This window comes from Cheilinus undulatus, linkage group 21 (assembly GCF_018320785.1).
Source record: "Cheilinus undulatus linkage group 21, ASM1832078v1, whole genome shotgun sequence".
NCBI lineage: Eukaryota > Metazoa > Chordata > Actinopteri > Labriformes > Labridae > Cheilinus > Cheilinus undulatus.
In genome coordinates, this window is record NC_054885.1 from 13,234,013 (window position 1) to 13,477,805 (window position 243,793).

The 243,793-nt window shown below is 39.5% G+C and overlaps 1 protein-coding gene across 1 annotated transcript; it reads left to right on the forward strand.

The window, feature by feature from the left end:
- The first annotated feature begins 29,167 nt into the window (after positions 1-29,167).
- cacna1ha (calcium channel, voltage-dependent, T type, alpha 1H subunit a) lies at positions 29,168-241,134 on the forward strand. Its single transcript, XM_041817429.1, has 38 exons — positions 29,168-29,441; positions 30,370-30,851; positions 137,364-137,475; positions 138,316-138,449; positions 140,072-140,169; positions 149,957-150,116; positions 156,065-156,389; positions 165,072-165,164; positions 166,256-166,494; positions 168,172-168,704; positions 172,530-172,696; positions 174,736-174,930; positions 186,444-186,595; positions 188,294-188,479; positions 188,610-188,727; positions 192,084-192,239; positions 195,072-195,159; positions 195,378-195,655; positions 198,265-198,627; positions 204,126-204,229; positions 204,459-204,582; positions 205,730-205,798; positions 206,637-206,821; positions 206,916-207,042; positions 207,502-207,627; positions 207,808-207,897; positions 209,867-210,059; positions 216,042-216,193; positions 217,237-217,346; positions 217,481-217,614; positions 219,269-219,339; positions 222,295-222,373; positions 225,172-225,293; positions 226,581-226,739; positions 226,931-227,071; positions 227,184-227,352; positions 231,839-231,996; positions 232,129-241,134. Exons 2-38 carry the CDS (start codon positions 30,394-30,396, stop codon positions 233,488-233,490), a joined length of 7,530 nt encoding a protein of 2,509 aa, XP_041673363.1. The 5' UTR covers positions 29,168-29,441; positions 30,370-30,393; the 3' UTR covers positions 233,491-241,134.
- Positions 241,135-243,793: the final 2,659 nt, after the last annotated feature.

A 243,793-nucleotide genomic window follows, 5' to 3' on the forward strand; every position in this document is an offset into this window, starting at 1 on the left:
TGTGATTAATTCTCTCCTGCATATGAGCATTGAAACTAGCTTCAGTAATGCCTTTAACCCGCTTTGCCTTCATATCAGAGGCTTTTTGAGAGTGTGGACATGTAGTTGGACACCATTTTCCTTTTACCTAGCTCTGGTAATCTTTCCAATGACAGTCCATTACAAACCCATAATTTACCCATACCACTGTTTTGCAGAAGCATGCAGGTCATGTATTCCATTGAAGGTTCAGACTGTAAGATTTTTCATTATATCACTTTCAAAATTTTCAGAAATTTGGGTCGCAGTTTCAAATTGCGGAAGCAGTGGTGAGTTCTTTTAACCTTGCAAAGCAGGTGGATACCCCTGTTTCAATGTTTCTCACTGGTGATTCCATCTTGCCAAAGCTCCTGTCTGAACCCTTTGGGCCCGGTTAGAAGGTGACAGGACCAATCAGCGACGAGGGGCAGTACTTTCATATGTGGCAGAGTCGTGACGAAAGCAAGCAGCGAGAAGAGATTGGTACATGGCAGAAGACATTAGCGTGGATGCTGCTAAAGCACCAGTTTTATCAGAACTTGATGACATTTCTTTGTTAAAAGTAGACCAAAGAACAGCAGTGAGTTTTTTTTTTTTTTTTTTTTTCAAAAATGACAAAAGTCATGTAATGACATGTCTACAGTCGCCATGGTTCATGTTATGCAGTTCTCTATAAAGTTTACTCCTTGTAGGGGCTCACCTCGGTAGCGGCTACGTCACGTGTTTTCTTGCTCTGATTGGCCCGTAAAGACATGACAGACAATCGCCCTCTGAGTTATTTTCAAAGGCTCTGCCCTTTCCCAAACGCTGTGTATGGAAGGTTTTCCAGGTGTCAGGTTAGAGTCCTTTGGTTAGACCAGTTGAGAACTACTGCTGTAGATGGCAGGACATTTAAAGTCTTAATTTAGGTACACCTTGTGTGGCGTTGACCTTATTCTTACTCAAATTTGCCATATAGCTTAAATGTATATGACCATTAGCATGTACCTGGTACATTAGGGTGTATTCTTGTGTATTGAAAATAGGAGTGGTACCAGACAGGTGGCCACTTATCCTGTCAGTGTTGGTTTAATTCCAAGTTGCCATCGATCTCTGACTTGTGGCTTGAAGAGTGAGTTGTGGTCACAAACTGATTGCCAAAACACTGTGAGGTCAAACCGATCTCACCTCATCATTCTCTCTAAACAGAAGCGTCCTCTGAGGTCCGACCAGCTGACATCAATGCAGCAGGCTTCATTAAGTCGTCTTCACCACGTCAAACACCCCCCTGCTTCTCCATCCAATGTGCCCACCCAACACATGCCCCTCCCAACCCTTCCTATCCCCCTCCTCCTCTTCCAGCCTGTCTAGGAATCCCCTCTGATCTCCCAAATGACAGCAGCTGCACCGTGCAGCTTCCCAGAAGCCCGTAAATCAACTGACAAGAGCTCTTTCTCTCACACCATACTCACACAACAAAGACACATTGGCTGCAGATGATAAAGTAACTTTATGAGGGTGCTTGTGGGAAGTCAGTTTACAGGAAAGAAATGAGGACATAAACAAGAATGGATACATGGCTCAAAACTCAGTGGAAAATTCAGACTGGCATACATTTGCATAACAGTGAAAAACAGCACATTCAATCAGATTTATTATCCATTAACTATCGCCCTTGTCTTTGGGGGACTTTTCTACGTATGGGTCATTGTTGTTCAGGTGGTAGCTTGGCCATCAGTCAATAAATAGTTGTTTGAAATGTCCTTGAACAAAGTCAGCTCTCAAGATAAAAGTGACTTATGAGAACGGTCCATACTGGTACATCTACTGTAGAGTGAAAAAGAAAAGTAAAATGAAAGTATGACTAGGAAGAGGTGGACTGGTGCAAGATCCATGTGTACTACAGGATGGACCCCATTGTCTGCATGGAGCATGAGGAAATGTCAAAGCAAGTGGTTGCAATGGTTGTCCCTTCTTCTTTCTTCTTATTGGCAGATTAGCAAACTAGTTAGGCAGATACCACCATTAAATTGGACAGAGTACATATATAAGTGTGCTCGGGCACAGAACAATGGAGCAATTGTGCTCAAACACTGCCTAAAACAGTAATGCTTAATGTTGAATTCAAGGCCTTTGGGACGAGTAAAAACAATGTAACATCAGCTCCTATGCTCTTCAGAACCTGCATGGACTTGGTGGGTAACATGGGCAGCGAACTGACGTCCATATCACAGATCTGGACTTTGTTGATGATGCTGTGATCTTCGCTGAGACTGTAGATGTCCTCGTGGGGGCTCTTAATCTGCTGAATGCACGTCTAATGGGCCCAAACAAAGATCCAGGCATTTGGAAGTGCCTTGGATGGTGCCATCGAATCTGTGTCTGCCCATCTGCGCATGAGGTGATGGGATTGCTGGGCAAGATGGTGTGGTGCTCCTGGTATCTGTCTTTTGGTCCTTGGTCCTCCTGGTCTTACTATACTCTTGTAAGGGCCTGGACATTGACTGATGGCCAGAGGCGCCAGCTGGACTCTTTTGTGATGACTTTTCTTTAACACATTTTTGGGTATCATTGGAAAGCCATGTGTCTAATGCTGATGTGCTCAGGAGAACGGGGATGGAACAGGTCAACTGCTGTGCTTCTACGGGCACCTGGCGTGCTTTCCAATTGGTCAACTGACTACGAGGCTGAAATCAACCAATGACTTGGCCTTGCACATGATGCAATGGGTTTGCTGTGCAAGACAGTATGGCGCTCCTGGTATCTGATCCAGATCACCACATTCAGGGTGCCCAGAACCCTGCGGGTTGGTCCAGCCACGTGCATCAAGGAGGGGTCAGCTGGGAAGATACTTGGAGAGATGTGGCATGGGCTTTTCACAGGCCCTGACGATGGCCATCAGGAGGCCAGAGCAGGACCCTGAACTGGTCTGATCTCAGACCTTGTCTTTTAGATTGAGTTTTTGTCCCTCGCATTCACATTTATGACCATCGTTAAGGGTTTTTGAGTTGTCAGCCAGTGAATCAACCTCATGACACATGGCAATTAAGCTAGCTAAATAGCTTTGCTTTTTCAGTCTTTTAGCATGATAACATGATAAAGTCTCCATAAAGGTTAGTGTCAATTATGTATTCCCTGGCCAGCTAACATGTAGTACCATCAATGTAAGCACCATGATTATATCCTTGATTTTCACTTGTTTGATAGGGCTTATCAGATTTGTCTTCAACTTTAAACTTGTTCGATTTCTCTCTGGAGTTTCGTTATCCATTGTCCTGATAGTCTTATCAGTTGTGAAGCTGTGAAGTGAAATCATTTTGTGAGATTCTTGACAACAACATGATTTACAACCTGAAACAAAGCAGAACAACAGGATAATACTTGAGCAGCTTGCCAGGAGTGTAGCATCACAGGAGCATGGCCGTCTTATGAAGCAACATAAACGTCACTGTGATGAAATGCCTAATAAGCTAAGCTTGGTTAACGATAGAGGGGTTAAAATTATCCAAAGTTTATTCACATTCAGCTAACTTTTGCTGCTTCTTCATAAATGTTTTATAGCTGTAAATTCCTTAAGACAGCATCCCCAGTCCTGATCTGTTGATGGATCAGCTACATTTTCTGCAAACACAACAACAATGAAAGACAACACAAATGATTGACGTAAGAAAGGCAAGAAAGGCCAGATTAGTTGTTGCCATCTGTTCAAAGAAGCAGTGCTGTGATTGGTCAGCTGGATGGGAAGATGATTATTACTGGATGATGTATAGGTCCAGTGACCTGACACAGCCACCCTTACAACCTGCGTGTGCGTGTGAGAGAGAGATCCGTATCAGCAGGTCGTTTTCCTGGGAAGGCTGTATTCAGATTAGATCACACCACTGGGCTGTAATCCTTCTTTGATGAACATATGTTTTAATCCGACACCCACTCTCACTCCAAACCACAGATAGAAACACACAGTTGAGCGACAGCACACATCATATCTGGCTAAAAAATATCCCCCAAAATAAATAAAAGCAAAGAAAAGTGATGACAGAGATGGTTTATTTTTAAATGATCTGGAAAGAGGGATGCAATGACAGAGAAGGGGATGAAGAGTGTGAGGTGCGACAGGGACGGCAGATAAGAGAGGATTAACCATGAGAAGCTGCCAGGACAATGACCTCTTGGCCTCACTCTCTCCCTCTCTCACACACTCTCTGTCCAGGAAATGGATAAATGAGTGGGATGTTGGGAGGCAGATCGGTTGAAACTGTGATTCACTGTCTTTTAGAGGTCTGCTGCTGCTGTTTGTGTCTCATTAGTGAGAGCAGTCAAGCCAGCACTTTTTGCCGCCACAGGCCTGGTAAGAAATCCTCTGCCCTAACCTCATGATCCTTGGAGTACACTCATGCAAATACACAACAACGTATCCTTAAAGGCGATACCGAACAATGCATTATTTGACTCTGAAATGTGATGAGCTATATTTGCCGTGTTCCCTGTCCTTGTGTGTGTGTTTTTGTGAAAATGAGATGATGAAACTGAGCTGAAAGTCTGGAGAAATTGGCGCCAACTAAGCCAGGAAAAAATGAAGCAAATGGGATGAAACATTTCCTGTTAACACAATGAAGATCGCTACTTTTATCTCAGTATTGACCTTTTAATTGCCTACCATTATGTAGCAGATAATATAGAGATTGAGTTGCATTTGAATTCCTTTTGTCAATGAATATGCAAAGAGTTCTAGTTAGGGAAATGCAGAGGTTAGTGTCTACCTCACAGCAAGTAGGTTGCAAATGTGTCTCCCAGTCAAACAGGGCCTTTATGTGCAGAAATTGAATGTTCTTGCAGTGCATGTATGAACTCTTTCCCCCTTTTGCTGCCTCCCGCTGATCAAAGACATGCTTGCAAGGTTAACTGGTGACTCTAAATTGCCCTTAGGTGTGAGTCAGAGTCTGACTTATCTTTCTCTAACCGCTTCCTCCACCCTCCAGTAGTTTGTTATCATAGCGTTCATATTTTAATTATCTTTAAAATCATTAGCAATAGCCACAGTATACTATCATAGGAAACTATGCCAGAGAGCATGCTACGTAGATTCGTTTACTGAGTGAATGGGGAAGTCAAGCCCTGTCAGGTTGCACAGGGATGGGGTATGAATAGCCATTTTCAAGTTCAGACACAAATACTCTTAGATTGAGGTCTGGGCATTGACTTGGCCACCCCACTCTGCTTCGCTGTATGCTTTGGGTCATTTTATTTATAGAAAATAAATCTTCTCCCAAGCAGTAGTTCTTTTGCAGATGGAATAAGATTGTCCACGTATATTTTGCCGCATTCATTTCACCCTCTGCCTTTACAAGTCTTGGGCTGCTTCTGCTGAGAAGCATTCCCACAGCATGATGCTGCCTCCACCTTGCTTCACAGTGGGGGATGGTGTGTTTGTGGTGATACAGCCACCATTTTGGTCTCATCCAACCAACGAACTTTCTTCCGCTTGACCATGGAGTTTCCACTATGCCTTTTAGCGAACTCTAGTCAAGATTTAATGAGTTTTCTTTGACTGTGGCTTTCTCTTTGTCACTCCCTTAAAGCTTTGGCTGGTAAACAACCTGGGCAACAGTCTCAACTGCTGAAGCTAGTAACTTTGTCAGAGTAGTAATATTTTTGTATACATCCCCTGACTTCTGCTTTTCAATAAGCTTTTCTCTGAGTTGCTTGGAGTATTCTTTTGTCTTCATGGTGTAATGGTAGCCAGGAATACTGATTAACTGGTGACTGGGCCTTTCAGACACAGGCGTCTTTATACTACAATCACTTGAGACACATTCACTGCACTCAGGTCCCCATTTCAGTAACTGTGAGACTTTTAGAACCAATTGACTCGACCTCTGTTGAATTAGGTCAGTCACTTTAAAGGGAGTGAAAATTTTAATGCAATTATTTATTTTACATTACACATTTTTATTTGATTGGCATTACTTTGTAGAAATCTGTTGTAGAGTTATTTCTGAGAATATTTTATTGTGAATTGACACAGCCTCTGTGTTAAAGTGTGAAGAGAGGCCACAACAGATGGACACAGCAGTCACCATGTTGGCTGAATGACAACTGCAGCCATCAGGCGCCAACCGAGACGAATTAATGTTGCTAAATAGTTAAAAAATGTCTGTTTCAGCCGGTGTAGTTCTGGTTTATGTTAGCATAGCATGGGTAGCATAAACCAGCTAATTTTCTTTCCGTAAATGTGTGACATGAGGCTGTAGCAGACAGACACACACATACTGTATGTGCTGGCTGGTAGCAGAGCTTGGTCCAGATGGTGCTGGAGCAGAGGGTATTAGTAGATAATGTGAGGGAGCTGGCTCAGAGGGGGTGGGGCCCACAGCGGGGGCGAGAGGGTTAAATCTCACTGATTGGAATGCACAGCTGCACCGGCACACACACATACATACAAACGCATACACACACAAACAAATGCATATCGTTACACAGCTGAGTATGCGAGGACTGCACAGAAGTTTCTGGAAGCGTAGTGAGACTTCACATAGCTGTGTGACTCAGCAGTGAACGTCTGCTACCGCCTGCCCGTCTGCTCCTCTTTTTATTTCTCTCTGTGTCATATCAGCCCCTCTACTTTTTACTCTTCATCTCACCTTGGTTAGAGCTTCCAGCTCGGCGTTCACCCACTCTTAATCCGCAGCTTTATTTACAGTTTGTCTCCTAAACTTAGAGCAGCGCAGTCTTGGAGCCTTGTTAGTTTCCAACCAATGCATTTGTACTTTTATACTTAACATTCTTAGGTTGGCCATAACGTTAGCTGTGATTAGCTAAGTTACAGTCACAGTTGTTTTAAGTTGTACTCTATTCTACATGATGTTACCAACATAATGTGTGAGGTTATATATCCTAGTCACTTTGCAGCAATCTTTGCCAACACTGTTGCCTTACCATAGAAAATACACTTCATCATGTAACTTCTCAAAATACCTCATATCAGTGTTGCCTTCATCCAGTGCACACTCTTTGACCATTTTTCTAAATTTAAGCTCCATAGATTTCAATAAAACTGCAGAAATACCAAAATTTCTAAGGCCTTTCAAGGAAGTTCACGAGCTGGATGCCCGTCAAGTGATTTAATACAATAAAAGCAGCAATAATGTGTATTGAAGTTGTTTATTTGTGCTTTTTCACTTCTTTCAATTTGATAACTTATGCTGATTTGTACCGGCAGGGTTGTATTAGCAGTTTTGCATTAATCATACCATTTCAGTCATGTAAGAGGAGTAAATGAAAGTCTTCATTGTGATACTATTTTGACACTGTTGATGTATTGCTGTCTTCATCTTACCATCCTATTTTTTTTTATCTTATTGCTTTGTCATTGCTGAGTTCTTGTGGTGCCATTGCCATCCTGACATTGTTATTGTGTTGTCTTGTCACTTATTTGTTGCTGAATGGCCGTCACTTTGTCATGGTTGTACCATTGTTGTCCTCCCATTGTTGTCTTCATGTGTTTTATATTTTTTATTGTCATTGCTGTCTCAATTTTGTCCCCCTGTTGATGTTTTGTTTCCTTTTCATAACCATCTTCTTTTGTCTTTCTCAAGTCGTCAGGGTCCCACTCTTGTCCTTCCATCGTTGTCTTTTCCTTTGTCATTGGTCATGAGTTGCTATTGTCGTCTTGTCCTGGTTATCCCATTTTTGTCTTCATGTGTTGTGAATTTGTCACCGTCATTTCTGATTTTACATTGTTGTGTTGTCAGTGTCAGAACAATGATGTTGTCCTATTGTTGTTAGGTTTTTTGCCATTGCATTTTGTTTTTTCAGTCTCACATTGTCAAGGCCCCAAGTGTTATCCTTTCATTTGTGTTGTCTTGTTACTTTGTCATTGTTCAGTTCTTGTGGTGCCACTGCCATCCCACTGAGTTGCTGTTATATCCATTGCTTTGCCAAAGTTTGATCAACACATATAGAACCAAAAATGAAATCCTGTCATTGTCCCATTGTTTTCATTATGTCTCGTCATTGTCCTCTTGTCTTGTCATTTTTAAGTTGTTGTGTTGTTGTTTCATCATTGTTGTTATTGAGATGCTGTCATCTCATTGTCTTTGTCATTGTTATCCCACTGTTGCCTCCCCATTGTTGTCCTTTTTTGTCACTGACAGCATGAAGTTTTCATGGACCCATTGCCATCATTCATTATAGCTGTTTCAAGTCATTGTTTTGATTTCACATTATCATTGTAGAAAATCTTGTCTTGTTGTCACATTGCCATTGCCATGTTGCATTAGTTTTGCTACCATCATTGCATTGTTGTTGTGTTCACATTGTTTTGTTGCTGTAGTGTAATAATCACTTGATGGTCATCCTGTCAAGGTCAGCACCTTGTCCTCATTGTTTTTGTTGTCATCATGTTGTTGCCAGTTTTCCACTGTTGCATTGTTGTTTTGGTTGTCACAGTGAAAACTTACATGAAGATTAATTCAATTTTAGAATGTCGATGTTGCTGTAAAAAGCACTATTATGCTCTTAGTCAATTTTTTTCAATCTGTATTATGTGCGTTGTACCATACTTTGTGATTTTCTGGATTGTGTGCTTTTAAACCGTCAAGACAGTGTTTTGAGTCACTCTGTGTGCCTTTCCAAATTACACTTCAGACCATGCGCGATAGAGCGTTCACAAGTTCCTTTAATGTCTATCTCTCAGCAGGAGCTCAAAATGTGACAGACAGAGCAGACTCAACTTTCAGCTGTTCTCAGCTGAGTGAGAAATCGAGTGAAACACAGTAGAGAGTGTCAAAGACATTTGGTTCCAAATTTTACAAGTTCTTCAAGTTGTCCTTAGCTCTCAAACTGTAAAAGATATACCTGCTTAAGATTTGATACCTGCATATCTTTTTCTGTTGTGTGATGGGGTTTTCTCACCAACTTTCACCAACAATAATGCTATTTTTGCCATAAAGCAGTAGAGGAAATCTCCTTTTAAGAAGTTATGACTTACTCTTTTGTACTGTAAACCGAATCACCAATCAGTTGACACAAAAGTTGATTCAGAATATTTTCAATGGCAGCTATTTGAATGACATACAAACACAAATGGCACCCACCTTGATTAGATGTAGAATTTTGAAATATACAACATAAATCAGACTTAAATGGAAAAAAAAAACTTTTTAATTTTTTTTTTACATTAGCTAACCAGTGCTAAAATCCAAAATACATGGCTTACATGGCTACACATTCATTTTTATTATTATGGGTGTAATAACTGACTGACAGGGATGTTGTAGCTGTTTGCTAGGAGCCTTGAAGTATGCCTGAGTTCTTTATTTATTTATTAAATTTTTTTTTGGCTTTTTGGAAATTTATTGAAAGTTTGGTAAAGTCAGCATTTTCAGTAGACTCTTTGCAGATCATGCCATGCAGCAGCAGAGAACAGCCCTTGTGGGGCCAGTAGTGATTTCTACCAAAGGGCCATGTTTTGAGGTGTTTACAACTATGCCAAGCATTTGAAGTGTGAAATTAAAAACATTCCTAATTCTTGAGCTACTTTGGTGTCCTGAAAGTAGCAAAATATTCAGGCAAAAACTATAAAAGATTTTTAAAAATCAAAGAGAAACAGCAACAGGCATCAGTGTAAAGCCCAGACGAGTGGTGTCACACAACGCTCATGTGTGGTCTGTTTTCACGAAGTGGTCCAGTTTTGCCTGGTTTAGCACGTTACACTCTGATCTTACCTATGTTCTCTTAGCTGATGTCCCTACAGTCTTACTTGTTGTGACAGGAAATCCATCCCTTTTTTAGAGCTCCAGATCATCTAGCACAGGGGTTTTCAAAGTGTGGGAGAGTGAGCCTCCCCTAAGAAGAACTTATTCATTCGGTGGACCCCCACCCACAAAAAGGATAGAAATTGAAATAAATAAATAAATAAATAAATAACATTTCAAACATTTATGTCTAATCTTTAAACGTTTTTTAACATTAAAATATTTTGGCTATTTTGGTTTGCAAATGTCCCAAATATCTGCCTTTCCCTCTTATTCGGTTATAATGCCATTAAATACCCCTTTTTCATATTTTTTGGCCATTTTACAACTTCTTTTTTCCACTTTTCCCCATTTTTTTTCCTACTTTTATCCCATTTTTGCTCTTTTTTACATCTTTTTACCCATTTAAGCTACCTTTCATCATTAAATATCCCTTTTTGTCCCCAATTTTTTTAAATTATTTTTTGCAACTTTTTTGTGCATTTAAGCTACCTTTTTCCATTAAATACCACTTGTTTCCTTTTTCCCCAATTTTTGCCTTTTCTTTTTGCCATTTGTTTCCATTTTGCCCTTTTTCACACTTTTTTTCCACTTATTGCCCATTTAAACTACCTTTTGCCATTACATACCACTTATTTCCTCTTTTTTTTGCCCAATTTTGCCACTCTTGACTGCTTTTTGACCATTTTAGTCTCTTTCCACTCATTTTTTTTGGTCACTTCTCACCCATTTCTGCTACTTTCTGACCATTTTTTCACTTTTTCTCCCCATTTTCACCCCTTTTCACACATTTTTTGCTGCTTTTTGACCATTTTGCCACCTTTAACCTATTTCTATTGCTACTTCAAGCTGTTTTTGCCACTTTTCACCTCTTAGATTGTGGCTTTTGCAAAGGTATTTTTCAACAATTTTGCTCTTTGGTTGAGGGCTGAGAAACACTGCTCTATAGCATAGTCCCTATAGTAACTACAAGTCTATCCATTTTGCTCAATGCACAGCAGAGGTTAGCAAAGCAAATCAGCTTTTTTCAGGTTTATGGTTCCGCGCCTCCCCTGAACTCTGTGGCACCCCCAGGGGAGGCCTGCCTCACACTTTGAAAACCACCGATCTAGCACAACTCGGTCGAGCCGGTTGTTTGACTCCTAAACAGCTCTGCATTTGGTACCAGTTTTGGTTTTTTGAATGTGGATTAAGTATCGACAAAGGATAAAGATAGTCGCTGGCTTCACAAGATTTATCGGTTGGCAGTATATCACTGGTTCAATTAATTTGTGACAAAATGAGTAGCCTCTTGGCTCAGTACAAGACTCCTCAAGACTCTTATTTTCCTTGATCTGACTAGATAACATCAGACGCTATCTGCAGAACTGAGAAAATTGGGATATTGATCACCTCCATGTCACTTTCTTTACTTTCCTCCATTCCCATTCATTCCAAATGGCTGTCCCCCACTTAGTCCTGCAGGTACTTAGTCCTGCAGACCTAACACCAGTGTCGTACTAAAGACCACACTATCCGAGACCAAGGCTTACCCGAGACCAGAATGCACTGAGACCAAGACAAGACCAAAACTTTTGGGGGTCAAGACCAAGACTGAGACAAGACCAAGACCATAAAAATTAATTAAAAAAAACATGACAAGGTTGACCAGTAAAAGAGCATTCTGTCTTTAATTTTTGTTTTCTTTTTAACAAAAGGTGTGTGCAACTCTTTCAAAACACAACATGTAAAAAAATCACAAATCTCAAATTTGTTCAACTAACCTCTTGTAAAAAATAAATCTGTGTATGTATTTAAAAGCCACTAAAATGTGCAGAATTATTTTAAATATCTGAAAATAAAATTTGTATCTAGATTTGTCAGATGAATGAGGCCTAAAGTAAGTGTTTTGAGGTATTTCTAACTAGAAATAAGATGGACTGACATCTGAGTTTTTGCAGGTGTAACTATTTGTAGTATTAGCAAGTGCTTCTCCTTATTGTCATATTCATGAAATTGAAGAATAGCAGATCAGTGCTGGATTCCTCCGGTCTTGATGGAAAATCCTGAGTCAGGCCAGTCGAGACTGAGAACAGACCAAGTAAAAATGCTCCAAGACAAGACCAAGACATTCAAAATGTGGTCTTGAGACCGGTCTCAAGCCTTTATGGGTCACTATTTGTGAGACTCGATAGACGTTTTTGTCTCTATTCTAAGAAGTTTCTTCCTGCCTGCCAACTGGAGTTCTCATCTGCAAACAACCTAGATAGCAATAGGTGACGTCACTGAGAGTATATCCACATTTATAAAGTCTATGGTTCCACCTTAGTGCCTGAAAAGGGCTTAAAACCCCCCTTTTCTCAAATAAATGATCATGATTGGCCTGATGGGCGCCGTATTAGATGAAATTTATCAGGACAGGAGGAGAACCAGACACATCTGTCACAAAAAAATGAAGCACATGCATTTAAAACTTAATGAACCCATAAAAAGTAACTGACCTACAGGTGTTAGGGAATTTATACCGCTGTAATCTCAGCTATGTCATGATAAAATGTACCGTCTGCCTCTTTTTTCCCTCTCACTTCCTCCATCTCATGTTCTCTTTGTTTACTTCTCCCTTTGTTTTGGTCTCAGCCTCTCTGTGTCTCTCTGAGCCGGTTTGAAGTCTACCAGTAGGGGTGTATGTGTGGGTGAGGACGCCCTGCAACCTGCAGGTCTTTGTATTGAAAATGAGTTTTATATTTTTGAAGAGGCCAGCAGGAAGTCAGCGCCTGTCTGTGTCTGTGTGTGGATGTACAGTATATGCCTTTTTATTCTCAACAGATGAAAGCAGACAGGATGCAGACACAACAGAATCACAATTCAGAAGATACAACACACAGGAATCAGATCTATATGTACAAAGTAGCCTTTGTATACCAGATTCATCAGTTTGTTTCTATTTAAAGCCTGGATTTAGATAATATGTGTTGCTTTTTGCGCAGTTCAAATAAACAGGCTTAATTATTTATTAATGGAAAAGTTGCACACAGCCTGGCAGGATTGCATAAGTGAGATTAATTCCACTTTTATGTATTCATTTAACTGGAACAACTGATCAGCATAGTAATGGAATGTGTAATAGTGCAGCTGTCCCTGCTTAGGCTTTGGATTCAAAGAAAGAAATAAGAAAGATACCACTGATTGAGAATGAGAGGAGAACAGCGTTTTGTAGTCATATGCATGGTGTTTTTGTGTTTGCATGCCAATGCATTTATTTATCTTAGACTGTCTAAAACAACACACTACATACTGATATTATGTGCTTTATCATATGCACTGCATGCTTCATACTAAAGCCTGGTAGACACTATGATGTACTGCTGCCGATTTGAGTCAGATTCCCCTCTTCTGACCAAAGTTAGCAGAGGCCAGAATGTCAAATGATTCTACTGATCATCTTATCAGGTTTTCCTGTGGTGTTAAGTGTGCTAAGAGGAATCTTTAGAGAGTTAACCACTCAACAGTCACAGGGTCACTCTGATGACCACTCAACAGTCACAGGGTCACTCTGATGACCACTCAACAGTCCCAGAGTAGCTCTGATGAACACTCAACAGTCACAGAGTCACTCTGATGACCACTTAACAGTCACAGAGTCACTCTGATGAACACTCAACAGTCACAGAGTCACTCTGATGACCACTCAACAGTCACAGAGTCGCTCTGATGAACACTCAACAGTCACAGAGTCACTCTGATGACCACTTAACAGTCACAGAGTCACTCTGATGACCATTCAGCAGTCACCGGGTCACTCTGATGACCACTCAATTGTCACAGAATGTCAGAAAATAATTCTTTCATTTTACACACACCCTAGCCTTGCTTGATGCTTCAATCTAATCTAAAATATCCTGGGTTGTCTCTTTCATACTTTACCTGAATATTGTGGGGAAAAAGTCTGACCAGTGTCCCTCTGTACTGGTTCCAATACTATAAAGTCTGGGATCAAAATTAGACAAAGTATGTCATTAGTATTAGCATTAGAAACAAAGATACCACCAGTTTGAAGGATAACAAGGATAGCTTATGTGACAGGGGAACTAACTGCATTTCTGTTTTATTTGCAGTGCTGTGATGCAAATCACCTGCGCATTAATTTACTTAGTTTGAGTCCTTACATAGGCGTTACACACCTTACAGGTAAATGTTCTTTCATGCTAAAATCAGGACATTCCAAATCAATAACTTCTAAGCTTTTATTTCAAACCATTAGTGGATGTTACACTATATCTTTGTTAACCATTAGCTGTGCCTTTGTTTAATTCTGTTTTCTGAGAACCAAAATCTTCAAAATAACAAGTGGCAGGCATACTGTGTACCACCATTGACTGGAGTTTGCACAGTGTCTCTCTTTGCACAGTGTCTGCTGTAGATCAGCTCTGACAAACACAGCACAGCAGTAAAAAGCCCTTATTTGTAGGAGGCCATTAAAACAGCCTCTGATTGATCAACTTTGGGGGGAGCTGCCATGAATGCATGCAGATTGGTTTAATTTGAGAGTACTTGCAATCGAAGCATTGCTACCTCCTGGTGGGACTGTAGAGTAGCCAATCAGGTGGCTGAATAATCATCAGTCTCCTCCTGTAGGAAGCCTCTACAGTTATCAAGATAAATGAGATCTGTGCTTTACTCAGTGTTGATACAAAAACAATGTTTGATCCTGTAACTATCGCTTTTATTTAATCTGCTGCCATTCAGTCTCTGGCCTTGTTTTCACCCAAATGGCAGTGTTCACTTTGGCGAGCAGGAGGTGATGTCAGTGTGCAAGCACCCTCACTTCCTGTCTAATCTCTGCCCAGCTGTTCTGTTTTAGTTATCAGTCCCTGTGTCCAGGTGAGCTAACATGACTTACAGTGCTTTGAAAAGTATTTGCCACCATCCTGATTTCTTTCTTTCTTTTCCTTTTTTTTCTTTTCTTTTCTTTTTTTTTTTTTTTTTTGCATAATTGTCCCAATTACATTTTTCAGATCATCGAACAAATTTTAGTATTTGACAAAGATAAGCTGAGGAAATACAAAATGCAGTTTGCAAAGGATGATTTCTTTTATTTAGGGAAAAAAGCTATCTAAATCTGGGAAGGGTTAGGAAGCCATTTCTGAGGCTTGGGACTCCAGCAAACCAGCAAACCATAGTGAGAACCCTTACCCACAAATGGAGAAAACTTAAGACAAGAGTGAACCTCAGGAGTGGCTGATCTGCAAAAATATACTCCAAGAGTGCATTAATGACTCATTAAGGAGACCCCCCTCCCCCAACGCCAAAGCTTTTAAAGTAAAATCGAATTAAACTTCCATTTACCATTAAGGTAAGGGATAGGACACAAATGTTAAAAGTGAAAACCTGACCTGCAAACTTGATTACAAAATTTAAAATAAAGCCAAATAAACTGCTTCCATGAAAACATTCTAACACAGCCAATGTAGCTAACATAGCCCCATTAGCTGTATAAGCTTTTTAGGTAGCTAATGTAACTAAATATAAGCTCACTAAACAGCTTGTAAACAACATAGCTACATCAGCTATGCAGCTACATTAGCTTTAGCTATGTTTTCTAAAGCTCAAATTGCTAAAGCTAACTTAGCTACATTGCCTTATGTAGTAACATTTATCACTCATCTAGCATAGCTAAGTTAGCTTTAGCTACAGCTAACAAGGCTAAAGCAAGCCACTGTTGGTGTAACTTCTTCTACAACAGATCTTTACATAATTTAATCTTGGATTAGATCTTTGACCTTTTACTCTGTTTAATGTCAGAAATGCAGCTTGGTCTGTAATGTTTGCAGTGTTATTTCAGGAATGTAACTGTCAGACTCTGTTCAAGAATACAGTTGAATTAAAAATCTAAAACTGGAAATACGTAGTACAGGCAAATTATGGCACTTCCATTCTGACAGAGATGGAGTCTCAAATGAACGGTCAGAGATGAACCACTTGCAGCCAGACTGTGTTGAAAACCACCAAAGACCACTAAAGTGAACACAAAGGCTTGTCTCACATTTGCCAAAAAACATCCTGATTATCCCCAACACTTTTGGGGAAAACACTAAGGGGACTGATGTGACAAAAGTTGAACTTTTTGGAATGTGGTGCCATGTCACATCTGACATAAAACTAACACAGTATCTCATAAAAAGATCATCATACCAGCAGCAGACATGGTGGTAGTGTGATGGTCTGGGGCTGCTTTGCTGCTTCATGGCCTTGATGGAACCATGAATTTCTGCTCTATACAGGAAAAAAGGAGAATGTCCGGCCATCAGTTTGTGACCTCAAGCTCAAGCATACTTGGGTTATGCAGCAGAACAATGTCTGAAACACACCAGCAAGCCCACCTCTGAATGGCTTGAAAACAAAAAACAAAGGTTTTGGAGTGGCCTTGTCAGACTCTGGACTTAAATCTGATTGTGATGCTGTAGCATGAACAGGCTGTTTATGCTTGAAAACCCTCCAATATGGCTGCAGATCTGCAAAGAAGAGTGGAACAAAATTCCTCACAGCTATGTAAAAGACTAGTTGGCAGTCATTGCACATGCTTGCTTGCAGGTGTTGCTGCCAAGGGTGACATAACTTGTTCTGGTGGCAATTACTTTTTCACATAGGGCCAGGTTGGGTTGGATGTTTTTTCCCTTATTGAAGGAAATCTTAATTTATAAAACAAATTATATATTTATGGGGTGAAGATGGCCTAGTAGTTTTGGGTTCGCCCCATTTGCGTGGGTGGCTAGGGTTCGAATCTGGCCTGTGGCCTCTTTTATCAATAAGGACACAAAAAACCCAAAAACAAATCTTAAAAAAATATATATATATTATGTACTCACGTGTTATCTTTGTCAAATATTGTATAAATCTTATTCTCTCTCTAAAATGTTCCACCATTTTCCAAAGTCTTCTTCTTCTTGTCTTTTGCTGGCTTAAACACTTGTCTTCACTTCTCATAACTGCCTCAGTAATTACTGTTTGCAACAGATCCATAAGCCTCTTAGAAAACATGCAGACATATGGATGAAATGAACCCAGGGTACAGACAGACGGCTCTGTCTGTGTCTATGCATCAAATGCAGAACATAAATGAGCTGTAATGCTGACAGATTATTCATATTTACATGCCAGCCAATGCAGCTGCATAAAATGCAAGCACACGACAGATGATGGCAGATTTATTGCTTTTATGCCTCTCTCACACAGGTGTCTTTCACATGACAACAGATATGACTAAGCTGTATGGTTGAGTGCTCTGTGTAGCATGCCAGCTCTCCTTTAAAGCTGACTACCATGCTGCTTTATTCTGATTGGTGTTTGTGCAAAAAGCCTGCATTTGTGTCATTATATAACAGATTCCTCTTTCTCTGTAATGTTTATTAATGCACCAATATTTCCCCTCCCCCATAATCTAATTAGACTGATCATTGTGGCCTGCATCTGTAAACAAGGCTGAAAAAAACGACTCTTTTCTTTATTTCCTGACCATACCAGTCTCCCTTTCACTTTGCCCTGTATCTGGCTGTACTTTTCTTTGCTTGATTTCAATAATATATCAAGAACATGCATATTTCAGAAGCTTTGAGCAATACTCTTGTGATGCACTCCAGTCTGCACATGTACAGTATAGAAGTGAACGTGCTGCTGCAGGAAAGGGAAGCCCCCGTGAAAGATGACATGCAGGGTCTCCCCCCGCCGTCTTCTACGTCACCAGGCCTATTGAGAAAGCTCCGGCACCCCAGAGACAGGGGAGATCTATCGAGCTCAGATAGATCAGAGGACAAAGTGAGACGAAGCGGAGAGAAAACAAGATAATGCTGAAATCTTAAAGAGCTATTCGCGGACTTTGTTGTTTTTCTTCATTACTTCGGAGACATCTTTTGATGTCTTTGTTGTGTTTCTGCCCGGCATGTCTCAGGAGATCACCTGTCAATCAAACCATGTGGACATAACAGAGTCATGCCTTGCAGTTTTCTGCTTGAGAGTGTTTTTCTAAGTGATGTGTTTTTCTTTTGTGTGTGCATGTTCAGCCATTTTGCTCTTACTGCTTCCAGAGCTCTTTTTCATTATATAAGACACAAAAACCAAACATCTAGCATTATTTTTTTTACACAAGATTCACTTTCTAAGCTACATAAAGTTTAAGAAAAAGTTGATTTAACTCAGATCCTGCAAAATTTCTCCGCTAAGTTTCTGCCTGATTGAACGTCTCGTTCTCCAGATTTATATGATTTGAAATGAATCTCCATCCCTTTGTGTTTGTCCGACGGCTTTTCTCTTTCTTCCACTGTACCGAGCGGGATCAAGCGATGGTCGCTGATGAGAAGGAGATGAGAAAAGCAGGAAGAAAAGGCTGGATGATGAAAGCGTGGGAGTCAGCGAGGAGGCAAGGATGGGGGATGATGGGACAGGGGGAGGATGGAGGGGTGGGGGGATGGGGAAGTGGTTGGTGAAGGCTGAGGAATGGAAGACAGAGTATACAGGCTGAAGGAAGACTAATGATTATACGTGGGAAGCGTGCAGGCCTATTGATCCAGAATCGTGCCAATACGTATTGTAAACTAAATTAAAGTGTAGGAAGAGACATGTTTTGTACCTGAAAGATGGGAAACTCCTATGTTTTTGTTCCCATAGTGGAATATGTGGCACAATTTAAGTATATAGTGAAATTAAAGGACCAGGTGTGACTTTGTTGTAGCAATAAAAAAGATATTTTGCCATTTTTGCCCTGAACAAAAGGGCACTAAATCAGCTCAGCTGGTCAAGTAGGCCAGTGGTTCTTGCGTGCCTTGAGCCAAGCCTTGGTGTACCGTAGTGATTTGTACAACCATACATGATTACTGCAACCTTACAATAACTCAAGTTCAGTCAGGACTACTTTGTCAAGAACCAACCATGATTTGTGGTCATAAATAGTTTTTCTTTTTTAGCAGTTGTTAATTTGCACTTAATGATGTCATTCACATGTGGCTGTTCTGGAAAGGAGGAACTGGGGTGGAGGTTTGTATAAAGTGGCTTGGAGATAGAGCAGCAAAGTACAGCCAGGTTAGAGTAGTTTAAATATGGCAGCATCAGTGCAACTAGCCAATAGCATGCTTAAAAGCAAATCAGCTGGCTGTCTGCTGATCTCAATTATATAGCAGTGCTTGACTCCATGGTCTGCCTGAGCTAATGCTGTACGCTCAATTTACTATAACATGTTTTAAACAGCCAATTTTGTATAGATATGGATTTGGCGTGCCTTGAAATTTTGGCTTGATTAGGTGTGCCTTGGGCAAAAAAAGGTTGAAAACCACTTAAGTAGGCATCCATAAACAGAGGCTGCAGTCCATCATGCACTGGTCACAGGTTTGAATCCTGATCCTGATTTCCAATTTTCCTTTATATTTAGTGATCCGGTTTGCTCTGAAGAGTGCTGGGCCACATGATTTTTGAATCATAAATAATTGAGCATATAGTGTTAGCTCAGGCAGGCCATGGAGTCGTGCTACCGTTTGATTGAGATCTCACACAAGACCTGATCAGTTGACTGCCAGCTGATTCACTTCTTATCAGCAAATTGAACTCATGCTGCCTTTTTTTACACTGCTTTAGCCTGCATCTCCCTCTTCTAGCTGCTGTTTGCAACCCTCCTCCACCCCAGCTCCTCCTCTATCCTGCATCTGACTAAATTAATGTTGTTCTGTTGACAGTGATGCCTACTCTACTCTAGATTTTTTTTTGTTGTTGCTTCTTTCCATGCCTCAGGCCTTCCTTGTATGTAAAATAAGAGCAGGAGTGTGTGCTGTTCCTGCTTGGTGCTTTCCACAAAGGCTTGTTGAAGCGCCGGGCATCCCAGAATAGCCACACCACTAAACATAAAAAAAATTTAAAAAAAGTGTCAACTATAACGGCGAAGGTAGAAAATATTTGCAACCACAAATCATGTATGTTTCTTGACTGAGTGGTCTTGACTGAATTAAATATTTGCAATCCATTATCGTGTTTTATGATGGATCCTCAGGCCAGCCGAGTATGCACTCCATTGACAGTGACCTGTAATGGCCATTTGGATGAGGTGGCTGTGTGGCCTCTTTTCACCCAGGCTTTGCCCAGAAATATCCCTGCCAGCAACCTGGTATTTCCATTTCTCCTATTCCTCCACTGACTTAAAGGCAAACTACAAGACAACTTTGACATACAAATTGAACAAGGAAGTTCTGGAAAATTTCTGGTTTAGTTTTCCTGAACTTTGCTTGGAATTTAAGAGTTGCATGTGTGAAAAGATATCCAGACAGCAACAAAACCTTGCCCAAAAATCCTAAAAATGATCAGTGTTTACCTTGGTGAACTGCATGTGTGAATGTACACAGCAGAGTTTTTCATGCAGACTTTAACCTGAATTTTCCTTGCTCACACACGTCGTTCACACCGGATTAAATCACACGTAGGTCTGTGACAGCAGAGAGATGCAGCTAGGATTCAGCACATACATGACTTGAATGAAAGTTGTGATGGTGTGAGAAAAGCTGACACGCACCACAGCTGTGACGCAGCAAACACGCAACCAGTCTGAAATGGCTGTAACAAAGTGATCGCAAATGGCACAAAAAACTAGATGTTTTCTTACATTAATTTTTTCCTCACTCATTTCCAGTGAAAAGTGGTCCAAGTACTACCATCACCAGTTCCTCTTACCCACTGTCCGCCATGTAAGTTTACCCTAAAGGCACATTTGACATGAGGGCTTGTTTGTGAATGGTGTCTAGTGTTGTTCTAGTGTTGTAGTCACATTGTTACCTCCAAACACTGTAGGAATGTCTCACATTTTCAACATCTGTTCTGGTTTTAAAGCTTTAGTGCCAGACTTTGGTTTATGCGGTGCTGACTGCCAGGTGTCTGCTTTAATGGACATCTCAATTTCCATATTCAAGCAATAAAAAGTCCAAATAAATCAGTTTATTCAAGTTTGAAACATGTGGAGAAATCTAACACTTTTGTAATGGACTGTTGCTGCTGAGGGCTGAGACAGCCATCGAGCATTAGATGCCTTTAGCAAATCTAAAGCGTGCTTTCAGGCTTTGTACACACACAGCTGATAGTGGTGTGAAACAGGAGCCAACATTAGCAAAAGTCTCCTGGGAGCCAGTTTGCGAACAGGCCTGTAGTAATGAGGATTTGTGCTCCAATACTGTATACGATGGCAAAGGCATGGGGGAGAGACAGAATGACAGGGAGGAGGGGGGGAGGGAGAGACAGGTGTCCAAGGGAGCCACCGCTCAGCATGCTGCTCCCTTTACTCACAGCTGAGGATGAATGGACCAACATTTAACTCCTGTTGTTCTGCTGCAAACCTTTCAGATGGATCTAACTGTAGATAATGTAATGTCGCTCCATATTCACATGGTGGCCTTTTCCACTCTGGTCATGCTAAGAGGTAGTAATTAAATCAAATCAAATCTATGCAGGGTGGTCTAACAACGTAGAAAATCTGACAGATCACCATAATCATTATCATTAGCCTTTAGGTTGGTCATAGGATAAATATAATTGGAGATGTGGAGGAATGTTGGGTCATACTTTGTTAAATCAACAATTGGCTAATCTTAAGCACCATTAGGTGTCAGTTAATGTTAGCACCTTCTAACTAGCTGACATCACAATCAGCTAGAAGTTACAAGTTCTGTATTGAATGATGCTAACAGACAGTGTTAACATGAAGCCACTCTTTGCTAACAGCTGAGGTAGCTAGGAAGTGAAAATGTGCTAACATTTTCATTTGACTTATGGTAAGCCTTAAAAATAATCATTTAGCTAGGCAACCATTAGGAATTCGGAATTTCCGACCCGGATTTTTCCAAGTTCCGAATACAATCGAATGCAGCATTTAAAACAGAAGGGTTAGCATTCAGTCAGTTTCTAGCTAATGCTCATAATAGCTAAGAAGTATTTAGACACACATTTCTGAAGTCATGAGGACTGTCTGGAATTGATATATGTCGTTTTGGCTCTAATATGGCCTAATACATCTGAAATAATCTTTTCTGTCGCAGATTCATCTGGAAGTCTTGAAGTGATGTCTATTTGGTAAAAAAAAAAATTCCAAAACAGTTGAAGTGGGCTACCTCTATTCTAAAACTACAGTAACCCTCACTTTGATAGGTACTTTTGGCTTTAGCAGTGCATCCTTTAACACTGTAAAACATTCACTGTCTTTCTAGCTAACACTGAATTGTTTGACAGCTAACATTTGGGGTTAAGTTATGCTAACTTGTAGATATTGTTTTCACTGCAATATTGACCACTGTGCCTCCATATTTTTACAATTTATAGGCTAATCTTTTCTGCGGCTGATAAATTTGGCCTTTAAGTACTAGCCATTTCCTAACCAGCTAGCCAAACAAAAGTCGAGCCACAAATCGTCTAATGAATTGAGGTCTGGGCTTTGACTCGGCCGCATTCAGAACATTCACTTTGATGTCTTTAAACCATTTCTGTGTAGCTAAGATTGTTCCCCAGGATTTTTGCCACATTCATTTTACTCTCTGCCTTTACAAGCCTTCCAGGGCAGGCTGCTGAAAAGCATCCCAACAGCATGATGCTGCCACCAACATGCTTCACAGTGGGGACGGTATGTTTGTGGTGATGTATTTATTTATTTATTTTTAATCTATCCCATTTTATACTTTTCAACAACATTTTCTCTGAGTTGCTTGGAGTGTTCTTTCTCTTCATGGTGTAACGGTAGCTAGTCATTGTCACATTATGGGCACCAACAGCTTTTCAAATATATCATTTTACTTTTAATTATGGTGCAATATTGCTCCCTGATTTTCAATCGAAGTCATGTTTTCTGTTGTTTAAGGAAAACCATTCTCTCTGTGTTCACCGACACTCAACACAACCTAAACACCACAAGAGAGAAATGACCACCTTTAAAATGTGATAACATGGAGTAATGATTGCATTATTAAAGTTATAGCCTACCCAAGACATAAAAATGTAAATGGTGCTCTCTTATAATTAATACAGATTGAACCCACCCATTTCTATCAGAATGAGAGTGTACACATAGTCTCCTCAGCTTCACTGCTTGAACACCTCCTTAATTGGATTTCCAGGACACGGATCCTCTGCCAAGGGTCTTGAAGGAGAGCATGAACCTTTTGGCAAATTATTTTTTTGATCCATTTAGCCGTGTGTGACGAAAATGGTTGGCAGCAGCCTTGGCGACCGTGTGCTCAGCATTTATTCAGTTTGTTCCTGCGTGGATGTTGCTTTAGAGTGATCTGTGAACTGCTGCTGGGCAACACTGTTCAATAAAAGACTGAATTACTGGCAGCGTGGCTAAAGCAAATTATTGGAACATATTGTGTTAATCAATGGACTACACTTGGAATATTTTCTGACTCAGCTGGGAGTCTGTCTTTGTAAAGCATCTTTGTTAGAAAATACTTCAGAGTTTTAAGAGAATGTGTTGAGGCATTTCGTGCCATGACAAGACTTTAAAATATTTTTTTATCTTTTAAAGGACGTAAGAGACACATCTGTGACATGTCAGATTAAGAAAGTGGACAGTATTTTCTTATTCGTGGATATGCCATTATGCGTGCGTAGTCTTTTTTCATTTATCCTTACCTGGAAAAAGTCCTATGCTTTATTTATCAGGCATTTTCGTTGCTTTGAATGAAATTGAAAACTGCTTGCATTAAGCCATCAGTGTTCTCTGAAGTTGATCAAATTGGTTTCTGATAAAAATTTAGCAATACATGTGTCCTTTTAAATCAATTGGTATTGTCTACATTCAAATTGTATTACTTTTACAATAAATTACATAATCACACTATTTAAACTCCTCAACTACAGACTCAAATTCCACAAAAGTTGGGACATTTTGTGAAAGAGAGTACAAAAATACAGTGATTTGCAAATCCTTCTTAACCTAGATAATATATTTAATATCAATACTCATCTTTTTTTTAACACTCAGGCATCACTAGGGACATTTTTGCCCATTTGGGCAAATTTTTCCTCTTTCTCTGCTCACCATTTTGGCTGTGTTAGGACTTATGGTCTAATTTTTTCTAACAAAGTTTCTTTGTTGGCAAGTTTTTGAATTCAAATTTCAATTGCTCTAATAAGTCAGGGGAACACTGTGAAACAGATTTACTACCATTTAACGCCATTAAGGACAAAAGTGTCCACTTCCAAAAACTGCAATAAAAATGTAACAGATCAATATTTTTCTGTTTTTTTTTTGCTTAAATCTCTTAAACAACTTCAGCTGTGCTCAAAACTACCAAACACTCAATCATATTGAGGATTTTTAACCTTTTAAATGCCAGTTTGATTACTGAAAGTCAACATTGTTTTTTATTTAAAAAAAGTGAAAAAATGTGATATCTTCCTCAAACCAAATGTTAGAAGGCTGGGGCATTATTTCTAAATCCAGCTTGGATATGTCAATGATTTGCAAAAATATTAACTTTAATGCATTTTTAGTTTTTGTGTAGCAACTGATTTAAAATTTACTACCCTTTTGAGTCATTAAGGACAAAAATGTCCACTTCCAAAAATGGCAATAGAAATAGTATACATTCACTGTTTTCCCTGCTTTTTTGGTCAAATCTTTGATCAACTTCAGTTCTGATCAAAACAAACAAATGTTGTATAACTTTAAAGATTTTAACCCTTTAAATGCCAGTTTGATTACAGGATGGTCATATTTTTTCTAACAAACACACAAACATGTTGGGGGGTGAGGGGTTGTTTTTTAAATCAGTCCTGGGTATGTCAAACATTCACCAAAATACTGACTTTGATGCATTATTAGTTTCTGTGTAGCATCCGATTTAAAATTAACTATCTTTTCACGTCACTTGTGGACAAAAACGTCACATTGACCCCCACTCAAAACACATTTTTTTTTACCTTTAAGTAATCAAACTGGAATTTAGAGGTTTAAAATCCTCAAAATTATTTAATGTTTGGTAGTTTTGAGCACAGCTGAGGTTGTTTAAGAGATTTATGCAAAAAAGCAGAAAAAATATCAATCTATTAATTTTTTATAGCAGTTTTTTGGAAGTGGACATTTTTGTCCTTAATGGCTTCAAAGGGTAGTAAATTAAAGTGATGCCTGAGGGTTAACTCACATTTTGTTTTGGTCTCACTGACTGGTGTGAAATTGCGCTGAATACTGGATCAAAAGTACCATATTGTACCTTTAAACAGACAAATTAGGATTATACACAAGGTTGTAGAGTAGAGACAACTGGACTAGGATGAGAATGTCAATAATAGGTCATGTATCCCAAGATTACAGAATTAAGTCGGGTTTAAGGAGATTTGTCTGCTGGTGTATTGGTCTCTTATGAGCATGAACACCAACCGATGCAAATGTTTAGACCAGAAAAAATGTACCAAACTCCTGTAGGGTTATCCCAATGACCTTAGATATTAGGTTTGTTAATAAGCTGCCAATATCACATGTAACCCTAACTGTAGCTTCACATTTAAAAAGTTCAGTCCGGCTGAGGTGCATCACTTGATAATGAGTACCTTTGTTGGCCTCTTTGCTCTCTTAGCTGGGCAGATATTGCAGTGGGAACACAAGCAGAGTCCGTAGGTTAAAATACTTCTTTTTTTGTACAGAGTGCCAGAGAGAGAGATCCAACAGGAACATATGGCTGACTTCCACAGCCAAAATCTCACATATACTCGGGAGTTTCTGAACAACATGAAACTTTTCCACTGCCTATGTTTGACTGATCAGATTGACACTTTGCTGTGAGACCTGACTGAAGTGTAAGAGATTTGGTTCCAGAGGGGAAGCTTTTGAATCCCTTTCTTTCTTCCTGTCCTGGTGTCAATTAATGTCAAGTTTCCAGCAGGTTCCTTTGATGCTGTTGAGGTTGGCGGTGTCAGTCTTCTACAGTACAGCAGCTCACGATCCAAACGTTCGGCTTTAAACTCCATCCAGCACTCCGTCTCTTTCACTAACTTACTTATTTCTTTGTCTCACTTTATCGAAACAAGCCTGTGTATTAATTATGTATTTGTGATTGATCACCAATGCAGCATTAGTTTTCAAATTGTTTGTTAAATCAAAAGCCTCTGAAGACACTGATGCAGAGCAGAAGCAGCAGATGTTAGATCAAATGGATTTCTGAAGCCTGACGAAGACAATACGAATGATAATGCTTATTAGGAGCAACAACAGAGAATGCTGATAACTTTTAAGTTCCCCACCATGCAAGCTGTCTGTGCCTTGAGGTATACATGTAAAGGTTGTAGAAACTGCAATACAAATAAAGTCAATAAGCAGGCTGCTATAGAATTCAATAGAAGACAAAGACGAAAGAGGTAGTAGGAACTCAACGCTCTAGTTAGTAACCTGAGCTCGACAGACAGGCACTGCCGTGGTTTATGAACAGAGGAGGTTGTTGGTGAAAAAAAATCATGCCGAAGCCAGTTGGAAGAAGTGCAAAAACATCTCCAAGAGGAGCTTTCAGTATGTTCCAGCTTAAGGCCCATTTATGCTCAACGTTAAATACGAATCCGGATATGGAAGGAGCCTTCTGTCCGTGCTCTGCGTTCATTTCATCCGTATTTCTGCACATTTCCATAAAGCTTACGGATACGGGCCAAACGGATCGGTACCACCGGAAACTGTGGGGGCAGTGTTGCTGTCACTACCCGATACATAGCTCTAGTGAGACACGAAGAAGAAACAACAATGGCGGAACTTTCTGAGGAAAAGTTGTGCGAGTTGGCTTCCTACAACGCTGCCTCCGTTTTTGTCTTTTATGCAAGAGGTACATTATCAATACCTCCTCCACAGTCGCCATGTTTGTTTTTGAGTTTGTTGTTGTCATAAACTTTTGACTGGGCTTAGCCTTATCAAATACAAACATTACCAAGTATAGATGAACATGTTTCAATCATAAAGTTTGAAAAAGTTTTTTATGTTAAACAGTTTTGTGTCGTGGAAAATTTTGCTGGGAATGGCGGCCATCTTTAATGTGCATTGATAATGTTAATGTGCTTTTGTGACTACATGATGGCAGAAAAAGTGTCCACGAATGAGGCTAACAAGTCTAAGTTAAGATGACGTATACTGGTGTAGGGAACCCAAAATGTAATGGCCTCATATGAGGACCCTAGGTTTTAGGAGGTTAAACCAGTGGTTCTCAACCTTTTCAGCCCATGACCCCCCACATAAAGGTGCCAGAGACCAGGGACCCCAGCTGTACCTGAAGGTGGCTGAACACAGCCATGCACATTCGAGAATGGTCATGTGCAGACAAGGTCGCCCATTAGGGGGGAAAAATGGAGAGCTTTCTGGGGCCCAGCCAAACTGGGGGCCGACAAAATCATGGTCCATTGTAAAGTTCAGCTGTGGTATGCTTATCAAAGAAACAAATATCTTTTTAATTCATTTGTGTAGTAAGTAGCCCTCTTAAAAATGTAAATCCTTTTGATAAAAACAGAATTAGATCACATTAAAATAGCTAAAATGGATTCACAATGGCAAAAAAATAGTGGAAAAGTTGGTGAAAGTGGAGTTTAAAAGTAGCAGAAATGGGTTAGAAGTGCCAAAAATGAGATAAAAGTGGCAAAAAATATGCAAAAAGAGAAAAAAATGGCAAAAATGGATTAAAGTGGAAAAACAGGCATATTAAGTGCTAAATAGGAATTCAAAACTGGCTTAAATGGTGTTAAAGTGCCAAAAAATAGGTGGAAATTTGGTAAAATGGGATGAAAAATTGATATAAACTGGCAAAAAAGGGTTAGCTGAGGCAGAAATAGGAAGAAATGGGTGAAACTGGCAAAAATGTGCATATCAGATTGTGAAATGTGGCTTAAAAAGTGGTAAAGAGGGGTTAATAGTGGCAATAATTGGACAACAGAGCCAACGATAGGCAGAGTGGCAAGATTTGGTTAGAAGTGGCAAAAAGATATAAAGTGGTGGAAAGGGTTTAAAAATTGAGAAAAAAAAGGGTTTTAAGTACCAGAAATGTGTCAAAATTTGGCAAAACTGGGAGCGCAGATGGTGGAGTTGTTTAAGGTGCTACCCATGTATGTTGGCGGCCTGGGTTCGAATCCAGCCTGTGGCCCTTTACCACGTCTCTCCCCACTCTCTTCCCTGTTTCTGAGTCTAGCCACGGTCCTTCCTCTATCAAATAAAGGCATGAAAAGGCCCAAAAATAAATCTTAAAAAAAGGCAAAATTGGTGTAAAATGGCAACAGTGTAATTTAAAAAATATTCTTGGTTTTTTAAGGCATCTGGAGACCCCATCTCAGTGTCTCGCGACCCCCAATGGGGTCCCATCCCAAATGTAGAGAACCCCACGGTGTGGGTACGGTTCATTTGCATTCACACTGCCCAAAAATAACCAGACTTAGGGCTCAGGAACACTTGGATCCGGGACCAGGCCCCTAGTGTGAAAGCCACCTTAAAGTCCAGAGTTGAGTGGAAGCACAATCTTTATTCAAGACAGAAGTCACAAAAATTGCATTTAATGATTCACATGCGTTTCGGATGCCAAATAATTCAAATTACATTCATTTTCCTCACATTAATTTTTATCATCACTTCTTGTTACTTCTACCCTTGAGGCCTTTATCTTTAAATGATAATGAAAACGTTCACCCTGTTTAAAATGAATGAAAACAATCAAAATAATAGAATTTGCAACTATTTTCATTAAATTGCAACAATTTTCAAAGTTATCAAATCTGTTCATAAATTATGTTTTTTAATTCAAATTCATTTTTATCACTCTATTATTTAATTCACGTGAGTTTTTATCAACTCCACTTTTATAATTGAATTTTTGTTGCTTTCGCCCTTCAGCTAAACATGCAGAAATCCCAGGGAAAAAGATCATTTTTGTTTTTTTTTTCTTCCTCAAATAAAAAGAATATTTAAATGGCTTCAGCACGATTAATCTTCTGTACATCAGCTCTCTTTCTGGTGTAAAAACTTGGCATTAAAGGCGATCTGAAGAGGAATATCATCTGATTATTATCAATTATGATATTATTGTTGTTATCATCATGGTTCCTTGTATTTCTGTGCTCGTGCCCACGAAAAACACGGGCTAATATATGATTCATACCATTTCCATTATCTGCTGACTGCATGGTGATGCATGAAACATCGCAGAGCGTGCGCGAGTTTAAGTGAGTGTTTTTCTTCTTCTTCTTCTTCTTCAGTGTGCGTCTCCCACTGTGCGCTACGTCCCTGGAGACCGGCATCACGTCACGTGTCAGGGCTCCCGGTTGCTCGGCCAAGTTTTTCCGTGTCAGATCATCCACGGAGCTTCAAACACACACACACACACACACACATACACACACACACAGCCCGGCCCTCCCGACCCTCCCCGCGCGCGCATCTCCGCTCCACGCTGCGTAATAACCAACACCTCAGCGAGGATGGACGGATGGATGCATGCATGGATGTGGATAGATGTTCCCGTTTAACCGAAAGCGCGCGTCGAGACCGCTCTTTGACTACTTCCTGTGATTTTTGACACGGATTACCTTTGATTTGTGGGGGAAAAGAGAAGAAGTACGGAGGAGATTTTTTAAGGAGAGAGAAGAAAGGGAAGAAAGGATTGCTGCGAAAGGCTGGGCGCGCTAGAAACACGGAAAGTCACGGATCATGCTCAAGAAAACTTCCGATTCCGTCTCGATAAGGTATCCTTAAAAGAATATTTGACTTCTATTTTCTTTTAATGCTTAAATATCAGTAAAGTCCAGAAGTGAGCCCACTTTTTTACAGCCAAAAATGCCAAAAAAACGCAGGTGATGCGCGCTCTGTTGCCCCCCTTGCTTCTTCAGTATTGCATTTGGCACTATTTAGAATGCGTAACTACTTTTCAATGAGCATGTTTAACATTTCTTCCCCTTTGTCAGGCTTGCAACACCGATATGTCTCCCATAACAGCAGGCGATGTTCAACAAAGCCCATTTAAAGAGTAGGCTAAAGTGCTTGCTGGATTGCAGTGCTTTTGTTCTCGATTTACGCGACTTTTTCAGGGTTATGTGGCGTAAATTGTTTGTTTTTTCTTTCTTTTTGCGCATTCCCTGCCCACCATTGCGTGGTGTGTGCTCAAAAACCTCCAGTAGACCAGAGACAGAGCAGTCCATCTGTTCCATCACATAGCAACAGGAAGAGCGAGGAGACTGAAAAAAAAATCCCCACAGCTCCCATAATATCACAGTAAATTCTGTTGCACTCAAAAAGCGCCTTAGAATGGATATATTCCTCCCTGCTGGTGTTTAGAAGTGAGTTTTCTGTGCCTGTCAAGCTCCTGAAGCATGTTTTATTAATATTTTTCCAGTCTCCAGTAAAGATTTTTTAGGTTGTGCCATCATAAGGATGGCTGGTGTTTAAATATAGTGCTCTATTTCTGAAGAGGAAGTGGTCAAATGTTTAAAATCTTTGCCTAGATTGATCAGAAGGGAGTACATTATAGATGTGGAGTTTATTGTGTTGCTCCTCGCCAACTTAATTTCTCTCTTCTACCTCTTCTTTCTTCGTCCTGCCCCTCCTATCGCACCGTCCACTCCTCCCACCTCACAACCTCGCCCTAACCTCTCTCCCTCTGACCTCCCCATCCAGAGTGGCTCTGCCTGACGCTCTATCATGACTGATGGCGAGGGGAGAGCGCGCTTTGAGTACGCAGAGAGCCCCGAGGTGAGGGGGCGGGCACGGGAGCAGGAGGAGGGCGACGAGGTGTACGAGGAGGTGAGGCTCACCGTACAGGCACCCTACAGGTCCGACACCCCGGGCCACGATGCCGGCCCTGGAGGAGGTGGTGAAGATGAAGAAGAGGAGGAGGAGGAGGTGGAGATGGAGAGGAAGACCAGGAGCAGCAGCGGAGGAGAGTGGAGTCCTGAAGTCGAGGAGCATGATGATCAAGAACCGGAGCTGGAAGTTGGACCGCCTTTGGGAGTTCGGATCCACGCTCCCATACGCGATCCAGATTGCGTTTCCGAGGAGGAGGAGCAGCAGCCATACCCGGCCCTGGCCCCGGTGGCCTTCTTCTGCTTAAAGCAAACGACAAGACCTCGCAACTGGTGTCTACGCGTCGTCTGTAACCCATATCCTTTTCATACACTGGAAACATAAATGCCCGACCCCTGGTAAGACCAAGTTTGTCATCATTTCCTGTCTTTGTGAGCGTTGCTACACTTACACATACACCTGGATTTACAGGTACGTGAATCATGTGCTTTGATGGTTAGTAAAGCATGGTGTCATCAGCTGATTCAGAGCTCTGAAAAGGCTTTATGTTAGCCGTGCAAACACTCAGATTCCTGCTTCCTTGAGACTAAACAAGCACCGGTTACAGGCCCCACGCTTGTGAAATTCGATGGATCATTTGTCAAAACACTGCTAGGGATGACATTGTTTATGGTTCTGGGATTACTGAGGAACTGGGAGGCATAGGAATAACACACAGGTCCTGCTGCAGTTGTCTTGAGCTTGTCATTATTGTGAAGAATTGAACAAAGCTCTTGTTTAGGGAGTTGTGATGCTTGCTTGATTGGGCTCTTTTTGATGGTCTGTGGTGCTTTGTAGTAGTCAATAATCCCTGTTTGTTTGCCAATTACTTAGTCAATCCAACTGTTGGTTGGTTTTTGGGTTACAATGGTGCCATTTTCCTCTGATGTCACACTCAGGGTGGGTAGCTAAATGCTGCTATAAAGTCATACTCTGCTGTTGTTTTAAATGTACGGGTTCTGTCAAATAATGAAAAGCCTTCAGATTGATGAGCATCGAGAAGACATTGGATCAATGTTGGATGGTCCAGTATTCTCCAGGGTAATTTCTCACAGATGGACCGAGACGTCTTAGTTCGTTAACCGGATGCTAATGATGCCTCCAAATGGGGTTGCATTTACACAAAAAAGACCACATGGCCCTCTCTCATGGCATTCATAGCATTAAATGTCAATGATGTAATTGGCAACAAGGTGGCGTCCTGGGAGACAGTAGCAGAGGCATTAAATTGACAGACAGGGACAACATATATCACACCACCATCACTACGAATGTCTCAAGGTGTGATGCTGATGCCTCATAACAGCGCTGTTGAAGAAATATGCCATGAAAACACCTTTTGATGACATTTTCAGAAAAAGTATAACCACTGGACTTCAGTTCTTAGCCACATATGGGACCAAAAGGAGCCATAGCAAATGTTAGTCTTAATTGCCACCTAGAAGGCGAGGAGATTAAATGATATTTTAGTGTCTTGCCATTGTCCAGCAATGGTGTTTCCAAAGGGTAATAATAATGACTTTTATTTTGTAGCGCACCTTTTAAAAACAGAGGTTTACAAAGTGCTTTAACGTTAAACAGAATTACAATTAAGACAAAGCATTAAAACACAAGGAAAGAACACAAAAGGAAGGACAAAACCCCAACAACAGAAGAACCCATGAAAACATAACCCCAACATCATAATCATCCTGGCTGACACATTACAAAGCCCAAAACATGTCAAGTTAAAAAGACATCATGATACCTAGGTATGAAAATTCCAGAATAAAAGTAATGACCAGGAATAAACAAATGAAAAATAAAAACCCAGAATAACCAAGACCAATTCAGGCAATACAGGAAGCCAACGACATAAAAAGAGACCTAAGGACCAGAGATGTAGAAGCATCTAAAATATAGAAAGAGATAGAAAGTAATAAAACTCAGAGCAGTGACAATATAATAAAACAATTAAAATGTGTAGAGATTAATTAGTCATAAAACACAAATTAGAAAGCTAGGAACTGTAAAATATCATTCATAAATGAATAAAAATCATAATAATGATGATAATGAGGTAAAATGGACACAACAGCAAAAAGAGGTAAAAACAAGTAGAGGGAGGGTTAAATGCACAAAAATCAAATAGGAGAAGTGAAAGTAAACAGTAGCAATCAGGATCAACACAGGTAAACTTTGTGGAAGAAGAAGATAATTTAAGGGAGACCACTGACAGGAGGAGGGTAGACAGTAAAAGACAGACAGAAGACGACATCACATAAAAGCAAGCATATAAAAATGAGTTCTAAGAAGTGATTTAAAAGATGTAATGTGTTCCAGTTGATCTCAAATGCTGAAATTTCACACAAGTCATCCTGAATGCCTCCTGAACTCAGAATTCCAACTCAGGAACTGGAGTAACCAACTTGTATCTGGAACACAGCATAATAAATGAAGGCCAAACTTTTCCTGTGCACGACTTCAAAGTTTTCACGAGTTCCATTAAAAAAGGGCTGTCAAAGGGTTAGTTTTTCAATTTTCATTTAATCCCTGAATTTCTGTAGTTATTCCCAATTTTTCTCTTTCCACATGTAAGGATTTAATTTATTTAGTTTATTTTGCAATACAAAACTGTTTTTGTTTTACTTTGTATTTTGCACTGTCTTTCGACAAGGTTACTTTATTCCGTGTTTGGAAATAGGGGTGTGAATCTCTTCTCTGAACAATTTGATTCAAATCTCGATCCACAGGCAACGATGAGATTCACTGAGGATTTATTAGAATATAGAACGATTCAGTGCAGGCTGCATGGTGGTGCAGGGGTCAGTGCAGCAAGAAGGTTCCTGGGTCGCTTACTGGTCAAGGCCTTTCTGTGCAGAGTTTGCATGTTCTCTTCGTGCATGCGTAGGTTCTCTCTTGGTATTCCAGCTTCCTCCCACAACCAAAAACATGCTCATCAGGTTAATTGGTGACTCTGAATTGCCTGTAGGTGTGAATGTGAGTGTGCCAGCCCAGCAGTCTCAATGAACCAATCTCTAATGTTAAAGCCGGTGCATCGACTCATTTCACATTTTACCAATCCAGGGCTCTAATGACCGATGCATTTCTGATCTTTAGAGTAAAGATCGGTTATCTGATTCAGCCCAATTTATCTGTATACCACTATTACCTAAGGAAATGAAGGTAGACTGAATGTTACACAATGACTCTTACCACGGATGAAAATGGAAGAAAGTAAAAAGTGAAATAGTTGATATCACAAGGTGCAGAAGACTTTTGACTTGTCCACCGGGCTTTCTGAGTTTTTTAAGGTGAAAGAAGTCAATCAAAGGAGCAGTGATGAACTTGTCTTACACCACCATGGTGGTGGAGAATGCTGCATCGGCTTAACCAAGGTTTGCCAAAAGGGACAAAGTTAAGTCGTCCACAATTAATGTAAAAAAAATGTTTGTGCATTAATTTTGGACCTTAATTGCATCAAGATTAATGTATTAATGCTGACAGCCCTAACTGGATAACACACAATAGGAATTGCCATTAAGAGGCAGAATTAGCATCAAAATTGTGGTAATTTTAATTTGTGTAATGTTGTCGTCCAGTGTGTGGAAACCTGTGACTAAACACCAAGTTAAAGTGGTTGTAAGGTTTCTCTCCTAACTGTAAACTTGGTCCACATTAACATGATGGTGAAAACTGCAAATTGTTGCACAGTAATTACACCCAACATTCACATGAAACACAACTACAAATTATATAAACATCTTCCTAAAATATCTTATTATATACTGTATATTGCCAATCTCCTTAATAATAACATAAAATACTCACAGCATTGCCTGTCTGATGTTTCTCTGCAGATGGCAATGGATTGTCCTCAGCATGCCCTGTCCATCTAAACTCAACTGTAAACTGAACCCCAAAAAACAGCCATAAGGCAACACAACTCATCATACGATCTATTTAACTCTTTAAGGTAACCCATTTATACTACGCACACTTGCATGGGATAGTAAAATCCAGAGGGATATCAGACCATTTTAAAAATCCAAACAGTATTTAATAAAACATTAGCTACCCTCAGACAACAGCTGAAGTTCACATTTTGCCCCTGCTTAGCTAGGAAGTCTCTGCTCAAAAACATAGCCACGTGATAGAGTGACAAATTAGGAACGGATGTTTGTAAATTCCTTGCCAACATTTAACGTTAGCTTGAAAGTGATTAAATGCCAGCTGTAGCATTTAGCCACTGCCTAGCTAGGAAGTCTCTGCTCACTAGGGTAACAAAATATGAATGGACATTTGTAGCTAACTAGCTAACATTTAACGTTGGCTTGAAAATGATTAAATGCCAGCAGCAGCTGTTGTCTTATAGGTTGTCAATTAGGGGTGTGACGAGATCTCGTGATCTCACGAGATCAAAACGCCACGAGATTTCTTGTCGCGGAAAAATCAATCTCGCGAGATCAGTATTGCGCAGACACTTGGAGCAGCAGCTCTCCAACACCAAACTGGAAGTTATAAAAGATCACAAACATGCCCTGAACACTATAAAACTGTTGGTGAGAGAGCAAATGAGGAAACGGAGCTGATCTGATATCCATTAAGATGACCGCTCCAACCACCCCCCCCGCATGCGCTACTTGGCCCGTACATGATCCACCTATGCATCATCATAACGGTGCGAATTGATGAAACGCTGTGGGTGAAAGTCTGTGCAGTCTCCGTGAGGAGAATACAGCGTTTATTTAGTTTGTGTATGCGCGCAGACTCGCTCGTAGTGCCGCTATTTGTGACTTTGTAACTTTGAGTCGCTGCTTTGTCATGTCTCCTTCTCGTCTCACCGTCTGTCAGTCACACATCCATCAGCTGTTGGCTGTGCGTATTACCAATCAGAAGCTTAACATGAGTAGCGCAATGGGTCTGCATACTGCAGCGGTAACTAAGCAAAACAAACTCTGAGCGCCATAGGGTCCACTGTTAGCTCCAAAAATCTTCAGTTAAAGCTTCAGTTAAACGCGCCCTGTTTGTTGTATGACAGCAGACAGACACAGACTCACTCACCAACGCACACACATTAAAACACACGCTCATCTGTGCGTCGTGTCCAACACTGTTAAAGCTCATATGAGAAAAAAAGACCGCAAAACACTAAAATAATCTATTTCTTTAAATTACAAGGTGTTATTGACTTGAGGATTTATTTTGAGTGTTTTAAATATGGATGTCCTTAAAGAGGATGCTGATACTGAGGATACTGATGCAGCTCTTTATATTTCAGTCTGTTGTAAATGGTGCTTAAAATACTTAAATAATCTAAATGCTTTTACTATATATAATTAAGTATAATATTAAAAATAGTTATTGTAATTGTAGTGATGAGAGCATAGTGTAGTAAATTAAAGATTTTGTAGACTGTTAAAATGAAAGGCTTGATTTAAAGAGCACTAAAATGTACAGTTTGAGTCAAAGTTAGGCAAGACATACTCTTTGGAAGCATTAATAGCCTATTCAGTACTTGGTTCAAACATTTTTGAGTACACCTGAATGCGTTGCAACTTTGACTATTAGTTGTATAAAGGACATATTATCCACCCATGTATTTTTTTGCCATAATTTAAAAAAAAAGTGTAAAATCTCATCTCGTCTCGTGTCTTGTGGGCCCAAATCTTGTCTCGCCTTGTCTCATGAGATAAGTGTCTTGTCACACCCCTATTGTTATATATATTCTTGGCTTGAAATGGGGTCAAATACCCCTCTTAGATTATTTTTTTTAAGTCAGGAAACAATCACAATGCAGCTAAAGATTAAGTTTTGTTAGACTGGTAGCTTGTGTCCCCTGTACGGAGGCTGTCTAACTGAGTTTGTCTCCTTTCCCACTCTCTCTTCCTGATTTCCTACTCTATTCACCAGCCTGTCTCTAAAATAAAGGCATAGAAATCCCAAATTGAATATTAAAAATATGCCATTTTCACATTGGCTAAACTCTGCCCTGCTTGACATTTCTGATCTGCTGGAAATTATGGTCCTTTTTTTTGGGACTCAAGTTTGGTATCATCTTTTGCTGACTGTGCATCATCTCAGCTGCTAAATCTGCACTTTTCTTTCTCTTCTTTTACTACTTTACCTGAGACTATTTTAAGTTCAGACTTGTAAGCTGTTTTGAGATCATTTCAGAGTTGCCTGCCCTCCATGTTTGAAGATCCCACTCATTAATCATTCGTACGAATACAAGGTTCAGTACTATCTTTGGGTGAACAGCATTTTTCTCCTCGCAGCCATTTTGTGCTGAAAAATCATTCATTTAAAAAAATACCAAATAGTGCATGTGAAATGCGCGTTCGGCTTCTCATGTCTGTCTTAGTGTCTATTATTACCCCTGAGCTGAACATCCTGCCTGGATAATTTTCATCTGTGGGATGTTTTAACACACTGGAGCAAAGATGAAAAAAGAACATTATGTGCATCCAAATCTGAGCTATGAAAAGAACTTGAAGATGAACCGCTGCAATATTTTTTCCTTCCCTGATGTGGGGAGGTGGGCGGTGTAAAAACAAAATCGAGACCTGAGTCATATTTGTTTGATAAGTACATTTCCTTGTATGTTGAATCTAATAAGCAGTGTGTTTCACAGATTAAAAAAAGAACATTTTTTTCCCTCCTTGTCTTGTCGTTGTGGGGAGGTTTTAACTGCTGTAGATGATATCTGCAGCTGTATATTTAAACAGGCTAAAAATGTTTTGGCATCTTGTGAATGTGTGTGGCCTAATGTAGTGGAAGCGTATCTTCTCAAGTGAGTCTTTTTGAAGTCTGAGAGGAAATGGAGAGTGCAGACAGGTAGATAAGCAGCTGGATTCATGCACACAGGTGTTTGATATGTGCGTAGCTGCAAAGCAGCAAGTGGAAATGTGGTTACTCCTCCTAACAAAAGATTATCTGATTTGGGAAGGAGAGAGGATGATTTTGATCACATTCAGATCACTACAGTAAGGCACGTGCAAGCTGGCTGATTTTCAGATTAAAATTCAGTCTGAAAACCCTCCTTTTAAACATGGGCAGATAGTGAATCTGATGCTTTCTGGATTTGGAAAACTGCTGCCACAAAAAACAAGTCAGTTGAACAGGTGAAATGTCTTTTCCATTGGAACGATAGCTGTTCTATTTGGAGCCCCCTTCAGGCCTGGATGACCTGATGATTTGTAGTGTGGTGTCCATCCACCAGTTTTCATGCTCACGTTTCACAGCCCATATAGTCTTGTGATAACCAAGATGTCTGCCAAGAACATTAGTTTTTCAATTGACGAATTTAGCCACTACAGCTTTGAATTTCTAACATGATATGCAATAGACTTTCATGTGTCCATTGCATGGATGCATTTCACATTTATCTGGGATTTAAAAAGAAATTCTCAGAAAGTGATTAGACGTTCTGTCGCATTCATGATAGGCCAAACAGTGTGACATGACAAAATTAGGTTACAGACTTATGTAGCTCCAGTGCTAACTTCAGCTACACAGGCTAGCTCTACTATAGAATTGGATGGTGGAGCTTATTAGTGGCTAAAATGCCTGTTGAAGCCTTTCGGGAAATGTGCTAACATTTTCTTTGGTAATAGAAGCTTTTGTCGTGACTCTTTGGTCTTGGTTTATTAGAGAAATGTGGTCGAGGTCTGATTAAACTGCTGCTTTTCTACAGCTACATCCAAGCTAATGGCTTGCGGTTTACAGTATAACCCAAGCCCCCCCCCCCCCCCCTCCCAAATCCAAACTCACCGCTACACTGGTGATAGCCATTGCTACCCTCTCCAAGAACCTGTAGCTATCACCTTATTCTACTCAAATAGCACTTATTGGTCTGAACTGTGTCTGGTTCGGCACAAACAATGTGGATTGGAGCTTTTCAAGATCATTTTTCTGATGATAGACATTTCGTCTGGCCAATCCATCTGCTTTTGCAGGATTATGAAATGTCTCATGTGTTAGCTAGTAAAGTGCTGTGCATCCTGCTCTCATGCACAGCTAATGGAGGATACAGGAGTGTTTATGGGGATTAAGTACTCATGTGAAAAGTTTAATTTGAAAAAAATATATCTCTTACAAAATTTTCAGAATCATTTTGTCAAAGTATTCTCATTTGCATTGGGAGTCTTTGGTCTGAACTGGGTGTAACACAATACCTTACTGTGTACACTGTTAAATGCACCAGCTACAAGAAAACAATCAGTGTGACACCCGCTCTGTTATTGGCCTGTATATGTGGCCACAGTGTTAATGAACATTGCAAAAAGGTGCTGCTGATAGCAAGAAATATTCTCGCTTCATATCTGTGAATTGTCGTCTGCCTCAGGAGTCATTCCGGTGTATCTGTGAAGGCGGCAGTGTTGCATGTAGACTAAACGTTTTCACAGGCAGGGGTCAGATTCTGCGTGCAGAATGCATTAGTTCTGGTGGTAACATCAGACACTTTTATTTGATATGTGTCAAGGAAACTGGGAAGTTTTGGTTCCTGCCAAACAAAACAACTGGTGGCATGGTGTGCTTTGGGTGGCGTGACTGACATCCTGTGTCCTGTGATGTGTTGTTGTCCTAATAGTTAAAATCCAAACATAGACTAGAAAGGAAATGGACTTGAAATTGGAGGGAACACTGCCAAAGTTCCCTTGTGCAAGGCACTAAACTAATAACTACCCAGGTGCTTTTTCATGTGCAGTCCTGCAATCTCTCCATTATGCCCATAGGCTCCTGTTTATGCTTGTACAGTATTCCAGCCCTGTGTGTAGCATGTGCAGCAACAGAGTATAAATCTGAATCCCCCCCTAAGGGACTAATAGAGGATCTCCTTCTTGCATTCTTCAGGTTGAAATCTAGTTGTAATCTGCCCTTAAGAAAAGGCTGAGTACTCACAGACACAATCGTAAAACTCCTGCTGACAGACTCAAACTGCCATGTCAGACATTATCGTCTTCATCTAATGTCCCTGAGCTGAACAAAGCATCTCTAACAGCCTTAAGGGTTCTGATTTCAAAGGGGGAATTTCCCTTTGGGGATTGATATCAAAGTCTTATCTCCATACTGCTCAGTCTTTGCACTACCAGCCTCATGTGATGCTCCCTTCCAGAACCGGGGTACTCACGCGGTGAAATAAGGATGTTACACAATTCAGGGAGGCTGCCCATGATGTAGACGTTGGTTTGAATTTATCAGGATTGAACTGGCAGACCTGTGCCGGCTCTTTGGAAGAGATACAAATGCACATCTTGTTGGCTGATTTCAAAATGAGTGCAGCATGAAGTGGCAGGGATTCTCGCCAAGCTTTCCTCTCACATACTGGTTCTTAAATACAGGCACTGGAGGTGGATTTACAGGTTTCAAAGTCTGGATACAGAAATCATCCAAGTTTTATGAACTGTTTCCCCTTTTTAAATCTTATTTGAGGTTTTTTATCTGCTAGAATGAGGTTCAAATATCCTTTACAAGATCTCGGAGCATTTTAAAGCTCCTGTGAGGAAGCTTTAGCAACTTTGGTGCCCCCTGTGGACAAAAAGGTACCCCTAATTTATTTGCTGATCTAATTTTTATAATGTGAAAATAGACTTTTTCTAAAATAAGAAACAAAAACAAAAATCAAGTTTTGCTTTGTTTAAGAGTCAAATAATTGCATATTGAAATTATTTCCTGCACAGGCTGTTTTCCTCATCTGACCCACATGGCAGCTGTTACAAACAATAAAAACAGCTTTTTAGAAATCACATTTTTTATATAGATAGTTGAAACAGGGACATCAGTGTTAGTTTCAGCCCATTTCACTGAGTGCAAAAACACGTACAGGAGCTTTAATGTTAAAGGTGATAATTGGCTTGAAATTGCTTATTTAGTAGGAACTGCAAATCCTTGAAGAAATCTGATTAGTAATGATCTCCTCTAGAATAAACTTTAAAATAAGTCTTTGTAAAAGTACTATTAATTCATGTCTGTGAGAATCTCTAAAATTGATATTTAACATTTTAGTGGAAAAAATTGATTTGGTATTGAGCAATTTAGGCTCTACAAGTTGGTTTGCTTTACTAGCTAAACTCACAAATTTTGAGGTTAAAAAAGGAATTAAAAGTGGTTCTTTTACACCAAATTCTATTGTAAATATTTTATAGTAAACTCTATCTTAAAGGTTCGAGGAGGAACTTTAAGTTGAAGTTGATTTTTGAAGGACATTCTCAAAAAATACAAATGCAAAAATGCAAATGCAAATTTTCCAAAAATGTAAAAAATACAGACTGTGAAAAATTCCCCCAAATATCCAAACATATATACTGAAATTTACATGAAAATTCTTAAAGACACCCCCCCCCCAAAAAAAACCCACAAATAACTTTCCCAAATTTCAATAAAAATGCATGAAAATTTTCAAGGCAGTCCCACCCCCCCAAAAATAAATAAATAAAATTCCTACAAATTGCATCTACATTTTCCAAATTTCCATGAAAACTGGGAAATTTCCCCCAAACATCTACATATATTTGTGCAAAATTTTCATAAGAATTTTTGAAGATTTCAAGGACCCCCCAGCTTCCCCCCAGAAAACCACACAAACAAAAAACAAAACAAATAAAATAAACAAACAAATACAAATACAAACCCGACCCCACCACCACCACAAAAATAAATCAATAAATTAAAAAAATCAAATCAAACCACAAAACCCAACTTACAGGTACATTTTCAAATTTATGCGTACTATAAAAATTCTTGAAAATTTCAGCAGACCTCCCCCATAAAAACATACAAATTACCCCTGAAAAGAATTCAAATAAAGTGCCCCAAAATTTTAATTTATTTTCCAAATTTCCATTAAAATGCCTGAAAACAAACAAACAAAACAAATATCCAAAGAAACTACCCCAAACCTACAAAAAATCTTTACCAAGTTCACATGAAAATGCATTTTCAAAGCAAATTATCTGTTAAACTTCCAGTGAAATTACAAACATAACCCCAAAATTTCCATGAAAATATGTGAAATTCCTAAAATTTCACTGCAAATTCTCCCAACCTTTCAAGCAAATTACTTTAGCTTCAATGGGCAATCTGGACAATTATATAAAAAGTAAAAAATCCAGAAATCATTACTTCTTTGTTGGAAAGCTTAAATGGTCTTAGGAAGTTACAGCTACAGAAGTTTGAGTAAATGTAACAAGCTGCCCCACCATCCTGTGTAAGTAGTGTTTGATAAAAAAAAAATATCATCCATCTTAAAGCAGTGAAAAGTATCATTTCATGAGAATCTTTCCCCTGAAAAAGGAAAAAAAACAGGTGGTTTCACTTTGTCTGACACCTACCCCCTACCCAAATGGACTGCAGGCATCAATAATTTCAACATAGAAGTCATTAATTTTGTCCCTGACAGTCTTGAGTTCTTTAGTCTGTCTTTTTTGAGGTATCAGCATTATTTCCAGTATGTTTCATAACCAGTTCAAAAACTCCTCACAGGAGCTTTAAATAAGAGGAAATTACAGCAGGCACATGAGGACAGGAGAGGGTAAACTCTAAAAAAAGATCCAGTCAGACATGAAGCCTTGAACACATATGGCTGATAGTGCTTTGACAGATGTTACTGTTGCATTACATTACGTCTGTTTTGTTCGCAGCACTGTAGCGAGGATAATACTGCTGAGGTTTACTACTCAAGTAGGAAGCAGATGCACCTCTGGCCAGTGCTGTTTTTATTCCCCGCTGAGTTCTCTTGATAAAACGTGTTTTTGTCTGGTGTCAGGAGGACAGTCTGTACCGAGATAGCTTAGCTAATGAATAAGACACACACACTGTCACATGCCGAGCATCGCACTGTGGCTGCTTGTTCAAAAGTAGAGCCAGGTTATGTCATAAGAGCAGATCTCTTTGGACAGCGCTTTGTTTCAACTGTCTTAGAGTGTGTTACTTTGTGTGTGCAGGGACCCACTGTGTAAGCAGTGCAGACTTGGTGGTCCACAATGTAAATATTATTTGCAGTGTAAATGCTCTGCCACTCAAGCACACAATGGCATGTACACTTAGTCGTAGTGTGAGCCTGGAAAGAGGAGAGACAGATAGACATAAATAGTTTCAGACGTCTCTTTTATACACCTCTACCTCTGCTTGACTTAAGTGCTGCGCCTTGATGTTCAAAAGGTTTTAGGAGGGGTTCCTTTCTTTTTTTTTTTTTTGAGAGTCCTGGGTTTGTTTTTCTGGATTTGTTTTATTGGTTGAGAGCAGATGGAAGTCAGTCTTTTTTGTCATTTTGACTTTATTGGTTAAGGCAGCTGAAAGAGACAGGGAATATTTTGAGGAGAGAGTTAGGATGGCATGAGGTAGAGGTAAAGAGGTAAAAGTTTGGGGTCAAATCTGGGACTTAGACTCCACCATGTGAGCTCAGGTGCCTACCCCCAAAATAGATACGTTATCTTCAACAACATATCGATAAAGTAATAGATAAAAGTACCTATTTATGAACTCTTTGTGCAGTCACAATGTGGAACTGAGTTTGTGTAATTATGTAATTCTTTGCAGAACTGCTCAAGCTCTGTCAGGTTGCAGGGATCAGGCGTGAACAGCCCTTTTCAAGACCAGCCACTAATTCTCTATTGGACTGAGGTCTGGGCTTTGACTTGGCCGCTCAAAAACATTCACCTTGTTTTCTTGAAACCATTTCTAGCATTCGCTGTTTGCCTTGGGTCATTGGCTTGTTGGAAAATAAATCTTCTCCCGAGCCGTAGTCCTCTTGCAGACTGAATAAGACTGCCCTCCTGAATTTTCCTATAGTTGCCGCATTCATTTTACCCTCTACCTTTACAAACAAGCCTTCCAGGGCCAGCTGTCGAGAAGCATCCCAACAGCATGATGCTGCCACCACCATGCTTCACTGTGGGGATGTTGTGTTTGTGGTGACGTGCAGGGTTTGATGTCCGCCAAACATAGTGTCTCGTCTGGTGGCCAAAAAGCATCATGCCATGTGCCATCTGTCCGGACTAAGGGAGACTAGAGTCTTGAGAAATCTTGTACTAAGTATAAAGGCTAGCTGAGCATGCATTTAATTGAAATGTGGATGTACTGTCAACCAAATAAACCATATGGGGTAAGCAACTGAGCAATGGTGTGCTGCTCATGAACGAACCTGTTCTATGAAATGACTCTTTAACGTGCGCCACGGTAGATAGTTCCTGTTTGAGTGCCAGTTTCCTTTCCTCCATTTTTGTCATTATTTAATGCCCACTGAAAAACCCAAACAGTTAAGAAATAAAGAGACATTTGGCAGCCATACAACCAGCTCTACTGAGCTGAGCCAAATGATCTGGATCTTGTAAAAGAGATGGATTTCCCAGCTGTGGAAACACAGGCATAATCAGAGTTTAGTGTGCTAAACAACGTCAAAACTGTAAGGGACCAAACCAGACCACTTCCTGGGAACGGACCAAATACAAACTTTGTGTGACATCACTCTTACAGACTTCAGACAGAAGCTGTTTTAATTCATACCTGCTGCAGGAAGTTTCTTTTTTTTTTTTTTTTTTTTTTGCCTGAATATTTCACTACTATCAGGACACAAAAGTAGCTTAAGTATTAATCTTGGCATAGTCTTTAAGAGCTCAAACATGGCCTTTGAATGATGTCATCAGCAAAGAACCTGCTCTGTTTTTCATAATCAATGGGCCGAAGTAAAAAAGTTTTTAATTCATTTAATTCAATGGTTAATTAATCAATAAAATAATCTGCAGGTTAAAGGCTTATTAATATAAGCGTTATCTGCAGCCTTTAAATTTCCATTTTTTTCAGTTAACTGATAATTGATTTAAAACTCATAAACTTTACTTTTGTACAAGTATCAGTAGCTACACTGTGCAAAACTAGGCCGACAGACTTAATAGCTAAAAGACACACAGAAGCTTTTATTTCATCTGTATTTTGCTATTTTTTTCTAACGTTGAAGCTCCTATCAAACCAGATCCAAATTAGTAGCCTGCAACTCTTAACACTCATCCATACATTACATTCTTGACTGATCCCGGACGAGCCCCCAGCTCAGGCTCAGAGAGCTGGACAAACAGGGGGACCACAGTTTCAAAAGGAAATTTCAACAATAATTTATTGAAAACTAACTAGGAAATAACCCACTCCAAAGAATCTGTTAGTCAGTGGTGTTTACAATGATGAATGTGTGTGTGGTGTTGTGGAGGCAAACAAAACCAAATCAGCTGGTGGAGGCCATGGAGGGAGATAGGAGAGATGTTAGAATGGAAGCTACTTAAATATGATGAGGCCTGATTCACACAGGTGTGCACAGACAGCTGCTGATTGGCTGCTGAACCAGGAAGCCAAACCAACCAAACTCCAAAGTGATGAACAGTAACAATAAAAATCTTTATCAATGAAAAGTTTTATATTTTGATAACATAGGATGACGTTTCATGATGTACAACCAGCAAGAGCTTATAAGGTATTAATGTGTCCACAGGGGGCGCCAAAATCAACACAAACCAAAAGTTTCCCACAGGAGCTTGGAAATAATCCATGGATGCGGTGTTGTTGTTTCCTGATAAGCACTGGTCCTAAACACACGTTTATTTTGTTTCAGGATTAAGTTAATCCAGTTTGCATTTGTTTGTGTTGCATAATCCTGGATAGCCAAAAAGAGGGATAACAAAATGGGGTAACATATTTAAACATATCTCCCCTTCAGATTGATGAGCATCGCATATTAAAGCAGAATTCCTGAGTGTATGTATTTACATATATATTCTGTATTTGGAAGCGTCTGCAATAATCACACACGACCATAATTTAAAGGTCAACAGTTACGTACAATTACCAGACTGGCATTTCAGCAAAGCAGCATATCTCATCCATCATGTTTATTGTGTTCATTATTGATCAGCTAGCCTGCTCTCTTGCCTGAACATAAACATCCCAGGATGTCCAGAGAAATTCACCCTGAGCTGCTTTTACAGCAGGGAGCTATTGAAGGTTTCTATTATATTGACTGCTTTGCTCTTGACTCTTAAACCGTACAATACAATGAAAAGCTGAACCTGGCATGGATTTCTTTTCATCGGCTTTCATTTTAAACAAGGACCACTTAAAGGTGAAAGCCAGCCTTCTTGGAAAGGATGTTTATGTATTCCTAGGATCATGTTGAGGTGCAGTAGTATGGATGGATTTAAGCTGCAATCACCAGCTGCAGAATGACAACCCTTTCAAGCAGTAGAAACCTTTTCATTATTTTGTGTCATAAATCACTGTTAAAGCTCCTGTGGGGTGTTAGCTCTCTAAAAAATAGACTAAAATTAACACTGTAGCATTTTTCAACCTTCAAAGGCAAGCAAGACCATCAACATAAGGACTGACATTTTCAATATGGCTGTTGTTGATGTATTTAAAACCACTGCTGGGGTGTGGGATAAAGTGATCAACTGTGAATATTTTTTAGGCTAGAATTGTTTTAATGGCAAATTATGAGTCTCAAGAAGAAGAAGTCATGATGAAAACAACTGCATCAACAGTCCATTGCTATCATGTGTGTAACTGTTTTTATTGAGATGGTAAAGTTTTTTGTCTGTCATCTGGGTCATTCTTGTGATTGCAATATCTCAAGACTGCTTTGAAGGATTTTCTTCAAACTTTGCACAAATGTCCACTATGACTAAAAGAGTTAATGACTAAATTGTAGTGGTTAGCGGTTATAGTTTAAGGTCCTTGGGTTTCATGTTCATCGCTTGCTTGTTAATGCAATATCTGAAATATGCTTTGGCAGACTTGCTTCAAACTTTGGACAAATGTTTGCACCGACTGAAGGAGTACATGATAAAATTTTGGAGATCAGAGGTCAAAGGTCATGGTCTTTAAGCTTTATATTTATAAATTGCTTGTTAATGAGAATCCTTTGAGGATTTTTCTTTAGACTTTGCACAACTGTCCCGTCTGATTTTAGGACAAACTTAGACTCTTTTAAGGCCCAGTGGTCAAGATCTTTGTGCTTCATGTTCATCCCTTGTGAGCAGGATATTTCGATTTGTTTTGAGGGATTTTCCTCAAACTTTGCACAAATGTCCACTCTGACTGAAGGAGTTCATGATTAAAATTTGGAGGTCAGTTGTTAAAGGCCTTTCACCCCATTGTTCATCTTTTGCCACTAGATTAGATATTTCAAGAATGCATTAACAGACTTTTCTCAAACTTTGCATGATGTCCACTTTGACTCAAGAATGACCTGATTAGATTTTGGAGGCCGAAGGAGAAAATTATAAAATTTTTGTAGGTCAAAATTAAGGGTAGAGCCAGATCGATAGGGATTGTTGGGGGCTGATGCCCCCTGATATTACAGGAAAAAAATTCCAGTAACCATTTCATTGTCCGATTATACTCCTTGGCCGCTTGATTAGACTGAAGGTATTCCTTTTTAAATGTTGTGGACTACCAGAAAGCTGAAAATTCTTCCGTGTGACTCTTATTGAGATGGGAGTGGGTGTCGGTGTGAGGAATCTGTGATATTTTGTCAGCCCCACTCACATGCACCAGAGGGTCGAAATATTAGGAACACCTCTTACAACAACAGTAACACTCATTGTAATCTTGGTAACAAACATAAAGAAGAACGAATCTTCTGACATTTACAAAGTCACATATTTATTGACGACATCATTTTTAAGTAAAGCCAAGTCATATTCCCTGCACTTTTAGTGACGATACAAGTGTTACCTGCATCTTTTGGCCAACTTTTGTCTGATTAACATTTATTTTCAATAGGCTATTATCAGCTGATTAAATATTTTGTTTGTGAATTTAATACCTCAAGAACGCTTATTTCAGCACCTCCTGTGACTCTGTCACAAGACTCGGTGTTTGAGTAGTGTGATAGAATAACAGACTGATTAGATCAGATTCAGGGTCCAGACAAGGTTAATCCATTACAAATAAGTGGATTCGTCATACTATCCATCTCCATTAGTCAGACTGCAAACATGTTCAGAGGGACTCCTGCACTTACTTCATAAATGAATACAGATGACACTACAAACACAAGCACACAGACATCGACATGCACAACTCCAGTCGACCTGTTGTGATGAGAGACTTTTCATCATATGATACAATATTCTGTTGAACTTCTATTTAAACAGTTAAAATGAATTAATGAGGGGATTTCTCCAACCTTGTGATTCAGACAATTAACACTTGTATGAAATCGGAGACAGATTCGACAACTGTCTCAGGAAATGCTATCTGAGTTTATATCTCAAGCGTGAAATGTGTCATTAAAATGTTGCTGGGATACTTGTTTGATTTCAAGACGATGAGAGGTTTTGCTGCTTGAAGCAGTGTCTGAGGTCATTATCACAGGATTGTTTTGTACCATTCCTTATCGTGATTGTTCCCCCCTCCCCTCTGCCCCACTGGCCTGCTTTCACATTTTTGTCCCATTTTTGCCTTCAGTCCTATAGTCCCTGCGTATGGACACAGGCTGATAAAGTCGGCAGTTTGCAAATTCAACCGGAAGAAGTAAGAGAGGAAGACATTGCAAGCACTCCTGCTGACATTGTTATGTGGACAACGGAGTCCATTTTGATGGCCACTGTGGATGCTCTTATTATTTTTAAGATGCCAACCACAATCCTCTTTCTACTTCCACATCTACCGGCAGCTCCATAGATGATATTGGCGTCTTGGGTGGATAGACTTTTAGCATTGCATTTATGTTCTGCTTGCTGACAACTACGCTGTGTACTGGCGCGGTTTCATTCGAATCTCCCATCTCAGAAGTGCCATGGTACTCATGAATCATTTCTGAGTTGACCTCTTTAAAGGAATATTTCTGTGTTTTTGAAGTTGGGTTGTATAAGGTACTGTTTCCTCTGATGAGGTCTGTCGACACAGAAAGCTGTTCAGATATGCTGAGGCAGAAGAGCATGTAGCTGAAGCTCACATAGCGCCAAACACAGAGGCTTCTGGGTGAACAATAAAAAGCTTCAAAAATGTTTATAACCAACATTATTTTTTTGGGCCATTTTTACCTTAAACTCGCCAAATTATGTGTGAAACTATACCCATCTGCTATGCTTTATAACCTAGCTTCTCTAAGCACATCCTATTGAAGGGACACTGGAATCTCTTTTGAGGATAATGGCACTACTATCACCAAGTATCTTCATACAATCTGACTTTGAAAATACTGAAATATCCCTTTAACCCTTTACCTACTGAGCCAGCGCTATCGCTGTGTTTTTTATGTCCGGAGTATTATTACCGTAACTCTGTCAAAGTTTGTCAGATCAGAAAAATTCCAACAGTGTTGGAAAGCTGAGAATTGTGGGCATGTGCACATATATGGTTCATTACAGTACTCGCAACCGTAGGACATGGGCATTCATAGCAAAACACCGGAAGTATTGCGAGACTGTTACACAGATTCTCAACATTGTAACTCCTCGAAAGTTTGCTCAATCTTAAAAATTCCAACCTTGACAAAGAGCTGAGAATCTGTGCTTTCCGGCAATATATAATGTGTGGTGTATACAGTGCTTAACAAATTTTTTAGACCACCACCCAAAGTTTATGCTACAGCTGGCCAAAATAACAGCATTTGTAATTACCAAAATCATTTTTTATGTTTCTGCAATGGTTAAGACACCAATATGTAGAAGCTCTTTAACCCAAATGATATTTTTAATGCTAAAATATCATTATTATTGTTATCCATGAATTTTCAAATTTACTGATTTACAAAAAAACTGAAAAAATAGTAAAGCACATTATTATTTCTTGATTAATATGTCAAATTATAGTTATTTACTTGCGTTCCTGAAGAGAAAAATTAGTTTTAGTAGTTGAATGTTACGCTTGATTAATTTCTGACTTCTCAGAGAAGCCCAGTGAGCTGGCTCAAATTTGGGTATAAAAAGGTGAATTCAGTTTAAAATTCCTCATTCCTGTTCAAAATGGTAAAACATGGAGAGCTCACTGAAAATGAAAGAGTCTGCATTAAAGCACTTCATGATACTGGATGGTCTCTGAGACAAATATGACAGGTGGTCTAATAAATTTGATAAGCACTGTATATCACAGTAATGTCGAACAGCACCACGAAAACGGCAGCTTTGGCAGAAGACGAGTGAGAAAAGGAGAGTGAAGGAAGAGAGTAAAAGGAGAGTGAGTGAGAGTGGTGTTTTCTTTTGCAAAAAATAGCATTAGATAGTGGCATTTGTGCATGTCTGTCATGTGCAATAACAATATGTTACTTGAGAATGTTGAGAATGCATTTTTCCACCTTTATTTGCAGTTATTTTCGCCTATTTATAGTTATCTTTTGCACTGTTTTGCACACCCAGATTCCTAGACTCAAAAAATGACTGGTGATTGTTCTAAACATGTATAGGTTCACATTTCAAATGCCAAATCAAAACTTCATGAGCAATAACAAAATTTCTTCTCATAAAAGCCATGAAAAACAAATCTGTTTTTGTGTTTTCTTCTTTTAAACTGCTGACAATTCCATATAGTGTGCAATAATCATTAACCAGATGTTGAAAGTCAAGTTCAAGTACTCCTGGGAAAAGGGACCAAAGCTCTCAGGCTTAGTGCATTTCCTGACTATTTTACAGCCATAATAACAAAATATGTACAAATTGCCATTTTTAGACTCAGTAGGTAAAGGGTTAAATAGACTAAGGCAAGGTCCCCAAGGGCATTGCGTTTGTGGTCACACTCATCAAATGAGCCAGATTTTAGGGTCGAAGGCACTCAGATCCGGGCCTTAGTCACTAATGAAACCACCTCAAAATAGTCTGGGAAATACTTGCCTCTTTTCTGTCACGATATTTGAGTTAACATTATCTTCATCAACCTCCAGTACTGTCTGAATGTGGTCAAGACTGTATCAGGATTCATTACAGGATACCTTAATCAGTGGTTCCCATACATATATATTTAAAGCCACCCAAGTGTACTTGCCTACCTTTTTTACTTGTTTTAATTTTCATACAATCACAATCTGCACATAAGAGAGAGATATCTTCTTGTACTTTTTACCTGTGAATGCAGAGATTACAGTGCAATGTCTTGTTAAAATTAAGCTTTGTTTGGTGTTGAGCAGGGATGCCCTCTGGAAGATCCGTTGTTCGTTCGTTCAGCTGCTGTCTGCCCTATGTACTAGAACAGGGAGTGCTGTGAAGAGTGGTGCCTTCATCTCAGACTCCCTTCCAGATGATTCTGGGGTGAGGCAGAGGTGCGTCTTACCTTCTACGCTTAGTTCCTGTATGGACTCGATAACGGGGCAGGTGACTGGGGTAGTGAACTGTGGAGTGCCAATTAGTGATGTCCAGATCTGGACTTTGCTGACGATGCTGTGATTCTTGTGGGGACTGTAGATATCCTTGTGGGGGCTCTTAACTTGCTGAGTGAGGAGGCTAAAAACATTGGGAATGCACAGCTCCTGGGCCAAAACAAAGATCCAGGCATTCAGGGATGATGCCGACAAATCTATATCTGTGATTGGTGAGAGCTTGAAATTTGAGGAGCAGTTCTCCTTGGCAGCGTAATCCATTGATCTGCTAACTGCAAGGCTGAGATCAGCAACAGACTTGGACTTGCACATGGGGCAATGGGTTCCAGTGTGGCTCTAGCTGTATCCAAAGATCAGAGTTTTTCGGTCCTCCTGGTCTTAGTATACTCATGCGAGGCCAGGATGCTGAGTAATGGACAGAGGCGCTGGCTTCACTCCTTTGCGACATCTTCTCTTCTGTGCATTTTTGGGTGTCATTAGCAAAATAGTGTGTCTAATGCTGAGGAGAGTGTGGATAGGAAGGGTCAGCTGCTGGATACAGGAGCAGCAACTGTGCTTTTATGGGCACCTGGCTGGCATACTTTTCCGAGGCCTGATCCAGCTCAACTGAACTGGGTGCCCAGGACCAAGTGGGCTGGACCAGACGTCAGGGGTGGCTGTTGTGGAAGGGCCAGCTGGGAAGATACCTAGATGATAGGGCGTTGGCCTGGTGATGGCTATCAGGAGGCCAAGGCAGTACTGGGCAAAGGTTGATGAGTAATGATGAGAAATTAGTCTCTTTATAAAATGTACTGTTGATGAAAATGTCCATCTGTACTGCTCGAGTACAGCGTAATTCTATGATAAACACCGTTGACTATTACCCCTCAATGTAAGTGTCTGCCACCTTACAACATCCGTGATGAACTGGCTCCTAAAAGTCTCTGTTTGCAGAGCTGACAGTTACAAATCTCCACCAGCCTTAACTCCCACAGTGATGTCATTTCTGAGGTGTCATTCTCTTTCTCTTAAGGGTATATATGTGTGTGCATGTGGGTGTTAATATGACATCATCGCTGCAGTGAGAGGGATAAAAAGAGTTGGCCGCGGTGTCAGCAGGTTGTTCTTCTCCTACTGCCACTCAGACAGGCGTCCTGAGGTGTATGTGTTTGAATCCACACAAAGAGGCTTCTGTGCATCTCTCCCTCTGCCACCCTGTCTCACCGTATTTATACAGAGCCGTGCGACTGTGTGTGTGTTGTGTAGCTTGTTATATCTGGCCGGTGCTCATGATAACAGCAGATTTGGGGTCATGAGGTGTACATCACTGCAGAGAAAAAGGGATCCTGCCTCTGACGTAACCATTCCTGGCACAGCCCACGGTCCTCACAGTCCTGTGTGTTTGTGCTTTGTGCATCTCTGTGTGGTGCAATATAGTAGGGGCTGGATGAATATTGATACTGCAGTTCATCATCATTCTGACTCGTGATACAATTATAAGTGACAAATATTTATATTTAAACCTAAAAATCTGGTGCTCTAGACAGATTTCTCTGCTGTTTTGAGTCACTGCGTCACTGCTACATGACTCCTCATCGTGGTTTTTATGACATGAAGGAAGGTAGCATGAGATGTAATTAACCAAGGACGAAGTACAGAGCGGGATCTAAGAAGAAATCAGCAGAATAATGTTAGATAGCTGTGAAAGCAATGTTAAACTGATGCAAAGTTGCTGTGAATCAATACACTAATACCACACTTTACATTTCTAAGGGTCATTTAATATCCTGCAGTTAATAAGATATGTAGTCTATTATTGTACAATGTTCTTTAAGCATATGAATTACTGCAGAATAATTTTTTGATGCTATCTTTATTACTGTGGGCTCATATCACAAATTGAAAGGTATTGTCTCAAATCATACTGCATCATTGCATAAACCAAATCTTATCACAGCACAAAATAGTGTAATGTACTCTACTGTACCATTAAATACTGAATCATAAAGTACTTTATAGTGACTGCATCGTATCGTATGGGATCTCATCGTGTTGTATTGTATTGTAGTGTACCAACTTGCACTGTGCTGTGCCATATGTATTGTGTTGAATTGAATATTGTCTTATATATCCTATCATAGTGTATCGTGAAGTATTGGAAAGTATGAATCTGTATCGTAGTGCATCATATCCTATCATCTTACATTGCATTGAATCGAATCATATGACATTGCATCATATTGTATTGTAACACACTGTATCATTACATATCCCATAGCATTGTGTCAAATGGGTCTTCCACAGTGTATTGTATCATATTGTTATTAGGGGTGGGTGATATATCAAGTATACTTGATGTATCGCGACTTTTGACACGCACGATGTGTAAAATGACTATATTGCGGACATCCGAGTATAAATTATGTGGAAGTTTTGAGGTGTTAATGTGCATTTCTCGCTGGAGTTTCGATTCTCCTGTTGTCCCTGGATGCATCTCTTACAGCAGAGAGCTCACACCTCCACCCATCCAGCAAACCTTCCTCTGCACATGTGCATTTTTGTATCAGCGGAGGAGGAAGGAGGTAAACATTATGGGTAAACAGAGCAGCGTGGCAAGTTAGCGGTTGTGTGTCCTGTGTTCAGAGACGGACAATGCCAGGGGTTCAGCTTTAAAAAGGAAGAGGTCGAACTCAAGCGGTAATCATTAAAATACGCTGCAAGATGACTCTGAGATAACGGCGGCAGTAACACAACACGCCGCTAAAGACATGAGCCCAGTGTTGTTGAAAAGCCAGGATTTAAAAATTTCACAGACACTTAACTCAGAATACATGATTTGCCTGGGCATGAGCATTGGGCTAAAAAAACCCTGCCAGAGTCGTACATGTCAGAGAAGATGGCCCAGCAGCGGACAAACGTAATCCACAACTACGGAGCCTTATCTCGGCCTAACAGCTCAAAACACAGACAACACAGAGTTAAAAAAGTTCCTGCCTCCAAATGAGCTTTTTCCCCCCATGATCACACAGGAGAGCGACTTAAATAAGCTCTGAAGACTCTCCCCTGTTATGAACTTGTTAGAAAATGGGGCAATGTTCATCAGCACAGATCACGGACTGATAAAATCACAGCTGTGAGCCTGAATGGTGGACGAGACTTCAGGGTTTTAGCCATCGGCTGCATGCAGGATTGGTGAGTTTTGTGTAGGTTTGCTTCATCCTTAATGAGGAAGATAATCATTTTATAATCAGCAAGAGTAAACATAACACAGAAAACTTTCCATACACTATAAAACACAGAGTATTTCACGATTTAAGAACGTTTGATTTATTAGTAAAAGATTGAACAAAGTCCTTTTCAAAATAAAACATCATGTTAAACTTGACTTTATATTGATTTTTACCCATTCTGCATACAATTTTATTAAAAATTCAATAGAACAGTCTATCTTAATCACCAAACTAGTGTCATTTGGAGCTGGATTAAACATTATACAGCCACTTAGAGGACATTTCAAAGTATCGCAATATATATTGTGTTTCAGGATATAGCAAAATTATATTGGGATATCAGTTTTAGGCCATATCGCCCAGCTCTAATTGTAATGTGTTGTATCATGTTACGTTTCATCAGATTGAATCATATCAGGGTTAGGGTTGAAATATATGATACTCTTGAATCTGCATGATCAGGTATTGCTGTGTTATGTGTCAATCATTTGATTGTACAAATATGCATTTCTAGCCTATGGAATTTGTTTTCTCCTGTCAGGTATTGCACCCAGCCCTGTTTAGAACTGTGTACATCCTGTAATATTTAGGGGAAACTTTCTTTTTCTGTATCCATGTTTGTTGTTTTACAAATTGGTCAGGTAGAAACATGTGTTGCACAGGCGTGGTTAAGGTGTTGTGTCCTGTGTACATAAAGTGACAGGTTCCATTCTTACAGTAGCGAAGATCTCTGTTTATGGCTTGCTGTTGTACATCCCTGCAAGAATGATTACTGGAACTGTAGCGCTGGCCACAAATTCATGTAGTGTAAATGATTTGTGTTGTGCTCCTTAAGCAGCATTTGAGAATGTTTGTATTGCAATAACACCAAGTGGCACCATGTCAGAGCCTGTTGCTGGCATTTTCTGCTGTTCTAGTGTTTTGTATGTGTGTGTGGTCAGCCGTGAGCATGTCTCCTCTACCGGGCAACTGTGTGTGTCCGTGGATTACTTCCAGTACAGTCAGAGACTGTTTATCCTCGGCTTCGTTTACAGAGTAGCTCAGAAATGATCTAGACTTTAGCGCGATTGGTGTGTAAATGCCACACAGATGATTTAGCAGCATGAGAATGTTTGTGTGCATTCACACAGACACCATGTGTTTAGGCAGTGACCCTCTCATGCTTCAGGCCATTGATGTGGTTCCAAAAGTCACTGTACATGGTGAGCATCTTAAGCCTGCATGGAGAGAGAGGTGATGTAGCTTTGATTTGAGTGTGTAAGTATACAATGATGGACTGTATTATAGATGGGGAGCCCACCAGCATTATGGATATGCCAAAATGTTGTTATAATTGGTGAGTATGTTAAAGCATCTGTGTAATATGGCCTGTCAGCACTGGTTCATATCTTTCATAATAGAGACTTATCAAACAGGCATGCTTGGTGTTAGATATGGTATTGTTCAGATTTTACTGTTTTGTAAATGTTATGAATATGCTGGTACCACATGGGAAAAAGCCACCGGCTGTGTAGTGATTCCTCATCTGGTTCATATCTTTACATAACTCTTATCAAACAGGCTCATGCCAGAAATCCCACAGTGTGTACATAAAAATATGTTTCTAAGAGGTACACTGTCCCCATTAGCTGGGTTATTGCTATGTACCCACATTCTTTTACTGTGAAAAAAAGCCCCGCATTTGTTTGGTACACTTGCGAATGATGACTTAGCTCTATTCAGAATTGGCTTGAAATCCCACAGTGTGCACCCAGCCAAATAAAAAATGTTGTTAAGAGGTACAAACCTCGATTACTTCCATTACAAAGTTGGAGAGAGTGTGTTTGCTACCCACATCTGTGATCTAGTGCGCTGTCACTTTTAATGGTATGTTCTAAAGTTGAAGTACTCTTGCAAGAAAATGTACCCATGCATTTGTATTTACTCTCTGCTCTGAAATAGGCAGGGATGTCTCACAGATCTGGAACTTTTGAGATGGAGGTATGTGTTGCTTTACAGTTCTGATACCTGTCACTTTTAATGGTATTGTTCACCTCTGTATGTAGCCAAGTTACCCATGCCATGGGCACTAATACACCCAAACTCCATCATTGAGCAGGCTGCTGATTTTTAGCTTAATTAGAATTTCATTTGCCAATGTTGATTTGCACTGTCATGAATTGGTTCTATCTGACTAATTTGCCTTGAAGGAACTTGACAGTCCATTATTTTAAAAAAGAAAAACAAGGTTCAGTTGTAGGAAGCGTTGCTGCATTTAGCAGTCTTAATCCAGTAATACAGGCGAGTCATAATGCCAATGTGTTTGGAGCTTATGAATTGAAACCCATGACTAATGTGCTTTTGAAGACTTGTCTTTTCCAGGTTTCTGAACTCTGACAGTCAGTCAGTAATGGTTTCGAGAGAGCTCTTTGCGAGTCAAGGGAATGCCTGCCTCCTCTGACATGTTTTTCACCACCTGTCTTGAAGGCGAACAGTATGCATAGACATGCTTTACCGACATGGTTTACTCATCCATTCAAATAAGTGAGCTTATGAACATTCATAGCTCATAGTCTATCATTGGACAATTACAAATATGGATGGTATTGAAAACTTGGAAAATCACTGTTGCTCATTATATTCATCTCTGCCAAATATGACACCAGTTCTTAAATAGTGAGTAGACGTCTTATGCTGTACATTTTGATAGATGCAGGTGAAGAGGTGACCACTGTGTTTATCACTGTTAACCGTTTCATCTCTACTTAAAATATGACTTCTGCTTTGCAAGTGTAGAGTGTTGCACTTACTACCATCACAGTAGATGCAGTGACCTACATGTGTTAATTTGTGACAATTCAACACAGAGGGATCAAAGTGCAGGCATTCAGTGTTTGATTTTCATTCCTGTCACCTTACTCACAGTGGGATATCTGATCATGTTGTGATATCCGACCTTCACAGAAGTCTATGGACTGTGTGCTAAACTTTTTATGTTCTTTGTGTGCAGTGTTTAAGGATCATAAAGGTCACAGGCATTCAGTGTTGATTTTCATTCCTGCCCCTTACTCACAGAGATATCTCTGAGTCTTTTGCTGTTATTATGGACTGTGTTGTAAACTTTTTATTTCTTTGCATGTTATGGAGCATTTTTCATAAACACACAGCTTTTTACAATGTGGAGTTCCTGGCGCTTATGTGAAATGTGAATTACTGATCATTTCAAGAGAAATTAATCTATTTAATCACAGTTCAGGTGTTGTTACCACCAGGTAATCCTTCAGGTGTTCAAATGTTTCTCTTGACCATCGACGCTTTTTCTCTTGACCATGACCCAACTTTTTTGGGATGCTTTGCAAGCATCAGTTTTGGAATTTGTATATATGGCCAACTGAAAAAAAATAGGTTTATCAGTGTGACCATTAAATATCTTGTCTTTGTGCTGTATTCAGTTGATTATAGGTTGAAAATGATATACAAATCACTGTATTCTGTTATATTTACATTTTTCAAAATGTCACAACTTTTTTGGAATAACATTTTTTCTCATTTCTACCTTTAGACAGCTCCAGGATAACTGTTTTCCTCATTTATATCAGTGTATAGGTATGCAAAGCTAATCAGCTAAGCTAGCATTAAAGCATTCTTCTGGTTCAAGGTCAGCAATATGTTTATTTTTTTGTTAAGCTATTCGGTTCTGAGTTAAACTGAGTAAAGGGCTGAGCCCATATCTATAGCTGAGTTCATAAGACACACTGATGACAGCTGTTTGCACTGAGCGTGCTCTGACAGTCAGCCAGTTTGTGGTTCATCAGAGCATGCTGATCAGTCAGTTGTGTCAAACGTCAAAGGTCAATCTGAGAGGAGCTTGTGGCTGCTGGTGTGCGAGGTCAAAAGGTTAATCTGTTTAAGGAGAAGAATATTGAGTTCTTGGACATCCCTCTGCTGTCAGAATTATAGGACAGGTCGTTCCTGTCCTGGCCCTTCATTACTTCTGATTTAGGTTTATTTACCACAGTCTTTGTCACAGTTAAATGCACAGATCACCCAGGGGGAGAGCTGCAGACTGACACGTTACGCCTTTGTGACACATGGAGCTACCAGACGTCTCTTTTCACCTGCCAGCATGAGGCATGAGCCTGACTAAGCAGTACGTTTCTGTTCCCAACATGTCACATATGGACAAATGCTCAGGAGCTCTTAGTTTTGAACAGTCCAGCAACTAGCCATTAATTTTAGCCATTTCACTCAAGAATACAGAAAAAAAGAAAGCACATTAAGAATATATAGAAACCGTGGAAGCGGTCTTAATGGCTTACATGAAAACCATACTAAAAGATAAAGAAAAAGGTACTACAAAAACACCAAAACGAACAATCCATTAAAGTTGATAGATCTGCCAGGGTTGCCCCCTATTCTCAATTCTGTTTGTGATTTTCTTTTTGCAGATGATGTGGTTCTGTTGACTCCTACTGCCAGGTATCTCCATCAGGCATTGCCACAGTTTGCAGCCAAATGAAACATCTGGGATTAAGATCATTATGTCTCTGCCAGGTGGATTGTCCTCTCCAGTTAGCAAGAATCTTAGTCCCAACTGAAGAAGCTCAAGTACCTCGAGGTCTAGTTAAGGAATGAGTGTAGAATGAACCGTGAGACTGGCGGTGAGGTGGATTGTTTCAGGATCAGCAGTATTGCAGGCGTTGTGCCAGACTGTTGTGGTGAAGCTTTCAGTTTTCCAGTCAGTCTTCATTCCAACCCTCAACTATAGTCAAGAGCTTTGAGTGGTGACCGGAAGAAAGAGAGTGTGGCTAAAAGTGGTCCAAATGAGATTCCTCAGGAGGTTAACTGGCCTTCGAGATAGGACGAGAAGCTTAAAGAAATGGAGGTAGCTTGGAGTAGAAGCACAGTTGCGGTGGTTCCTGGTTGCCTCCCTGTGGAGGTTTCAGGCAATCCAACTGGGAGGAGACCCAGAACTCACTGGAGGGATTATATATCCCATATGGCCTGGGAACATCTGAAAATCTCCCAGGAGGAGTTGTAAAAATGTTGCTGGGGAGAGAGATGTCTGGGTTGACTTGACGCCACTGCGACCCAACACTGGGTAAGTGGAAGAAAATGAATGGATGGATGGATGTATTTAGGTTGTCAAATGCTAAATACTTTACGAAACTTTTCAATACCATATTTCCTAAAACATCAACTCTGTTATTGTAATGATCAGTGTGATAGAAAAGTAGAGAAAGTAAAGTAAAACTTCAGATTAGTTTTGGGTGCCGATGACTTTTATTTATGTTGCTGTGGTATGGAAACAAGTATCACTCTCCTTTGTTTACTGGTAGTATTGCATCAAAGTATGGTACTGTACTGAAAAAAGCCTTTTCTAATACAGAACTTAGAAAAGTATTTGCCACCTTACTGTTTTTGCATATGTTTCAGATCAAGAAATGTTTATATTAGACAAAGATAACCCAATTGAATACAAACTGTGGTTCTTAGATTATGATTGAAAAAAAAAGCCATCCGAACCTTTCTGACCCTATGTGAAAAAGTAAATACCCCCCTTGTAAAACAATTGATTAACTGATTAACCACATTTTTGGAAAGCCGAGTTCAGTTTCAGCAGTTATCACACATGCTTCCCTCCAATTGTTGCCACCAAGGTTGGCACTACCAGTTAAAAACTGCATTTTGCATTTATTCTGGTTATCTTTGTCTAATATTTAAACTTTTTGGTGATCTAATCATGTAAGTGTTACAAATATACAACACAAAATGAGAAATCAGCAACGTAAATTGTAAGCAAGGGGAAATTAAAACAGGAAGATTGTAAAATCTAAGGTTTAGAAAGGATGTGTTGATGCAATCTGGGCAAAACTGTAAAATCTCCTGTATGTAGCTGGGATTTAAAAGGGGCTTAAATGTGATTATAAAATAGATAAATATTCTTGTTTCAGGTCTCTCTCTTCTCTCAAAAGTCCATCACTGATATTCACTATTCTGGCTGTGCCGGCTTATTGGCCCTGCTAAACCAAAGGCAGGCGCTTTTTCGGCAGCAGTTGCCATGGCGACACATAGTTGTGTTGATAGTCCCTTGTGATTGTGTTCTGCGTTTCTAGGAATCATTTCTCAATACAAAACCTGCTTTGTCACTCTTAAGACAAAAAAATGTGACATTTTTTTTCCTCTCTGCCAAAATTCACATGGAGTCTTCTGGGACAGGAGTGCTTTTATTCTGAAAGGGGGCGCAGCAGGTGGAAGGTAGATGTCAGGCAAAGTCTGACAAAAGAAGAAAAGGAGGACAGATGAAAGAGAGGAGGAATCTAGGGGAGGAGGAAACAAAGACGGACAGAAAAGGAAGAAAAAAAATTTCAAGGAAGAGGAAGCAAAGTGAAGTGCAGGACAGACAACAGACATGGCGGAGAGTTCAAAGAGAAGAGAGGAGGTAGCAGAGCAGGAAGTTAGACTTTGAAGTCAAGAAGGGAGAAAAAGGAGCAGGAACAGAAATTGGTCATTTAAGTCCGACCTCTCCTATGTCCGACAAAGGACTAGGTGTTCAATCAATCAGAAAGCATGAGTGAAAACCGTGTGGTTTCACTTTCTTTGTCTCTATTGTTATTCATTAGCTTTATCTGCTAGTTGATGCTTACTGCAGTGAAGATGCAGCAGCTTCCTCGTCCTCAAGACAACCAACCCCTCCTCCCCAACCTCTCTCTCGCTCTCTTTCTCCCTAAAAAAGCTGCAGCTGAGTAACATGCGCTCTTTCTTTGTCTCTCCTCTCCTTTCTTTGTCTTCTCCTTCCGATAAAGCCAGCTCTCTCTGACTGCCAATGCACCAAAGCACTTGTAGGATTTTTTAAACCTATTTTAGCGTCTTTTTATGTCGCTCCAGTGGCGGCAGGGATCAGTTATGTGCAATGCAGCATGAAGAATGCATTTGCAAAGCTAGGGATCTTTTTTTTTTTCATAATGAAATCACCCACTGAAAATAATATTTCTCTCTCTCCCATCACTCCTCTATATCTCGTCACTGACTCCAAGGCTGTATTGATTTGTAGGCACGGGCGTATGTCAGTGCATGATGCTTCGCTGGTCAAAAGGTCGAGCTGCAGGGGAGTGGAGTTCAATGAAAGTGGATTTAGACGGACTTATGGACAGAGAGGCAGCAGGTATAATCACTGTATTTCAAAGTGCCTCACACTCCCTCCAAAAAAAGTGAGAAGTAACACCAAAAAGGCGATAATGCATTTCTTTTCCAGAGGAAGCGGGGGAGGTCAGCGGCTCAGTGCTCCCCAGGGACAGCGCATCATTCCAGTGTTGAGCTCGTCAGTGAACCCCCCCTCTCCGTCGCTCTGGAGCTCCATCTCCTCTCTCTTTTTCTCTCACGTGGTTGTTTAGTATTCAGTTATGTTTTTAGGTCATAATGCTGTGATGCGTCTGCTATTTAGCAGCTGCACTGCTGTTCCTAATGAGCTTTTTTTGTTGTTGTTGTCAAAGTGTGTGCGCGTTCGCGCTGCGTTTGTGTGTTTGTTCCCCGCTGTTCTGAGCTGTTTCACCCTCAGTCGAGCTTCACATGAATAACACAGAAGCCCTCACACTGCTGCTGATCACATTACGGTCTGAACGATGGCTGGAATGACAGAAACACACACTCAGACGCTCGTATAGAAGAAGAAGACAGGGAAAAAGAAAGGCACACTTTTTCATTTTGCACAAAGCTACTAAAAAACATTCTCCCAAACCTTGATGAACACTTCACAGATACAAAACTCCTCTTTGATACTCTCTCTGATCATCAAACTTGCTTAAATCTAAAGTTCTACGCATACATTTAATCAGAACGCATGCATGTATATATACACATGCAAACATTGCACATCCTCGTGCATGTGTTCTAGAAATGAAAAAGTGATGCAGAGATAGATGAATAAATAAAAGATCTGGGAAACCCATCAGCATCTTGCACTAGGTTGTCATGGCAATGCGGCCAGCACAGTACAGTGTGTGAGATAGGGATCGTCTCACTGCAATGTTTTAGCATGTGTGTGGAACTTTGCAGACAAGGCCGTCTTTGACAAAAACCAGCAACTTATTTATTTATTTTTGCTTTAGCATTCATGATTCACTTCAGTAAGGAAACATGTCAAGTGATTTAGCTGGCATTGCATGAGTTAATTAAGCATATTTCATGTGTATTAATTCAGGTTTTAATGGTATTTTTTCTTAACCTTGCAAAACAGATGGATTGCCAAGGTCTGTCATCAATAAAGTCCATCTTGCAAAGCACCAATCTGTCCTCAGTATGAGAACAGACTGGACCAATCAGTGCCATTTGAGGAAAATGAGGCGGTAGCTACAGCTGGGGCTTAGTTATAGCTATAGTACAGCAACAGTTTTATCAGAGGTGGACCACATTTCTCTACAAAATAAAGAGCAAAGAAAGGGCTGAAGCTTTTTATGACAGAAAAGATGGTTTTGCTCGTCTCCCAATCTGCTTCGGCATGATTTTGTAATATTAACTGGCGAGTTTAGTTGTACTGTGAGCCAGTATACACAATGACTACTGGTGGAGCAGTTAGCTTAGATGTAGCTACAGCACCAGTCTAATCAGAACTGGACTGCGTTTCGTTATAGACCAAATAACTGCACTGAAAGCTTTCTGCTGTCCTGACTTGCTTCTACATGAGTTTGCAATATTAACAGGCAGGATTTAGTTGTATTGTAAGTCAGTAGCAATGACTGTCACTGGTGAAGCTATTAGCTTGGATCTAGCTTTAGTGACATTTCTTTCTTCAGATCTACATATTTTAACTGAAAGAGAAGCGGAGAACCACGTTAAAACAATACTTGTCTTGGTAGAGAGGATGTTTTCAAGATGGCTGCTCCCACAGATTGTTCATCTGAGGTGCCGTCTATTTTAGAACAGAACTACATACTAAAATTTGAAGTAAAATTGGAGTGAATGTGTCTAAACCTGACCTGCAAATCCTGATTACAAAACATTTAATAAAGCCGAGTAAATAGTCTGCTCATCCTTTATGAAAGCATTCTAATGCAGCAAGCATTTCTAATGTAGCTCCATTAGCTGCACAAGCTATGTAGCTAATGTAGCTGTGTAGCCAAATCTAGGCTCACAAAGCAGTAACTTATAAAACTAACTTGTAAATAATCTGCTCATCCTCCATGAAAACATTCTAACTCAGCAAGCATATCTAACGTAGCTCCATTAGCTGCATAAGCTATGTAGCTAATGTAGCTGTGTAGCCAAAGCTAGGCTCACAAAGTAGTAACTTAAGCAACTTAGCTACACTCTCTGTGTTAGCTGTAGCTACATTTGCTAAAGCTCAGGTTGCTAAAACAAACTTGTGTGGTGAGTGTAAGCACAGGACTAGCTTGGTCCACTTCAGGAATTTGAAAAAGGCACAAAAAGTGGGCAGTGAGAGTACTGAATCAAACAGAAATTAAAGCAACATTATTGTGTTTCATCAAATTCCAGTCAGATACTTCAGGATGCAGCTGAAATAAACAGGTTTACCCATTTACTACCTCTTTAATTACATAGCTAGCGAAACCATGTTAGCAAGCTAAAGCAAGACACCATTCATGTATGTACTCCTAAAACAGGTCTATACATAATTTTATCATGGATTAGACCGCTGATCTTTTTCTCTGTTTGGTTTATGAAATGTTGCTTACTCATAATACATTATACCGGCAGATTATTGTGCTTCCATTCTGAAATGGACGATGTCTCAGATGGTCTGTGACAGTGGCCTTCAGAGATGTACGGCCTGCAGCCAGACCCCTCTCAATGTTTTTGCACTTCTCCCAACTTTGGGACGAGTTTTATCCAACATTCATAAAGTATGGCAGTGCCTGTCTGTCGAGCTCAGGTTACTAATAGAGCTGTGCATGTATTCTACCTAATTTTGTATTAGCTCTGATTGGCCTGTCATGAATGTGACTAACAGAATGCTTGTCCAGTCACCTTCTGAGGATTTTTTTTTTTAGTCTTGCCCTTCCCAAATCCCTTCCCAAATGTTTTTTATGGGAGGTTTTCCAGATAGATTTGAAATACATCCATGCAACTGAAGTATGAAACAGTCCACCAGGTTAGCTTATCTCTGTGCAGTGGCAATGACATGCCATAAACTAGTGGAAAATTGTGGACATCAGTTTGACTTTGCAAACTTTTACCATTGTTTTCTGCTTCTGTGCTGACTGTCCCAGCTCCTCTGCCTCTACACCAGTGGTTCTCAGCGTTGGGGTTGGGACCCCCATGGATGTTGAGAGGGGGTTGCAAGATGCCAAAAAAAAAAAAAAAAAAAAAAAAAAAATCTATATATATATATTTTAAATTTCATTGTTGCCACTTTATACCAATTTTGCAAATTTTTAACCAATTTTTATCAGTTTTTCCAACTGATTTTGCCAATTTTAACACATTGTTGCCACTTAAAACCCATTTTTTCCATTTCACACCCTTTCTAACACTTTTTTCTGCCTGTTTTTACCATTTCTAAACCAAATCTTGCCACTTTACACCTCATGCTGCCTCTGTTGACCTATTGTTGCCTCTATTAACTACTTTTTACCACATTTTACACCCATTTCAACCATATTTCACTATTTGATATGCTCATTTTTGCCAGTTTAACCCACTTCTGCCCATTTTTCTCCCCTAGTTAACCCTTGTTGCCAGTTTATATCATTTTTTTATCCCATTTTACCAAATTTTCTACCCATTTTCGCCAATTGAAAGTCATTTCAGCCACTTTTCAATTCCCCTTACCACTATCTATGCCCGTTTTTCAACTTTAACCAAATTATGCCTCTTTTTGCTTTTTTGCCAATTATATCAGATTTTTGCCACTTCTAACCAATATCTGCTACTTTCAACATCCCATTTCACCACCTTTTCCACCTTTTTTTTGCCATCATTAACCTATTCTAGCCATCTTTAACCTATTTAATTTCTGTTTTTAACTAAAGGTATTTAAACCCATTTTTAAAAAGGCTATCTACCACACAAATGAACAAAAAAATACACTTGCTTCTTTGGTAAGAGTGGTTATTTTTCAGGTTAAAGCTCTCCCTTTTATCCCCCCATGTGGATGGCCTTGTCTGCACAAGATTGTAGATTGTGCATGGCTGTGTTCAGCCACCTTCAGGTCCAGTGGGGATCCCCAGTCTCTTGCACTTTTATTTGTTTTGGGGTCCTGGGCTGAAAAGGTTGAGAAAGGTTGAGACACATATGTATCCTGCATCTCATGTCAGCATCACACTAATTTTTGAGGATATGTACCTCCAACATGTCAGGCAGTGCATGGCAGCCATCATGTGTCCTTGTCCATGTAACAGCAAATATATCTGCGCCCTGAGGCTGATTCTTGTGCAGCTCCACACTTCAGTGGAGTTTATATCACAGGGCGGTTATACTTTACTGGATGAAGAGGTGATAACATGAAAAGAAGGTGTTAAATTAAGAGTATACCCACTTCTCCAGGCACCACTACACCTCTATCCACACTTGTTGGTTCTCATCTTTGTGCGTCTGTGCTTTTGTGTAGTCTATGTGTAGTTAAAGCAATGCTTTTACAGCAGCAGTGTATAATGGACACAGCCTGATACTTAACTGCATCTCCACGGGGACCTGAAAACTGCAGCCTCTTCTCTCTCTGGTTCTCTTCCTCCTTTCTCTCTCTGCTCTGCAGCACGTGCCTCTGCTTTTGTCTACAAAACGAGCTTGTATGCGGTGTTTGTGAAAGAAAGACAGAGTGCATAGGTGTGCAGATAAGTGTAGCGCTGGGGGAAAAAAAAAGAGTTACAGCAACCTAGTTTTGCAGCAGAGCGATGATTGAAGAGTGATGGCGAGGAAAAGTGCAAGCTGAATTTAAAGTGCATGTGCCAGGTTTAAGGAATGCAACTTCAAACAGGCATGTGTTGCAATTTTAGCCCATGTGTGTGTCTGTGTGTGTGTTACAGAGAGGTAGAAGTCTAGGACAGTGGGATTCTCTCAGCCAATAGGCTCTTACTAGAAACTCTACCTGGTTACTAGGCAACAGAACAGCACTGCTGCACATTGGAGCATTGGGGAGGGGGCTGTCGTCCTCCAGTGTGTGTGGTTGTGTTGTGTGTGTCTATGGTTGAGTGCTGAGTCAATATCTATATTATTTATGACTATTTTAGTGTTTGGTGCGAGGCAGAGAAAGGGGGAGGGGGAATTAAGGCTGTTTGTGTTTGCGCCGTACAAAAACAGAGCATGCAATTTTATTTCCTAGCAATTAAAAGTATATTGGAACAGTTTCCGCAGCTGAAATTGCAATGAGATATTTATTGCATGGAAGAATCCACACGGAGCTTTCAGCTGAACTCTCACTTTGAAACAGTCACCGTTGCAGACGCCGATGGAGCGATGCAGCACATCCCAGACTTTATAAAACAAAAAGAGAAGGAGAGAGGTGGAAAAAAAACTGAAGAGACAGGCTGTGTTGACCCAGTGTTCATACTGCTCATATCAGATTTTTTTTGGGTGACTTCATATCCGTCAGAGGCTGTAACCCACACTGAATTGAACTGACAGTGAACTCACAAGCAGACGTGCAGAGTGAGAGGTGAATGCTTTGTTGCAGGACAGAACCGGACCGAATGCATGCCAACTTTTTTTCTTATAGTCTGTTGAACTGCAGGAATTATGGCAGTAGTATCCTGAAATGTAAAGTGCACAGTTGCAAAAAAAGGCTATCCAAAGTGGGACACTCTGCAGCTGCAGTGTGAGTCAGTCAAGGATAGAGTGTATGTGAATATAAAATTAAAAAGTGTCGTTTTCTATCATTTCCTGTAGCTGCAGATTCACATGCTGCTCAATGTTACATGTACTGAAGTTTCACTCTAGGGTAGAATCAGAAAGAGAGGAAGTTGCAATATCTTTCTTTGGGCTGCACAGTTGAGCAGTGGTTAGCACTTTCACTTAAGAACAAGAAGATTCCTGGTTTGCATGCTCTCCCTGTTCTTCTGTGGGTTCTCTTGGTACTCCAATATCTGAAAGACATGCTCGTTGACTCTAAATTGCCCATAGATGTGACTATGAGAGTGACTGGTTGTCTCTCTCTCTCTGTCAGCCCTTTGGTTGACTGGTGACCAGTCCAGGGTGTCCGTTCTTGCCCAATGACAGCTTATATCAGCCTTCATTGACTCTAAATTGCCCGTAGTTGTGACTATGAGAATGACTGGTATTTCCCTTTCTCTCTGTGTCAGCCCTCTGACTGACTAGCGACGAGTCCAGGATGTACCCCACCTCTTGCCCAATGAGTGCTGGTATCAGCTCCAGTCCTTGTTGACCCTAAATTGCCCGTAGGTGTGACTGTGAGAGTAACTGGTTATCTCTCTCACTCTGTCAACCCTCTGATTGACTTGCGACCAGTCCAGGGTGTACGTCACCTTTTGCATTACAGTTTGCATCAGTTCCATTGCTCATTGACTCTAAATTGCCCGTAGTTGTGACTATGAGAGTGACTGGTTTTCTCTCTGTCTCTCTGTAAGCCCTCTGAATGACTACTAGTCCAAGGTGTACCCCACCTTTTGCCCAATTACAGCTGGTATCAGCCCTTATTGACTCTAAATTGCCCATAGATGTGATACTGAGAATGACTGGTTTTCTCTCCATCTCTCTCTGTCAGCCCTCTGAATGACTAACTTCCAGTCCAAGGTGTACCCCACCTCTTGCTCAATGACATCTGGGGTCAGCTCCAACTTCTGCTGCCCCAAATAACATAGATAATGCACCTTCTTTTGCTTTTCTGGGGTTGAGTTGCAGTGTCAGCAGGCAAAGCAAGTCAGCCAAGACACCCCCCACTTCAGTGACCTTTTCCACCTCCCCTCGGGAGATTCTAGACAGGCTAGATGAGACATGCATTCCCTCCAGTGAGTTCTTGGTCTGCTCTGGGGTTTCCTCCCAATTGCCCAAAAGACCTCCACAGCGAGGTGACCAGAAGACATCCTGATCAGATGCCAGATGCCACTTGGCAGCCAAGGTCAAGCTCAATGGTGTCTCTTTTTCCGGGGGCCTTTTCAAGCCTGGTAATACATCTGGAAACTGCCAGTTTTGTGTGTGGTTTAGCATTGTCTTGCATTGTCTAGCATTGTCTTGCTGAAATATGCAAGGCCTTCCCTAAAAGACATGTCTGGATGGGAGCATATGTTGCTAAAACCACCATGTAATTTCTTTCTTTTTTTTAATGTATTTATTTTATTTTTTATTTTATACAGTACCCCAACCTTTTTGGACCGTAGATGTGGTCTTCATTGTACATAACCAGATTATAAAATGAGCCTAAAAAGTCATATTTTAGTTGGTTTCATCTACTCAGTGAACATTTTCCTCATGATTTAAGGTCTCAGTTGTTACTTTCAAGTATTTTGCAATAGAATAGTATGCTTTTTAAAGGAAAGTTAGAGTTGAAAGGAAAAAGATGCTGATCTAGGATACCAAGACCTCTCAGCTAGAATAAAGACATTCTTATCCAAATTACAGAGATGTTGACAGTCAAAATGGTGAACTTGTGATCTTTAGGAGGGTTGACAAACTGATTGATGCTATCACATTGCCTACATCTACTTCTTCCTCTCATTTCAGTCACTGTTCCAGAGGTGGTGATGTAAAAGTTGGATCAGTTGCAAACCAGGAATTGGACTTCCCCTCATCAGTATAATCAAGCCACCAGCCATCAATCTGTCCTTTATTTAATTGATGCATTGTTGTCTGGATCAAGGCTGGCATTGTTTGTCTCATATACACGCAAGCAACAGGCCAGTGAGGATCGATTTATCTTCCTCATACGCTTCAGATGATCATTAATTGTCCGTTGTAGGAGAGGCGGCCTTATCAAAAGCATTTCTTTATTTGCTTTCGCACGTTTGTGTGTGTATGTGTGTATCGGTAGGTAGCTGTTTAATGTCCATTAGACTTTAATGAAGGAACGTCGCTCTCGCTAGCCCCCTGTCTGCTTCTTAATGGACCTCTATTATCATGGTTCAAACACACATGGAAGCTGCAGCACACACTCAAAACGCTGCCTGTGTGTAATGAAAGGGCATCATGGAGCAGCGAGGCTGGCTGAAGTGCAGGAGGCCTGGTGTGTGTTAAACAGCCTGATTTCAGCTGAAGTGGCTTCGTAATGGTGCTGTTATAAACTTGTCTGAAGAGGAAAGAGCCACACATCACAGAGCAGAAACACTGTTACTGAGCCATGACCTCATGATGCCGTTCACTCATCCATGCAGTCGAGAAAAGTGTAAAAGCACCTTAGACCAGCTTCATGCATACATATCAAACTGAACTTTAAAATCTTAGGAACATCTGAGTGTGCTCTGAAGATGTGCTTTTGAGCTCCTCTAAGGGTGTTTTAGTTTGATATGAAACAGACTAAAATTAATGCAAATGCCTCTATAGGATCCACTAAAGCAGGACAGGATAAGCAAGGAGATAAGATGAACTGTTTTGTCCACAGGGGGGCGCAAGCAGTTCCTTACAGGAGCTTTAAGGCTGATTGTAGATTAGTTTATGTAAACTATCTGGTTTGTGTAAGCAAAAAGCTTTAAGGATCCATGTCTTTAACCGCCCATCTTTGGGCTATTAATTACAAATTATGATAAAAACACATTGTAGTCCAGCAGATTTTAATTTCTCATTGTTCTGAGCACAAAGAAAAGAAAAACGCCTTTGGCATCAGTTGTTTTCTGCCACCACCCTCACAGTGCTCCAAGTTGTAAAGCTTTCAACTGTTGGAACACCACATCACTGTCATTTCTCATTCACTGGTCACTCAAAACAAAGCAGGGCGGGACTTATGACACCAACTTTGTTAAAAGCAATGGCAGAAGAGAAACCAATCTGACAGGTCTTTTTAAGGTAGCAGTTGCTGTTAGTGCTAGGACAAAGGTATTTTACACTGCTCCCAGTATTTTGGTGATACTTGCTAGAAAAGGGAAAATGAAAAGCATATGGAGCTATTTAACTACTACCAAGGAAAGTAAGTCAATTTTTGACACCTAGCAACAATAAATGCTGGTGAGAAGCACTCTGAGACTGGAACTGTGGGTGCTACCAGCACAAAAAAACAGTAGCTGTGGACACAAACATTAAACATTGATAATAGTAGGTGTCAAATATATTCTAACCCAGGGATTCAGACTTTGCTACAATATTGACCCCACAGAGCTTAAAGACAGTCTGGCTGCAGACTGCCTTTTTCGGACACTACTTTGCAGACGACCACCACTTTCAGAACAGAAATACACATAGAAACTTAAAAATAACAATAAATTAAACTTTCAGTCAGGTTTTAAAGGTTTTCAATTAAAAGTTGAAAACCTGACCTGCAAAACTTTATTGCAAAAAGTTTAATTGTGGTAAGTAAACCGTCTGCATACATAAAAAAATGCACATTCTCCATTAAAACAGTCTAATATGGTTAATGTAGCTAAAGCTTATGGCTATGTTATGTTGCTAAAGCTACTGTAACTATGTTAAACCAATGTAGTTCCCTTAGCTTTAGCTACATTTGCAAAAGCTAATGTTGCTAAAGCTAACATAGATAATCACTTAACATAGTAACATTAACTATGTAGCGAGTGTAGCTTTGGTAGCTTTAGCTATGTAGCTTAAGGTAGCACAGCTAAAGTGAGTCATAAGCTGTTTCTCAAAGCCAAGGAAGAATCCGTCAGAGGACTGTTCCAATCTCGAGGATCCTCGAAATTTTCCAAGGACTGAGTCCTTCAAACAGAGAATTTCCAAGGATGCACATGTGTATCCTCTGCTCGCAGGAGTTACCCACAATCCAGTGCACATTGTTTTCCTTTTCTTAAAACATAAATAAATAGTGTATTATCAGGAGAAAGCCAAGTCCTAGCATGCTCAATACACTTTTAAATGTCCTGTTTCCACCATGAATATGTTGTCATCATTATGTCATATCACCAAGGAAAGCTTGATGGGTAAAAGTGATTATGATCATATTATTATATATATTATGATTATATGATGATGTGATAGCTTATTAGACAGCACAGGGTAAAACTTGTGAAAGTTGTTGTTACCCCTCCCATTTTGATTTCTGGCGCCACCGTGTATATGGGCGTGACCCTTCCTATGATGTCATCACACACAATCGCTAGCCTGTTCCAAATGTGTGTTCAAGAGTTGCCTCACCTCCAAGGGTCCTGACTCAGGAGGATCCTTCCCACAGAGGAAGGAACCTGGACTTTGAGAAACAGCTAGTGTTTGCATAGCGTTATACTGGCAACATACTTGTTTAAGTTGCTAAAACAAACATAGTTAATTTAGCTTTAGCTACTTTTGTGAAATCTAACATTACCAAAGCTAGCTTCGCTACTTACGTAGCAACATTAACTATGCAGCTAGTGTAGCTTTGTTAGCTCTAGCTATGCCACATAAGGTAATGCAGCTAAAGTGAGCCCCTGTTCAAGGCAGATACCATCACCCCTGTCTGACAGTGGTGGTGCGTCTCACTGTAATGGTCTGCATGAAGGGCGTCTGAGAGCTGTGGTCTGCAGCCAGATCCCTCTCCATGGGTTTAGCTTCTTGAGCAGTATTTATTTAATTTATTTATACATTTTGGTATCAAAAATTAAAAATACTACTTCTTAATGTTTTCAGTGTAAAGTCAAACTCTCTTTGGATTTGTTGTTCTCAGCTCTGTGTTCACAGTATTGGGATGGCACTTCCCTCCTTTTTTTGTTTAGCTTAAAGTCTTGAAAATGTTTAATATGCCTATTTTTTTTTCTTTTAATCCATACCTGTCAAATTGTTAGCCACATGGGATATGCTGTATGTGATGGCACATTGGCAGTTTAATAGTAAAATTACAATTTCGAAGAAAACCAAGAGACTTTTTAAACCCAAGAAAAGACTTGTCCTAAACTCTGGGCTGTGGATTAGAAAGGAGATCGGTTTCTCAGAAAGCCTCTCTTTGGGTGTAAAACTGTGTTTTGTTTTTGGTCTGAGGGACTCATGCTGAACATCTACTGGATTAAAAGTCACATATTTTATCTTTTATAAAACCATACATTCATGCTGAGAAGTGTATTGTTTGTCTTGTAAAAGATTACACAAACCTTTTCATTGCACAGTTTGACTCCAGTAGACCTATTAATACAATTGTTTCACTTGGTGACGCTTGATTGTGCAGACACAAAAACCTATTAAAGTAAACACGGTTTCTGAATCAAATTTGATGCCGAATGATCAAAGATAGTCCTGAGAGAAAGGGAGGTTTCTTTTGGCAGCACATCACAAGAAGCAAAAAATCTGCACAGATTCACAATCCTTTAGTATGTTGTGCTCTGTGATAAACGTGCAGCAAGAAGTGAGTAGCATGAAATATTTGGGAACAGCATAAGCTGTAAAAAGTCAGAAGCTTATGGGAATGAGTCAGAGATTTTTATGCTCTATTATATGTTTAAGTACCTTTTAGTCTTTGTTAACTGCACTGCTCCCATACTCTGATGTTGTAATAGCTTAATTCCCTTCAAGGGATCGATAAATTTAAGCTAATTGTATCATTTTATAACGCCAGATTGGTTTAAAATCAATCTGATACCAGTGTGAAATATCAAGGTCCTCCTGTAATCTCTATGCAATATGAGAGGATGCAGAGCTGGAAACATGATTTAAAAACAGCCAGTGAGGCACCACATGTATCCACAAAGTGACTCACTCTCATACTATTTATTAATTCATCCCTTTGCTCATTTATTCATGAATTAATCATGAGATAGTTACCATCAGGAAGGAGGATACAAGCTTTTTGATTAAAGTTTACCCCCTGTAAGCCTGTAGAAGCAGAGAGAATGATCCATGCAGTGGCCATTTTCCTCTGATGTCACATTGTGAGAGACTGTGTGATGTCAGATTGTACAAATGTGGTTCATGTTCATATTTTAAAGATAGGGAATATGACAAATCATGATCACTCATCACTACTTTCTCTGGCGATGAGTGAGCAACCTCAAAAATTTTGTTGTAAAAATCTGTTGGGAAACAAACCAAATTTCAAGTTCAAACAACATATTGAAGCACCCATACTAACAACTTACATGATTATTCAAATGCTTGCATTAAATTCACATCCAGCGCAATTGGTGCATTATTTTCCAAGAGGGGGCGCAGTTTGTTTTGGATGTACCAGGATGTCCATCTTTGTTTATTAGCTTGTTGTGAAACATAATGACAGTCACCATCAACAGGCTATGATAAGCAACATGGCCATTTTAGCATAAGACATGATCCATTTTTACTTGAATCAATTGTCCAACCACATTGCAGAAGCGTTAGATCATTGCCAATACAACTGCCAATGAAAGTGATGGTACAGAGAGCCCTAGCATAGTCAACTTACTTAGGTTAAATGCTAAGTAAGGCTGTTGTCTAAAGACTAAAGATTTTCTTTCCAACTTTACTTCTGCAGCGTTAGCTTGTGTACAGAGTGGGTTATGCTAGCATGTCAGCCTGCTTTGCACAAAACGAGAAAGCATGAGACACATCAATTCCAAGCTAATGCATGCTTTAGCAAGCTTACTATACCTCTTCTCCTATGTAATTTAACAATATCAAGTTAAAGACCCTGTAAAGTGAAGTCCAAAGTTTTGCATATATACACTAGCTATGTTGGAATTGCTGCAAACATGTGAAAACACTGAGATCTACATGTGACTGAATTTTGGATTGAGACTGTTTGAAAGTTTTTTACCTCTTCCCTGGCTTGGTTTAATGTGGGCGGGGCCAATATGTGGGCTCATGATGTCACAAGCCAACAGTCGGGAATGACCTCTAACACTACAATATAAAATCACAGAGCAGTTCATCTCAGTACAGTCTGTTGTTAGCTGATGTCACTGCCTTTATTTAAAGTTAACAGTCAGTTAAATGCTGTTTTTCTGTTCATTGTGAGGTAAATTTGCCAAATCTATCAGCTACAGTGGTCTACGCACCATTTAAAGCATCATAACAGACTTTGTCTCTTCTTCTGAGGTCAACAAAAGGTCAAGAGACAGAATAATAGCATGATAGCTATCCTTAATTCTGATTGTAGCATGTTTTTTTTCCTCCTGAGTGGGCGTGGTTTCAGCTCATTCAGCAGACACGCCCACACCGTCCTGGAGCAGATTTTACTGCCTCATTTTTCATGATTTTGAAGCTTAATTTTATAAAACTAGAGATGTTTTATTTGACTGGAATTTGACCTGGGGGTTGATAACAACCGTGATATTGCCTGATGTATCATCAAATTTTACAGGGTGCTGTCTTCTCAGTTGTGATAATTTTAAAAGCAGTTGAATTTCACACAACCCACAAGACAGCATTACAATTATAACAGCACTTAGGGCCTCATCCCTAGCATGATATCAGAGGAATATATTGTATGAGCACAGGGTGACAGAAATCCTTCTCAGAGTGACGCAGGAAGTGGAGATATAATGTTTCTTCAGTGGTAAACATCTACAGCCAGTCTGCAGACAGCTAATTGGTGACTAGCCTCATCTGTTTTCCACCAGCCATTTAGAGACAAACTGAAAATGCCAAACTTTCCGGAGCAACATTGCTCAGACTGTTTAACCTGCAATTAACCCAGCAGGGATATCGTCTCAGCGCTTCACCTCAAAAACACAAAATAAAGATACAATTAAGAAGCATCAACTGCTACTTTACAGCACCAGAGTGTATTTGTGTGGTAGTTGGGTTACACGTACACGTGTAGTGTACATCTGTGGGTGTTGATGCATAATGCAGCAGGGGGACGGTTGTCATGAGCGTGTGCAGCTTGTGTCTCCATGTGCATCTCTCTGCTAGTTTTGTGTGTCTGCCGTAGCACACTGCAGGCAGACGAATGCTAACATGAGTGTGTGTGACAGACCTCCCACGCACCCAGCTCCGATCTGGTTTGTTCCGGTTGGCGGCCCTGTGCCGGCATGGCGGTGGACACTGGACGGGCCCTCCTTTGGCGAGCTGAGCGCCAAGACTTAACAAGATGCTGTGCTAACTAACAGATCAGAGAGCAAAGTGTGTGTGTAGGAGAGAAAAGGAGGATAAGTGCTGGTGCCAGTGAGTGTGTGTCTGTTAGAAGCGTCATCTGTCAGCCCGGCTCAGGGCAGCGAGACTGAAGTCCATATTGGCCTGTTATCCTCCACTACATCAGCTGCTGATGCAGAGGAAAATCTTTAAAAGCCCAATCTTTGATTGCAAAGTAAACAGAATGTAGACCCAGCAAAATTTCTTGTACTAAGTGTCCTGAAAAACACACCTAGTGCTTTGAAACAACTTGATAGCACACTGATCAGAAGTTTGAACAAGCGGTGATGGCTATCTACATAGTTGCTTGTTAAGCATAGGTAGACTTTTGTCTTAGGACTGTTAAGGCTTAAATGTGTTTGATGTAATCCCCTGTTTATGTTGGGCTTTATCACAGGGTCATTCTTAGGTGGGTTTGCCATTTATGCTGTAGATAGGTGAGCACCAATGCATGGGTTTAATATTTGTATTGCTGTAATGACAAATATCTGAAAGTCTTTGCAGGTTATGCCTACGCTCCTTTACTTAAAGTCTTCACTCAATGGTTCCACTATAAATAAGTATAACCAGAGCATTGAGTAACAACTTTATCCACAGAGCATAAAGGCAGAATCCGCAGCTTCAGTGAATACTAGTGGTGGGCAGCCTTGTCACAGTTTAGTTTGGGTTTTTTATGATGTGCCAAATGTTCTCTATTTGTGAAAGGTCTGGACTACAGGCAGGCCAATTCAGCACCTGGCTTCTACTGTGAAGCCATGCTGTTTTTTTTTGCATTTGGTATGTGGTACCATTGTCTTGCTAAAATAGGCAAGGCCTGCCCCGTCTGGATGGGAGCATGCATTGCTCTGAAACCTCCATTTACTCTTCAGCATTGATAGTGCATTTCCAGATTGGTAAGCTGCCCGTGCCAGACGCCCTAATGCAACCCCATACCATCAGAGATGCAGGCTATTGAACTGTGCGCCGATAACAAGCTGGATCATCCCTCTACTCTTTTGTGAATTTTACATTTTGAGACATTTGACCACAGAACAGTTTTCTTTTTTGTCTCAATTCATCTTAAATTAGCTTTGGCTCAGAGGAGACAGTGGCATTTCATATAGCAACTTGTTCACATGTTACAGGCAAACTGTGGATACTGATTTTTGGAAGTGATCCTGAGCCCATGTGGGGATTTCCAATACAAAATCATGCCTGTTTTTAATGCAGTGCCTCCTAGGACCCAAAGATCACCAGCATTTTATACTGACCTTTGTTGTTTTTGATGTGAGACACATTTGCACCATGTGTGAAGTTATCCACTGAGTTAGAGTGCTGTGTTGTTCTTGCCATTAAGAAAAGATCATATTATACTCTACAACTCCTCATTAGCCACCCAGTACTTTTTTTTCTTTTTTTTTTTGTAACTTTATGTTTATTGGGTAAGGTAAGGCATTTCAAATATGATCCAGTTATCACAAAACAGCTCAATAAGTAAAACTAGATCAAAATTGCAATTTCAGCTGAAATTGCGTGGGGATGCTGAGTGCTGAATTGTGGAAGAACTGCTGAAAATAGCCAAAACCACAAAAATAGCTGAAAATAGCATATAGTGTAAAATGGCATTTAAGTAGCTGAAAATGGCATTCAATAGCTCAAAAAAGGATAAAAATAGCTGAAAGTAGACTAAAAAGCTGCAAATAGCCTAAAATAGCTGAAAGTAGCCTTAAAATAGCTGAAAATAGCATAAAAATAGCTGATTTTGGCCTAAAAGTAGCTGAAAATTGCATTCAATGGCTGAAAAAGCATAGAAATAGCTGAAAAATAGCATGAAAACTTTTACTTTACTTGAGTAAATTTATCAAACATTAATTTTCCTTTTATTCAAGTAAATTTTAACCAAAGTAACTGTACTTTTACTGTACAATAGTCATGTACTTTTTCCACCTCTGCAGTTATTACACCAATGTCTAACTTAGTGGTTCTCAGCTGGTCTGGTCTTTGGACCCACCACCAACTCCTCAATGGAAAATTGCAGCCCTTATCTCTGATACTTTTCGACCAATCAGATCTACTTAGATGTAAATTATGCAGTTTGGACCGCAGATGAAACATGTTCAAAAGGACTTCAGGCACACATTTGCAACCCACTGAAAACTCTGTGACCCAGAGACATCACGGCAGACCCAACTTTTAAATCAAGACGTTTAGAGATGGTTGCATTGTGAGATTTTCTTATTATGGATGTCCGGACTATTGACTTTGGCGGATGTCTGCACTCTCTGAGTGAGTTCTAATTTACAGCTTTAGCCACTTAAAAGCAATAGAAGATTAGATTGAATACTCAGTAAGAGAGGATTAAGAACATTTGATACTGTTCTCGGATTGGAGAAAATGCTTTCGCTCCATTACTGCTGATGCATTAGCCTGCACTTACACCCAATATCTGTGGTAACTACTAAATGTATGTTAGAATGGCAACCAAGACAGATGGATATTTTTGTTTTAACTCATTTTTTCTACAAGTTTTGGTACATCTGTATCACTGTGACCCTTTGCAGACAACATAGAAATGCATTTTATTTAATAAGACAAGACTTTCTCCGCACAAATATTCCAAATTTGAACATTTATAACAGCATTTTAATATTTTAAGTGGTTTGGAGAGGCATAATCACCTGAATTTGTGTATATATATGAGTCTGTGTTTTCCTGACTGAGCAGAACGTGATGTTTGTGAGACCTTGCATATTTTTTCCTAATTTGGTAACTGACATGGTGAGCTATGCTGTGTGTGTTTGATAGAGGGAGTGAGAGTGTGTATGCTTACAGGAATCTAATGTTTTTTCTGAATGATTACAATCAGGTGGAGTAAATCCCGTGAACGTGTGAGTGAGCTAACACATTTGGGAGTGTTATTGTTTAGAAGCATTCCAGTTTCCTGTGTTATAGCAGAGGGAGAGAGGTGAGGCAACAAGAAAGTATAAAGCCATCAGAGAGTGGGAGAAAACATTGGGCCATAAAGATATCAGCCGGGAGGAGAGAGAAACGAGTCACACCATATAAATATTTCTCTTGAAACCAAGCCGTGTACAACAAGCAGTGATATAACTTTAGTGTACCGGGGGTTTTTATGCTAGTAAAAAAATGACCTTCACCTTTAAAATGTGTCTGCCGGTGTTCAAGCATTTGATACTAAGCCACTGAGATGGATAAAACAATGCTGCCCGTGGGAGGAGGGATGTGGCATTAACAGCCCAGCGTGGATAGCTGCTAATTTTACACTCATCCTAGCCTACCTAGCGTCGTGTCTGTACTCGTTTGGAGTGCACACTTATGTGAAGAGGAAGCTGCCATCCAGGGCTCGGACTGGGAGAAGGGATGGGCGGACCGAGATGGATGCATGCAGGGATGGGTAGTACTTTTACCCAGAAACATCTAAAAATGTCTGGAGGGTTTGTGGAAAAATATTTCTGAAGCATGACCACTTGTTTCATGGGATCATTCCACTGATGTATTACTCATAAAAAAGGCAAAAATAGCTGAGTGTACACTTGATATGTCCAACATTGAAGTTAAACTATTCTCAGGATTAGATTTTAGCTGACACTTAATGTTTTTGAGTCTAACATTTCATAAAACTGACTGGCTTTCTGTAACTCTTGATGCTTGTAAAAGCTATATTTCTGTTTTAAAGCAAAGTCTAATGGACGGCGTAGATTTTACATTGATTAATTGGCTCATCACTTGGGTTTACTAAATATCTTAGCAAGTGTTTGATGGCTAGATTGGAAATTCTGCACAAGCATACACTACATTAACAGAAGTATTCAGACGCCTGACCATTACACCAACAAGTAATGATACTGTATTCAAATAGATGTACCATAATATGGAGTTGTCCCCCCTTTTGCAGTTGTAACGGATTCCACTGTTCTTGGAAGACTTTCCACATGATTCTGGAGTGTTTTTGTGGACATCAGTGTTCATTCATTCTGTAGGGTATCTACGTATGAGGTCGGGCAGTGATGTCGGACAAGAAGACCTGGCTTGCACTCTCTGTTCCAGTTCATCCCAAAGCTGCTTGACAGGGTGGAGGTCAGGGCTACACGGAGGCCTGTCAAGTTCCACACTGAACACATCAGACTATGTCTTGTCCATGTCTCTAAAGTCCTTGCTTTGTGCACTGTGGTACAGACAACAGTATAAGACTGAACTGCTCACACGCAAAGATCTAATCACAGCACCCCCTACAGGCAACAGGGAGTCACGCAAATGAGTCATTTGTTTATTCCTCTTACTTGGCTGAGACTATTAAGCTCAGAGTTTGAACTTAAGTTCTCAGTATTTGCCAACACTCACGTGTTTCATTAATGGACACCTCATTGGCGATAGCGAGCATTTCAAAATCTCGCCACTTTCAAAGGAAGTTGGCATAACTCTCATATGGAACATCTCATTTCATTGGTATTTCACATGTGCTACCCCTTTACATGTCTAATCTTCCTTGATTTACATGATACATATCACTCCTGCCCTCATCGGTTATCCATATTAGCATCTTACTTTGTCGTACTGCCACCTACTGTTGATTGGCAGTAAAGCCTCATATACAAAGTACAATATACTCTCAAAATTTATGATGGTCCTGTGAGAATCTACATGTTTTTTGTTGTGCTGCAGCATATTTCATGGGTTGCCAACACCCAGCTTTTGGTACACACTCACGAATGTGACATACCCCAACATGCACTGGGGTGGGATAGCCTTTCATTGCTGCCAGCAGCCTTAGTTAATACTTTTTATCATGCAGGCCCAAACTGAAATCAAATGCTCTGTCTTAACTGTGATGCAGCCACCTGCCACTTTTTGCCCCCTTGTAGCTGGACCTAAAGACTACTGCTTTACTGCTCCTCAATCCCATGTAGACAATGGTGAACTTTGTGGCTTAGCACTATAGATCCAGAAAATGGGGTTAAAGGTGTAAGTAGTTGTGTAAGGTTAGACTCACAAATAACAAAAGCAATGGAGCACGAGAGGAATGAAGGCTGGTTGTGCTACATCTTTTAATGTCAGCTACATTGTGTAGCTCACTTACTTACTGCTTTGTAATAATGGTTGATTTGGAATATTGCTGGGTGTTTTTTGGCTCTAAATTAGTTGACTTAAAGTAGATATAATTTATGTTTAACTGGTTGTGGAATTATTATTCTGGGTACATCACGAGCTGAAAGACTAGTGAGCTGAGCCAAATGAACTTTATCTTTAAAAAGAGCTGGAATTCCCATAACCACTGCAAGGCTGGGCGGTTGGTTGATGAAATGTAGGCAAGATGAAGGTTTACTGTGACAAGGTGTACAAAAGTGTATTGAACCATAGTGGTCAGCTTAGAGTAAAAGCACCCAAAGTTAGCTGGCGAAACTGAACTCGCTAAAAGGTATCGTAAGTGACATTCAGAGTAGATGCCCAGTAGTTGTTGCTCTCTGCCCCCACTCCTTTGATTTGGTTCTTATTCCTTTAAAATGCTGAAAACCAAAAAAAATCTTTTCTTTGGTTTGCTTCTGCTTTTAATTGTACTCTTCCAATTAAACTCCACCATTGTACCTCTACCAACAATGTCCCTGAGCAGATGGGGGTGCCTCTCTTCCACCTCTTGGAGTCAGGGCTAAGACATTTGCATCTGTGGTATTTGTGTCAGGAATTCTGCACATTTAATCTTTGATATTATCATGCTAGCATAGGTTTGAAAGGGATTCATACTGATACTGATGTCAGCATTAAACTCAAAGCACTATTCTGCCATTTTACAGCCTCATGAAGCCACTAGAATGGTTGACTCCTGGGGCTGCATTGTCAAAGAATTGATTGCAAAGGCTGACATAACTATGTTTGATTATTACTTGCCACTGGCGTTCTACACCTGTCAAGGTCAGTTTCATTAAGGGTGTTGTGCTTGCAATGTTCCAACTCAAAGAGGCCTACAACATTTGCACCTGATCTAGAAGGTCCCTCAAATGAAGATAGAAGATCATGTAAAGATTAGGAGCAGGGATGGGTTGGAAAAGCCATTCCCTATTTTGCTGTACAGCCTAATACAGCCATCAATACCAGTTTCAACTGTTCTGTATGACCGCCCATGTACAGGTGTAGAGCTGGCCTTCTTCCTTCTGGCAGTTGGATCCCCTGCTCCTGCAGTGCAAGACACAAAACTCCAAAGTGCTACCAGTGGCATGATCAGTGGTGTATGAAGGATATCTGTTAATACTGAAAGGCAATTTAGCATCGCCTGCCATCAGTTTATAAATGTGCGTCAACGGGTGAACGTGTCATGCAGAGTAAAAGCACTTTGAGTGGTCGTAAGACTTGGAAATTGCCATGCTAGTGCAGTCCATTTACCATTTCTCTTCCTCCAGCAAAAGCGGTTCATCCGAAGAAAATAACACCCTTATTTCCGTACTGTGTAATGGCTCCAAACTATCCCCATTAATCTGGAAAAGTGTGCCTGAAATTGTTGGACTATTCCTGGGAAAATGTAACCCAGTGATTGGGTTGAAATGGTTTCTTAATCATTTCTTGGGTCAAGAAAAGCACTGCTGTTGTCACAATCATGATGAGAGTCTTGACATGACATTGATAATGAATGCTGCGCTCCAGCTTTTACCAATTTTCAAATAACTTCCCTCTTAACCACCCACGTTTAGCCTCATGTGGACAGCTTTACTGGTTGCTAGACCAGTCCCATAGTGCCGTCTCCTTCACCCTTCCAGAAGTCAAAAAACATCCAATGGAGCCATCATTGAATGAGTAATTACAGCACTTTTTCATTTAGTTTCAGATTGCAGCGGATAGATGGATGGATGGACAGCAGGAGGAAGAGATGAAGCAGATGAACCTAAACCCACTTGCTTTGATGTGCAAAAGCTCGCTAATAAGATTGAAGACTAATGACATGAACACTTTGCCTTGACAAACTGAAGTAAATGATCTAGTCTTGAGTGCTCAGCTCCATCAGTTTAAAGCTGCACTTTCTACTTAAGCAAAAACGGAAATGGGTAAAGATTACTAAACCACAAATTATTCCTCTGGGAAGGCTTTGGAAAGCACGAGGAGTGGTTAAATGTGCTTTTAAATTATACAATAGTTCAACATGTGAGTCATGTTTCCCATCAATGGAAACTTTTTGACTTTACATGAGTAACTGATCCATTGACCGTGTATTAATATGGGCAATGTAGCTGGGTTTCCTGCCATTGTGCTAAATGAAGCCAAAATCCATGGGTGCTGACTTACTTTGCTGATGATGCAATATGGAAGTGGCACCATGCTTGTTCCACTAACTCTGCTTTAACCTCTCCATAAAACGCCAAAAATCACTCAGAAGAGTTCATTTCATGGCAGCTGAGATGGGAGCGACTTTGCATACAACTGTTGCCCAGGTTCTTCACCAGTCAAAGCTCTATGAGAAAACCATAGTTAAAGAAAACTCAGATTAAATCTCGACTAGAGCTCACCAGAAGGCATGTGGGAGACTCCATGGTCAAGTGGAGGAAAGTTCTTTGGTCTAATGAGTCCACAAATGGTGCTTTTGATGCCATCAGACAATACGCTATGTTTGGCGGACACCAAACACACCACAAACACACTGTCCACCCAGTGAAGCTCTGGCAGCATCATACTGTGGGGATGTAACACAAAGACTGTAACAAAAGAGGGGGTTGGAGACAGGTGGAGGATGGAGACAGAGGGAGTGAAGCACTGGATGTAAAGAGGATTGAAAGAAGTCTAAAAACGACATAAAACAGTGTATGAGAAAAGAGGAAGAGGGCAGAGAGACGGGGAGGAGGAGGAGGAGGAGGAGGAGAGGGTTAGTGGATGGTTTAGTTTCCTGCAGTAGATACAGACTGCAGCAGAGCACAAAGCCAAGAAATGCTATAAAAAATACTATAACACTGAAAAAAAAAACTGTTTCAGTGTGTTTCAGTGTCTCAGCTGGATTGCACCAACACACATCAGGACATCTTTGCTCCTGGGGGATTCTGCCCGCGTTGGTTTGTGTTACAGTGGCTGTAGTTTGTTTGTATTTGTGTGTATTTCTGTCAGCGAAGTGATTTCTAAAGTCTCTCAAAGTGAAAAGCTTCTCCCAACTGGTTTGATCAGCTGCTAATTGAATGTGAAGGAGTAATGAGAGGGTCAAGAGGGATTGTTCATTGTTTTAAGGCCATCTGGAGGCTCGCCTATGGGGTGCACACACACACACACACACACACACACACACACACACAGTCCACACTCTGATAAACAAAGACATGCAGAAGTGCCCAGGCATGCACAACCATAAAAACGCCAAGAGCTAAAGCAACAGTCACAGAAAGCGTCCACACATGGGCAAACACTAGATAAAAGGACAGATAGGCAGAGAGGGGCGGGGCTGGACAGGGAACAAAGGCAGACAAAGACACGAGGCCATGATAGGTACTGATAGATGGCTAATAGCTCAGTGAAGCTCTTTTTGATGAAGATTACGGCGTAGATTATAAAAACATCGCGGGCCCAGGAGTGGGTCACACTGCAAAAAAAGATGAAGTGCAGTGTAAGTTAAAAATAGGACCCTGGTTTGATTCTGTTGAGCTTGTCTCAGCACTGCAGCACTAAAGCCATTTGTTATAATGACAAACACCAGCTGTACGTTTTATGTTTGAAGATGCTCATTGTAATGGCAAAAAGGTTCAATGTGAGTATAAGCAGATGCTGAGCAGGTAAAGATTATCAGCATTTTTTTTGTACAAACTTTGTTTCTTAAAAGCACAGTTTTAGAGTTCTTTGAAAAACAAGAGAAAGTATTAAAAAATCACAAAAAGAGCAAAAGACCTCTAACAACACCAACAAACCCAACCACAAAATCTACCGGCATAAAGAATCACTTCGAAACAACATAACAAAATTTAAAAAAAAAAATGCTTTTATATTAACGATTTTACCAAAGAAATAGACAATCAAGTCCAGGACCATGTTTTTGGAGACGATTATGTGTATCATATCGCATTGTATTGAATCATATTGTATTGTAACTTACGGTGTACTGTCCTCCAATACCCTAACTTAATGCAACATGATGTAATGTAACAAAATGTAACATATCGCAACATAACGTAACGTACCTTATCGTGTTGTGCCATATTTTAACATGCGGTGATGTGACGTGATGTGACCAATCGAAACATAATTGTGATCTATAATGTAACAGAATGTCACCTAACGTAGCTAAAATTTGCTAACTAAATGTTACATGATGTAATGGTATGGACAGGAACAGAACAAAATGTAACGTATTAGAATGAAGCGATGTGACATGATGTAACAAAAGCTAATGTAGTGTAACTATAATGTGACATTATGTGATGTGATGTATTGTAACATGATGTAATCTATAATGTTACGAAAGTTATCTAATATAGTTTGAAGTAACATAACTGAACATTACATGACATAACATAATGGAATGGAATGGAACAGAACAAAATGTAATGTAACTAATATGATGTGATTTAACAAATTGTAATGTAATGGAAGATATTGTCACATAACGTAACTTAAGGTAACGTAATGAGACGTTATGTACTGTAACTAACATGACGAAACAAAACGTAACAAAAGGTGAAAAAGTAACAAAACTTAATGTAACACAACATAACGTACTTCTTTGTAACATGATGACATATCGTCACATGAAGTAAAGGTGACATGATGTGAGGTGATGTATTATGACATAGAGTACATGTTACGTAACAAAGTGTTTTCGTAATGTTATGTGATGGTATATAAGTAACACAACAAAAAATAACATAACCTATTGGAACAGACGGAGAGTATATTGTCATTGCACAGTAAAAATACAACGAAATTTCATTTGACAGTCTCCTCTGTCACATCAAACACATCCAAGCAGTGGTTAGAAGTCCGCTGCCCCACGTAAACCCTCATCATTTTGTTTCGTATTGTAACGTAATGTTTTGTATCATATTGTATTGTATTGAATTGTCTAATATTTTTTCCTATCATATTGTATAATATTGTATCATATTGTGTCATACTTTACTGTAATGTATTGTATCACATTGTATCGATTCATATCGTATCGTATCCTATTGCAGTGTATAATTTTGTGCAGTAAAGTATCATATCGTATGGTATCTCAGTGTTTCCCAACTATTTTTCCTTGGAGCCCCCTACATGTACCTAAGAAAAGCAGTCCCCCCAGAACCCAAGAGAGAGGAAAAAAGTGACCCACTGCCATCAAAAATCAAAAAAGCTTATTTAATTAACTTATAAAACCCTAAAAAGGCCTGTGCATGATTTTCTTATTAAGAGATCTTTGTATACTTACTGCTTTATCATAGTTTTAGCCAATAATTGCAAATCTTCTTTTGGCAGCCTCAGAGCAGACGAAGCACCCACCCCCCAAGATCTTTTGGTGCACCCTTGGGGGGTCCCAAACTAATGCTGTATATGTATGTGTTGCATTGTATCATATTGTATCGTATTGCATCTTATCTTATCGTATCGTATTGTATTATTATAATACTAGGGGTGGGTAAAAATGTCGATTAATCGATGCATCGCAATATTTCCTCCCCCAATTCAATATCGATTCAGCAAATCCTCTGGATCGATTCACCTCCTGGCCAGTGGGGGTCGCTGTGCGTGTGATTCGCGTTGTATGGACGGAGGCTGCACTCGACCAAACAACAACAACCAACCATAACCATGTTATGTGAGGTTTATCACAATTTCCAAGAGGACAGAAATAGTATTTAAGTTTACATGCACTTTACTTTTTCAGTGTTTATATAGAACTGTCGTGTTTTTTACTTTTGTACGCCATATGCACAAATAAGTTATTATTGTGCCAATTTTTATTTTCAGATGTTTTGTTGCTCAAAAATGTCAGGTGACTTACCAAATATGTTCACATGGGCATGAAAATAATTATTAAAAAATTGTCAACAGGTTATTTGTGTATTTATACTTCTTACTGAATTGACATTGAAGCTTTTAAATCAATATCGAATCGAATCGCAACCTAAAGAATCAAAATCGAATTGAATCTTGAGGTTCTTAACAATACCCAGCCCTATATAATACTGTATTCTATAGTTTTGTGTTGTATCATTTCATATTGTATTATATTTTGGTGTTTTTTTCACATTGAATCATGTATTTGTCTTTTGCTATATATCTCATCATATCATACTTTTTAACCATATTTAATCCTCTATTATTTTATCATATTGTTTCATAGAATCAAATACTGTACAGTACTGTTCTGTACAATGTGGCAAAAATATTATTCATATTATCATATTGTTTCATATCTTGCCATATATTATTGTATTTTATAATATCTCACAATTAATTTTATTATACCTAGTCACATTGTATGGAATCATGTAGCATTGTACTGCTACATATTGTGATTTTGCTCATTTCCACACTTAGGCAGCTTCTATGGAGTATTAAATGTCTCCTTTTAGGATGGCTTTTGAATTGAGGACACTTGTCACGCTGTTGAAATGCATTCTGGGCTACTGACGCCTCTTATGTGCTCCCTTCGCAAGAGATTTCTGTATGTTGAATCATCAAGTGTCATCAAAGCTGAGTCAAGAGAGAAACTTTTCACTACTTTTCCAAAGAGTGTTTACATCTTAACCCCCAATGATCTGTCGAAGGATCACACACTCTTGCCGTTCAGCCAACAGCCCACATCACTTTATTTAAAATTCAAGCTGAGAGCCTGAAGTTTCTGAAGATACCAAAATATGTCACGCAAAATTTCGGGGGAATGTGTATAAAATGGTCCATGATACATTTTGTTACAATATTTCTATTTGATGGAGTGGGGCAGCTGTGAAAAATGTGAGGGATTGAGTTTGGATATTTCACTCGGTACAAGCATCACACAGCTTCAAATGGAGAGCTGGAATAAGTAGATACAGAAAATATCATGTCAGACAGTGTGAAACAAGATGATTTCTCCTACTTTAAAGCCACTTGAGAGGAAATGAAAAAGCAACATTTGGAGTCTAAGTGTCTTTATTTGGATTTTTTGCTCTGCCTTGTGCACTAGGGTGAACGTTAAGTATCTTCCTTATCCTTTTGACCTCGTGTCCCGAGTTCAGCGCCGTCAATCACAGGGCGCTGCAGTGCCGATCATTCTTCCTGTAAAGCAAGCGCATTTGTTCATGCATGAGAGCATCGGTGGTGTGCATAATGTGTTTGCACGTGTGCAATCTATGCTGATGATGTTAATAGATTGACAGGTTTCTTGCAGCTCCAAGGATCTTTAAACGTTCACACAGAAGGAGAAGAGATTCATGACATTTGATTTAGACAAGTACCACTTTTGAAATCAGCAGAAAAGAGCAGAAATAAGGACGTGGAATCATTGTCTTAGAGTCTTAGGAAAGGTTCAGAATAAGCCAATATTTGTCGGCTAATTTAAGAGTCCTGGCTGGCCTTTAAATCTGTCACTTCATCCTGAAATACTGTCAGTAAAGGCTGTAAATTTGGCTCTCTGTGCTGCAGACTCTGCACACTTACCGGCATATTATCTTGGCCGATAATTGGCCTTTTAATAAAAATTGAACCCCTTCCAGTCCCTGCCATCCATCTTTGTTATGAAAGCTAGGATATACTTTGTTTAATTGCGTATTTATTGTAGTACTGATCAATTTACATGGTGTGTTTATGGAAAGTCCTCAATAAGAGCTTATTATAATACAGCAGAGTCAATATGAATTCATTAGTGAGGCTGTCTTAAGTTGCTTTTATAGTGCAGTGCCATCCTCACCAATCTTTACAAGGGGAACTGTCAAAACACCTATTTTTTATTAGATAAGCTGGCATTGTTGGTAGCATTTCCTTCCTTATGTGGTACACTGTTTAAATCATTGGATCCCCTCCAGCCACAGCAGCAGCAAAGAAGATAAAAAGTGTCTTCCTCCAGGGTTCAATCGAAGTTTCACAAACTTATCCAACAGAACTTCGCATCACAAATCACTGTGTCATCAGTTCAGTATTTATTCCACAAACACTTCCTTATTCGTACCCTGCTGAACATTTCCCAAAGCCTTTTTCTTGTAGATGATTGAATGGAGTTTAGAGGAAATGATGCTGGACTTGCCCTATTTTTGCCTTCCTTTTTTGGGCAAAGTCAGGCATAAAAAGGGCACTGTCAGTGTTTGCTGGCTCTTTGTGTGACATGCTGTTGTTTCAAAATGGACCGTTACGTGTAAGAACTCCTTTCTGCTGATTGTGTTTGGAAAAACATGTCATATTTTGGTCTTTATGTCTAACTTGAGATTTTAGTTGGAGGAGACGTAGCTGGTCCAGTGATTATGGTGGATTTCAATGCTCAAGTCTGTCTGTGAAATTGCTGCGTTTTGAGGATGTCTGTGGCCGCGTAAACCATAAACATCTTTGATAACAGTATTCTAAAGAAATGGAGGTCATGTTTTTTTGTATTTCTGTGTCACATTTAATGGCTGAACAGACATTTTTTGCCCTATAACAGGGATCCCTGCCTGTTTCTCCACTTGCTTCTGCTGTTTTTCTGTCAGTTGCTCTGCAAGTAACAAATCTGATGTGATTGTAATGTCTGCTCCTAATTGGTTTGGAGAAACACATATCTGCTGTACATTTGCTCATGCAGTGGTATTAACCTTCAATTTCCACTACGTTACAGGGGAATATAAGGTGTGTATAAAAAGTTTTTACCCTCTTGGATGTTTTACCCTTTTATTGTTTTTATAAATCAATCATAGTCAATGTAGTTTGGCATTTTTTACCCCCCAAAAATACCAAAAACCTCTTTAACGCCAAAGTGAAACAGATTTCTGTGACATAATGTAAATTAAACAAAAATATGTAATATAAATAAGCAATTGAACCTTAAAGGTTACCTGGTCATCATTCAGGACACCAAGATTTCATGCAGACTTAGTTGGCCTGAGTCTGTTTTAATCAAAGCTGGATATTGATCTGTGGTTGTATGGTGGGACTTGCTGGGGTGACAAAAAGCCTAGTCTAGGACTGTTAAACTGAAGATGACTTTCCTTCATTGATCTAGAAATATCAGCAAGGCAGGATAAGATCCAAGCTGATACAGTTTTATCAACTGGTGGAAAGGAAAGGAATAGTTGGGTATCGTCTGCATAGCAGTGATATGACGAGCCATGGAGCGGATGATTGCACCAAGTGGGGTGATTTATATTGAGAAAAGGGTGGGACCAAGGCACCCCTTCTGATAAGCCATGTGGTTTAGATCAGTGTTTCTCAACTCGTTGAGTCATGGGACCCACCATCAACTCCTCAAGGAGAATTGCGACCCAAATTTTGGAGATTTTTTTTTTTTGGTAAATCAATTGTATTTAAAAAAAAATAGTAGAGCTTTGACATTACAAAAGGTGTAACAAAACAATGAAACAGGAAAAAACATGCATGTTTTACAAAGTCTAATAGACAATTTTTCCTCAGGCACACATCCATGACCCACTGAAAAGGGCTTTGAGGCCCACTTTTGGGTCCCTGCCCACCAGTTGAGTCCCTCCCCTCCATGATACTCCAAAAGATCTGTGAGTTTAAGAAAAGAATTTCAAATTTTAATTCATCTGACCACAGAACAGTTTTCCATTTTGTCTCAGTTCATTTGAAATGAGCTTTGGCCAAGAGAAGACGCCGGCATTTCAGGAACATGCTCACATATGGCCTCTTCTTTGAATGGTACAGCTTTGACTCGCATTTGAGGATGGCATAGCAAACTGTGTTGACATGAGGATTTCTGGAAGTGTTCCTGAGCCCATCCAGTGATGTCCAGTACAGATTCATGCCTGTTTTCAATGCAGTGCTGCCTGTGGGCCGTCTTTTGGTGGTGTTATGTGCTGTAGATGGTGGGATATTAAAAGTTAATGCAAATTAAAATTTTTCTTTAATTGTCCCACATCTTTAGACATGGAATTCACCGCTGATTGGTGAACATCTGCCTATCTTTACCTCTGAGAAACTCTGCATCACTAAAGTGCTCCTTCTATACCCAGTCATGTTACTGACCTATTAGTAACCACTTACTTTTCTAGCCTTTGTTACCCCGTCCTAGCTTTTTTGAGATGTGTTGCTGCCATCAAATACAAAATGAGCTAATATTTTTCATGAAATGGTAAAATGTCTCAGTTTCAACATCTGATATGTTGTTTATGCTTTATTGAGTAAAATATGGGTTTATGAGATTTGAAAACTATTGCTCTGTTTTGTTTACATTTTACACAGTGTCCCAGTTTTTTTGGAATTTGGTTTGTGTGTGTTGTTCTTGGTTTTGTAGCTCAAAAACAGCCACTGATAATCGTTTCAGCAGGTAATAATAGCCTAAAAACCCCTCACTGGAGTTTTAAGATAGACAGAAGAGCCCTTTAAATACAGTATTACCTCTGAAATCTCCAGTATGCTTTGGAAAGGGGCTTAATAGTAATGTTCTATAGCAGGCTACTGCCCTATAATAATTTCCCATTCAGGGATGGATATATATCGGCATGAATCTACTTATATGTGAAGTGAGGAAAGGAAAGGAAGGGGAAATTTAATTTGAGAAGAAAAAGAAACAGGATAGGAAGGGCGTCCAGATTTGATGAAGGAGAAAAAAGCGAGCAGCAGTGCATTGTGGATAAATAGAGCAGACGGAGTGAAGTCAGGTTAATTACATTAAGAATGAGTTGAGGTTGGGTGAGGAGGATGTGGGAGAGACACCGGGGAAAAGGAGACGGAGAGGGAGAACGAGAGAGAGAGAAGTAATGGGTTTGGAAGGGGTGAACGAGCACCGTCAGGAGAGAGAGTATCAATCTGTGCCTCGTCTCTTTCTGACCATAAAATACACGCCGAGGGCCAACACACTAACGCACACACACACTGGGCTGTTAATGTAGTGGAAGCGGCAGGCCATATCTGGGTCTAGTGGTGCACTGCAACCCGGGGAGGAGGACATGCTGCCTTCCATTATTCAATCAAAAACACATTAAGCCTCTCTCGGACTGTCTCTGCACATATCTTCCCCTTGTTTTAACCCTAACCCACCTTTCTGCGTCACTTTAACCCTTTCTTTGCCTTCTTTTTTATACTAACACTACAGGCCAAGTTGACGCCAAGTAGTCGCTGAAACTTTTGAAGAAATGTCGGTAATCTTTGGCGCTATAAAACCTTTTTTCGCTCTACAGGGAGAGAGCAATGGAGGGGTGGAGAGAGGACAGAGAGTGAGAAAGCAGTCTAGTTTATTCAGTAATAAGAGGAGATCAATGTGATGTTTAGACTTTTTGTACTTCTACAACTCTAATCAAACGCCTATGTGCATAAAAAAATGTTTATGAGGACTGGAAGTGACTCCTTGCATCATATTCATTGGATGTTTCTTGTTTTAATGCTTCTGTACAGCTAATGCCACTCCTATCAGGGGGGTCTGAGCATGTTTGTGCACAAGTGTGTTTTCTGTTGTAGTAAAAAAGATGTACACACTGGTGTGATGGGAGCTGGTTTATCTCAAAGGCACAGACAGGTCTGACCTTTAACTTCACTGTGAGGAGAAAACAAGGGGAGGGGGTGTTAGAGGAGAAAAGGATGGATAAGACGAGGAAGGAGTGGGGAGAGATGGAGTTGATAGTGGGGGGAGGGAGGTGTTGGTTTTTATGCCTCCATGTTAGCGAGAGCTGAGGCTGGAGGATTTTATTTTTAAGTTGTTTGTCCAGTACATTCTGAGGGATTTGCACTAATTTTTACTATTACTCAAGAATGAACTGAGCGGCAACCTTCATGGTAGAAGAATGAGGACTAATCGAGGTGCTGAAACCTGCAGTTCCTGGAGTGTCCACTAGAGGCTGGCTGTAGAAGCAACAGAAGTCACATAAACAACCATGTTAAAATGACAGCAGAAATACACATGTTAAAATTCTGGTACAAGAACTAATTTTAGTTTGAATGATTCATGCTTTTATAGGCACATACTGTGGAGAGTCTTTTGCTTTTTAAAAAATATCTTTTTAATAACTTGCCTGTTGTAGTTTAAACCAAGAGTTGTGTATGAGTGCTGCACAATTTGGTTATGCCATTGCGATTATACTAGACAATACTGAGATTTGCAATTTCAACAGTGGTATTATATATCAATGTTATAAGTCTGCTTGCTTGTTTATAGCAAGGAAAATGCAGAAAATAATCATATTTTGAAAGAGTGTATTTCTCTGATTTTAAATTAGAAAAAAACAAAACCTTAAGTTTTTACAATACTGCTTTCAAAATAGCTTTATAATTGCCAAAAAGTAAGTTTGCCCTGTTTTGAAAAGAAAGTTACTTCTAAAAAGGGCAGTAGTGGCACTGTTGCAAACTTGAAGGCCTGTCAGACACTGTGTTCAAATACATGTGCTTTAATAGAGTTGGTCCCCCTTCTTCGGCTATAACAGCCTCAAGTCTTCTTGGAAGGCTTTCTTCAACATTTTTGAGTTGTTTTTTTTTTCTTTTTTTTTTCATTCTGTAGAGCATTTTTGAGGTCAGGCACCTGTGTTGGATGAGAAGGCCAGGTTCGCAATCTCCGTTCCACTTCATCCCAAAGGTGCTCAATGGGGTTGAGGTCGGGGCTCTGTGCGGGACAGTCAAGTTCTTCTGCACCGAACTCATCAAATCATGTCTTTATAGTCCTTGATTTTTGCACTGGGAAACAGTCATGTTGGAATAGAAAAGGTCCTTTCACAAAATGTTGCCACAAAGTTGGAAGCATTTCATTGTCCAACATGTGTTGGTATGCTGAAGCATTAAGTTTGGCCTTCACCTGATAAACAGCCCCATACTATTATCCCACATTGCAGTCAGGAAGGTAACGTCCTCCTGGCATTCGCCAAACCCAGACTAGCCAAACAGAGATGATTCATCATTTCACAAACATGTTTCCACTGCGCCACAGCCCAGTGTCAGTTTGCTTTACAGCTCTCTTTGATTTCACATGGCCTTCTGCTTTGTGGCTGAGTTGCTGTTGTTCCTGAATGCTTCCGCTCTCTAATATCACTCACAGTTGACTGTGGAATATCCAGCAGGGATGAAATTTCACAAACTGTCATGCATAGGTGGCGACCATCTCAGTACCACACTTGAAGTCACTGAGCTCTTCATAATACTTGTTTGTATCACAAATATTTGCAAATGGAGGCTTGCATGGCTAGGTTATTGATTTTATACACCTGTGGCTACGAGTCTGATTGAAACACCTGAATTCAATAATTAACAGGTGTGTCCAAATACTTTTTTTTTTCCATATAGTGTAAATTGAATGCAATATTGCCATAACACTCTGAAGAATTTTCTTCAAACTTTGCTTGATTACCCTGAGTCAAAGATGAACTAATTACATTTTTAAGGTCACATCTCAAATTTAAAGGTCAATGGACCTAATGCTCACCCCTTACTTGTAAACAAGCTTTCTCAAACATATTGTAAGGGATTTTCTTCAAAATTAGCACAAATGTCCATCATGACTCAAGGATGATACCAGTCAAAGGCCAAGGTCATCAGGCCTCATGGTCGGCCCTTAGAATTCTACTAATCATACTACCATATAGACCACCATGACCTTATTCTTCTCCTACCACCGCACTATAAATGTGAGAAATGATAGCCAAACGCATAAAGCTTTACAAAATAAATGGATCATAAATAAAGAGATAATTCTAACAATTTCTAGAGTGCACATGAGTGGCATTAGTGTTCTGAAAGATGTCACAGTATGCAGTGCAGGAGCCTGGTGCTGTTGGTTTTAAGCACAGTGGATCTTTTATGCCTGATCACACTTTGACATTGAGTGCTGCTCAATTTTGGAGACTGCAGTTTGAACACTTGCACCTTCAGATGTCTGTAGAAGGAGTTAATCAGCTGAGAGTGAAGGCAGGCTGTTGTTGCCAATGACAGAACACGGAATGAAGCAGACGTTCACTGGCGCACACCTGTCGCCCTGATGTCTCTGCGATTATAAGACTCAAAGTTCGGTTCAAAGAAACACACACAAAAAAACAATGAAAAGTGAAGAACAGAAGTACAATGTTTACTTTTCCCTGAAGTGTAGATTATTTTTGTTATAATGCAGTTATTTGTTCATAAAAAGCACTGCCTGTATAGAAAATGGACGTAGCTGCTGTGATGTAATCCATTGGATTTTGAAGTCTGATGATGGTGGTGACCATATTGGAAACACAATCTGACCCCAACTTTGGATCGTTAAAGACAAAGGTGGGCCTGAGCCTCCTGGCAGACAGCTACAACCTGCCTGCCTTCCACTAGATTCAGCCACACCCCTGATTGGACAAATTTACCCATAATGCTTAGCCTGACCATCAAAACAGCTGAGTTACAAAATAAGACCAACTATCAAATAGTTATTAAAAATAGCTGAGTAATTAAGGCAAAACACAATATTTGTATCTAGCTCTAAACATGTTCCTACCTGCTGTAACATGGGACCTACATGGGATTTTTTCCACTTTGGAGCTAGCCTCTAGTGGACACTCAAGGAACTGCAGTCTTTTACACTTCTGCATTGCACCTTAGACCAGAGGTTCTCAACCTTTCCAGCCCCAAAATAAAGGTGACAGAGACCGGGACCCCCACTGCACCTGAAGGTCGTTGAACACAGCCATGCACAATCAACAGTAGTCATATAGAGACAAGGCTGCCCATAAGGGGGGAAATGGGAGAGCTGTCTGGAGCCCAGCCGAGCTAGGTACCCATTGAGGTCAACAAAACCATGATCAACTGTAAAGTTAAGCTGTGATATCTCTATTTTATATTTTATCTGATTAATAACAACTCTTCTCAAATAAACATTTTTTTATTCTTTTGTTCCATAGTAAATAGCCTCCTTAAAAATGTAAATCCCTTTATCAAAAAATAGAATTAAAATGGGTTAAAAATGAAAAAAAAAATGGTGAAAAAAGTTGGTGAAATGGGATTTTGCAAGAAGCAGAAATGGGTTAAAAGTAGGGCTGGCAAATTAATCGAAAATTCGATTAAATCACAATTTGGCCTGCTGCAATTTTCAAATCACAGAAAATGCAGTATTTCTTTAACCTGAAATTTGTGACAAAATACCTGTTTAAAATGTTTTTTAGGACCAGAGATGTTATAAATCACATGTCATGCAATTATCCACATTCACTGACATACAGAATGACATAAAAATTCAATTAAAACTCCCCTCAATACATGAATTTCTATCCAATTTGCAAAACGAGTCAAAATCATCACAATTAGATTTTTTTTCAAAATTGTTTAGCCCTAGTTTATGTAATATTGTGTTGGTTATAATATAGAGTGAGTTATTGCTTGTGTTTGTTGGTTAAAAAAAACAAACAAAAAAACCCCCATAATATAAAGAACTTAAGTTCGTAAGTATAATCGAATATCAAATTAATATTGATATACTGGGGGGGTAGCATTTAGATTATTTTCCCAAATTGTTCCACCATAGTTTAATGTGGCAAAAAATACGTTAAAAAAATTGCAAAAATGGGTTAAAGTGGCAAAAGCTGGCACAAAACATGGTTAAAGGGGATTAAAAAGTGGCAAAAATGCATGGAAAATTTGGAAAATTGGAAGAGAAATTTGTTTTAACTGGCAAAATGTGTGGAAAATTTGGTTAATGGGAAGAAAAAATTGTTTTAACTGGCAAAAATGCTTGGAAGATTTGGAAAATGGAAAGAAAAATTTGTTTTTTTGGGACAACTGAGGCAGAAAAATATGCAAAAATTGATTAAACCGGCAAAAATTAGAATAGAAAGTGGTAAAAAGCAGCAACTTTATTGTCATTGCGCATGTCACAGGTACAAAGCAATGAAATGCAGTTTGCTAAAGGTATGATACAATAACTATACCCTAAGGTATAATAGTGGCAACAATGGAAAAAAGTGGTGGATTAAAATTGACAAAAAAAAAGGGGTTTTAGTGGCAAAATGTGTTAAAATTTGTCAAAACTGGTGTAAATTGGCAAATATGTAATGAAGAAATATTCTTAGTTTTTCTAAGGTATCTGGAGACCCTGTCTCAGTGTCTCAGGTCCCCCAAGGGGGTCCCAACCCCCAGGTTCAGAACCACTGACTTTGACAGTGTGTAGTAGTTAGTCACAACTTTTGATCATTGAAACACATACATTCCCAAATACTGGGTGCGTGTCTAAATTGTTCAAAAAAATTCATGTTTTCATACGTTGAAGTTGTCAAGATTGTCTATTTTATTAAATGCTGTTTCAAACTGATAAAATATCCATTCTGTAAATGATCTTTGGTGTCAAAGAGTGCTTCAATTATTTCATTTAAAGTAGCTGGTGTGGGGCTGAAACCATGTTGAGTAGTGAAGAAAAACTGCAGGAAAGGAGAAAAGCAGCTTCTTCGCTGGCTAATCTGACTGGCTGGGAAGTTTAGAGAAAAAAGAGACTAATTATTTGGATGATGAGTGTTTCTATATTTCGGCTGTGTGTGTGCCAGTGTGTTAGAAACTGTGTGTGTGTTTAAAGGCTTTAGGCTAATCCTGTTGTATACCAGTGGATCAAAGTTGGTCTTTAAGCTCTAGCTGTACAAAGTGTGATCCAGCTAATGGACTAATGTCTCCACACGCACTTCGCACACACACACACACACACACACACCATATCTGAATGTGTTTACATTTTTACACACCATATTTATCTGTGTTTAGAATCATACTTAAGGGAAGCATCCATCCTGTGGCCAGAGTGGGGTACCTGCTGTGTACAGACATGCTTCACAGTACACACCACCAATAATCTCTCTTTATACACACATTGAACACACACACACGCTCATGCACACACAGGTGTACAGCAGGAGGCTGTCAAGTAGGGCTGTAATATTCTGTTCAGCTCCCTGAAGCGTGCGACAGCTCCTCGACAGGCAGCGAGAGATAAGGATGGATAGGAGAAGGGAGAAGGCGGAGAGCTGGAGGATGGAGAGAAAGGCTGTCTGAGCATCGTGAAAGAGAAGAGATAGACAGGAGGTTAAAGAAACAGAACAGGAGGGGATTTTCAAACAAACAATGACTGTGAGGTTAAAGGTCAGGAGTGTTTACATCATGTTGTGAATGGTTTGTCACCTCCTTATACACAACATCTGAACTTTGGGTCAAAGTGGCAGGATAATGATCATAACCATACATCCAAGAACTTCTTTAAATAGAAGAAATACAAATATTGTAAAAAAAGAACATGAAGAAAAAACTTACTCTGCAATCTTCTAGGTAATGGTGCTTAGCTGGAAGACAGCATTCACCTTGTTGTCTTAGCCACTCTCCCATAAAGCTTTTTTTTTGTATTGATCCCCTGATGTTTACTTGTCAATAACATTTTATCTGAGTCGCTTGGAGAGTTCTTTTGTCTTCATGGTGTAATGGTAGCCAGGAATACTTACTAACTAGTGACTTGACCTTCCAGACACAGATGTCTTTACACAACAATCACTTGAGACATACACCGTGCACAGGTAATCCCCATTCCCCTATTTGTGAATGCTAATGTCTAGTAGTACGGTTAATACTTTTTATAGGCACAATATTCCCTTTAGCTTGACAGAAGCTGGAAACCTGTTGTGTTGTTTGTGGTACATTTATAAGAAAGGCATATGCTTCTAGCTAATCTTGAGTTAGCTAGGATATATGACATAAGATATGCTAATGTTAGCTGTTGTCATTTTGTAGCTGATTGGCTAATTTTCTTCATTTTAAAATACTTAAAGTATTTTAGCATCTTACCCATAGTGGGACATCAGAGGACAATAGTGTTCGTACAAATTTTAGATACGTAGATAAACTTACTCCTTATTCTGCTAGTCTGAAATAAGAGAGGCCTCCCCTTTCTACTTTTTCCTATTGCTACGGATAAGTAATACATTAACAGTTAGCTCACCCAAACACCTGTGGCTAATAAGCTCTTTAGACTTATAAAGGCTATGCTAAATGTTGGCTTTAAGTGTTAGAAAATTCCACTGTAAAATATTTATTTCAGCTGATTGCTGTATACATATTAAGCTTCAGATTTTTTGGCAATATATTAGCAGTAAATAGAGATGCACTGTTTCAGAAAATGTGGGTTGTCAGTGTTTGAGACTTCCACTTTACCAACATTTTCCTTTATATTCACTTTAAAAACACATCAGTTTGTCCAACAAATGTTTGTGACTTTATCCTGCCCCTTAAAAAGATCTCTTCTTTGATTTAGGTATGTCAGTAATAACTGGACAGATGAGGACAGTGGTGAAAACCACATGGGGAATGGCTGAGGTTAGGCCTGCTGTGAAAAGCTTGTAGGTATGAGGAGTGATGTGCTGCTGTCATATGAATACTAAGATTTACAGGGGTTGTTTCTGCTTGTTTGCATCAGGATAGAGTGAATCAGTGTTTGAAACATCACGTCTTCCCACATATTCCCTGCAGAGCTCATTGCAGCGCACTGGTCCAAGACTCATCCAAGTCCTCTGGTCAACTCAACCCCAGTCAAGGGGAACTTTTATGGTCAATTAGCCTCCCTGAGGGCTGAAAAATCCTGTGGCACTGGGCTTTATAAATCTCCGTGTTGGCACAAATGTAGTAGCATGTCTTCTAAAAGATCTCAGCTTTTCACACCAATAGTGTGTGTTCTTTGACGCGGAAAGTTTGCATTTTATCTCTGGCTTATTTAGATTTAATCTGCCAAGTTACAAACATAGGAGGCTTTTTCAGGAAAGTCACATGGAATCATAAGTTGCTAGTTTTCTGGAAAGTGTTCGTCTGGATTTAGGAGGGCACAGACGAGGTACGCAGATTAAAAATGTATTCCTTTTTATTTATAAATGAGTACTATGAAACAGAACAAGAATACGCACTGTTTCCCGCAGGAAAATTCGCCAGTTAAGGTAGTAGTTTCCCTCTGATTCCTCTTTCTCTTTCTTTCCTCACTCTCTTCATCCATTGCTGCTGTTTCTCTCTGTTAAATATATTTATCTGTTCTCTGTGCCAGGCTGTGTGCAAACAGAAGAAAAAACTTTAAAAAGGGCAGAGTTCTCAAGCCTGTTTGGTCTATGTGTGCATGGGCCTGATGTTAGTTAAGGCCAGGGCTGTGTGTACTTCATGCAACCACCTTGACCATAACGCACCATGGTAGACAGTAAAAAAATGACACAGAAACTTTGCAATGTTCTCTTTCTCTGTAGGAGTCCATTTCTGTTATGCTTTCACCTTTGTGTGCACTGATATGGCATTTTGAGCCTAAAGAGATAGTGGCGATGCACGTAACTTTTCAACAGCCATCAGGAGTTATCCACTTAACTTTGATGCATTTACACATTCATCCATTTAAGCAGGAGTGAATCTCTTATAAATATTTAATAGCCACTTAAAGAAGCATCTTAGGTTAGAGTGTGTATGGAAGGTAATGGTTTAAGGCATGGCTAATCGATTTCTCGCTGATTGATTAAGCCACAGATTTATTTAATTAATTAATTCTTTTAGAGTTTGTTAAACCACTTGAATGAAAACTTGGTGTGCTGTTAATCCATGGGCAATGCTTCTAACTGAAACAAAGACGTCACAATGTTGCTCGACTCTATTAATCTATCTCACCACCTTTTTCTGTCCTGGACACGTGCTACAGTGGACCAGCTCTTAACCCTCGCAAGGTAACCTGTTTTGTGGACTTGGCCAGGGAAGGCTTATGATTATGTCCCTGACGGGGCCATGTGGGGGTTACTGCAAGAATATGGGATCCCTGGGCTGTTGCAAGGGAGGAAATTTTGTCAAGGTGGTGCTTAAGTAAACACTTTAATATTTAAAATCCTTTAATTAAACGTGCTGTCTGTTGATCTGAATATTTATCATGGATTGTCAGAATCAGTGCACGATGCAGGCAGAATTAGAATTATCTCTTGGGGAGTGGACAAAAATCCAGCAGGATCAGGATTAAGATAAACGTCCTGTGCAGGGTTCTAGTCAAACCAATTAACGCAAGGCTTGCATTGGTGTGATAGAACATATTTGCTCTATTAAGTTGGTTGCTAATCTCTGGTGTTTCTCTCACTGAAGCAGGTCGCAGCAGTGCCACTTCCAGCTGGTACCCAGCATTTATGTTTGCTTGTATTAATATGGTTTTATATGTCGCCATTTCCACCATGGCCAATTAAAAAGTTTGGTAGTAATCCACTCCTTAGCAGTTTTAAAGTGAATACAATATTGCAACAGAAACTTAAGGCTAAAAAGGAAGAGGCTGGGGTGGAGTGTGAGCACTGGTTATTGTGGAGAAGGAAGTCATACTTCATTGAACATTGTTAAGAGAAAAAGCTGTGATTGGTCTGCTGGGTGCAGACTTCCACATCTTGAATGAGCTAATATTGTTACCTTTCTTTGCAGAGCTTACCAGGCTGAAATATATTGATCAAAATATACAACTGAATGATGCATGCATTTGAAATTGTTTTGGTATTTATTTAGATATTAAAAATGTCATTTTGGGTCATTTGCCTAAAAGCTAACAACATGCTAACAAGTTTTAAGGTCAAAACATTGCTTAGTATTCCAGTAAAGTTGGTAAAGTTTGACTGTGCATCAAAAATAAATGTCAGCATTCTCACAAACAACTAATAGCTCATGGTAACTGAAACACAGCCTTAGGTATTGAAACATAAGTGAGATAACTCCTATATAATGTTTAGTCCTACTGTTGTAGTTTCTTTTCCAAACGAGAAGGTGCCCTTTTAACAGAAAACACCAAGGTTTCTTATCTTGGAATACATACACTCTCACTGAGCATATACAGGGACTTCTGTTTATCAGTTGCTCTGGTACTAGAATGAATTAAGGTATAGGCTTTTCCATTAGGATTGAACCAGGTACACAATGTCTTTGGAACGACGCTGCCTCTGTGTTGTGAATGCAGCAGTAAACAGACACAGCTCCATGCTACACTGTGATAAAACTCCTGCAGTTGGTGCTTTTCCACCCACACCACTTTGGAGTATTATGGTATGGCTCATTCACACAGATAGAGAGGCTACTGTACATACTTCCTCTGTTTCTATGGGAACGGCAACTTAAGACGTAATCGGCTACGAAATCAGTGACATTTACCTGCCACATAGTCAATCTTTCTTCTCTGTAGATACAGGAAAGTTGTGTGTGAGAAAGTGCATAGATGCCCTTTACTTTAACCGAGAGCTGGAGAGATTTAGTGCAGGAGTGTGGGCTGGTGTTGTCTTATCTTAGAAAAAGAGCCATATTTTATCGTCTTGATTCACGTGTCAGACATTATTCTGATTCGAAACTGAACAAACGTTGTCCGAGAATTTCAAGGATCAGAAAGAGGAACAAAATAACCAGCAAAAACTGTATTTCTGTTAGACACAAGGTCATTTCTTTCTGTCTTTCTTCAGCTTTGTATCAGGGAGGAAGCTGTTTCACCTTTTAAAGGTATTTGCCTTTTCTTTATGCAGCTGGCTTTGAAGCTCGATAGCACTTAGGCAAAGAGAGATGTGTGGTTGCATAACACAAGAGTGAATACAGAGTACTTTCAAGCAAGGCTGCAGTATAATGGATGTTGGGTGTTTATTGGAGAGATAAAGGTCCTCCAGGGTCTCTTTGGGGTCAAAGTGAAGATTTATGAATGTTCAGTAGGAGTGTTACAAACTATGGATGCTCCAATGCAATTTTTTTCTTCTCTGTTTCCAACTGCAGCACTTGAGCTTACATTAGTACTTATCCAATACCAGTGTTAGACTTAGAAATAACAGCTGTATACCAGGTATGGCTGGTGCATGATTCTCTAATTTATTTTCACAGATAGACCACCTTAGTTTTTTAGCTTGATGCTAACACATAGTGGAGAATACTGTCAACAGGCTTACCAAATTAGCATGGGTAGTTGAACTGAGGAAATGTTTTGTTTTCCTTCAAAATACTCAAACAACTTCATAACTACTCATAGTTACGAGAGCTAACTGAAGGCAAGAAGTGCAGATATTTTGGATTTTATTTATTGAACTGTATGCCTGTTATTCTCCTTGTGGAGAGTGGTGTGTGGCGCTTAATTCGGTATAAATAATGCTTACCATTCTTTTTTGTTTTGGAGAGTATGAGACCTACATGTCCCCCTGAAGAGGAGACAGAGTCTGAAGATCCAAGTGAAGACCCACCTATATTGTTGGCATAGGTCGCTGAAGTAGTTAAAAAACCCCTCAGTGGCAAGGCACCAGGTATACATGAGATTTTCCATGAGATGCCAAAGGCTCTGGATATTTTTGGGCGGTCTTGGTCTGGGATAGTGCCTGTGGACTGGCAGACCAGGGTGGTGGTTCCCATTTTTAAAAAAGGGGCTGTAGAGTGTGCTCGAATAATCGGGAACAACTCAGCCTCTCGGGTAAAGTTTACTCCAGGGTTCCAGAAAGCAGGCTGCGGCTGATTGTCGAACCTCATATACAATGAAGAGCAAAGCGGATTCCATCCTAGCCATGGGACAGTGTACCAGTTCTTTATTCTTGCAGGGCTTCTTACAGTCTACATGTGTTTTGTGGACCTGAAGAAGGCTTACAGTAATATCCCTCGAGAGGTCATGTAGAAGTTACTGCAAGAATATGGGGCTGTAAGCCATCAGGTCCCTTTGTAACCAAAGTGAGAGTTGTGTCTGCATTCTCAGCAGAAAGTTGGACGCGTTCCCAGTGCGTTTTGACCTTCACTGTGGCTGACCCTTTCACCAATTGTGTTTTTGATTTTCATAGATGGGATCTTGTGGTGCACTTGGGGGAAGGAGGGTTTCCATTTCGGGGACCTCAGAATTCCATCCCCATTTTTTTCAGATGATTTGGTTGTGTTGACTTCCTCAGCTGGGGACCTCCAGCAGGCATTTGGGCAATTTGCAGCTGAGGATGTAGTTGTCGGGATAAGGGTCAGCACTTCCAAGTCCAAGGACATGGTTTTCTGCTGGAAAGTGGTGGAATGCTCCCTCTGGTTGGGGAGTGAGTCTCTGCCTCAGGTGAAGGAGTTCAAGTATGTTGGGTTTTTTTCACGAGTAAGGGTAAAAGGGAGCTTGAGATTGCCAAGCAGATTGGTGCACTATCAGCAGTACCCTCGCCTTCGATCATGAACTCTGGGAAATGACCTAAAGAATTAAGCTGGGGGTACAGGCTGCCAAAATTAATCATCTCTGAGGAGTTCAAACATCCAGTGTGAACTTGGAGTAGAGTCTCTGTGCATGGAAAGGTACAAGTTGAGGTGGTTGAGCATCTGATCCGGATGCCTTCTGGGCACCTCCCTTTGGAGGTCTTCCAGGCTCGTTCAGCTGGAAGGAGACCTCAGGAAGACCTAGAATGCACTGGAGGGATTATATATCCTGTATGGTCTGGGAACGCCTCAGGATTCTCCCAGAAGGAGTTGGACAGTGTTGCCGGGGAGAGGGACATCTGGGTTGACTTGCACCAGTACACAATCCTAGAGAATCCGATTTCAAACCCCATGAAGTTTGGCTTCAGCTGCGACTAATGAAGTTAACAGCCTTTTGAAGGTGAGTTGCTCGTGAAACTAGAGCCGAAGATATCGTGGGTGGTCACTGTGGAGCTCTGTGTTAACAAAAGCTGGCAACACGTATCTTACCTGCCTCCAGATCAGCCAACAGAAAAGTTCAAATAAAAGTAGCCAAGTGTCAACCTGTCGAGGGCAGTCACTATGTATATTTCTAAAGCAATGTATAAAACTTTAATGGTTTGTGTTCCAGTGTCATAGCTTGGACCCAAATTGTTCAACAGCACTTCTAAATATCTACGGCTACCTTTTGTTAAAACCCAGTACTTTGAAGGGTTATTACCTACTGGGTTAAATCATGATGGTACAAGACCACTAAGTACTGCATAGAAACAGTTCCGATGGTGAGTAGAAATTAATTCCAGTGAAAGATGTTATAGTTTAGCCTTGGATCAGTGCAGCGATATATACTCACCAATATCTGGTTCTGTATTTTAGGTGGAATTGCTCTTTCAGTATTACAACAACTCTATTTTACAAGGGTATGTGAAGTGTAGAACGAATTTTGAACCTGAAAACATACACAATATAGTCACCAAAGACATTAGCACCCACGCTGATATTGATTTAGCTCTTCACTTAGAATCTAGTGCAAAAAAAATCATTTGGTGCCCTATCTGTGTCTGATTGTCCATTTGTTGCAGTGCAGAAGGCAGCATATTCGCCTGTTGGAGAGCTTGTATGCATCGCCACTTGTGCGTGTGGAGGATTGCTCTAAAGTGATTTGGAGACATGGTATAATGGACCACATTTCCCTGCTGCCCTTGATGAGAGAGCCTGCTCACTGTATGCACCTTAGGGAGACGAGACCAGGCTATGGATGTGTGTGTGTGTTTGCTATGATTATGTGTGTGTAGGAGTGAGAGGAAGGAAGAATGTGGGCATAAGTAATGAATGTATTGTCACTTTCTATTTGCCGTACTAAAGCGTCATTGCACTCGTGTCCCGCGGGAGGAAAGCACTACCTACCTCGTTTAGCTCTGATGTCAGGGTGAAGGAACACAGGATGGAGGGAGGGCAGGGTTAGGAGATGGAAATCTGGTTCAAGTCAGAGGAGGAGGAAGGATGGTTGTAGAAGGTTAAGAAATGTGAATACTCAAATAAAAACTCTCTTTCTATAAAATACCATGTCTCTGTGTAGAGTTATTATTACAGTGTGGTAGAAAACTGCTCTACTGGAGTGGTGATTAACCTAACTTGTAGCTGTCTTCAAAGAAAGAACTCATGTTTGAGGCTAAATGTGATTATGGATGTGCTCATGTTACCACGGAGTGTATATGAAGATGGATGACACAAATTTGCTTCCATCTTGGTGTTAAAGCCAGAGTCTACTTGGTAGCGTTCAATTGGTACTTTCTTATTGTGGCCCTAGTTGAATCATGAGAGCCCATGGTTGTCAGTTTTTAACCAATTCCAAAAAAGTTGAGACACTGTGTAAAATATAAGTAAACACAGAATGCAATGATTTACAAATCCCATAACCTCATTTTTTTCACCATAGAAGATATACAGCATATCATATGTTGTGACGGAGACATTCTACCATTTCATGAAATATATTAGCTTATTTTGAATTTACTTGCAGCAGAACATCTTAAAAAAGTAGGGACAAGCCATGTGTACTATTGGGTAGCATCCCCTCTTCTTTTAGTAACAGACTGTAGCCGTCTGGGAAGTGAGGGGACCAGCTGCCGGAGTTTGGGGTGAGGAATGTTGCCCCATTCTTATCTGATGTAGGATTCTAGCAGTCCTGGGTCATCTTTGATGGATTTTTTGATTCGTGATGCTCCAAATGTTTTCAAATTTCAGATTTTGAGCCATCTGACCACAGAGCAGTTTTCAAATTCGTGTTCACATATGGATTTTTGCATGATACACTTGAACTTGCATTTGTGGATGGCACAGTGGAGTGTGCTCACAGACAATGATAATCTCAAAGTGTTCCTGAGCCCATGCAGAGACTTCCTGTATAGAATCCCACCTGTTTTTAATGCAATGCCCCCTAAGGGCCCAAAGATCATGAACATCCATTACTGACCTACAGCCTTGTCCTTTACTGTTTCTCCAGATTCCCTGAATCTTTTAACATTATGAACCATTATGAACATTTGATAGTGGGATTTTACCTTGAAGAACATATGTCTCTTTTGGAGATTGTTGAACCTCTGCCCATCTTTATTTCTCAGAGAATCTGCCTGTCTAATGTGCCCCTTTTATACCCAGATGTGTTTTAGACCTGTTGCCAATGTGCAAAATGCACCTCCAGCTGTTTTTCATTAGTAACACTTACTTTTCCAACCTTTTGTTGCCCTGTTCCTATTTTTTTATATTTGTTGCTGCCATGAGCTAATCTTTTTCATGAAATGGTAAAATGTCTCAGTCACAACATATGCTATGTTATTTGTTATATTGTAAATCAAACATGGTTTTATGAGGTTTGCAAATCATTGTTTTGTTTTAATTTACATTTTACACACTGTCCCAACCTTTTTGAAGTTGGGGTTGTTTGTCATTTTATACGGTGTATAAACACTTGTATATAGAAAGCCAGGAAGATGATAAGTGATCTTTTGGAGTTTGTTGCCATTCCCTTTGCAAAAGTGTTCCCATGCATTTATCACTTAAATGCTAAGCTTCCCTTTACAAGAATTAACATCACAACTTCACAACTTTAGGTGTTCCATTCAAAGGCAGCAGTAGCTTTGTAAAGTAGAATTTATGTCTAGAGTACGCCTCAGTGGCAGCAGCCCAGCCTGTTGGGACTCGGCCTTGGGACCAGAGGGTTTCTGATAAGAGTCCAGGTACAAACCAAGCATGACAATTAGGACTGGTTGCTTTAGAGGTCGACTTCCTTGGCACTGCCAAGGTGCCCTTTTGCTTATCCATGTGTAGCCCCCTCCCTCTGACATCACTCTGTTAATGCATGTCTATAGGGTGATGTGTGTTCATGTGTGTATTCTGGGCTGTTGTGTTTGTGCTACCCTGCCCAGGTGCATCCCTTGTTGTTAACCGTTGCCATAGCTACAGTGAACACAGCTTAATTATTATCAACTGATTGCTGTGGGCTAATCAGTGACAGTGAGGTATGAAATAATTTCCTCTCCCTGACCTTTGGAAATGTTGACTCTGTGCTCAGAATGAAATATTTTTAAAGCGGAGGTAGATTAATTTTTTACAGTCACAGATCAGGGGCATGACTGCGCCTTTTTCTGCTGTCCTGGTTGGTTTTAAAAATGCATCCCAGAACTTTCATTCAATCCCTCAACATTTAAAATAAGTATGTTGGGGGAAAAAAGTGCTTTACAGACGGATATGTACCTCCAGTGTTATAATTTATTGCTGTTTTCAAGTGTGACGTTTGCACAAACCTCTCCCTTCTCCTTGGAATCAATCACACATAAACCACGTTTTCTAGAGCCTCCTGCTGTTTCAGGTTATAAAAAACACAGTAAAAATATCCTACCCACTGTCCCATGGCTGTGCTGTATAAAAAGGTTGAGCACCTCTGGCTTGGCTCTGTGTCACCTCTCTGTTTAACATCGCTGAGTGTTAAAGGTCACAGACTTTGGGTACTAGGAGTGCTAATTTGGGTTGTCATGAATTTTAATAGGTGTTGCATCTGAATATTCATAATAGTCTCAGCATAAGCAACATTTCTAAACTTCTTTTTAACTCACTACTCAGCTTTTTCAAATCAAAAGTCTGTTTTATGCCTTGGACCTTCTTTTATTGAAAAGGGACTTTTGTTTCAGTATTTAAAGAACCTGCTTTATCTCTACATTCAATAAATACACCAGTGGAGTACCATAAACAGTCTGTCACCATTGTAAGCACTTTTCCTCAAAAGTTGAAACCTTTTACACAATTTACCCCCATGTTTCATCGTCATTGGAAAAAAATTACTTTGTTAAAGTAAGACAATTGCTAAAGTAAGGACTACATGTGATTTTATCTGAAATATTTTTGTTTTGATTGCTGGTTGAAAGATTTTTCCTTTGATGAGAAAACCTTAATGCTGTGCACACTTGTTGATGCCTTGCTAAGCATAAATGATAATATCAGTGATACCAGTTCCAATATCGGTATTGACACTGGTACAACTTTAACAGATTCGCATGTGGGGCAAAGAATGCAATAGTGCGTTATTTAGTTAGCAGTTTGTTTGCTAAGTTAGCTCACCATAATCCACCACAAAAAAAAAAAAAAATTTAATGCACTTGCAGCATGCCAGGTGAAATATTATGGAGGGGAGAAATTCCCATTGATATCATGAAGATTCTTGAACAAATGAATGACTCTATAACTATACCTAAGTAAAATGAAGGGGTTAACCCCAATACATATTTACTCTGCTCTTTCCTCATAAAATATGTGGTATTTTTTACCTGCCTGAGGGAAAATATGAGCAAAAAAATGCATAAACCTACCTAATAAATGTGTTTTTTACCATTAGTAAATGAGTCTACAGTAATCATACTTGCAGAGCTCCCAAAGGAGAGGCCTTTGCTGATCAGAATCAGTGAAAAGTGGAGCCAAAGGGGGGAAACTGAAGCACAATCATTATTTAATTGCATTAATTGCAGCTAATAAATAACAATTACAGGACAAGATGCATGCTCCAGTTTCGTCTTCTGCTCCCTGTGGACTGTGATCAACAGCCCCTCCGTGATCTAAACCTTGGGCTGTGCTGAATAAAAAAAAAAAAAACATAAAAGTCTGTGTGTTTGTGCTCTGAAGGATGTTCAAAAAGGAAATGTGGTTCCTATGGTAACACGACCTGAAAATATGGAAACAAATTCACTTACCCTTTCTTTCGATTTTCGCCCCTCGCCACTGTCTCTCATCTCCATTTTGTTAGACTCGTTGCAGTCCGTTGCTCTTCCTCACGTCTGACACCCGCTAATAGAGCTGGTTTGGAAAAGCAAAGAGTTGATGCGTTAAGTCTCAAACATTTAGGCTTTAAATGAGAGAAAGCAGGGAAACGACACATTCGCCAGTCTGTCCGGGTTGTCAGATTTTGGCAACGTACGTGACTCTGTGTTTGTTTGTTTACATTTGTGCTTGGTTGGCTGTGCCGGGTATGAGTGCAGTGAAGAGGAGTTATTTTTCTGCTTGGAGGACATGAGCTGAAAATGTATGGGAACACGCCAAACTGCAGACAGTGTGTGTGCTTGTGTTGAAGCAGACGTCCGAAAGCCTTTAAATCGCTCCGTCTTCCTTCTTCCTATCATGTCTTCACTTGTACATTTCATTCATCTGCCTCTTTCAGTGTTTCTATAAAGTCACCTTTTCTCTTCATCTTTGTCTGCATTTGAGTCCTGCGGCACCACTTCAGGAGGGATCTTTTCTGCTTCCAAATAAAAAAAACAAAGCATCAGACAGGAAAGTGTTATGAACGAAAGACAAATGTCATCTTCAGGTCGCCCAGAGTTTTTCTAATCCTCTCAATGTTCTTTTGATTGAGGCAGACTTCATCACGCCTTAGGCTTTGCCTCTAATACGTCCAACAAAACTCACGCACAGTCACAATGCTGTTGCTCATTGTTTCACCACTATGTCTTGTCAAGATGTTGGGGGTTATTTTCAGTCATGACTCAGCTGCAGTAAAGAGAAACAGCAACAACTTTCTGGAGCTAAAAAATACAGTTTGAGACAAGCATTGAGCATACAGGGAGCTGTTTAGTGTTTCTGTCACGTTGAGCTTCTTCAATGTGACTTTCAGAACTCTGAAATGTAATTTTATAATACTTCTAAGCAAATCAGTGTTTACTTTCTTGCACTGGATGGTTTTCAAATTGAATTTTTTGACCAAATATTGGCTTGGAATTTGCTTTGTGTTTTAACAATCCAATCCAATTTGTTTTTTGTTTGAGCACAATCCAATCGGGCATTCCTGTTTATACAATTTCACCATTCAGATGCATGTCAGTCAGTGTTGCAGAGGTCCTTAGTTACACTGCAAGCACTGGACTACTATGGAAATACAAGGGCTCAAGGCTTTGTCTGCTCTCAGGTCAAAATAAGATAAGCACATACCAAAGTCATGGTAAAACACCTTTTAGATAGTTCATACAAAAGTCATTTGGTAAGAAAAACGTGTTTGCTTATTTTTTATAGGTTACCTTCTACTATCAAGGAATGGAAGGACAGTATGAAGAAATTATGTCAGTTAATGTGGCTTAGCATATTTAGCTGGCTTTATGAGGTCTGTGCCAGTATGTACTAGAAAATAAAGTTATTTTGTTCTATGAGGTGGGACATATGGAAGCCCATTTCTGCCAAATAAAAAGAAAAATGTGAAAGTAAGGCTATACTTGAAAAAAAAATCCTGTCATATTTATGAAAAGAAAAGTCAAAATAATGAGATAAAAACTCATAATTATGAGATAAAAACCAGAATTGTGAGAAAGAAGTCATAATTTTGAGATGAAAAGTCAAAATTGTGAGAAAAAAAGTAATAATTATGAGATTAAAAAGTAGAAATTATGAGATAAAAAGTCATAATTATGGGATAAAAAATTATAAGATAAAAAGTCATGATTATCAGATAAAAATACGAGATTAAAAGTCACTGTTATCAGTAAAAAAAGTCAAAATTATGAGATAAAAAGTCATAATTATCAGATAAAAGTCATAATTATGAGATAAAAATTATGAGATAAAAAGTAAAATTTATGAAATAAAAAGACATTATTATGAGATAAGAGTCATGAAGTTAATCTCTCATAAACATAGAACTACAAAATATTCTAAATGATCCTCAAAGCTGTATTATTGTCTCTCTCTGAGTAGTTTGTGGAAGTGTCGTCATCCTCTACTGCATTCATTAGACAGTGACAGGACTGATTTGTACAGTAATCACTTGAACAAGCGCACAAGAGCTTTATGACTGAAAATCTCACTATCATGAAGTAGAACTCTGGCTAGCTGAAAAATAAAGTGAGGTTACTGCTTGTACTGCAGAATTCTGACCATTTTATGACCGTTTCCCCTTCGTTGTACTTCAGATTGTTTTTAAAGAAGCCTTTTATGTTAATTAACTGAAACGGACACCAAATTATTCTAGCCTCAATGAAAACATGACGCTTTCCATGCTGTAGATGCGATTTTAAGGGAAGGTTAAAATTGCCTCTCTTGATGGCGGCTTGTATTGGGGAAATTGATATAGGTTAATAGATATTTGATTGAAAATGGGGCTTAAATCATACATTTTCTGCTTTTTTGCCAATGAGAAGTGAGGGATGAAAAAGTAAACATGCACATGGAACAGTATGAACATGGCTGTCTAAGTCTACCCAAAGCATTGGTGTTCTCAAGCAACATATAGTCCCTCATAGTCATAATTTCTAATCCATTTGAATCATAACTCTGGCTATATGCTGAACATGGAGATCATACTAATTTGGTTTAGCTGTAAAATGTTCCACAGTGATAAATTTATGCTTAAATGCTGCATAGAAGTGAAAAAAACACCTAAAGGAAGGCTTATATAACAGTAAGTGAAGGTAATGTGCACGACCATTAGAGAGTGAAGCCTGCTAGTAAATCAGGTGAGCTCATAGAGACAGCTGCCAAGACCCACCGCTCACACATGGCTACACTCTCATATGCATGGCCACACACTGGTAGACACTCAGGTCCATTTTAGAGGCTTTTACTTGGAGATACAGGATGTACACACATACAGATGTAATGCAGGATTCAGACACATTTTCCCCGCTGATGCTCAGTTCTTATTTTAATAAAGGTGTGTGTTTGTGGAGTTTGGGCACCTGCGTGCGTTTGAATGTGTGTGTGGCTCCATCTGTTGTGTGTCTCTTTTAGAGATGCTTGATTAAAAATATAGATGTTATATATGCATTGATATGTATGTTTATTTAAATATAGCCACAGAAGCCTGTGTGTGTTTGTGTGTTATCGCTGCTCACGCCTTGGTGTGTGTCCAGTTGTCCATATGCTGCCATGCAGAGCGCGGCGTATGGCCATCTGGTGGGAGAGAGAAATACAACCAATGGGCTTTGACCTTTTGGTTTGGTTTCTGTGTGAGGAATGCTCACTTAGCTTCCTGTAGTTGGAGTGGAGCTGATAAAGACATTCTAGGAGGTTTTTTTTTTGGTTTTTGCATATTTTACACACTTGAATGTTTCACATCATCAAATAAATTATAATATTGGGCGAAGACAACCCTTTTTGTGGAAAGCTGAGTTCAATTTCACTAGCCTCACACAGGCCTGATTACTGCCAGACCAGTTGAATCCAGAAATCCCTTAAATAGAACCTGTCTGACAACGTGAAGTTGGCTAAGAGATCTCAAAAAGCAGCACATCATGACAATACCAGATGAGAAACACAGTCTTTGGCATCTATCGGTCTAGAAAGGATTACAAATCACAGTTCCAAGGCTTTGGGACCCCAGCAAACCTCCGTGAGAGCCATTATCCACAAATGGAGAAAACTTGAAACAGTGGTGAACCCTCCCAGGAGTGGCTGGCATACCACAATCACTCCAAGAGCGCATCAATAACTCATCCAGGAGGTAACAGAAGAACCAAGAACAACTTCTTAAGAACTGCAGGTCTCACGTGACTCAGGGTGCACTTACACAAGGCCATCCGTACCGTGGGGCACGCTTCGCGGTCCCGGCACGGAAGGACGAGGTGGACCTAGGCACGGCACGGATGCAAATGAAGAGCACAAAGGCGGGAATGTGACATAACATGAAGTAGCAACAGAGGGACCCGCTTCAGAGCACAGAGAGCGCAGCAGCTGCGTGATAGAGACAGCAGGTTTTTTTCTAGAAAGATAGAGAGAACTATAGATTTTGTCTCATTGAATTTAAACAAGTTACGAGGACTTTGTTAGAGCTGAAGAATTTAACTTCACACAGCTTCACTACGACCTTGTTCTAATCCCAGTCCAGTCCACATTCCTGACCAGTTTCTAGCAAAGTCAGGCTCTAACCACTGTGAGAGGACTTTTAGTTTAAAAAAAAAAAAAAAATCTTTAATCTGAACATTTAATCCTGCTCTGGACACAGCCTGTCCTGTGACATGAGAGCTTGTTTGGTGCAGCACTGAACGGCATCCAGATGCAGAGAAATGACAGTTCATGGCGCATAAAAGAACTCCAGGGGGATTCAGATAGTATATGGACATGCAGAGGAGCGGCTGTAGGGGCTCATATGAGTTAAAAAGTCCAGGTTTCATTCAGCAGAAGTGCTTGGAACTCTGATCAGGCTCCAGATTATATGCTGTGAGCGATAATCTGTTATGAACCGCTTTCTCTCTCTCTCTCTCTCTCTCTCTCTGTCCTCACTGGGCTCTGTATCTACTGATCTCAGGTCAGCTGAAATAACTCCGGTGTCAGATTAGATGTATAAATCTGTTGCTATTTTACAGCCAAAAAAGCAGTACTTACACTGAGTCATCAACACATATAAATTCATCAATGGTGGATGCTGTGATGACGTCGGCGCGTGACGTGTCCATGCTCAGGCCTGGGTGCGTTGAGCAGTGTGAGTGTGGGCCAAAAGGGGGGACGGGGAGGGGGTGAAATGGGCTTCAGCATGATTAGAATGATGATCCACAAGACTTTCGGGAAAAAATTTCTGTGGACTGGTGAGAAAAAAGCTGAAATTTTTGGAAGGTGGTGCCTCATAACATCTGGCATAAAATTAACACAGCATTTCATCAAAAGAACGTCATAGCAACAGTCAAACATGGTGGTAGTGTGATGGTCTGGGGCTGCTTTGCTGCTTCAAGACCTGGACCACTTGACATAATTGATGGAACCATAAATTCTGCTCTCTACCAGAAAATCCTGAAGGAGAATGTCCGGCCATGAGTTTGTGGCCTCAAGCTCAAGCGTGCCTGGGTTATACAGCAGGATAATGATCCAAAACACACCAGGAAATCCACCTTTGAATGGCTTAAAAAATAAGAGTCTGTAAATGCTTGAAAACCCTCCAATGTTGCAGAATTAAAACAATTCTGCAAAGATTAGTGGGTCAGAATAGGTTTTAATGACTTTCTCCCCCCTTAATAATTAGATAAAATTGAAATTTTAAATTGCATTTTGTATTCACTCAGATTATTTATGAATAAGATTGAATGATTTTAGACATTTTAGAGTGATAGATATGCAAAAATGGGATGGGTGAGATGTGATATGTAAGCTCTCAGACTTCCATCTGTTTACAGCAACTTTTTTTCCAACATTCCAGTATGTTAGGAGATTAATGTCTGACTTTGCCTCACATGGACCCTTACAAGTGTCATTTAAAGGCTGCATTATATTGTAGACTTTGAGGTTCTTGGTAATAACTAATGGCTAAAGCCCTGAAGCATACTCTGCTTTGCCATCTTTTTTGCACTAAATGGGACCATAATTTCACCATTTTAAATTATTATTCAATAAAAGAGTTTCAGACTTACTAATGAGACACTAATCTCAATAGGAAAGTGAACACTAAGGTGATAAATCAAGAAGTTGGCTCATTTTGCTACAGACTTGTACAGACTGATTTTGCATTCAAGTGAGCCACTTTATTTTTTGACTCATCTTCAGCAATAAAGGCTACAGTGCCTCTAAAAAGGATTCACTCCCTTGGATGTTTTACCCTTTTATTACATTTTATAAATCAGTCATGGTCAATATAGTTTGGCTTTTTTGATGTAAAATATCCAAAAAATCTATTTAATGTCAAAGTGAAAACATTTTTTATGAAGTAATGTCAATTAAATAAAAATATATGACAGACACCAGTGTCTTGAGGTCCAGTTACTGATTAATCTGTATTCCTGGCTACCGTTACACCATGAAGACAAAAGAACACCCCAAGCATCTCAGAGGAACAAGGACATCGTCAAGTGGATGAAAGTTCTTTGGTCTGGTGAGACCAAAGTGGGGCTTTTTGGCAGTCAGATAAGGCACTATGTTTGATGGACACCAAATACTTCACATCACCATGCGCCATGCATGGTGGTGGCAGCATCATGCTGTGGGGATGCTTCTCAGAAGGCTTGTAAAGATACATGGTAAAACGCTGCAAAATCTAGGAAAAGCCTGGAGTACAATCTTATTCAGACTGCAAGAAAACTACAACTTGACCAAGTCAAAGCCCAGACCTCAATACAATAGAGAACTTGTCGCTGGACGTCCCATCCCAGTACAACCTGACAGAGCTTGAGCAGTTTTGCAGAAGAATAGAGTAAAACCGCAGCTTCCAGACATGCAAGCCTGATTAAGACCTATCCACACAGACTTTGTCAGCACCGTGAAGCCACATTTTATATGTTTTTAAGCTTGCTATCATATCTTTTATTAGTCTATATTTTTTTCACAAGGCAGCATTTAAAGGCCACCATGTCCCAAGACCCACCAGTTGAGTAAAGCTGCAGTAAGGCTAAGTCTTTTTGCACTGTCTCTGTATTACATATTTGCCAGTGAAACAGGCAAACATTGAAGCAGTCAGCAGGTCTGATCTATAAAACACACTAAAGCAGTTAAAGGAAATAGTGAGGGGTCAGCACTACGGTCCTCTGAGGAGCCATGAAGCTCTCAAACAAACACTTGACCAGAGAACTCAAACACCGCCGACCCAAGCAGGAGCTCATTTTCTATCCATTAACAACTCACCGGCCTTTGTGGTATTTGTTATAAAAACAATTAAGTCTAATCACTGCTGATGTGTTTGTGATAAATGATGCCTGGGAAGTTTAACATAGCAGTTAAACAGGATTAAATGAGGAATACATCTGCAGAGAGGCTTACAGTGCTTTCATACGTGTGTATGTGATGAAATAGCTCATACATTGTGTCATGGATTACAGATGGATTACACGACATGCTTTGTTGGTATGTATTTGACATGCAGAGGCGTTTACGAGAGAGGGAAAGAAAAGGGAAATGAGAGGGTGGTGGTCTTGTTTCTCCCCCTCTCCCTTGGCAATACGGAGCGTGAGACTGGTTTAGGAAGAGAAGAGAGAGGGTGGGAGAAAGAATGTGAAAAAACAGAGGAAACGATCAGAGAAAAATGTAAACACAGTGGCTAAAAATGCAGACAAAGACATGTAAAACACCGCCTTCCTGTCCTTAACTCTCCTCTTATTCTCTCCGCGGACGCTTCTCTGGAATCCTTGGACTGCGGTCGGTTACTTAGCAACCAGATTCCTGTCGAAACTGTGTCAGAGAGATGGAGAGAGAAAACCATGTATGATAAAAAAAAGTGGCTCTGTTAATCGCTGTAATCAGTCAGGATGTTTATGTCTGACTGTCATAGTGCTTTAACCTCCTCAGACCCTGCATGATCACATGAGGACATTACAGCTGGGCTTTCCTACAACACACTCATCATTTCTGCGGTTAGATTTTTAGATAATTGTCCAGAAAGTCCACTGAAGTTTACATAATTCACCTAAAATTCAGGGATTTGTTGAGAAATTTTCAAGTATTTTCATGAAATTTTTGGGGATATGTTTGTATATTTTGGGGGAGTTCCATTGAAAGTTTTGGGGGGAATATTTTTTGCTGTTTTTCTTTGAATTTTGGGAAAAAAAATGTTTGGGGGAGTTTGCTTTGAAATTTTCAAGTTTTTTCTTTGGAAAATATTTTGTAATTTTTGAGAATTTGATTCAAAATTTAGGGGGAACTCACTTACATTTTTTAATGTTTCTATTTCTCCTTTTTTCATGGAAATTTCAGGGAATTTGTTTGGATTTTGGGGGAGTTAGCTTTGACATTTTCAGGCTTCTTTATGGAAATTTGGGAACTATTTAGGTAATTCTTGGAATTTGATTCAGATTTTGGGCAGAACTTGCTTTAAAAAATATGTTTTCAACATCTAAAAAACACTTTTATTTATTGGGGAATTGTAATTTGAATTTTTAGGGGATGTCCTTTTTCATGGAAATTTCAGGGAATTTGTTTGGATGTTTGGAGGAATTTGCTTTGGCGTTTCCAGGCTTTTTCAAGGAAATTTATAGGCATTTTTTGGGAATTTTATCCTTTTTTGGGGAGCTTGCTTAGAGTTATTTTTTAAATTATTTGTATGTAATTTTTACATTTTTAGGGGCCGGGTTAAACTGGGATTTTGGGGGATGTACTTTTAAATAGAAGTTTTATGGAATTTGTTGGGATGTTTGGAGGAGTTCATTGTACTTTGAGGTTCCCAGCTTTTTCATGGATTTCATGAAAGTAGTTGTTGGGAATTTGATTCAAATATTTTTGGGGAAACTTGCTTTTATAAAGTTTTGGGAATTTTGAGGGATTTCCTTTTTTATGGAAGTTTTAGATTTGTTTTAAAGTTTGGGAGAATTTGCTTTGAAATCGTGTTTTTTTTTTACATTGAAAGTAGAGAAATTTGTTTGTAATTGGCAAGAACTTGAAATGTTTTGGGTGACTTGCTTGATAAGAAATATGTATTTGTTGGTATTTTAGGAAATCTATTTACTTCTTGAGGAATTTGATTGGAATTTTGAGGGTGTCCTTTTTTAAAGGAAATTTTAGGGAATTCATTTGGATATTTGGGTGTAATTTTTTTTATTTTTATGGAATTTTGGGAGTGTTTTTTATTTTGGGGATTTTTAAAAAGAGGGAATTTTCTTCAAGTGTTCATAAATTTTCAGGGATTTTTTTTGTTAAGGCTTTAAGATAAAGTTTAACTGAAATATTTAGGGAATATCACAGGGGACTTTTGACAGAAATGTCAGGTATTTTTTCTTAAATGTTGAGGGATTTGTTTGGAATCCTTAGCTAACGTTGCAGTTCACTTTATTAGCAACTTAAACTAAAATTTTACTTAAACTTAAAGTTAAGTTTCCTATTCCAATGTTGTAATGAGAGGAAAATGGCTGCTGTGTGAATAAGGTGAACTTAAAAATAATTCAAATGTGTTGTCAAGCTTATTCAAAGATTTGGGGTTTTGCTAGGTGCCAAATAAAGCTGGGTTAAGGTGGCATTATTGGAAATGTAGGATACAGTCTTTGTGCTTTTTAGAGACACATCAAGATATCTCAGTCCCAATTGACCAATTCATTCTTGAACCTGTTCCCAAACTTTATTGAAACACAGCTAGTTAACAGCACGACAGCTGGAGATTTCATCAGGTTATTACCTTAAAAACACTTACACAAACTTGGGAAATGTTGCATTTTTGGGTCAGTTGTGATACAGATGCATTGCTGGATAATGCTTTCCCTCAAAAAATGAACCACATTTCTTTGATGTGTTTTTGGTCAACATGTTATTGTGGCTGCAGAAGCAGAAAACCTCAAGTGTAATCCTTCACTGGAGGTCATCTCAGCCTGCCAGTGTTTGTGAGTGTCTGTGTGGTACTCTGCTAGGACACGTAGAGGAGCCAAATCCTCAAGGTTGGGCTCAACAGTTGAACCATTTCAGTCATGTTAGCCCCAGGTGTGTGTATATGTGTCGATGTGTGTGGGTGTGTGTGTGTGTGAGATCGAGGTTTAAGGCCAGGCCCCACCAGATGCAGCTGCTCTATTTAGGGCTCTCTGTATCTCTCCCTCTCATTTTTTTTCTTCCACCTTTTTTTTTCTCTTTGACACCCTGTTACACACACCGGCTCAAACACTGTGGCTGCACGTGATGAGATTGATTTCACAGGAAAGGGGATCTCACCTTGGGATGCCTTTAGTGCAGGTGGGCTGTATGTTAGGGAAGTCTAAGACTGGTGCAGAATTTGCAGGTATAGAGAGGAACTGCATGTTAAACTCAGAGTACACACTACATTATGTGATGTTTTGGTCATTAAAAGAAGGTCTCAGATTCTTCCTTCCCTTGTAAGCATAGCATTGTCCAAATGTCTTGGTATGCTGAAGCATTAGGTCGTCCCCTCACTGGGAGCCCAAGCCCTAAGAAAACAGCTCCATACCATGATCTGTCCTCCACCAAACTGTCATGCAGGTAATGTTCTCCTGGCATCAGCCAAACCCAGACTCACTTGCCTGTCAAACAGAGAAATGATTCGTCACTCCATAGAACGTGTTTCCACTGCTCCACAATCCAGTGTCAGTGTGCTTTGCATCACTCCCTGTGACGCTTGGTATTGGACTTAGTGATGTGAGGCTGGCCTTCTTCTGTTCGACCATGGAAAAAGGGATGGGTATTGAAATCCAGTGCAGGCATGATACCGGTACCAACACATCCAGTACCTAAGTATTGATACGTCATTTTGATACCCTGCCACCCCAATATGACCACTTGCCACCCCAAGTGAAAGGCAAGAAATATGTTATGGAATGTGTTTGATTATGCATTGAGTCACACTGGTGATATTTCTGTGAATACCCAGACAGCTATTATTCCCCGCTGACTTTCAACACTCTTTTCTCTCTCAAATATATTGATTTAGGCACCGTTTAAGCACCGTTCAGTACTGATTTAGCATAAGAAAAAAAAAAAACAATACCCAACCCGACACGGGAACCGATTCCATGTAGCTCTTGCCGCACAGTTTTTGTGCTTATGCTGATGCCAAGGGAAGTTTGGAATCAGCAGTCATTGACCCAGCTCTGTAACTTTACATGGTCTTCTGCTTTGAGGCTGAGTTGCTGTTGTTCCTAAACTCATCCACTTTCCATTAATATCACTTACAGTTGACTGTGGAAAATCCAGCAGGGATGAAATTTCCATCACAGTACCATGCTTGAAATCATTAAGTTTATCAGAATGACCTGTTTTGTATCACAAATGTTTGCAAATGGCGACTGCATGGCTAGGGGATTTATTTTATATGCCTGTGGCAACAGGTCTCATTGAAACATCTGAACTGAATAATTAACAGGTGTGGCGAATTACTTTTGTCCACTTGTTGTATATACCAGAAATACTTCTCCTAATAATCCATCATTTTCCAAAGTATTGTTCTTCATTGTGCTTTGCAGTTCTGGCTCAAACTGTTGGCTAAACTGCTCAACACTGCCCCCATAATTACTGGTGGTATTGCAACGTTTGGTCGATATCCATGGCTTTGAAAGAATGTGCAGAATAGCCAGGCTTCAGCCAAAAATGCAGCTCTTTCTCTTTACACAGTCATTTAATTTCCTTTTTCAAACATAGTCTGCATATTATCAGGCATATTTTTTCAAATAATGAAGTACCACCTGTGTGATAGTTTCAAAAGGCACAGAAAAGGCAGAAAGAGCGTGCAGCATAGAGACCATAACAGATAGACGGAGGGAATCCTGGTGTAACTGCGTCACTGCTGCCTCAGCCTCCTCCTCTCAGGGGTGCTGGAGGAGGAGGAGGGATGGAGGGGACGCAGGGATGGAGAGATGAAAGCTGGAACGAGGAGGCGAGGGAGAGAGGAGCCAGTTCAGGGACAGGACTGATTTATGAGTTTCTGTTTCGGAATCGTGCCGTCTTCTGGGACTTCACTGAGATGAACTGAGTTTACACACACACACTCTCGCGTGCAAAAAAAAAAAAACGCGCTCACGCAGTACACACACGCAACTCTGCAACCAGTCGTTCTTTTGCAGATCACGGCAGGAGGGCGGTAGTGTTTTTTGTCTTTGAGGTAGTGCGTGCCTTTTCTGTGGCAGATGGTGAAATAAACGAACAATCATTCCAATCAAACACTGCATGGGACCTGCATTGGAAGCACTCCCATCTGCATGCTGACGAGAGAGAGCAGGATCACTCAGAGTAGATAGAGGAGAAGCTAGGAGTGAGGGAGGAGAGGAAAAAGGGAGGGGAATGGTGGAGGGCTGGAGAGAGCTAACCCAAGGATAGAGAGAAAGATAGAAAGGACAGCAGAGGAGGATCAGGGCTCATTAGGAGGGAATGGTGTGATGAGTAAAGGAGCCTGTTTTTGGTCTGTAGGGTGGTGCCATCAGAGAAGCTCTAGACCCCACAGAGCTCTTCATAATGGAGTGGTTGGAGCAGAAATGAAATCCTCTGAGATCCTCTGAGTCATACATGACGCTATAAACTGGTGTGCCCGGACTTTTTCAGTTAAAAGGCCTAGTTTGTGCTGGTGGGTGGCGTAAAGTTATCAAGGTTGCCAGATTTACCAGCACCTCAATATGTAGGTAATTCTAAATGGCTTCTGTCTTTTTAAAAAACATTGCATTCGGACAGCTTACATTTTCATAATACATTTAACATGAGATGTCAAACTCCACATAGATAGAGCGTGTATCACCACTTGAGCTACCTCAGCCAAAACCAGAGTGGTTAAAAAAATGCAGACATAGATGGCAAAATAAGGCGACAGGCCCACCCTGCAATAGTCTCTCTCTGAAATATGTCCACAAAGCTGAGAGAGGAGTGGACATCTTCTTTATCTCAGCTGCTAACTGTCAGCAACTGCTGCCACTGCTAGCTTGTTAAAGACATGCTGCTGGGTGGAAAATGTCAACAGGGGTGCAGGAAAATTTTCAAAATACCAGCATAGCTTACTGTTGGACGTCTGACTAATCATTGTGTCAAAGGAGGCATGAAACCGCAGACTTTTCTCCTCCGTTTAGCCGTAGAGTCTGTATCAGACATCACTTGTTCTACTTCAATCATCGCAAGGTGGAGAGTGTTTTTTATCCATAAAGGATGTCATAAGGCAGATGTGGTCTGCAAAAAAAGGCGAATCTGTCTGGGGTGGATATCCTCTTTATTTCAGCTGCTAACTTTAGCAGCTGCTGCTACTGCTAGCTTGTTGAGGACATGCAGCAGAGAGAAAACTGTCAACAGGCATACAGGATGAATTTCAAAATAAAAGCAATGCGTAACCTAATAAGACTGGCAAAAGACACACTTGTTATTCAAAGTTAGATAACTTTTTAACCAATGATTTTACCCACTTACATGTTTTACCTCTGAAAGCCCTCTGTCTAACCATTCTAATGATGCTATCCATGCCTCTGTAGCTCTTACAGAAGCTTTTCTAGTGAGCCTGGAACTTGGGTGATTTTCAGGGCCCTTAAAGATTAAATCCACACCAGTAACTCTAATATTGAGCCCCTTTATATTCACTATTCAAACCATCTTCGATCAGCTGCTAGCTTAGCATTAGCCATCACTTGAGTTCCCAAAACAGATGCCACATAGGCTGTAACAACCAATGGCAGGCTGTTCCATGCTTTGCCAACATCGCATGTGCAAACTAGAATGGCTGTCTGAGGCGGCAGACCCACGCCTAAGCAGCACCACCGAGGAACTCACACTCCCATTGATTACCATGGTGTTCAAAATTTCGAAGTCTGAGGAAAACCAAACGGGTGCGCGGATCATCACCAAAATCTAAATGATTCTTCCCTGTCACTATCCCAATATTCCCTGAAAGTTTGGTGAAGATCTGCCTTTCCATTCTCGAGTTATATTGTACACATACAAACAAACAAAGATGCGGAACCCTTTCCATAACCCCCTGCTGATTTCATCGACGTGGGTAATTAGAGGAGAGAACCTGAATGACTCATAATGGAGAGAAAGAGACACAGAGAGGCTGTGATGTGTCCCGCTGTGCCACTGCAGACAGGAAGTGCTATGAAACCAGTGTTAATTTTGTTGACTAATTATTTTTGTTATAGTTTTCGTTAATAGCCTTTTTTTATCTGATGAAAACTAGACAGTAACTAATAAAAACAAGTGCACATAGACAAAAACTGAAACTAAATTAATTGACATTTTAGTCAACAAATAAAAACGAGACAAAAATGTTTGACAGAGACTATATCCAATCAGACCTAATTTCGTCATGGAGAAAGTAGGGGCAAGTTAGGCATATACCCAATCACAGCTACTTTGGCTGTATGGAAAGGTGGGATGAGATATGAGGGAGATCCAATCACAACTGCTTTTGCTGCGTAGTGGCAGGGTAAGTTGGGGAGAGATCCAATCAGTTGGCTAAATTTACTGTAAATTTCGTCAACTAAAATGTTGGGAAGATTCGTCAACTAAAACTAAACTAAAACTAAAACAATTTAGATGACTAAATTATGACTAAAACTAAAAGATATTTTTGGCAAAAGACTATAACTAAAACTAAATTAAAATGTGCTGTCAAAATTAACACTGTATGAGACAACAGAGAAGTGTCAAGTCGTATTGATAAGGACTTGGATCAATAAGGAGTGTCATCAAGGGTATCAGTGTTGTACGAAAGGCTCCTGTCGTCCCTGACTGAGCAGACAAAGCACTGAGGAGTTAGATGTTGTTTACCTTACATCCGTCAGAATTAAGTAAGTAGCCTACTAAATCCTACTAAGTATGATTCTTTGTCAAATGTGCTTCATATAAAGAAGTAAAGAATCAGCGCATTAGCGGTTAACGTCTGCGATGAGTGTGTTAGCAGTTAGCAATCGTGACTGGCATTAGCAGTTAGCATGCTAGCTAAAAAGAGCAAGTAAATTATATGTTTCTTTAGCATTGCTAACATATGCACCCTTTTTTGTCTTAGCTGTGCTGATATTCACAGTGTATGTCTAGTTATTATGGATGTTATTTGTGTTTTACTTTGCTATTACATGCTAGCATATAGAGTATATTGTTAGAGATAAACAGATGGTGTTTGATTTATATTATTATTTTTATAGACCACACACTCCCACACACTCCCATAAATGCAATGTTCTTCCTCAGCTGTATAAAAGTGGAATTAAAAGAGTCAACTCAAGGACAAAAACTGCACAAGAGTGTTCTCACAGACACACCCTCACCCAAAGTCAGCATTACAGTCCTTACTCAGTCCTCACCAACAGATATCGATACGAATTAACAATCTCCAATGCTACATGCCAGTGAGATATGATGCTAATGCAGTCTGAAAGTCCTGACTTGTTGACATGTACGCTGAAATGAAAATCGAGCCGTCATGCAGCTGAGACGTGGCCGCTACGCACCCACTCTGGTACAACTGTAAGTGGATATTAGGGGAATAAACAGTACAATAAAAAGTGAAAGAAATAAAGCGTGCTTAAAGAAAGAGATCTCTTTTTTTTAATTCCTCATCCAAACTTGCTGTTTGCTAACCCATATTATTAAATTGCACCAGGTACCAATAAAATCACAACACCGCCACTGCCAGTTCTCTCCGGCAAACCAATAACCATGAGTGATGGATACCACATTGATTTTGCTTTGATTTTTCTTGGAACACCACAGCTTTTTCCTTCCGTAACTGTTAAACTGTCAATCTGTGTGCTATTGACTCATTTGCCATCATGCTAACTCCTTCTGTAGCGCACAGACATGTATGTGGCATCTCAGTGGTGCCAAAGAATTTGCAAAAGTTTCTTCTTGGGACTTTGTGTCCTTTTTTATCTTTTGATCAACCAAAACACTCCTGCAGGCAGGTTTTATGATATAAGATGGCATGCAGCACTAATATTCAATGATAAAAGGAAGGATAAAGGACACAGCAACATTATTCAGAATTATTTTTATAATCTGTAACACAAATGTGTACACACATACACTTATTTTCACTCTGATGACACACACACTTACACACACACTACTGCCCTACTGATCGACCTGAGCAGAGTGCGTGATTAGGTTATTACATCTGATGGGATTGAGTTTGCTCTCCTCTAATGAAAGAGGGATAGACTGGAGCATGAAAAATGTGGGAAGGGGGAGCAGGGGAGGGGTGGCGTTAGAGAAATGGATTGCAGAAGAGCACGAGAGAAAACGACAGAGGAGGGAGGATGAGATAAAAAGATGGGGGTCATAAGGTACGAGCTGAGATAGTGGGGTGGATTATGCAGAGAAATTATGGTGGTAGTAGGGGGAAAAGATAAAGAGAAGGGGTGAAGGTTAGAGTCAAGGAAGTGAAAAAGGAGGGGGTAGAGGGAGGAGAATGCTGAAGTAGGAGGGGGGGTGTTTAATCCCTGTGACTTTTATACTGAAAAATGAAACACATTGAGGGTACAAATTGAATTTAAGTAAAGCCATGCCTTTTGACATCCTTTATGAGAACATGTCAGATTTGAAGCATAGTTAAACTGATACACGATGGATTAGCATATTGGAAAGGGAGCAATTTGGCTCTTTGTGGTGGCCAAATTCAACAGAATAAGGACAAATAATTTTACTTCTGTTACCATGGCAGAAAGCTTTTAGTGTCAGTGTTTTGGAGACTTGGAGACAAAGGTGGTGCATAAAAGCATATCATCACCACTTCTACTATAACTCCGTAACTGATACATTCTATTCACTTGTACTCATGTTATCATACAAGGCAACAGGATTAAACTTTGCTTGGTCTGTCAATTTAAAAAGATGCCACTGACTTGCCAAGTTTTGGTAAAAACTTCCAGTGACATTAGAAACTTCTACAGTAATTTAGAAGCTCAGTGTAGGGTCTTTGCTTGGGATCTGGAGGGTTGCAGGTCCCACTTCAGGGAGCCCTTTTAGTAAAGGTGCTGAAACTCCAATTGCTTAAGGCACTCGTCTGCATGCAGCGGCTTCATTATCATTATCTTGATTAGCGCTGCTCTATAGGATCCTGTTTGTGCATACCTATATTCCAGGCTCATATGCTCGTGTGCATAGCATGATCATGAATGATTACAGAGTGATCAACTGCCTTCCCTATGTAAACAACTCCCAGGAAGTGAAAGCACAGCAGTGGTTCATGAAGAAGTGCTATGTCGAGGTCCGTGTTTGTGTGATTCATAGAAGTCTTATAAAAAAATAAGGCTCAGTGTTCTTGACCTTTGACCTCAAAACTCTGAACAGGTCATCATTGAGTCATGGTAGACATTTGTGCAAAGTTTCAAGAAAATTCCTAAAATCGATCTTGAAGTACTGTGCTAATAGGCAAAATATGAACATTAGATTGGTGACCTAAATCTAGGACCTTCAACCTTCAAAATCTGATAATTTCACCCTTAACTCAGAGTGGACATATGTGCAAAGTTTTTAAACATCCCCTAGAGCACTTTTGAGATATAATATTCACATTTAAGGTATGAAAGTACCTAACATGAGGCCTAATGACCTATGATTTTGATCTATGACCTCCAAAATCTAATCAGTTAATCCTTGAGTCAGAGAGGACATTTTCATATATTGTGAAGGAAATCCCTTTAAGTTTTCTTGCGATATCGCACTCATAAGTAAGGGATGAAAATGAGGCCCAAATGCCTTGATTCTTGGCCTCCAGAATAAAATCAGTTAATTGCTTAGTCAGACTGGACATTGCACAGAGTTTATTGTAAATCCGAAAAAGCATTCCTGTGAAATCTAATCATAAGTAAGGCATGAACATGAGGCCCCATTATCTAAACTTTTGACTGCCAAAGTCTAACCAGTTTTTCTTAAATAAGGGTGAGCGTGTTGTGCGAAGTTTGAATTCAATACCACAGAGCATTCTTAAGGTAATACATTCACAAGAAGAGGATGAACATGAGGCCTAAGACCTCTGATTTTGATCTATAACCTCCAAAATTGAATTGATTAATCCTTGAGGCAGAGAGGACATATGAACATAGTTTGAAGGAAATCTCTTTAAGTTTTCTTGCGATATTGCACTCTCAAGTCAGGGATGAAAATGAGGCCCAAATATCAAAATTGTTTGCCTCCAGAATAAAATCAATGAATTGCTTAGTCAGAATGGACATTGCACAGATTTTATCGGACACCCACAAAGTTCTTTTTGAGAAATCTTGTTCAATACGGAAGGTATGAACATTAGGCTTCATCATCTAGACTGTTAACTGCCAGAATCTTATCAATTAGGGATAGAAAAGAGAAGACTTTTGCGCAAAGTCTGAAGTAAATTTAATAAAGCTTTCTTGTGATAATTGATACACAAGCAATATAGGGCCCAATGACTTTGATCTAATAGCCCTATTGGACTTTTACCAATTATTGATTTTTGGGGTTGGAGCCTCCAAAATTAAAATACTTTATCCTTGAATCAGAGAGGACATTTGCACATAGTTGAAAGGAAATTCCTCAAAGTATTTTTGAGATATCTCACTAACAAGCAAGGGATGAACATGAGGCCCAGTTACATGATCCTCCAGCCTTGGATATCGGCAGCAAGTAGCATAAAATTGAGAAACGTTTTTGGGTATTTATTGGGTATACTTTACACTTCATCCGTCGTAGATCTGCATTACTGTTTGCTTACTTGTAGTTTCAACCCTCTTGGATATAGATGCCACAACGATTAAGGCTATCCTGGTTCTAAATTATAGGCCAGCTCATTTGACTGAATGGGTACTAACATCATAAAGACAGTGCATCTGCTAAAAAGTGACTGTTCGGGTCTCATATAAGGGGGTTTTAAACTTGATCCTGTCTTAAACATCTAAACTATTGTCAAATACATTGAAATATCCATACAGTAGTTCCACAATAAGCCAGCCTAACACTTCTACATCTCTTTCTTCCATTTTTCCCTTTCCAATTGATCAGTATCCCACAATCGCTCCATTAATAACCCCCAAATCACTCCGATAACCCACCTCAGTATTGCAGATAGCACAGTTTCTTTCTTCATTCTTCAGTCTATGCTTGTTTGGATGCATAGATTTATCTCCCACAAGCCATTCATCTCCATATCCGAGTTAAAGTGCTGTGTGACTATCTACTGATCTGAATCTCTCGCACTGATTACCTCTTTTAAAGCACCAAATCTAGTGAAATGAACTGGAGAAAAATACGCTGAAATGCATCCGTTTAACAAAGAAATATCATGCCTCCTGTCCAGTTCAAACTTGTATCTTTGTGTGGATGGAGATACTACATGAAATTTTCCTCAGGCTGAAGCAAATAGGAGCGAGGGAGCCGCTAACCAGAGGGGACAGGCGAGATCTGCACCTTGTTGTGAGACAAAAGATGCTAAGATGTGGAGCAGAACAGGGTAGGTTCTGCTTGGAGGGAAACTGGAGGGAGAATAGAGATGGAACAGCTGTTAATGTGGTTTTGATTCAACAAAACAGCGTGTTTTCATCATAGTTATCAGTGCACAAACTGTGGATGAACTGCTGTGATAGAAGACAACTGGACGATTCTTCCTCTGCGGTGCTTCAGTGCTCCTTATATTGTTTACCGTGCCCTCTGCTCTGTCTGAACGCACCGGCACCAACCTGACAGCTCTACTGGAGTGGGCTTCACACTGTGTACGCACCGTGGAGTGGGCTTGACAGTGTGTGTGCGCTGTGAGACCTCTCCGGTGTATTCATACTCCTGTGCATCCGTGTATGCCTAAGAGGTTGTGTAGGGGGATTGTTGTTGTCTTGCATCAGCAGCCGCTTGTGTCAAAGTGTGTTTGTGTGTAAGCTGCAGTGAAGTTATTTCGATCATAAAAAAGGTGCAGCTATACATTATTTTTTTCCAATTGGAGAACAAACTTAGAAAATAAAAGCATACAAATATGCATTTGTTAATGTTTCATGTGCTAGTGTGTGCTGTTAGTGAATGTGTGTAAGTGTTATCACAGTCGCTGTGGGTGTGAGACTTTGCAGTGACAGAGTGTGGTGCAAATTTAACAGCCTATTACAAATATTTCATTGTTTTGTTTACCTTGGATGGCTTATATTGTTACATTTTAGCACAGCAGAAGCTGGAGATAATGACTGAGTCATTCTGTACTCATTGCTCAGTGAGAAATGAATGTAATTAGTGCTCCATATATCTTGTTTTTGCAAGCTTTCCTTCTGCCCCTGCCACGCGATTTATGTCATCATTTTGAGCATGTTTGTGTCTACCTGTGCCATTTAATCTCTCTCCAAAAGCTCGGATAAATGCACGAGGTAAAAGTCATTTATGTTTGCCCTTCAGCTACACATTGAATTGCTCCAGTTAAGAGACTTTGTTCCCACTGATAGGACACTGAGGTTTTACTCTGGATAAATGGACAGTCCATCACTGTATTCAACTAAAGCAAGCTGCAATTCTCTAAAATATGTGCAAGATCAGATGGGCAGAAACCAACTTCAGCAAGGCTCAAATGTTAGAATTCTCTTAGGGTGCGTTCACACCAGAGCTGTTTGGTCCGCTTTAACCAAACTTTCCCGGATAGTCCGGTTCGTTTCGAGTGGTGTGAATGCTCACACGAACTCTGGTGCAGATCAAAAAAGCGGACTCTGGACCGCCTGAAACAGGTGGTCTCGGTCTGCTCCCTAACAAACCCTGGTGCGGTTCATTGGAGGTGTGAACGCAAAGCAGACCAACTTGTGAACCAAAGGCAGGATGAGGCATAAACCGTAATGATATACGGATCTGTATGTGATTTAATACGCTCAAATACATATCGGTACCTCCCTTGGCATCTGGGTAGCCATGGCAACACGTCGTAGTCCATGCTGATTTATTCGTCTCGTGTACAGGACGACATGCTGGACAGCTCACCATCTTGCCGGCTGCTCATAATGCTGAAATAAAAGAGCAGAAACCACAAGACAGCGTAAATTCTGTGTTTTTTCATTGTCTATGTGGAAGAAAAGACCGGAGGAAGGAGTTTTGTCTTCTTCTACGCCTTCTTTTCTTTTTGGTCGCCGTTTGTGTCAACAGCGCCCCTAGCGGGCAGAGGTTGTAGGTGTTCAGACAGTTTGGTCCACTTGACCAAGAGAGCAGTGTGAATGTGAACCAAACCAAAGGAAAGTTCAACAATGTTGCCATTTCTGTTCCAAAACGGACTGAGTCCCCGGACTATCAGGTGTGAACACGACCTTCGTTTCCTATAAACATGCAGAGTAAAGTCCTGGGTCTATAAACGCTGTTTTTTGTTCATTTTCAAGACATAACCAAAGTAGTTTAGCATTTTCACTGCTCAGTAGTGAGATCTCCATTCAACTGTATTGCAGCAGGTGGCACAAACTGTGAAAAAATAAAATGAAAAAACAAGTAAAAAGAAATATCACTGTAGAAGAAGAGGGCTTCATGCCACTTTGCAAGGTCACTTGAGGCCCAAATATAAGTGCAGTAGAGCAGAGACAGCTACTAGCTAATTCTCTTATCGCAAAAAATACATTTTATGGACCAAAGTATTCAGCCACCTAACCATCCACTAGGGACTGTAATTAATTGGACTTAGCACCCCTTTTGCAGCTTTTCTGTGGAAACTTGTGCCTATTCATTCCATAGAGCATTTATGAAGTCAGTTACGAGAAGGCCTGGCTCGCAATTCCCGTTCTAGTTCTAGGGCTTTGCAGCACAGTCAAGTTCTTCCACACCAGACTCATCACACCATGTCTGTATAGTCCTTGCTTCCCTGTTGCCACAAAGTTCAAAGCATAGCATTGTCCAAGATGTCTTGGTATGTTAAAGCATTTAAGATTGGCCTTCACTAGAGATAAGGGGGAGAGCCCAAACTCCACAGAACCCATTTCTACTGCTCCACAGTCCAGTGTCAGTGTGCTTACACCAGTGGTTCTCAACTGATCCAGCCTCAGGACCCACCAGTCTGTCTTACAGCAGTTCGCGACCCAAGTTTCCAAACAGTCAACAACACGTTTAGTTAATTGAGTATGTTGCAGCTTTGAGCATGATTGGACACAAAATACCTGATATAAAAAAGAAAAGGGACAAAACTGACAAATTTCATACCCTCTTTACGCATCATCATGTGTCAATTGTTGCCAATTTTCCTGAGAACTTGTGACATTAATTCATTATCATTGGAAAAGTAGCCATTTATTGCAAGAAGAGGAGATAATTAGTTTATATATTGATCAAGCATTTAAATTTACCCAATTTCAAAGTAAAACAGGGTAAAATAAAATGTATCAATCCATGTCCAATAAGGACTTTAGGACTTATGACACCTTTTTTTTTTCCCAGACACCTAGTTGCAACCAACTGAAATCTGCTCCATGACCCACCTTTGGATCCCGACCCACCAGTTGAGAACCACGACTTTACATCAATCCATCTAAAACTTGGTGTTCAACTTGCTGACGTGAGAGAGAGTATTGGCTACTTTTATGCATCATGTGCCTTAGCAGTTATTGACCCCTCGCTGTTTATGTGGTCGTCTGTTGTTCCTAAACACTTCTACCTTCTAATAATATCAGTTCCAGTTGACTGTGGAATACTGTGTACCACACTTGAAGCCACTGAGCTCTTCACAACGACCCGTTTTGTATCACAAATGTTTTTAAGTGAAGACTGCATGGCTAGGTGCTTGATTCTATAGCAACAAGTCTGATTGAAACACCAGAATTCAATAATTAACAGGTGTGGCCAAATACTTTTGTCCATATCGTGTATCTTTCAACGTTGTTGCTATGGACACTTTCAGGAAATGCAATGGTTTTGACTTATTTAATGTTAAAATGTAATTATTGAAGTCTGCTAGCCTGTAAAAATGGTCAAGGATTTGCTAACAGAGCTGCTAGCTAGCTTGAGCATTTCGCAATTTGCAAATTGCGTCACTTCTGATTGTGCATACAGATTTTATCCATGTTACTGTTTTTACAGTATGTTATTGTTCAACAGCCATGAAGAAAAAGTCTCCTCAAACTTGTAGAAAAGCAGAAGTCCAGGCTAAGTTAGCGGCTAGTAGCATGATTCAGTGTTTTTTTGTTTTACATTAAGTGGTCTTAAACTGTTCCAAACATGTGTTTGCTCATTTTTTAAGTATCCAGTATGCAGTTTATGCTTTGTTAAAGTTTTGAAGTGTCAAATTATTAAGACTGAGGTTGTTGGAGAACTTTAAAAAGGTTAGCTTACTGTCTCACCGATCTTATTGCAAACAACAGTACACAAGGTTTTCCCCATGGCAAATAGTTAGTTAGCAAATAAACAAAACTGCTGTTTGACATAACAGTAGCTAAGAATTTATTTTTATATGTGAACTACCAAAAAGTTGTTTTGGCTTCAAGCTAATTCCTTCCTAACAGCTTTAGATGCATATTAAAATGGGAGAGATGAAAAGATGATGATTTGTCAGATACCCTAATATTATATGACTCACAACCAGCTTTTTACCCTATGCATGACATCAGAGATTGCAGTGTGAAAATGCCAAGTCTGAACCATCACCCAGTTCTAAATCCATGAAGAACAACAATGCCCTACATCCAGTGTGACACAGCGTGGACATCATTTGATTTCCTTAGAGTGCAGAGGCATCAATCGACCTTAGCTTGTGAGACCAGGAGCATTTTGCACCAGGCACGGATTAGTTTCCACCGCATGAAAGCTCCTCAGAGTACACTTCCGTCGCGCTCAGCTACATGGAAAAGCATTTCTATGTTTCTGAATCTGAGCGTTTGTATGTGAATGTCTCGGTGTTTGACAGATGCTAAACAAAATGTGAGAAAACAAACACCAGCATCTATTTTGCTTTCTGATAAATGCAAAGCATTACTGAGCTCCCTTTGCTGCTCCTGCCTGGCTTGACTTTGAGGACTTAAACATTAATGCTTGTGTGCGTCTATGCATGCATACAGCTGTGTATGTGTGCTCGTGTGTGGGAGAGCTGGAGACAGAAGGGGGCTCAGGAGGTGTTGACTGTGGAGATTAAAGAGGAATTAGAGAGAGCAGAGCGCAGGGAGGCACAGAGCAACACTGGAGGGAGAGAGAAAGAGAGAGAGAGTTTCTCTGAATATTCAAATCTCTCATTTTCATTCCGCAGATTACTGAATCTTTGATCTGTGGAGAAAAGAGCGAGCCTGTGTCGCTAGACTTCGTGTGCATGCGTGTCTTTTTAAAGGATGAAAGCGACAGACTGACCCAGGGTCATTTACATGTAAATGAAAATGTGGTTTTGTCTTAGATTTAATACTCACGACACACATTGTAAGTTAATGTGATGTTAACAGGGATGTAGGAAGGTGATAATACATGTGGGGGGCTCAAATGTTCGTATGAAATACAAATGTGCTCAGAGATTGCAATCATATGAAAGTTAATCATCCCAAAAAGTGAAATCATTTAATCTTTTCTCAACTAGGGGTACAGAAGACGTAGGGCATTCACACCTGAACACAATCCAAACCACATAAGGACCAAGCAAGGGAAGTGAACCAAATCAGCAATGCACTGTAAGATGGATTTGGCTGGATATTTTAGCAAAACACAGCTAAATGCAGGCTCATAGTATCTGTAAAATTGGCTAGCAGAGTGCGGCTAGCACTAGCCATGCTGGCACCAGTAGTCTTTGGCCCTCCTTGCAGGTTAACACCCACAAATCTGTGCTGAATGTTGTTACACGTTGCTGCATTTGACATGCCAGTTTAATCCGCTGAACTCTTAGATATTTTCAGATTATTTTGTATCGCCTGGACTTTTTGTCTTTAAAAGCTAAAACCCTGTGATGCACAGTCAGGCTCTAAGCATTCTTTTCTTCATGACAACCTGGGATTTATGGGAGTATAAAGAGAAAAGAAAAAACGCTGATGTTTACGAAGAAATCCTTGCGCTTCTTTGTGTCGGTTACATTTTTGCCATGATTCAAAGCAGTTCGGAGTTACTGTTGTGAATTTGTTCTTTAAAGACCCTGAAAAGTCACCCAAGTTCCAGGCTCATCAGAAAAGCCTTCATAATGGCTAAGAAGACATAGATAGTGTCAATACAACTGCACAACAACCTCAGCAACTTTAACTGACACGGCCTACATATAACTTTATCTCTATTTCTCAGTTAAATGTATTGCCAAACTGTGCTGTTACATTCCTCACAGCACTGTTGTGTATTTCCCGGGTCGTAAGGTAACATTGGGCTAATAGCTAGTAGCAGGTGGCTAGGTTGTACTACATTTGGCCTGCTTTGACGCATGAACCAAATGAAAAGAACAACAGTGTTGCAACTTCACCTGTAACTCTCACAGTCCACCAAAATTTACCTGTAAGCTAACATTAGCATAAAACCGTGCCTTAGCTTACATTATAGTCTGAAAGTCTTACAGTACAATAGGAGGGACACAAATATGTACTGCAGCTAAAGTTAGCCAGCTAACGGTTTTGTTCAGAAGGATTTGACTGAATGCTAGCAATCACTGATGTAATTTAGCAACATTAGCACCTAATTTACCTTGACTAGCTGTTAGTGTATCAAATAACATTAAGTACAAGGTACAGCAAAGTCAACATTCAGCAAACTTATAGATCTTTTGTATCTGAAATCACAATTTCTGTCCTGCCCCAGCTCAGATGGCAAAAGGGACATGCTACTTACGGGATGCCAGCGCTAAATAAATACTCCTGTCTTTAAATTGCCTTAACTGTGTAGTGCACATTTGTACAAGGAAAGTTAAGAAAACTTGAAAAGTCAGTATTCAATGCCTGCAAGTATTTTCTGAAGTGTAAATTGTGTACATTTGCAACGGCAGCTCCTGATAGACTAACGCAAGCAAATACAGGTGTTATGGTTTAAAATGTGGCCATGTGCACAGGCGACTTTTGACCCAATGGGATGTTGAAAACAGAAAGAGTATGCACTGATGCCTCTTTATGTAGTCTGATGAGCATATTTTGATATTTTAAGGAAAAACTAAACAAAGAGATTGACAGCTACACAGACTGTAGATTGTTTTAAGCTCAACACAGTAGCCTAATGCAAACACTGCTACTTCCAACCTCCATTGTAGTGAGTGACACTAGAATTTATGTGTCGCAGCACTAAAGCTAGCCAATACCGCTGTAAGCTAGTTTTGCTGTTGTTTATGGTACTGCTAACAAATTGTTAGCTTCAAACTACTTTGTTAGCTATCAAGTTAAGCAAAACAGTGTTGTATCAAAACAGCATTAGAGACTTTCCTACCACAGGATAATGTCTGCTGTGTGAATATGTAGCAGATGTAGCAGAGCTTATAATGCTTCTGAGGAATTGCTTCATTAAAAGCTTACGGTTTTAGCATCATCTCTTAACTGGAATAACCCTTTAACATACCACTCATCACATCTCACGCTGCCTTTAAAAACTCCCTGTTTTTACTGGTGGCACCATGGCTAATTTCTCCCTTTAATTCTTTTTAAAATGTGCCTCCAGAGGATAAGCAGCAAGGTTTGGATTCTTCCTGCCTCCCACAGTAGTGCTGCTTCTGTCAGCGTGAACATCCAGCTGCTGCATACCACAGCAATGGGAGCTTGGCACACTCACTGGCAGAGACCTTTTTTTAATTTTTTTTCTACAGAAAAATATAGCAGGTCGTCTAGTCTCCCACGATATGGTCTTATAAATTTGTGAGAATAAGGAGATATGCTGCATCTATAAAGTTTAAAGCCCTAGATAGACACAAACAGTGCATAAAACAATGAAAACTTCTACACTTACTTCACCGTCATGGTATATCTCAGGACATCTATGTATTTTACTTTCCTCATGATAGTTGTAAGTTCTTAGCTAATGCTGATCTTATCTGATGAGTACATGAATGCTAATATTGCTTAGTTGTTATGTGATCAAAGATTATGTGATGTCAAGCATGTTGCCTCTTGTAGTATGACTAGATTTTCTTCTAGAATTTCACTTTTTCGTCTCTTTACCTGGAAGCAGTGAACTGAAAACAGTCAAAGCCCCTAAATATACAGTCAGGTGCAGAAGTTTAAGGCATGTAGGGTGCTAAGGATTCCTCACAGGCCTGATGTGCCACCACCCAGGGCTGGAGCTAATTCAAGCTCACTTGACCTTGCTAGCCAAGGTCAAGCTCAATGGCATCTCTTTCATTTGGGTCTTTTTACCCCTGGTAATATCACTGGTGGTTTTCAGGCCCTTGGGACATCCATAGCACAGCTAAGGGCTAGTGACAACCCTACTACCTGCCTGGACAGTACCTTAAGCCGTGCTTACTTGCCACATCCACCCCTTACTCCACCCTAAAGTTCTTTACTTAGTTATTTTTCAAAATATTATTTTCCCATGCTCCTGGTAATATGCAAAGAAATCCAGAGCACGTCCTGGATTAGGGCCAATTCTCCGTCCTGCATGATGGTGCCCTCAAGCGGATTTACTAGCCACGTCTACAACTTATTTCAGCCTCAATTTTTGGCCTGAACATGCCTGAAAATTCTATGAAGTACCGTATAAAACATAATGGGCAACAGTCCGGCAGAACAGGCTGGACGTCTCTGGCACAGAGACATGATAAATACCTTTATCTTTTTATTTGTGAATCCCTGATTGGACGTATACCATCCTAAATTACATCTATGCTGAACTGGACCACTGAACATTACCAAACCTGCTCCACGGACTGTCTGATGCTTCAAGTCCCAAGGGTTTACCCTGAATTTGGTAAATTTGTGTTCAATTTATGTGCTCCTAAAATGTGGAACAATCTACAACAAAGTCTTAAGATCGACTCTTTAATTTCTCTGGTACAATTTATGATGATGATCTTTTATTGTGCCCTTTTTGTTCAGACTTTGCATAAATTTCCACCATGGCTCAAAGATGAACTAATTAGATTTTCGAGGTCAAGGGTTGAGATCATTGGGCCTGATATTCAACCCTTGCATATCAGATTTGTGCTCTGCTTTCACTGTCCAAATACTGTATACATCGGCATATAACAACCCAGCAATAGTTCTAATTAACCTTATTTTAACACCCTACCCTGAGCACTATGTAGAAGGCAAATGGCTACTGCGGAATGGTCAGTGGGTTGGATTTTTAAAGGGAGCAAAGCAGAGAGAATTAAAAAAGGGCTACTATTTTTTATCCATTTATATGTATAGAAAACCCTAGTTGGAGTGCCACTGTAGAATCGGTTGTCTCTTAGTAGCTCTTGCAGTCTCATGTCAATGGTTTCTTGGGCAAGACAGTTAACCCCCTATTGACACCAGTGCTGCATGGGTGCAGAGTGAATGGTTATGAATATGATTAATTAATACTAATGGACGCTCTGGGTAAGTGTGACCCACAGTGTAGAGTAGTCATATGACCAGAAAAGTGTGTATGTGACTTGTTCTTACTCTTACTGGTATATTGAAGCAATCTGTGTAAAATTCAGAGGTCATTAACTCGCGTTTCTTACTTGAATGGTAATTCAAATCCAAAGTTATTTGTTCTACAACTGACTTAGCATACCAGATAAATACACGTATTTGGTGTGTATTTGTGTTTTGGACACACTCTAAGCTATCATCAGCAAAATATTTCAATTATACAATCATGACACACTTTGCTCTTTGAATTCTTCCATTCGTCTTGCTAAAAATACTTAAGGATTGCTTTTTAAATTATGGAAATGGGTGTGTTGACATGCAGTCTATATATATTCTGTTAATTAGTTTGGGTTTTATAGTTATTATGGGGAAGGGTGTGGTGATATGCTGTCTATTTTTACTCTGTTTATTAGTTGGGATTTTATATCCTGGTTGTGTTTAGGGTATTCCATTGTGTTGTCAGTGCTACCACAGTGGATTTATGTGTTTGTGGTAGGTTGCAACAACTGATCTAGTGTTTTTCATCAGGGCATGTATCCCTGCATTATCTTTTGGAATAAAGAGTCAAATGTCTGTCTCTGCAGGTCCCAGTGTGGCACACAGACTCAGGGATTGATTATATTTGGAGCTTAAAATGTAGACTAAAGGACACTGAAATAAAGAAGCTGTGACCTCTTACTGCTTTGTCCTTAGAAGATAATCACAGAAGTGGTCCAGAAGGGTTTAAACAAGTGACACAAGCAGAAAGAGATCATAAAGAGAACTCATAAGTGTTGTTTTTTGTCTAACTTGTATTAAGCATGTAGTCCTTCATGTTCTGTTGTGAATGATTCCAAATGATCGATGTGTTTTGGCCTTAACCTACCCTTCCACATGGTTCGAGCACATATCCATGCTGGTGATCCTGCTGAACTGCGTCACTCTGGGGATGTTCCAGCCCTGTGAGGACGTCAGCTGCCAGTCGGAGTGGTGCCGCATCCTACAGGTCAGTCAGACTCCCACACACTCATAACTGGGCACGCAGAAAGTTTGGTGTTCATTTCACTCCAAGAAAAAGATGACATTCAAAATATTTGCTTTGACGCTGGCTCTAAGTGCAGAATTAGATACTGCATACTAAATGTGCCAGGTTATGTAAAATGTAGACAGTATTATTTAATTTTAAATGGGGGTTCACTATAGGAGTCTCCACATAAGTTACATTTAGTCACGGTGAAACGCATACCAGTGAAAACCAGAAATCCCATACATTATATGGCACATAACCCATAGCACATAATCAGCTTTAAAGCACACAATAGAAACACAAGAACAAAATAAGAACATTATGATGCTCCTGCACTCACAGCCTTGAAATATTACTCTGTTTTAGGTGCTGAGAAAGGATTTGAAAATCAAGAAAAAAATTAAAAATTGTGACAAAGTGGCACTCCAAACATCTTTTGTTCTTTCCTCATTGTCTTTCCCCATTTGTTTCAGAATTGCCCTTCCTGTAGAGTGATGTTGATTCTTAGCACGCTGCGACGCTCTCATTACACTCAAACACAGCCGTTCTCTTTGCTGTGGTAGATGTCTAATTAATTGAGACGCAGCTATAACCATGCTTAGCTAGAGCTGTTCCCTGCTGGGATAAAACTAAGTAATGGAGACTTTTTTTAGATAACCTCCACTGGCTCTTTCACAGCTTCTTCCAGAATTAGACTACATATTGATGAGGGAATTTAACAAGGACCTGACCTTTTCTTTTCTTTTCTGTCTTCAAGATGTCAGTTTCAGTGTAAGATATTAATGTTGTCTTTCTGTTCGTTCTTCTCATCACGCTCAGGTTTTGGACGACTGCATCTTTGCTTTCTTCGCTGTGGAGATGGTCATCAAGATGGTGGCTTTGGGTATTTTTGGTCCCAACTGTTACCTTGGAGACAAGTGGAACCAGCTTGACTTTGTCATCGTCATGGCAGGGTTAGTATATCCCAATGCTTTTAATGCTCACAATGCAGATATTGCTACTTTTTTCTGTCTATTGCATCTAGAGAGAAGTACGGAAGCCATATGAGGACATCCATCCAAACATTTTCTGTGATTTGAATTTCTGTCATCAATCAGTGTCAGTATCTTGAAAAAACAAACAGATAGTACCTGTTTCCATATAAAAACAGAGCTAAACATGACATGTGGTTATGCTGTATATCCACTCGGGCCTTCTGAAGAGTAGCAGCCCAATGAGAACTAAGCAACACTTTCCTCAACATAAAGTAGTGTGGACACAACATTCAATCAGAACAAAAAAAAAAAAAAAAAAAGAAATGCTTTGAGTGGTTTTATTTAAACTAAACACAAGTCCACTCCACCTCAGAGATTAAGCCATTAGACCAGAGGTGTCAAACTCAAGGCCCAGGGGCCAAATCCGGCCCATGGTACAGTTACATCCGGCCCACCAGATCCTATCATATTTATAACTGGCCCACTGGTTTAAGGTCTGCAGATTTCCTCCAGTTTAAAAAAGTAAACTTAACCATGTGGATTTGAAATATCCTAGTTAGGACATTAATTAAAGTAAAAGTTAAAATAATTAGATAAAAAGTCAGGAATGTGGTAAAATTCATTTATATTTTCATTTCATATTCTAAATTTTGTATCCCACAGTTATGATGCAAAGTTATGGTTTTGACATTTTATTTCATTTGTTGACATTTTCAATTCATAATTTTGCCTTTTTAATCTTATTTTTTTCACCTTTAAAATCCCGAAATTTAATTTTTAAGTAATATTTTGACCTTTTAAAGTCATGATTTTTAATTTTTTTTCACATTTTGAACTTTTAAGCTTCTTACTTTGACTTTTATCTCATAATTTGACCTTTGAGAACCTCAATTTAAAATTTTAAGTTATATTTTAAATTTTAAAACTCCAAATATAAATGCTTTTCTTACACTTTGACATTTTAAACCAATGATTTTGAATTTATCTCATATTCTGACTGTTAAGAACCATGATTTCAATATTCCATCTCATATAATTGCCTTTTAAAAACATTATTTTGACTTTTAATGCCATATTTTTAACCTTTTGAGCTAATAAGTTTGAATTTTAATCTCAGATTTTGAGCCTTTAAACGTATCATTTTTGACCTTTTCAATCTCAAAATCCTTATCGTAAGTGCTAAGGTTTTTTTTCCCCCATAATTCATTGCTGGTGAAAATGAGGTTGACAGTTTATGGTTAACTGTGGACCCTGCTCGGCCCTCATGTTGGACCCAAATTCAGAATTCGGCCCCTGCTGTGATTGAGTTTGACATCCCTGCATTAGACCATGCTATAAAATAAATCAGATTTTTCCAATCATGCTACCACAACAACCATCCCTGACCCACCACTGTACTTTCACTTTTCAGCAACATTATACCTCACAGAGGCATTTAACCACCAGGCAGTAGTTCCACTTTATATCTGCAATACTCTCTCTACTTTTCTCTTGTGTGCTAACCAACTGTTGCGCTAGAAATTTCCTGAGGGATAAATAAAGTTCTTTTGATTCTGATTTAAAAACCCTGCCGTTCCATCTTTCTCTGCCTTTGTCTTCAGGGTGATGGAGTATTCTCTGGACGGCCATAATGCCAGTCTGTCAGCCATCCGCACAGTCAGAGTCCTCAGGCCGCTGCGAGCCATCAACAGAGTGCCAAGTAAGTCCCTGTAAATCCATGAGGACCATTAGAAACACTTGGCAAGCATTGTGTAACATTATATTTTTCAACTGCGATGCATAATTTTCACCTAACATTACTGTGATACTGTTCTCTGTAATATAAGCCAAACTCGAAGAAAAAATGCCACATTTCAACGTCTGTATTCTCTCGCTCTCTCTCTGTAAATTGACTGTTCATCAAGGAGTCGATGCATTGCTTTAGTCGAACTCCCAGAGGCTCCGCTGTGGAGTGTGAGCTCACACATTGTTTGTCATGATCCCATGGCTCTGTGACAGAAGACGCCATTTATCTACAGCTAAAAAAGGTTACGCTGACATTGGTGTCATAACAACATACAGGATTAAAACAGTGACAGTCTTGGATCCTGTTGGGGCCCTAGGCAGAAATTCACAAGGGGCCCCTTCATCCAGTGTTCATCACCAGAATGTCATGAACAATCAAACCAACAAAAAAGAGAAATTTGACTTTTTTTCACTTCCAGGGTTCCCATTAGTTTTATTTTCAACATATAAAGAACACTGTGAACCTCTCAAGTTCCCTTTTTTTACCACTTCTTTTTCCACTCCCAGATAGATCATTCCTCTTTATTTTTCTTACGAGAATTTCACTGACAAATGTAGGGTTTTCCAGGAATAATGCATGTGACAATTACCCTCAATTTCCACATATTCTGTGTCCATAGGATTATGTTTGCACTTCTGTTTTGCTCCAACAGCTTTGACGTGTTAAAAGTAAGGACCAAGTCATATAGTATTTCCCTACAGACCCAAGCATAATACCAGATTTTATCCGAGTTCAAAAACATCAATTCTTCTTCAAAGAAACTAAGGTCCAAAACTTTGATAAAGATCTACATGACCAAAACATGTGACAACGAGGGCGGCTGGGTCAGCACTAGAGTAAATCTTTGCCAATTCCTTGTTGGAGTAGTGGAGCAACACTAAACTGGATGAACACAAACGGATAAAATGTATACTTTAGAAATTATGTTTTCCCAAGTTTCATTCAAAATAAGCACCCCGATACCAGCCTCCCAGAATGTTTTAGGTTTGTCCCATTTATGGAGAAGTTTTCTTTGGATCAAGTTGTATAATTCAGAAATCAAGTCTTTCTCGAGTGGATTAATGTTACGTATTGAATATGACTTTTCTTCTGGGGGGCGGTAAGGGTAGCATGGAAAATGCTTGGAGGCAAAGCTGTAGATATTTTAAGTCATGAGAATTCAGCAAGCTGTAATCCTGGCAAGGTAATGTAAATGTAATGAAGCCTTTACTGGGAAGCAAGACGTTAAAGAAAACTAGACCATTTGTACGCCACAATGAAAATGCTGGGTCTAGTTGAGACAGCCTGGTTAAACATAATAGTAACAATAATAACTACTAAATTTACATTTAAATCCTGATTCTTATTTTTAGTACTCAGGAAAGTGGTGCCGTCAGAAATGAATGAATTAGATTTATCCGGCCTGCTAGAAATAGGGAGCTTCAACCATCTATCCAAGTCAGTTGTAACTCATTCCAATAAAATTTTATGTTTATGGTTTGAAATGCCTTTCCATTCAAATTTTAAGACAAATTTTTAAGTTGATGATCAGAAAAAAACACTTTTTCCCCAAATATTTTGTAAAATACACATGTACTGTGTTTAGTTGGCACCATCATATAAGTGAAGGACTGGAGCCCTTTTCTTAAATATTAAACACCAAACACTTATTTTCCTGCATTCTGACCAGTTTTATGATGTATATTTGTGCATTTTCTGCACTGGGGAGATGGTGAATTAACACAGATGTAGTAGCACCAGAGCCCATTAGCAGATCGTCAGTATATTCTATTTCTTCACAATCTAAGATCATCCTGTTGAGCACCCCGCATGACCAATAAATGGACAATAAAATGCATTTTTAACAGAGATTATTACAAACATGATTTTACAGCATTTAATGGCATTAATTCTGTGTATGTTTTGTTATTATTGTTATAACTTTCTTAGATATATGAGGGTTAGAAAAGTGTGTGTGTGTGGGGGGGGTTGCAAGATCACACATTAACAACAAAGTGAGAACATCATGTGATTAACAGGTTTCTTTCATTTGGATATTACCCAGTGATATTATTTTGCTTCTGTAATGGGTGAGTACATTAGGTGACTAAAGGGTTTATGTTTTCTCAAAAGGATTCGCGCCGCACATCTAAGATTAACTTCTCTTTGTCTATAGTGTCATAAGACCTCTGGGACCTTCTGACTGACCGATGACCTGTGGCTTGCATCACTTGTTGAAACAGTGATTAGATTTACCAATTAGGTCTTGCATTGTGTTGTAATTTGAAACTGACTGGATTCTCTGTGTTTGATATCCTGTTTTGGTCTGCTCAGATTGATGTGGCTCAGGCTGCTGAAAATAGATTCGCCACTTATCTCGAGCAGAGCAGAGGGAAGTGGTGGTTCTGGCACATGCTGAAAACAGATCATGTCATGTACCGTGGAAGCCTAAAGACTGACGAAAGAGGCTGTGATTTGCTCCGGAGTGTGTGGAGCAGATGACCTATAAGTGGAAACTGGAAGTTGGCAGAGTAACAGGTGCTGTCAGATGGGGCCCCCCTGGGGAGGTTTCCTACTGTCACTGCAAACTTTGCACAATTTTAGCCGCTGCTGTGTTTTTAAGTTTGTCTGCCCTCAAGGCCTCTGACCTAAGCAGGGTCTTCTAGCAGTTGTCTGCCTTCCACCAGTTCACATTAGTTGCCTGGTTGTTTCTGGGTTCAGGCCTCTGCCGTAAGCCGTTTTGATCGATACAGCGCTCAGATTTTCACAGCGTTTAAAGATTTATGTCATACTTGCTGTCTGAGCCTGATGTCAACTTGTTTATTTTTTCTGATTTAGCCAACTTTAGGTTAGTAAAACAAGATTTATTACAAAAAAATCAATTCTTACAATGTTGGAAACCCACGGGAGTACTGTGGGAGGTATTTGTAATACATTGACTGAGTTTGTTGCCATGGTAACAGATGCCTGTGTGCCATCTGGCTAAAGCAAGCAGTGTTTGTGTGTGTTTGAGCGATGGCCACACTTTCCCAGAATCCGCCAGTGGCTGGCATGTGACACAAGTTGACCCAAGATTCTCCTACACCAATGATGACGTTATGTGATTGTGTGCATGCGCAAGTATCTAGAACACAATCACAAAGCATGGCAGGTTGTCTGTTTCCCTCCAGCTATCATCAATAAAAGTCTCACACACGTTTAATGCATTGTTGTATTCCTGTGGGGACTGAAAACGTAACATTTACCTTGGTTTAAAGCTAACAGAGGCCCTGAGAAACCATTCTGACAACCTTGGACTGAATGAAGTAGCACTTGTATTATTGTAACCAGTTTTCAGCTGCTCCCTGAAGGGTCTAAACCTTGGAGGTAGATGAAGACAGAGGAAATAAAGGGAAGAGAATTGCAATGAGAATGAAAAAGAAAGGTATGACTCGGGGATGAAAACTCAAGGTCAGTGTGTAGACACACAAATACAACAGAGATCACAGACACCAGTATCTGAAACACTTCCTATGCTACCTCAAATGTGGGATGTGGTACGTATCTGCAAGTACACCAGTCTACGCAGCAGTCCATCCATCCATTATCTAGACCACTTATCCAATTTAGAGTCGCAGGGGGCTGGAGCTGATCCCAGCTGTTATTAGGTGAGAGGTGGGGTACATACATCCTGGACTGGTCACCAGTCAATATCAGATATGTGGTTGATCCCTAATTACAAATTCAGGAGGTAAAACAGGCTGTGAAATTAATGTGTTCACAGGTTCACAAGAGGCCCTTTTGGGGATATTGAGTTGTCTTTCCTTCCTCTATTTACCACTTTGTATAAATCTGTTTATGACTACTTATGTGTTTCCTTTTCCACCTTACTTGTGATTAAGGATGATTTGTTGCTGTAGCTGCAGATTTCCCTCCTAATTTACCGTCTCTGCTTGTCTCTACCCGATCTACTTTCATTCTGTCTTTCTGTTTGTCTTTCTGCCTAAGTGGATGGGAAGTAGACAGATGAACATTTGTTTCTGTTCTGTAGCCAAGATGCAGTCATCCACTCTCTCTGGGCCCTATTTTCTTGGCGGGATGCAACAACCAGCAAATGCCATCAGACTGTTCTCTTGTTCCGACCTTGGTGTTTGTTTTTCCCATCTGTTACGTGTTTTGGTATCAGGTGCAGGGTTCAGGGTACACAGGTGGGAAGTAAATTCAGACAAGACAGAACAAAGCTATTCGTTGCTATTTTGGTACGAAATGAGTCCCAGACGTGCTGAAAATAGATCTCTCTAAACTCTACTTAAATTCCACTGAGGCCTGTGTGATAATGGCAGGTGACATGTTATGGGACATGAGTTTGCTGGTTCCAAGAAAACTCAAAATGCACTAATGGATGCTAGATAAACTTCCTGAACTCATCGGAGTCTAATTCAGGATGGCACACCTAAGGTTGTCAAAATTTAGACATTTTAAGACAACGGCCTTCCTTGATTTGTTTTCAACCCAAGTCCTTGAAGACTGTGTTAAAAGTCCTGTTGCCATATCCTGCAAGTTGCACTGCGGCATGTATACAGCGCCTATAAAAAGTGTTTACCCCTAAAATGTTTTTACATTTTACTGATTTTATGAATTAATCATGGTCCAGCCAATTGGTGCTAGTAGTCTCACAATTAGTGAAATGGGAATCACCTGAGTGCAGTTAATGTGCCTTAAGTGATTTTAGTACAAAGACACCTGTATTGTGAAGGTCCAGTCACTGGTTAATCAGTATTCCTGGCTACCATTACACCATGAAGACAAAAGAACACTCCAAGCAACTCAGAAAAGGTTATTAAAAAGTATAAGTAAGGAGATGTATTCAAACAAATTTCCAAGGCTCTGAACATCCTCCAGAGTTCAGTTAAATTCATCATCAAGAAGTATAGCTGAAGGAAACTTTGATTAAATCTCCACTAGAGTTCACCAAAAGGCATGTGGGAGACTCCATGGTCAAGTGGAAGAAAGTTATTTGGTCTGATGAGACCCAAAATGATACTTTTTGGCCATCAGTCAATACACTATGTTTGGCGGACACCAAACACACCATCCCCACTGTGAAGCACAGTGGTGGCACCATCATGCTGTAGGGATGCTTCTTTTCAGCCAACCCTGGAAGGCTTGTAAAAGTAGAGGGTAAAATGAATGCGGCAAAATATAGTAAAATCCTGCAGGACAGTCTTACTCAGTCTGCAAGAGAACTTTGGGTTGGGATTAGATTTATTTTCAGTGCCCCCGTATGTCATGGAGCAGATAATTGCATGGTTAGGCGTAGGACCAGCTGGTTGAAACATGGCTTTAAATGAGTGACAGTTTGGATCACTGGTGCACTAACTCCCATCGTGATTGAGAAACAAGATCTTGAATACCATATTTTAATAGTGACTGGTAAAAATGTGAGTGACCAGTAGATTTTTGAATCCGCCAGCCACAGTGGCAGGTAGGTGAAAAAGTCAATTTCTAACCTTGATCCAACAGGACTGTACAGTGCAACATATATGTCACAAATGCTACAAGAAAAGTGGTCTATGCTAAGAGCTTGACACCCCCTATTGCACAGGTGCGATGACAAGGTGAGAGAGGTGCGTGCATGCCAGAAGCGCAGTTTTAGTTGTTGCCACAAAAACTTCACTTTGATTTGAGATTTTAAATTCATGCCCAGTCTTTTTATATTTTTGGCACATTTCCAATTCAAGCGGAATGTTATTTCCTCTCGTCATGCGTAATCCTCTGCGTCTGGACTGCGGGCGGCTGCACTCCACAGCTGATACAATGGTGAGAAAGTGACCTGAAGCAGCTTAAACATTACAGTGGTCATCACATTGAAGAGGAGCACTGCTTTAATCCCAAGTTTCTGATTAAGGCAGGAAGGCTGGACGATGCTAAAACTGAGTATCATCTCTCTCCAATTACACACGGATGTTCACAGTGAGTTGGCTGTCAGTGAGAGGACAGAGCGCTCAGTTTGCCCTAACTTCTGATTGAAGATTGACGTATAAAAGGATGCATTTTCTCTTCACTTATATTGTAGCTGCTGCTGTTTGGTTAACAAGCCAACATACGTCTGAATTTAGCATACAGGTCCGATATTATACAGACGGACAGATAGCAGTGTGACAAAGAGAAGAGGGAGAGAGAGAGACAGGAGCGCGGAGGAGTAGATCAATACATCCAACACTGCATGAACTTTATGTGTATTGTTAGGGTAAAGACACGATTTGGTGATAGATGTTTTGTTTTATTTACCATTTAACTCCAGTAGTACTGGTTTTGTGATTACACTGTGTTAGAGAGAAAAGAGGGATCTGTTCATTTACATTAGCTCTATAAACATCAGACCACAGTGTGATTGAACAATATGGAATAATAATGTTAAAAATATTTTCCTATTACTCTGAGAATCAGTAAATATGTAAGGGGTGTCCAAACTATGGCCTGTGGGCCAACTGTGGCCTTTGGTCCTTTTGAATTGGCCTGCAAGAAATCCATTAAAAAGGCCCACATAAGAACAAAAAACTTGCACTTTATTCTATTTCTTAGTTTGACTAGGAATGCACAATATTGGGGCGATATTTACAAATTAAAATTAGCCAATATCAATACCAATATATAAATGTATAGACCTAACACTTCAGTCCTTGAAACACAGCTTAAAGTTGAACACAAAAACATACTTTAGTCTCTAGAACACATTAAAGTTTAAGTAATTAGGATGAACACAAAAAAAGACTTCAGCTGTCAGTTGGTCCTGCCTAAGGTTAAAAAAAGTTGATGAATACAAACATAAGGTTTTGTGTCTGAATGTGGAGATGAACAGTCATTGTCTCTCTTCTCTGCTGCACCCCAAAATCCTTAACAATGATTGGCTGTTTGCTTTGTTAGACATTAATTGAGAGATGTAATTTAGGCTGTTTTGTTTTTGTTTTTCAAGTACATTCACTTACTAAGCATATATTTTGGTTACATGTTGGTTTTAGAGATGTAACAGAGTTTTTGTTCTGTGCTACAGATTGTCAATCTCAGTAGCACCAGTGCTACAGGCAAAAAGAAGTTAATGTACAGCTCTGTCCAAGTACTCAAAAGCCAGAAATGATTTTAAATATGGACTTGTCAGACCACAGCACCCTTTCCAGTTTGGGTCAGTCAATCTCAGATGAGCTTGAGCCCAAAGACTGTCCAGTTTATGATGACTTACGGGATGTGCTTTTTGGGAGGATGTTGATGTTGATTATCGTCAGGTTAGACAGTTACAAATCTCAAGTTTTGTTTAAAAGAATGTACTTTTTAATACAGAGCTGTGAAAGGAACATGCAACTTTTTTATGCCTTGTAATGGACTTATTTGTTGAAGCTCAGCCACAGTATCTCTGGTGACTTATAAAACCATGAGGGCTGGACATTTTTTGTGCATGAAATAAATAAAGTACAATGAGTCATAAACATAATCATAGTGAAAAACTGTCAAGACAGCAACTTTGTGGCTAATGAGCCCGTACAGAATTCCAAACAAATCAAAAACATAAAGGAAGATGCACATGAGTCATTCCCACTGAGGAGGGACACTTCACAGGACACAAATATCAAAACGCCACAGCTGGATTGCTTACAGAGCTGTGAAAAAGTATTTGCCCCCTTTATGATGTCATGTTTTTTGCCTATTTGTCACACTTACATGTTTCAGATCATCAAACAGAGAGTAGAAGAGTAGAAGCAAAATGCAGTTTTTAAATAATGATTTCATTCATCAAGGGGAAAAGACATCCAAACATGCCTGGCCCTATGTGAAAAGGTAATTGCTCCCTCCTTATGAATTAACTGTGATCAACCACATTTATTTGGAAAGCCGAGTTCAATTAAAGCAACACATGATGTCACAATCTAAAGAAATTGAAGAACTGATGAGAAGTGAAGTCATTAACATCTATCAGTCTGGAATGGGTTACAAAGTCATTTTTAAGGCATTGGGCCACTAGTGAACCAAAGTGAGAGCCGTTATCTACAAATGGAGAAAACTTGTAACAGTGTGAGTCTTCCCCTGAGTGGCTGGCCTACCAAAATTCCTCCAAGAACACATTGAAGCCTCATCCAGGATGTCACAAAATGAACCTAGAACAACAGCTTAAGACCCGCAGGTCTCATCTGACTCAGTTAAGGTCAGTTTTCATGATTCAACAACAAAAAGAGACTGGACAAAAATGGCATTCATGGGAGAGATTCAGGTGAAAAAACACTGAACACACATTTACTGTCTCACATTTACTAAAAAACATCTTGATAATCTCCAAGACTTTTCGAGAAAATATTCTGTGGACTGACGAGACAAAAGTTGCAATTTTTGGAAGGTGGTGCCCTGTTACATGTGGTGTAAAACTGACTCAGCATTTCATAAAAACTGGTGGTAGTGTGATGGTCTTGGGTCTGGGATGACTGGCCATAATCAATGGAACCATGAATTCTGCTCTCTAGCTGAAAATCGAAGGAGAATGTCCTGCTATCAGCCCATGACCTCAAACTCTAGTGCTCTTGGGTTATACAGCAGGCAGGACAACGATCTGAAACACACCAGCAAGGCCTAAAAAACTAAAATTTAAGGGTTTTGGAGAGGCCTGACCAAAGTCCGGACTAAAATCTGATTAAGATGCTATGGCATGACCTTTAACAGGCCGGTAATTCTGGAGAACCCTCCTGTGTGGCTGGTTTAAAAACAGTTCTGCAAAGAAGAGTGGACCAATATTCCTCCACAGATGTGAAAGACTCTTTGCCAGTTATCAGAAACACTTGCTGTTGCCGCCAAGGGTGGCACGACCAGTTATTAGGTTTAGGAGGCTATTACTTCTTCTCACAGGGCCAGGTAGGTTTTAATGGATTTTTTTTCCCTTGATAAAGTAAATAGAAATCAAAAATTGCATTTTGTATTTGCTCAGGTTATTGTTTTCTAATGTTAGAATTTGTTTGATAACTAGATATATTGTGACAAAATGCAGAAAAGTGAAATTGGGACAAGGGCAAATACATTTCCACAGCACTGCATATGCATAATTTTCTAGACAACTTTTTGCTCAAAACTTGAAAAATTTGTGATCATCGTGCAGTTTAGGCTTAACTTGATGACTGTAATAGCCACAAACAAACCCAAGTATTAGCATGTTTTTGCTTGTTTGCTGACTCAGCAAGACTAAAGGGTGTTTCAGTTTGAATTCCATCGCCTCTCTCATAATTAGCATTAGCACCAAGTAATACAGTAAGTGTGGTCAATGCGACAAGGTTGTGTTATATATGCGAAAGAGGAGGGGGACATGGCACATTGTGAGGGCCTTAGGGACCAGATCCCCTGACTCTGCTGACGCTAAGCACATCTGACAGCTGGAGATAGATGCTGAATGCATGTGGTTAGATAATATTTGCCATGGGGAAACTGTGAAGTCAAACCCCAGAGGATGAAATAGCGTCAAACTGTCACTTTCAGTATTTTTCATCACTTGTAATGCTATTGGCTGCGGGGATGAAGTTGTGGCTTCCAATGAGCTGACAAGATCAATAGAGGTTGTCAGGGTGGATGGGGACCAGGGGCTACGAAATGGCTTGCTGCTGCCACATGCAAAAATTTGACTACCTACCATACATGTGTATCAGTGTCAGTACATGTGAGAAAATCTAACCTCTGAGGCCTTCTGTGCTTTTTGCTTTCTTCTGTTTAGGTATGCGAATCTTGGTGACACTGCTGTTGGACACCCTGCCCATGCTGGGAAACGTCCTCCTCCTCTGCTTCTTCGTCTTCTTCATCTTCGGCATCGTTGGAGTCCAGCTGTGGGCAGGTCTACTGCGCAACCGCTGTTTCCTCGGAGAGGATGTGAAAGGGTTAGGACTTTGCTCTTGTGATAAAGACAAATATTTAGATTTCTTTTCCTTCTTGGCTTGAGAAGCTCAAACACACATAGGAAATAGCTTCTTCAACACTTTGGTCAATCTATATTAGATCTCAGTTCTATATAAGATTTGAGGGAAGAAACATTTTGGTGAGAATAAGATCTGATTCAAGTTCTTTTCCTTGAGCTAACACAAGCCAGACATGAGTGGAAAGTCCAGAATCCACATAAGAGATGCAATTAATTTTTAATTTCCACCAAAGCAGACCATCCAGTCGCCTTTGTGCCTCGAGCATGCACACATGAAATCTTAAGACGAACTCGGCTCACTTAACTCAAACATGATCTGTCTTTCTTTCCTCCATTATCGTTCTTTCCTTTCCTCTCCCCGCTTCTCTCTTTTGCTCACTCTTGTAAGACTTTGTGTAGACTTGTCATAGAGTGTAACAGTCAGCTGTAGCCTGAAGCTATGAATTCAGAAAATTACTTGTTAGAGTACGCAAACTGCGAACGCCCACAGGATGTAAACAATGGTACAGCTTTAGAGACATGCAATGAGAGGAAGGGACAGCACTACAAAGAGACAGAGATCATTTCAACTGAATGTTGTTTGATATCTGTGAGTTGGAGTTATAATACTGGTAAATCAAGGGATTAAGTACATACTCTATGCAGATGATGTGATATTTTTTTTTTACAATGAATTTAATTAGAGCCTAAATCTGGGATAGCTGGGATACTGGTTTTCAGAGATGCCATCACATCACCCCAAATTTAGCTTCTTTTCATTGGCTCCATGTTAGTTTTAGAATTGATTTTACTCATTACTTTTAAAGCACTAAAATGTTTGGTTTCAAGCTATATCAGAATTATTAACCCCTTAAGAGCCAGCTTGCACCCTTAGATCCTGAGATAGGGGGCTTCTGGTCGTTCAAAAGTTGTAATTTAAAACTACAGGTGATAGGGCTATTCCCATCAGGGCCCTTCGACTTTGGAATGGCTTGCCATAGGAGATAAGGTGCTAAAGCACTCAAGGGTCTTGCTCCAAGCTATATATCAGGATTATTAACCTCATATGAGCCAGCCTGCATCCGTAAATCCTCTGGCAGAGGGCTTCTGGTCGTTCCAAAGTCAAGACATAAGATTAAAGGTGATAGGGCTTTTTCCATCCGGGTCCTTCGACTTTGGAATGACCTGCCCGCGGCGAGGACACTAAAGCACTAAAGGGTCTGTCTCCAAGCTATGTATAAGAATTATTAACCCCTATATGTGCCAGCCCGCATTATTAGATCCCCCGGTGGGGGGCTCTTGGTTGTTTCAAAGTCAAGACTTAAAACTACAAGTTATAGAGCTTTTTCAATTAGGATTTTTTGACTTTGGAATGACCTGCCTATGGACATAAGGTGCTAAAGCATTAAAAGGTCCAGCCCCAAGCCATAAATCAGAATTATTAACCCCAATATGAGCCAGCCCACTCCCTTAGATCCTCATGTGGGGGGCTCCTGACCATTCCAAAGTTGAGACTTAAGACTTAATGGAACAACCTGCCTGAAGAGATAAGGCAAAGAGAAACAGTCACACCTTTTAGATCATTTTCATAGACTTGCTTTCATGTGAATACCTTCTTCTTCCTTATATTTAATCTCCTCGTTTTAACACCTCTTACTTTTCTTACTGATGTTTTAATATGTTTTACTCTTCTTATTGTTTTTATTTAATTCATTCTGTATAAATCACTAGGTATCAAAAGTTCTTAGTAACAATTGTTTTAACTTAGGACAATCTGATGGACATTATGACTACATGGGAAGTAGAAATAGGGGAATTAGGAATAACTAGTAACTACATAAAAAATGCAAGCAAAGAGGTGAAATTACAGAAAATATGTAAAAACAAATATGTTTGGTTTTGACCAGGTGAGGCAAGTGTTACAAACAGAAAAAAAGAGGACAATGTAATGCCAAGGCATAGACTTTGTAAACATGACAAAGGCTGACATAGTCAGAGAAATCTACAGGGCTTCCCTCTACAGTGTATTCTGCACATAATGAGAATATTAAAATTTAGCAGAGGTCGTATCATCATGCTGTGATGCAGATAGATCTTTAATAAAGCACAACAAAAACAACCTCTGCCTCTCCAGGACAAAAACAAAAGGCACACATGCACATAAGCAGACAGACAAAAAAGAGCACAATCACTAAATTAGCCACAGGGAGTGAAATTATCTTCAACCTCAGGAAGCAAAACATGTCCCTTAGACATCCTTGAACTAATTTTGTTTTTGATGTAATGGAACAAATTGTATCAAAGCTAATACAACCAAAGCCTTTTTTGTGTGCAAGAGAGAAAGTGAACAGGCGCTTAATATTTCATAGCCAAGGCTGCTGTGTTTTCTCTCACTGAACAAATGGTTGTCTGGCTTCCAGTACAACGTGAAAGCCTAACTTCATTCTGTACTGTAGCTTGTGAGCACTCTCAGCTTCATGCATCAGCTCTTTCTCCAGACACATGAAGAAATCTTAGGGAATCATGCATTTTCAGTGTGAAACTGTTAAAATACACAAGAAATACCAACAACAATCAGCCCATCAAATAGAGCTAATGTGCAATATAGTGCTACTTTAAACCATGCAAAATCAATGATCTTTGACACGGCAGACACATTATACCATTGTTTTTGTCAGTTAGAGTTTGAAGAAATACATCAGCGAACTCTTGTTTTTATGGCACCATTTCATCAACTATAGCCTGTTTCTATTAGTACTGCTTTTTAGCGTTAGTATGGTCCATTTTCTTTACAAAATCAATTCAGTTAAACACTTCAAGCATTGAGAGTTTTCTCATTTTGTCACCTTTAAAGCTTTTGCAGTGTTTTCACTTATATCAGCATTTTCACCTTCAGAGTCCTAAGCGTCCAAACCCATCTCAGTTAGAGTAATAATAAGTTGAATTTTCATACTAGAATGTCTAAATTGAATAAAAGCCACCAAACCTAGTTATGTATAGACATGCGTTTAAGGCATGTAGGCTGTAAGGAGTCCCCATGGGGCCTGGCATGGCCCGGCCCAGGTCAAAAAGTCAAGCCTAAACAAGAAAGCGACACACCTCTGTGTTTCTCACTAGCCAAGGTCAAGCTCAACAGCATCCCTTTTGTTTGGGCCTTTTCACTCCTGGTAGTATGCCTGGTGGCAGCTGGCAGTTTTCGGACGGGGAACTCGTGACAACCCTATACAGACAGTACCCTAGGCGGTGCTTACTCACCACATCCACCCTTTTCTCTGCCCTGAATGTGTGGACTTTGTTGTTTTTTCGACAGGTTATTTTCCAATGCCCCTAATAACGTACAAGGACATCCAGAGCACAACTGGGGTTGTGTTAATCCTCCTTCCTGCCCCCAGGCAGCTTACTCGCTTCATCCATGCCTTACTTTAGCCTCAATCAATTTTTGGCTTAAAGTTCTGCACATTTTTGGAGATTACTTACATTGCCTGAAAAAATCCAAAAGTGTTCAAACCAAAGAAAACCTTTATTTTAATAGCTGTGACAGGAAATGTTCATTTTTTATGTAATATTAATATAGTTGTATCTCTACAGGGAACCACTGTTCTCTTTTCATGGATGAATTTCATATTATGAGGGAAAATACTGTTTAAAAGTGATACTACATTCCGGCATCATGCTGTGAAGGATTCCAGCCCACTTTGAAACCGCTTTTCTCCCATTATGGGAAAGTCATCCATGAAATGAAAACAGTGGGTCACTTTTTTTTAAATGTCCCTTATGGAGTGCAGTTATTATTGAATAGAGTTATAATTTCAAAACAAGCAAGCAGTGGAGCTGTATGAAGCTAAACAACCTGTCTAGAATCACCTTGGAAATGTCTAGTTGGGCCACAATGTAATGGGGTATGCGGCAAGCCGTTTTTTTGTAATGGTGGTTATGCTTTCAAGGAGAAACAAGTTATCTCTTGGGGTTGCAATTTCTTGGTGTAAAGCTGCTGCCAACACCAGGACTCAATTCCATTTCCACTATTTTCTTGATGAAATTTCCTTGAGTAAAGCAGGTATTCAGCATATGGAGGAAATTAAAATTGATACATCAGTCACTACCAAGGGGAACAGAGTTGCCATACGCCAGCTTTCCTCACCTGGCAACAGTAATTGCATTGAGAGGCATTTTGAAAGTGAGGCCATGGGGACTGCCAGCACAAATAAAGCCTGCAGCATGCACCATCAACATGCTGCATCCATCTATTTATATGGCTTAGAACTCTTATGCCAGTGTCAAGCGTTGAAGCTAGAAACGGCAATGCAGAAGTCAGACAAACAGACACCACTGTATAAATCAAGGAAAGACATAAAAACACAGCAGCAGGCAAACAGGTTGCAGGAGAATGGGCTGCAATGACTGCAGCATAATAGGAGTCAATCAGTAGTCAGTCTGGAAAACCGGTCCCTCGACTAGCATTTCAAGAGTGAATGTCGCTCTGCAGAAAGGCACACTCATTGCTGTGGAGGGCTCTCGACTTTAAAGGGGAGGGAAATAAATAGGCAGGTAAACTGTGGGATGTACTCAGCACTCTATCACACATGGTGGAGTAGGAAAACAGCTGTCACCATGGATACTACAAAGAAAAGGCCCTGCTCGGTCAGCTTGCGAGGCATTATATGGAAATTCACTTTAGATGCAAAAAAGCATCACAACAGCAAGCAAGTCGATGATATTCTCTTTCATTTGCAACACGAGGACTGAATGAATAACTAATACAGTCTGGGAAATGGAGCATGGGCAGAATGATAGTGGATTAAGTTGCAAGAAATATTGTATATTTATCCATTTTCAACACAAGCTTTGAACAACAGGGATGACATATTATGAGAAGGTTTGGTTATCCTCTCCCATGTCTCATCTTTGAATATATCTTGGTATATATGGATAGGAAAAAGGCTGAAATGAAAGTGCAGTCCATGTTTGAAAGCATCTTAAGACAAGTAGTAGGTTCAATCTGCAGGAGATGTTTTTTGGCTAACTCACAGATAACTTCTGCTAGGTGTGCTTATGTAATTACTGCATGGCCATTCTCAGGAAGTGCATACATGTGTTAATTTTACCCTTTTTATAAATGGAATTTAGACAGTTGTACATCCCAAATTCCAAAAAAGTTGCTACATTTTGTAAAATAAAAATCAGAAAACAATTCAGTGATTTTCAAACCTCATAAACCCATATTTTAGTCACAATGGAACAAAAAAAACATATCAGAAACAGACATTTTACCATTTCTGGGAAATAAGGAGACAGTTGCAGGAGCTCTGGGAGAGGAATGTTGTCCCATTCTTGTCTGATGTGGGATTCTAGCTACTCAAGAGTCCTGGGTTTTTGTTTAACACACATCCATCTGGTGTTTTTTAAATTGGTACTACTTGCCTATCCAGCCTGTTGCTGCATTGTCCCTACTGTTTTGAGATGTGTTGCTGCCATTAGGTTTAAAATGAGCTCATATTTTTCATGAAATGGTAAAATGTCTCAGTTTTAAAATGTGGCATGTTTTTAATATTATATTGTGAATAAAATGTTTTTGGGAAATATGCAAATCATTGTATTCCGCTTTATTTACATTAACACAGCGCCCCAACTTTTTTGGAACTGGGGTTGTATCATGTGCAGGCAGCCAAATGAACAATTGTATAATTGTGCTTTTAAATTCAAGTGTTTTAAAAAAAACCCTAAAACAAAAATGAATTTGTTCTCAAATCTTATAAAATTAAAATTTATTTATTAATAAATAACAATTTTTTGTACTGGAGCATTTTTGTTGTTCAGTAAGGTCTAATATTCCTTTTAAACAGTTTAAAATTGTCAGAAAAACAGACAAATATTTAAACTAAACACAAAAATCTTAAGTTTTAACACTCTGCTCTTTGTTTTCCCGTTCAGATTGTACAACTTTACCATGGATCCTTACTACATGTCCGAGGAGGGCGAAGACAGCCCTTTTATCTGCTCTGGTCCAAGAGAAAACGGGATGCTACGCTGCAAACATGTTCCAGCCTACACCGAGGGTGGGGAAGAATGCTCATTGGCCCCTTCCTACCAAAGTTTTGCTCTGATTGGATCAGCCCCAGGAATGGGCGGGGCTAGTATTAATGGCTGCATAAACTGGAACATGTACTATAATGTGTGCCGTCCTGGGGAGCACAACCCTCACAAGGGAGCTGTCAACTTTGACAATATCGGCTACGCCTGGATAGCCATATTCCAGGTAAGAAATGAATTATGAGAGAAGTTACCTTTGAATCTTTCCCTTTTTTATGTTTTTTAGTTTGTTTATTTGTCAGTAAGGGCAAGGAAGCTTGGCCAACCCAGACATTTCATGTACTAGAAGCTAACTGAAAGCTAGTTAGCAGCTTTTGCAGTACTACTCACTGAGAACTACTGAAAAAAAACTTTAAAAAAAAAACGCTTATTTAAGTGTAGTTACTTTTATCTTCACTTATGGTCAGGTGCTGTTCTTCCACAAAGAAAACAGGTAACTTACAAAATACCTCAATGTAGCTAGGCTAACTTGAATAGTTTGATTAGTTTTAAACGAACAATAGTCTAATTAGCAGAGTCATTTTGCCATTGCTAGCAACAGAAAACTAAGTCTTATAGGTAGGGATGCAAGATATTGGATTTTTACTGATACAGATATATAATTACATATTTTCCCGTCTAAAAACACCAATTCCATCCTGTACTACAAATATTTTTGCTAAATATTGGTAGTCTATTTTTTTAGAAACAAATGAAAGATGAAGGGTGTATTTTTTTTTTCAAATACAACAATTCACTTTACATGTGCATGTGGGTTACATGTGCATTACATGCTACATGCATTTTTAACAGTATAGCCAAAGTCATCTGCATCTTTGAGGGCAATAAAAAGCAGCAAAATAACCTGCTGACACTGAGCTCCACAGTGCAAAAAAGAAACAGCTTATAAATTTAGATTGATTCTCCTTATTACTCAGCCATTTGGCAAGGATGGCTCCCTGAGATACTCCTGACAGAGTGCTTTAAATACACAGTGACACCCACATCTCCAATGCTGGGGAGAGGACACCTGCAAAATGTGTGCCATGCACAGGAGACTTGGCACACAGAGGTCCGTCACTGCTTTTGCCATGTTTCACGCACTGTCATGTAGCACGATATTTACGTTCTTTTACTTTATTTTCCGCATCCGAAACATTCTCAAAAGCAGCTGCTGAGTGAGCGCACCTGTGAGTGTAGGACTGGCTAGGATATAAGTGCCTGCTAGGTATAACGTAGCGGGGCTTTAAATGCATCATTAGCCCGCGGAAGCCCGTTTATTCTAAGACTTTAGCTGCCACTTTCAGAGCTTCTTTTTGCCCTTTAGGCCTCTGTGCTGGTCAGCAACTAAAAGCTGAAAATTGAGAGGGGTTGATGAGTTTATAAAGAGATACAGCTATAGACAGCTGCTAGCACATGCTGTACAAGTACATATTATATTTGAAATTTCCACAGGCTGATTGCATATAGCAGCCAGATGTAATGTACTTTCTTATAACAACAAAATAAGTCACCAACCAAAATCAATAAACACTTTTCTGTCTTTTTATTTTCAATTGAGCTAAATTTTCAAAGAGACATTCCTTCACCAAAGCTTTCAGAGGGCATGCATTCAGACCTGAAAGCCATTTTCTCTCCATTTGCTAGTTGTGAAAACATATTTTCTCTTTCACTCTGGCTCATTCCAGCCCCCCCAGGAGCCCTGACAGGCTTTTCCCTATCTCAGTCCTTGTTCTAACACCGTCTGCGCTGTGTTGATATGAAGCCCAGCCATTTAATACATCTGTCCAGGAGCCGCTAATAGATCTGTCTCTGTGTCTAACACACTTCGACTTGCACAACACGACTTTTTCCAATAAAGTCTTACTTTCAAACTGCGCCAAACGGCACTAATTCTGCAGACAAGCCCCCACATACACATCAAAAATGCACCCTGCTCCATGGTAGGGACGCACGACTTTCAAGTTTGTGTGTGGCAAGCTCACAGTTAGAGTCTTTAGAGATTAAATTTTCCTATTTTTTTAGTTTTTTGAGGATTAGGCAAGCTTCACTTTGAGTCTAAGATGAGATTCTTTTGCCTTGTGGTTTTATTTTATGCAGTGTTATCTGGCCCACTACCTAGAGATAAAGTCAGTCAAAGATGCAAATGAAGTTGTTAAATATTCGACCACATTAGAAATGGGTGTAATCTCCTGGTGGTGCATGGCTTGGGATGGCCGGAGGTGCTGCTATGTATTCATTTAGATGGTGTATAATATGGTTCTTGAGTTCTGTGTAGCAGTGTGACAAGATTTTGTGCAGTCGCATAAATGAAAACATCACAGGATGTTAAGGTGAAAATTTTGTGTCTCCCAAGACAGGTATAAGCACAGGCTATGTCCATCATAACAGTCTGATGTTAGATTGGGAATTATTATTGAAGAAGTGCTCATCACTTTACAATCATTTTTGTGGTCGCTAGAAAAAATCACAGCAGAACTGTGATTGATTGGAATATTCATTTTAATTTAAATAGTGCCACAAATGGAGGTTGATGTTACATTTTTCTGTATATGGGCTGTCTTTTTATTGGCCCAAATAGCTACAAATGCAGAAAAATACACTATTTCACAAGCATGCTCATAGCATTACCAGCAGACACAATTTACAAGCTAAATCATAAGAATATTGCTTGTCTGATGAGGGGTCCAGAGATATTACCTGCTTGTTTATCTTTCAGAAGACACATCAAGCATGCCTGGTGTTGCTGCTTGCAGGCACTGAGAGTTTGAGCAGGTGTAATATCAAAAAAGCCGTGAAGGTGGGGAGTAAACTTGTGGCCCTGTACAATGCGCTACAAATGACAGCCAGCCACTTCAAAACCAGTTGCATGTTTCAGAAATCTGGTCAGAATCAGCTGGAAATCACACAATGTACAGTGGCCAAGGTGGCCAACATACTTCCATTGATGGTAACACAACAAAAACACCCAATAAACAAGTTTACCCTGGTGATGTTCCTCTAAAATGGTTTCAGATCTGTAAATTGAATTATGTTTAGTTGACTAGTCTACAGTCAAGAAAACAATCCAGAAACAGTCAAAACTGGAGAAGGGTTTGGCTGCAGACCATACACCTCTGACGGCCACTCTCACAGACCGTTCATCTGAGACACCTTATATTTCAGAAAGGAAGTTTGGTAACTTGCCAGTACCAGTTTGTTTGTTTTTTATTCGAATTGCAGTTACGTTCATGAATCAACCACATTTGCAAACATTACAGGCTAAGCCGAATTTCATTAATAAGAAAGAAAAAATCAATATAGACCCGTTTTAGATGTAGTTACATGAATGGTGGCTTGCTTTAGCTACGTAAAGCTAACATAGCTATGCTAGCTACGTAACGGATGTTGCTACATTAGCCAAGTAGCTACAGTAAGTTGGCTTTATCAATGTGAGCTTTAGCAATAGTAGCTAAAGTTAATGTAGCTATGTGCATAAAGAATGTACGTAGCTTAGATAGCTGCTCTCTGAGCTTAGCTTTTGGTCCATTATCTACTTAGCTCTGTTAGCTACATAGCTCTGTTATCTATGTCTAAGTTAGCTTCAGCAGTGAGCTTTAGTAAATGTTGCAAAATCTAATGTATCCACATAGATAACATATCCAGGCTGCTTACATAGCTGCTTTTTGAACAGATAGGATATTCCTGTATTAGTCCCACAAAGGGAAATTCCAAACTTAGCTTTATCTATGATAGCTATGTAGCTTCATTATTTAAGTAGCTTACGCAGCTAACAGATCTAAGTAAGCTCCATTTGTAAACTTTTGTGACATATAATGGGTCTTCTGAAGAGCTCGGTGACCTCAAGCGTGGTACTGTGATGGATGCTCTACTGATTCCGTATCTGAAGTTTTCAAAAAATTCCGCTGGCATTAATGTGAGCACAAAAGCAGTAGGAGCTTCATGGAATTGGATTGAATAGTGTAAAGCAAACCAACACTTGACTGTGGAGCAGTAGAACCAGGCTCTGTGGGGGTGATGAATCACGCTTCTCTGTTTGGCAGTCAGATGGGGCAGTCTGGGTTTGGAGGATGCTGGGAGAATGTTACCTGCTTGACTGCACTGTGCCAGCTGTGAAGTTTGATGGAGGAGGGATAATGCTGTGGCGCGGTTCTTTTTTTCAAGGTTGTTGCTATGCTCCTTATCCCTCTGAAAGTTAATCTTAATGTTTCAGCACACCAAGATATTTTGGACAATGCTATGCTTCCAATGGCAACAGTTTGGAGAAAGTCCTTTTCCATTCCAGCGTGGCTGCTGTGCTCCATTGCACAAGGCAGGGACTGTAAAGACATGGTTTGATGAGTTTGGTGTGGAAGAACTGACCGGCCCACACAGAGCCCTGACATAATACATGCTCTACAGAATGAATGGGCACAAATTCCCACAGAAATACTCCAAAATCTTGTGGGAAGCCTTCCAAGAAGTGAAAACTGTTACAGCCACAAAAGGGAGACCAACTCCATATTGAAGAACATGTATTTGAATACAATGTCATTACACTCCCTGTTGATGTAATGGCCAGGCGACCAAATACTTTTGTCCAGTTAGTGTATGTTAGTTGTAGTGGTTAAGTTTAAGATGGAGACTCTTGCCTTGGACTAAGCAACGATGATGTTTATTTTGAAGAAGCTTAAATTTAAACACCATATCATAAAAAAATGGTTCTCAACTGGTCCGGCCTCAGGACCCACCAGTCTGTCTTATGAGACATCGCCACCCAACAACACATGTTTGGTTAATTGAATGTGTTGCAGTTTGGGGCATGACTGGATCAAAACACCTGATATAAAAAAAAGAAAAGGGACAAAACTGTCAGGTTTCATACACTCTTTTTCCATTATTGTGTGGATCAATAATTGCTAATTTCCCAGGGAACTTAAGAAATTACTTCATTATCATGGGAAAAGTAGCCATTTATTGTAAGAAAAGGAGATAAATTAGTTTAGATATTGATCAAACATTTAGATTTACCCAATTTCACGGTAAAACAGAGAAAGATAAAAGGAATCACTGCATGTCCAATAAGGACTTAAGTACTTTTGCCACATTTTTATTTATTTATTTTTTTCAGACACTTAGTCACGACCCTCTGAAAATTGCTCCGTGACCCACTTTTGGCTCACGACCCACCAGTTGAGTCTTATTTCCCCTTTTCTCTACTTCAGGTCTTGAACTAATTCTAATCTAAGTATCAACAACACAGGATGTTGCTCAAACCCATCCTGACCCGCAGACAAGGTAGTGAAGCGACTTCTGTCGACATTATAGGCGGATCAAAGAGAGACAAGTGGAGCTGTGGGTGAAGTGATGATCAAACAAATAAAAAATCAGAGTTGAAAAGTGAGAAGCGGAGACGTATGATGAGGTAAAGTGTAGAAATGAGGGATGATAAAAGAGCAAATATATCAGGATTATCAGGCCAATGATTCTTATTATGTCTTTTTAAACTGTCAAATGATGGTGTTAGCATTCATTTACTTTCTTACTAATAGTTCTTTTAGCTCTGCATGGCTAAATGCTGCCACATTAGTCTCTAATAAGTAATCAAGTGTGCTGGTTAGACTTTCAGTGCTGCTTGATGTCCCTTTTAGTTTTCAGTACAAGTTGTTTTTCAGTTGCTAATCAATCTAGAAACTGTTTAAAGATAGCAATTTGTCGAATCCAAATATTTACACAACTTAAGACTGGGGAACGGAGCAGTTTGACCTCATAGCAGCATATTGGCTTCCCACCCCTGCGTTCGACATTAGAGGGAAATGGCCACCATGTGAATTTGGCTGATAATTACATTTTACAGGCTCAGAAATGAGAATCCTCTCCTCTTGTGTTAATCTGGAGCAAGGAGGGCATTCCAGCAGAGAGCGGATTAGTCGCCTCTGTGTCTGTGTGTATGGATGTGTGCATTTTGAAGGATGTGTTTATGGTACATTTGTGTACAATTCTTTTGAAAACATAGAACACACCTCTGCACGTTTTCCGTTGGCCCGATCTGTGTTTGGACACCTGTTCGGTGTGTTTTGCTTGTGCTATCATTGCCTGCGCGCTGGCACTTTAAGCCGTAATGTGTTATGCTAGCTGAGGTGTAAATGTTGAGGTGTGAGCGGATCATCGGCTTGGCTGAGCTGAGCCTCCGCTTTCAGGTCTCAGCATCTCGACTGCTCATTAGCATGGCTGCTACATGAAAGAGCTGCGTCAGTCCCCCTGCTACACGCCGACACACAAACAGATGTAGGGAAAGTTGGAGAGACACACATGAGGCTTTCTTTAGAGGAGCGGCCACGGCTGTGTACCTGGTGTTTATATGTGCCTCCAGTGCACAGTTTAGTGCGTGTATGCTTGGGTGTTATACAACCCCGATTCTAAAAAAAGTTGGGGCACATAAATAAAAACAGAATGCAATGATTTTTCAAGTCTCATAATCCCAACTTTAATGCACAATAGAACATAAACAACATATCAGATTTTGAAACTGAGGCGTTTTACCATTTCATAAAAATTATGAGTTCATTTTGAATGATGGCAGCAACACACCTCAAAATAGTAGAGACAGGGCCATGTTTACCATTGTGTAGCATCCCCTCTTCTTTTATCAACAGTCTGTAAACATCTGGAAAGTGAGGAGACAGTATTTTGGAGTTTTTGAAGAGGAATGTTGTCCCATTCTTGTCTGAAGTAGGATTCTAGCTGCTCAGCAGTCCCAAGTAGCAGAAAGTTGTGAAGCCATGGTGTTGTGACTGATGTGGTTTAGAATTGTCTTGCTGAAATATACAAGGACTTCTCTGCTAAGGCATCTGGGTGGCAGCATATGTTGTTGTAAAACCATATACTTTTCAGCACTGATAATGCCTTTCTCGATGTGTAAGCTGCCAACCCCATACCATCAGAGATGCAGGTTCTTGAACTGTGCACGGATAACAAGCTGGATGGTCCCCGTGATCTTAAGTCTGCAGGACACAGTGTCTGTGGTTTCCAGAAAAAAAATTCAAATTTTGAAACCCCTGACCACAGAACAGTTTTCCATTTTGCCTCAGTCCATTTTAAATGAGCGTTGGCCCAGATAGGATGGCATCTTTACTGGAACACGTTCATATATGGTTTCTCCTTTGTGTGATACCTTTTAAACTTGCATTTGTGGATGGCAGAGCGAACTGTATAGACAGACAGTGATTTCTGGAAGTGTTTCTGAGCCCATGCAGTGATTTGTGAATTGTTTCTGTATTTAACCCCTTAAAGCCTGTGGTATCACATATGATACATACTTTTATGATATGATCATAAACTACTAAAAATTCAATCTGATAAATGATAAAAATGTCCTCAAGTGGATTATCAGTTACCAAAAACACCTAATGTATCAAATGAGACACTATATATATATATATATATGTGTGTGTGTGTGTGTGTGTGTGTGTGTGTGTGTTAAATTTTATGGAAATTTAGATTTCTTTCAGGATTTAAGTAGAAAAGGAATTAAACATTTCAGTTCCAAAAAATCTGAATTTTCTGGCTATAATTTGTGTTTTCAGGCTTTAAGGGTTGAATGTTGTGGTGCCTGATGGCCCAAAGATCATGAGCATCCAAGCTTGACCTTTGGCCTTGTCCCTCATGCACAGAGATCTCTCCAGATTCTATGAATCTTTTGATGATACTATTTACTGTAGATGGTGTGACATTTCAAGTCTTTGCAATCTTACGCTGATGAATATGTTCTGAAATTGTTCCACAATTTTTAGACACAGTTTTTTGAGATTGGTGAACCTCTGCCCATCTTAACTCCTGAGAGACTCTGCCTTTCTAAAATGCTCCCTTTATGCCCAGTCTTGTTACTTACTAGGGATGGGTGTTGAAGTTCTCTATTTTTCAAATATCCAGAAATTAGTAACATTTTGGGTTATTGATCCTGCTGTCGAGTTGCACAGGCTCTGTGACATAATGTGATTTTTTTGATATCAGTGGTGCACATTCATCAGCTCTAGCAGGAGAACATAAAATAAAAGCACATCAGCATTGTGTCTCAAATCAAACAAAAATGTGGTTCCTTTAGCTGTCTGCATAACATGCACTCATAACGCCAGCATCAGCTGCTACCAAACAATTTACTTCCTCATGTACTCAGATAAGTGCTGAAAATGCTCCCAAAGGTTGTATCAAGTCCTTTTAGTTAATAAAAGTTAATCCAGTGTAGAAATCCATGGTGGAATCAGCAGAATTGAAGCTAATGAGTGGACTTAACAAGCTGAGAGAAGGATATATGTTATGTGTTCAGATACTTCAGTAGAGATGTAACATACTGAATCATAAGCACCACTCAGTCCAGACCACATCTGTTGTCAGTCTTTGTCAGCATTTTTTGTTTGACCAAACAGTAGAAAAGTATTGACAGTGGTGTCGATAAGGACTTAGATTGAGGAGTATCAGTAAGGGTATCTGCATCAATGAAAATTAAAGATCTCCATCCCTACTACTGACCTTATTAAGTGCAACATGCTACTCAGCTGTTTTTAATTAGTACCACTTCTTTTCCCAGCCTTTTGTTGCCCCGTCCCTACTTTTTTGAGATGTGTTGCTGCCATCAATTTAAATGCAATGGTTAAAATATCTCAGTTTCAAAAGCAAATTTGTTGTTTATATTCTAATGAGAATAAAATGGGGATTTATGATATTTGCAAATCATTGCATTCTGTTTGTATTTACATTTTACACAGTGCCCCAACTTTTTTGGAACTTGTATCTTTTTAAGGTCAAGCAACAAACAGAGCTATGTAGGAATGTTTTATCCCCTCCTTTAATATCTTATTAACATACCTCATTCTTTTGTCTCTTCCACCAGGTCATCACACTGGAAGGATGGGTTGATATCATGTACTATGTCATGGATGCTCACTCCTTCTACAATTTTATATATTTTATACTGCTCATTATTGTAAGTATATCCTTTTATGTATTTTTATTAGATGAAAACCTGTCTTGATATTTGATTGTTGAATGCTAGCTCTAAAACAGGAGCAAAATGAAACAAGATAATAAGAAGTAAGCTTTTACTTTGGTCTTAAATAAACATTTAAAAGTATTTGCACAGGTGTAACAGTATTTGTCACAGCTTTGACATCATGGTTCTGACATCACTGTTTTACAGTCTATGATTGAGAAATATAAAGAGAAATAAATCTGCTTCATAACCAATCAGCTCTCTGGTACACCCATATCTATAATCCTGCTCTTTTTAAACCGCTCTACAGTCTGTAGCATTGTCATCTGAATAAGTAAGCATTGGTGTAACATGTTGAATCCCACAGATACTGTTGTGTTGTTGTATTCTTGCTCTGATTTGGAAAAAAAAAAAAACACAGAATAACCTCTCTAACGTGAACCTCCGAAGTCTGCTCGAAGCTACTCCCCTCTGTTAAAGCTCCCAGACTTCAAATCATGTATAATTTCACTCTTATCATGCTGTTGTGGAGGTTTTTTAAGGATCCTAGCTTCGGCTTTATCTTAAAATGCTGTCTGAGCTCCCCTGCGTGCCTGTCGTTTGAAGTAAAAATGCGTATTATGCATGCAGAGGGAGAGAGAGATGGGGGAGAAAAGATTGGAGGGAGGAGAGTAAGAGGGATGGGACTGGAGGATTGGCTCAAAGAAAAACAAAGAAAATATGGATAGAAAGTAGGTGATATAAAAATCAGGAACGCCTAATATCAGAAGAGAGAATGAGAAAGTGCTGGTCTAATTTTCTATTACACTTTCAGCTGCTTTAATAGTATGCTAAATAGACACTTCATTGGAGATATTTTAAAATTTTGACAGGACCATCCTAATCAGGGCAAAATTTACATTTTTCAGTTTTAAAGTAATACTTTAGACAAATCAGACCTGATTATAGCCTAAAAGACATGAAACAGGCTTAACTCAGTGTTATCGTGCACCAAAAGTTAAGATTCAGTTGTTTTAGTCTTTATTCTCTGCCTGTTGGTGCAAGCTCAGTATGTTAATCAATCTTATTCTCTAACTGCACAACAGGTGGGCTCTTTCTTCATGATCAACTTGTGCCTCGTGGTCATCGCCACCCAGTTCTCGGAGACTAAGCAGAGGGAGAATGCTCTGATGAGGGAGCAGCGTGCTCGCTACATGTCCAATGACTCCACCCTCGCCAGCTACAGTGAGCCAGGCTCGTGCTATGAGGAGATGCTACGCTACATCAGTCACCTTTATCGCAAGTTTACAAGACGGCTACAGAGGATATACTCTGGATGGCACAGGTGAGGCTGGGCTCATCAGAATGTAACCAATTTAGTAGTCAGGTTGCAGTTGTTCAGATGCAGTATCTTTAAAAACACTGTGTAAAACCAGAGTGGGCAACTTAACCATTATTGGAAAGTTATTACACACAATAGATGCAGCGACACTCAAAACAAACCAAAACTGAATACCAAATCAGTCACTGCTGATAAAGCAAAGAGTATGAGATGTACAGTATCCAGTGGCTTCAACATGGAAACAGTTGCATGCATATAGAGTGTCTCCATAATCCAAAGGCTGCAGTATTGCAATTTAAACAATCTTTTGTTCTGTTATGCATCATTGGGCAAGACATATTCCTGTATGGCTGTATCAACAATTGGCAGCCCAGGGACCATATCAGGCCCCCAATAGCTTCCCATCTAGCCCCAACAGATTACTAAATTCAGAAATGTACAGAAGATAAAGTATTTTGTGGTTTTTATGATATCTTTGTCTTTAAATCTCCAAAGATATGAAATCTACTCCAAAACAAAAACACTGTTCCTGATACTTTCAGCAAGAATGACTTTAAATTTGATCTGTTTTTATAAAAATCTACCTGTCGGCCATTATTAGGAAATATAATGCATCTTAAACACATAATCGGCAACATGTTTTTAACCAAGCACAACACAGCATATTAGTATTAAACCCAGTGATCAGGGCTGCCCCTGGTTAAAGTGAGGCCCTAAGTGGACTTTGATATGAAAAAAATAGTAGTACAGCAGCATGTTAATCTGAGCAAAATGTTTCTAACAATTTAGTTTGTTTAAAAGTTTGGCCCCTGGATCATCTGTCAAGACAAAAGCTGGCCCTTGAACAAAGGTAATTGATGACCCCTGCTGTAGGGAAACCCTAGCTTAGGCCTGATTTTTCCAATTAAATATCAAATATGTGATTTAAAAGACAAATCCTGATCTAGCCAAATAACTAAATACTTGAACTGTTAAACACGTTCAATAATAAGATAGTTAAACGTAGACAAAGTAGCATCAAAAGAGTCTGACTTCTGTCTAGAAAAAAAAACGTGCTGAAATTTTTGTGGGGTTCAGTTTGAGCTTTAGTTTGATCAGAGCTAGCATATAAGATCATATCTTCAGCATAAAGATGAATTTAACTATTTGGTATCGTTTCATTAATGTCATTTGTGTAGAATGAAAACGGAAGTGGTCCCAACATAGAGTCCCGAGGTATTCCCCAGGGGCATAAGATGATTTTATATTATTAATGGTATCTGACTGAGTTCTCTTTGTTGAAGAGCTGGTAAACCATTTACAAGGGTACATCAATACATCAAGACAAAGTGAAGACAACCTTTTCAATCAAATGGAGTGGTCGAACATATAAAAAGCCTTTGATAAGTCAATGAATAGGGCTGCACATTTTTAATCTCTATTACTGAGTTGATGATACCATTTAAAACAAGGGTTACTACAAGGGTCAGTATTTCTAATACTTTTGCCGGGCAGGAAAGTTTGGAGATTGGTCTGTAGCTACTGACATCACTTGGGTCCCCCTTTTGAGCAACTTTCCAGGCCTTCGGAATAATTCTGGTTAAAATATATAGATCTGCAAAGAATAAACATTATAACTTTATACAAACCTGTCCATCTGCATTTGTTATTTACTGGTACTGTCTTTTTTTCTTTGACCAGTAAAAGGCGTAAAAAAGTGAACCCAAATGGTAGCGGTGGAGGAAGCAGCGGCGGGGGTAATGGGCATGGACACGGCTCCAGCAGGGGCTGCGGAGGCTCAGGCCCGGGTAACGCTTTGTGGTTGAGACCGATCCACAACCTTCTGCAGCACCATCAGCACCAGCACTGTCGCCTTAGCAATGGGGGGCAGCACAGCATCACCATTGAGACAACAGAGCACAGCGAGGGAGGAGAGGAGGAGCTGGAGATGAAGTCGCTTCCTGTCCGGAGAGGCAGCACAAACGGAAACGGCAGTGGCGTTGTTGGCAGTCACCCGACGGTTGTCACCCACCGCATGGGGTCATTGCTGGGGCGGATAAATGGGGGGATGAACTATCCGACCATCCTGCCCTCGTTTGTGTGCAGCTACAGCAGCAAGACTCCACCGCCTCACTCTCAGCAGTGCGGCCAGTGTCCGGAGCACCCATTGAACCACCCGACGTCTGAACACGCAGAGACACTGAACAAGCTTTATCAGCTTATGGGGCAGCACAGTAAGATGACACATGCACTCCACACATGCACAGAATAACAGAACACATGGATACAGAAGCTTTTGCATCACTTCTAGGTTTCATAAGGGAGCTTTTTTGAGTTTACTGGTAGACAAACTTTTCTCCCAGCCAGAAAATCCAAACTGATGCTGCAAAGTTGAGCCTGAGCAAGCTTTAGAAAGCAAAATCACCTAAACTGTGAGACAACCTGAGTGACTAATAATCCAAAACTAAGCCATCACTCTCACTGTCTCTTTTAAAGGTAAAATAATCCTGTTAATCTTCCCTTTGGGGCTATCATTTTTATCCTTTTATTCAAGTTTTGCCAGCTTTTCCCTGATATTTCTATTTTTAATAAATCTTACAGTCTTTTAATACCTCTTAACATTTGTACTTGGTGACCTGGGTTTTGCATTATGCTTTTGTCATCATGCTCACTTTCCTGTCCTTATTCCTTCCCCCTTCTTTGAGCAAATACCTCTGCCCTCTGCCCAGGTTTGACTCAAAGTACCCTCTGGCTAAATGTGTGTGTGCTGCTGTGTGTGTGTCTAAAGCAGCACTTAAAGAGTCCTGACAGGAAATCCATGTCTCAAGTGTTGAAGTCATCAGTGCAAAGAGGTGGATAAAGGGAAGGACTGAAGGAATCAACGCTGTGTGTCGGGGGGAGAGCAGAAGGGGAAAATGAAGGCAGTGGAAAGTAAAAGCGTAAACAGAAGTGCACAAATAAAGACTAAATATTCTGAGCAACAAAATAGATGGAGTTTAGAGGAGAGGCATGGATTCAAACCCTGAAGGAAAGGCAAAGAGAGAAATAAAGTAAATCAGCAGGGAGAAAAGAGGGAAAATGGGAGGGTTGCTGTAGGGATAGCACAAGGCAGAGAGAGAAAAGGACAAAGCAAAGACATCGAGGAAGCAATTTTTTGGTTGCACAGTAAACAACAAAGGAAACAACAGTACGATAAACTTGCCTGTTCTGTCCTGATGGAGTGGAACTGTTTACAGAGCTCACATACCTGCACATCTCACATGCACACCTGCAGTAATAGCACTCTAAGCATAATTCAGCAGCCATGAAATCGTTTCTTGTTTAGAGTTAAGACAGTGTGGCATGTGATGAATGCAGACAAGACAGCTAGGAGAGGAGAAGGCTTAAAACACAACTGATGTCTTTAAAATGTTAAACAAGTATGTTTCTTTGGAGAGTGGCTGCACATTTTCACTCGCTACAGTGGCTGTGTTCTAGTATAGGTAGTTTTTAGCCATGTGAGCCCAATGATGCTAATGCCAGAAGGGGAAAGAAAGTAAAAAACAGCAGTTAGGATTGAATGGAAGAATCAGAAAATTTCTACATACATTAAGTAAGATCCATACACTTCACAAAAAAAAGATTTTTCCCACAGTTTTAACTGATGTAGCTGACACGGAGGCGGTTAGTATATCACAAATCACTAAGTCCTGTTGTCCTACTACTACACATCAACCTGGATGAAGGAAGACAAGTCTTCTCCCGAGCTAAGAGTCTGGCTGAGCCCCTTTAATGGCTTGTCATCCTTGTTTTGTCACAAACATGCTTTTAGTGGAAACGCTGATACACTATTAACCAAATAATCCTTGTGGGGTTAGCAAGCATGTCCTATGAAATGGCTCTTAAATTTCAACCATGTTAGTTAGCTCCCATTTTAGTGCAAGTTTTTTTTTTTATCAATTTTTGTTATTTATTACACATATAAAAAGCCAAACTGGTACCAAATGAAGAGCAGAAGGCCAGCTCTTATGAGCCGAATGATACAGATCTCTAAATAGAGATGCATTTCCCGGCACAGTGAGCAAGACTAGACAGACATTGGCTGTGGAGACACAAGCAAGATCTGAGTTTACTTTGCTAAACCATGATAAACTGTAATGAACCAAGCCAGACCACTACGGCTGTTTAGCCAGTAGTTTTCTTATCATGTGAAAATGTCAAACACTAATATTAGCTTAAAGCTACACCAGATGTTACATAGTTCTGAAGTGACATAAACTCAGTAGTGGATGATCCTAACATCCACTGAGTGTGAACATTTCCTACTGTAATTTGTAACAACTATTAACGGTAATATAAGCTTTCGGCCTCCACCTCGCTAACATCACAATAGTTAAAATAAGCCATTGTTTTAGACAAAGTAAAAAAAAAAAAAAAAAAAAACTTTTGGCAAACAATGTTAGCAGAAAATAGGTATTGTAAGGCACTATCAAACAGTGATGTTAGCTTTAAGCTACTACCCAGCTTAGGGATTTTAAAATATATTGCCCAGTTGATTGACTGCTAACATCAGCTGAATGTGAGCCCTGTCTATTTTATTCTTTAAATTACTACATTAACTTGTTTTTAAATAGTAAGTTAGTGGATGCTAAAGTTAGCTGTTATCTTACAGTAGCTACCCAGTTTTCAAATCATGTCTAGCATAAATATATGGTCTAACCGTCTTCCAAATCTTCTACTTTATTGTCTCCAGGACCAGAGAAATGTGAACATTTTTGAGATACCCCAAAGCCATTTAAACAAATAACATTTTAGCTTCCAATCCTGAGCATGGCCTTGATGGAAAATGATTGCCCTGTGAAAAAGGTCAATAGTTTTCAGTTAATTGAAAGCTGAAATCCTAATGAGTAAATGTTATCTGCAGCCACTGTTTGAAGTTTTCAAATGTTCACTTTCCAAATGTTTGCTCTCAGCTTTGGCAGATGACCCAGTTTCAGAGCCAATGTTCTTGGGACTTTTTATCCAGTCTGGGGCTCTCAAATCAAATTTTTGTCTAAATGTAATCAAATCCATCCTAATGTAATATGAGGTAATGTGGGGTTAGGATGAATTTCAGAAAGCTTCTCGTCTGACGAGTATTTCACCCTTTGAAGGAGCTTGTGAGAACTCAAACAACCTTTCAAGAGATGAAGTCAAAACACTGAAATTAATAGACATGGAAATTTGTAGCAGTGATAATCTAGAGATATGATATAAAGATGACAACCCTTATCTTATAGCTTGATGTATTAAGCTGTGTTGTGAATAAAACAGTTTACTGTTGAAACTCTTTTTGAAAGTTGATGTTTCCTGACGTCATGTTTGCTTTTGTTCGTGCTCAGCTGTGCTTTGTTGTTCCTCTACACTGATTTAAGGAGGATATAGTCAGAAAGCTGAGCGAGAGAGGTCACTATGAGTCTTCATCTTGTGTTTTTTAAAACTAGATTTTCCATGAATATAGAGGTCCGAATGTCTACCATGCGCATTTGAAATGAGGGAAAAGATGTTGATAGAAATACAAATACACCCTTCTGAGTCACCTTTGATTGTCTGGCACTCAAAGCAGAATTGCTTTGCAGAAAAAAATTCTGTTTTCTACCCTTAAGGCTATTTTCTTTAGATCATGTTGTGGTTTAAGTTTGCCAGAGAACACTTCAGGCTCAATCCAGGGCTGAAAAATGACTATTACTTTCCCTACATATTTGTGTAAAAAAATATTTCTTTTTTTACATTTTAAATGGATCATTTTCCCCAAAACACTAGCTGAGAATAAATCAAAAAGATGCTCTTACAAGAGCAATACGTCCTGCTGAGATACTGCAATAATAAAGTTTTATATATTGGGGATAATTCATTGCCCAGTAAAGTGATTAAAAACATGAAGGAAACAACTGTAAATCTGATGAAAGGCTGAAAAAATTCTGCTCCATCACATCCATCTCACAGAGTAGAGATTTAAAGACAGCAGCATCAGACAAGGTCAGCTATTAAAACATTCTTTTGCAATCTCTCACTGTGTCTACTCATCTCCCCCCTGTCAGGGCGCCAGAGGCTGCTGTACCAGCTGGCAGGCGTGGTGCCCAGCCCTCTTCTCCTGGAGCTGCTGAGCTGCCCTCTGTGTGCTCGCAGCCTGGAGACGTTGGAGCTGGAACTGGGAGACCTGGAGGGTGGCAGGGGAGAGGCTGACGGACTGCACGACTTCCCCCAGGTTAGTGTGAGCTGGTGTTGCTGTAAGGAAGATGAAGATGACGATTATATAAAAGATGAGCAGATGAAAAAAAAAAAAAAATCACAACTTGGGAAATGTTTTCATCAAACAACTGTCAAAAACAGAGAGATTTTCTTATCCAACCTAGAAATATGATTCAACAATTGATAAAAAAAAACTGCCATTATTTTTCAAGCTGTTAATATTTTATGATTCATAATATTAAAATGAATGATGTTTCATAAATTCAATCAGCCTTTATGGCTTTTGTGACTCACTTTGATTGGACATCATCACTCGAGAAGGGTCGAGGTTTACTGATTAAGATACAGGCAGTGCTGATATCTGGGATAACAGTAGATTGTGATATTGTGCTTAAACAACATTTTTTAGAGCTACATATATTAATAAAGTATAAAATAATAAGCATTTTTACTTAATTAAAAAAATCATTTGTGATATTCAGTATAACAGCACCACTCCAAGTGAGATATTGACTATATACAACAGTTTTTTAATGAATTAAATAAAACATGCTGTTATTTGATATAACAGCACTGATAAGAGTGTGATATTGTGAATTCAACCATTAATAATGCTATATATCAACACGTCAGGCAATAACTTCCTATCTCCAAAATCGCCACTTTTCAGGGAATTAAAAAAATGTTGGGTTTTTTTCCAGTATTTAAACACTGAATAGTAATAGTAATCATCTCTCTGATACTTCCTTTTGCTTTAAGATTTTTTTTAAAACCCATCTACAGATGTAAAAGGTGACCAATACCTCTGATTCATGTTAAAAAAAAAAAAAAAAAGAAAAAATCATGCAAAAGGAGATATGAGGTTCTGGCCTAACACCGGCAATCTATACAGTGCCTATAAAAAGTTTTCACCCCCTTGGATGTTTTAACCCTTTTATTGATTTTATAAATCAATCATGGTCAGTATAATTAGACTTTTTTGACAGAAAATAAACCGATTTCTGCAAAATAAAGTCAGTTAAACAAAACATGTAATAGAAGATAAGTGACAGCATAAATATTCACCTCCCTCAAATCAGTGTTTCATAAATGCACCTTTGGCTGCAATCCCAGCACTGAGTCTGTGTGAATAGGTCTCAATCAAGCTTTCACATCTGGACACTGCATTTTTACTTCAGTCTTCTTTGCAAAACTGCTTAAGTTCTGTCAGGTTGCAAGGAGATGGGGCGTGAACAGTCCTTTCAAGTTCAGCCACAAATTCTCTATTGGATTGAGGTCTGGGCTTTTAATCGGCCTCAACATTCACCTTGTTGTTGTAAAACCATTTCTGTGTAGCTTTCACTGATGCTGCAGGACATTGTCCTGTTGGAAAATAAATCCTCTCCCAAGCCATAGCTCTCTTGCAGACTGAATAAGTTTGTCTTGCAGGATTTTCCTTTATTGTCCCGTATTCATTTACACTCTATCTTTTACAAACCTTCCATGGCTGGCAGCAGAGAACCATCCCCACGGCATGATGCTGCCACATGTGCCATATTACTTCCATTTCTTGATGATCGATTTAACTGAATTCAGGGGGATGTTCAGTCCCTTGGAAATTGTTTGTATCCATCCCCTGACTTATTCTTTCAAATAGGCTTTTATCTTAGTTACTTAGAGTGTTATTTTGTCTTCATGGTGTAATGGTAGCCAGGAATACTGATTAACTAGTGACTGTACCTTCCAGACACAAGTGTCTTTATACTACAAGTATATGAGACACATTTACTGCACTCAGGGGATCCCAGTTTTACTAATTGCGAAACTACTACCACCAGTCTGTTGAATTAGGTCAGTCACTTTAAAGAGGAATATTTATGCAGTCACTCATTTTACATTACACATTTTTACTTAAAGTTACTATGTAGAAATCTATTTTCAATTTGACATTAAGGGTTTTTTTTGTAATTTTTTAGGCATACAGTTGCAAGTTCAAGTACACTTCATATCAGCACTCCATATGCCTCTTGTCCAACCAGATAACATGGCAATCTTATTGTACTTTCTTTTCTCTAGGGTGGGGATCTGAGAGCCGGGCGAGGCCGACATAGACGGCGGGGGGTCTTCGAGTACAAATACGGAGCTGTTCGGGCATTCGTGGGGTTCAGGGAAAAACTCAAGAGGATTGTGGAGAGTAAATACTTCAATCGAGGGATCATGATCGCCATTCTGGTCAATACTCTCAGCATGGGGATCGAGTACCACGAGCAGGTAAGATTAATGAGATGTAGGGTGAATGAAGGTCTTTAGCAGCTCAGATCAATAGTTTCCAAACTAAAAGGGGGATAAGGTACCTTCATTAGAAAACAAGAAATTGGATAAGACCTGCTGGCATTTACTGTATGTGTGATAATGTTATTTAGCTTCTTTGACAGTCTTTGACCCTATTTACAAACAGTATTGACACGTGTCCTGGGAGATCAGATCATAAATGGTAAACATTTTCAAACACATTCACACATACAGTGTGTCTCCAGTGAGTGAGAGGGGTAGAGAGCTCTCATTTGGATGAGAAAGCAAGAGAGAGTGAGCTGGCACAGGAATATGTTTATCTTTAAACATCTGCAGCCTCATAATTATGAGAGATGATGAGCTGCATGTCATTCACTTCTGCATTTGACATCTAGGTCATGGTCTTGCATACTTCTCTCAATCTGAACATTATTGTCCTGATATGATCTGGCCTTATTGTTGCGTAGGATAGGGAGCCACAACAAGAAGACAAGGAGACATTCTTACTTTGACTTTTTCTAAATGTGGTGTAAGTGATTGAAGTGCTTCCATCATATTTCTGCTTTTACATTGTTTTCCATTTGCAGTATGCATATTTTAGCTACTGTGTATTTGTTAAAGACTTTTGTATTTGTATTTGAATCAGATTCCTGTTCTACTAAGGTATTTTAGCCATTACAACATTTTTGCAGACATGCATAGCTTGTGGGATCAATAAGTGAGCCCTCTATTCTCCAGATTCTCAGCCTATGTATGTGCATATCAGGCATGTGAGATGCAGTGCTCATGCAGGCAGTTTAAAATCCATTGCGTGTCGATATGCACAACGAAAAGAAAATCGAACCATCATGCAGCCATTATGTGGCTACCATGCATCCAGTCTAAAACAGACATCAGACAAAAACCTACAGGGAGACCATTTCATTTATTTATTTGTATTTATTTATTTGATTATTTTACAGGTATGTTTTGGGGGCTTTTCATGTCTGTATTTATAGAGGAGGACAGTTGATTGAATCAGTAACAGGTATAAGAGAGAGGGGAGAGGAATGCGGCTATAGGCCGGACTTGAACTACTTGGTTTATTTACACCTGTATTTAAAGGTAGTTCACTTGTATTTGGATCACTCTATACGTGTTAATACCAGACCTGTATGAGAGAACAGTTTAAGCAGCTGTACGGTGGCTAAAAGTAAAAGAAAGAAGACACAATCAGCCTTGAGCTAGCAATGTAAGAGGGACTAACTTGTCCTCAGTGTTTCCTTGGTTTATTTATACATTTTTGAGCCAGCTCACTCATAACTGTAGCACTAAGTGCATGTTAACACAAGGTGAAATGGTATGTAGGGTTGTCAAAAGTAAAGGAAAGAAGAAAGAGAGTGAAGTAGTAGAGTATTGTCACCTGTTCAATTTCTCAGATGCAGAATTGCGTACATGCAAACAAGTGCAAAGTATCCCTCTTTTTTGCTTCAAGGTCATACTTTTTGGATGTCAAATCTTTGTGGTTGTACTTAGACATGAATTTCTAGAGTTTTTCCTCCAAAAAAGGATATTTTATATGCACATATACGCAGACAACCTTCTCACTGCCCACCAGAACCGCAAATGGATGAAACCGAAGTGAAGACTCTTGGGCATGAACGCGGCCCATCCCTCCTTCCTCTAGCCCATCTCTAATTCCCTCTCCTGGGGATTTGTGTTGGAGTGTATTTCTGACTTTGTGGTATGAACATAAGGAGCGACTGGGAAAGTGATGGCCTTATTGGGCCAATGACACACACACTTACACACGGACTGAAGGGTTATGTAAGAGTTCCTGCTCCTCTTAGTACTCATCAGCCCCCTTATGTGACACCCAGCCAAACTTATGACAAGTGTGTATTTGTGTGTAAGAGTGTAGGAGGCGTAGCATAGACAGTGTCTATGTGGAGAAAGAGGAAACGACAAAGAGAGATATAAGGAGATGATTGATGCTTATCTCAGCCATTTTTGGACTGATTGCTACGGTGGCAAAAAATGGCAAATGTGCCGTAACAGGCCAAAAGATTTAGTATGGAGTAAGGGCTTGCAAAATCAGAAACAATGCAAATTTGAAAAAAAAATTTAAAAAACAGAACATAAATCAGCACAATGAATTACAATGAATTTTTAGTTCATTGTAAAAACAGGCTGAAATTAACATTAAATCCTCTCTATGATTGCCAAAAGGAGCCAAGACCACCAGTGAAAAGATTTCGTGCTTCTCAATTGATTTTTTAATTCTTGTGGACTAGGAATGTGCGTGGCTAAACGGTTAAATTTGTATTTGAAATTAGCTGGGGTAAGATTTATGAGCCTGGTAAATAATTACCTTTCACTTTTTAATAAACACAGCCTGAAATCCTGGTCAAATACTCTTTCAAAACAGTAATGCAAGGCTCACAGGTGCAGGCGAAGGTGTAGCTCAGTGGGTATAAGCAGGGGCTATAATCCTGGATGCACTGGATCGTTTCCTGCATGTTTGGTGCATGTCTTCTCCCATTCTCTCTCACCATATTTCCTGTCTGACTTCAGCTGTCATATTAGAATAAAGGCAAAAATGCCCTAAAAAATAATATTTGAAAAACTGTAATGGACACTCCTGCCGCTATTTGTCGCTGTTGTTTCAGTTAATTGTCACTGCCTTCCTGTTGGAGCTTTCCCTGGCACTTAGCCAGACATTAAAATGAGAAGCTTAGTGGTTAGCGTGTCTTAGGAACACGGCAATGTGACTGTTTATTGAGCTAGAGTGGTACATAAAAGTTGAGAGTTATACTGCTCAATCAAAGTCAAAAGAGGCCACATATTAAAGCAGGATATTAATCTGCAAAGAGGAACGAAAGCTGGAGATGAACTGTGTGATAAGTTGTTTTGTACCATTTTTTCATGTTTCTGATTTTGCATCTTCTTTGTTTTTTTACACATTTTTGCCCTCAATGCATCATTTTCTGGCTTTGCAGCATGTATTTTTTATTTACCATGTTTCCATTGTTGGCTTGTTTTGGAAATTTGCTTTAATTACGGATTTGCAGGCCTTTTTTTCTTATGGAATTCTTCAAACGCTTTTACCTCCTTTTGGCCACCATAGAATCGAGTATGGAGACTAATCATTGGGTTGCCAGTAAAGTCCCATGTAAATATTACCTATCAACTGAAATCAAAGTCTTAACTGCTCTGTACCTGCAAAAGAATTTTTAATGATTTTCTACAGTAATTATTTGAAAGACTAGAGACTTACATAGATTCATAAATATATAATTTTTTTCTCCTGTTTTTGCTTCATCAGATTGATTTCATGATTTAATATTTTATTTTCACAGTATGTATTTTTGTCAAATTTCATCAAATTGTTTATTTCGTATCAATTTTAATTGTATTGTGAGGTATTGCTACATCCCTGCTTTCTATCATCCCCAAATAGTAACACAAAGAAGGTCTTGATTTGGCCTTTAATGCATCTTAAGAATGCAAATCTGAAAAGCGACCGCATGTTTAAACTCAGGTAAGATATGTAGGACCTTAATAGAGACAGATAGCATAGGACAAATAGAGTACATGCAAAATCCAAGTTATTAAATCTGAGAAAGTATTCCAATTTTACTGCAAAGTCATCATAACCTTTTTCCTAAAGCACTTAAATCACAGACATAAGTTGGGTAAAATATAGCACTGCAGCGGCCATATCCTAAAGAGCAAGGTTATATGCAGAGTGGTATTAAAATACTTAAACACACTGAATGTCTTGTTACAGGCACCAGCAGTGTGTTTAATTCAGATTGATCACCTGGTCTATCAAACATAATGATGAGAGTGGGAAGTGACATCTGCAGCAATAGATCAGAACGCTCATTCTGGAGAGGAGTGGAATAATTGAAATATATTGACATGTGTTTAAGAGCCTCTTATAGTTCCCAAAACACTCCATTACTAATGATCAGGGCAATCTACAACTGCTACTGTAAAATAAAGTGCAGTGAGGGACATAGCCGACAACTCAAGGGCACCATGATGAGATTTATTAATAGAGAGAAGAGTCCTTTTTTCTTCCCCTCACCCATATTTTTCTTCTCTGGCTGCAGTGCTGGCAAAGAACCAGCTTCTCTGACCCTTAAACTTCAGCAGTTTGTGATTTTTTTTTGTGTGTGTCAGTCCACCCACCTTGTTCTCCATCATGGCATTCAGCCAGAACAGGAACCCAAGTTAGCATGGAGAGTTTCTTTGGCTCTACGTCAAATACCCAAAAAAGGAACAAGGTGAAACAGTATTGAATGGTTCTCTGTGTCCCTGGAATAATAATGAGGGCAGTAGAGATTCTGGAGTCCCTTGGGGCTCATTTGTAAAAATTCACAGTGGGATCCCTCCAACCAGCATTCATCAGCATTGTGTAATAATCTTACACCAACAAAAAAATGCATAAAGTGAATTTATTTTATTATTTCCAAGGTTTGCATTAGTATTATTTGCAAGATAGAAAGACTAGACAGAATGTTCATTTACAAGTGACATTTATTCACTAACTTAATTTATTACAGGAACGATGCATGTGATGCTTTGTGCAACAAGAGTGTGGTTAGGAGGGGCCACCTTAGGGAGGTTTCCTACTGTCATTGCAAACTTTGCACATTTTTTGCCACTGCTGTGGTTACCAGCCTGGGGTCCCCAGGCCAAATCAGCCTGAAGCTCTGCAAGATGGATCTGCCTGCCATGGGATCTTGCCAGTCCATCTGCTTTGCAAGGTTAGCATAGGGTTGAATGCACCCAGGGCTGTAACACGCTGCAAAGCAAACAGCTTTACTGATGCTACTGCTGTTTGCATGTATTCAAATTAACAATTACACATTTGGGGAAAAGTACACCCCTTTTCAGCTTCATTCCTAGGTAGCATCTAATTCACAAAGCGCCATGTGCAGTAAGACTGAAAACATCTCTTGTGGCGAGTTGGTGGTAACTGCACCACAGTATTTGTCAAGTCTTCTAGTGATCAGGAATAAATTCTGCCTCTATTTGACTCATCAGTAACTTTTTTGTACCTAATTTTGCAAATGTTACCTAGGATTAATACAACCAGGGTTGGAAGCACAGGGCCATTGGATGTTTTTGCGCCTGAATACGATTCTATATTTTGTGAATGAGACCGTGAGACAGAGCAGATAAAGTGGGAGCAAATGATTTGCCCTTTTTGCTGATATTAGCAGCCATAATCCATTCCTAGTGAAAAAGGCCTGTAGTTTTTATCATTCACACCTTTACCTCCTGTATTCCTGCAAGCTAATAGCTAATTCTCCACTTTAACACACTGTAAGGCAGCAAGTAAAGATACATTCATAATCCCAAGAGGTGTAAAAATCTGCTGTGTAGGAAATAATTGCCGAGGAATTTTGCAGTACGGTACTTTTTCATTTCTCTGCTGTGAAGACAATGGGCCATAAAAGTAATGAAAAAGCTACTCATGCACTGTTAAATCATAATGTATGCTGGTCTGGTATTGTGACGGCTTGAGATTGAATACTGCTGAGAGCTCTTTTAAAGCTTTGTTGCGCTTTAGAAACTTCATGTGCTGCAGCCACGTCTGCAAACAGATCCTCTCTACATTGTCTCCTGCTTTTTTTCCACATATATATTGTTTTCTCTCATCATGCAGAACACCTGGTTATTCAAGTCTCCTTTGCATTTATTAAACAGGCGGTTTTGGTTGGCTTTTAGGTTTCATGATTGTCAAAATTAACTCAGCACTGTAAGGACACTGTATAACATAAAGCTGCTGTATGTTTCAGAATACACTAACCTGTACTGTACTTTTGGTGTATGAGAAATTTAACCTGTATTCTATTTTGATATAATGATGACATATTGATTTATTGATTTTAAAAGCCCTTTTACTCATCATTGCATCCTGGATGAATGGGTTGGTTGGTCTTTAAGGCAGAAAGACATTACTAGCATTTTTTACAATCATAAAGATGTACAGTACATCTTTATCAAACTGGTCCAATGGTTTAAACTAGGCATGCTTTATTGTCCCTGTAGGGAAATTTGCATTGGCCAGGAGTGCTGAGAATGAAACAGCTCAGTGCAGTTTGACCTAACATAAAAACAAAGCGATGCTGAGGACTGACATTAATAAGCTATAAAGACAAAAAGCATAAAGGCATGATAAAACAAAAGTAAATTACCTCACCTTAGACTGGTTTAACAGGGGTTAGAAGTAAATGGGTGTTTGTTTGGCACTGTGCAAAGGTTAGAAGGATAGACAGCTTAAAGCAGTTGCTGTTCATAAATATCTGATTTGTCGAGGTAATGGACTAATGCATCAAACCCTGTACGTAAACACTAACCCTTAAATTCCACATACTCTGCACATGAGCACACTGTAGAGCAAAACACTCCCCTTCTAGGCAATCTTTGCAGTTCCACAGCATGCTTTCTGGTCTGTTTTTAGTGCGTAATAGAAGCGCTATTCTGCGCCACTCTGCTTGAGATATGCAAGTTTTATTTCACCTGAGGCCAAAACATGTCAATCCAAGTAGAGCAGATCAACTCCGACAAGAGGCCGTACAAAACATCCAGCTTCAAAATGCAACACACTGCAAGGATTCCCGATGGTAAATCTCAGCACTATACCAAAATTATGTCCCATCATGTGGCACGAGCTACAAGTCATCAGTTTTTCAAAGGGTCCCTGATGTAACACGATGCTAGTTAGTTTCCAAGATGGAAAAACCACATTATTTTATATGAGAACACCCATCCTTTTTAGAAAACATAATTTCCTAATGTACCCACCCATAGTAGAAGAAAATTAATCACTTAAAAGTATTGAAGTAAACAGTGAATAATCTTCAGCTAATTTGTTGTTAGTGTAACCGGCTCCGCTGCGTTGCTGCAGCTACTCTGCGTTGTGTTCAGGGTTGGAATGAAACAGAGACACGGGCTGGTCTCATGGAGGTCAATTTCAATCTCTCACAGCCAGGTCTGAATACATTCAGAGAGAGCAAAATCAGTCAAAATGGATATCTTCATCCTCATAACATGCCTAACACGAGAAAGAGGAATGTTTAAGGTGAGTCTCAAAAGAGATGTAGTAGCGACAAAAGCCAACACGCACACACGAGCACACACACGCATCGAACATGTGTTAGGCTAACTCTCTCTCTCTGACCTATTTACAACTTAAATACACAAAAGGAGCGCACATTCAACCTCCTGTACACTTATTTACAGCAACTAAACTGTTTTAAACAGTTAACTCAAACTTGTAACTCTTATAGTTGCATTTTTCAGACGAGCAACAGCGATACATACCTCTCTCAGTGGAGCTCTGAACCGACTGAGGAGAGGGCGGAAATGAGGCAACATACTTGCCTTACCGCCAGCAGAGGGCGTTGTAATATCATTAGTACAATAACTCAAAATAAAGACTTAAAAATACATGAATAAACAGAAGATTTTGGTGAAATTAAAACTCAATACAACAACAAAACATACTAAATACTCCCAAAAATAAAAGACAGTATTTTTATGTATTATATCTTTTAAATCTGCTACATCAGCAAACTCATATACGCAAATTCATTTTCAAAAATACCCAGCTAGGTGGGGACTGGGCGTCAGTTTGGGTTGATCTATGCACCCCTTTTCACCAAGTAGTAACCTGATACGCCAGATAGACTCATTATATATCCACAGGCTGCAATGTATTTTACAGTCATTTGGGAAACCTTCCCTAGACTGTGGTTTGAACGACTAAAAAATTCTCTGAAGGTGATTGAAAAAACTGTCACATTTGTTAGAGCAACAAGACAAAATGATATAGTAAGTATGTGCAGCTCTGGTAGTAACCTGAGCACAACAGGCTGGCGCTGCCATCGTTTATTAACAGTGGAGCCACATTGTGGAAAAAACTCATACCAAGGCCGGTCCAGACAAGTACAAAAACATCTCAGACAAGAGAAGCTTTCAGGATGGCTTTTGTTTTAATAAAGAAATGTAGCCACGTTTGGATAAAACCGCCACTACTAAGCTAACTGCTACTTCAGCAGTAGCCTTTGCATACACTGGCTCACAGTACAATTAAACCCTGCCTGTCACTATTGCAAACACATGCTGAAGAAGAGCGAAAACATCCTTTCTCACGTGAAAAACTACCCGTGTGGCTCTTTACGCTTGTTTTACTACTCTTGTTCTGTAAAATCTGCCACTATACTATAACTACTTCTGAGCTAAATGCAACAGCGACAGCAGTCATTGCTATCAGCTACAGCTATTCCACGCCTGTAGCTACTGCCTCATTCTCCTCAAAGGATGCTGATTGGTCAGGTCTGTTTTCAGACCTGGCACTATCATTTCAGATTGGAGCTTTTCAGGATGGATTTGCTTGATGACAGTGATGGAGTCTTGCCGATCCATCTACTCTGCAGTTTTAGCTAAGTGGTGCCCCTTTACTGAGCTCTTCGTATATGTGTGTAAGAGGTGTTTTCTGATACGAATCTTATTCTGCTATCATTAAACAGTCACATATCACTCATTGTGAAAAATAGATGCTTTTTTAAATGTTTGTGATTCAGTTTGCCTGAAACCTATCCCTTAGTGGTAGTTACAAACATTGCATATTATGATATAGAAACTATTGATCTTGGTGCTGATGGTCTTGCCATCTTTTATTGGTCATTCATAGGCATCAGTATTTATTTCAGTGTATTTCATAGGAAGGACGAATTTCAAAGGAAGCTCTCGTTGTTTTTTGTCTTGAGGTTGTCATAAACTCTTCATATGAATCCAGGTGATTGCTAGATGTGCCCCCCCCCCCCACAATTTCTCTATGTTTGAATGCAAGTTGAACATTTCCCACTTTACCATTACTTTCTATGTTACTTCAGTTTTAACAATGATATAAAGGACATCATTGAGAACCTAATAGGTCTAAGCTGTTTTGATAGACATGACAAACATTTGGGGAGCAAAAACTGAGTGAGATATTTACCTGATATCATTAAGAGTCCTCTTCAGTGTCTTTCTTTGCCTGGGTGGAAAATGAGAGTGTTGTGTAGTCTGGCGCCCTCTATCTGAGATCCTGCAAACAATTCAGTGCATCAACTGCCTTTATATCCTCGATCATAAATATTCATGGCTTTATTTCCATTAAGATTAATGAATTAAGGGTTGTCACATTAACTTTTATAATATATCTTTGATAACAGCCTAGCCAAACATATTAACATGCATAGGATGCAACACTGCATGTTAGTGCAGGGAGGAGGCTGAAGAATAACCCTAGACATGCTGTTAGCAGCACAGCTGGTTTTATATTTTAATCTTGTCAGTGTGTTTATTTCTCCTGAACTGGTCCGTCTGCTTTTATACTACATGGGCCAGGATGCTAAATGGTCTCAGAGCTTATTATTTTGTGATTCCCTAATGAAGAGAATTCTAATTAGTTTTAATGAGACTGCAGTGCGTGACATGAGACAACAATTCTGGTTCACAGGCTAAAATGCTAAATTGTAATGCTCGCTAATGTACTACAGTGAATGGTTTAAAAACATTTATTTAGTAGGGTTCACTGTTTCCATAATTAAAATCCATGCACAGATTTATGGGACAAGTTGGGAAGTTTAAACCCTTAAAACCTGATAATTCAAAAAATCCTCATTTTTTTGGTACTGAGATGTTTATTAAACCCTCCATCAAAATAAGATTTTAAAAAATGCCATACAATTTTCACATATATTTTATTTTTTTTATCAAATTTGATACATTAGATGTTTTAGGCAACTGATAATCCACTGGAGGGCATTTTATAGATAATTTATCAGATTGTGTTCAGAAAGCTTATAAGTAATTTATTGATCATGTTGATTAGACAGGGGTTTCATATGTGAGTGTTTCAAATATGATACTATTGGCTTACATTGGTTAAAGGAATTAAAAACAACCATTAACGTTTTCAGTATGTACATCTCGATCCTTTGTCTCCTTTGTTTAACATGAAAATTCCCACTGAAATACTTAAAAAAAAACAAAAAAACATAAGAGCCGTGTGCCCTAATGAAAGAACGTACCACGTGGCCCCAAGTTGCCATAGCGTTACCACCTTCAACAAGCTTAGGCTCTGTAAGTGCAAGACCCAGGTAGTAACAATGCTGTCTACACTCACTGGCTCTTTATTAGGTACACCTTGCCTTTATTAGGTACCAGGCTGGACCCCCTTCTGCCTTCAGAACTGCCTTAATTCTTCATTGTTTCAACAAGGTGTTAGAAACATTCCTCAGAGATTTTGATCCATATTGACATGATAGCATCACACATCCATAGATTTGTTTGCTGCACATCCATGATGTCCCATTACACCACATCCCAAAGGTGCTCTATTGGATTGAGATCTGGTCACTGTGGAGGCCACTGGAGTACAGTGAACTCATCGTCATGTTAAATAAACCAGTTTGAGATGATATGAGCTTTGTGACATGGTGCATTATTTTGATGGAAGTAGCCATCAGACAATTGGTGCACTATTGTCATAAAGGGATTGACATGGTCAGCAACAATGCTCAAGTGAGTGAGTCATCTTAACTAGGCCTACATGCCTAAATGCATTAAGTTGCTGCCATGTGATTGGCTGATTAGCCATTTGTGTCAAAGCTATTGAACAGGTGTTCCTAATAAAGTGGCTGGTGAGTGTAGAATGAACTTTTTGTGTGACACGAAAAAAATCTGCCTAAATCACTCCTCCCCTGTGACAGGGGTGATAATTGAATCAAATAACTACAGAGAAATTATCAGTCGTGCTTACCATTATAGGTCATACAGAGACATCTGTATTTAGTTTATTCTGTTTTGTTACCCCCTAAAAAGTCATCAAAGAAACTTTAGAAGTATTTTTTAAAGAACTGATAAGCTGGAGTGGGTTTAATTCTGTCTTATAACTTCATAAATAAGCATCAAACTAGATTTTTTAAGATGTTGTTGACTTTTTTAATGCTTTGAGTTACTTAAGCAGGTGAGAAACAAAATGAGATGCTAAAAATGTCAAAGCTCCAAAGTATAGGAGGTGTAAAACTCCAGCATCTATAAGATAAAGCTGAGTGTTTGGCCCTGTAATGCATTTACCAGAGCACAAAACTGCTGCGCTCTCCATAAACGACTCAGCATGATTCTTTATGAGAGGCCCCTCAGTTACAGCGTGCTGGATCACTGACTGTACTGTGAGGTAAGTGGAGGGGATCTGCACTGATGGATTGCTGCTGTTGTTCCCATTTGATTGATTGGGCCTGACTGCAGCTCTGAACTTGATTTATAATGTCTCAGCTCGGGGCTCTAAGACCGAAGGGGGTTTTACAACTCTGGGGCAACAGACTGGAAATATTAACTTACTTGTTCTTTCCCCTTTTCCTTCCTTCCTCCTTTCTTTCTCACTTACTTTCTTGCCTGCTTTTTTCTTCTTTTGTCTTTATACTCTCTGTTTTCTCTCCTTCCAGCCCGAGGAGTTAACAGATGTGTTGGAGATTAGTAACATCGTCTTCACCAGCATGTTTGTGTTGGAGATGGGCTTCATGCTGCTCGCTTTTGGCTTGTTTGGATACATCAGGAACCCGTACAACATATTTGACAGCATCATTGTAATAATAAGGTAATTTAACCCATATTTTTTGTATTATAAAAAGGTATGGAAGTGTAAACTATGTTTATCCCTGTGTCCACTCATATACAGTTCATAAACATCAACCAACTATTGATGCTAGCAGAGAGCAGGGTTTTGAGCCGCTGCTTTGAGAGAGACACAGCCACAACCAGCTTCTTTAAATCAGACTAAACTCAGACTCTGAAACTCAGACTAAAAATGTTTGCCAACGACTTTTTTTCTGTGAGAAAGACTAGACTAAGGATAGCCAAAAGGTAGGTTTTGTTTTCGTTAAGATGTCTAAAACAAGACTAAAACGTAATTTCGTTTTCGTCAGACATTCAAAATCCATATTATTTTTCAACTGTGGGTAAATCTGTCAAAATGCATCTTTATCTATTCTGCTTCTCAGATGTACATAGCAGGGACCCCAGGTAAGGCAGAGCACAGAGAAAACACTACCATGATTTGGTACCAGATTTAGGCAGGAGGATAAATGCTTGGACTAAAAGTAAAGACTAAACTGTGAGGACTTTTTTTGGACTAAAACTAAAATGTTTTGAGTTTTTGTTGACAAAAAGTAGATGAAAACTATTAAAGGGTAGAAATGACTAAAATGTGACTAAAACTTAAAAGGCATTTAATCTAAAGACTAAGACTGAGAATAAAATTCAAAATAGTTGTCAAAATTGACACTGTTTCACAGACTTTCATTCTCTTCCCTCCATGTCCAGCACCACACGATACATGTGACTTCCAGTAACCAAAAACAGTTAACGAATCCCAAAGCTTTGCTATAGTTAACTGACTTATCATAAACCTAAAATATAATGGATCAAGCTCTTAAGGAGGTTTTTGGTCCTGTATAAATCAGCTTGAAATAACCATCCTAGAATGGTTGGTTTGGTGTGTGTCTCTTTAAATGCAAATGAGTCCTTTCTGACATACCCATCCATGTTTGTGGGTGGAGATCTATGGGTTTGGATACCTGATGAGGGGCCAGTATTATTATAACAACTCATTGTAAAGTCATAGAGAGGGCAGATTCTGATCAGATTTCATGTTGTCAGACTAAGTAGGACCAGGAACAAATGACAGGGTTGGCTTATTTCACATTTTGTGAGTTGTTAGATAGTCCAGATATCTATATAAATGTGTAAAAACACAAAAGATTGAATGAAATTAAACAAAAGTCATAATTATCATCTAACAGATGAACAAAAAGATGCCCCATCTCTGTGTGTAGTGATAAAATTTTTACCAGACAACAGTGAAGCTTGGATTTATAGGAGCCAGCCCCCTGTTCTTATATCTTCTCTAGCTTGTCAGTCAGTGGGTCCTAAGCGTCAGGTTCACTGCTGCGGCATCCATCTTTACAATAGCTCAGATTGACACTCTCATGATGGATCACACAGGAGCAGCATCGCCTGCTGCAGCAGCAGATTCCCCATCCTGTCAGGGCCTGAGATTTGCTGCTTGGCTGTCATTCAGTGTGACAGAAGCCATATCGAACCATAGGATTTTTTTTAATAAATGTGTCATGCTTATGATGTGACTTAAGAGGAATCACTTTAATGATTTCTTAAATTGAATTACACAACTAAAAATAAAGTTCAGGATTGATGCTTATAGGCAGTGCTGATTTAAACAAAAGCAACAAATTTCAAACTTCTAGGTGCTGAAATGGTGTTTTACTGTGTTTTCCAGTGTGTGGGAGATAATAGGTCAAGCAGACGGTGGGTTGTCGGTCCTGCGAACGTTTCGTCTGCTGCGGGTTCTGAAGCTGGTTCGCTTCCTGCCCGCCCTGAGGAGACAGCTGGTGGTGTTAATGAAGACCATGGACAATGTTGCCACGTTCTGCATGCTGCTGATGCTTTTCATCTTCACCTTCAGGTACACACACCTGCAGCTCATCCACACATACACTGATTTCAGTTATGCGTATTTTGTAATCGTGTTGTATTGAAATTGTTGGTAAAAATGTTGTGCATTTAAAGTATATTGACTGTGTCTTTTCCTGCAGTATTCTGGGGATGCATCTGTTCGGCTGTAAATTTGGTCTTCGGCAAGAAAACGGTGACACCATCCCTGACCGCAAGAACTTTGACACCCTGCTCTGGGCCATCGTCACTGTGTTCCAGGTCGGTTTTTATTCAAACTCAACAGTGTATCATTCCACTGGTTTTCTACCAAGCTTTAAGAGTAAAAAGAATGCTTTTTGTCACTGCAAACTGAACTACATCATTTCTGAACATCTCCTAAAACACAGAGAGCATTCACTGCATGTCCATATACGTTCAACCACATGCATTATCATTCATAACAGTCATAAAATAGATAGAAATAAAATCCTTTTGGAGCAGTCTTAGCTGTTTTTTTGGGAGCATGCACACCTTGATTACAAAGAACAATGGATTGAGTAGGAAATGAGGGTGAGAGAATGGCATCTTGGCTCTCTTGGAAGACTACCACCCCTCAATAACAACCTCATGGTCACAAAATAAATTCTAGGGCTCGCCCCGAGAAAAAATTGAAAATAAAATGAAACATTTTGGAGGTTGTTTTTTTACATTACACCACCTGTACATGTGATATAGTCTTTCTCATGACCATAAGGAGGCTGTGTTAGGTTGGTGGTGTGCTGGCTATGCGATTGCTCATGCATTCACCCTCATGGTTTTACCACACACTGCCTGCTCGATGCTAAGTTATCCTTGCACCTTCTGAAAAACTGTTCTACTGTCACACAGATAAGTACAATATGTACTGTACTGTACGTGACTTATTAAAAAAATATTAAAACTAATTATTTGGGGCTGTCAGCATTTATGCAATTAATCATAATGCCATTAAGGTCCATGATTAGTGCCTTTTTATTGGATTAACCGCATGTTTTATTGCCCCTTTAAGTACTGTTTGGTGTGGTTACAGTCCCTGTAAAGTGAGTCAAAAATGCGTGTCTTAACACACTAGGTATAATGGAATAAGGTTGCTGTAAACGTGAAAACACAGAGATCTATGTGTGACTAAATATTTGATTTAGACTGTTAGAAAGTTTTTTTCCTGGCTCGGTTTAATTTGAGCAAAGCAAACATGGGAGCCCATGACATCACCAGTAACTATAGAGAATTACCCCACACCCCTAATTCTACAAAATCACTGAGCAGTTCATGTCAGTTCAGCCTGTTTTTACTTGATGTCGCTTCCTTCACTGAAAGTTAACAGCCAGTTACATGCTGTGTTTTTATTCTTTGTGAGGTCAGTTTCCCAAATATATTAGCTATGAAGGTCACGAGTCATTAAAGCAGTATAACAGAGTTTGTGCCAGAAAACAGTAAATTTAATCCCTTAAGAGTTTACCTTAAGGTCAGGGGGCAGGCTAATTGCTGGAGTGCTTGTATAGTCTTCACTTGAACCAGATGCAGCGGTAACAAATATCTTACCTGTTGAAGGTGTGTTTTAATCCATGTTTCACTTGTCTTAAGTCCTGGATGTTAAAAAGAAATGGGTTGTTGTTGTCCCTCTCCAAGTAGAAACAGTTTAATCACTCTTGTCTATTAGCGTTGCGATGCTAAAGTTTAGGAAAAATCCGACAACAGACACATTCTACTCCTGCCAAGTCTGTCATAGTAAAAGCCTCCAATGCTAATCATCATGACAGACTTTTATTTTGAAGATCAACATTAGGAAATGGAGTGTTTTCAGCATCAATTTAACAATGAGGTTGTCTTACAAAAGGGAGGGACATACTGTAACTTCTCAAAACTCAGAAAATGAGATGTTAGGAATACCTAAAGAGTTAAATGCAGGAAGAGGTAATGAAACAGGCTTTTTAGCTCCAGATCGTCTGCCTGGTGTGACAAAATGTGGCCCAGGAGAGCAGACAGATGATTCCTCCATTCAGGTTCTTTTTTATTTTAGAGGATGGTATTTCTCATGAGTGGGCGTGGCGTCATTCAACTGACACGCCCACACCATTCTAGAACAGATTTTATTGCCTCATTTTTCATGATTTTGAAGCATAATTTTATAAACTTAGAGATGTTTTTCATGATTGAAATTTGGCCTGGTGGTTAATAATATAGCAGCCACCAGTCATACAACAAACACAAAATAAAGATTTTTATCACTCTACAGGGACTTTAATGTCAGTTATCTTGTTTTTAACATTGCGGCACTAGCCAATACCTATCCTGGTACCAATTTTATTTTATTTTTGTAATATGTTTTTGTAACTTTATATATTTTATATAATAACAACTGTTATAAAAATAATTTCTCCTAATTTAACAGCAGGTTTGTATGGTGGTTCCCTGAAACAATCATGACAAAGTGCTAAAAATAGCACTACAAAGTTTAAGGAGTGAAGATGAAAACGAAAAACTATTTTGTGAGATAATTCATTGATTCTGCTTTAAACTGCACAGATTTATTTGGAGCTCCTGCAAATGTCTGGCTGATGAATCAGCTGTTAATACTGGCAGAAATTTCAATATCTGCCGAAACCAATCATTCCCTTTTCAAGCTAATATCTCCTGATCTGTTAACATGCTAATAATATTACATCCTAAAAAGCAAAATTTAAGAAAACTGAATTCTTTATATTTTCTGCAACCCCCATCAGGGGGGACCATGCCTCCCCAGGCCACCCTCTAGACACACCCCTGCTTCTAAGAAATAAACCTGCTAACAAAGGCAGAGTGTGTCACTTGGGAATCCAGCTCACAAAATCCTTTTACATGCAGGAAGAAGCAAGGCTGTGCTCATAAGTCAAAAGCTGTGAAATGAAAAATTCTGCTTATGCACACACTCTAGCACCACTGTTTTTATATTTTACCCTCTCTGTGTGTTCAATCACTCTAGAAAGATCATCCTCTTTTTCTATACCAGATGCGTCAGCAGAAAGGAGGAACACAGAAGAAGGCAGTTTAATGTCTCACTTTTCTATCATGTGTATTCTTGCATCGCCACATCCACGCAGACAGCAGGGTGGATTGCCTTCCTGCCACAGTGCTCTGTGAGTGGGCAGAGACGGAGTGAGCTTTCATGCTGCATCATGAACAGCGTCCTACTTTTAAAACGCTTTCATCATTCACATTGATTTAAACACAGGCACCAACACACACGCCCGCATACACTTACAGTAATCCCATGTGTAGCTGAAGTATTGCAGCACAATAGCAATAAAGTAGCTCAATTCTGGAATTTATAAAGCGTATAGAACCCAGAAGAGCTGTATAGGCTAATATTGTGTATCATACTTTGTGATTTATCACCCTGTCTTTCTTTCTTTAACTTCTTTCCTTTCATCGAAGGGCATTTTCTATCTGTTTATGCCATCCACTGAGGCTTTATCTTTGTTCTTGTTTTCAAATGATACATGCCTAAACCTGACATTCCTGCCGTCTTGGGCTATTTTTGCCACCATCCATCTTTTCCCTTCCAATGCTTCCATATTCATGCCTAACCCTCTCTGTGTTTTGTATTCAATCTGTAGATTCTGACCCAGGAGGACTGGAACGTGGTGTTGTATAACGGCATGGCCTCCACCTCTCCATGGGCCGCTCTTTACTTCGTCGCTCTCATGACATTTGGAAATTACGTGCTCTTCAATTTGCTTGTGGCCATCTTGGTTGAAGGCTTCCAGGCCGAGGTAAGAATAAACTTTTTTTAAGGAGGAACTGGGTGTAATATAACATTGGCATATATGTTAGATTATTTACAATGCATACGTACCTTCTGTGATTTAATTCAGGAAAAGAAACTTCCACATATTCTGGATTAATCTCATGCAAAGTGAAATATTTCAAGACTTTCTTTTGTTTTAATGTTGATGATCCAAAATCCACTTCCTCAAAATATTAGGATATCATAAAACATCAGGCCAAAAAAAGGATTTATAATACAGACATGTTGACTTTCTGAAAAATATGCTCATTAATGAACTGAGTAGATTGAGATTTTACACAACTAACAGCATCAATGCATCATGACATGGAGCCAATCAGTCAGTCGCACTGCTTGGGTGTTATGAAGCCCAGGTTGCTCTGATAGCAGCCTTCAGCTTGTCTGTACTGTTGAGTCTGGTGTCTCGCATCTTCCTCATGACAGCTTCCCAGAGATTCTTTACAGGGTTCAGGTCAGGCCAGTTGGCTGTCCAGTCAAACACAGGTAGTTTTGGCTCCACTGTGGGCAGGAGCCAAGTCCTGCTGGAAAAGGAAACCAGTATCTCTTTAAAGCTTTTCAGCAGATGGAGGCATAAAGTGCTCTAAGATCTCCTACTAGAAGGCTGAGCAACGGTCCAGTTCTTTTTCTCCCTAGCCAAGGTGAGAACCTTATAGTATTAGTGGTTCAGGATTGGCTCAACACAAGGTACATGACACTTGTAGCCCATTTCCTGCACACATCTGTGTGATTGCTCTTACCACACTTTTCTCTTCCAGTCAATTTTCCATGAATATGCTCTGATACAGCCTCTAAGAAAATCCCGCCCTTTAATCGTTGGCCTTCTGTAGCTTACCCTCCTTGTGGACGGTGTCAGTGATTGTCTTTTGGACATTTGTCAAGGCAGCAGTCTTCCCCATGATTGTAGTTGTGTGTACTGAACCAGAATGAGAGAATAAGGGGTCAGTTAACCTTTGTTAATTGGACTTTTTCCACAATATTCAAATATTTTGAGATAGTAGATTTTTGATTTTGTGAGCTGTAAGCTGTATTCATCAAGATTAAAACAAATCAAAGTCTTGAAATATTTCACTTTGTATCAAATGAATCTAGAATTTAACTTTTTGAGGCAAATCATGGAAAAAAACACATTTTGATATAATACACACAGCTGCTCGTCTTTAATGCAACTTTACCGCTCATGTCAAGCAGCCCCACACTGTGGTGCTCATTAGGTCCTACTGTACATACATGAGAGATTGTTCAATGAAATTATGAGTGAAAGCACATGATGTGTCGGCACAAACAAGAAGGAACATGAGACAACGTGTGTCTGCTAAGAGAGGAGAAGGAGCAGGTGTGTTCGGAGAAGTCGCTAGACACAAGGTTTTGTATTTTAGGTCATTACGGTCCTGATGCAACTCAGCATTGCATGAACATTTGCTAATCAATATACAAGCCGCCACACTCACACAGTCCTGAGAAATGGTCTAAACCAGTGGTTCTCAACTAGTCTACCCTTGGGACCCACAACAGGGTCCACAGTTAGAAATGGTGATACAAATGTCTGATGTATTTGTCAATCATTTGGGTTTATTTAAAAAAGATCAAGTTATTTGAAACCCTTTATAGAAATGTGACAGAACAAAGAGTCTGAAGGTAAAAGATATATAATATTAAGAATAAAGAATCTTTTAAAGTATTATAGAAGATTCATGAACATTTTTGGGAAACATCCCAGATAAAACCCATAAAATTAAATATAAAAATTCCCTAACATTTCCTCTGAAAATCCCTGAGATATTGCTGGAGAAGATTTCTGAAAGTTTCAGAGAAAAGTCCTGAATGTCTCTTATTCCTTGTAAATTTTTTTCATAGTCAAGAGGAGAATCCCCAGAGCAGAGCACCAGAAGTTCCAGGGGAAATGCCAAAAGAAAACTCCCTCCAAAAATCTTGGAAAACTTCTTAATCTTTAGGGGGAAATTCCCTTAAGTTTCCTTAAAAACCACAGATGAAATCTCCTATTAGTTTGGGTAAATTTACAATGATAATTCTTCTCTAAATTACCAGAATGAGCTGTTTTAAAGAAGATTTCAATCATGAATGTTTATTTTCACTCAGAATTTTGTGGATGCCAGATGACACATCACATTTTAATATCAGATTTAATTTTTCATTTCAAGCCAAATTCCCAGAGGCTTTTTGCCGTCGCCTCAGCTTTTTTGACAAGTGCATCAAATTTGAAATGAGATTTTCATTTTCTTTTAAGAAAACATGAAACTTCTAAAAAAAGTAAATCAAGTCTGCTTTTATTTACATTTTACAAAATGTGCCAACTTTTTAGGACATTAGATTGAAGGTTTATTTCTTCATAGTTTATATTCTTAAGCTGTTAGATAAATCCAGGAGACCAAAGTAAAACTAAAATCTCTTCTTTAGCAGTATTAGCAGAGTGAACACTGTATCGGGGTCTTCTCTCTCTGTTAATTATCTCCCTAAGGAGCCATCTGAAGACCACAGGTCTGGACACTCAATTACAAAACTGCCACTTCTAGTAAGACACAGCTGCCTTTAGAGGGGATGACAGAAAGAAGATTACAATCAGCCTGTAACACTCACACACACTAATCAATTAAAATCGCCAATCTTTACTCATCAAACCCTGTTATTATGTGTGTCAAGGAGCATAGCGAGCTCTGAGACACAAAATTACCCTTCAAACACTGAATGCAGCCGCTTTCATGTGCCGCTCAAACTTGATTATGAAAATAGGCATCAGAAGTATGGAAGAAATGCCATAATCTTTCATATTTGTTTTCAGGGTGATGCTAATCGATCAGAGTCAGACGACGAGAAGAAATCCGACAACTTTGAGGAGGACGAGAAGGTGGAACAGCTCAGAGACACTGGTAGGTCCCATCACTGCAAATGTTCAGTCACATTCAATAGTTTGATTTTCTTTTTTATGTTATTACACTTAAAATCAATGTATTATGTATTGGCTAAACCAGTGTTAAACTAATATCATGCTAACTTCACTCTTAGCTAACTATGTCAGCTTGTAGTTAACATTTTACACTGATAAACGTTATTAAAGTTTCATTCCCTTTTCTCCTTTTATCAACAGAGCTCAAAATGTACTCTCTAATGATGACAGCTAACGGTCATGTCGACCCACGTGGCACAATGGCTCCTCCCATAATAATGCGTACAGCAGCTACGCCCATGCCCACTCCTAAAGGCTCCTTAGGACCCGATTCCATCCTTGGAGATGACCTTATGGGGGTGCCTCAGTATAGTGAGATGGGACTGGGCCTCTCAGAGGCCGGACTTGGTCGTGCAGAGTCTCGCCGGGGAAGCTCCACGTCTATTGACCCCTCTTTAGCCTTTGACCAGCATTCTCTCGTGAGTAATGTAAAACACTGTATATCCCAAATATGGCTTAGCTACCTAAAGGTACCTACTGTGGAGGTGACTTTGTCGAATGCCAGCAAAAGTTATGAAATGGTATAGAATTTGTGAGTCTCTGTAATACTGTCGACATTTAATCAATTTCCTGCAAATACTGCTGTTAGACACCTAACAATGCTGGCAGTAACTTGGAAATCTCAAACTGTAATACTGACCACTTTAAATCAGATTTGAGCTCTTTAAGCTCACCATTATCACTTCTGGGCTGGGATTTGTTAATTTCATTCAGTCATACTTAAAGTATCTAACCAATGTCTTGCAGTATGAGCAAGCTAACATCACTGTTAGCTAATAATTTGTAATTCCTTCGAATACTGGCAACATTTAAAGGTCACACATTTGACCCTTTTAATACAAGTTTATATTGGTCTCAGAGATCCCCAAAACATACCTGTGAAGTTTCTTGCTCCTTGTCAGGCACCTAACGTTTCTGCTTGTAACTTGTAGTTAAGTCTCAAACTGTAATACTGCCAACTTATTAGTCAGTTTTTTGCACTTAAAGCTAGACAATGTCACCTTAAGGCAGGGATTTATCAAATTTATAGTCACACTTTAATGTTCAACCAATATTGTGAGTTTCAAACAACACTGCTAACATTTAACCAATTTCTTGCACTTTAAGCTGGCTGACATGATTGATAACTGTGTCCCAAACTGCATTGCTGTCACAGTGTGCTTTTTTAGCTAGCTAACTAAATGTTATTGAGTAATTTATGAGTTTCAGACTGCATTACTCTAAGTTCCAGAAGATTCCTGCACTCTTAACTGGTGAACATGCTAACCAAAAATTAGTGAGTTACAAACTGTAGTACAGTCAGCGTTTAACCAATTATTTGCAATTTTAGCTAGCTAACATCAACATTAGCTGGCCATTTGTATGATTCAGACTAATACTGTCTGTCTGTTACCGTCTGTAATACTACTACTCAGTTCAACCAGATTCTTTCACTTTGAACTAACTAAAATACCTGCTAGCCAATATTTGTAAGTTACAAAATGGGATATAGTCCAAGATTAACCTATTTCTCGTATTCTGACGAACAGTTTATTTTTGTGTTGTTGTTTCAAATTACTGTTCATGTAAAATCTATTATGTGCACGTTAAGTAAGCCCATACCTCTTCAGCCAGTAATTTGTAACTTTCAGACAAAACCCCCATTTTACCACATTTTCTTGAACTTTAGCTTGCTAACGTGAGTTAGCTAATAATTCATGTGTCTCAAACTGCTATACTGCCAGCATTTTTACCCTTTTAGCTAGCTAACATCCAGTAGTGTTTAGCCAATACGTTGTGAGCTCTAAACCGTAAAATTGTCAGAATTGAACTAATTTCTTGCACTTTTAGATAGCTATTAACACAGTTAGCTGGTCATCTGTGAGTTTCAGCCAAATGCTGTCAAACTTAATCAATTTCTTCTCCTTGGCTAGCAAACATCACTGATTTCTGGTAATTTGTAAGTGTAAAACTGTAATGTTGTTAACTTTTTTTTTTTAGCTAGCTAACATGAAGATTTGTGAATCATTTGGGAATTACAGACTGTAATATTGTCAAGTAGAAACCGACTTATTGAACTTTTAGCTCGCTAATATCACAGTTAGCAGGTAATGTGTGGGTTACATACTAATGCTGTTAACCTTTACCCCTTTTTTGCACTTTAAGCTAGCTAAAATCACTGTTTGCTGGTTATTTGTGAGTTTCAAACTGTATTGCTGCCAGTGTTAAATCAGTTTTGTGTGAACAATAACATTACCTAGTCATTTCTGAGTTAGACTTTAATATTACTACAGATTTCAACCAGATTCTTGCATGTAAAAGTGGCTAAAACTGCAACACTGTCAGAGTTTAACTTATTTCCCTTAATTTTAGCTGGCTAACATCACCATTAACTAGTAATTTCTGAGTTTCAGGCTGTTATCGTGAAAGCCTTGGACCAATTTCTTTCACTCCCGGCTCGCTAATATCACTGTTAGCTGTCATTGTTAATTGGAGAAGCCATGACTCATGTGCTACACAAGGGAACAGTTGAGTTTATAACAGGCTTTGGAACTTCCAATCTGCCAGTAACCCTGAAATCACCAAAATCTAAAATACAGGATGCCTCAGCTCCTTTAATTCTTCTCAGAGGACTCTAGACTCTGTAAGGAGGAAATCTTATAATGTCCTTCTCCTAACATGTGGAAGTTTTATCCATTTGTCTTGAATTCTCTGACATTATAATTAACCTTAGTATGTAGGCGGCTTGCACAGAGGAGGACAGGTGAGGCAGTAACTTATTAAACAAGGTTTTCATGTGTTTGCATCTGGAAATAGGGAGACTGTAATTACTCTGTGTTAGCTCAGGGAAAAAGGGGAAATCCTTTGAACTTAACATATTCAGTAAAGTTGGTACAAAATTTCATTTAGACGCCGAAGAGCATGAGAACAGTTTGGAAAAGAAAGTACAAAATCAATCACAGGAATTCTTGCTCATACATTGTCACTGTTACTCTTGAGGAGACAGATACACTTTCGTTGTGACACACTGTTCTTGTTGTTTCTCCAGAGCCTCTCAAGTCCTGGCCGTCGCTCCCCTCTTCCTCCTCGCTCTTGGGGAAGCAGACGCTCAAGTTGGAACAGTCTGGGGAGGGCGCCGAGCCTCAAAAGGAGAGACACCAGCGGAGAGAGGGAGAGTCTGTTGTCAGGAGAGGGGGGAGAGGAGGATGACAGTGGGGAAGATAAGGGGGAGGCCGGCGGAGTGATCAACAGACTACAGCCGGAGCATTTGGAGCTGCTGCAGGCATCCACTCTCTGCCCCTCGATAATGACAGAATATGGCGACTGTAATGGGAGGACCCTGAACTATGACCCCAACATGAGCACGGAGTCAAAGGAAGACTCCTCGCCTGAGGATGACTTAGATGATGACGTAAGTTCACATGAGTCAGAGCTTTAAAAAGACATCCAGACAAACTGGAGTTGGCTCTATGATCAGCTTATAAAGGTGACTAGCATGATTTCATCCTGGCATGTGTCATCAGCTGTTTAATACTTCAACATAACATGTCACGCACGCCAGCCTGGGGAATAATGGCTTAGTATTACTGTTAATCTCATTCCACCCTCTTTGACACTGTCCTCTACAGAAGCCTTAAACAGGCATGCAGCTTCACATTTTATTCAGTTCAAAATGGCTTACAGTATTTGTCTGATATCTCTAGAGTTGCAAAAGCCTAGAACAAACTTAACCTCATGTGTGGGCATTGGCAGCATGGCATAACACGATCTGACCTGTCTCAGACCAGCCTATTGTTTTGTTTGCTGCATCACCAAAAATAATCCCATAATCACAAGGAAAAAAGATTTAGTCCTTTTTGCACAGATTGAGTATCATCTGGGGACCTCAGATAATGTATATTAATTACAGAGGACTTCTGTGTGTTTTTTTTTTTTTTTAATCTTTGACCATGTCTGAAAAATAGAAATTTCAGTGCAAATACATTACCATATTTTAGTACACATAAAGGTCCACCGGTAAGACTAACCCTATGTTAAATGACATCTCAGTAATTTGAGGTGATACTTTTGTTTATCATATAGTCCATGAAACAATTTCTGCACAGTTTTTACATTAAAAATGGAGGCTGTGCGGGATATTGTAAACAACGTTGTCATGCTTATAGGTTATTTTTAGTACCTTTATTTAAGTTCATTTCCTTTTATATTCAGAAACAACTTAAATTTACTTGATTAACTGCTTTTAACTCTACCAGCCAAACACATCTGCATACCTCTGCTCTCTTACAGCGCTTCTGATCTGCCTCCTACAGTTTTTAATTACATAATTCTATATCAGTATTAATTAGCCTTGCATTTCACAAGAAGAAGAAGGCAGAAGACGAAGGCAGGGACAGACAGCAGGACGAGGATGATGGAGGGGAAGAAAGCAGGGACTGAGAGCAAGATGAGGATGATGAAGGAGAAGAAAAAGTGAAAGAGAGCAAGATGAGGATTACGAATAAGAAGAAAGCAGAGAGAGAGCAAGATAAAGATTATGAAATAGAAGAAAGCAGTGACAGAGAGCAAGTTGAGGATTATGAATAAGAAGAAAGCAGAGACAGAGAGCAAGATGAGGATAACTGAGGAGGAGAAAGCAAGGATAAAGAGGAAGTGGAGAATTTTGGAGGAGAAGAAAGCAGGGATAGCCCCCAACAACAGGCTAATAAACACAAACTGATGTGAAGGAAATAATACCAGTAAATTAAATTCAACAAAAGCAAAAATAGGGCTCTTTAATAAGCGAAAGTATACTTTAAAAACCATAGAAATGCATAGATATTTGTAAAATGAAAATCTTCACTTGGCTGGCTGGCTAAGGGGGTACTAATGTAATTTTCTTTTTGGGGTCCAAAATCCATAGCTACACCACTGTAGGTGCATAACAGGAAAGCAAGGAGGGGAGGATGTTGAGTAGTTTTTTTCTTTTCTTAGCTGTTCGAGGTTATTTCTTGGGCTCATAATAACATAAGCTGTATGGTTAAACAAGCTATATGTTCCAGCTATATCAAGATAAAGAAATTAAAATCTCAGGAGAAAACTGTAAATTGCTCGTGACCTCGAGAGATCAATTAGTTAAGTGAAGATAAGTTAATGCATTGCTATGGAAAAATTAGCTTGGTTATCCTGAGATAAAGACAAAAGTAAGGCAAGGCTGAAAGAAAACAACCAAATTTTACCTGTTATTGCAATGGAAATGTATTATCTTCATTATATAAACAAATCAAGATCTAGCAGTAATAACTCACAACCAGGGAAAAATAGAGAAGTACAACAACATATGGATAGATGTCTGTTTAGGCTTCCATAGTTTACACATTTCTGTCATTCTTGGTGTCCTCTGGCTGTTGTCTCCCTCTTACTATGAAATATGAGAGAGAGTGTATTTTGTGTTTACACTGCAGAGCCCGGAGGGACTCTAGTAGTCAGGCTGTAATTGATTGGCTTGGGGAGCAATTGTTTCCTCTCTGGGTACAAACAGCGTGTATGTACAGTCACTGAGGTAGTTCATGTGTGTGTGAAACTAAAGGATGTAGTCCTCGGTGGTTTTGAACGACCTCTGTTGTGACATTGTTGATAGTCTTATCTGCTCCAAATTGAGTTGTAGAGCCATGAAATCCACTAAAACAAAAGCCCCCCCCCCCCGGCACACTGAACACAGGAGGGTTAAATCGGATCATTCTATGAGTGTATGCATGTATTGATGTGTGTGCGTTTGATATGCCAGCTGAGACATTTGCTCCTGTGTGTGTCTGTGTCAGGGATTATGGATCTCAGCCTCAAGGATATCTAAGCAGCAGGTTCTTATCATCCGGTTCGCACAAACACTCACACTGCAACACACACAGAACTGCACACCTGGATGCACGTTCGCATGCACAATTTGCCAAATAAGCAGCATCTGAGTATGTCTTGACTTTGGGCTGTTTTTAATTAGAATCCTGAAGAACAGAAGCTGCGTACCTAAGCTTTCTTATGTTTGTTTTATTAGAAACTTTAATGAGTTCCACAAGAGTTTCTATTGAGCTGGTGTTTGCACTAAGTTGCCTTCTGTGGTCCAATTAACCTCATCATTATGCAAGAAAACACTTGTATACTGTGCCCTCATAGATTTCAACGTGTAAGGGCTAATAGAAGCAACACTATGAAAATTCAGGTTAGATTTTGTGTTCTTTTTCAGGGTTTAAGGGTTAATCAGGTAATTATATTCAACAAAACCCAACTATTAATACTTACAATGAGACATATTGAATAATGAGTGTCAATTATTTTCCAAATAAGCTGTTTTAAAGTCTTTATCCTAGCCCAGCAGTAATATTGTAAGGTAGTAAATGCACTTTAACTGTGCCTGTGGTCTTAAATTGAGTTGTAGTCAGGTGTGCAATGCTATCTTTAGGAAGCAGAGCCCATTTGTGCCAGTGTCCAACAACACCTGGTCGAAAGACAAAGGCACAGATTTTCTCTTCTGTATACAGTGCTGTGAAAGAGTAAATACCCCATTCCTGGTTCCTTTTTTCACATCTGCACCACACAAATTTTATTCTTAAGCAAAGATAATCAAGTAAATACAAAAGGTAGTTTTTAAAAGATGATGTACTTTATCAAGGGAAAAAAACAGCTAAACGTACTTGGTCCTATGTGAAGAAGTAATTGCTTCCTAAGCCAAAAAAAAATAAAAAAACAAGTACGCTTGAGGATATGAATTGATAGCTGAACATTATCCTTCGGGATTTTTAGGTAGAGAGCAGAATTTATGGTTCCATTATTTATGGCAAGTTGTCCAGGTCCTGAAACAGCAAAGCAGCCCCAGAGTGCCACTACCACTCCAATGTTTGACTGTTACTGTCATGTTTATTTTATGAAATGCTGTATTAGTTTTATGCAAGATATAACAGGGCATCATCTTCCAAAAAGTTCCACTTTTGTCTTGTCAGTCCACAGGATATTTCTCCAAAAGCCTTTGGGATCATAGGGATGTTTTTTTGTCAAACGTGAGATGAGCTTTTGTGTGTCGGTGTGCTCTTGGAGTGGTTTTGGTAGGCCAGTCACTTCTTGGGGTGATCAGGACTTTTTTTTAATTAGTTTTTTTTTTCTTTTTTTTTTTTTTTAGGGTATAGTCTTTATTATAATAATAATAATGATTAACATTGGTCTATTTTAATAGGGTATAGTGTTTATTTTAATACTAATTATTTTTTTTATTACTATTAACCAATAAGTGCATACAAACAAATGTGTGCAAACAAACAGATAAATGGATGGAAAGTTGTGATGTTGATTTACAAAATGATTTACATATAATAGACATTAAAAAGAGAAAACAAATTCAGAAATTAATAAATCTAAGGGGAGGAAAAAAAGGAGAGAAAACAAACAATTGAAAAAAACAAAAATAAAACATATATAATAAGATAAAATAAGATAGAGAGATAGGAGCAGAAAGACAAAGGGAAAAAGACAAGACCAAACAGTGAAGCAACCAAATGATCTTGAATGAAACTGAGTGGAATATTTGGCAGGTATTTCATGATGTGTTTGCTATGGTATTTTTCTGTTGAGGTTCATGTAGATTTCCATATAAAAATGAAAAGTTCAGAACCGTACCAAGTTTCTCCTTTTGTGGATAATGGCTCTCACTGTGGTTCACTGGAGTCCTGAAGCCTTGGAAATGGCTTTGTAACCCTTTCCAGACTGATGGATGTCAAAAACGTTGTTTCTCTTGAATTTCTTTAGATGTTGACACAACGTGTTGCATTTTTAGATCTTTTTAGCCTGTCAGTCAGGTTTTATTTCATTTCTACAGCACTTTAGGATTTGTTTTCTCATTTGAAAACTTATCTTTCTAAGTGGGGTTCATAGCATATTACTTTACTTTTTCCAATCATTGCTCCCGACAAATTCCAGCTCCAAACAAGTATGTTTGATGATAAACATTACATAAAGATGTTGGTTAGCTCAAAGATGATGACCAGGGATGTTCCTAGTGACTACTTTTAACCGTCAATCAACGGCAGATTTAAATTCACATGAGTCAACTAGCCGAAAGGTAACAATGTCAAAACAAGGCTTAATGTCTGTGGGTAAACAATGTCAAATCATTTTGCTAAGTGTGACTAACATTAGCACTTCAAGCCTTCTGTCCTCCTTGCAGCTTATCCAATTATGGCTAAGTAGGTAGAGTTGGTCATCTTTCAACTGGAAGGTCAAGAGTTTGATCCTCAGCAGGTACGGTCCCAGCTGGTGATGTGTTTTTGAGCAAAACACTCAACCCAAGTGTGCTTCCACTGCTTGAATATGTATGGGTGCATATTTGATAGTACTGATGGAATCATATCTTGGCATTAGCAGTGGATTCAGACCTGGAAATTTTATGTGGAGTGGGAGTCAGATGGGAAAATGGGAGTCAGATCAGTTTCTCCTCCAGAATGGTTGTTGACAAAATGGACATCAGAAGCCCCTCTCCTTCGTACTTTGGTTGTAAGGGAGAAGGATACTGATGAGTATGGTGTTGATCCAAAAGTTAAGACATGAGTTGAATCATTAGTCTGGTTCTGCTCGAGGATTCTGCCCGTTAAAGGGAAGGTTTTCCTCGCCACTGTATGCTGCTTAGTGCGAGTGCAGATTAATGTTGAGTCTTTTTAATAATGTATCGAAGAGTACAGTCTAGACCTGCCCTTTTGTGAAGTGTCCAGTGATAAGCTATGAATTGGTGCTGTACAAATAGGAATAAGATAAAGCTATTTTCAACTGAAAAAAACAGAGAATTTCACTGGTTCTTTGTTGAAAATTAGTGCTGCTGACACAAAAACCGGCAGCAAGGGACATGGGTTGATAGTAATAATCTTGACTCTTGCTCTCTTCCTTCTGCAGAGTTCTTTGTGTTACTGGATCAAAAAGGAGCTCCGTAACATGAAGCCTCGCTGGTGCAAAGAGCATGAAGATTGGACATTGTACCTGTTCTCTCCAGAGAGCCGGTGAGAATCACACAACCATAAACACATAGTCTGTATGGATCTAGACTGCCCTACACTATGTACCTCTTTCTTCTTCTTTAGTTAATTTTCTCATTTTTCCTCTCTTTCACCGCTCACTCGCTCAGTGCTAATTGTTTGGTCAATAGCTGTAACGCACCACAGGCACTTTATAGATAACCGTGTGTTTATGTCTGTGTGTGGGCACGCTCCTGTGTCTGTGTGTGTTTAGATTGCGGGTGTGGTGCCAAAGTGTGATCTCTCACAGATTGTTCGACCATGTGGTTCTGGTTTTCATCTTCCTCAACTGCATCACCATCGCTCTGGAGAGACCCGATATACTGTCCAACAGCCCGGTGAGACACATGGACGCACAAACGCTACATCACACTCTCACTGACCGCACAGTTTGACTACGTGCTTTCAGTATGTTCTTCTAACCTGATGCAGTCTTATTGCTGAATTTAGCTTTTTATACACTTTGCATACACTTAACTCTTACTGCTTTGTTTATGATTGTGTAAAAAAATGAGCTTAAGCCTAAAAATCAAGAGTCTTATTTCTGCCTCTTAAGCTCAAAAAGTCTAACAAAAATATCTTTAAATTTTTTTCTGCTTTGACAAAAAAAGAAATAGGTGTGAACAGCCCTTTTCACGTCCAGCCTCAAATTCCCTATTGGATTGTGGTCTGGGCTTTGACTTGGCCACTCCACAACATTCACCTTGTTATCTTTAAACCATTTCTGTGTAGCTTTCACTGTATGCTTTGAGTCATATTCTTACTGGAAAATAAATCTTCTCCCAAGCTGTAGTAATCCTGCAAACTGAATAAGATAGTCCCGCAAGATTTTCCTATATTTGGTCACATACACTTTACCCTCTATCATTACAAGTTTCCAGGGAAGGCTGTTGAGAAGCATCCCCACAGCATGATGCTGCCACCCACCTGCTTCACAGATTTACTACAACAGAAAAACTGTAAACATTGACATACAACTATGAGATTAGCAACATCAAGGCTAAAAGCTGTTTAAAATGCATTAACATCATAAAGTGACTTACCTTTGCTATCTGTCACTAAATTGCGACTGGACAGGGGAAATTTAGTTTCATATAGCTGCTCCTGCAGCCTGGAATCTGCTGCAGGAAAATCTGTGTTTAGGAGAGCTGGTGTCTTTAAATCTTGTTAGAAGTAGATCGAAGGCATTGGAGGAAGATGCATCAGGCTATAGAAGTTTTGACTGATGACTTTCTGCTTTCTCTCCAGGATTTGGTTAGGCTGTGTTTTATGGCTGTCTTTCTTAAATGTGCTGCTGCCTATTTTGGCCAGGACACTCTTGTAAATAAGATTCTTGTTGTCAATGAGGTTTTTCCTGGTTAAAATTGATCCAAATAATGACAATATTATAAATTACAGGCTAGCTGTTTGAGGCAGCTCATTAGAAAGTTGTGTGTAACCCTGAACCTTGTTTTTCATGTGTCTGTTTCTCTCATTCTATTTTAGGAGCGAGTATTTCTGACTGTGTCCAACTACGTTTTCACTGTGATTTTCCTGGCAGAGATGGCCATCAAGGTAAAGTCATGTTACTCCAGTGACAGCTCCAGTTCTTCCAGCAGTCTTAACACATGCATTTTGTGTTAATTGGTTCATTTTTGGTTGATTTCTTGAGGGCCTGTCTCTATTACCAGCTTTTTTCTCTCAGTTTTCAGAGTGTTTGACATCTGTGAAAGTTTAGAAAGTTGACTTCTGTTTCCCTCAGTATCAATCATTTTAGTTAGCATTTAAGAGTGGTTCCCAACCTTTTTTCCTTCTTTATTGATAAAACCCTGAGCTTATAGGTCAGCACATGTGGTTCTTAATGTAAGCTTTGTACATTTTGAATATCATGAAAAAGTAGTTTTTTCCCCTGTTATTTGCTACAGAGAAGTCACATTTCCATTTATTTAGATTTATCTTATAGAAAGTGCAACATTTTAAGAATTTTTTTTGTTTTAATCATGATGATTTGAGCTTACAGCTCACAAAAATCAGAAATGCACTACCTAAAATATTAGAATATTTGACAGTATTGAAAAAGAGCCACCAGCTGGTGCAGCAGTTTAACTATTCTCAAACAATGGCGTCCTTTGGTTTCGTATAGAAAATGGCCACTGTCAATGCAAAGCACGGTGTCAAGGTGTATATTGTCATGCAGAACAACAATGCTAATGTTCCTTTGATACCAAGGTATCAAAAGGGTAAAATATGTCCCCTTTAAGATCTCAAGAAAACACCTGGAAATCTGGTTATCACAGGAAAATGAAATAAATAAGAAGTATGGGTGCTTCCTTAAATAACGTTCTAGTTATAGCTCTAAATTGTTGTGGGACGTGTTAAAAAATAACTCATTGTTCTGTTTTTGCCTCACCAGGTTGTAGCTCTTGGTTTTTGCTTTGGGAAGCAGACTTACCTCCAGTCCAGCTGGAACGTACTCGACGGTTTGTTGGTCTTCGTGTCTCTGATTGACATTCTGGTTTCTCTGGCGTATTCCGGTGGAAACAGAATCCTGGGGATCCTCCGAGTCCTCCGCCTGCTGCGAACACTACGCCCACTAAGGTACACTATGTACTGTTTACATAGATGCCTATACTCCATGTCTGTATTTCAGCTCCACATTTACGGTCACATCATTATTATTTGTGCTTTCCAGGGTGATCAGTCGAGCCCCTGGACTGAAGTTGGTTGTGGAGACTCTCATCACCTCTCTGAGACCCATCGGGAACATCGTCCTGATCTGCTGCGCCTTCTTTATTGTCTTTGGCATCTTAGGGGTTCAGGTAGTTGGCATTCAAGCACAGTGTCACACAAAATTCAACAACACAGACACGCACAGTGTTGAGATTAAAAGCACACTGTACCAAGGATTCAGCTTTGCCGTTTGCTTCCTCAAAGCTTGAGGACAAATTATTCTGCCCTTTGCAACAGAGAAATATCACTGCGGATTTGATTGAGACTCCAGGGTGATCGGAAGTGTCTTGAATTTCCAACTGACAATAAGCTTTTGTGCCTGAATGACAGTTAGGTTAAGTGTGAAAGGGACAACATGAACCCCAGGCCATCTTTTAGCCGAGCCCTGATGAGAAACTCTCAGATAAGAATGTGCTCTATGAAATGTCTTTTATTTCTGGTATTAATAGCTGGACTTTAAAATGCTGAGCGCTTCAGTGCAATTCAGATAATGTGTAAATGACTGAAAAAAGCCCTGCAGACTCTTTCATCTGTTTCTCTCTCTTTAGCTGTTCAAAGGGAAGTTTTACCACTGTGAAGGTCTGGACACAAAGAACATTACCAACAAGTCAGATTGTCTGCAGGCCAACTACCGCTGGATACGGAGGAAATACAACTTTGACAACCTGATCCAGGTGTGGATAAAAGGGGGGAAGATGGGAGGAAAACTGGCTTAAATCTCCAATTAAACAACCATCTTTATGAGATTTGAATTGATTTAAGAGTATACAGTGTGTCTCGAAGCAGTCTTAGGTTCATAACAGTGTGCTAGGACAATATTATTAACTGTTTTGATATGTTTGTGTCCTTTCCAGGCTCTGATGTCTTTGTTCGTGCTGTCCTGCAAGGACGGCTGGGTCAATATCATGTATGACGGTCTGGATGCTGTAGGAGTCGACCAACAGGTAATGATGTCAGGAAAGTGTCGGGTCAATAGGTAGATCAGTGATACTCAGCGCGTGGTTTTTTTGTGATGATTTGTGACACTTGTATGTCTTAACTTGACATTTTATTCCCCAGAAAATCTTAAAAATGAAAACTTTGACCTCAGAAATGGTCCATTGCAAATCACATTAATCAGTTTGTTTCCACACTTGTGCAGAAGGTTTTACTGGTCAGACTTAATTGTCAACCTTTTTTTTTCTCTGTATATTTCCATATCCCTTATTTGCAATTTTTTTGCCCTTTTTGTACATTTTTGCCACTTATTTTCCATTTCTGCTGCTTTTAGCCGATTTTTACCACTTCTTATAGCCACTTTTCGCTGTTTTTTGCCACTTTTATCCTGTTTTTGTTATGAACTCCTCTCGAAGTTTATAAAATTAAGCTTCAAAATCATGAAAAATGAGTCAGTAAAATCTGGATGGTGTGGGCGTGTGTGTTGGTCAAGCCAGAGCCAAGCCCACTCAGGAGAAATATGATCCTCTAAGATTTAAAAAAAAAAAAAAATGCTATAATCTGAATGTTGACCTTGTGATCAGAATGCAGCCGCCTGGTATTGTGCCATAGAAGAGAAAAAGTCTGTTTTCTGGCTAAAATCCCTGTTATACTTTAAATGACCCGTGGGCCACTGTAGCTGATAGATTTGGCACATTTACCTCACAGTGAACAAAAAACAGCATTTAACTGACTTAACTCTCAATAAAGGCAGTGGCATCAGCTAACAACAGACTGTGAGATGAACTGCTCTCTTTTAGTGTTGTTTGTATTGTAATGTAGTGTTAGACGGGCGGGGTCATCCCCTACTGTGGGCCCGTGACATCATGAGCCCACATATTTGGCCCACCCAAATTAAACCCAGCCAGGGAAGAGTGAAAAACTCTCTAACAGTCTAAATCCAGAATTCAGCCACATGAAGATCTCATTGTTTTCACATGTTTACAGGAACATTATTCCAACATATCTAGTGTGTTGAACAAAAACTTTGGATTTCCTTTTACGGGGTCTTTAAATGAAAGCTGGCTGTCAGCTAATGAGGGCTTGATTTTGGTTCAGCTTTATCCACAACATCCAGAACTCTAGAGCAGAAGATACCATTGGTTTTCAGTTGAGTTTGTAAATCTACAAGTTATAGTACAGTAGGCTAGCTCTCAGCCTGTAGCTGTAAGTCACTCTGTCCTCCTCTGCCTGCCATTTGTCCGTAACTGTGGAGTGTTTTCAGCCAAACCAGAGCTTCATAAGGTTTGTGGCTTACCCCCGTTTCCAGTAAATGCAAGCAGGGGAACGGAGAAAAGCGGTTAAAAAGTGGCACCAAGTCACTCTGATCTGTGTCGTCATGAATTCCAGCATTTTCTGAGCACTGAAGAGGGTGCTTGCAGTATTGGGTGTGTTTTCAATTGCGCTAGGTCTCATCCAGCCTGTGACAGTGGCGGCTGCACACCAGTATACAGTAAGTCACCCAGTATCTGTTCCGTTAACTGCCACTAGCAGTAAAACTTCACTATGAAGATTTGTAATATATGTACACAAAGTCAAATGTCAGAGATGTAGTGATAAAAGATTCTGAGCACGGCTCAAAGGTGAGTTTATAACCTGACATCAAAGCTTTAATTGATGCAGCCGTCCTCAGATATGCATCTGCAGGTGGTGTAATGTGCTGAAATAGTCTGTTATATTTCAAAGCAAAGGATTCAGACTTTTATTGTTGTTATCATTCAAAGGAATCATTTATCCAAGGGTACACAAGGACAGTCTGACAACGCTGTGAAGCTTTGAACTGGCAGTGTGGCATTTGTCTCGCTTCAGTACATGAGCAAAGTCAAAAATACAACTATGGAAGCATTTTTCTTTCTCTGTGTATTACCTGAGGCTCTAGTGAAGCAAAAACTCCTGAAAAGCTCCTCAACCTGCTCTCCTCTGCTCTTTTCCCCTCAGCCCGTGAGGAACCACAACCCCTGGATGCTGCTCTACTTCATCTCCTTCCTGCTCATCGTCAGCTTCTTCGTCCTCAACATGTTCGTCGGCGTCGTGGTGGAGAACTTCCACAAGTGCCGGCAGGACCAGGAAGAGGAAGAGGCCCGCTTACGGGAGGAGAAGAGGCAGAAAATGATAGAGAAAAAGCGCAGGAGTAAGGAGAATGGAGGGGCTGGTCGGTAGTCTATTTTTCTGAGCACTGCCTGCTTTCAGAGCCTGAGAAAGAGAGAAAGAGAATGAAAAAGAGAGGATATAGGGAAATATAACCCGACTGCTAAAATGTTAAAGAAGAGGGAGAGTTTAAAAGACTGGCTAGCTCACACAAACAGTGATTTATCACTGAATGAAGGCGTGGGCTATGCCAGTCTATGCATGTACCTGCATGATTGCATTCCCCCCCTTAACCCTAACTAACATTGCATGAAAAACTGTGGAAATTGGGCCAACCTAACCAACATACGTATGAAACTACCTTCAAACTTTAAGCTCACTCTTTCAATATTTAGGGAAAAGAGCAAAATCATAAATTTCGATGCTTCCATTTATTTCCCTGTGGATAACAATAGTTTAATATATATCTTCAAACATTTAAATTATTTAAGAAAAAAAAACTTTTGTAAGAATTTGATTATTATTGAAAAGAACCTTTGCAGCCCCTTCCTGCATGTGACGCTGATTGAAGTTGATGCAATCCTCCCAGAAAATTCTGATTGGTGAAATGCCAGTGCCCCCTCTTTCCCTTCCTGTGTGCATGTGTAGCCATGAGCCAGAGGCATCTCTCGACACTTGGACAGGGGAGGACTTTTCCTGTTAAACATGCTTTGACTGGCAGACTCAGAAACATAGCAGGCGTTTTGGCTGCTATACTTTGTAATACCTTGAATTATAAAACTAGTGTTAAGTGGAAGTGTTTGGTAAGTTACATACAGCTTGCAAACCATGCTGGGTGAAACATCGCACTGCAAAATCTCAAATCTTAGCCAAGTGTATTCAAGTCATTTCTGGTCAAAATATCATATTACAGTTACTGTAAGATATAAGATATAACATCTTATTTCAAGATTTTTAAGAGCTGAAAATAAGAACTGAATGTCCTAGAATATGAAATAATAAATGCAACAAGCACAATTTGCTTGCTTTAACTGAAATGTGCAAAGCCCCTGAAAGCCCAGGAAAATAAGGGAAACTTAAATCTGTTTCGATGGTATAAAAGTCCAGGAGCAAAACTGTACAAGCCTTTGGGAATGAGGTTGTAAACAATGAGAATGAATTTGATTTCTTACAGTTTATAAATCTTTTCCCACAGTTTACGTATCTATTCCTAAAATTATAATTCTGTCAGAATCAGTTTCATCATTTTAAAAATGCATTCTTAAATTTTTTAAATGTGTTCTGACAGATTACATGCCATTTCTTAAATTCATAAATCTGTTCCCACAATTTACATATCCATTCAATATGTTGACAAATTTATTCCTACGGTTAGCATATTCATTCCTAAAGTTTGTAATTTTGTAAGAATCTGGACCCACACTTTACATATCCTCTATCAAGTTTTTAGAATCTCTTCCAACAGTTCACATATCTATACCTGAATTGGTGCACAAAATTTTAACATGCATTCCAAAAGTTTTAAATCTGTTCCCACAGTTTACATATCTATCATGAGTTCACTGTTTCCCCAGTTAACATATCCATTCCTGAAGTTTATAAAGTTTATAATTCTGTACGAATTTGTTCCATATCGATTCTAAGAGTTTACATAATTTCTTAATTATTAAGTCGATCAGAATCTGTCCCCACAGTTTAAATATTCATTCCTAAAAATGTCTAATCTGTTTTTTATTTATCCATTCCTGAAATTTTAGAAATCTGTTCCCACAGTTTTCATATGTATTCCTAAAGTTTACAATTCTATCATCGTGATTGACGTATCAACTTCTAAAGTTTAATAATCTGTTCCTACAGTATACATATCTGTTCCCAAACTGTAAAATTCTTTGAGAATCTGTTCCCAAGGTTTCCATATTTATTCCTAAAGTTTACAAATCTTGACTCACAGTTTAAATATCCATTCCTAAAATTTTCTAATCTATTTTAATGGTTTATTTATCCATTTCTGAAATTCACAAATCTGTTCCCACAGTTTCCATATCCATTCTTAAAGTTTACGTATCTATTCCCAGTTTACATGTCCGTTGCTAAAGTTTAGAGTTCTGTCAGAATCTGTTCACACAGTTAACAAATCTGTTCCAACAATTAACAGATCTTCTCCCATTGCTAAAAATATATTTCCAGTGGTTTTCAAACCATTCCTACACTTAACAAGCAAGTTCCCTAGTTTACAAGTCTGTTCCTATAGCTTACCCATAATTTTCAATTTTGATTTACTCATAATGAGCTATTCATGCCTTTTTTGCTTTTATATCTTGAAATAAGATGTTTATCTGAACTTGTCAGTGACTGTGTCTTTCATTAATTGTAATGAAGTGTTTTTGACTGGAATTTCAAAAAAATACATTTGTTAAAATGTGAGTATTTTGCAGCGCAGAAACACACCACCCATTGCAAAAACAAGTCCAAACACTCGGTGTCTCATAATCTCTAACAGCTTATAAGGACTTGTTCTTTGTTGTGTGTTTTATTGTTATACTGAGCTAGAGAAAGAAGAAAGTAAGTTCTTAGAAGAATATGGTTTGTTATAGTCTTAGTCAGAAAAACACAAGAAGACAGTGTTTGGTGGGAGCAGAGTGCCATTCTTTTTAGTGTAAGAAACAAGTCTTACTGGTCTAAAACTGCCAAAAAAACTTGACAAATTTTCTCAAATCAGCTGCCAAAAATAATGTTTGGATATTATGATTGTTGGTCAAAGAATGAAAATGAAAAGAAACAGGAACAAAAAAGGTTTTGGACCACTGAGACTGATCTGAGGAGTTAAAAAAAAATGTATTTATGTCATCTGTGAGAGGAGTGGCTCTAGAGTGCGTTCAACATCACTGTACTTAGAGAGATTATAATTTGTGAAAATATGAATACATGAACTGAGGAATAAATCTATACATATACATACATATATGTCTATATACATATATACCTGTGGAAAAAAAGCTTTTGTGTAAAAATGTGTGATGTTGAACGTACTGTGAGCAGCTCTCTTCTAACCATAGACATTACACCACAGGCATGAAGGCATGCATTAGATAGATAGGGCATGGTGTACTTTGAAGGGGTGACGTAAACACCCAAACACAACTACAATCAATAATCATCATTACCTATGGACATGTGAGTACACAGTAAATGAAAATACACAGGGGCTTATAGCTATGTTTAGGTTAACAGCTGCACTTTAAGTCTGTTTAATATTCATAGGCTATAAAACTCCTCATAGCAGCAGCATACTTAACAAAAGTGAAGGCTGTAATCTGGGGTTCAGAGTAGATAACTCCTCCTGTTCTGGTCAGCATAAACGGCAGAGACCTCTCCACCATGACAAGACTAAAAATGAGTGTAACCTTGTAAAATGCTTCTATTAAAGAGCTCTCCTGTTAGATAAGTACGGAGGCATTTCAAGGATCTGTTCAAACAGTTGGAAGGAAAAACTCCATTAAACAAACAAAATTGCCTGGCACAAACTTCAAGACTTAGTAAGCTGGGCATTTTTATCTTGTTGTCGTACCGAACCAGTAATAAAAAACTTAGAGGATTTAGGTGAGCTATGGCAGAGAGCGAGAAATATGCTGTCCTTGTGGTTGTGCTTAGTAAATAACTCACCAGGCACAAAACCTAGAAGAAGAAATGTAATTTGAGATGAAATATGGTTCTACTGTTGGATTTTTTTATATATATTCTTAGTTGTTCAAAAAAGTGGAGGATTTGATGAAGTAATATCTTTTCAGTTTATATTTTAATAAATCTTTTAAGAAATAAGATACAAAAGAACATTTTAGTTGGTGAAACAGTACATTTGTATCATGTATTTGTTTATATGTTGCACTTGTTTCATTACTTATCTGTTACAGATAGATAAAGATGTTATTTTAGGAGACAAATAAACAGATATATTATTACATCCAATAGACTATATCTCAAGATGGACAAGGCACCTCAACCTCCTCCTTTTCTTCTAATATGAAGCCAAAATACCCCATGACAGGTGCTGATGTATTACACATTTGAAACCAGTATTGACAGCGCAAATCAGCTGTAAGAGCCAAGTAACTTAAAGCAATATAAAAAAATCCCCTGGGTCAATATTCTCAAAAACAGATCCGTGTGTTGGTTTTAAGCTAACAATCATTGTAAGGGAAAGTTCATGAACTCTTTCAAACCGTTCTTCTCATAGCTGAGCCATTACTCTGCTAACCCAGTCACACAGCGCTACAGGACAAACCCAGAGAATGGGCCCTCCCCAGTTGTGATTTATTAATAGTATCAATGCATGTGTGTTGGATCAGTAGCATTGGTGTTAGCATGCTTCCTGGCTAATGGTAACTTTATTTTGGAACTGAAAGGGCGCCAAACTATTATCAGGTTCTGATGTTGCATCTTCTTATTTATGCCACTTTTTGACTCCTTTTGACCACTTTCTTCACCCATTCTTGCTACTATTATAAGCCACTTTTCATTAATTTTGCACAATTTTTGCCTCTTTTTACCCATTTTTGACACTTTATCCCATTTTTTTTGCCTCAGTCTATCCCCTTTTCATCACTTTTCCTCCAATTTTTGCCACTTTGAACACATTCTTGCCCCTCATAGCCATTTGCTTTACTTTTAAAAATCCAATTTCATAAACTTCTCCCCCTATTTTTTGTCTTAACCCATTTTTGCTTCTTTTATTCTATTTTTGCGACTTCTTAATCCCATTTTAACACCTTCACCCATTTCTTCCACTTGTAACCCATCTTTGCTTTTTTTCAATTTCCTATTTCACCACCTTTTCTTTCCATTTCTGCCCCTTTTAATACAATTTTGGCACTTTAATACCCCTTCCACAACTTTTTTGGCCTATTTTGCCACCTTTAACCCATTTTCACCATTATTAAAACCTTCTGGCCCATTTTTTATGCATTTCACAGTTTGTTACACCAATTTCTGCTACGTGTAGCTTGTTTTTTTTACAATTTTGTTGCCATTTTGCCAACTTTTAACCCATTCTTGTCACTTTCTGCATATTTTCTGCTTCTGTTAACCCATTTTTGCCACTTTCAACCTGTTTCTGCTTCTTTTGAAATCCCATTTCATCACCTTTTGTAACCATTTTTGCCCCTTTTAAGTCATTTTTTGCCACTTTTGTATCCCTTCCACAACTTTATCAACCTATTTTGCCACTTTTAACCAATTTTTGCCACTATTTAAGCCTCCCCATCACTTTTTATGCCAAATTTTGCCCTTTTTTCCTGTATTGTCTGTATTTCCACCCATTTTTGCTACCATTCCCACCTTTTCTGTCCATTTTAACACAATTTAATTCTGTTTTAAGGAAAGTGGTTTACATTTTTAAGAGGGCCATACACTATCGCATGAATAGAAAAAACATAACTGTTGCTTACTTAAGTCTGGCTATTATTCAGTTAAAAACGAAACAACGGTGATCACAGCCTAACTTTATAATAGACCATGATTTTGCAGATGACCATGCGTTGATGGATTAATTGATTTAATATTTAGTATATCAGATAAAGGATTGAACATTAAATTTTTGCCCTTCTTAGCTTTTAAGCATAAGATAGTGCACCTGTGACTCTCATGTCCTTTCTTAGTTCAACAAACCAACCACACATGCAGTGGTGTGCACAGATTTTTTGCAGGGTTAAAAAGGGCAATGCCACAGAAATGTTTTACAGTTAGAGCTTCTTATCAGTACAGCTGTTCTTGACATACAGCTGCTAAAGGCCCTCAGTAATGGCATAATAATGGTGCCTTTTTAAGAAATAAGCAAATCTAAACTAAACTTTTGCAGCCAGAGAATAAAGCCTGTTGGCTCCCTTTCTTATCCCTTGCAACTTTCTGTGCACATCCCTGTATACATGCCCCATGTATTTAAATCTCACTGCAGTTACTCACTCTAGCTTTCTGTGTCCGTCTGTTTTTCTCTCCCTGTTCTGTCTTTTGTTTTTTCTGTGTGCTGCAGAGGCCAAGCAGAGGCCTTACTACGCTGACTACTCCCCACTCCGTCTGACCATCCACACACTGTGCACCAGCCACTACCTGGACCTCTTCATCACCTTTATCATCTGCATCAACGTCTTCACCATGAGTATTGAGCACTACAATCAGCCCAAGGTAACATCCACGCATGTACAAACGCAAACATTACAAAATTAAGTTGTACATGGTTTACTGGCTACTACCAAGATACACAGAAGATGTGAAAAAACACATTTAACATCCATCCATCCATGTTCTATGCTGCTTGTTCCGTTTTTGGGGCCGTGGGGGCTGAAGCCTATCCCAGCTTTTGTTTTGTGAGAGGCGGGGTACACCATGGACTGGTCAGTCTCAGGGCACATTTAACATTTGTTTGTTATAAAAAAATTATAATAAAATAAAATAAAACATTTGGTGTTGATTTTGGGATAGCAACATGGTGGTTTGGCAAGCCAATCCTGTTTTTTTGAAAATAAAAAAAAATAAGGACGTTTCAGTTATTAGTCATAAGCCTAAACCAATACTAGGTAAAGAGAGTTAGCTTGTAAAAAATGAGTATTTTAATGGTTAAATGCATAAAAAGCTGAAAAAAAGTCTTTGAAACTTGGAAATTGAGGAAGATGAGTTGAATACTCAGCCATTGTTGCATTGTTGAAAAGCTGACAACAAAGGTCCCGCCCCTTTATGATTCTGATTGGTCCATGAGGGAGAAGTCCCACTTATGGTGTTAATAGACTGAGTATGTCAGACTTTCAGTTAGAGAGATAGAGAGATAAAGGGCATGCAACAGAGGGTAGTGTGATACAGAAAGCAAACACCTTTTATTACTACTAGCAATATCTGATTCCATTACTTAATTTTCAGTGAATCAAAATAACTCAACCAGTTTTAATCATCAAGGAGGTCTTTTTTGTTGTTGCAGTGGTATCAAAACAGGTAACGTTAGTGTTGGATATTCACTAGTATTAAAATTCTAGTATCGCAATAACTCTATAATGGACACAGGCCCTAATGTTGTCTAGGTGCACTGCTGATATTATTTGCAACTGATGGGATAACTTCTTGGTGACGGACATCTCTTCAGGCGCTGTCTCTTGTATCATTGCTATCTTAGAATAAGTTTTGTGTGAGATATCGTGGAATAACTCTGTGTTTGTGTTTCCTGTGTTTGTGTTCAGTATTTAGAGGAAGTCCTGAAGTACTGTAACTACGTCTTCACCTGCATCTTTGTTGTTGAGGCTCTTCTCAAACTCGCAGCGTTTGGCATTCACAGATTCTTTAAAGACAGGTAATACTGCAAAGTGGTTAAGGAAACCACACATTAAAGCTTTAATATGTAATAGTTACCTTTGGTTATCTGGTAATAGTATATGTGATTAAGAATAATGATGTGTGCTGAATATATGTGACTTGTGTGTTTAGGTGGAATCAGCTGGATATTGCTATTGTGGCGTTGTCCATCATGGGTATCACTCTGGAGGAGCTCAAAATGAGTGCAGCCCTGCCCATAAATCCAACCATCATCAGGATTATGAGAGTTCTCAGAATAGCCCGAGGTACAACACATACACCCACACGGTCGATGCTTACAAGTGCATCTAAAAAAAGAAAAAAATATCAAGTCAAAGTATTTTTTTATGTGTTTTACTGAAATAAGTTAAACTTTTATAAATTCTAGAATTAATCATACAAAGAGAAATATTCCACGCCTTTTTTTTGTTTCACTCTTGACAATATTGGCTTACAGCTCACAAAAATCTAAAATCCATTATCTTAGAAATATCAGAATATTGAGGAAAAGGTTTCCTGAGCCTTCATTCTCTCACTCTGGTCCAGTACACACAACTGTAATCATGGGGAAGACTGCTGACTTGACAAATGTCCAGAGACAATCACTGACACCCTTCACTAGCAGGGTAAGCCACAGATCACTGCTGAAAGGGCAGGCTGCTCTCAGAGGCCCTGTAAGCATATTCAGAGAAAGTTGTGGTGAGAAAAGGTCTACAAGCAACAGAGGTGAGCTCAGCCTTCAGAGGACTGCAAAACAAAGCAGATTCAAGAACTTAGAGAAGCTTCACAAGGAGTGGACTGAGACTGGAGTCAGTGGATCAAAAGCAACCACACACAGATGTGTCCAGGAAATCCGGAGTCACGGACATCATCAGTGTCTCACCCGGGCTGAGGAGAAAAAGATCTGGACCGATGCTCAGTGGTCCAAAGTCCTGTTTTCAGATGAAAGTAAATTTAGCATTTCATTTGGAAATCAAGGTCCCAGAGTCTGGAGGAAAATCAGAGCGACAGATAATCCAAGATGCTGGAAGTCCAGTGTTTTTGTTTCCACAGTAAGTGACGGTTTAAGGCCATGTCATCTGCTGCTGTTGGTCTACTGTGCTTTATCAAGTCCAGAGTCAATGCTCTCAATGCTTTTTAGAGCACTTCATGCTTCCATCTGTTGAGAAGCATTATGGAGATACTGATTTCCTTTTCCAGCAGGACTTGGCACCTGCCCACAGTGAAGCCAAAACGACCAGAAACTGGTTTGCTAACCATAGTATTCCTGTACTTGACTGAACAGACCTGGAGCCTGTAGAGAATCTCTGGGGAAATGTCGAGACACCAGACTCAACAATTCAGTTTAGCTGAAGGCTGCCAGAGACTGATTGACTCCATGCCATGTCACATAGATGCAGTAATTCATGCAAAAGGAGCTCCAACCAAGTACTGAGTGCATAAATGAGCATAATTTTCCAGAAGGCTGACATTTCTGTATATAAATCCTTTTTCAAGTTATGTTTTGTGATATTCTAGTATTTTGAGATAGTGGATTTTTTGCTTTTTGTAAGCTGTAGTCATCAACATTAATACAAAAAGTCTTAAAATATTTCCCATTGTATGAGATGAATCTTGAATTAATAGAAGTTTGACATTTAAATTAAATAATGGGGAAAAAGCTTTTATATGATATTCTAATTGTTTGAGCTGCACCTGTGTGTTAATGAATTTAGACTTTTTTGAGTTTGTTTGCCTCTTTGGAGAAATTAAAAAAGTGCTCTTCAAGTAAGAGTAAGTCATGTGACCCAACACTTAGGAAATAAATACAGACGATGCATAGTGCCATGACTTCAAAATCCTGCAATAAATAGAACAGCTAAAATGACTAACGGCTTTTAAAAAATGACCTTTTCACGCTGCTCCTGTGTCTGTCTGCAGTGCTCAAACTCCTGAAGATGGCTACTGGGATGAGATCTCTGCTGGACACTGTCATGCAAGCGCTGCCACAGGTAAGACCAGGCTCTTTGATGAGTGATTTCAACTATTCTGTTTTAATAATGGCGTTTATTCTTTGTTTGATTATAATGTTACTATGAAAGCTTTGTGCAGGATAGACAGTCCTCTTAAACTTTTATGCCTGCTGATGAATATTTCACATAAGTCATATCCTTCAACCCTAGGAAATTAATTTTTACAACCCTAAAAAGCATCCTGCATTTTCCCTGTCCTGCTTCTACACAGTGCACTCCACTTTGTTGATTGTCATTTGTACTTGTCAATAAATGTCAGCAGCTTTTGTTTCTATAAAAACATTATCTGATGGCTTAAACGTAGGATTAAATCTCAGACTTCTCTGGCTGTTCTTTTCTATACAGATGATGCTCCTTTTTTTAAAGCATTTCCTCATATGTTGTGGGAGTACCTCAGGTCTCTCCATCCTGCAGCCTGCCACAGGTCTAAAAGGCAAAGAGCAGCTGCACAAGGGACACGTGTGGTGACTGCCTCTGCTGTTTTACCATTTTCTAAATGTCAGGTGTGCATATATACTGTCAGGATGCAGAGTGCACAGGAACAGCTTTTAAGGAATGGCATAAAAAGACAGGCTGCATACTACAAATATGACTCTAGAAATTGGACGCAGAAATACCTCATAATGACAGCAATTCACTCAGCGTACTGAGCTGAAAATTACTTTCTCATCCAATAAATAAAAACAAAAAATTATACTAGAGTTTACCACTGATAATCACAGAAAGCACATTGTCCTTTTAAAAATAAAAAGTGAGGAGGATTTGATAAAGTTGTATTAAATTAATTCCTGGAAAAATCTCATCAAATTGCCTTCAGTGGAAGTAAACAGAATTTAGGTGCTAACATTTGCATAAGCAGAGTTTTTCCAAAGACATAGAAGTGGCCAATGCTCTGATCTTGTCCTTACCTGAAGGGGAATTGCTGTATTTTCTCCCAGTTTCAATTTCATGGTATTTAAACAGCGAGCATGCTAGAAAAACATTTTGAGTTTGCACTAGTAGATGGCATCAGCCAGCAGCTGTAGCATGTCTGTATTGACTGAATCCTTTGGGGCAATCATGGATGAGCAAGTGAAGCCCACTAGGCTAGGCTGTTATTTAACAGCAGACAGAATTCTTGAAGTATTTAGCAAAAGTAAATAAACCTTCTCATTGGAAAATCTTGTTCTGAAACAATTAGTATGGGACCTTGAAAATGAAATGAAGTTTTGATGTTGAACAGCAGCACTGGAAGTATATAGAGAAACTGCAAACAAGATTTCATTGTGGAAGTGTTTTTTAAATGTCATTGCCACAATAGGTTACAGCTACTAACTGAAGAAGACCACTAGAATAGTGGCATAATAGTTTAAAAATATTACCTTTTAGCCTGGGTTTAAACATACAGAAATTCTCGTTTAAGTGACGGAAAAAGCAGTCTAGGTTTTGAATCCACCCTGAGGCTCGTTCTACACAAGCATTCATGGCTTGTGCACAAACTCAGCCTGCATTAATAGGTCAAAAAGACAATGTCTAATTTACAAAACATGCAAATGGTTGAATGCCTCATGCTGAAAGATTGGAAGATAACTGTCTGATGAAAGTTGGTGGTAACTGCGTCGCAGTCTTAAAATGTGATGTCAGGGACAAACTTGCTAGTGATTATTACAACTTGTAATTTCAGTCTGTAAATTGTTCTTTTACATTACTATTATTGATATAGATTGGTTAAATTAATCCATGGCTGGCAATGGCTTTGCTCAGATAAGAACTGGGTACACTGGTTCTGGTCTGTAGCTGTTGCACTAAGCAGGTTAGCTGATTGATTTTTCTGTTCGAGTTGCCCATCAAAGGAGGAAGCTCTGTTAAAAATGTTGAAACTAACATCACATTTCTTGAGTCCGGGCCATTATGCAGTCATGGTAGAAAAAAAAGGCCTCCATCAATGCAAGACGGCCTTTAAAATGCCTTACTCAGAAACATCGCCATTAATAGCCAAATGCACAAAGAGTATACGATAGCTGACTAATGAGTCGGTGGTAACTGCGCCAAAGAATTAATATGGGATTTCACAGCTAAACTTGCCAGTAATCATTACAGCATTTTACCTCTGGTCTACAAATTAATTAACTTGTATATTCAGTCTGTAGATTGTTCTTTGACATTACTATTACTGGTATAAATTAGCTAAATTAGTCCATGGCTGGCTTTGCTTAAAGATGAAGTGGTAACACATGATCCCATCCAGAGATTTTGCAGTAAATGGGTTGGCGGCTTTGTTAAAAATAGTAACGCTAATGTCACATTTCTTGATCCTTTCCTCTCAATAAACTACACCTTGTTGTTTGTCACCAATATGTGGACCCAACTGAGCTTGGTAAACATCGGAATTCAGCACCTATCAAATTCATAGACACCCAGGGGATTATATGTCAACTGCACTGGCAGGAAACTTCATCTTTCCAAGCTGTTTCACAGTCATTTGAAAGCAAAATAGCCTCATTGCATTATTATCTGCAGAAACTTCCAGTATTCATAACATCTATTCTAGCTCAGGATGGCCAAAAATAGAATTATCTATAAATACTGAATTGAGGTATACTGTAGGTAGCTTTTTTCACTTAGTCACAAAACAAATGCCTTGTGAAGTAGAGCTTATAGTAGTTAATGCTGGAGCAAATGGTGCGTAATGTTTTAGCGGTTGCAGACCTTTCCGTGTGAATTCCCCCTAGTGTGCAGAACACTTGGGTGCACACTAATGCTGTGAAAAAGACCAAAGTTATGTGTCTGTAACAGGAATAAGTTCATCTCAGTGCTAGACGTTTCTTCCCTCATAGAGCTTTTTATGTATAATGCATGGAGATAAATCTAAATAACTTTTGTTCCTTGCAGCTGCAACATTTTCACTGTAGTTTTTGTGTTCAGCAGAGGATCTTACATGTATTTTACTTCCAGGTTGGGAATCTTGGCCTTCTCTTCATGCTGCTCTTCTTCATCTATGCTGCGCTGGGAGTGGAGCTCTTTGGCAAACTGGGTCAGTTAAACCACCAGCAGAAAAACACAAACACACACTCAAACACACACCGCAGTCTACAAGCCTCAGCAGAAGAAAAAAGGGTTTTGGAATCGGCTCGTTACCAGCACAGTCACGACTTACAGCACATTTCCCCCGCCTGAACCATCTCTGCTCAATCCTCTCTCTCCCGCTCGCTCTCTCCATCTGTCTGCCCGTCTCTCCTCCACTCCAACGCTCTCCTCTCACATCACAGGGCTGCTTCCACAAAGAGATCACATTTGCATGATCACGTTTATTTACATACTGTTTCCTAAATAGGCTAGCTCCATCCAATTCATTTTCTCTGAGAATGCAACAATGTGTGAAGGGAGCGGATTAGCAAAGAAGGCATCAGGGAGGACAAAATAACAACAGCTCGCTGATGAAGAGGTTGCTTTCTGTGAAGTGTTGTTGTGCTTCTTCTCTACACATTGGGAAAACCAAGTGGTGTCTATTTTTCAGTTTAGTCAAGAAAAAATCCTTTTCCATTTCTGTTCCGATTTTTGCTTTTCCCAAGCCGCTGACAGAAGCTTTTTGATGTCTGAACGCCTTCTTTTCCCTGGTGGTTCTACACTTTAAATGCTGTTTTAGGGATAACAAAGAGCTGAAGGAGTGAATTAGATTTTGGCACAGGCTTGTAGAGAAGTGTAAGGGAAATAGAGCTGCACAGAGTAGTGAACATTTGGAAAGTATTACATTGCTTCACTACTATGTTGTGCTGCACCAGTTTTAATAATTTCAACCATAAACAACAAAGGCTCTGGGTATGATTCTTGCTTGGGATGCATGAGGTCCTGGGTTCAAATTCCAGACAAGCCCCCAAATATGTTTCTTCTCTTCAATAAACTTTAAACAACAAAGGCTCAGTTTATGATTCTAGTTTGGGTTGTGGAGGTCCAAGGTTCAAATCCCAGATGAGCCCCCAACTATGTTAAGGGCTTCAGAAGAGGCCAGTAACATCTAAATGGACACCAACAGAAATTTTAAGGTTGAAAAATCCAAGAATTATAAATGAAAAATGCAGTCAATTAAGGGGCTGTAGGCGCTGACCAAAGGGAAGATCAAAGAGGGAGATGGACATGGTCAGCCTTGCAAAAGGGCCGTCAAATCATCCCATTCCCAACTAAAGCTGCATAGCCAGCTGACAAGCTGCAGCCCAAACTAAAACAACAAAACCCTGCAATCTAACCATGCATGGGGAAAGAAGAAGAATCAAATCAATTTAACCCACCACCACTGAAGTAATGTTTCACTTACAATAAGGTAGTTATCAACAAATAGTTGATTTTGACACAAGTCTTACCATTGATGAGGCAAATAGCCTATCAGTTTTATGGACTGGGGTGGCAACTGCAGTGGCTGATTAGATTTTAGGGGTGGCCTGAGACAGCCCAGGCTATACCCTAGGCTCCCCCTGGGGAAACCTGCATCGTACTTCCTTTTAAACTAAAATCCAAGCACTTTTTAATTGTATTTTAAACTCTTGTTATAAGATCTTTAATAACAAGCCTTCCAACCTTCAATCAGAACATATATGAGCTTTTTGGGGGTTTATCTTGGCATGCAATTCAGTTTTTGGATTTTAAAAGATGTCCAACCTAGGTTCCGATCAGTGCTGCAGAAAAACTGCCCATCCTTTGCTGGTTTAATTGGCTCATGAAATTTCTGTGTGCTCTCAGAAAGGAACAGAGACATTATTCGACCTGATTCTGTCTGGGAGGCTGAACTCTGTGACTGTTGCGTCCACAGTCTGAGGCAGAGAAGGAAAAGGTCAAAGACGGAGGAAAAATAACGAAGGATGGACTCAGGGCTTGAATGTTTTAAGTAACTGCTTTGGATTTAAGCTGCTGCGCTGCTAACAGGTATTTTTAGCACAGAGGATGCATATTAAGTCTAGAGTTAAATCTGAATCTAAATGAACAGTCAGTGGGCTATGACTCATACTTGTTAGATGCAGTTATTTCTGGAGGAAACACAAACATTGCTTGCTTTTAAGGCATGAATGCAAGTGATAGCTGAGGCTGGAGGCACTATGTCTGCAGGTTGTCTGTCCAACCTGGTCATTATTGTGAAAGCAGTTTCTATAGAAGGCTCTGAGGGATTTTCTTCAGACTTTGCACACATGTCCACTCTGACCTAAGGATGCATTTATGAGAAATGTGGAGGTCAAAAGTCAAGGCCATCTGGCCTCATGTTCATGTGATTGTAAACGGTGATTGTAGACCTCACAGAGGCATAGAACCACCAGGAAGTAGTTGTATTTTATGCTGTTAGCCTCATAGTGTCTTTGCTGATTTCAGTCTAGTATAAAAAGTTTGCTCACATTCATTCATTATTCTTCTAAGTTGTCCTTTCCACTTTCTGAGTTACAACTTCTCTCTGCGTGGTTGATCTTGTGAATAAGAAAGGAGGTACACAATACTCCCAGGACTGTCTCGTTCCTCTCCCGCTTCCTGCTAATGTGACCTGAGCTTTCTAGCGGAGGAAGATTTCTGCTGGTGGCTGTTATGATTCTGTTAACTGGCTCCTGAGGGCTTTCTGTCAAATTGACGCTGAGACCGATAGAGGCCCCCGTTGGTCCTCCAGAAGACAGTTATCTCCTCTGCTCTGCTCGGTCACATCTGCAGGGACGCTCTGCTTAGCAACCACTGGTGTGTTCATTGCTTTCCTAAGCACATATGCTTTATATATGTTCATTTTCACCCTTTTTTGATTCTTACTTTTCAACCACCATGAGTATAGCATAGGGAAATTGAACATCTGTCTGTGTTTCATAGTCTGCAATGACAACAACCCATGTGAGGGTCTGAGTCGTCACGCAACCTTCGAGAATTTTGGGATGGCCTTCCTTACACTGTTTCGAGTGTCGACAGGAGACAACTGGAATGGGATTATGAAGGTATGAACACACGATTTCATTAACTCAGCAAGAGCAATTAACTCAATCAAATCAAGAGGAGTCTTGTACTGAGCTGAGACTAGCTGAGCCCCTTAAACACATGAAAAAAATACTCATTTTGTCACAAAAATGTTTTAATTGAAACACTATCAACCAAATAAACCTTGTGTGATTGAGTAATGATGATCCGTTCATGAACGGGACTGTTCCAAGAAACAGCTCTTTTATGTGAGCCACAGGTAGCTCCCGTTTGAGTGCCAGTTTCCTTTCCTCACTCCTGTGTCATTATTTAATCAACATTTTAAAAGCCAAACTGTTGAAAAGTGAAGAGCCAAACAACAAGCTCTTCTGAGCTGAGCCAAATGATCTGGGCCTCTCAAAGAGAGGGATTTGGCATTACAACAAGCAAGACAGGGGCTGATTGAAATGGACATCAGCTGATAGACAAGTTAGACAAGCACTCTAGCAATTAGCCTGCCCTCTGGCCTTGTGGTGAACTCTGGTCAGATCACAGCTGCTTGGCTCTGCGACAGAGCAGAGAGACAGAAGTTGGGGATTAAATTTACTGTTTTCAGGCACAAATCTCTCTGTTATGACACTGTTAATGGCTGATAAAATTTGGCAAATTTACCTCATAATGAACAAAAACACAGCATGTAGCTGGATGTTAACTTTCAGTGAAGGCAGTGACATCCACTAATAACAGACTGTAATGAGATGAACTGCATAGTGATTTTATATCTCAGGTTGGTAATTCCCCATAGCAGCTGCTGATGTTGTGGTTCCCTATATTTGCTAAGCCCAAATTAAACCAAGCACGGAAAAAGGTGGACAATTTTCTAGAGGTCTCAATCCAAAATTCAGTCACACATATCAGTGTTTTCCAATGTTTACAGCAACCAACATACTGTATACATACTGTATCTAGTGTGTTAGGACACAAGTTTTGGATTCCACTTAACAGGGTCTTTAAGAAAGCCTTTTTCCCCTTCACCACTCTTTATGATCACATAGGGCATTTTTTTCTGATTTCTAATTTATAATGTAATAAAAAAATTGCTCCCCATTAGGAAATTACTTCGCACCATGAAGTAAAGTTTCAAAACAGTTCAGCTTTCAAAGCTCTGTAATCCAGCCTCTGGTGTATATGACAGGCAGCTGATTCATTAGGAATATTCTCCTAACACTTAAATTAATACTTTAAGCTATGCTCTCTATATTTCTCATTCTTTGCTCTTTCATTTCCTGTCTCTTTGTTTTTTCCTGAATATTCTTCTGTCTTCTAAGGACACATTGAGGGAGTGTCATCCAGACGACCGCCACTGTCTCACCTACCTGCCCCTGGTGTCTCCCATTTACTTTGTCACCTTTGTGCTCATGGCCCAGTTTGTGCTGGTCAATGTGGTGGTGGCTGTTTTGATGAAACATCTGGAGGAGAGCAACAAGGTACAATAACTCAAAAGGAGAGGATGAGGAAATAAACGTAGACATACAGACAACTTATAATCAAAAGATACATACTATATATATATATGTATATATATATATATATATATATATATATATATATATATTTCACGTTTGCCCTTTTTACAAACAAAAATATTATGCTTATTATGTATTCTTGTTTTTTGTAGGAGGCTAAAGAGGATGCAGAAATGGATGCAGAGATTGCCTTGGAGATGGCCATGGAGGGACAGCGTAGATTAAGCACAACCTCCAATAACAGCTCAGCAGAAGGGACCTATGTAGGGCCATGTCCAAACTCACCTGGGGAGGTAGGAAAGACATCAGCTAACTGAAGATGTCTTTCATGTCATTACTTTATTTTAAACCAGTGTGGATACAGACTCAGGGTTGGAGCTTTGTGGTCTCTGTCTCCCCCTGCAGGAGGAAGAGGTGCAGTTCAGAGACCAGGACCTGCTGTCACCAAGGAAGATGTCAGTATCCAGGATGCACTCTCTGCCTAACGACAGCTACATGTTCCGACCTGTGCGGCCTGCCAGCGCCCCCTACCCATTGGAGGAGATAGAGCTTAGCCCCCAGCACCAGCATTCAGGTCTGTCCAGGATGTAGATACAAGAGGATATTTTTTTTTATTGTTTTGGACAGCACTGATTTTTAAAATAACTTCCACTGGAATGTGATAGATTACATATACAGAAGAGGACAACATTATTAGCCCCCTATGAAAGCTCTTTTTTAAAGTATTTCTCAAGTGCTGTTGATCAGAGCAAGGTATTTTTAACAGCTTTTACAAACATCCTAGTTATATTTTGGATGCCTACGTTGTTTTACTTTGCATGCAGAAAGAGTTAATAGTTGAGCTGTCAAGAACTAGAATGAGAAGGACCATCAATAAATTCAAAGAGAGCCACACAGTCCTGAACAAGCCTTGCCGAGTCAGAAAGAAAAATATTTTAAATTCTCTGAAAAGAAAACTAGTGAGAGATGTGTGTAAAGACCCCAAAACAACTGCCAAGACACTAGTGAATGACTTTGCCAAGTCAGGAGTTGTAGTCTCAAAGACTACAGAGCCCTGCACAGCAATGGACCAGGAAAAGCTTCACTTCTGCAGAAAAGACGCCTTCAAGCCAGACTGAAGTATGCTAAGGAAAACCTGAAGAAAGATTATGTAAACTGGAAGCAGGTCCTTTGGTCAGATGTGACCAAACTAGAGCTCTTTGGCTACAGAGACGTCTCTTATGTTTGGAGAAAGACGGTAGAGGCATTTAGCCCAAAGAACATCGTCCCTACAGTGAACCAGGGTGGTAGGAATATTATGTTGTGGGGTTGCTTCAGTGCGTCTGGAACTGGGAGTCTTGTAAAGGTGAAAGAAGTCATGAAGAAAGATGGGTTTGTGAAGGTTTTGAAAGAAAACCCCTCTGGGTCTGGGTTATTGCGTTTTCTTCCAACAGGACAACTACCCAAACATCCGTGGCACCTGCTGAAGATCTACGTCTATAAGGCCGAAGTGAATGTTATTACTGGCCTTCACAAAGCCCTGACTTGAATCCCATTGAAAATGTGTGGGGTGAACTGGAGACTAAGAACCACGCCAGAAGACCTTGAAATCTGGAGGAGCTAGAGAGATTGGCCAAAGAAGAATGGGCTGGGATGCCTCAGGAGACGAGTCTGAGACTTGTTGACAGCTACATAAAGGATCCAGCAAAAAGGAGACAAAACTGACTATTAGTATCAGGGAGGACCCTGGCATTTTTTTGTTTCTGTGATAAAATTTTGTGTCTGGTTGCAAAGTGAATTAATGTAAGCATCGAAATAAGAGCTGAGTTAAAAAATTCCTTGTTCTGTTTAACAGTGCATGTGGAAAATACTTAAAAAATTAAATGTAAATAGGGAGGCTAATAATTTCTTCCTCATATCATTTTCCAATAATATGTTTGTTATACTCAGGCCTTCTTTTAGGGCTAAGAGGGCCTTGACAGCTGCCTTAACATACGGCACCATACATTTCAGGTGAAGGTCTGATTTGGAGTTTCTTGAGCTTTACCAAGCATTCTCAATGTTTACACCCCAGGGGAAACTTAATACAGCTGTCACACAACTATCAAGACACACATCAGCAATTATGAAAACAGCATTGCTGGCTGTGTCACTCACTGTCACTGTTGCTGGTTTGTTTAGACTGTTCTTTTGTCTTCATTATGTAGGGTTTCATTTATAACACTGACGTAACAGTAACCAAACTTTTAAGATGCTGATTTGTCCAAAGTAAACTTACCTCTCCCTAAATCCACAGACATATAAAAACATGTTGAGCACACTTCTCAAAGCACTGACAGACACTGTTTTATCTGCAGTTAGGATCTAATGGCATGTTGTGGCCAGGCTCAGGACAGGCCCAGCTCTGTCCAAAGGTACTCACCAACTGTAGTGGATGAGCTGAGACTTGTGAACCATTGCAGACTTCACACTGGCTCATCTGCTCAGCTGTGGAATGGCTGAATTCTTGACAAGAGAATGACTTCACAAACAAGCTGCAAAGTCAGAAAACAAAAACAAAGGCATCACAGCTGTGGTGTTCGATTGCTGACGCCTTCCAATCTAAAGAAGTGAATTCAAAGTAACATGGCTTTGCAGCTTGGTCTGAAAACTGTACAAACTTTCTGAGCTCTTATGCTGACTTTCTGCAATGTTTTAACTTCTCTTTTTAAGTTTGCATCTGCAACCACAAGCGCAATGGACCTGTGGGTGCAGAATGCCTGAGACCCTTGTTACACAAAACTCTAAACAGTTATTAAACTGAAAATGAACTTTAGATGGACTCACTTCTTCCTAATTTTTCAGCAGTCACACTTGTCCCTAGAGTTACAATTTGGATTTGATCTTCAGGATTCAATATAATAAAGAAATAAAGTGACATAGAGTTTTTATATAACCAGGGTCTACAGCACAATACTATCCCTCTCAAACTGGGCTTATACGACTCTATTCTTGACTACTTTTTTGTGACAACACTTTATTTGATAGAAATCTGATTGAACTGTGAATAATTCAACCTTAAACCCAGTAGCTCTTCTTTTGCTCATATTCTATCATTCTGATAGAATATTGCTCATATTCTATCAGAATGAAATGTTCAATGATCAATCAAAAAACATTTTAAAATGATGCTGAAGTAGACTGAAAATACCGCAAAACTTCAATTAATAGCCCAGGCTTTTATGTACATCAATAAGTGAAATGACCCTGCCTTTATTTGGGGAAGGCAACACAAGACAGGTCACTGGTAATTTTAACATAATTGGTGTACAGTTAGAGAAAAGCTATAAAATTGTTGATTTAAAGCCGTAAGGAACACTTTCTGTCTAGAAAACCTGTAGTTTCTAGAATGACCACTAGAGGCTGGATCCAAAAGCAAAGGAATCTCCATTATGTCCCATGTTAAGATGCTTCCTTTTTACAAGTGAAACAAATGTGTTTACTTGTTAAAAATATAAAGTTGGTATCAAAAGCTTATTTCTCTTATTGGACACGCTGTGCTTGTTTTTTTTTATTTCATAAAGCTTTGCCACTTTGAATTTATTAAGCTTGAATTACATTTAAATTGATTTATTAGGGGTGTGGCTGTGTTGATAGTAATTAAGACATGCTGGAGCTTCTTTTTAATTTGTTTAGCTTGACTGAATTCGGACACTGCACATAAATCAACATCTGAGCAATACATGTAAATGCACATTTGCCAGAATTAGCACAATAACTAAAATTCATTAGTTGTCCTCAGGCAAGTATTTAAAAATAGCATAAAACATAAAAAAGTGTTTGCCAGGAAGTGTAAGGCCTGCCTCAGCTCTACATTTTTATTTATTACTTGATTGATTGAAATTAAGTTCAAATTAACATTTCCAGAAAGCAGCCTTCATTATTAGTGAATTAGACATCATTGATACTATGTCTATGTTTATATAAATTATATAAAAGAGAGAGACATGGACAGAAATGGCCGTTGTTGTTGTTATTTTAGCCTTTATTTCTAAATGTTGCAAGTGCCCCCCTTGGCCCTCCGTTCAGAATAAAAAGTGGTACCAAGGTTCTTGCAGCTGAATTATTATTTTCAGAAAAGGGTAGAAGATTTTTGACATGTCCAGCATTTGATATCAGACATTTAACTGTGTGTCATCGACATAGCAGTGGTACTGTACATTAGGTATCTTTTCAGGCATCTATTTCCCTACTAGGCGAAGCTCCCATTTAAACTGCGTTTAACAGACTAGTCTAAAAAGGCAAAAAAAACGTAGAAAAAAGTCTGATATACTGTGTAGAGCGTGACTAACATTAGGAGATAGCTCCAACAGCCTACATACAACTTTTATCCATTTTCTAGTTAAAAAAACTGTCTAACTGCACTGTTCCTACATCATGCTTACTGCTAAGCTTCTCATGTTTGCATCTAGAAAAGTGCAGGGGGGAAAGTTTTGACAGGAAGGAAGCAGCCATTAACTTCAGGTACAGTGGCTACTAGAGGCAGAAGGCTTCATCACTGTTTTAAAAGAGCATTTGACCAGGATTTCAAGCCCATGTTTATAAAACAGATGGTAGATAATTAGTTTAACTTGTAAATCTTGTGTCTGATGATTTGACATACAGATTCAACCATTTATTCGTGCAGATCTGTACTGTATACTGTATTATGTTACTGGGTCGGTTTGTAAATAGAAACAGTAATGGGCCTAAAACAGACCCTTGAGGAACACCTTGGCAAACACTTGAAACTTTCTCATGTCCATAACCCTGATCAGAGAATATGAAATGTGTTTCAGTTTTGAGCAAAGGTTAAAGATAGAGGTAGCCCAACAAGATTAACTCATAAATAGGTTTTAATTTTTAAAGTTCACGATAACACCTGTCCGGTGTTCCCAATTAAAGGGAGTTTAAATGGGAATGGCTTTTATTTGAAGTTTTACGGAACATAATCAAATGTTTGTTTCCTACAGTTTGCATGTGTTTTTTTACTAGCATGTATGTATCCACATGAAGAGCATGAGCATGTATGGAGTGTTTGATTTGTATGTTAATGTTTTCAGGTTCAGTGACTTCCATCCACTCCCAGCCATGTGAGAGTCGAGCACTGCTGCAAGTACCAGACGTCTCCCCGGTTCATCCTCATTCAAAGCCCACCCTCAGCCTACCCCGCATTGCCCCGCCCACCCCAAGCCCTTCTCCAAAGGCCTTGTGCAGACAGGTAAGAAACCCTGTAGACAAACATGTACAGATCTTTCCAGGTGGACTGGTCAAAGTGTAATGTGGGTGGGTAATTAAGGACCAGGTGGGTGTAAAATTAACGCTACATGGCGGGTTGTGTTCTTCATTATAGGTGGCGGTCAAAGTGGATTCTGTGGAGTCTCAGAGTTGTGAGCAACAGGAGAGGCCAAACCCCATCCACTTACCTCCCCCATCCCCTTCGCCCCTTTCTCCTCATCCCTCTCCATCTCCCCTCCCACCTCCTCCTCCCTCCTCTCCCTCAGCCCATTCTCTCCCATCCTGTTCCCCTTCTCCTTTCCCCATCCCTCCTCCCTCACCTCTGCCTCCTCCACCATCTTCTCCCTCACTTCTTCTCCCACCACCTCCCTCCCCCCGCCTCCCTCTGCGCCCTCCAAGCCTCAGAAGACCAAGACCACCCTCCGCGGCCTCCTTCTGCGACCCAGCGGATGAGGAGGTGTATCACATCACAAGCTCAGCCCGCCACAGGTGGAGAGAAGAAGGAGGGGCGGAGCAGGAGAGCAGAGGAAAGACCGGCCGCAGCCACTCCCTCTCTCCTTACACCACAACTTACTCGCCCGATTCCCGCTCTACCTCCTCCCCTCCTCTTCCCCCATTACCACCTTCCTCGTCCAGGAGCGCGCTCAGTCTGCTTGGGGTAGGCTTGAAGGACAAAGATGTTAGGAAGGGTTCCAGCATCGATAACCAGGCCTTCCAGGACAAGCCGTCATCACTGTCTGCTGGTTTCCCTGATGACCAGAGGCGCCACTCTATAGAGGTCTGCCTCCCACGGGTTCTCATCCCCGGTGACGACCAGAACTTTACACATTGGCCAGAAAAAGGAGGTCAGGCTTTTCCTGTGAGGGTGCAGTCAGTCGGGGGTGGCCACAGAAAGAAGAAGATGAGTCCTCCGTGTATCTCCATCCACCCGCCATCAGAGAGGGAGCACCCACACGCCGCCTCACCCCCAAAATTGGCGGACTGCAGCATGATGCTGAGACGCAGGACGCCATCATATGACCTAACCCCACACGTACAATCAAACGCGCCCTCACAAGACGTCTCGCCAGTGCACTCCCCAATGCACACGCCGCTAACACCAATCCATGTGCCGCTGCAAACACACTCCCCAACCCACACTCTGACACCCTCCACTCCCACTCATGCATCCACCCCCCCACACCCACATATCCCCATCAGTCCCAACATCTTCATCCAGCCTCACGCACCGCTCTTACCAAACACTATGCCTTTCCCTCAGACGCGCACCCTCTCCCCTGCTGCGAGGCGTTCCCCTCTCACAGGCGAATTCATCCCCGTTCCACAGTTCACCTTCGACCAACCACAGTCCAGATACATGAGCGGCCTGTCACCTGGCCTATCAGACACAGAGACAGCCACTTGCTCTTCCCCTTTCGACAGCAGACTGGGGAGTGGTGCAGGATTCAACGCAAAGAATCGGAGGACCGCGCAGTGAACGTCCAGAAATGCCTTCAGGAGAATGACTCAGTCCGAAATCTCTGAAATTTGAGTGGAGGGGCCTTGGCTGACCTCAGCAGAGAACCGGTGGAAAATAAAACGGAAAAAGAAGTTTTTCTTGGAGAGGGATTTTTGTTTTTTTTACAAGAATACTGAAAAGACGTTCATATTTTTTTCCAGAGACGCTGGTACAGTCCCTCCTAAAAAAGAAAAAAAAAAAAAGACAATGGATCTGGTTTACCAAACCCAGCGTGAAGGATCCACAGAGGCTGTACCCACCATACATGGTGTGTTCGAGACTTACACTAAATACACACCAGGACTTAAGCCACCTAACTCCGTAGCCAAAGTTTTTTTGACACACTGTCCCCACCCGCGCAAGCCAATCAGGAAGCAGCGTCTGGCTGATAACCGCTTACCTTTTACTGGAAGTGGTTTGTGAAATGCGAGCGCGGGGGGGAATTGTGGGATATGCAACTTCAGGTTTTCTACAGAAGTTCTGCTTGCCCCCTCCTCTGCTCCTCGATCACATTGATCCGAGCAGTAGTGTGCGCGTGTGAATGAGTGCGTCTGTTTTGTTTTTTTTTCCTATGTGCGAGTATCGTCCAAATCTGTTATCATGGAAGTCGGCCATGTTATTCTTACGCCTGTGACGATAGAGAGGGGAGCAGGGCAGAGCTGTAGTGTATGTTTATCTGTGTATCTGTGCAGTGTAAATAAAGGAAAATACTGTATTTGGTGAGATTAAAAATAGCTCTATCCATATGCACATATTTTTATAGAGATTTAAAATGTTTTTGCACACAAATTTGAATTTCAAGTTGCTTGTTTTTCCTCTGTTGTCCTCTTGTGAATGTATGTTTCTTTTCAGAACATTGATGGTGTTGAAGGAGATAAACCCTCCTCTCAACAGATGAGATGATATTTGAGAATGGGATTATTATTTTTCTATTTTGAAAAAGAGAAGGACGAGAACAGGGGTGTAATGTATTTGTGTAGCTTCGTCTCAGAATTTTATGTATTTGTTGTCTAAAAAACAGGCTTTAGAGGGGAGCTCAGTGATGTTAACCAATTTAAATTGAAGATATTTTCCACACTTTTAACTGTTATTTTTAAACTGCTGGCTTGAGTGATGTCTTTTAACAAATTTCAATCTCAATCTGGCAAATACAGCAGAAGAACCTGAACATGTTTTGGCTTTGTATAAAAGGTTAATTTGCGAAATATATACACTGTAGAAAAAGATTTAATCCGTCTCTATTTGTCTTGAAACTCTAAGACGATCTGTGACTAATGGCTGTATAATAAGCCAGCTGGCTAAGTAGCCAGCCAGATAATTAGCTAACTAGCCATCTAACAAAAAAACAAAGATAGCCAGCTTCCTGGATAGCAAACTTGTGTTCTTTGAAAATCTTTGTCTATTGCCCAAGATGAATTGTAAGATCTTGAAAACACTGGATCGTTTGCGAGCTGTGTAACTAGCCATTTTAATGAATTTAACTAGCTATCCATTTTACTAGATAACAAACATATTTTCCTCAGAATAATAATGAGTTAAAAACTTACAAGCTGGCCCGCTAGGTAGCTAGCGAACTTGCAAAATATATCTGTATTCAGATAGATTTTAAAATAAAATGTTGCATCCAAGATAATAAGCTATCTAGCTAACCAAGACAGCTAGCTAGCTGGTATAGCAAGGCAACAGATTACCTCCCATTAATGTATTTGCCCAGACAAATTGTTAGATAACAGCTTACAACTAAGACGACTAGCTAGTCAAGTGACCACAATAGCTAGTAAGCCATCTAGCTAGCCAGCCAGTATCAGTGCTGTATAGATAGATACCCAGCTAAATGAGATAGCTGGCTTGCCACCATAGTTTGCCAACAAAAGACCAACAGAGTTTCAGTGGACATATTTATGGGGCCATTTCCAGTTTTTCCACAAAATTCACTAAATATTGTCATGACATACCAAATGGGAACACTTAAAGTTGCATGTATTTTGACAAAAGTTTTGCAAGAGAACCAACCTTGCAATTTTATTCTGAGACTGTACTGTGTTGACAGTTCATCAGTAATAAAAATACTAGACCTAAAGAGCCAATAATCAAATAGAATTATTAACAAATCTGCTACATAACTGTTCATCAGTAACTCTTCTTCTCTTCCCCTTCTTGTGCCAGATCACAAAACTTCTGTATTTTTACACCAAAACATTCTGGATCCAGGAGTTCTATTTTTATTTTTATCAAAATATCTTCTGTTAGCTGCCATGGCACTACATCTAGTTATTGCTACTGAAAATGAAACATTTCCTGCTGTTGCATGTTTTTTTTTTTACTGAAAATGTAACTGGCAAAATGCAAGTTGACTTTTATTTTGAAGGAACATTGCTTACAGGAAATGTCTGAGTTTAGCGTTAGCTCAAAGCTGCTAATCCAGAAGCATCCAGCTACAGACAAAACAATAAACATCTTATACGTCTGGTCATGCTAATCTAACTAGCCTAGAAATCTGGCGTGCCAGCTTACAAGCTAGCCAACTATTGTCCTTCAATGTCTATTATTTGTTCTCAAAAACTGTAAAATAACAATTGCAACCAAGTAATTGAGCTTACCACTCAACCAAGATATCTAAATAGTCAACTAGTTAGCTATCAAGACTATGATAGCCAGCTAAGACGACAGCAAACTAACAAGCTAGCTAGCTTGCTTGGCTGCTAACTTGGGAAGAATATGAAATAAGAGTGATAAAAAAAGACAGAACTTAAAAAGCCATCACTGAGCCCTCCTTCAGCTGTTTTCAAGCTCTGATACCACTTTGTGTTCTGTACATCTGAAGACAACCAAACTAACTAACTTACTAAATATGTGTAGCCAGAGTGCAATAATAATATATACTTGTGAAAACTATAGTTACATCCACGCTACATAAAACAACCACATTCTTGTGTTCGTACATACTGTAGAACTATAATATATATAAACCCATTTTTATACGATGATGAGAGTATTTCTATCTCTAGTGTTCATGCTACTTTAGCTAACTGCCCCCTGAGTGTGGCATGGGTGTGGATAGAAGCAGTGCTAGGTAGTGTAGATTTTTCTTAAAGCTCAGGCGTTTCTATCAAGTAGAGGGATCTGCGTTTCTGCCGAGGACTCATTTTTCAATTTTATTTTCAGTCAACTTTCATCGAATTAGCATGAGATTCCACTGTGTATTTGTTAGCTTCAGCTATCGTTAGCTTGAATACCTTTTCATGTAACCTCTTGAGGTGTGAACGACAAAGAATTACGAGGATTATCCTTCCAATGGATGAATGTTTTCAAACCAAGCCATACCTTTACTCCAACACAGCACAATACGTGTTTATTTTATGTTATACATAAACTGGTTTGGCACAGGTACGCAAAGCATTTTTTACATATTGTAGAGGCAGCTGACTGGGACGGCGTCTTTATATTTCCTGATGAAGTGTAACAGAAGGAAGACCATAGTGTTATCAAACAGTAATAATCTTTGGTATTTTAGAAGTGAATCTTCTTAGTAGGAGTTGAACTTGCATTAGCAAGGTGATAAACTCCTGTGAAGATTGCTAAAAAAAAAACTTAAACAGTGTTAATCTGGTTGAAAGTCTTAAATATTATCACAAATTCTCCCCAAGGATGTTTCATAGGGCATAAATAGAAGAAAATATGTGATTTTTCAAAGTTTTGGACATGAAATTAGGCAAAAATGGACAAATAGTTGTTTAGAATTGGCTGTAATAATGTACCTATTTTTAACACAAAGTCAGTGATGAAAAGGAGATCCAGATCATCATTTCGTCACCTCCATTCAATGTTTCTGAGGCAGTATGCATACAGGGGGCTTAATCTGTGAGATAAAATGTCAGAATAAGTTAGAACTTAATTGTACGTTTGCATCACTTTGCCTGTGATCGGTTGTCAAAGTCTCGGACCATGAGCGTTTGAAAATGCTGCTGACGGTGAACGCAGCCCGTTCATCTCTTTTGATAGTCCTCCTCTTCCAGTTCTGGCACACAGAAGCACAGCTGATGTTGGATTCTGAGACGTTGTCCTCCCTCCTGTTAGTGGCACAGTCACTGGTGCCATTCGTGCTTGTCATTGTGCAAATTCCTCGTCCTGTTTCATCTCCTCTTCCTGCACAGGTTGTCAGTGACAGGAGGTTTTAAGTTGTCTTCAGACAGCCTCTTTCTGCCTCACTCTTAAGCCAAGGTCAGACTACACAATCATTCTTTTATGACGGTCACTGCGCCGGATAGACGATTGCAGAGCCATAGATTAGTGCTATGGCTTGCCTAACAGACATGATGGACTTCACGGTGGTTTCCAACCAATCATCGCGACTTACGAAGAAGGGCTGGGCTAGACAGTACCCAGAAAGAAAACTAAACCAACATGTACTCGCTGTTCTTTGTCAATCCAAACTTTGCAAAGGATGATCCAATAGCATCATGCTGATGCTAACAGCAGTTTGCTCATCGGGTTGCTGAGGTTTATCCCTAACAGGACATCATACTTCCATCTTGCAGCACCAAAGTCACCACCCTTCTTGGATTTATTTGCCAACAGGTCTATCGCCAAGCCCTGCCCTCTGAGATCACTTAGACAAACAATAAACAAGCTGCCCAAAATAATGGTTTTAGTCGGGTGGGCTTTGACTGCAGTCACTGTTTCCCAATAGACTAAGAACCAAAGAACAATGCTAAAAAGAAGATATGACGAGCTAACATTATGAAGCTAAACTTAGCCATAGCTTTAGTGGTAATTAGCTAACTTACAGTAATGGTACATTGCAAGGTGATGTTCTACGTTGTTGTATGAGAGTATATATAATTGTTGCTAACACCTTTGATATGCCCAGGCGAATCATTTCCCATCCAATTAATCTTAAATTATCACTGTATTTAGTCAACTAGCCTAAAATTAAGCAAGCACTCCGTAAACGGTAAAAATTTTGCACTGCTTATTTAAAACACAACTTGGTTAACAGTGTTAAGTTGGTTTACAGAATGTAGCTACTGTTAGCAGTGCTAGCACAAGCCAATCTTAGGTCTCCTTTGCAGGCTAATGTCGATCTTCATGGTCGGTGGCAGGCAGCTGCATTACAGTTCATACTGAGTATCTGACCAGGACTGAAGTGGTAAAAATATAAAGTATTTCTTGAACCAACTTGTAATCCTGGTACAGAATAACAAAGGATTTAAATCTAACCATTTGATCGGCTATTCCCGCGCATCCCAAGCTGATACTATAAACTTTACATAAGATAGTTTGTCATTAAAACTTGAAAAATTAAAATTTACAAATGAGTAAGTGAAGGGTACAAGTAATACACAAATATCTTCCCTTAGTTCTATCACATAGTTTACAAATAGAGATGCAAATAGAGATGCATTAAATCTACACATACTACTTCAACACGTATGCCACTGAAGATTTGCCAACTTCAGTGACAAAAAATGAGAATAACTGAGAGGTGTACACTGAACCAGGAAGTCCTCCTCCATCATGTTCAGTGTACCCTCCCTTGTGTATTGCGGATACTACCCACAGGTGGGACTTCTCTAACTGAGTTAGTAACTTCACCCATGGTGCAAAAGTGTCTAATGTCCAAGGCTTTCTGGAAAAACTCTGCAGATTAAGCAATGATGGACAAGTAATTTGAGTAGAATTATAAAAACAAAAAAAATAAGTGATTGAGTGCTGTTTACTCCAAGTTAATAGTGTGTTCTATTAAGTAGGAAGAACTGAGTTGAATTAGCTTTTTTTTAATTTTTAGGTTAATGCAACCCATTTTTTTGACAACCTTAAACTGTTCAGTCCTTCTATAAAAGATTTAAAGGTACGTTTGATCCGTAGAGTTCAATACATCTGTTTTATAATGTTTGAGTTGGTCTCCTCAGTCAGGACTTCTCTAACTGAGCTTTAACTTCACTCATGGCACAAAAGTCATTTCGGCAAAACTCTGCAGACTGAGCGATGATGGTTAAATCAACTGAGTAGAAGAACTTTTTAAAAACTTGTATTAATTGAGTATTTTTTACCTAACTAAAATGTCTTCTATTAACTCAGAAAATAGAGCTGAAATAGCTGTTTTAAAGTTAACACAACTTTAAACTGTTCGGTGCTATAGTGCAGGATATTGCGTCAGTGTTGTATTTAGCCCATGCACATTGTTTGAATATTTATAGGCTACATGCATTTAAATAAAAACCACAGAAAAATCAACATCTCTACTTTTGCTTTTTCTGTGTAGTTCTAAGATGTCTGAGGGTATAATGAAGCTGCAAGAAATGTAATTTGCGATCACGTCGGAGGGCTGGGCTGAGCAATAAATCAGTTGTGACCTGCCAGCGTACTGCAGTTGTAAAATAGCTTTAAGCTAACTCTGATACAGTGTAACACATGTCATCATTTATGTTAAATATTTCACGGTTCCTTTACATTTAAAATTCCTCTTGTGACTTTTGCATGTGCAGTAGTCACAAAAGGAGCTTTCATCAGTCAACATCACTGATATAATGACTGTCAAGGGATCATAAGGCGTCCCAGACATGACCTTGATTGTTGTTCATCACAACTTCTTGATCAGTCAGTAATTGTGCTTAAACGTGTAGTCTGACCTTGGCTTTACTCGACTCCGTGCAGACCGCCCTGATCTACAGCATAATGCCATATTACTCCACACAGTTTGGTAGAGTGACTGCATAATTGTTCTTACAGATCTTTGGATCTCAGTATTTAAATCCTGTTTTTGAGGAAAAACAGTTTTGACTATTGCATGTTCTGATTTAAGAAAAAAAAACTTTTGGGAAAGACTCATCTGGATGTTTTAGAGATTTTGATATTTGCATTTTCAGATGTTTCCATTTGTAGACTGACTACCTAATTGCACTGGGCTCTGATTAATTGGTATCTGATACATACTGATTAAAGACCCTTTTCTTTATTGTCCAATGCAATATTGGGTGGTTATTTGCTGTATGAGGACAGTGCTCCTCTTTATACAGTTTTATAGAGAGAAATGGAAACTGAAGTTGGTTCTATTTTGTTCAGAACCGACGTTATTTAATGTTGAGGTGAACCTTTTTTCACTTTTACTCCTGGTACTCTAAACATATAGAACTCTGGTGATGGTGAAACTAATTAACTGATGTATATTTTACGTAGGAGTAGCCTCAGCCCTGATGCTCTGTAACTGACAGATAGGGCTAGTAATAACAAGTTGTGTTTTTCTGGTTTGACATGCAGACTCCCGAGGGTTCAAACTGTGACAGAACATGACTTTTATGAATCAGAAGCCTTGTGTTTTCTTTCTTTTTCTTTCTTTTATTTTTTTACAACCCTTCAGTGATTGACCCGGGCACCCCCCGACCCCCAAACCCCCCCAGGCCTTACAAAGGAGGGGAGGAGGTGTGTTCTGTCTGTCAGGAGAGCCAACGTGTCTGCAATAATAAGCCCTCCATTAGAAGGGAGGGGGACGGGGGAGGTGTTTAAAGGCTCGACACACACAGTCGGACTCTCTACATTGTATCGTTGCTGATTATTGTGTGATGACCAACTGTTGTCCTGAAGGATGTTTCCCTGTCAATTAAAAATACAAGATTTTTTTATTCCTGACACATGCTGTCTGCTGTGTTTCTTCTCTCAATGTGTTTATTCACCCATTAATGATTCATTCCTTCTGTTTAGAGCCTATTCAATACATTTCCTAAGGCAATGTGTCTGCTGTTGTTTGCTCATATATTGGAGCCGCATAATCGCAGCACAGAAACTGCAACACAGAGAGTACGGCAGCCTATTAGGGCCAAAGTGCTGCAAAGGCCAAGAAGATTTTCAGGCTCTAATTTTCAATTCAGAATAAAGAAACTAATAATTGAAAAAAAATTCATGATGCCAAAACAAATGCATTAACAAACCGTGCTTTAAAGACAACAGAGCAGCTTTAAGGTTGTGTTGATTGTGGCGCCCACCTGTGGTACAACTTATTTCTCCTGATTTGGGATTGTCATAGAAGACTTGTACTGTTTTGACCAGAGGTCTTCATCAGCTGAACAACTGGGGCCACATCCGTATATAAAGATTTGCGACACTACTACACTGAAAACCACCATGCTGGCAGGTGTGGTCGAACATTCAATACTTTAAAAAATGCCGAGCAAAGACATCAATGGAGAACATTTAGACTACATTTGAGCATATTAAGAGATTTTCTAAGAGATCAAAATTTCAGCTTTTATTTCCAGGTGTCTGGATCTGATACACAACTTAGAAGATAGCACTTTTTGTTTGAACCCACCCATTTTTTATGCAAGCAAAAGTAGTGGAACACGTGACTGACAGGTGTGTTTTGTTGACCATGTGTGTCCTATTACATTAAAACAATAAATAGCACTGAATGTCTATGCTCAGTTGCAGATTTGGGTTTTTCCTGTGCAGACTGCTTTTATATTATGGCTGTTAATGTTAATGACACTAGTGATTAATCTTGAAACCTTAATGCAGGGGTGTCAAACTCAATCACAGCAGGGGCCGGATTCTTGATACAGGGCTAACCTGAAGGCCTAACAGGTTCACCTTTTTAACCATTAACTGTCAACTTTGTTTCCCTGGTAATAAAATATGAAGACAAAAAAAACAAAACTTAGCAATGATGATAAAAGATTTTGACATTTAAAAAGTTAAAAACATAAGTTTAAAGGCTCACAATCTTAGAAATAAAAAGTATTAGTTCAAAAAGGTCAAAACATGAAATTGAAATTGAAAAATAATATTTTTTTTAGTGGCAAATACATTAGAAGGAAGTCAAAATCATCAGTCTAAAAGGTCAAAATGTAGAATAAAATTAATCATGAAATTAAAAGTCAAAATATGATTCAAAATTTTAAATTGTGATTGTAAAAGGTCAAACCATGGTATTATGAAGTCAAAGTTTGGAGTTGAAAATATGAGGTAAAATACAAAATAATTGGTTTAAAAGGTCAAAATATCACTTAAAAATTACAATCCTGAATCTTGAAGTTCAAAATATTACATGAGAAGTCAAAATTATGAGTTGAAATGCTCAAAGTATGAAATTAAAGGTCAAAATCCCAAGTGTGAGTCCTAATTGTGATGCTACATTGAAAATGTGAAACTAAAACACAAAAATGAACACAAACACAAAGTAATTTCTTTTCCACATTCCTGACTTTTTATCCAAATATTTTTGCTCCTTACTTTTTCAGATATTGTAACTTAACAAGAATATCATAAATCATCAAGGATATGTTCACATTATACTTAAGGAAATCTGCAGAACTCATACTGATGGGCCAGTTATAACAGAAATATTAGGTCATCTTGCAGGCCAGATTTAATTGTTCCACGGGTCAGATTTGGGCCCCGGGCCTTGAGTTTGACACCTGTGCCTTATCGCATTAAAAGAATAATAACGGAATTTAATCATATGACTAAGTTTGCTCCCGTAGTCCTCCAGTGTGGATGTTTACGTGCCTGGGGGTGAAGAGGTGAGAGGCGGGTCAGACACAGCCAGCAGTGATGAGTTAGGAGACAGACCCAGCTCTGCTTAACGGCAATTTTGTTTTTAAAATGCCAGCGAATAAAAGTTAAGACAAACCAAAGCTGTGGGTATACTGCAGGGAGGAACTGTCTTTCCACCGGAGCACAGCAAGCCTGAAGTCTACCACCTTCAGGCAAAGCACATCTTTGCTAATGTTAGCAAAGACGCCAGCAACAACACTGGCTCAAGCCTTGGTCGTCAAGCTACACGGAGTCCAGCAGACCTGGATTTGTCCACACAATGGCGTCTAAGCTAAGTAATGCAATTGCTAGTGGGTTGCCAGAGACTGCAGACCCTCAATATCGTTGACGACAAGGGGCTTAAAGACAGCAACCAGATCGCTTGAGATGACCCGTACCACAGAACTACTGCCACAAGAATCCATTAACTGTATGACAGCAAAAAGGTAAAAGTGGACCAGCTAGCCCAAGCTACATATATTATACTGATGGAAGACCACTGGACATCAGTCAGCAACCACAGCTACCTCGGGGTAACAGCACTCCTAATTAATCTCTTTACAGAAGTTATTTTGTACCTGATGTATATAAAAAATGCTGTGGTTAATCAAGATTGTGTGAAACTTTTAAGTCTTGTGCATGAGTAGTCATAAGATCCATACTAAATTTTTTTAATGTGAAACATATTTGTAAACTTAAAAGTACTTCATAAGACAGACAGTTCACATACAATCTCCTTGGTAGCAATACT

Coding starts and splice junctions, on each gene's coding strand:
- cacna1ha (XM_041817429.1), top strand. CDS start 30,394: ATGACTGATGGCGAGGGGAGAGCGCGCTTTGAGTACGCAGAGAGCCCC. Junction 205,799..206,636: donor TGGCAGAGATGGCCATCAAG/GTAAAGTCATGT, acceptor TTGCCTCACCAG/GTTGTAGCTCTTGGTTTTTG. Junction 219,340..222,294: donor TCATGCAAGCGCTGCCACAG/GTAAGACCAGGC, acceptor TTTTACTTCCAG/GTTGGGAATCTTGGCCTTCT.